The sequence below is a fragment of the Panthera leo genome, chromosome B3 (assembly GCF_018350215.1).
Source record: "Panthera leo isolate Ple1 chromosome B3, P.leo_Ple1_pat1.1, whole genome shotgun sequence".
NCBI lineage: Eukaryota > Metazoa > Chordata > Mammalia > Carnivora > Felidae > Panthera > Panthera leo.
In genome coordinates this window covers 115,139,876-115,428,233 of record NC_056684.1, presented here as the reverse complement: position 1 = coordinate 115,428,233, position 288,358 = coordinate 115,139,876, and the positions used below count along the sequence as shown (strand labels likewise).

Below are 288,358 nucleotides of genomic sequence, written 5' to 3'. Positions count from 1 at the left end.
TAATTATCTTAGGTCTTCTGGAAAACTTGCAACTTCTACAACAGAACTTGCTGCTTCACCTTGTGCTTTTATTATGGAGATGGCTTCTTTCCTTAAACCTCATGAACCCACTTCTGCTAGCTTCAAGCTTTTCTGAAACTTCTTCACCTCTCTCAGCCTTCATAGAATTGGAGAGTTAGGGCCTTGCTCTGGATTAGGCTTTGGCTTAAGATAATGTTGTGGCTGGTTTGATCTTCTATCCAGACCACTAACCTTTCTCCATATTAGCAATAAGGCTTTATCACTCTCTTACATTCACACCACTTTTTCATTTCCTTCAAGAACTTTTCCTTTGAATTCACAACTTGGATAATTGGCACAACAGATCTAGCTTTTGGCCTGTCTCAGCTTTCCACATACCTTCCTTGCTAAGCTTAATTTCCTAGCTTTTGATTTAAAGTGAGAGACACATGGGGTGCCTGGGTGGCTCAGTCAGTTAAGCATCCAACTCTTGGTCATGATCTCATGATTTCGTGGGTTCAAGCCCCTCCTCCGTCTCTGCACTGACAGTGCAGAACCTGCTTGGGATTCTTGCTCTCTCTCAAAATAAACTTTAAGAGAACTATACTTACATTAAGGTATAAAGGCAATTTACATGCCTAATCTGTCACTCCCACTTATTACCAGCATTTCGTAAATTTATTTGGTGACCTGTTTTCTTTTAGTGCCCTATGTGTTCCTTTTGAAGTTGTGTGCTCATGTGAGAAGGGCAATCTTCCAGGTACAGGGTAGTGATCTCCTCTTCCATAGTCTAGAAGAAGCTTTGAAGCTTTGTTTTTTTTCTTCCAAATTAACTAATTAGTTTTTAAGTAAAGCATGACTGACATACAATATCCTTTTAGTTTCAGGTGTACATCATAGTACATCTTTATTTATTTACATTATGAAATGATTCCCATGATAAATCTAGTTACCATCTGTCACTATACAAAGTTACTAGAATATTGGCTATCTTCCCTGTACTGTACATTATATCCCCAAGACTTATTTTATAACTGGAATTTTGTACCTCTTTATCCCCTTCACCTATTTTGCTCACCCTCCAATCCCTCCCCACTTGAGTAATCATAGTTTTTTTTTCCCCCTTTATCTACCAGTCTATTTCTCTTTTGTTTGTTCATTTGTTGCATATTTCTCCACTGGTGATTTTCTTTTCCCATTTCTATTTTCTCTCTTCTCTCTTGATATTTCAATCTCACTTATACTTTTTTCACTTATCATATTCTGCTTTTTATTATGATCATTTTATTCATTCAATCAGTCAACATGTTAAGGAGGCTTGGAAGTGAGGGTGGAATGAATCTGAGTTTGAAGGTGAGAAGTGATATTTAAAGTTTCATCTCATTTAATCCTTTCCACAACATTTTAAAGATCTATTACCATGCCTTTTTTTGGATGGAGAATCATAGTTAGGAAATGTTAGGTTACTTGCTTAAAGCCAGACAACTCTTAAGAAGATGGAACTGAAACTTGAGGCCAGGTCTTCCAACATCATCTCCTGTGTTCTTTCTACTATTCCATATTAACTTCTCAAAGGATTAGCAAATAAGAGGCTTGTCTGCTGAATCTGCTTCTTTCTTGTTTTGTTTCGTAAACACAGTAGGTTCCCGTGTGATTACTTAATGTGAACTCAAATGCCTTAATTGGAACTGTGCTTTTCAACCCTCCAAGGTCCCCACAAATCCTTGTGGTCTAATTCCAGGTTGTTTCCCACACTTAGGTCCTCTTCCTGCCCTTTAAGGCTTTTATGTTCTTGATCTGTGAAGGTTCCTTAGAGCCATGTTTTGGAAGTATACTTCAAAAGTCAGGAAGACTGGGCTGAAGTCACAGTAAGTCCATCCACTAGTCTTACTGTAAGAATTAAACAAACAAGCAAATAAAAACTTGAATTTTCCCTGTTACCAAAAAGAAGAAACCTTTACCGTCTCTCCCTTTTTTTAGATTTTTTTTTTAATTTTTAAAGTTTATTTATTTATTTTGGAGAGACAGAATGAGCGGGGGAGGGGCAGAGAGAAAGGGAGTGAGAGAATCCCAAGCAGGCTCTGCAGGGTCAGCATAGAGCCGGATGCGGGGCTCGAACTCACAAACCGAGAGATCATGACCTGAGCCAAAACCAAGAGTTGGATGCTTAAACGACTGAGCCACCCAGGTGCCTTTAGATTCTTTTTGAGCAAGCTTGTAATTATTAATCTTTCCTTCTCTCTTTTATATGTATATAAAATTTTGTAAAAGCCAAAAAGCCTCTTGTCAGGTACAACTCTCTTTGAAATGTAAATATCGAGGAACATTGTGCCCCCTCTCCCCCATAGCAGTTAGGCTAGGGGCCTTGCTCCAGGTTTAAGCACCTGCCTGTCAAGAGTTTTATTTTTCCTTTGAATGACAATTAACTATCACAGATGATCACTTACAGGGGTGACTTACCAAAGAATGTATACAGCAAACTGTGTTAAGTCCTCTTGCCAGAGACCATGTATGAAATGGATTGTATTTGCCTGGATATATAAAAGGCTGTGAGATTTCATTCGCTGAAATCATATTAGCGGATTGCCTGATACGCCCGTCCTAGTCTGGAATCCTGAATACTGAATAAGAGAACTCCCGCTCCCCCATTTGTCACGATTTTCTGAGGCGTGAGGATTTTACATTTAACTTCTTCACAAAATTGATGTATTCATGTCTCCTACCTCTACGGCCCCCACCCCCCACGGTAAAGTGGAATGGTAACCCGGTCGTCGATCACCGAGCGGTTCGCCGCGGGGACCGGGAGAAAGACCCGCGCGCCGGCCGCCGGAACCACGACTCCCAGCATCCCCTGCGCGCCCAGCGCTCCCGGCTTCCTCTTCCGGTCCGCGGGCCGCTGAAACCGAAAGTGTAGTGCTTGGGGCGCCGCGCTGAGATTGGCTCACCTTCACCTGCGCGAGCCCCAGCCGACTCAGTGGGGAACCCCGACGAGCAGTAAGACATGAACGGAAGAGTGGATTATTTGGTCACCGAGGAGGAAATCAATCTTACCAGAGGACCCTCGGGTATGTGCGGCACAGGTTGCCTCCGGGAGCAGGGTGCTTGAGGTTGTCATTGCAGAGTAGCCCCGTCTCCTGCTGAGCCGATTCCTTTGGCCTTGGAGCAGGCAGGCCCCAGCCTAGAGGTTTCCTGCACCTCTTTGAGCACGTAGAAGACTGTGTTGGCATCCACCGTTAGCCAGAGCGGGATCTGAGGAACCCACGTCATTTTTCAGTCGGATTATCCCATGTGTTTATAGTCAAGAAGGGTTTTTTTCGGGTGCTAATAGTACCAGAAAATCCTGTCCCAAAGCCTGCTTTTTAACACCCCCCCCCCCCCTTCCATTGCCTACTTTATTCCTGTGCCTGTGACAGACTGTTGAGTAAAAAGGGGAGCATCAGCGGCGTCGACTTTACGTAAAGGCACAGCCGTTTTCTTGGTGCTAGAATCCCTCTCTCCTTCCTTCCATTTTTGGGAAATTCATTTAGTGTGTCAACTGGAATGCTAAAGCGGAAAGAAACCTCAGAGATCTGCTACCACACTTCTCAAACCTGCTTGCGCCTCAAAATTACCCGACGTTTTTCGGTTTTGCTTTAAAAAAAAAAAGTTAACTCCTAGATCCCATCTCTAGGAATTTGGATTCAAAGCAGGGTTTTGCTTGCTGGCTTGGGTTTTTCTTTTCTTTTCTTTTTTTTCTTTCTTTCTTTTTTTTAAACAAGCAAGTTGGGTGATTCTGATACAGCTAAATCCTCCCTTGGCCCTCAGTGGTATTTCCCCCTCCAACGCCCTCTTTTACCCCACGCTCTTCCGTGGGCTCTTAACACTACTACATGCCTTGGGTTTTGTTGACTCCCCTTTACAGCTGTCTAGTGGATCGATTAAGAGCTTTAGCTTTAGGACTACGTAGATCCATCTGGTATCTAACCTCTTACTGGATCTTCGATATTGGTTGGCTGACTAACTTTACTGATGTAAGCTAAGCCTTAGTTTCTCATAAAACGTGCAGGATAATAGAATATACTTCATTTCATTTTTAAAAAAATATTTATTTAATTTTATTTATTTATTTATTTATTTATTTATTTATTTGAGAGACAGAGCATGAGCGGGGAAAGGGCAGAGAGAGAGAGGGAGTCACAGATCTGAAGCAGGCTCCAGGCTCTGAGCTGTCATCACAGAGCCCGGCGCAGGGCTTGAACTCACGAACTGCGAGATCGTGACCTGAGCCCAAGTCGACGCTTAACCAACTGAGCCACCCAGACGCCCCATAACAGAATATACTTCATAGGGTTATGAGAATGAAATGAGTTAATCTGTGTAAAACTTTCAGAACATTGCCTGACACCTCTTAAGCACTGTGTGTTTGCTAGTATTGTTGTTATTATTAACAAATGAGTAGCTAGACTAACACAGTAAAACCTGCTAAATATTGTTATTCCAGGAGCCTCCAATAAGTTATCAAGTACTGTGAGCTCTGTCTCTGAAATGTTGCTGTAAATCTGTCACTCCTTTCCATTCACCACTATCTAGAACAGTCCATCATCATTACTCATGTGGAATTTTGCGATATCTTGACCACCACTTATAGATTATTCTTCATAAAATGTGGTTTTTACAATCATCCATACTTTTTTTTTTTTTTTTTTTTTTTTTTGCTATAGAAGATTGGAAGTCAACTTATGGAAATGTAATTCATTCTAATCTGCATGTGTTAGTGTCATGCTTTACGTGAGCTCCTAAACTTTTGTTGAATGCACATTCTGTATGCCCAGTCCTTTTAGATTTACTTTTCCTACTTTATGTAAATTTCTCCTTCTCTCACTCTTAATATTTATTGACTCTTGAGGCTTACTATTTATTGACTTTTGAGGCTATGTGGGAAAGTGTTTTTAAGCCAAAATCTGCTTCCCTGTAACTTTTCATCCATTGGTACTTGTTCTTGGAGCCAGTTAAAATAATACTAGTTCTTTTCCTGATTGTCCTGCAAGTATTTAAAGATATCTAGTTGTTCTCCTGTTTTGTCTCTTTCCTCTATAGCCTAAATATCCCTAGTTCTTATATTAACTGTTTTGATGTGATTTTGGATTTAATTCTTGTCTCTTGCTTAAGAATTTAACGTACTTTGACATAGTCCTTTTGCTGTGGCATCCACCGTATTTCCAGGGTCTCCTGACTATAGCAGAGCAGAACTCACTAAATATTTTTAAAGTTCAGTGTAATATCACTTCAGCTTTTTTGGTGTTTGAATAGCAGGGTTGACTAATGCTCACCTCACCGTTTGCTACAATTTCTGATCCTGTTAATTTTGCAGACCTGTAGTTCCTAGTATTGCCTTTTTTCTCAATCACTGGAGTTAGGACAAACTTCAAAGGACTAATTTAGAAGAATAATTATATCTAGCTAATATATTTCCCTCAGAAGTGGTTTAATTACTATAGTATATGTGCCTTTATTCATAATGAATATTTGTTCACCAGGTGACTTCTTTAATTTTCCTAAACATTTTCGTGTCTTGCTCATGTAAGTTGATAAACGTATGCTTTTAGGAGAATAGAGCCACAAATTTAGGATGGAACTGGCCTAAAAACAGTCATTTGAAGTTTGGTTGCTTCGGTTATCAAGAGAATGTTTCAAGTTTCTGTTTATCACCTCTCAGAGCTAATTACCTGGTATGTTGTACAGCCTAATTCAGCTTTTCTTTATTGTGTGGTCATGAAGATACACGGGGACGTCCCTTATCACCGCTAGAAACTTCCAGTAACTTTGGCAGTCACATAGAGCTCTTCCCTTCTGTAGAAGAAATAGGAAAAGCCTCTAGTTCGAAATATGCATTTCTGTTTGTAGGCAACATTGTCACTCTTCATGTACAGCTTCCTATGCAGAGACCTGATAGTTTAATCAGGTAGCAACAAAAATGTGTATTCTGCATTTTTGTGCCAGTGTTCCGTCAAGGGTGAGAGTCTTGGATATTTTCAGTGTTTGGGCCCATTTTGGAAGGCAAATGAACCTATTCTGTTTGATCTTGTTTACTGCAAGGGAAAGAATGAAGTCTTGGGGAAATTATGACAAAGAAACTCAGTCTTTGGGAGTTCAGCTCAGTAACAGTCTCTAAGTCTCCTACATTTTCCTTTATCAAATTAAGAGTTCTTAATTTTGAAAAGCTGTGGTTACTCTAAGAAGTATCACAGGGATCGAATGTCGCTTTTCCCCCGCTACTGTAACAGGTAGAGATTGGCCATAAAGACAGCTCTGTTGCCCACCAAGTGTTAGGATTGGGATTCCTAGTTCAGGACTGAGGCCTCAATAGGTTTCAGCAGGTTGCTCTTGATATATTATCTTTAAAGAAGGAAGAGAATCTCTATGTGTCTACTTTTCTTTTTTTTTTTTTTTTGCAGAGGATGATGGGTTGGTATAATGTTTTAATAATGAATAGTTACAGAGGGATTATATTTCTGGCACTGTTAGTTACTTTATATATTAACTCATTTAATCTTCACAGCAACCCTGAGTGCTAAATGATTAATCCACATTATTAGATGAGGAAATTATCTCTCGGAGAGGTTAAAGATTTGCCCAAGTTCTAAAGCCAGTAAGTTTAACCTAGATCTTTTGATTCTGCTGTTCCATCAACTACCTTCCAATATAGTAGCCATGTCTAAGGAGTTGACTGCCAGTCTTTCTCCTGACCTTTATTTGGTTATATCATGCGTTAAGGATTTGAGGCATCTTAAATGACCAACACAATCCACAGTGGAAAGTTTTTATAGTTTGCTGTTGATAGAGCTGAGGGCATATCAAGGTAAGAACCTAAAAACAAGAAACCCTGTTAAATCCAGGCACGTGAGTCTCTACAGACTGGTCACGTGCTTTAGGTTTGACGCTGAGACTGTTGCTGATCTGTTGTTGATCTGTTCATTCATGTGCCAAGTAGATCTGAGACTAAAGTGCTATATCTCTGTCCTGTTTTCTCTTGCTTACGTGAAGTCTTACCCTCATGGAATATATGTCCCCATGGAGACATTACAGTCACAGGTGAAAAGTTAAATCTCAGTGTAAAGGATGGTTAAGGACTATGATGAACATGCATGTCATCAGAGGGCAAAGGAAGTGTGGTGGGGACCTTGTCCTGGAAAAGTTCAAAGAATGGAGCCATTGATAAGGTCCAGACTGATCAATTACAAGAAGATGGAACTTATGTTGGTCTTATAGACAGTCTATAGGCTAGTGCCAGGCATAGGGAAGGTGTGGCCTAAACAGTAAAAGAAAAAAGAAAATTAGTTAATAAGCATATTCTGAGGTCAGTGAGTTATACTGGCCTGGATAGAAAGAAAGGTTCATTTAGGAGAGTTAAGGAGATGAGGTTGCTGAGGTAGAGACTGGATTATGACAAGTTCTTAATGCTACTGTGGAAACTTAACCTTTCTCTAAGGTTCCATCTTGACTCCTTCCCCTTCCTGTTCATTGGTTAAGACTGAATTCAAGAATCACCTCCTCTAGGAAGCTTTATATAGGCTAGTTGCCCCCTTGTTATGAGTATCATATACCATTTATTGAGTGCTTGTCATGTATTGCCAAACTAAACACTTTGTCTCATGTACTCCCAACTAGGAATAGATGAAATGGTTATTATCCCATTTTATAAATGAGAAAACCTTGACTCTTATGTCACACAGTTCTTTAAGGGGTCGAGTTAAGAATTGGATTCAGGTCTGTGTGACTTAAAAATCCAGGCTCTGAGGTGGTGCCCTGGTAGCTCAGTCACTTGAGCATCCAACTCTTGATTTTGGTTTAGGTCACGATCCCAGGATTGTGGGATCAAGCCCCACGTCAGGCTTCATGCTGAGTGTGGAGCCTACTTAAGATTCTGTCTCTCCCTTTCCCTCCTCCCCCACATGCGTTCACTCCACTCCACTCTCCCTCCTCCACTCACATGTGTTCTCTCTCTCTTTGTCTAAAATAAAAATAATTTTTAAAAAAATCCAGGCTCTCAACCATCATACAAAGTTCTTTTTCTCTTTATGCTCCAACTGGATTCTGTGCATATCCCTATCTTAGTGTTTATTTCTGTATTTGCTTCCTTATTTGTGTCTCCTCCTCCCCCTACTTCACTCTGAGCTCTTCCGATTCAAAGGATATACACTTCTTTTGTTTTCCTGATGCCTTGCCAGGCATGACACAGGGTGGTCAGTAAGTGTCATGAAATGACTAGGAAAACTGATAAATCTCAGAAAAATATAATAGAATATTGTTAAGTAAAGAGAACCAGTAACATGGTCTATTTCAGATTTCAAAAAGTCAACCAGGGTTCTCCACTAACTCCAAGAAAGAAGGAAAGAATGTGGATGTAATGTGTTACAATGGATATGAAACTAAGATGTAAGAAACAAGGAGATACAAGAGCTAGAAAACCTTATAGCGTGAGAAGAGCATATTATACAAGTATCTAAGGTTGCTTCAAGGATCATTCTTATTAATATTTTTTCAAGACAATCCTTACGAATAATATAAAGGAAAACATGTAGTAATTACCTTGGAGAAGTAGAAAGGCAAGCTGTTAGAGGCCGAACCATAGAAACATTTTTTAGGGGCTCAGTTGGTTAAGCGTCCAGTTCTTGGTTTCATCTGAGGTCATGGTCTCACGGTTGGTGAGTTCAAGCCCCGTATTAGGCTCTATACTGACAGTGCAGAGCCTGCTTGGGATTCTTTCTCTCTCCCACTCTCTGCCCCTCCTGGGCATGCTTTCTCTCTCTCTCAAAATAAATAAGCTTAAAAAAAAAAAAAAAAAAAAAAGCATTTTTTAAATCCACATGACTAGGCAGAAAAGTAGCCACTGACTGTATTTGAATAAGTACAAAATTACTTACTGAGGAAAAAGATCCAAGATGATAGAATCAGAACAAACTGTTGGTTTCAGGAGACTCGGAAATAAAGGTAGCTGTTTTTAAAAGCATTCATTTAGTGTTTGCTATGTGCCTACACCGTGATTAAGAATTATAGATATTAGGGGGCGCCTGGGTGGCTCAGTCGGTTGAGCATCTGACTTCGGCTCAGGTCACGATCTCACGGTTTGTGGGTTCGAGCCCCGCGTTGGGTTCTGTGCTGACAGCTCAGAGCCTGAGCCTGCTTCAGATTCTGTGTCTCCCTTTCTCTCTCTCTGCCCCTCCCCTGCTTATGCTTTGTCTCTCTTCCTCAAAAATAAAAAAACATTTAAAAAACTTAAAAAAAACAATTATAGATACTAGAATAAAGAATAAAAGATCCCAATTTTTAAGAATTTTGCAGTTCAATAGGAGAATAATTAATTATGATAGGCATATACCAAGTTCCCTTGAGGTAGAATAACCAAAATAGCTATGGACCTTCATTAAGATATGTTCTGTTCCTTGTAGAGTCACAGAATAAGACTCAAGACCATACTAAATGTCTTAGGAAATGTTTTGGAAACAAAGTAGATAATATCATTCTCCCCCTTGTAGGAAACTGTGGTGTATTCATGCCTGCTACAGCATACAGATTACCATATTTTGGGCAAGAAGCAATAGAGTAGGAGCAAGTTGAAAAGAGGGTAGTGGGGGAGTGTACAGATTGTAGTATAAGGCAAAAAAATGACGAGATTGAAACATTTTGAAAGCAAGGAATCAAATGGAGACATGATCCAGTGGAGACCTGGCATATACATTTGTTCAGTGTTTGAGCAAAAGCTTATCCTGGAATGAGAGACTAAAGGTGCCTACATAGGTATTTCAGAGAGAAGTTAAGGAGCTGTCATTCAAGAAGAGGAGGCTATAAAGTAACCAAAATGTTGATTTGGGGTTTCCCTGGGAGACAGAGTCAGCTGAAATGGAAACTGTGCCCTGAATTGTGAGCCAGGAGTACAGGCTTTTAAAGGTAAAAACCACAAGGTGACATAACTTGTTTTGAGACCATCATAAGGGTGCTGGCAGAGTTTAAACTGGTTATCTAGTGCAGGATTGGCTATTTAACTAACAGGTGTTACAGTATCTCTGTTTCAGTCCTAAGTGGAAGAATGTGTCCATTTGGCAAAAGTCAGAAAAGTTCATTGTGTTCTGCAAATTGAAACAGGAGTGGTGCATGGGACCTCCTTGGAGCTCCAGGCTCCGAGCTGTCAGTGCAGAGCCTGACATGGGGCTCAGAATGACAGAATCATGACCTGAGCTGAAGTCAGACACTCAACCAGCTGAGCCACTCAGGTGCCCCATGTGTTGACTAGGACCTCCAGTACAATGCTAAATACTAGTGGAGAGAGTGGACATCCTTTCCTTGTACCTAGTTTTAGGGATGTTAGCTGTTTGTAGATGCTTTTAATCAGACTTGACATTTCCTTGTATTTTCAGTTTGCCAAGAATTTTTATCATGAAAAGGTGTTGAGTTTTGCCACCTGCTATTTCTGCATATGCTGAAATAATCATGATTTTTTTCTTTATTAACTGGTGGATTTATTCATTTGACTGACCAATGTAAAAACCACTTTACTTACATTCCTTAGGTGAACCCTACATTCGTCCTTTATATATTGCTGGATTCATTTTGCTAATATTTTCTTGAGGATTTTTGAGTCCATATACAGAATATTTTTCTGTAGTTATGTTATAACCTGTGTTTCATGTTTTGGTATCAAGATTACCTTGTTCTCATAAAGTGGATTGAGAAACATTTTGTGAAATTACTGAATGTATTGTGGAATTTTTTACATAAGGGAATTATTTCTTCCTTAAATGTTTGCTATAACATACTTATGTAACACTTGAGGCCTGAAGTTGTCTCTGTGGGAATACTTTTTTTATTATGAATTCAATATCTTTAATACACTTGAAGGTATTTTTTTTGAGAGAGAGAGGGTGCAAGTGAGCAATGGGCAGAGAGAGAGTCCCAGGAGGGATGGGGGTGGGGGAGGGAGAAGTGGGGCAAAAGTTCACCCAGTGTGGGACTCGAACTCACCAACTGTAAGATCATGACCTGAACCAAAGTCAGATGCTTAATGACTGAGCCACCCAGGTGCCCCTTGAAGATATTTCTAATAGATGGGATATTCAGATATTCTGTTTCTTCTTGAGTCAGTTTTGATAACTTGTGATTTTTTTGGAAAGAATTTTCCCATTTTATCTAATATACCATAATTATTCACAATATTCCCTTATCCCTTTAATATCTTTAGGATATATATAGTGATAATCCATTTTGTATTCTGGAAATTGGTAATTTGTGAAATTACATTTTCTGGATTAGTCTTGCTAGCAGTTCATCAACTTTATTAATCCTTTCAAAGAACTTTCTTTTGGCTCTGTTAAATAAAAAGAATGTTTTTAATGTTTTATTTATATTAGAGACAGAGCATGAGTGGGGGAGGGGCAGAGAGATGGAGACAGAATCCCAAGCAGGCTCCAGGCTCCCGGCTGCAAGCTGTCAGCACAGAGCCTGATGCAGGGCTTGAACCCACGAGCAGTGAGATCATGACCTGAGCCAAAGTCGGACTCTGATTGAGCTACCCAGGCTCCCCTCTATGTTATTGAGTCTGCTTTTATTTTATTATTTTCTTCTTTTCTTCCTTTAGGTTTAACTTACTGGGGTTTTTTTTTTTTAGCTTCTTAAGATAGAATTTAAGATCATTGATTTTATACCTTTTAATTATTTCTTTTCTATTGTGAGCATGTAAAGCTGTAAATTTCCCTCTAAATGTTGCTTTAGCTCCATCCCACAATTTTTAATATATGGTGATGTCATTGTCATTCAGCTAAAATGTTTTCTATTTTCCTTTATAGTTTCATCTTTAACTCATAGGTTGTTTTCCAAACATTGAGGGATTTTTTTCAATATCTTATTGTTATGGACTGAATGTTTGTCCCCATGTGCCCACCCCCCTGGGAAATTCAGATGTTGAAACCTTAACCCTCAATATGACTGTATTTGGAGATAAGGTCTTTACAGAAGTAATTAAAGTTAAATGAAGTTAAGGATGGAGCCTTGATCCTATAGAATCAGTGTCCTTATAGAGACCCAGAGAGTGCACGCTTGTGCATGTGCGCACAATCTCTCTCTCAGAACTCACAAAGAAGTCAGGTGAGCACACAATGAGATGGTGGCCACTTACACATCAAGAGAAGAGGCCTCAGCATGAAATTTGTCTTGCTGGTACTTTGACATTGGACTTCCCAAGCCTCCAGAACAGAATTTCAGCCATACGGTCTGTAGTATTTTGTTTTGGCAGTCCAAGAAAACTAATACAATTATTTTTGCTGATTTCTTTTTTTCTTTTTTTAATATTTTAATGTTTATTTTCGAGAGAGAGAGAGAGAAAGAGAGCAATCGGGGGAGGGGCAGAGAGAGAGAGGGAGACATAGAATCTGAAGCAGGCTCCAGGCTCTGAGCTGTCAGCACAGAACCTGATGTGGAGCTTGAACCCATGAAGGAGATCATGACCTGAGCTGAAGTTAGATGCTTAACCGACTGAGCCACCCAGGTGCCCCAATTTTTGCTGACTTCTGATTTAAGTCTGTCTTTTGAAATTTATTGAGATTTACTTATGGAGCAGCCTTTGGCCAATCTTTGTGAACATTACCTGTGCATTAGAAAGGAATGTTTATTCCATAATTGTTGTGTGTGCTGTTCTGTAAAGATAAATTACATGAAGTTGGTTCTTAGTTTTGCTCAAGTGTTCTGTATTTTTACTGATTTTTTTTTTTGTTCTATCAGTTGCTAAGTGTTGAAATCTGCACCTGTCGTTTTTTATTTGCCTTTTTCTCATTTCAGTTGTTGCTCCATTAATATTTAAGTTCTCTTATCTGGTGTGTTTATATTTAATGTTTTAACCTTTATTTTATTTTAGAGAGGGAGATAGAGCATGAGTGGGGGAGGAACAGAGGGAGAGAGAGAGAATCTTAAGGAGGCTCCATGCTCAGCACAGAGCCTGACACAGGGCTCTGTTCAATGACCCTGAGATCATGACCAGAACCAAAATCAAGAGTTGGATGCTCCGCTGACTGTGAGCCACCAAGGCACCCAGGTCATATTTTGTGTTTTAATGTCATCTTGGTGAATGGACTTTTTTCATTAGGAAGGGTCCTTTTTTATTCTCTGTAATATTCTTTATTCTGAAGTCTACTTTTTATAATATTCATAGGGCCAGTTCCCCTGCGTAGTGTGTGTCCATCCCTTTCCTTTTCACTAGTGTTTATCCATGTATTTATGATTTCTGGTGGTATTCATTCCTGCGTATAGATCCAGTTTCTGTTCAGTATTATTCCTCTTTTGTCTGAAGGATTTCCTTTAACATTTATCATAGTGCAGATCTGCTTGTGACAAATTCTCCCTGCTTTTGATTTTCTGAAAAAAAATATTTATTTTGCCTTTCTTTTGAAGGCTGTATTCACTGGACATGAAATTCTAAATTATATTTTTATTTTAGCATTTTATTTATTAAAAAATATTTTTAATGTTTATTTATTTTTGAGAGAGAGAGACAGAGCGTGAGCAGGGGAGGGGCAGAGAGGGAGACACAGAACCTGAAGCAGGCTCTAGGCTCCCGACTTGTCAGCACAGAGCCCGACACGGGGCTCAAACTCAGGAACCACAAGATCATGACCTGAGCCGAAGTTGGACACTTAACTGACTGGGCCACCCAGGCACCCACCGCTCTTTTAGCATTTTAAAGATGATGTTGCATTGACTTAAGGCTTGTATAGTTTCTGAGGAGAAGTCTGGTGTCATTCTCATCTTTGCTCCTTAGTATATACTTGTCCTTTTCCCCTGTGACTGCTTTCAAGATTCTCTTTATATCTGGTGTTGAGCAGTATGGTTATGATATACTTTGCTGTTTGTTTTTTTTCTTTTCTGTTTATTCTGATTGGAGTTTGTGGAGCTTCTTGGATCTGCTTGTGTATGTTTTTCACAAATTTGAGTCAGTAGATTCTTCAAACGTTTTTTGTTTCCCTTTTCCTCTCCTTCTGGAACTCCAGTTACATATTGCTTTTATCCTACATGTTACTGTGGGTCCCTTCTATGTCTTCAGGCTCATTGATCTTTTCTCTTGTGGTATCACATTGGCTATTAATCACATCTAGTGTATTTTTCCTTTCAGATATTGTAGTTTTCAAAATCTGTGAGTTTTCTTTTTTTTTTTTTTTCAACTTTCATTTTCATATATACATCAGTGGAACAAAATAGCCCAGAAATAAACCCATGTATGTATGGTCAATTAATTTGTAACAAAGAGGCTAAGAATATATAATAGGGAAAAGATAGTCTCTTCAAAAATGGTATTGGAAAAACTGGACAGAACGCAAAAAACATGCAAACGTGAACAAGGATGAAACTGAACCACTCCCTTATACCATATACAAAAATCAACTCGAAATGGATTAAAGACTTGAAAAAAAATCTTCCATTTTTTCATTATGTTTAACTTCCTTTAATTATTTCCACATAGTTATAATAACCTTTTAAACATCCTTGTCTGCCTGTTTCATTCTTTATTGTTTCTGGTTTTGTTTCTCATGATTGATTTTTCTCTTGATTATGGGTCGTGTTTTCTTCTTAGCATGTTAATTTTTAGATTCTGGATATTGTGACTATTACGTTGTTGCCTGTCTGCATTTTGTTTTATTACAGGAACATTGTTAATGTTACAGTGCTGAACTTTGTGTTAGCAGGCAGTTAAGTAACTTGTAGATCAGTTTGACCTCCTGAAGGCCTGTTTGTAACCTTTTCTAGGATGATTCTAAAGTCGTATTTACTTCAGGGATAGTTCAACTCTACAAATGAGTTATGTTCTAAGTGAGTATCCACAGAATTTTCAAGTGAATCACTGAGGATTTCCATTCTGGCTGGACAGAACTTGAAAATCTCCCTGCCCTTTTTGAACTCTGAGAATTATCCAGCATACAACTTCCTAGTTTTTGTTTTTCCAGTCTTCTGGAGTTTGACTCAGCATCTGCATGGGCTAGTACTTCGTAAAGACTCATGAAGATACCTGGATCTCTTTTTTTTTCTGCCTCCCTTCCTCCTTTCCAGAACTTTGCCCTGCAGCTTCCAGCGACCTCACCCTCTCCAGACTATAATCCCCATTTCATCAACTCAGTTGATTGATTTTGATAGAGAGTCCAGAAATAAACTTGGTTCTGCTTGGGTCCTGCTCCCTGTGGTTGTGATCAGAAATTGGGTTCACGTAGGTCGCTAGGGTGATCATAGAGCTACATTGTTTTAATTTAGGAACATATTAAGAGGAATATAGGCCATGACAAAATGGGGTTTATTCCATGAATGCAAAGATGATTCAATAAAAGAAAAATCCTTCAAAGTAATACAACATATTAATAGAATGAAGGAAAAAACCCACATGATCATCTCAGCAGATACAGAAAAAGCATTTAAAGATATTCAACACTTTTCCATGTTAAAAGCAAACTAGGAATTGAAGGAAACTTCCTCAGCATGATGATGGCAATGTATGAAGAATCCACAGCTGACAACATACTCACTTATGTAAGCTAAGATTAAGAACAAGACAAGGATGTGTGCTTTCACCACTTTTGTTCAATATGGTATTAAAAGTCCTAACCAGAATGGCTAGACAAGAAAAAGAAAGAAAAGGCATACAAATTGGAAAGAAAGAAGTAAAATTGTCTCTAGTCACAGATGAAATGATCTTACATGTAGTAAACTCTAAATGTTCTACAAACAATACCTGTTAGGGTTTATAACAAATTGAGTAAAGTTGCAGGATACACACTCAACACACAAAATCAGTTTAGTTTCTATACATTAACAGTGAACAACCTGAAAAGGAAATTAAGTAAATAATTCCATTTACAGTAGCATCAAAAAGAATAAAACACTTGTGAGTTTAACCAAGGGGGCAATAATTTGTACATTGAAAACTACAAATTTTGGCTGAAAAAAAAATGAAGACATGAATAAGTAGAAATACATTCCACATTCATGGACTGGAAGACTTAATATGGTTAAGATGACAGACAATACTATCAAAGCATTCTGTATAGTAATGCAATCTTTGTCAAAATCTAATCAGCCTTTTTGTAGAAATAGAAAACCACACTCTACAATTCGTATGAAATGTCAAAGGACCCCTAATAGCCAGAGCAATCTTGAAAAGAAAAAGCAAAGTTGGGGAACTCAAAACTTCCTGATTTCAAGCCTTACTACAAAGCTACAGTGTTCCAAATAGTGTGGCCCTGACATAAGGACAGATATATAGAGCAGTGGAATAAAACAGGGGGGGCCAGAAACAAACCCTCTCCTATACGGTTAAATGATTTTGGAAAGGGTGCCAAGACCATTTGTTGTGTGGAAGGACAGTTTCCAATAAATGGTGTTGGGAAAACTGGATCTGCAAATGCAAAGCACTGAAGTTGGATTCTTGCCTTACATCTCATACAAAAATTAAAAGTGCATCAGATACCGAAATGTAAGAGCTAACACTGTCCATTGATTGATGAGTGGATAAAGAAGATTTGGAATATATGTTACACAATAGAATATTATTCAGCCATAAAAAAAAAGAATGAAATCTTGCCATTTACAACGTGGATGGAGCTGGAGACTATTATGCTAAGTGAAATAAGTCAGAGAAAGACAAATACATGATTTCACTCGTATGTGAAATTTAAGAAACAGAACAAATGGGCAAAGGGAAAAGAGAGAGAGGCAAACCAAGAAACAGACTCTTAACTGTACAGAACAAACTGAGGGTTACCATAAAGGAGGTGGGCCGGGGGATGGGTTAAGTAGGTGATGGGGATTAAGAAGTACATTTGTTGTGATGAGCACTGGGTATTGTATGGAAGTGTTGAATATACTGCACACCTGAAACTAATATTACACTGTATGTTTACTAACAGGAATTTAAATAAAAACTTATAAATAAGTAAATAAGCAAGTGAGCAGACTATCTGTCCCCCTACACCCTCCCCCCCCCCCCCAAAGTGAATACTATAAAACTTTTAAAAGATAGGAAAAATATTTACATTTTTGAGTTTGGTGATTTTTTTTTTTTTTTTTTTTTTTTTTTTTTTTTTTTTTGGCTATGACACAAAATGTACAGGCAGCGAAAAAAATAAATTGGGTTTTGCCAAAATTAAAAATTTTGTGCATCAAAAGACACAGAGTTAGAGATAACACAGAATGAGAGAAGATATTTGCAAGTCATATATCTGATAATGGATTAATATCCAGTATATAAAGAACTCTTATAACTCAACAACAACAAAACCAATTCAGAATAAGCAAAGGACTTGAAAGATCTCCAGAGAAGATATGCATATGGGGCAATAAACTCATGAAAAGATATTCAAAATCACAGCCTTAGGAAAGTGCAAATCAAAATCACAATGATATACCACTTCACATCCACTAGAATGACTATTATCTAAAAGACAAGTAAAAATAAGTATTGGCAAGGATATGGAGAAATTTGAACCCTGCGCATTGCTTCTTGGAATCTTAAATGATGCAGCCACTGTGGGAAACATTTGAGCAGTTCCTCAGATTGTTAAAAAATTGCTATGTGATCCAGCAATTCAGTTCCTAGATAATTGCCCAAAGGAATTGAAAGCAGGGACTCAAATAGATACTTGTACACCAATGTTCATAGCATTATTCACAGTAGCCAAAATGTGGAAATAACCAAATGTCCCCTGAGAGATGAGTAGATACACAAAATATGGTATGTACATACAATGGAATATTATTCAGCCTTTAAAAAGAACGAAATTCTGATACATGTTACAACATGGATGAACCTGGAAGATACTATGCTAAATGAAAAAGAAGCAAGTCGCCAAAGAACAAATATTGTATGATTCCACTTACATGAGGTATACAGAATATGCAAACTCCTAGAGACCTAAAGTATAATAGAGGTTACCAAGGTGAAGGGGAGGAACTACTGTTTAATGGGTACAGAATTTTTGTTTAGTATGATGAGAAAGTTCTGGATATGGATAGTGGTGATGGTTGCACAACATTGTGCCTGTACTTAATGCCATTTAATTATACATTCAAAAATGGCTAGTGGTAGGTCGCGTGGGTGGCTCAGTTGGTTAAGTGTTGGACTTCGTCTCAGTTTATGATCTCATGGTTTGTGAGTTCAAGCCATGCATTGGGCTTTGTGCTGACAGCTTACAGCCTGGAGCCTGCTTCAGATTCTGTGTCTCCCTGTCTCTGCCCCTCCCCCAGTCGTGCTGTGTCTTTCTCTCAAAAATAAATAAACATTAAAAAAATTTTTTAGGGGTGCCTGGGTGGCTCAGCCAGTTAAGTGTCCGACTTTGGCTAAGGTCATGATCTTGCAGTTTGTGGGCTCGAGCCCCGCATCGGGCTCTGTGCTGACAGCTCAGAGCCTGGAGCCTGCTTCAGATTCTGTCTCCCTCTCTCTCTGCCCCTCCCCTGTTCACACTCTGTCTCTCTCAAATATAAATAAACATTAAAATATTATTTAAAAAAATTTTTTTAATGGCTAGAGGCACCGGGTGGCTCAGTTGGTTAAGCATCCATTCAGTTTCAGCTCAGGTCGTGATTTCATGGTTTGTGAGTTCGAACCCTGGGTCGGGCTCTGTGCTCACAGTGGGGAGCCTGCTTGGGATTCTGTCTCTCTGGTTCTTTCTCTCTCTCTCTCCCTCTCAAAAACAAATAAACATTTTAAAAAAGTGGCTAAAAAGTTAAATTTTATGTTACATATATTTTACCACTAAACAAACAGTGAGTTTGATTGACATCTAGGGAAAATTAGTGAGATTATCTTGGGATAAAAAAAAAAAACAAAAACAAAAACCTGCATGCTGATAGTGAGGGAAATAAGGGTGTTTGTTAATCTGGTATCCCTAATTCAAGAAGTGGCTACCATCATTGGTGTTAATGGACTCTTTTGTTTCATTTTCATTATGTCCAGAATTATTTCTAGAGCAATATGGTTAAACATTGTTTTTTACCTTATAACTTACAAATTTTAAAGACAAGAATCTAAAATAAATGAAGGGCTTTTCTTTCTTTGGCCTGAAAGTAAGCACTAGGGACCGAGATTAAAGTGACAGAACTCCAGAATGACCAGTTCTTCCTCTGGAATATATTACTGTTGGGAACTGTTCTACAAGCATTATTCCAACATTGCTTGTTCGGCCAGCCCAAAGACAAGTTGCCTCCCAAGATAGCCAGCCTTGCTTAGCAGATTTTTTTTCCTAAAGCAGTTGTTTCTATTTTCTACAACGATAGAGTATGGCAAAATGATTTAAAACTCACACTTTGGAATCAAACATCCGGATTAACCTTTTGCAAAATTACTTAATCTCTTAATGCCTCATCTTCAAATTCATCTGTAAAATGTAATAATCACTTCACCTGTTTGTTGAGAAGATTAAATGTGATAATGTATGCAAAGTGCATAGCATGGTAGCTGGTACATATTAAATGCTCCGTAAATATTAACTGTTGCTTCTACTATTACTGCTCTTATACATAAATGAGCCCAACGTCCAGACTTGGAGACAGGTTGGGGGGTGTCCACAAGAAGGCATTTCTTGTTTGACTTTGCAAAGCTTCTATACAAGATGTACTTTCTTTCTCTCCTAGTCCTACGGTGGTGTAATTCTTATGCCATCTTTACTTTCTTGCATTTAGACTTCTTTTCCAAATTAGAGACCAAGCAGTGCATTTTAATCTTATCACATTTAAAAAAAATGATTGGCACATTATAACCCGAGTTCACTATGTAATACTTCTTCATTCACTCACTTTTTAAAAAGCCATTGAGTCCTAGTCTTTTTCTTTTTTCCTCTCCCTCAGCACCTTTTGGATTATAGATGCTGAGAGCTGAATTAATTGTATCCTTTAGGTCCATAACACATTGTCATCATCAGTAAATGCAAGGTCCCTCTCTGGTTTTATTTTTGTCCTTTATCCCTAAACTTCATCTTGTACCCTTTCCCCCATAGGTACCCATTCTAACGTGTCTTTACATGTCTTTAACAATACATGTACTTTTGTCTTTTGTGTTTTTTAAAAAATATTTATTTATTTTGAGAGAGAGAGAGAAGGAAAGAGAGAATCCCAAGAAGGCTTTGCATTGTCAGGGCAGAGTCCGACTTGAGGCTCGATCTCATGAACCGTGAAATCATGACCTGAGCTGAAATCGAGAGTCAGATGCTTAACCAACTGAGCCACCCAGGTGCCCCTATATATACATGCATTTTTGTAAGTAGGTAATACTGTTTTGTGTGCATGGGTTTCTAATTTATAAGAAGATATTGGGCTATTAATAACCAACATTACATTTTAAAACCCTGTTACCTTAGATATGATTACTTAGTGCTTCTGACTTTTAACTATATTTTAGTTATCAGTTCCCTAAAGTATAGACATCTAAATTACCATCAGTTTTACCCTACCACAAAACATGCTGCAGTTAACATTTTTACATTATCCTTTATAGATAGGATGATCACAGTGGTCCAAAATGAGATGCTTTTTAAGTTGAAGGGGACTATTTTAATTATAACAGGTATTCATCAAGACTCCCAGACAAACTAGGATCGGTGGTCTACCCTATTTATGGAAGATTTTCCTGAGACACAGTTGGTAATCAGCAGATATATACTGGGAGAGCCCTTCTCCTTCTGGTTGTTTCTTTTTTTTTTTTTTTTTTTTTTTTAATTTTTTTTTTTTTCAACGTTTTTTATTTATTTTTGGGACAGAGAGAGACAGAGCATGAACGGGGGAGGGGCAGAGAGAGAGGGAGACACAGAATCGGAAACAGGCTCCAGGCTCCGAGCCATCAGCCCAGAGCCTGACGCGGGGCTCGAACTCACGGACTGCGAGATCGTGACCTGGCTGAAGTCGGACGCTTAACCGACTGCGCCACCCAGGCGCCCCTCCTTCTGGTTGTTTCTAGCTGACATCTGTTGCAATTGATTGGTACATGTGCTGGACTGACTGTTGTGTATTTTAAATGCCACCCTTGCTAGAAACTCTTCATGATGGGGATGTCTGGGTCACCATAGATATACTTAATTTCAATAAGTTTGGGTTCCAAACCAGTCTTGTTCTAATAGTTGGGTGGACTTTTTATCTGTCTTCTTATATTTTAGGACTTTCCACATTTGTACTGTGTCTTTTTTAATCTTTTTTCCATCAAACTGTCCAGTTTGGGCTGTAGCAGGCACCACTGTTTATTGACAACTGCTCTTACAGTAACTACTTTGTAGATTATGAAGGATTTTTTCAGATTTGATGTTATTAGACCCTAGCAATTACCTTTTGAGGTAGAGAGGGCAGAACTTGTAATCCTTATGTTACAAAAAAGGAAACTGAGGATTAGAGGTACACTGACTTAGTAAGTCCACACATGTGATAAGTTATGGAGTTGAATTTATGACCAGGTGTTCTGCCTCTAATTAGCCTCTGCACAATCTAAAAGGGACAGGCAAGAGGGTAAATTTCTGTTTGTGGTTAAAGCAGGGACTATCCAGTTTAGCTTTATGTCTTCCTCAGAACATAACACCGTGCCTGACGCATAGTAAATGATCGGGAATTTTTAATGAACAGATGACTTGGGGATTAATGTAGGGCCCAGGTTTGAATTGGTAGTACTGCTGCCCAGTGCTTTGGTGACTCCCATTTTATTTCAGCAATGCTTCGAATTATGGGTGAGTTCAGTTCTGTAAATGCTCTTAATGAAGAAAGAGACTTCCTGCCAGCCTCAGAGTTTTCATGTTAAATGGCGTAGTGCATTTACAACTGACCTAGCGATCGCTTAGAAACATGCCATTGAAGTGTGACTTCTGGGTGAGAGTAGACTGTACTTACGTGTTCATAGAAAATTTCGATTAGATTTCTCCCACTCTCCTTTTTTTAGGCACTCTTCTGTAGCTTTGAATAACAGTAGCAAATTCCTGCCTCTTTCTAACAATTATATTGCATTAGGCTGCTTAACACATGCTTCCTATTCCCCAAATCCCCAGTCATCTATAGTGTTTAGTAAAGATGTTAGATTTGAAAGATTTGCTCCAAATAGTTTGTGCTAGTATTGTGAGAGGCTGGTTGTCCTCAGCCACCTTGCTCAAACCAGTCACAGTTTTGAAGTGGTTTCAAAGCCTTCAACAATCAGGCTTCACCTACCTTTCTGTCTTCTCTCATAACTACCCACCGTCCCCTTTCTCATAGTTATAACTACCCACCATCCCCTTTCCAGTACTTCCCACCCACTATGAAACAAATTAAGAGTGTTCTAAGAAAAACCATTTAATAACTTCAGTTTTCATACCCTACCCTTCAAGGAAGTTGAAATGGTCATCTTCTAGAAGTAGCTTTCTATCATGTATCTTAAATCCTTTTCATTCTCTACCTGCAGAGACTCTGTGCACAAGGTATGCTATGTAAATGAGATGTTTCCTGCTGCTTCTCTCCTTTTGGCCATGTGTTTCTTTCACTCACAGATTGATTTGCTAGTACTTGTGTTAACACTGTGAGCTTTACATGGAAGCTTTCGTCCTATCAATGGCGAGAATTTTTAAGAAAGCCCACGTATGTCTCCTTAAGTATCTTTTCTGTTGAAACCAATAGTAAGCTAGTGATTACGGCCATTCCTTCTAATCGTGCCACCAGACTTTTGTTTTTTCATTGTTTCCAAACCCTTTTCTCTTTTCACTGTGGCTATGAATTCTACAGTATCTGACGTAAAGAAAACCCCAGGAGGTTCTTTCCTTTTCTTTTATATTCTTTCTTTTCCTTTTCTTTCCTTTATAAAAGTGGTTTTGTAAAGTGAAATTCTTCCAACAGCTGAGTGGAAATGATACTTTGGTGGTCAGATGAGACCTACTCTCTTAACTGATTTTTAAGAGTACGGTAACACTGTTATTATCTGTAGGCACCATGTTGTACCTCAGATCTCTAGAACTTACTCATCTTGCATAACTGAAATTTTATACCTATTTAAATGACTCACAGAAGCAAAGAATCGAAGGGTAGTTGCCAGGGGTGAGGGTGAGGGGCAAGATGGAAAGTTGCTAATCAGTGGGTAGTCCGTTCTCTACAGTGGATAAAACTTGGCAAACTACCTGAATATGTAGTTGTTTGCACTGAAAGTAGAAAAGGAAACAAGAGTGAATTTGGTGATTTGGTCCCATCATGAAGCTTCAGTTACCTCCCTAGTTCCCTTCATGCTAAGTAGAAGAAAAAATGAAACTCTTAAGACCATTTCCTCCAAAACACCTCCATACACAAATTGTCCTCAAGGTTGGGAGAAGAGAAGTATGAAGGGGAAGGTTTGGTTAGGAATCTCTCCTCCACTAAATTGAAAATAGTTCAGGGGCACCTGGCTGGCTCAGTCAGAACAACATGCACAATGCTTTATCTCTGGGTTGTGAGTTCAGGCCCCACTTTGTGTGTAGAGATTACTTAAATAAGTATTAAAAAAAAATAGCTCATTTGCTAATTAGTTAAATGCATGGCTTCTTCTCATGAACACTGCTTACCCTGTTACATTAATATCGAGAAAGTCGAGAATTGGGTCCTCTGAAAGCCACCAACAGAATCAAAATCAGATGTGAACAGAAGCACATCTTACAAGAATCACCATTATTCTTTCACTGAGTTTAGTATAGATTTTTCTTTTCATACTCAACAAACTATGTTGATTACCCTGTTTGTATTTTTAGTCTAGCCTGGTCTAAGTGGGCAACTCTGGGTACTGTTGACCTCTGTTGATGATACTTTTCATTGACCTTGCCTGGGTCTATTGACTAGTTACGTCACAGTTGACTCGCCAGCCTCCCCTCCCCACTAGGCCTTTCCTCTTTCTTTTTCCTCTTCTTCTCTATCCCTTTCTTCTTCGCCACTCTCTCCTTCACAACTCCTCCATGATTTTCTCAGGGCTGGGCTTCAACATCGTCGGTGGGACAGATCAGCAGTATGTCTCCAACGACAGTGGCATCTACGTCAGCCGCATCAAAGAGAATGGGGCTGCGGCCCTGGATGGGCGGCTCCAGGAGGGTGATAAGATCCTCTCGGTGAGAACTGGCTTCGGCCTCCTTCGCTGTTCCTTGCTCCCTAGACCCCAGTTCTTACCCTTGGCCCCTTCTTTGGGAAGATTTCTGCCTGCCTTTTTGGATCTGGAAATTTCTGGATTGTAGAATTCGGTGGGAGGGACCTTGATCAGTCACCTTTTCCAGCCCTGCCATGGAGCAAGGAGGATAATACCTCACTTGATAGCAAGGCCTGTAAGTCCAGAATATGAAGCTACTTACCCAAGTTTAAAAAACAGGGAATAGGGAGGGTGAGGGACCGATATGGGGGAAAAGGACTTAAAACCCACAATTGTTGTCTTTCTTCAGTTATACTTTATCACCTCCCTTTTGTTAATTGAAACACTAATGTGTGTCTTCCTTTACTCCAAAGAGACAAAAAAGGAAGGTAGGAATTAAAGTGTCCTTTTTAGACTCAGATCCTTTCTCACCTGTTATTAAGAATTGGAAATTGGAATGCATTCTCATTTGGATATGTGTCCACTGTGCTCCCATTTCACTCTGCTATATATTTTGTAATAAGACACTACATGGTAAGCATTAGTTTTTTGTTTTTGTTTTTTTAATGTTCTAGAAGTTCCTCAAGGGCAGGGACTGGATCTTTTTAAATTTTTTGTATCTTTGCACAATGCTCAATATATATTTAACAGATGAACAGGTTGAGAAATCCAGGCAAGCCCAGAAAGGTTGGCTGATCCAAAATATAAATACAGTGTCCTGGATGGTAACATCGTATTTTCGTCCTTCTCACCAACTGTTTTGCCTCTTTTCAGTCCATTGAGCTGCTAGATCCTGTTTATTAATTTGAGAGGTACAGTGATAAATACCTTTATCCCAAAACGATCCTGAGAAGCTTACAAGCAGATTATTTCCTATGGCTCCCTGGAGAAAGATATCCTAAAAACATGAAATCAGCTTGAATGGTACATTAAGGAAAATCTGAGAGTGAGTTGTTAAAGGTATAGCATATAGTTAGAAACTATGCATTTTAAAATGCCGTTTACCACATTGTCTCCAGGAAACTGGGGCCTGGGTTACATTTGAAAAGTATAGGGGTTAAGAGGACAACCATGTTATTCAAAAAAGTTTGGTAAAAGATAGATTATTGAAGAATGAGAATGGTTAGTTTTCAAGCACCATATGCTGAGCAATATGCTGAGAACTTTAAATTTGTTTAATATTGTGGTAATCCTACGAGGTGGGTACGTTTATTATGACTATTTTGCAGCTAAAGAAGCTGAGTTCTTAGTGAAGTCAAGCTGCTTGCCCAAGGTCACACAGCTGGTAGGTGGCAGAGGGCTAAAACTGGTCTGTCTGAATTTGGAGCCTTTACTTTTAATCAGTATACTGTACTGCTTCCTAAGAGGTAAATGAGGAGCTCAGACTAGTTCTCCTAAACAGAAAGTTGCATGTGAATTAATAGATTTTATGTATGGTTTCATATAAAAACTGAATATAAGGGATAGAATTAGGGGAAAAAAGGACATAAAGCTCACTATGAGAGAATTTATTAGACATAAGCTGAGATGAGGGGCCTTACTTATGTGGGTCATTGCCTCACGGAGAAAAGAAATTACGGGAAGGTCCGCTCAAATTTTTTAAAAGGGTATGGTAGGAGATAAATGTCCATGAAAAGAAAAAGTAGATGTTGAAAAAACTCAACTCGCTTCTTTTTAAAATTTATAGCAAGGAGGATTTTACTTTATCAAAGTAAAAGAAATATGAGAAATATTACAAAGATCTATAAAAGATATTAAGTATTAAACAAATATCTGTAAGACACATAACAAAGAATGATTCAAGTTTATGTTTTGGCCAGTTAAGACATGGCAAAGAAGAGAGGGAGGAAATGCCCAGCAAAGAAAAGGCAAAATTTTAAGACAGATATGGAGAGAAATAAAGGAAAGCTGAGAAAGAGAAAAAGCATGTACAGGAGGACACGGCCAGTATATTCTCTCCATTCTTTTTTCTTTTTTTAAATTTCTTTATGTTAATTTTTGAGAGAAAGAGAGACAGAACGTGAGCGGGAGAGGGGCAGAGAGAGGGAGACATAGACTACGAAGCAGGCTCCAGGCTCTGAGCTGTCAGCATAGAGCCTGACACAGGGCTTGATCTCACAAACTCATGACCTGAGCTGAAGTTGCACACTTAGCCGACTGAGCCACCCAGGCACCCTTCTCTGTTCTTTCTGGGGCTATCTTATTTGACTCCAGTTTCCCTTCCAGGAGTTTGCTCCAAAATTCTTCTTTCTAGACCCTGTTCCTTAAGAAATAAGCTTCTGTTGCCTCACCATCTTATCCCCTTTCTGTCCTTAGGTTAACTTGTTAGGCATTAACCACTAAGTGGTTATGCCTCCTCTGTAACTCACTTTATCCCTTTGATGTACTTAAGTACTCGATTACTGGCTTTGGAGTCACTTCCTTAGCACATTTATTTTGGATAACTAATAGAAGTATTATGAAGGGATCTAGGTTTCCTATGAATTATTATTGACAATTCAATCTTTCCATTTCTCCCCAGATTATGCCCATGTTTTTCAAGGAATATTAAATAATTGCATGACTTACCATGCAATTTAAGGCCCTATTGCATCTGACCACCATGAAACAAAAACATATTACCGATGGAATAGAGCTGAGGTTGACATGAGGGCTGGAGATGGAGATTCCTCACCAAAGTTTATTTTGTGCATGTGATAGTGAGGGTGATTTAATATTTGTATAGGTTACCAGGGAACCTGGGGAAATTTTATTTTTCTGAAAAAAATTAAACTGCCTAGGTTTATTTTCCTTGTGTGTCTGCCTCAGTGAAGGGAGGTGGATAGTCAAGAATAGTCAGTCCTTGGCCAACTCTACATTTTTATGAAGCTCAGGAGCTCAAGGTGATGTGGCTGAGTTTTGCATTGAATAAATGAATATTCCATTTTGACCAAACCCCTTGTATAACAAAATGGTACACACAGATTGGGCCACTAGTCAGCTCCATTTCTTGTTCTTGTCAAATATAATTCTTAATTTGGTGACTGAAAGAGTTCATTTCAGGATCTTGGCAAGAAATTAAAATATCCAGAGTATAATCAGAAGTCAATGCTTATTAAATTGAGTCCATTTCTTCTCTACATTTTATACATTTATATTGATATTATTCTATAGTTAGAGCTCTTGAGGCAATTCAAAAAAATTTTTTCAGGCTATTCAAAATTGTTAATCATCAAAGAAAACTAAATTTAACTCAGTTTATTAATTTCCTAAAACAGAAAATAGGAAACTCCATTTTGAAGACTGCTAACAACTATAGTTAAAGGGAAAAACATGTATGTTTCCCTATATGTTAACTAGAACACCACCATTACAGTTCTCCGAACATTCAGTCAGCAAAATTTTCTAGCATGTTGCAAATCTGCCATATCTCAAGTTCAATAAAACTATGCCATGAGTTAAGGAAGCTGAAGTAGCAAGTTTAGCAATGTTCTAGGTTTCTTGGTTGAGTAGCTTGGTACTAAAAGTGAGATCCACGGACCATCTGGCCATTACTTGCGATCTTATTAGAAATGCAGTCTCAGAAACCCTCCCAGACTTACTGGAATCAAAATCTTCATTATAACACGATCCCTGGGGTATGAATAAAAAATGTGAATAAATTTTGAGAGGCATTACTGTAGGCAAGTGTTATTGAAACGTTTCACGTTATGACCTATAGTAGGTAATACACACACATGCACATGCACACAGACATAATTGAAGCAAAGTTTAAGAAAATAATATCTCTTCTATATGTGATACATTCTGTTATGTTTTCTTCTAATTTCACTTTTTTAAAGTTAAATACTGCTCTTGACCCACTGGATTGACCTCACTATCTTCTGTGATGGGTCAATAGACTCATATTTGAAAATCACTACTTTGGTAAATGGAAAATCACTGATGAAATCTGTGTATGCACAGCATATGTATTAAATAGGGTAAGTAGGCTGGATGTAGAGACCACTAAAGTTTGTTTCAGTTAGTTTAGATTAGAATTAACTCAAACTCAGAATCACGTGGATGGCTTGTGAAAGCATGGATTGCTTTTAACTTTTAAGTTCCCAAGTGAATGCTAATGCTGCTGGTTCTGGGATCACATATCGAGAACCTCCATTTATTAGTATGGGTGGTGACAAAGAGTGAGCTCCACATACATTTAGGGGTAAAATCTACAGAACTTGGTGGTTAGTCAGTATGAGGTAGAATCTGAAAATGCTTAGAGGAGGCAAATTTTGGAAAGCCAGTTTGGCTTTGGATTAGAGGTGGCCTTGTCATGAGACAAAGAATCATAATTTGTTTTATGGGGCTGTTTTACCTGAGGATAAGAAATGGTTTAAAAAAGAAATTCCCTTGGAATGTCTAAAAGCCTCTTGTTTGGGTTTTTTTTTTTTTTAAGTTTATTTATTTATTTTGAGAGAGGCAGAGAGAGTACAAGCAGAGGAGGGGAGGAGAGAGGAGAATCCTAAGCAGGCTCCATATGCAGTCAGTGCACAGAGTGGGCCTCGAAACCACGAGACCATGACCTGAGCCAAAATCAAGAGTCAGACGCTTAACTAACTGAGCCACCCAGGGGCCCCCGTGGGTTTTGTTTTGGTTTTTTAAGTAATTAGAGTAAGTGTCCTTTTATATTAGAATACCTTTAGGCTTAACTAGGAGAGTTGAAAGGCATAATTGGTATAATTGGCCTGTGTCCTGTCTAGCACCTTCTTTTGCCTGATATTACCAATGTCTTTCTTCCCCATTGGCAGAAGGAGGCTCAGGTGAGGACCAAGGTTACACACTGAGTCACTGGCAGATAAAGCTGCTGTCAGAGTCCAGGCCTTTCAGCATTGTATAATACTGATAATAGGTCAGTCGGGCTCTTGCAGGGTGCAGTCTATGAGCAAACCTCAGGAGATCACGTAACATTTATTCTACTCAAGTGTTGTTCAAAGTACTCTTTAGATATAACAGGAGTTATAATGATGAGTTTTGCAACACAGCCTTTCCAAGTTATTTACAGTACAATGTAAAGTGATGTAATATAGGACAGAGTTCGCTTTGAGCTTTAAGATCACTAAATAGTATGGAGATACAGAAAAGTAAATCACTCACATCAACTAGAATTCTTTAGAAAGGTCTTGTCAATGAAGTGGCACTTGACTAAATTTTAGCTTCTTAAATTTTAATGCTGCTTCAATATATGCACATGAATAAAAATATATAAACAACTTGTATTTTATACAACTAAAATTTTTTAAATGTATAACATTTGAAACAAATGAAACTGTAAAACCAGTAAAAATTCAGTGAACAACATCAATATGATGGATAGTGATATTTCCGGAAATAAAATCCTTACTTACAATGTAAATTTCTATGGTTTTGTGTTGTTGTTTTTTTATTTTTGAGAGAGCAGGAGTGGGGGAGGGGCAGAGAAAGAGAGAGAGGGAGACACAGAATCCAAAGCAGGCTCCAAACTCTGAGCTGTCAGCACAGAGCCCAATGTGGGGCTTGAACCCACGAACCTGCGAGATCATGACCTGAGCCGAAGTGGGCTGCTTAACCAACTGAGCCATCCAGGCAACCGTATGGTTTTGCATTTTAAAGTGAAGGTTTTGCGGCCAGGCTATTTGAGTCCTGGCTTTGCTGCTTCCATTCTTTATGCCTGTGGACAAGCTGCATAGCCTTTCAAGTTTTTCGTCTATAACATGGGGGGTTCCTAACTCATGGGATCATCGCGAAGACTAAATAGGTTAGTACATGTAAAATGAAGAGACCTCTCCAGACATGATGATAAATATGCAGTGATTCCTAGCAATTAGTGTTGGCTGTGATTGCAAAGATGACTTTGACCTCAGTACTCCTGCCATCGCATGTCATGTAGTGACTCAGTTCTCCCACTTGCATTCATGTCACTATGAAACTTGGCTCTCATACTGAGCTCTGGTATCTTTGGCATTTGTTGACATGACTGCTTCATTATTTGTCTCTAAGAGAAAACACTTATTTCCTTACAATGAAAAATACAGTTATCACATGGGGTAGATTAGTTACAGGAGCCTTCTCAGTATAAGCAGCAGTCTCACACCTATTCTCTCCCCCAGGAATTAACTGGAAAGTTGAGTTGTTGAGAATTCATTGTGATGGTTCTAGGACTCCTGAAGTTCTTTCCCTGTGGCATGGCTACCAAAAAAAAAAAAACAAAAAAACAAAAACTAGTCAGAAGGTGGCTTTGTAGCATGAAATCAAAGTCCATCAACTAGAAAACTATATTCACTTCTACACTATAGATAGCTGGACTGATCTTGTTAGATACGTAGAATTTTTAAAAAGGGAAGTGTATTCAGATGGTGGAAATAGCTAGGGCACAGGTATGAAGGTAAGAATATATGTTTTATGTCCTAGGGACAGTGAGTTATGTGACTTAGAGCACAGTTATGAAAAGGAATAACATGAGATTAAACTGGGAATGTGGGTTGGAGCCATTTCCTGGAGGACTTTGCATACCAGAATGAAAAATCAGGCATTCTCCCTGCCTCCAGTTTTGTTTTTGTTTTTAAGCAGTAAAGTGGTATACATAGGATTGTACTTTAGGAGGATTGATCTGGAGACATAGTGTTTGAATAGGTTAGAGTGGGGGAGGGCCTAGAGGAAAGTGAATCAGAGAGAAGGTGATCATGATAGTTCATCTGAAAGCATCCACAGCCTAAAGAGAGAGGCAATTCAAAGAAAATCGTGTATGAGGAATTATACTATGTTAGGCTATAGGATTTGACAGTCTGTTGTATGTGAAGATTGACAAAGAATGGAGTTTAAAAATATTATCAGAGTTTTAGTCTGAAGGAATGGTAGTAGCAAAAAGAGGGAAGTTGGGATAGTCTGGTTTTGTGGGAAGTAAAAAAGGAGGCGTTGGATATATTGATGGGGATCTAACAGAATATTTGGGTTCAGGCACCCAACAAGAAACTGGCAAATCCAGAAGTAGAAATAAGGATAAACATTTGGGAGTTGTGTTGCAGATTACAGGTGAAATTGTGAAAGGTCATCATCGCAGAGAAGTTCAGAAGACAGAGGACTACCGACATGGAGGAATATTTACTTGCCTTAAAGAGGAAGGAAGGGAAGAGGCATCAGGAAAGGAATCATTCAAGAACTAGGAGAGCTACATATGCATAAGCTGAGATTGGAGAGAACTGCAAAAGGGAGGAGGTCTGAAGACAGGAAGGGCTGTAGGATTTGGTAATGGGAAGTCACTGCTGAGCTGCAGGACAGCATATGCTTTCCTCCCACCTTATATTACGAGAGTACCAGGGAATAAAGAGCGAATGGCTGCTGAAGAAGTGGAGGATAGTGCTTTCAAACAAAGTTTGCAATGAAAGGAAGAGGAGAAAAGATGGGAAGAGGGTGATAGTGAGTTCAAGAAATATTTATATTGTTTTCTGTGTAAATGAGGATAATTTTAGTTGAGAAGGAGCCAAGAGCAATAATAAAGGAATCAAGAGGAGCAAGGGACCACTTAAGTTCTATAAGAAGGCTAGAAGGGATATGACCAAGAGCACTAGGGAGTAGCTTAGCCTTGGTAAAGGAAACATCTAATTCAGAAAGAAGGGCAAAGCAGCAGTGGGAGGCTGTCATGAAACTTGGAACTAGGTGGAAAGAAAATGGAGAGAGTGTGGAAAGTTATCCATATTCTCAAGAAAGATAAGGCAAAGGAATCTGCAGAGAGAAGAGATGGGGTTGGAGTTGGGGTTTGATGGTAGGAATGGTCTGGAACAGCTGCCACTGGGAATTCATTAGGGATTTCACCAGGTTAGTAGAGAGGTCATAAGGATATAGCAAGTGTCAGCCAGCATGGATCTGTGCTGGAAAGTGTGTGTGTGTATTTTTCCCCAGGAACATTAAACTCAGGACAAGGAAAGTAAATGCAGTGTGTTGTACAGGTCTGAAAAGATGGCAGAAGATCATAGGGGCTAGGGATTCGAATAGTTTACCAAGTGCTTTGTTGAAATAACAGCAAGAACTCCTAGATGGGTAAGGATGCAAGTAAAGCCTAAAAAGGTTAAAAGATTTTGATGAGGATAATGAGCACATGGAGTAGAGGAATATGAAGTGTGAAAGGAGTATAAATTGTGGTCCGGGAGTTTGAGATATTGGAGCTGAAGCGTGCCCATTGCTGAAGTCAAAGGCATATGCCAGTTGGTGACTAAAGTGGAATAGAGCAGGAAACTGTTAATATGGAAAGGTAGACAGTCTGTAACACCAAAGTGTTGTTAGTTAGATTAATTCACCAAGGGCATTGGCAGGGGATTATATGGAGAACCTCTTGGAGAAGGAAGATAGTAACGAGATGAGAGGCTTGAATAAGTCAGTGGCTTGAGCTTCAGCTGACAATAGTTAGAGAATAGTTGGTTAAGTGTCCAACTCTTGATTTCAGCTCAGGTCATGATCTCATGGTTAATGAGATCAAGGCTCACATCAGGCTCCTTGCTGACAGCACGGAGCCTGCTTGGGATTCTCTCTCTCCCTGTCTCTCTCTCTGCCCCTCCCCTACTAGTGCTATCTCTCTGTCTCTCTCTCTCTCTCAAAATAAATGAACAAAAAAAGAATAGTCAAGGTGGAAGAATAATAGCACAGAAGGAACAGTAAATTGCAAGGGCACTTTAACCTTCCAGTACTTAAAAACACTAGCCCTAGCTCCTATACCTACTATGACTTAGGGTAGAGTTTCTTCATTGTGAAGACAAGATAAAAATGGTATCTACCTCATAGGATTATTGTGAAAAGTACATTACGTAGTATATGTGAAGCATACAGCACAGAACCTACCAAGTAAATACATTAAGTGTTCTTGGTGCTGTTGCTGTTGCGGACACCAACATGTACCAAAGATGTGTAAATCTTGCATAGAGTGGGCTATGCTGTGTCACTGAGTACAGCATAGGATAGATGTCACTTGTGGACACTGTCACTCCTGACGCTAAAAGGTATTACTACCACCGGTCACCTCTCACCTCTAAATGGTAGGACTGACCTACACTGAAACATTTTTTAGGACTTTATATCATCAAAGAAATAGTGTAAAATTATTAAATTGGAGAAGGATGGGAGTATTCATGGAATCAAGGGAAATTGTTCACAATTGAACAAGACCAATAAAATGGGCTAGTAGGTTTGTTTCGTAGAGTTACATTTGTAGAGTTTCATCAAGTTATATTTCTGGAGTTGATGCTGGCAATGCCAAGGATTAGGAATACAAAGGATAGAGGATAACTCGGAAGACCATGTCAGCTGTAGGGAAGCAGGCTGATGCTCATGGAAGACACACAAATACTGTAACAGAAACCCAGCTGTCAAAATGAGACAGGCAGTAAGAGCTAAGGTGAAGGAGAGACTTTTTTTTTTAACCTTGGTGCTCTTCAAATGGCCCATGGAACCTCAGTTCTAGGAAAACACAGCTTTAAAAATGACCAAAGTTACTCTGAGTTCTACGTAACATTCCCATTCTCCTAGCCCTTGGAATTCGCTCTGTAGTTTTTTAAATGTCCAGTCATATGAATGTAAATCTTTGACTTAAGAGAATTCACATTCTCCCTCTCTTACTACTTTTCTTGCTGTTTTTGACAGGTAAATGGCCAAGACCTAAAGAACTTGCTGCACCAGGATGCTGTAGACCTCTTTCGTAACGCAGGCTATGCCGTGTCCCTAAGAGTACAGCACAGGGTAGGTGTTATTTGCAGCCAGCAAGCTGGCACCAGGTTTTGTGGGAATAAAGCCTCTTCGGTGGTGCGTTTGGCTTTTTTTCCCCCTCCCATTCTCACTTTTTTAAAGAGCTTGTCTGGCACAGGCAGGGGTCTTCAGGGACTTCTGCTTATCATGAAAGGAAATTCAAACAGTACGCTTGCAGCCTAGGTCCTGGCTTCAGGGTGACGTGCCTTAAATATAAAGCGTGACAACAAAATTTAAATAAATGGGGAAAAATACAACCAGCATCAGTTTTATTTTTAGTAGGGAGGGAAGCCTGTGTCTGCCCTTGAACATACTTACTAAGGAAACTCAAAGTGTAAACGAAAGATGGTGGATTTTCTGATACCCACTATGTGCTTTTCCCTATCACCACCATGAACCCCATTTCTTACCATCTTGATGACACTGTTGACCAAAGCTATAATGCTCAAAGGGGAACTCCAGGAAAAAGGAAATGGATTTCAGAGTTTCATCAAAGCAGCACCTATCCCTGCATCCACTTCTTAGTTCCTAGTGTTTTATAATTTGGATGATGGGTGGAGAAGCCAGGTAGACCTAATTCTTTCCATAGCACCAAGGACTTCAGAGTGCGTTTACAGCATAGGTTCAGTGTGCCTTTAAAGTTGCTCCCTCTTAAATTAATGCTGTCCTGCCTCACTCAGCTCTTGAGTGAGGCTTCAGAGCCTGAAGAAGGGCCTAACAGGAGATAGTTCAAAATTGGAAGGGGCTAGGCATGAAAGACACTTGAGAAAACAGCCATGGTTGCAAGCAGAATCTGCATGTGATGGATTCGAAAACAGATCCGTAAGCGACAGTATTGGTAATCAGCTGTTTCTGCCTTGGCTCTTCTGTTTCTAAAGCATGGAAGGCTTTGCGCAATAGATAAAGGCAAGTAACGAACACGGGTATACACTTCAGGTATGATTAGTGCTTTTTGAAGGCATGTGGGAAATGATTTTCAAAGTTCACATTTTAGGAAACATCCATAAATAACTCCTGATAAAATTTCTGGTCAGAGAATTGGCCTAGTCCTAAAAACCATATCTTACTATTGGCATGCCTTCTCAGGAAATCTCAACAGGAAATGAGTGAAAGATGTAGAGGTAGGCGGGAGAGAGGATAGAAAAGGTAGTTTGTGTGGTGTTGCCTTTCAGATGGAATGGTCAGACTTTTCACTGGTTGCAATGAGGAGGTCGATACCATTGAACTGAAACAAGATGGTACTATGACTCATAATTGCAAGTTAGCTATTAAAAGTTAATATTAAGAAAGGCCACCAGCCTCAAAAGGGAATGCCTAGGCAGTGGAAGGTTATTACCACTTGGATATGATTTTTTCTTTTTCCTTATTTCCCTCCGAGTCTTTTACTTCTGTTTCATATAAATTTCATCTTTACTGTACCCAGTGCTAGAAAGTAGAGATGAAGGACATGACCCCGAATTAGGAGGGAGTGGGTGCCTTTTGGGAATTGCAAAGTATTTCCCAAAATGGCACCGTACCTGTGTTAACATTGCTCAGATCTGCTCTTACTGTTTCTGATGACTGGAAATCTTTCTAAGTAAACATTTCTAGGAAGGTCGACACTCCCTGCCCCCGCCCAATAATTTCTAGCTTCCCCACAGGATCAATAGGCTTCAGCTCATGTCTTCATTGTCCTAATATGGTAGACATAGAGCTTGGTGGAGGCAGTACAGAAACAGAAAGAGGTTACCTGCTTACCTTCGGATCCTTTTAGGTCAGTAGCACGGCAAGGTTAAACACCTCCCCATCAGACTTATTTCCAGAGAATTGATGACGCTGATGTATCAATCTGGAACAGAGAGGGCTCCCGCTGGATAGTTCTTGGAGGTTACAGCTTTGGGTGGTCTGGACCCGGGTCATGTGTCAGCCTGGACATTTCAGTTGGGGTAAACACACATTGGTCACTAGAGTAATGTTTTTCTTTTCCTTCCAGTTACAGGTGCAGAATGGGCCTATAGGACATCGAAGTGAAGGGGAGCCGAGTGGTATCCCCATAGCTCTGGTGCTGGTGCCGGTGTTTGCCCTCACCATGGTAGCAGCATGGGCCTTCATGAGATACCGGCAACGACTTTGAAAACCTTGCTGTCTTCCAGTGCTCCCAATAGAAGATACATTTCTCTCTCCCTCTCACCCTCCTCCCCTGCCATTCTCCCATATCCTTCCCTCTCTGCGTAGCCATCACATCATTTTAAGAGACTGCTACCTAGCCAGGACCTCGCCACCCAAATCTCCAAGTCCTTATATTCTAATGGGAGAGTGAAGGCATTGTTTGAAGACAAGACTTGGCTTGGAACAAATGGGGAGTTAATCTGTTTTGCTAGGACCACCAATAGAAGTTCAGCTACAACCCAAAGAGGGAAAGGTCCAGTCTTCCCATCAGCACGGGTGATACCTGTTCCTTAGCTGGCATGCCTCAAAGGCCAGCTGTGTGCTGCAAGAGAAGAGAGGATTTTTCTCCTTAATGATCTTCCTTGGGAAGTTTTTGTGGCCTTTATTTAATTTCTAACTACATACTTGGGTGCCTATATCAAACGCAGGATGGTGAGGAGAGCATTTTTGCTTTTTCAAAAAAGCAAATGCACACACACACACACACACACACACACATCCATATATGACAGTATAATAGTGATGCCTCGTGGAGAATTAAAGAAGTGGAAAGCGGCTCTGTGGTTTCAGGTTTCTGTTATAAGGGATGTTCTGAATGGAAGAATGCAATACGTAGCAGAAGTTGAGGGAGTGAGCCTTACAAAGATGCCCAAAAAGAAAAAGAGAAGACCAAACCAACTAATCAAAAATCTTAGAACAATATTTCTTCTTACAATAGCTGTGGTGGAGTGGAGGTAAAATGCCATAATCCAGCTTCACGTAAGTCAGTGTGTTCCCCAACCTTTGAAATGCAAAGATAAATCTGACTGGTCTCTGGGCTGCCCTAGGGACCTTTTTGGTACCTCACAGTCCTGTTAAAGGATCAGCTGGCATGATTGTGGTCAGGGCTATGGTCATGGGGCCAAACCAAACCAGTGAGAAAACTCTAAAAGGCAAAAGGACGGTGCCTCCAAGGTGGCACCTGAACCCTCTCAGGCCATCTAACAGACTTTCGGTCTCTAGAAATAGGCAAATTCTGAGTGATGGAGCCGCTCTCTGTCAGGACAGGCATGGAGCAGCTCTGCTTACAACTCAGTTGAGAGGGTTCGGATCACAGGTAGTTTTGAGAGGATCTAAACACCGGCTGTGGCTTTGAATGAACAAACCATTTTGCAGGGAAGGGGAAGAAAAGAGTTTTATCTTAGTGGATAGGGAAGTTTGGTGGATGTTTCATGGGGAGACCTTGAGGGAAGGAGATGGTTGAATGGATGCTCAGGAATACCAAAGACATTAATGAGATAGGAACCAGTCCATTCATGTGCTACTGAATGTTGGTTTTAAGGCCCTAAGGAGAGCTGAACCAAGACAGATTCTCTAGCTTAAAAAGAAATCATTTCCGCCCTCCAGATATACTGGCTATCAGCTACAGGCCTTACATGATCCCACAGCAATAGTGTGAACACCTGCCCTGAGGCAACCAGCCGTGTCCGACTTTTAGCGTGGATAATCTAGTCAATATTTTACACTTGTTGGTTGGACACCAGCTTTGTTTTTGTTTTTGTTTTGTTTTTTTAATTTTTTTTTTTAACGTTTATTTGTTTTTGAGACAGAGAGAGACAGCATGAACGGGGGAGGGTCAGAGAGAGAGGGAGACACAGAATCTGAAACAGGCTCCAGGCTCTGAGCAGTCAGCACAGAGCCCGACGCGGGGCTCGAACTCACATACCGCGAGATCATGACCTGAGCCGAAGTCGGCCGCTTAACCGACTGAGCCACCCAGGTGCCCCAACACCAGCTTTGTTAAGACACTTGTACAAAGAATGTCAAATTTATACTGCAGACAGCAGAAGGGAACAGTTCCTGAGACTCAAAACACTTGGGAAAGTTCCCTGGAGAAAGGGGACAAATTGAGGACCCTTGAGGAGCTCACAGTCTAATTAAGGCAATTCATAAATAGATGAGAAGTTAAAAGTATATCATCAGGTTAAGTAACAGTTGAAAACAATAAATGGAAAAAGAAACTCAGAACATGATGTAGCAACAGAGATGTGCAGGCAGCCATCACATTTTTTTTTTTTTCAGGAATTCCGAAAAAGAAAGCTGTCACATAATGACATGAGGCCAGAGTGTAAAGGGAAGTCTTTTAAAAATAAAAACCTTAGTAAGACCTTTCCTCTGGGCCAACCATTGCTCTAAGGAGAAACTTGCTTTAAACAATCGCAGTAGGACTTAGGCTCTTAGACCTGAACTGTTCAGTACCTTTGAGACTCACTTAGACGACTGTACCTGTAGGGCCCACAGAGAGCACGGACAGGATTCCAGTTCTCACCTCAACTAGTCCCGCTGTGGAGGCACCACGCTGGGTGCCCGCCCTGTGTTTGGAGGCTGGTGCAGAAGCTTCCGCAAAGGGCCTGCTTACCTCCCGGGACTCATCTCAGGGTTTGGACATCAACTCTTGAGAGGACCTGGAGACATTCAAAATAAATAGGACACTTATCCCCTTGTTGGTAGAAGTTTTGCTTTGTCTAATAATAGGGATTCTTATGCACTTTAATAATTTAGTTTTTTTCTGGAATTAAACAGCATTAAAAGATCCATGATTCAAGTTTTAGGCAAGTATGCCATTCAACTTTTCTGATTCTCTAGAAAACTATTATTCTGGATGAAGTATTGAAGTCCATTGTAGGTCATTTAAAAAATTCATGATCTATGTAGATCTTTCACTTTATAGATTGTGTCTAATATTCCTGCTACCTAAATTACTATGTACAAGTTTTAAAAATTGAATGAAAGTATTTTAAGACAATATACTTAAAACACTTCTGTATTTATCATCTTATATGAATAATTTTAATAAGACATCATTTGCTCCCATTGTCTCTGTTTTCTTTTCCTGCCAAGTTTTAATCTGTGCTATTGATTTAACTTCATTATTCACACCATCTAGCCATGTACAATAGAAAAGGAAATTAATACTTGTTACCATATTTTGTGCTAGATAGTGTACTAAATCCTGATTGGTACACTGTATGTTTATGACTCACAACTCTGAGATCTAAGTATTGTTTAAAAAGACACCAAAGGGAAGATAATAAATTACTTTTCTAAGATTACATAGGTGGTAGTGGTAGAATCAGGATTTAACTCAGGACATTGGATGCCACTGTCAGTGATATTTCTTATTCGCAGTGGTTATCAAAGTGTCAAAACATCAGCATCACTGGGGACCTTGTTAGAAAAGTAAATTCTTGGGCTTCATCCCAGACCTGCTGAATCAGAAACAGTACAGCCCTGAGTAATCTGTGTTGTAACAATCCCTCCAGGTGACTGGTTGACAGTGAACTTTGAGAATCGCTGCTCTATGCCAATAGTTGTCCTCTTTTTCTTAGGCTAGAATCATCTGGAGAGTTTTTAAAATTCTGGTTCCCGGATGCACCTAGACCAACTCAATAGAATCTCTGGGGGTGGGACTCAGGCAGCAGTAAAATAAAGTTCATCAGGTCATTCCAGTATGCAGCGTCAGTAAACAATGCTCGGTGGCATTTAAATTCTTAAATAACTTGAATAGTCAAATCACATGCAGGCATTGCTCCAGTCTAAAATGAGAATTTCACTTGGGCCTTTTTTTTTGTTTTAATGTTTTTATTTATTTTTGAGACAGAGACAGAGCATGAGCAGGTGAGGAGCAGAGAGAGAGGGAGACACAGAATCTGAAGCAGGCTCCAGGCCCCGAGCTGTCAGCACAGAGCCCGACGCGGGGCTCAAACTCACGGACTGTGAGATCATGACCTGAGCTGAAGTCGGACGTTTAACCGACTGAGCCACCCAGGCGCCCCTCACTTGGGCCTTTTAGGGCCGAACTGTGAGCTTCTGCCCAAGTATGGATGTGGAATGAGAAGTGGAGCATTCTGTGGCTTCTGATTTGCTAAGGATTGGCCAGCAAAATGTTATTAGTGATTCAGTGTGTGCAGCTAGTAAATAAATTAGAGCCCAATCATAGAACATTAGAGCTAAAAGGGAACCAGAAAGATTCTAGGATTAATCTATCTTAGAGATGAGAAAATCCAAGCTCAGAGAGAGAAACTGACTGAGATCTGAGATCTAAGTCAGATCAAAGACTTAGTCTATTGTAGAAGTGCCCTTTCCATCTCATATTTGTGACTTGAATGTATCCACTACATGAACATAGACAATGTCCTTTCTATCTCCGTCCACTTGTATCTTCTGTCTTTGGGCCTTGAACAGAGACGGGAAGAGCTGACAGCTGAAGGGTATTGCAGGCCATTGGGCAAAACTGGGAGATCCCACAGAATCATCTGTGAAAGCTCTAATATCAAATTCAATCACACAAGCTCTTCTGAAACAAATTCCAGTAGTTTTAAACTAGAGAAGTGTGTGTGTGTGTTTTGATGTTGGACATTGTTTTTATTGTGTAAATAGCAATTTAAACGGAATATGTAAAGAAACAGAACATAACCATTAGGCTGTCAAGTATGGAGGGGGAGTGGTATTCATGTAATCTCACGTGGAGCCAATAAAGATTTTACTCTAGTCAATTTTAGTCAGAATTTATCTTTGGACGGATGAGAGTTGTTTCTTTCAACAGGTGAGCGTCTAGTATGCACTAGGTGGTGGATACAAAGATAAATAAGATACAGTCACTCTAAGCTGAAATGGCTCATTATCTGATCGTGGGGGAGTATTTGTTGGGGATCTTGATAAAGTATTTTGCTAACATCATCTAGAAGTAGGTGATTAAGTTACGAAGCTCTCAACCTCTTACCTATAATGGGTTTAGACTTGGTTACTGTCCTGGAATAGGCCCCTTTTGCTGTTCCTCTTTTGTCTGCAGATCTTGAGACCAGCATTCACATCCAAAAGGACAACTGTGATCAGAAGGAGGACAGTATTTGAAGGAATTCTGTTCTGATCGGAACCAGGTTCTTAACTGCCATAGACTCTTGCCTGATGTTGACGTTTATATATACACACACATACTACAAAGCACTTGGTCTGCTTACCCGATGCACTTGGGACCATATCAGCCTATATTATAAAGAAAGTATTGCTGTGTCTAAAGAAGTTATACAAACATTAGGTCTTGTTCCTAAACGTTTTCCATACTGTTCATGTTCTTTTTTCAGGGGGAGGGGGCTGAAGTGTGTTTTCAAATGCAAGACAATCATTAACAGAGTCATTTACAAAAGAACTTTGTATTTACTGTAATCATTAAATTTATTAACCAATCACAGGCAAATGGGATGACCCTTCTTACTAGTTTATAGATTTCTGAATTGAATTCCAATTTAATTCTGTATTTGCAATGCTGATTTGAATACGAGTTTCTTATTCCTGAATGTATGTGCATTTTACCCACAGGCTAAAATGTTAGTTCCTATAAGATTATTTTCCTTATGAACCTTATTTTGCTTCCTTTCTACTTTGATCTTATGATGCCTGGATCTGAACAGCTGTCGGTTTCTCAGATCAAATAGATGCCCTGTTGCAACTTGGCATGGAAGACACATGGACATGAAACCCTAGTCCCTAGGGAATATCACCAGAGATTAAATGTGTCAAGGAAGCCATTAAAATAGCTGATAATCTCTCATAAGCTTTGCTACTGATACCAGGTATAGCAAATGAAGTAAAAGTAGATCTAACTGCCTAGCCCTATTGGCATTCAACAAAAACTTGTTGCATTTGTCAGTGAACCTTTACAATATTTTTTCCACATTATTCTGGAGGCTATTGAATAAATACGTCCTTATTTTTCTAACAGCATAGCATCTCTGACAGAACAATGGAAAGAGGAAAGGAAGAAATCTAAATGAACAGTTTGGGGCTTAGCTTTGATACAGGAGATAAGGATAAGGGCACATACAGTTACCAACATTTACTATCTTATTTGTACCCTCTCTACTCCCCCAAAGCCTGACAAGATACGTAGAAGGCAGAAATAGGTTTGTGCCACAGAATGAGAATGGACTTGTCAAAACTGAATATTGACCTTTGGTCCAAGTTACTTTGCATGTAGCTGACCTTGGTATAAAGAGAAAAGGCAGTTTATCTTGGTCATCATTGCTCTGTCACATGGCTTAAACAAAGTTCAGACCTGAAGTCCAAGGACTAGTCTATCGTTGTTGTGTGTACAGAATGGCTTTTCTCCCTTGAGGAGCTAAGAAGATATGTCAGTTGTCAATTACGTAATAAACCACTGCAAAACCTAGTGGGTTAACACAATAGTTTAGTAATATTCTGTGGGTTTCAGAGTGTTTTTTCTGCTAACACCTGGGTCACATGCAGCTTCATCCATCTGATGGTGGAACAGAAGTAGGTAGTCCAGAATGGCCTTGTTTTGGCGTTTAGTGCTGGCTATTGGCTAGGGTGCCTTGATTCTTCACATGGCCTCTCATCTTCCAATAGGCTAGATTGAGCTCTTCACAGTATGGGGGATAGGGGTCAAGATTTGAAGCCAGACCAGAACTTTTTCTGTGCTCCTTATACTCCATCACATTGCTCTTGCCTTGTGTGTTTAAGAGGAAAACTATATATAATAAGTAATATATAAGAATGAGTAATAATGAAGAATGTAGAAGAATGAATAATAACTTTTTCATGGAAAATTTGTTTGCTAGAAGCCTATTTGGGTGCAGATAGAAGATAGGGAATCAGAAAGGGTTGGTAGTTTTCCTGTTTTAGATATTGGGTATTAATAGAATAATTGAGGTATAGTAAGGCCAGAAGATCAGGAGACTGCTGACATTGAAAAGATAGTTCGTTACGCACAGTTCCCAAGAGAAGGGGACACACCATGCCATGGGGACCATACAGGGAAGTACTAGCATTGGGCATAGGGCAGAGGAAAAGGGAGGAAGTATGGACAAGAACCTTCACGATGGTTGCATGGGAAGGAACAGGCAAGACCAGATATATAGGGTTAGGATTGGCTAGTTTGAACAACTGCAGTGGCCTGTGTGGCAGAGGAGCTCTCCCTAGTTTTCTGGTACCTGGCCTTGGGGTGTTTAGGGCATGTGTATAAATGACCCTGAGTGTGAGAGCTCCACAAAGGAGCATAGGCTCCGGGTTGGTTGGTTTGTATTTGAAAAGTAGGCTCATGAGAGAGTCAGCTGTTTACTCTCTGTAAAAACCGGCTAACCCTGGGAGGAGCAGTCCCTTCTGGGTCAGCAAGGCCCCAGATGTCAAAACATCAAAATACAGAAAATAAAATACATAGTGAATACACTACCATTACTACTATAGTGGGCTCTCTGTCCCTCTAATTTCTACCTTTACTCCCAAACCTACAGACGTGACTGAGATATCCAAAGGTAATCTGAACTATCTAGAAAATAACCAAGAAGGACGGAAGCAGCAACAAGATTTTTTTTTAAACCCAAACAACTAAATATCACCAAATCCATGTGCAAAAAGTCTTCAGTTTTATTTTATATAATTTTCTAACAAGTTCGGTTAGCTGGTTTCCTAATCCATAATAAATTACTAGTTAAAATTATGGCTAGTTCCACTGCCTGCGGGGTCTGGCAATATATACCCTCCAGGGCCCCAAGTAGTTAATGGGGAGTGATTCTCTCATATCACAACTTTAATCCACCCTCAACCACAGTGCGATGGTGTTTCAAACTTTGTATCTGAGGTCAATGGTTAATTAGAAACCACTTTATGGAAAAGGAAGTTTTAAGTTCGCTTTTCTGGGCAACTATTATCTAAGGCAAAGGAAAATGGTCCATCTCCAGCCATGTCAAATGACCCTGGGTACCCTATAGTCCTTGTGCCCATTTATTTCAGTGGCACGTCGCTTTACACATTTTACTCCATCTCGTACTGACCATTCCCAGCCTGTCACACTGTTCCTTGAATTGTAGTCTAAACCACCATCCAATTTTGCTTGGACCACTGCATTAGCTTTCTAACTGCCCTCTTCGTTAGCCACTGTGTCTCCCTCCAATTTGCTTGTCTTAGACCAAAGATTCTGGTAAAAACAAATCTCAAACATGTCTCTCCTCTGCTTAAAAACCCCTAGAAGTTTCCCATTGCACTTAGGATTCCATCCAAAATACTCGAAGGCCACTGCACAATTTAGTTCCCACCTGCTTCTTGAGACCCTTTTCACCCCACACTCCACCCTTTCTCTCTGATCCCTCCCCTCCCCAACTTTTTGGTTACTCAGAAATGTCAGACTCTTCCCCTCAGGGTTTTCTTATAAACTTTAAAGTTTGTGTGTTTTCTCCTCCACTTCTTTTCTAGTGAGATTGTTAACTCTGTGTCATTTCCTCTGTGTCAATTCTCAGCCTCTGTTTTCAAGCTTGTCTGGTCCTGGGGGCACCAGCTACATCCTGCACAGCTCCTCTCCATCCGGCGCCTACTTACTCCCTGTAACCCAATCTGCCTGGCCACAGAAGCCTCCACAAATTAGCCCTTTAACATCAGCTTCTCCATCCCTCGGCCCACCCTAATGCCAACTTCTTCTGCATTTACGTTTTGTTTTCAAATTTGGTTCTTTTTCTCCTCAGTGCTCTAGTCTCCAATCCTTCCCCTTGTCCTTCTAATATTTTCTCTGGGTATCAATTCTGGGTTTGCACAGAAAATGGTATTTTTTGTTTGTTTGACGGACACCAATATATAGAGACAGTAAAAAAGCTTTCCTCCCATGGAGGACACAAAGGACCGGCCGTAAGAACTCAGATGCTTTCAGAAACTTTTAAACAACTGTCAGAGGAAGTTGATATAAGCCCTATGATCATACATTCAGAAGGAAAAGGCCCTTGAATTCATGAAATGGCAAATTCCTTTAAAGTACCAGTAAAACTACCTATACAACAGTCCCCAAGAAGAACTGACTAGAGGAGGAATACAATGTTTCAGGGCCCTGGGGATACAGGAAACAAGTGTATTTTAATCTGGCTCTGGCTGCAGGTGGGGGCGGGGGGGGGGGGGGTGGTGGAGTACAAGTATAGGGAAATTTAACAGCATTACTACAGGGCTCATTTAAAGCTGGTCTTGGCTAGAACAAAGTGAATGACAGACTGCTGACGTGGGGAAAGTATTAAAAGCTTTTCTCTATCTCAGTATTACTTTAGGGGGTCAGGAAATTTATTTCAGACTTTAAATAAATCTGGCTTTTCTGTGGATGTGCTAAGTAGAGGTTAATTCTTTTAGATAATGAGTATAAGACCATAAAGTATCTTTCAAGGGAGATGTTATCCTCTCTCCTAGTCTCCTATTTCCTACCTTGTCCTTTTTCCTACTATCCTTTTTTTAAAAAGAATTATTCCTTTTATTACAAAATTTAATAATTTAATGGTTTCTGTACTTTTCCTTATAAGAATAAAAATGACAGCTGATGTTCAAAATTGGAAACAAGATAATCAGACAAAAAAATCACATTTATTTCAATAGTTCAAAGTGCAAATACAGCAAGTCGGTTCACAATGTTTCAAGATATAGTTTTAGGTATAATGAAAACTTAACCTACAAAAATGAAAGGGTAAACAGCAGAAATAAAGCTCAATTTAAAAAAAAAAAATTCAAGTAACCCGAAAACCTTCAGACTAAACTATTCCACTTACAACAATTCAGAAAGGCCTTCGTTTATGGAAACCAGTAGTACTTTGCAATCCAAAAGGACTTCTCAAACAAAGAGAATTCCCTCAAACTGGTCAGCTGAGGACAAGAGTGGAGGTTCTTGGTGCTGGCTCTTCCTGGTTCAGCAGCCTCACTCACACTGTCATTTGATGTGATTCAACCCGTGATACTTTGATGTTTAGGCAAATTCTAAAAGATGCTTAAAGTTCAATATGAGACTAACACCCTGCTAAGAGTTTTTGAAATGACCACTATATATTTAAAAGATTTTAAAGACCAATTTCAACTTCAGAAATATGGTGTTATTGGGGGAAAGACATAGATGAATACTTCTTCCATTACTTCAAACCTTTCTGTAAGATTAGCAACGTGGCCTTTGAAACTTCCTCATGAAAATCGTACTTCGATATCTATTTACTTATTTCTACACACACAGAACTTTTATGTAGAGTAGAAAAAGTTCCCACTAGGAAGATAGTTCAAGGTTGTTAATGTCCTTTGTATCGTTGTTCATTTCTGCTTGTTCATTTCTGCTCCCCAGAAGCAATGTTAGCTACTCACTTCAATTCAGGAAAAGTACCTTCAGGAAGGTTTAGAAGAGATATTTACTCAGTCTTTTTTTGCAACCTTCTTCACCTTTTCATTGTAGGCAATAAACTGAGAGTCTCTTGCAAAAATTCTATCCCACCATGTAAATGCTGACGCGTAATTTCCAATGAAGGTCATGTGGTGGAAATCATGATGTTGAGAACCAGCAATGAAAGGGATCAGATTTAAAGGGTTGAGAGGAATGTCACCACTGCTATGGACATCAGTAGTGTCTATCGAACAAATGGTCACCCATGCCCAAAGAAGAATGACATGATCACCCAGAAGCATGATTCCAATGGAAAATCCAGTTCCGAAAATCAGAGTTTCCAACGGATATGCATAGTCAGCTTCCATCCCAAATGGCACCTGAAATTCATGATGAATTTTATGGATATATTTTATGTATTCTTTTGTGATGTAAGAGCCTATGCAGAAAATGGTGCCAGGCGTCCTCAATCACCGCACAGCCTACGCATCTTCCCAACAGCATATACCGTCTTGGCATTCTTTCCCAATCATAAGGAATATTAAAATACTCTGCAAAATAATAAGTTCCACAAATCAAAGGAAGCTGGATACAAAACTGATTAAAGAGAAGTACTTTAAAACATTTCTATTGGCTTTCTCATGTTTCTGATTTATTTTTCTGAATTTTGTACTTTTCCACGTAAGGTATAAATTGAAACAAAAATCCAGGTAAACAGAACAAGAAATAAAGGGCCTCATGAACTATCAAGGTTCCCATGTTGCAATCTGGAACTATGTGTAATTATTCACTATATAGTTCCAAGCATTTTTAAATGGTTCTTGTAGAGGGTTCTCAGGTAAAAGTGAATCTATCTACTCCACAGCCAAGGATGCTGAACTAAAGATGCTGATACTTCCATTTGTTGCCGTTTTTCAAATCTCTGCAGAAAGCCTGAGAATTCTGGATGACAGTAGGGGACCTGTAGGCCGCTGTCACCCAGACCCCAGCTATCCTTTTTAAAAAGAACTTGTGCTGTGATGGATGTTGAGAAGTAAGTAAAATATATTTTATTTCTACTGTTGTTAAACCCCGCCCAATCTACTCACACTGCTGTTTGCTAGAAAGACCAGTTTTTCACTGGACTTTTGAAAGATAGTTATGGCTGGACTCAATTAAGATGAATGTTTTTTCCTATATCACAGCCAAGGGTCTAGTCCTTCTTAATGGTAAATTTCCAATCTCCTCAGTAACTGGGATGTTTGACTTTTATGTTTTATCACAAAGCCATCAATTTCTCTTGCTGCTCAATGTATGGTAATAGAACTTGAAATTCTCATGCAATCTTTTTTACTTTCTTATAGATCTCTGTTTTTGTTTTCTGTCTCATTCCTAATAGATTTAAATATTTTTTCTTTAATCTTTGAATTGATTCTTTCTAATAACCAGCTTTTGGATTTATATTAATCCATTTTTCTGGTTTTGTTTGTTTTCCATTTCTTTTATTTTAGCTTTTATTTTCACTAATTTCTATACTTTTTTTTTTTTTTGGTTCTTCTTCATTACAAGTCAAAAGTTTATTTTCTGTCATCTGTCATATGATGTTTTTTCCTTTTTATTAATTGCCATGTGAATTATAATTGTTATTTTGATATCCTTCATGATTTAGGGATTATTCAAAATAGTGTTACTAATAGTCTCATTAATAGTGTTGTAGGAGATCTTAAAAATTCTTATTACAAGGAAAAAAATTTTGTAACTATGTGAGGTGATAGATCTTAACTAAATTTACTTTGGTGATCATTTCACAATATGTACCTTAATCAAATCATTATGGTATATGCATTAATCTTATACAATGTTCTATCTCCGTTCTATATCAGTAAAGCTGGGAAAATTTAAATTTGAAAAACAGTGTTACTTGACTGCAGTGGTTACTTTAGGAAGTAGGTTCACTTTTGAGTGTCAAGTTTTAGTTTTATTGGATGCACACTATGTTTTGATTTACAGGAAACTTTATATGTACAATGATTTTTAACTGTTGTGTTTTTTAAATTTTTTTTTAATTAAAAAAATTTTTTAAAAAATGTTTATTTATTTCTGAGGCAGAGAGAGATAGAGAGCATGAGTGGGGGAGGGTCAGAGAGGGAAGGAGACACAGAATCAGAAGCAGGCTCCAGGCTCTCAGCTGTCAGCACAGAGCCTGACACGGGGCTCGAACTCACAAACCATGAGATCATGACCCGACCCGAAGTGGGTTGCTCAACTGACTGAGCCACCCAGGCGCCCCTAAATTTTTTTTTTAATGTTTATTTATTTTTGAGATAGAGAGAGACAGAGCATGAAGGGGGGAGGGTCAGAGAGAGAGGGAGACACAGAATCTGAAGCAGGCTCCAGGCTCTGAGCTGTCAGCACAGAGCCTGATGCAGGGCTCGAACTACAGACCTGAGCTGAAGTCAGATGTTTAACCGACTGAGCCACCCAGGCGCCCCACGTTTTTTTTTAAACCAGTGGTGGACAAAGATGTTACTCAAACACTTAAAACACACAAATAGACAGGCCATTTTTAAATGGTCTCCTTTTCAAAAAATTTATCTTGAGATAAAAGTACACTTTACTTGCTCTTTATTCAAACATTTGTCTTTACAATTCTCAATAGACGTTTTTCTACAAAGCTTTTTTGAACATAAATTTCAATAGATAAAATCCCATTTCACCGTTGACTTATATCACAAAAGCACACAATCATCTACCCAGAAAGGAAGCCTTAGTTAGTTTAATAGACAATATTTAGAAAGCTTTCAGATAGGCTTTAGTCCCATGGCAATTGGAAGGTTAGAGTTTTCCTGATTTGCTCTCCATGATGAAATTTGCTGTAATCTAGCTAATACTGCACTTTGAGACAATGTAATTAACTTTGGATTTTGTTAATATTTTGGTTTCATTAATCTGTACAGAAGAGATTTCCAACACTTTTTTTTTTTTTTTTTTTTTTTTTTTTTGGTACAGGAGACTTACCTTGGATTTTCTCCAAAGTGTTGCAGAGCAGATTTGTGTTTGGTTTAGGAATCACTACTTGGGGAGTCTTCGCTATAAAGCATGGTACAGGAAGTTCTTGTCACCTTTGCTGCGGCTATTTTGTTTGTTTTCCCAAAAGTCATGGACTGTGGTTTAGGGCTACAAAGGAAGTCAGGGAAGACAGAAGTGTATTAGACATGGTCACATTCATCCCATAGTTCATATTCTGTAAAAAGTAATAAGACAAAAACAGGAATAATTCTAAAACTATAATCTTAATGATCACTATCACAAGAGAGATGTGCATTAAGGGAGAAACAATTTCTTTCCTAGCTGAATAATGTCAAAGGCTTCCTTTTAACTGATTTCACATTTGACTGGATTGGAAGCTGAGTAGCCAACTATTAGCCACTGTGGTTATAGCCAGAGAAATTAGATGGAATGGAGGGAAGGACAAAAAAAGAAAGAAAGAAACAAAGAAACAAAGAAAGAAAGAAAGAAAGAAAGAAAGAAAGAAAAAAGGAAAAGAAAGAAAAAAAAGGAAAAGAAATCTTTGTGACATGTTGACTTTGAAGTGTTAGAAAACCATTTATGCTGCTGGAAATGTGCCAGAAGTCATCCACAGTGTGATAAAATTTGAAGCCAATGTGATAATTGACTTTACCTAGGGAAAGAGGATAGAGCGTGGGAACAAGGACAGAGCAGTGTTTCTCACAGAGTAGTCCCCAGACCAGCAGAAGGATCACACGAATGAAAGCTTGTTAGAGAAGCCAGTTTTCAAGTCCCGTCCCAGACCCACTGAATCAGACATTTGGGATGTAGCCCAGCAATCTGTGTTTTGATCAGCTCTCGCAAGGATTCTGTGCACACTAGACTTGGAGAGTCACTGAGATACAGAAGAAAACTGGAATAGGCTGACAACTCCAGCTAAGATTTCTAAGGCTGAAGTTTTTATTTATAAGGCTCGAAGTTGGTGAGGATCCACGAGAGCCAAACATCCACAGAGGCCACAGGCGGAGGAAATTTCAAGAATCAGATGGTCAGTGTTGTCAAATGCTGTAGATGTTTAGTTCTAGTCGGGGCATTTGTGCTACTTCACCCAGTTTTGACCTTGTACAAGCCTCTTCACTTTTCTGAGCCTCAATGTGCTCATCTGTAAAATGGATCTGGAATCGTGCTCTTCCAGACTTTGTAAGGTTTTTGAGTGAATCAACTTAGATATTAGGTGTCAATTAGGAAAGCAAACAAAGATTCATGAAGTAACTAATCTTTTGGTACCCATAGCCATTAAGTTTGGCCACAGTTCTAAAACTTAACCTTAGTGCTAAAGCTCTCAAGATTGGTCATTTTGATACGAATGCTCCTATATACTGGCACGAGTTAAGTGATGGTAGAGCAAATACTGGAGGAAAACATAACTTGCCTACATATCAAAAACATATGAGTCCTAAAAGACTAGCATGGGTGGTGGAGATGCCTTGTTTCCTGGATGTGCATTTTCATATCCTCCCCCTTGGAAGTATGACAGTTGGGATGGCTGAATCAACACTGTGACTGCTGATGAACACTGAAAGCACAGATGGGATTTGAGTCGTGTTTCTGAGAAGGCAACAGAGCCCATACTGATGAAGAATTTTGTGGGTTTTGTAAGAAATATAAAAAGGGTGACAAATATCACTTATTTGGATTTAACAGAGAAACTGAGGTATACCGTAGTAATGTTTAAGGTGAGCACTAAACACAGACAATGGAGTTTACCACCTATTTAATATTATTTGTTAGGCATGTAAATTTCCCGTCGCTCCAAATTTTGCTCCCTGACAATCTTCCAGCATACTTGTAATTTTTACTATTTAGTTGCTCCTTCAGAGCCATCTCATAGATGCTTACTTAAATAACGGAACAAATGAGAGACTGAAGACCTATATTTACCTAAATTGAATATATGCTTTATCTAAAAAGGGTAGCAGATTATTAGCTACAGTATTACCTAGAATATATGTGTACGACTTAATCCATTATTAACTACTAGCTTAATGCAGTAAGCATTTACTGGTGTTTGATCCAGTAGGGAGAGGTTTTATATAGTGAGAAGGTAGGAAAAGGCCTGGACTTTAGAGGAGTGCCCTTCACATCTAGGATATGAGGGAAAGTGGGAGAAATAATACGGAACTAACCTGGATGCTCTATGAGTTCTGAAATATTGAAAGGAAGTGAATGAGGAAAGAAGGAAAGCTATATGCAAAATTTGCATCCTTCACAATACATCCTGTAAGAAATCTCATGACCCTATCTGGTTCCTTCTCTGCAGAGAGATGAATTAAATGAACAAATATACAACAAACAGCAAAAGTCAAACAATTCAAAATAAAGTACAACAAAATCACATTGAAGGAGACCCTATTCATAAAACATAGCAACATTGTTTATAAGGCCATTCCTTCAATCCTAAATTCTCCTGCACTCTATAACTGTTCCAGACTCTTTCCCATGAATCTACATAGTTTTTCCCCAGCACTCCCCACCTGGGAAGTTTGACTTAACCTCTCAGGCTAAATGCTCCCCAGTTTGCAAGAAGTTTCTTCCTTGGACAGATTGGGGTGATAGAAGATTGGAGAAACAGGGGTGAGGAATTTTCAGTCTCCCTTTAATAAAGCTTGTCCTGATCACTTCAAACTCTCCCTTGGATCAGTTCATGTGATGCTTCTTTAGGGAAAAGGGGGTGGAGAGGTTTGACTAATTTCCTCAGCCTCAGAACCAAAAAGTAAATCCCGAGGTTCAAATTCAAACTCTGAAGTATCCTTCCTTCTCTCCTGTTTTCATTTTGCTTTTATGCTATTCGGAGCAACAATGACTTCATACACTAAGACTGGTAATACAGTGTGATAGTGCTGTGTGATATGTATTAGTCAAAGGCTACTCCAGCTCTGAGGAGGGAAGAATTTATATCGCTTGTGGAGTAAGGGAGGCTTACTGGTGTCCCTGAAACTGCATTTTGAAGATGTGGAAGTTCATGCAATACTCATGGAATAATATCTCTTCCAAGATGGAGTATGGAGTGAGTGAAGAAGAGCGGTAGAAAATGCAGGCCAAAGTCATACTATATTACAAAGGGCCCGAAGTTCCTTGCTAAGAAAATTGGAGTCACTACTGTAGGCAAAGAACAAAGCCAACCAAGAGAATCTCATTGTTTATGCTTTTTGAATAACTTTTCAGCAGTGTGGAAGACAGACTTGAGAACCACCATTCCGGTTCTGTTTGTTTTATCATATTTGACCCCATGGGCCTATTATTAGAGCAGCTGAAAGGCAGAGCTGGTATTTCTCTTCTGAAGACCACTCAGGGGTGACTTCAGTATGTGGAAAGATAACAAAGGATTCAACTACGAACGTTTCGGTGGCACTAGAGGCAGGGGCAGATGGAAAGATTTCAGGGCTAGCCTGGGAAATATTACCCCGTGTCACCTGTATTTTATACTATTATGGCATCTCAAATAGTACTCGGTAGGTGAGGCTTTTTCTCTGACTCACCTGGCAAATGGCACGTGGGAGCTGTTTCCTGAGCAACCGTCGTACTTAAGGCACGTTCATTTGTTTGCCCATTAAACTGCCAGCTTCTTTCTTTAAGACAGGGATTGTTATTTTTTTCATCGCTGTTGTCTTCGAACCTTCGAATGACCTGCAAAAATGTGTGCCGGAGGGTTGCGGAGTGATTGGAAAATGGACATTCATAAACGGCTGAAGATTACAGGCTATCTGGCAGTAAAAGTACTAGCATTAAATGTCCAGTGATAGCAAGGTACTACACTGATTGCCACTCAACCCACCCTTTCGTGGCGGTTTATTTCTAAAAATCTCTATCAACCGGTAAACTCCCCATCCTACAAAGAGCCAGAGTACAAGAAACTGTAGTACTAGCTTCAATTTTTTTTTTTTTTTCTTTTTGGTTAGCTGACTTTATAGAGCGGCTATATGCTTGGGAAGGTAGGAAGACGTTGGCCAAGACCCCAAACGTGGGAGGTACGGGTTTCGACATCATTTGCTTATGACTACAGACAGGGTTACACGCCGCAGTCCCGATTGCAAACCAGAGTGCCGGAACCAAACCGCCGACACTCGAATTTCCGCCCGGACGCGCTAGCGTGTTACGACGCATCGACTGCTTTTGCCTGGAGGAGGCCTATCAAGGGAGGACCGAGTATCGGGAGACCAAGGAAAGGAGGCGAGTGAAGGACTTCCTCGTGGGGAGGGAGCTCGAGCTGCCGAGATTCGGGAGGCCGCGCTGGGCCTGTTGAGCTAGACGTCCAAGTGCGTCGGAGAGTTCAGTCATGTCTACACAAGCGGTGATGCGCGCCCTGCGCAAGAACAAGACCCTTCGCTACGGAGTCCCCATGCTGGTGAGCGCAGGGAGGAAAACGTGTGGGGCGGGATTCCGGAAGGGGTGGGTCCGGATTCCGAAAGGGGTGGAGCCTCGAGGTGGGCAGGATCCTGGCTGCTAGGGTCTGTGATGCGGCCGTCGGGGAGCAGCAACCTGGGCTAGGAAGAGGCTTCTAGGCAGTCTTAGACTTCTGCCCCCGCCGGTATTGGGATCTTTTACCCTCCCTAAGAGTTACCAGGATGTGCTTCAGAGAGCGAGGTCAGAACCAGCTTTTATTCCAGCACTGGGTGATTACTAAACTTGCCTTTTTAACCTGTTGCTACCCTTTGACGATGCTGTGGATCGTCGAAATAGATGTATTTACTTTAACTGTACAATTTCGGGCATCTCTATATTTCAGCTTCCTGGTTTGTGAACTGGTTTAATTCTTCCCGGGTTGTTGTTAGGAGTTCAGTAAAACCTTGTGAATTGAGTGGTTAGCACCGTACCTGCCACACTGTAACAGCTTTCAAAAGTCGCTAAATTATAATTGATAACTTTAAGGCACATTGAAAGTAGTTGTGGTGTTTATATGTTTGTCTACAGCCCTACACCGAGTTCCCTGAAGATCTCATTCATCTTTGAAGATACAGGTTGAGGTTGACATGACACCAACCAGAGTTGGAATCCAGCCCAACAACCCCTCTTACTTGCTGATCCACCTTGGCAAGTTATTTTGCTTCAGCAAGTCTTGATGTCATAGTAAATGAAACAATTTCAGTACAGCATGTGGACAAAAGCCACTTTGTTTTAAATACATAATAGTTTATTACTTTGGAATGAATAGGTGTTGGTGTAGGTGAAGACACCAGCTTTGTGCATTTTAGCAGAACAAAAGGAGAGAAGTGACCTTAAAAAAAGTTTAAAGAAAACTGCCTTAAAAGGTAGTGTAGTAATTATATTTGTGTAGATCACAGGGCATGTGTAAAAACCATCCTCTCTATAGATTCCTTTGCCCCAAAAAGGAGATCCATTCAGAAGCATTGTGATTGTGGCCACTAACCTGAGGTCACCTGCATGTGCCAGTGAATGCCAGTATGATTTTGTTTCTTATTTTTCAAAATCACCAAAGCCAGATCTTAAAACCACTAGTGTTGAAGTACCTTCTAGATACTTAGAGGTTTCCTGTTTTGTTTTATTTCTTGGAATGGAAAGTACCATAGTAGCCTTTCCCCCAAACATGTTACTCTATATTTGTCTCTATGTCTATACTGGACCTAGAGGACCATGTTTCAAAATATGAATCCTAAACATATAAATAATATTGAAGAGGAAGATGTTGAATTCAGTGCTGTGAAACCCAGCACTACTGGAAAGACCTCAAAAGATACATCCTTTTCATCGAGTATCAGTCAAATATGCCGTAATTTCTGTACTACATTTATCTTCAAGCTGAAATTATTTCCTTTCTTGGATAAGTATTAATGCTTCCTAGGATCTTTATTCAACAACATACAGAAGAGGACTTGGAATACCAGGTGTATGTTAATGCTACTTTCCTTCCCTTCTTGTCCAAACCAGGTCGAGTGAAGGTATGGGGTACTGATTCTGGTATTTGGTAACGGGCTAAAATGTTTTCTTGTAATGGTATATACTGCACTTACTCTGAACAGATGAATGGCAACTCACCGGGAAAAATAATCTATCGGATTTCATATAAGCGGTTGCTGTTGGCATTTAGATAAATAATCTATAGCTAGACTGAATTTTGCGCTTCTATTTTGTTTCATTGTTTCCTTTCTTTGTTTTAGGTGCTGATTGTTGGAGGTTCTTTTGGTCTTCGTGAGTTTTCACAAATCCGCTATGATGCTGTGAAAATTAAAGTAAGGACTGTAATTGGTGTTCAGCATGTGTCTGTGTATATGTATGTTCTGGTTTACATGTGTATATGCAGTGTTAAACAGTCTGAGTTTTGTCTTGCTTTTTAAGGTGACCATATAATCTTTGGACTTTTCCTTATTCTGTAAGACAACATGAGTGATGATCTGGAAATGAATCATGAAATGTAAAGAATTTAGTAATCTTCTTCATCATTGGAAAATTTACAATACTGTATTCTCCAATAAAATGGACTCTGGTGTAGTTGTTTTTAGGATTTAGGAGGGACTGAAGAATGTGGGACAGTTTCACTCCCATTTTATTTCTCCATTTCATATTAATACCAGTAATTTTATAAATTATATGGATATATAAACTGATATACTAACAGTAAAAGAAAATTATTTTCATTATAAATAATAAATTATATATGTGTGTGTGTATATATATATAATGCATATATATATGCATTATATATATGTGTGTGTGTATATATATATATATATATATATATATATATATATATATATATACATATGAAATTTACAGGTGAGGAAGCTGAGGTTCAGAGAACTTAAGTAACTTGCCTAAGGTTACATGACTATTTCGAGGTAGTGTTAGGATTCTCACCTTCTGTGATTACACGGTTACTTAAAAATTCAAGCCAAGTGTTACATAAGAACCCTGGTTAATTCTTTCAGAAATATGTAGTTTTTGTTTGTGGCCATTTGTGATATTTGAGTTTTTTCCAAGTTATTTATATATGATAAATATATATAAGATATTTAATATTCATATTATATATAAATATAAATATATATGTGTGATGAAATATATATATGATTTACTACCAATGTTACTGAGGTCTGCTAATGAAATATATATAATATATAATATTAATTAGTAATTATCGATAGGAAAATAAAGAGTAAAGGCCTATTTAGTTTTCTCAGTTAATTTTATGATTTAAGAGAAACGCCAATTCCAACTAGTCTTAAAGATATTAGATATTAGAGTAAATATTAAATTTAAAAAGAATGTGTGATTTCTGTGGGGTAATAGAGCAATTATCAACTGTATTAAAAAGTGTCTGTTAGCATTCTACTTATTTTATTAAGGAATTTTTTTCCCTTTCCCTTTAAGATGAAAGTTATAATAATCTGACTTTTGGAAGTGGGATGACTGTACATATTTGAAAAATTATTGAATATTTGTCATATGTATTTATCATGTGGCAGATCCTATAGATAAAGATTCAAGAAATTAGTTCTTACAAAGCTTGTAGCATAATTTAGGCTGGAAGACATCCAGTATAAAAATGTAGTCAAACAAATTACATCATTGCCCAGTAAAATGCTATATTAGAGTTTTGCATAAAACATTACTAGAGACATACAATTTAGACTTGGGAAAGGGGTATCACAGAAGGTTTGCTAGAGGCATTAACCTTTGAATTACGACCCTACGAATGAGTAAGTGTTGGGTCACCTGGGCGGCTCAGTCTGACTCTTGATTTCAGCCCAGGTCATGATCTCACAGTTTCTCACAGATCTCACAGATCTCACAGATCTCAGAGTTTGTGGGTTGGAGCCCCAGGTGGGGCTCCACATGCTAACAGAATAGAGCCTGTTTGGGATTCTCTCTTTTCCTCTTTCTTCCCCTCCCTTGAGCACGTGTGCGTGCTCTCTCTCTCTCTCTCTCTCTCTCTCAAAATAAACTTTAAAAAAAAATTGGATGAGTGTTAGCTAAATGTTGAAAATGATATTCTATAACACAGGAGGAGTATTGGGCATATCGTCAGATGTCCATTTTAGAAATCCCTCTGGCCATGGATGGGACAAGACAGATGGGGATTGAGCAAGGTGGAAGGGGAGAGTTGAGACCTGTTAGGGTGCTTTGGCAGTAGTACACATGGACAGTAATGAAACTTGAAATAAAATATTTGCAATGAAGTTAGAAATAAATGGGTTCCAGAAAAAAATTTTTTAGCAGCTAATTGATAGTATTTGATGACTAATGTGATGTATATAATATAAAAAAATGAATATGTCTTGCACAGCTTGAGGTTTTGGTTTTGTGGACTGGATAAATGGTGATGCCATTCACCGAGTTAAGGAGAGAGAATGAGGGAGATTGCATTAATAGGAGAAGTTTAGAAGATGGGCTTAAAGAGAAGAAAGGTGAAATAGAATGAGGTTCATTGCAATTGAGAGGACAAGGTTGGTTGACGAGAACAAGGTTGAGAGGATGCGGTTGGTCAAGTCTATGGGAGGAGGCTGAGTGGACAGAGTTCAAGTGAGAAGGATCAGAGGACAAGACCTGAGATTGAGAAGTCCAGGTTGGTTGATGTTCAGAAGTCAAACTCAGATGAAGTCAAGAGTCAGTGTTTGGGTGAGATTGAGTTCAGACAAGATAAAGAGGATAAGGTGGACTGAATGTGAGAGGGATTAACAGGATGATTCATTGAGGTTAACTGGGGTTATTAGGGTTGAGAGACCAAGAGCAAGGGGGAGTCAAAAGGACAGAATTGCTGAGATTAAGGGGGGGATCAAGTCTGAGGTTGAGAGTACAAATGTCGTTGAGAAAGACTAGGATAAGTTCGCTGAGAAGTGTTGAGAAGGGTGGAGAAAGACAGTATTGATTTGGAGTGACTGGCCATCTTAGTTTGCCTGGAAATGTCCTGATTTTAGTACTGAAAGTCTGGCATCCCAGAACACAGAAACTCCTGCTTTTCAGTCATTGGTAAGGAAAGTGGAAAGGAAAGTACAGAATCCAAGAGGTGGGCTAAAAAAATGAACTGAAAGCACTAGCTTTCAATTCTCGTGTGAAATACATAGGGCATAGTTTATGCCATTCTTTTGGTTTTTTTTAAGGTTACTTATTTATTTTGAGAGAGACCGAGTGCAAATGGGGGAGGGGCAGAGAGAAAGGGGAATAGAGGATCTGAAGTGGGATCTGAAATGGGCTCTGTGCTGACACCAGAGAGCTCAACGTAGAGAACTGGATGCAGAGAGCGGAACGCAGAGAGCCAGACGCAGAGAACCCAGACTCACGAACTGTGTGATTTTGACCTGAGCCACCCAGACACCCCTTATCTACCTTATCGCCATTCTTAGTGGTGGTGGTTCTTTTTTGTTCTCCTGACTCTTAATACTAACAACCATGGAACTACAATAATGGACCATCCATTGTTGCATCGCTCCAAGTAATATGACCTAAGTGTGCATATAAGTGCATTATAATCCTGAGTATTCTTTCTTTTTCCTTTGAAATAGAGCTAGTTTAATTCTTAACATTGTTAATGTTGTGATCATGTTTTCTAAGATTTAGATAATGAGAATGAGAACAATTACAATACCAATGCCAGCATGGTCCAAACATCACTGAAAGAGAAAGCCAAATGACTGTGTTATTTTTTTTAATGTTTATTTATTTTTGAGAGAGAGAGCACAAGTTGGGGAGGGGCAGAGAGAGAAGGAGACGCAGAATCCGAAGCAGGCTCCAGGCTCTGACCTGTCAGCACAAAGCCTGACATAGGGCTTGAACTCCACTGAACGCGAGATCATGACCTGAGCTGAAGTCAGACACTCAGTCAGACTGAGCCACCCAGGCGCCCCTATTCTTAATATTCTAACACTTTACTATTACTCAATTAAGAATAGGCTGTTTTTGTTTTGTTGTGGTTATTTTTTCTTGTGTTGTTTCAGGCTGAGGACTCATGCTTTTCTAAATATTACTCAGTTAATTACTGGTCAATTATTTAATTATATCCCTTCCTCCATTCTCTCTGTTCTCTAATTCTGAAATCCCCAACAGAACTATATTGGGGCTTTTAGATGTAGCTTTCATCATAGGCCTTCTCTTTCCTTCATCCCAATTCTTGTGCATTATTCTAATGGTATTTCTAGTGTATTAATGATCTTTTTTTTTTAATTAAGTTTATTTATTTTGAGAAAGAGAGAGCATGAGTGGGGAAAAGGCAGAGAGACAGAGAGGGAGACAGAGAATCCCAAGCAGGCTCCACCTTCAGTGTGGAGCCTGACACAGGGCTCGATCTCATGACCTTGGGATCATGACCTGAGCTGAAGTCGGACACTCAATCAACTGAGCCACCCAGGCACCCTAGTGTATTAATGGTCTTAAGCTGTGTTCAGTTACTATTCTGCTATTCCATTTGTTTTAATTTGGGTTCTGTTGTTTGTTTATCAGTTTCAGTGATCACATTCTTCTTTCCTCAACACTTTGCCACGCATAGGTAACATGGCATCAGCTCCTGTTTACTACTGTGGACTCCTGTTGAATTTTTTCTTCGATGCTTCTTTATTTCAGGTGTATCGAAGGTCTTATTTTTTGTTTTCAAGAGCAGCACTATACTTATTAGTATTTTTATGTTATTTTGTTTGTATTTTATGTTATTTATCATTTAGGGTGGTTGTTAACAGCATGGACTCTGGAGGCAGAGGGCCAAGTTTCAAAGCCAGTTTCTTCCTCTTCAACAAGCGATTCGAACTCCTTGTGTCCCATTATCTTCACTTGTGATCATCATCATAATAATTATCTCATAAGTTTCGGTGAGGATTACAAGAGATAATGTATGTCAGAATGCCTGGCATATGAAGAGTGCTGGTGAATACAGGCTGCTGATAATTACAGTAGCGGTGGTAGTACGTTAGCTGTCATTACGCTATCGGGTGGGAGAGATTTTGTCGCGTGTTTGTCACCTGCCACACCACCCCAGCCATCCCTTATATAACTTTTTACATTCACAGTTGAATGTAAGAGACTTGAACAACTTACGGCTCCTCTTTCTTTTCTACAGATTGATCCTGAATTAGAAAAAAAGCTGAAAATGAATAAAGTGTCATTGGAATCAGAGTATGAGGTACATACGTTAATATGTATTGTATGTTAATACAGCCTCTCTTTTGTAACCGTCTTCCCGGTCAGTGACTGATTCGCTCTCTCTTAAGGTTAACGGAAATGATTACCAGTGCAGAAGAAAATTATTTATCTTAAACAGTATGGTATCGGGGCAACTAACTATGTAGTCATTTGGAAAGAAAATAAGGATGGATCTATATTTCATATACTATAAATGGATGAATTCTAGATAGAACAAGAATTTAAAAATAAAAAAGCAATGCTAAAAATACTAGGAGAAAAAAAAAATGGAGATTCTTTTCTGTGGTCTTGAGTCAGAAAGCTGATTTAAATGTGATACAAAATTCCAAAGCTTTACAGGGAAAGATTGATGAGTTTATATATAAAAATTCAAAAGTTCAGCCTTAAAAAATGTATGTAAAGTCACTGGTTAAATGAGACATCCTAAAACTGTTGTTTATCTTATCATGATGAATTAATTTAAATATGAAGAGCGTCTGCAGATCAATACGGAAAAGTTTAACAATTTAGGTGGGCAGTAGGAACATGGGCAAAGCGTGTAAAGACTACAGAGAAAAGGAAATAAATATCATTCTTAGACATATAAAGAGGTACTAAACTTACAGGAATGTTAGTTAAAGTTATAATGAGGTGTCATTTTCCACCCATCTGATCAGAAACCAAAGTGTTTAATATAGGATGTGGTGAGGAGGGTGTGCTCCATTTCTTGGAGTCCGTTCGTTTTTTTGACTGTGGGTCATATTTTCCCATTTCTTTGTATGTTTGATCATTTTTGCTTGAAAGGTGAACATTATAAATAATACATTGAAGAACGTTGACTCTCATTTTAGCAGGCACTTCAATTATTGGCTGATCATTTTGAGCTCGGTTTTGTCTTTTTGAGGGAGGATCTGTGGAAAGACTTTGGCGTTCCCTAAACTGCTGTAACCCTATGAGACTCATTCTCCAAATTGCCTCCCCAGAGGATCTTGTCAGAGCTTGGCCTTAAGCTCTGTTGGACCGAGTCTAACGCGGGTCTTCCTCTTGGCATGATCCTTATTTCTAAAGACTAGCTTTTGGTGTCTAAGCTGTATGCCAAAGGAGCAACTCGGTGTTAAAGAGAGGTCCCACACCAGCAGGGCTGAAAATCAGTATTGACACTGCTTTCTTCTTGATTCCGTTCCGTACTCAGTTCTGTAGCAGTTGGTTAAGTGGTAAGCCATAAGTGGTCTTGCCCACCACGTGTACGGTGTAGTCTTCAGTGACCGTACATGTTTTGCAGAATTCCACAGAGACTCTTTCATTCACCAAAGATCTTTGAAGACTTGGAACCCACTCGCGTGAAGTTGTTTTACCAACTTGCATCCCATCGAAGAATTATTCTTCAGTTCTCTTGAGCATATATCTTACGTTACCTGGGTAGAGGCCATTATTCTTTCTTCAGACCTTTTTGTAACTGAATCATTTCATAATAATTTACTCTCCTGCACCTTAAATTAGTACAATCTTGTTCATCCACATATATTTAATACAGACATCCTATAAGTGAAATTTAGAGAGTGGTTCAGTTCTCTGCTTCCCCACTAGTTTTTCAAAACCTGTAACTTGCTCCTTCTCAGTCTATAAGCACTATGTCAGTAGTGATGGCTCTGGAGGGTTTGTCTGGGGATAAATTTTCCTTTACTTATTTTGGAAATCATAGAATCTGAGAACTGAAGAAACCATGTAGACCATTTGGTCAAGCCTTTTTATTATTACTTAGGAGGGAATAGCGCCCAGACAGCTTAAATACTTGTCCAAGGTTATACAGCTTCTTCTTTTTTTTTTTTTTAATGTTTATTTTTGACAGAGAGAGAGAGAGAGAGAGACAGTGTGAGTGGGGGGTGGGCAGAGAGAAGGAGGGAAATGCAGAATCCAAAGCAGACTCCAGGCTCTGAGCTGTCAGCACAGAGCCTGATGCGGGGCTCGAAATCGTGAACTGCAAGATCGTGACCTGAGCCAAAGTCGGATGCTTGACTGACTGAGCCACCCAGGTGCCCCAAGGTTATACAGCTTCTTAGTAAAAGAGAAATGCTCCTTTTTATTTTTGTTACCAGGGTCCATGTAAATTTATGTCATTTTCCTTATCTTTGGATATAAGCTATTCTGTGTTCTGTGAGTCTCTTTTTCTATATTATTTCAGTAGTAATTCGAGAACAGATAAAGCAGTTGTAGAAAACTTGTTGTCAGAGTGGTGTTGAAGGGTGAAGAAACCTTTATATTCTTCCCTTTATCCTACCTCTGTGCTGAGAGATACTTCACACTCACTGAAGGTACAGTGATCCAGACTGGTTGAAACTAGGTTTTACTGACTGAAAGGGATTGGCTCATGGCAGCTCTGGGGAATGTCTTTTCATTCTCTGGCTCAGGCTCATTTCTCATGTGCAGGACAAATCATCTTGGCCTCTTTTCTTCCTTCTAGCAGGCATTAGGGTCTCTACCTTTGTTTTTCCCCTCTTACTTACTACCTTTACCCATGCTAACCCATGCTAGTCATTATTATGTTCGTTTAACCTTCGGAGTTGGATTTTTGTTTTCCCAGCTTCTTCCCTTTCTTTGTATTCTCAGAAATAAAGCATGTAGACCCTCTATAATTTGATAATTTTATTCTGATGGGGGGGAAAGATAGTCTAATTAACATGACTAGCAAGCGAGAAAACTTCCAAACCCTAAGAGATATGCCATTTTTCAATTATTATGCATGATATGCAGTTGATTTATTTGCTAAAATTGGATTTTTTCCACTCATTTATTCATTGATGAATCAGTGATGTCCTAATCAAAGCTACATGCCTCCTACACTAATATATATGCTTTAATTTTTGTGGCTATATAGAAAATAAAGGATTCCACTTTTGATGACTGGAAGAATATTCGAGGACCCAGGCCTTGGGAAGATCCTGACCTCCTCCAAGGACGAAATCCAGAAATCCTTAAGACTAAGACTAAGACAACCTAAGTGGATTCTTTCCTTTCTTTCTTTTTTTCTTTTTGACAAAAATGCCATCCACTGGAATTCTTGCTACATATTCAGTGGGAAGAAAATCTCAGACCTGCAGAAGCCTGGATGCGAGCAATGTGATGACAGATACTTTGGATAAAAGTCAAAGTAACATTACACAGTGATTTTATGTCAAACCTATGTAGAAAAATAATACTGATCACAGGCTGATAAGAGTTTTGGTTTTGCTTATAATACTACTAATCAGTCTCCAAAGTCTTAACCTGATGATTGCATTGATACCATTAGAACATGTTAAGAAAATACCTCTCCAGACTGAAAATATTTGAGAAAATATTTGAGAAAATATCCAGAAAATATTTGTCGACCACATATCTGCTAAAAGACTCCTATCTAGAATATATAAAGAGCTCCAAAAACTCAATTGTAAAAAAGCAAACAATCCAATCAGAAAATGGTCAAAAGACATAAAGTGACATTTCACTGGAGAGGGTATATGAATGGCAAACAGGCACCTGAAAAGAATGATTGACATCTCTGGTCATTAGGGAAATACAAATTTAGACTACACTGAGAAATCACTACACATTTATTAGAACAGCTAAAATAAAAAAGGGACAATTCCAAATGCTGACAAAGATGTGGAGAAACTAGATCTCAAACACATTGCTGGTATAATGTAAAATGGTACAAGTGGTCTAGAAAATTCTTTGGCAGTTTCTTTAAAAACTGCATAGGGGACTTCAGTTTCCGGTCCAACAGATAGGAACCTTGGAAGTCACACGTCCCATCCTCACACAAAGGATAAGCTGAAAAAACTGAAAATCAACAACTATTCTTTGATCCATGAGAGAATTGAAGACAGAACAAAACCACCACTGGAAAATTTGAGACACGCAAATACAGAGGATCACAGGTTGCCTGGAGGAGAAACCACCTGGAAGCCACACCAGGTAGGAATGCTTAAAGGGTAATTGCCTAATTACTGGAGACTGAGCATGGACTAATTTGAGTTAAAAACTCCTAGAGACCAGGCCAGGGGCACACTATTATGAGGTTTACTTCCTGGGGCCCCACCAGGTTCTTGCAGTGAATATTAGAGGAAAATCTTGTGATTTCAGTAGGGGGAGGAAAAATTAACTATTCTGAAACATGTCCCCTAAATTTTGTTCTCTTTAACAAAAGCCTGGCCTCAAAGGAGACTTTTGCTAGAGACTAATCACACTGGATTTTACCAGAGTCTAACCAACTCTGTGGTAAGGGAAATACCCGACATCAGCCCCTCCTAGCCTTCCTGTTCACCTAAATGGGGTGAGGATGTGGGGAGGAAGACTGAAAAGTAGTCGTGAAGGTCATGTGGGACCACGATGACTAGAAGACTGAGACCTAATCATAAGATTATAGAATGTTCCCCTCCCCCTTCACATTACCACCACATCCCTAAAGGTTCTTCACTGGAGTTTCTTTTACCCAGGCCAACTGGATATCATGTCCAACTTTGAACAAAGAAACTACAAGGCATTCTAAAATACAAAAGGCACAGTTTGAAAAGGCCAAGCATTATAATCAGATTCGTATATGGTAGGAATATTGGATTTATCAGATCGATACTTTAAAATAACTATGATTAAGATGTTTAGAGTTCTGATGGAAAAAATACACAAAATGCAAGAACAGATGGGTAATGTAAGCAGTGAGATGGAAGTTTTAAGAAGTAAAGGGAAATTCTAGAAATCAAAAACCGTGTAACAGAAATGCCTTTGATAGGGTCATCCATAGAATAGACATGACTAAAGAAAAAAAAAAAGAATAGACATGACTGAGGAAAGAGAGAGGGAAATGATACCAGAAAGTAGTTAAATCCATAAGAAATGACAAAAGAGCACTGATAAAGGTAATTGGGTAATTATTTTTTTACGAAGTACAGCTACAGGGGCACGTGGGTGGCTCAGTTGCTTAAGTATCCGATTGTTGGTTTTGGCTCAGGTCATGATCTCACACTTTGTGAGTCCGAGCCCCACATCAGACTCTGCACTGACCGCATGGAGCCTGCTTGGGATTCTCTCTCTTCCTTTCTCTCTGCCCCTCCCACCTCTCAAAATAAATAAATAAACTTAAAAAAAAAGTACAATTACAATTTTTCCCCTTCTTAATTTGTTTAAGAACAAGTAGAACCCTTTCTATAAAATGTATTTTGAGATCTACATATAGAAATGTAATATATTAGACAATAATACAGTAAGAGAATGGAGTGGGAATGAAGCTTTATTGGGGCAAGGAAATGATACCAGATAACTGAATCCACAGGAAGCAAAGAAGAGAACCAAACATGATAAATAAGAAGGCTAGTATTTAAGTTTATAAATAATTTTTTAAAACTTGTTCCAAATACATAGAAGAGCATAAATCAATAATTATAACGTTTGTTGGGTTTGTGAAATGCATAGCTATAATATGTATAAAAATAATAGCACCAAGAAAGTAGGGAAAGATCAGGGTAAATAGGAAGAAAGTTTTTATATCTTACTGGAATTAAGTTAGTATAAATCTGAAGTAGATTCTGGTAAGTAATATGTATATTGTAAGCCCTTGAGTAAGCTTTAAGAAAATCACTCAAAAATGTAGTTAAAAATCATAAAAGGTATTAAATGTTACACTAGAAAATATCTTCCTAATACAAAAGAAAGCAAAAGAAACAAATACAAAGGACAGGTAGAAAATAGTAAAAATATACGAAAGGGTACTTATCAATTTACATTAATGAAATTTTTTTTAATGTTTATTTTTGAGAGAGAGAGAGCATGAGCGGGGGGTGGGGGAGGGAGGGGGAAGGGGGGCAGATAGAGAGGGAGACACAGAATCTGAAGCAGGTTCCAGGCTCTAAGTTGTCAGCACAGAGCCTGATGTGGGGCTCGAACCCACAAACCGTGAGATCATGACCTGAGCTGAAGTTGGATGCTTAACCAACTGAGCCATCCAGGTGCCCCTATCAATTTACATTAAGTAAATTGAATTACTTACATTAATTAAATTGAATAAAAGAATTATATTCACAAATTTAAAAGCAGAGATTGACAGAATGGATAAAAAAACATGATCCAGTTGTATGCTGTCTACAAGAGGCTCACTTTAGATTCAGAGACACTGTAAGTTCAGAGTATAAGGATGGAAAAATGTATACCATGCAAATAGTAACCAAAGAGAGCTGCTTTGGCTGTCTAATATCAGAAAAAGTATACTTTGAGGCAAAAATTATTCCAAGAGACAAAGAAGAACATTTTATAATGATAAATGATCAATAGTCAAGATACAACGATTATAAAACATATATACAACTAACAACACATTCCAATAATATAAGAAGCAAAAATGTAGAAAAAGGCAATTTTATAATTACAGTGGGAGACCTAAGTACTCCACCTTTAATAATGGATAGAACAACTAGGCAGAAGACCATCTATCTACGTTAATAGAAGACTTGAACAACACTGTAAACCAACTTGACCTGACATCTATGGATTACCCAACAAGAGAAGAAGACATTCTTTTCAGGTGCGCATGAAACATTCTCCAGGATAAACTTTTTGCCATAAAACAAGCCTCAATAAATTTAAAAGGATTTCAATCAAACTAATTTCAAACATGTTCTAGGACTGTAAGAAATCAACTATAGAGAAAATTTTGGAAATTTACATGTATATGAAAATGAAATGTAATTGAATGTCCCAACTGGTTGGAGAAAAAATCGAAACGGAAATAATAAATACTTTTAGGTGAATCCAAATGAAGATACAACATACCAAAACTACGGGATGTATCAAAACAGCACTTAGATTGAAATGTGTAGCTATAGACATCTATTTCAAGAAAAGATCTCAAATTAGTGACTTAGCCTTTCACCTTAACACACTTGAAAAAGAAGAGCAAACAAAACCTAAAGCAAACAGAAAGTAAATAAAGATTAGAAAGAAGTAAACGGAAGAGAACAGAAACACAATAGAGAAATCCATGAAACCAAAGGTTCTTTTTTTTTTTTTTTTAACATTTATTTATTTTTGAGACAGAGAGAGACAGAGCATGAACGGGGGAGGGGCAGAGAGAGAAGGAGACACAGAATCGGAAGCAGGCTCCGGGCTCTGAGCCATCAGCCCAGAGCCTGACGCGGGGCTCGAACTCAGGGACCGCGAGATCGTGACCTGAGCCGAAGTCGGACGCTCAACCGACTGAGCCACCCAGGCGCCCCCAAAGGTTCTTTTTTTTTAAGAGCAACAAAATCGACAAGCCTTTAGATTGATTAAAATAAAAAAAGAAACAAGACCCAAATTATTAAAGTCAGGAATGTAAGGGGGACATTACTAGCAACCTTACAGAAATTAAAAGTTAAAAAAACTTTAAGGGAATGCTATAAGCAATTCTATGCCAATGAGTTAGGTAATTTAGGTTAAATAAACAAATTCCTAGAAAGACACAAACTACCAAAACCGATTCAAGAAGGAATATAAATCTGAATAGACCTATAACAAGGTACTGAATTGGTTTAAAAAAAAAAATACCCACAAAGAACCCAGACCCAGATGGCTTTGTTGTGAATTCTACCAAATATTCAAAAGAAGAACAAATGCCAATTCTTTACAAACGTTTCCAAAAAAGTAGCAGAGAATGGAACATTTCCTAACTCATTTTATGAAACTAGTATCCTGATAAAAATACCAAAGACATAACAAGAAAGTTACTGACCAATACCTCCTGTGAATGTAGATGTAAAAACCCTCAACAAAATATGAGCACACGAATCCAGTAACAGAGTTATACATCATGATCAAGTGAGGTTTATCGCAGGAATGCAAGATTGACAACATTAAAAAATTAGTATGTAATACCACATCAATGGAATTAAGAGTAAAAACCACATAATCCTATCAAGATGCAGAAAACCACTTGACAGAAAATAAGCTCTTTTCTGCCACAGGGAACTAGTGAGGAACCATAGTGAGGAACGTTACATTCGATGATTTAAATATACATATATTACATATATAGTCTTGGGAAAAATATTTAACTACTTGGTGGCCCTGTTTCCTCATGTGGAAAATGGGAATAACAGTAGCAACATCATAGAGTTGATGTGAGTTAGTTATGTAAAGCTTAGAACAATGGCATAGAGAAAGTACTTGACAGATGTTAGCTATGAAATAGGTAACAATTATTAGTAATAACGAAGTTCTTAACAAAATGTCACATCTAAAACAGTATTTTAATAACATTGCACAGACATCTATCAGTAACAATCCTGTGTGGAAAGATCTGCATGATCTATGTCCCTTCTGCAAACAGCAAAGTTCAGTGGGAAAATACACAAACTGATAGACTTGAACTGGAATCTTGTCAGTTTGTCAGATTACGAACATGACAAACAGATTACAAATCTTACACAGATTACATAACCCACTTCAGTCTCCGTTAACTTGCCTGTGAATTGGGAGTTTTGTAGTTGTCTCAGCCAGTTAACCTAGTGAAGTATGCGAGGCACTCAGTAGAGAAACAGGCAGAGAAGATAGGTGATAAAGGAGTGGTTGGTACTATCATTGACCAGTAGATGAAAAATGGTTTGCTTACAGATGATAGACATTCTGTCTGAAGTCATGGCTTCAAATAATTCATTAAAAACTTTTTTTTTTTTTTTTTAAAGAGGTTAGAGTGGGAGAGAGCCAAAGCATAAGAGACTCTTAAAAACTGAGAACAAACTGAGGGTTGATGGGGGGTGGGAGGGAGGGGAGGGTGGGTGATGGGTATTGAGGAGGGCACCTTTTGGGATGAGCACTGGGTGTTGTATGGAAACCAATTTGACAATAAACTTCATATATTAAAAAAAAAAAAACTTTTTTTTTTAACTGATTTTCTGCCTTTTGACCCTTAAACAATGTTTAAACCTTCTAGCTGCCTCAGCAAATGATAGGGGGAAAGTGGACGACAGATTGCTGCAGTGGGATTTTTGAGACTGAGAGTGGAGACTAGATTCGAGGACGACAGGGTTGAGAGGCACGAGACGTCTGTGATGCTCCCATCCAGCATCCTGGTGTGAGAAAGCCTTAGAGTCACTGCTTATCGCCAGCAGAGGGCGTGCTAAGACCACACAAGACTGAATTTGGCGGCTCTGACTCCGTGAAGCCCAGCCCTGGCGTAGGGCTGCTCTCTCTATAGGGGTCCCATAATCCTGAATCCTGACTGTTCTCCCTCTGCATTCTCCCTTTAGATCCCGTGGGGCCAGGAGATTCCAGGCTGGGGGAATCGCCTCGGCCGCCTCAGCTACTTGTGTCCTCTGTGTGCAGAGTTGGCTCCCCAAGGACCTGCCGATGCCTTCAGCGCATCAGAACCACATGAACCCTGCACTGCACAACCAGGAGTCCTAACAAAGCACAGACGAGAAAATCTTCCACATCTGGTGTTCTGAGGAGCTGCCAACCAGCTGGGCTCTACTCCCTTTCTACAGCTATTCCCTCTGCCTTCGTGCTTTGTGCTCCGCTTTCTCCTATTTTTTTCTCACCTCCCTTCTCTTGCCAACATAAACCTTGACACCAGAAACCAGGGCTCCTGAGCATCAGATGCCTGCAGGCAGTAATAATCAAAGCTTCCCGGTGGGCCGTCGAACCCGCTGCTTCACAAACATCCTGCTCCCCACAGACACATGTACACATACCCAGATGCACATGGTGGGCACCTGAGTGGGGAGGGACCATCTGGGACAGTGGCCCTGGCAGGTAGCTCTGAGGTCTGCCCTCAGCAGCATGAGTCACCAGTCCATGTCATCGCCGGGGGGCATGTTTACTCCTGTGCCATAAAGGGATGATGTCCTTGCACATCGCCTTTTCCTTGATCTGGAGAATTTCTTCGGGGCAAATCAAGTTTTCTTCAGGCATTGGGGAACAAGAAAAGAAACTCCCAAATCCTACACTGGACACCGTGTGTGAGAAAACACCCCACTTTCGGAAATCCCAGCTCTTCACCAACAAAGGCCCAGCAGGGAGGTTCTTCAGGCTTGTTTGGTGATTTTTGTGGGAAGGGCCTGGGCGAGCAGACTAAGTATATTGGGAAGCACACAGGGAAAACATCTTGAAAAAGTGGTGTAAAGGTGTCCACTCCTAAGCAGTTCCTTGGACTTTACAATATTGTGAAGGCCCCACAGGCAGCCTTCCATCCCCTATCTGCTGCTTTCCTCTCCCATTAAGGAAATCAAGAAGCACCACAGTTGTCTTGTTCCCTCTTTCCCCTTTTCCTTTGCTAATTGCTTTTACCATGATCTTTCTCTTAAGATCTGGTATGTAAAGATCAGAGAAGCCCATAGATAGCCAAGTGCCAACCCATGCACTCAGGCCACAGTTGGCCCCAGAAAATAACATCTCCTACTCTTTGCTAGAAAAAAATCTAGACGCTTCATCAGTTTATGCCAGCTAAAAGCCTCCATTTCTCCTACAATTGATGTAGGGCCTGCATTTATTAAGGTGTCAGAATAAGAGAATGTGAAATTTTCTCAAAAGATCACCCATCTTTGAATAAGATCCTTATTTTACAGAAGAGGAATATGAAGCCAGAGGAAAAGAGACGAGTTGCCCAAGGTCACCCAGGTGATTAGTAGATGATTCTGGGCTGAACTTTAGTTATCCTGACTCCCAATTGAACAAACCCTCCTATTCACTCGCAGTTCAAAGGGTCGGGTAGGGACCATTATTTTTTTCTAAAGGTCATAAAGCCTGCATATCTCCATTTGTGACTGTGTGTGAGGATACAAGCTCCTGAGAGCAGGGACACTGTTTTTGACATTTGTAACAGTGCTAGATGAACACATGCTAAAAAATGTTTATTCAATGAAGAATGTTAAAACAGGCTCCACTTGGTATAGTTCAGGCTCCTCTAGTGGGCAGCACAGAGCCAGAAGCTTTAAAACAGCTCAGTTCTGGGGCCCCTGGGTGGCTCAGTCGGTTAAGTGTCTGACTTCAGCTCAGGTCATGATCTCACAGTCTGTGGGTTCAAGCCCCACATTGGGCTCTGTGCTGACAGCTCAGAGCCTGGAGCCTGCTTCCAATTCTGTGTCTCCCTCTCTCTCTGCCCCTCCCCTGCTCATGCTCTGTCTCTCTCTGTCGCAAAAATAAATAAAAACATTTAAAAAAAAATAAAAAAAAATTTTTTTAAACAGCTCAGTTCTTTGGCTCACTCCAGCTGCTTTTTCTATCAAACCAGGGGAGAAAGTGTTTTTGAACAAAATGTGCCACAGAACTCCTTCACAGCACCAACTGGATAAAGGGACCGGCAGAGAAGACTTTTATTAAAATCACTTACATGGGGCGCCTGGGTGGCGCAGTCGGTTAAGCGTCCGACTTCAGCCAGGTCACGATCTCGCGGTCCGTGAGTTCGAGCCCCGCGTCGGGCTCTGGGCTGATGGCTCGGAGCCTGGAGCCTGTTTCCGATTCTGTGTCTCCCTCGCTCTCTCTGCCCCTCCCCCGTTCATGCTCTGTCTCTCTCTGTCCCAAAAATAAATAAAAAACGTTGAAAAAAAAAAAAATTTTAAAATCACTTACATCATCATTCGTTCATTGAACACTTATTAAGCACTTGCCATACACTAGAGACTTGTATAGATGTTGGAGATTCAAACAGTAGTACTCTCCTCTTTTCATGTTCCTTATATCCTTACATGCGTTGATCCTTGAACAATATGGGTTTGAACTGTGTGGGTCCACTTCTATGCTGATTTCTTACAGTACAGTACTGTAAATATTTTCTCATGATTTTCTTAACATTTTCTTTATTGTAAGAATGCAGTATATAATACACATATAAAATATGCGTTAATTGACTTTATGTTATTGGTAAGGCTTCCAGTCAACAGTAGGCTATTGATAGTTCAGTTTTTTTGTGGGGGAGGAGTGGCAAAAGTTACATGCAGATTTTCAACTACATGGGGTCAGCACCCCTAGCCCCCGTGTTGTTCAAAGTTCAGCTGTATAGTGAAGGCACTCTTTATACATTAAAAATAATAGACTGTGATGAGTACTTTGTGATATATATGAGTCCCAGGTGCTGAGGAGGGATTAATTCAACACTGCCTGTGGCGTCTAGAGGCTTCCTGAACCTGGTTTCCCTGGAGGTGCACGTTGTAGTTGTGGAAGTTCGCAGAATACTCAGGGAATGCTGTCTCCTCTAGACGGAGTATGGAGTAAATAGGGGATACAGGCAGGAAGGCAGCCTTTGACCTCAAAGTTGTAGTACAAAAGGCTTGATTGATAATCCTTGCTAAGAAAATCAGAATGAACACTGCAGGCAAGGGCAGAAGAATCCCACCATCTTTTGTATCTTAAATAACTTTCAGCATTGTCAAAGATGGACTTGAAAGTCACAATGAAGTTTCTTTCCTCTCCCCCACCCCATATTTGACCCTGTAGTCCTGTGAACATGAGTGTTACTGGAGCAGCCCTAAAAGCAGGAGTTCAGGACTTTCTCCTCTGGTGACCACTCAAGGGCTACTTTAATAGGTGGGAAGATAAAGGGTTAAACCAGGGACATTTCAGTGGCAAAACAGAAGCAAGGACAGATGGGAAGATTTCAGGGATAGCGTGGGAAATGTTATTCCGTGCCACTTGCGCTCTATTATGTCATCTCAAATAGTACTTGATAGGTGAGGCTTTCTCTGACCCATCCTGGCAAATGGTACATGTGGGGGCTGCTTCCTAAGCTACCGAAAGCACACGTTCGTGTGCCTGTTGGACTGCCAGCCTTGGTACCTTCTCATCTCTGTTCCGTTAGCCTTCCGATGACCCACAGAAGGGTGTGCTGGAGGGTCACTGAAGGAGAAAACAGACACTCATAGGTGACTGGATTACAGGCCATCTGGCAGTAAAAGCACTACCACCGAAAGCTCAATGATAGCAAGATACTACACGGATTACCATTCGATCTAATCTTTCATAGCACTTAAAAATTTTTACTTTTTAAATGAAGCCGGCAAGCTCTCCATCCCACAAGTATCCACGGAGGCTATGTGCAAGGGAGTGTTCTAAGAATTAGTCTGGGGTATGTTAAGTATCCTTTCCAGATCAGTTTGAACGCGACAGCGAACCCAATTCCGGTCTCTAAATCCCAATTGCGGGCCAAGGCGGCGGAACCAAAGCGTTGCCGCTTCATTTCCGGGCGGAGGCGCCAGTTTGTGGCGAGGGATCGATTGCTTTTGACTAGCGGGGGTCGGGCCGGAGAGGACGGCGAGCTCGGCGGCTGCGGGCCAGCCTGGCGGTGTACGGCGTCCTCGTCGCGTGGGAGCCCGAGCTGCTGAGATCCGGGAGGCGCGCTGGGCCCGCGTCGGACGGCTCGGTGGTGTTTGCACACGCGCTGGTGCGAGGTGATGGAGGTGGCGAGGTGAGAGCAGAGAGACGTGAGGAAGAGGTGGGCGGGCGGGTGCAGGGAACGGGTGTCGCAGCGGGCTGAAGAGCCGGACCCTGGCGCTCGAGGGATGGTCCGGGGAGTGGGAGTTTTAAGGCAGCCCGCGTCGAGGGCGACCCTTGCCGGAGGTAACAAAATTAACGTACGTCAGAGCCAGATTTTAACCCCGGTGTGGGTACTTGCCAAGCCTGCGGACTGCGGTCACGGGGGACTCGATGCGGTCGCTTAATAATTGTGCGATTTTCGGCCTCTCCCTGCGTCAGTCTCCTGGTTTGTGAAATGGACTTGATTCGTATTTCACGTAGCTGACCAAAGGATGTATGAAGCGTTCAGCCCAACGTCTGCCAAATGGTAGGGATTCCCAAAGCGATGGCTGTGTTGTTCTTTGTGCCAGTACTGCTCACTTGATACTCTTTTGTGTTCTGGGTTCCCTTCTACACCGAGTGCCCTGAGAATGAGGACTTTGTTCCATTGCTCCAGGGAGTGCAAGTTGACGTTGGTATAACGATGGAACGATTAGGCCTTGGAACCAGTTAGACCTCAGTTGGAATCCACACCACTCCTTTGATTTGCGGCGTGACCTTGTGCAGGTTGTTTTCCGTGGCCGCCTTGTCCATAAACACAATAATTTGGATAAAGCTGTGGGCGGCGAGGTAGGCCTTCCAATCGGAGTTAAGTCCAATTATACTAATTAGGCCGTGGACAAAGGCCATTTAATTGTAAACCCAACATGGTGTGCGTTTGGGAAGGATTATAAAATTATAAAATCTTTGGTCGTGTGTCAAATATACTAATTAACCTGTTGGCATAGTTGGAGTCAGGCAGACAGAAAATATGTGCTCATAACATAGCAAAATTACTGGAATGAACTCAAGTCATGCATCCACTTTTCCTTGTAGTAATATTATATTAAAGAGCAGCATGTTATTACATAAAGCCCATAATTACTATAACATCTTCAAGGTAGATTATATCCTCTGATAAATGTTGCTAATCTTTATGGAACAACATTCAGAAGAGGGTTTTAAAGTACCAGGGACACACTAATAATTTTCTCCTTTCCTTCTCAGATAATGCTCTTGAAAACATATGGATTTTGGTGCTTCAGCTTCTTCTCTGTTCCTCAGTTTCCCTTGCTGAGATCATCAGTGACCTGCTGCTTTCTAAATCTAGTATTTTCTCATCTGTAGCCAACCTGTTAGCTGCATTAGTTCTATCCGCAACCTTAATTCCTTTTTGCTGTGTAGGAAAATATATGCACAATTTCCAATAATTAGAATGTGGATATCTTTGGGAGTGGTGGGGGATCATCCTTCTTACCACAAGAATATTTTTATTGTTTTGGGGAAGTCCTATCTAAGTGTGACAGGAAAAAAGGTAGAAATATCTCACAAATAAGGATCAACATTATCATCATAATCTTCCATTAAAAAAATAAGACATCTTAAATATGTTTGAAAAGCAAATGATAAGCTTTTACATATACATCATCATATACATCATCTCACTAAAATAGTTAAGGAGCACCTGGGTGGCTCAGTCGGTTGAGCGTCTGACTTCAGCTCAGGTCATGAACTAGCAGTTAATGGGTTTGAGTCCCATGTTGGGCTCTGTGCTGACAGCTCAGAGCCTGGAGCCTACTTCCGATTCTGTGTCTTCCCCCCTCTCTCTCTCTCTGCCCCTCCCTTGCTCGTGCTCTCTCTCTCTCAAAAATAAATAAACATTTAAAAAAACCTTTTTAAATTGTTAAATAATGAGATAAAACTTATCCACGAGGTACCACTGGACACTTAAATTCTTTTCAAACTTAATGAAATACGAGTCAGTGAGAATTTAAATAGTATTTTCTATGTGTTGGATTGTCAAAGATTAAAACATTTGATAATGTATAATTAGTGAAATGATTAGTGAAGATGTCTACAAATATGTGCAAATATGTGTCTACAAATATGTTGGTATTAATAAATTTGAGATGAATTTGATACATTTATCAAAATTTAAAATGGGTATGCCTTTTGACCTCACATTTCCGCCTCTGCAAAGTAAATATTTATCAGATGTTCTTTACAGTGTTATTTGTAATTTTGAAGAAACGAAAAAAGGAGGTAGTTTATTTATCTAAAAGAAAGCTTTGGCCTTTGTTTATTTATATCTATGTGTTAGGATGATATCACTTTAAAAATACATGGGGGACGGGGCACCTGAGTGGCTCAGCTGGTTGGGCGTCCGGCTTCGGCTCAGGTCACAATCTCACGGTCCGTGAGTTCGAGCCCCTCGTCGGGCTCTGGGCTGATGGCCCAGAGCCTGGAGCCTGCTTCCGATTCTGTGTCTCCCTCTCTCTCTGCCCCTCCCCCGTTCATGTTCTGTCTCAAAAATAAATAAACGTTAAAAAAAAAAAATTTAAAAATACATGGGGAGAGGACTTCTACTTCTGACCAAGACGGAGCGTGAGTGTCCCCTAGTACTCCCTCTGAACAACTAAAGTCCCCGGACATAATATAGCAGACAATTATAGAAGGACTTTAAACGGGAAAAGAAGATACCAGACTGCCTAGGAACCTCATAAAACTCAGTTAAGCAATGAGATGAAGTGGTCTCCTGGCTTTGGGATAACGGATATTTCCCTCATTTCTTATTGCTCACAGATCTTTTGGCAAATAGCGAAGTGTATTAAAAAAAAAAAAAAGTCCTTGGGGTGCCTGGGTGGTTCAGTTGGTTGAGTGTCTTACTCTTGATTTTGGCTCAGGCCATGATCTCAGGGTCAAGCCCCATGTCGGGCCTCCCTAAGCATGGAGCCTACGACTCCATGAGATTCATATTCTCTCTCTCTCTTTGTCTCTCAGCAACAACAACAAAAAGGAGTTCTTTATGGCGAATTCAGACCATCCTAGGCCTCTTGAGAGTTACTCCTTCCTTTTTGGAATGAATGCCCTGTGGGCAGGATGGCTGAAAACCAGAGGATAGTCCCTGCAGAGTCCTGTGCTTCTGAAGAAACACTCTTATTATGATAGCTGTATTGAAGCAGGTGAGAAATATAATAATTTTTATTAACAAGTCTAATCTACTTGAAAGGCACTGACATAGAGGTTGTTGGGACCCTTGGCTCACATAGCAGTTTCTGAAGAAATCCTTTTATTATTATTTATTTTTATTTTTATTTTTTGAAGAAATCCTTTTGAAAAGCAGTGGAATTTAAATTGCTCAGACCATGGTAAGGGGTATGGGGACTTTGGAAAAGAAGAATATGTGAAACAGATCATGGTCTTCTCAAGCAGGGCATTACAGGGCAAGGAAGAGGAGGGCTGGGGTGGTCACAGTGGAATCTATCTTTCTGGGTCCTTTTAGTCATTTGTATCATCTGCTCAGTCTTTGGAAATGGTATAATTCACTTTGGCATCAGTAAACCTCTACTTTCCAGTTCTACAGGATTTCTAGCTCAGTGTTTGAAAAGAGATCGAATTTCTTGTCAATTCCTTGACAAAGCCAGGTTTCTCCAAAACGTCATGCCCTTGTCTTGCCCTCCCTTCCTCAGCTTTCCCCACTCTCTATTTCCATCCATTTCCCTGCGGGTCTTCCTGTTTAGCAGCAGCAATACTGTAATACCGGTGCCCAGAATCCAGTGTTGGTGAGTGAGATCTGTGATACAGTCTGCAGTGCCTGGGCCTGTCAGCAGCAACGCCCATATCTGCCCTGGACCATCTGTGGAGCCAGGTTTGTTCTGGCCTCAGAGTGACTGTGGTTGGCTCTCTGACCTTCCCAGATTGTGCGAGCAGCTTAGATCACTAAGAATCTGTTTCACACTTGAAAGCAGTAACTAGACTGATATAAACGTTTATAAAGCATCTGCTAGCTGACAGGGTCTGGTGCTGCAGAAATGACCAAGGAATTTACAGTGGAGTGGGGGAAAACCGACAACTAAAGAAATAACTACAGGGCTTCCACAGTCAATAGTGATAGACCAGGTAATTCAGATCAAACTCTGAGAAAACCAGAAAATCTAGGTCGATTTTACAATAGAAAATCTACTTGAGGCATACAAGATATAATAAGATAAAGGATTATCAGGCTGTGAATGGAGAGAAGAAAGGAATCCAGAGAGCTGAGTATGGAATTTGGTGTTGTTTTTCCCGTGGGAGTATTTCTGCCATAGGCTGAATGTTCGTATCTCCCCCCCCAAATTCACGTTGAAACCTAATCCTCATGTGATCATGGTCTTTGGAGGTGGGGCCTTTGGGAGGTGGTTAGGTCATGAGGGTGGAGCCCTCATGAATGGGATCAGTGCCCTTATAAAAGCTCCACAGGGGTGCCTGGGTGGCTCAGTCGGTTAAGCATCCGACTTTGGCTCAGGTCATGATCTCGCAGTTGGTGGGTTCGAGCCCTGGGTTGGGTTCTGTATGGACAGTTCAGAGCCTGGAGCCTGCTTCAGATTCTGTGTGTGTGTCTCTCTCTTTCTGTCTCTCTCTGCCCCTCTCCCGCTCATACTCTGACTCTCTCTCTCTTATAAATTATAAATATACGTTAAAAAAATAAAAATAAATAAAAAATTTAAAAAACATTATCTCAGGGTGCCTGGGTGGCTCAGTCAGCTAAGCATCCGACTCTACGCTGACAGCACAGAGCCTGCTTGGAATTCTCTGTCTCCCTCTTTCTCTGCCCCTCGCTCACGCTTTCTCTTTCAAAAATAAATAAACTTAAACACACACACAGACACACACAGACACACACACACACACACACACACACACACACACACACACACACATTATCTCAGTCCCTGAATTTGGATCAAGGTATTTTGGATTACTGTTGCCTCTAGCCACTGGCGGGAAAAGAAAAAGTGAAATTCTTTCTGGAGAATTTTAACACTGTTAGGTCACAGATTAATTCTAATTTTGGAAATGTAATGTTAGATAAAATTTGAAAAGAAATAACTAGGCACACAAGAGACAAGGTAACATATAACATAAACAAGAACCAGCAGAAACAACAAATATTAGGTTCACGAGGACTCTAGCTGTTGGAGTTACCAGCCAGAGACTTAGAAAACTGTGTTAATAGATTTAAGATGATAAAAGTCAAGATTTTTAATTTTGGCAGAGAACTGGAACTATCAAAGACATAGTAGATTTGAAAAAGAGCCAAAAGATACTGTAATATGAAAAAATAATAACAAATACTTAAAACTTAGTGGGTAAAATAATGAGAAACAGAGCACAACTGAACAGAGAATTACCGAACTGAAAGAAAGTTCTGAAAAAAATATCCTGAATAAAACATGGAGACCCAAAATGATGAAAAATAGTGATGAGAAGGTAAAATACAAAGAAGATGCCACGAGAATGTCTAATCTACATATAACCGTTAAAGGCGAGTGGAAGGAGTGGAAGAATGAATCTCGCAGACAACAGAGAGTGAACAAAGCGATAAGAGTTTATCGAGGGAAAGTATAAAGCTCTCGAGAGTGAGAGAGGTCCTGACTGGGTAGCCGTCAAGGATTTTTGTCCCTGACCTTATCAGAGAGTTTGTGAGGCTCCACTCATGGCGCCTAGCCCAGGCAGGTCTGGAATATGCCGCTTCTTCAGCCTCCCACTTGCACCTGCAGTCTGCCTCCCTGAGGCTCCCTTATCTCTCCTCGCCTAATGTCAACCCTTTCCCTATTCATAACCGAAGTTCTGGAAAGCAAGTCCAAAATGAATGGGGCAGAAGCTACGTTTGAAAAAACTAATGGTTAAGAATTTGCCAAATCTCATGAAAGATATCAAGCTGCAAATTCAAGAATTGTTACAAACTACATCCAGAATAGTAATAGCAGTAATAGTCCTAAGTGCATATCACAAACAATTTGCTGAAAACCAATGATAAGGAAAATAACTATAAAAACAGTGAGGGAATATCTTTAGGTTGTCTAGCTACCAATAGTACTAAAAATGGAGGGGAAAATTTTTCTTCTGATGCCAGATTATAAGAAAACCTACAACAAATGTCAGGCTTAATGGCGAAATGTTGCAGTCATTCCCTTTGAGATTAGATCAGGGATTCCCACACTATCCCTACCACTTATATTCAACAATGTACTGGAAGTCCTAGCCAATCCAGTAAAGCAAGAAAATGAAAATAATTGTTAACAGATCGGAAAGAAAATTTTAAATGTCATTATTTGAATGTGATTGTGTGAAAAACCCAAAAAGCTCCACAAATGAGTTTTTAGAATTAATGAGTTTAACAAGTTTGCATTTCAAGATCAAAAGACAAAAATCAATCGTATTCTATATACCAGGGTAAAAAAATGAAAGTTAGTTTTAGAAAGAATACCATATATATTAGCATAAAAATAGCCAGTATTTTGCATCAAATAAAAGGCATTCAAGAACTAAAATAGAAAATATTATTGAGGCTAAAAAGTGACCTAAAATAAATGTATGATGTACCTACCATTTCATGGATTATAGGATTCGAAATCATACAGATATCTCAATCCAGCATGATCTATAAATTCAATGTACACTGGTGACATTCCCAGCAACTATTTTGTGAAATTTGAGAAGATGATTCTAAAGTTTATGATGGAAATTCACAGGGCTGAGATTTGCCCAAGACGGTAATTAAGGTATATGTGCAAGGATAGACAAATAGCCAAGGTCAAAAAATAATGCAGATTACAGGGAGAAGACCCATACATATCAATACCTGATTTATGAAAACAATTAAAAACACAAGGTAAAGGAAGAACTTCTAGGTATATAGTGCTAGGACAAAGAAATGTGCACGTGCCAAAAAAAAAAAAAAAAAAAGATTCCTATCCTATTACCACATAAAATCAGTATTTCATTAGCTATACATCTCCATGTAAGGGATTATTAAAATTTTAGGTAATATTAGATAATATATTAGTTAAGAGCAGAAAAATAATGTTTTAAGTGTATTTATTTTTGAGAGAGAGTCAGCGCATATGCGAGGTGGGGAGAGGCAGAGAGAGAGAGAATCCCAAGCAAGCTTTGCACTGTCAGCACAGAGCCCTACATGGGGCTTGAACCCACAAACTGTGAGATCGAGACCTGAGCTGAAATCAAGAGTCCGGTGCTTAACTGGCTGAAACACCTAGGTGCCCCCAGAAAAATAATTATTAAATAGGATATAAAACAATTTACTATAAAGGAAAATATTGATAAATTGGGTAATACCAAAATGAAGAACTTAGGTTCATCAAAAGATAATTTTAAGAAAGAGAAAAGACAAGCTTTAAACTGGGAGAAGATATTTGCTACACATAAAGTCAATAAAGGGCTTGTGTCCATAATATAAAATGGACTTATGAATTATGAATCAAAAGTAGAAGGACAAAGCTTTCACAAAGGAGGATATCCAAATTGCCAATACAAATGTGAAAAGGGCTCAGCCTCATTAATCAGAGAAAGAAATGCAAATTAAAACCACAATGAGATACCACTACACATGTAGCAGAATGGCTAAAATATTTTTTTAAAAGAGGAAAATGGTAGGAATTGGCAAGGATGTGGAATAACTAAAAATCTCACACACTGCTGATGGGGTATAAATTGGCACAGTCAATTTGGAAACAGAAACGTGTGCCTGTGCATCAAGATACGTGCATGAGATTGTTCATCGCCGCATACTTCATAGCAGTAAAAAACTAGCATCAGCCAAAAAATCTATTATCAGTAGAATGAAAAACACATGAGGAAGGGTGAGGATGCTAACTGAGGCATATAGAGCTGGAGCAGAACATGAAACTAACCAGATAGGATGACAGATTAGAAGTGGCATTGACAAAGAGCATGAAACTTCAGTGAGTGAGGTTCCAAGATTTCTGACTTGTGCTGGTCACCAGTATGGGGGAAATAGAAGACAGAACAGGTTGATCTCATTGTGTTGGTTTAACAAACGTTACTGAGCACCATTTATATCCTAGGCACTCTGTAGGATCTGGAAATAAACTGTGAGTAAGAGTGCACAGTCAGCTGAGTCTTCATTTGAGCTTTACAATGGCCTTTTGAAACCGGACAGTCATTTACATCTGACAGATGGGCTTTTGTGGCTCTGAAATGTCCTCCTAGTTGATGGTGAATCTGAGACTCAACTCAAGCCTTTTTGCCTCAGCGCTTTTTCTTCAGCCAAATGAGGAGAGGATGTGGATGGGAACAGTGTGTGAGGCCTCTGAGGAGCACATTTCCCCACCCCAGAGGTGCCTGTAACAGCCAGAGACTCAAAGCTCATGAACAAGCTTATGTTCACTGTAGGCAAGCCAGGGCAGGGTGACCAGCCAGCTCTCCTGTTTCGCAGGCTTCTGTAACAACCATCAACTTCTCTTATTGCTCCTCCTGGCCTAGTTCATTTCATCCAAGTGTTTTCCATCAATTATTTGGATGGCTGTTGAGTCGTGGGCACTGAGCAAATTATCAGAAATACACACACACACACACACACACACACAGAGACACATTGTATGCCTGCAAGGAACTCTCAAATTCTAATCTGTGGATAAAGGCAGATCTATAGGCCAGTGAGAGAAATGGAGGGTTTGGGGGCTTTGAGAGTCATAAGAGCATGACATAGGAAGCACAGAGGAGGAAGTGATCAGTTCTGGGAATTTAACCTTGAAAAGGGGTAGTGTTACTTTCAGGACAACTGAGCAGATACTCAGGAAAGATAACAGGTCTAACTAAGCCACAGAGCCACCACAGTCTGTTGTGTTAGAGGAAACTTTCTGAGGTCTTGGTATTTGCATGTTTGTATTAGTAAGCAGCAGCTGATTATGTTGAAATATAAGGCAAGATCAATATTCTTAAGAAGGTGGAAGTATGAAGAGGATAGAAGACAAATGAGTATATGCTTCAAAGGAGGCTTGGTAAAAAAAATCAGAGTAAAACCAAAACCCGTACAGGTTTTATCCTGAAATGGCATCATACATAGAACGCAAGGGAAGAAAATTTTTCAAGAAGACAGTATCCACCTGTGCCAGATGCTTGAGACTTTATGTGAGAAGAGAATAGAGAACTGATTATTGAGTTTGGCCATGTGAAGGTTGTCAGGGTTTACGAAAGTCATTTCCAAGGAGGAATAGAGATAAGGGTGACTTAGAGTGGATTGAAGAGAGAATGGGAAGTAAGGAAGTGAAAACAGCTAATGTGGAAAACTTCTGAGAAGTATTTTGCAGTTAAGGGAGGTAGAGAATGGAGTGGTAATTAGAGAGAGAAGACTAAGTTGGTTAAGGTCATAAACCTTTTTCACATTGGCAGTGGAAACCCTTGAAGATTTCAGAATCAGAAAATTCACTGAACGTGTAGGGCGAAAGGGGCAGTAATAATTTGGAGAAGGTGAAGTTGAGAGACTGGTGGCCACCAGGATAGAAATTAAACAGAAATGAAAGCTGTCTTAGAAAAATGGTTATCTTTGCTGAAAGATTTTCAGCAAAATACCCAAGTCACTTGCTTGGAGACAAAAGTGTGGACATGAAAGGAATCTAAAAGGAAACTAACACCCAAGAAAGGAGTTAAGGCATATGTCTTACGTGGAAAGAAATGATATTAAATGTACGCACATATATTTATACATTTATGCACCGGGAGCATACAATGTACTGGAGGACACCGTGGTTAAGGGCCCTGGGTAGAGATCGTCTGAGAAGTTTGTTCGGTTTGCTTCTTGGTCTTCAACAGCCCCATCTGGTAAATGGTAGGACCTTAGGCTTTCCTCAGTCATGCCCCTCAGGTGTTCCCAAAAGGACAGGGCCATGGTACACATTGTCAGAACTTGCCCTCTGTTCTGGGGGACATCAGTGTGGACTGCTGGGCTCATGGGGCCTTTGCTCTGCACTTCTGTCCAGTGGTCATCTTGAGTCTGTCTCCTCTCACCTTCTCCTCTGCACATCTGTGGTCCTCAGTCGGCCAGCTCTCCCAACATTCCTGTTGCGGGGGAGCTGGCTTGTTATGCTCCAACTCTGGTTAGGATTTGGATACCTGCTCTCCATGTTGCTGCCACCCAGAGCCAGTTTTGTCTCTTAGCTGCTGCTACGACCTCGGGCAAATTACTTAACTTCTCTGTGCTTTTGATGTCTCACTTAGGAAATGGTAAAAATATTATTGCTTACCTTATAGGTTTGCCTTGAGCATCATTAAATAAGTTACTATAGAACTCTTAAATATATTAGTGTATGTAGAGAGCTTAGGATACCACTTGGCCCATAAGTATTTTTACAATATTGTAATTGTGCTCACCTGATACTGTAGATGAAACCAGATGTTTGGCCCTTCTTTCTTTCTGCCCAACAGAGCCCTACTCAAAAGTTTTATGGGTGTGTGTGGGTGTGTAGAACGCTGTACCAAAGATGGGGAAATGGAGGGATTTGCATTTCATTTGTGCCCACAGCTTACAATTTCAGGGTATACAGTTTTGTTCCTGAAAGCTTCTCAAACATTTCCCGTTTAAATTTACTCTCCTCTTGTTCTCTGCCCATCCCACATTTTTCATCGTTACAAATGCAGAGAAATTTAGCTATCTGTTCCTTCACCTTTAGCTCCACTGACCTGTGTTCTCAGGGTCTTATCATTCACTCCCAACCTGTTTATTAAGAATTTTCTTAAGCATGTATATTTCCTTCTGCGAGCATTCATCATGCAGTAGGTACAATTTGTAATGGTTCTCGTGTATTCCTTAGTATTGAAGTACGTTGAAAGCAATCTGATGAATTATTTTATCATTTGAGCCATCAATCTGGCCGTAGGTTTTCTGTAAGTCTACATTTTCACACCTTAGGGCACAAAAGTAATACAAGAAACTGTGAGCCCCTAAAGAGCATAGATTACATCTTTTTCGTCTTTATGTCTGCAGCTGTACCCAGTAGGTGTCTCAAAAATTGATGTACTTATAATTCATTGTCTATATCTTTTCAGTAGGAAGGAAATACTTTACTTGGGGAGAAGGCTTCAAGCTTGGTACTCGTTTGCAATTAGTGGGTTAAGAGTTGCAGAATTTCTTCACTACCATGGTGGTGATTCCACTACCATGGCAAATGGTTCCTTTTGGGCTCAGCTCAGGTACCAGAGAGGCCCAGCTGATACTTATAATACTGCATAATCTCAAGAACTTTTAAACATCATGAGCAATTCTCATTCTTTTCACTCCACAAGACTTGATATCTAAGTTTATGTTACTATAATAATTCCTCTTGCTACTGAGTTTCTTCTGTGGAATAGTAAAGAATTTAAATTTTCTACAAAGTTTGTTTGACCATAGTTGTTTCCTCTAGTGGGATATTCCTGGGAGAAGAATGGGAGAAGTGGTATCTAGAAGGGAGAGGTAATATCCCTTCCAACACAGATCTGTTACTTCCAAAATGGCAAATATCCCTTTTGTTTCCTTTGTTAAAGTTGCAAATATCCCTTTTGTTTCCTTTGGTTACAGTTTTGTTTAAAATATTTTTTGTTATAAAGAGTGTAACTCCATTTTTTAATGTTTAACTGACATCTTTTAAACCTCCCCTCTCCTTCTTCACCACCTGTCCCACACATGGACAAACTGATAAGAAAGCCAAAGTGATCTTTCCTTTGTTCCTGTGGAACGTCACAGCAGGCATGGGAACCCTTTTTCTAGTCACCTTTCCTAGTCACCCTAAAAGGCTTACGCCGATCTTTTCCTGCTCTCTCAAGCCATTTTTGGGCCTGCTTGGGAACGACCCTGTTCTCCCCAGAAAGCCTTATTATATGATTAATAAATCTTTTCATACCTTCTTGGTGTCTGTGTCCACGTTTCAATCAGATTTGAATTGGGGTCCATCCTGACCCTACAATGTGTATGCAACAATTTTATTAAATATTGAATTTAATGCATGTGAAGGAATGTTAATATGTTTAAAGTATAGAAGCAACAATTTAAAAAAGTTCTAGACCTACCACCCAACCAAGAAACAGAATATCACCACTGTATTTGAAGTGCTTTACCTGATTTCATGACTTGCCCTGCATAAACCAGTCCCCTACCTCCACTCATCATGGCATTTGAGATATTTGATGATTTATCACTCCCCTTATTTTTATATTTTAAGCACAGATGTAAGTTTTCCTAAATTACATATTGTTTTATGTGTTTATTAACTCAATATAGATGAAATCATGTTGTATAAACTATTTGGATACTTTTTCCGGTTAATGTTTAGAAGTTTTGATTCATAGAGCTGCATGCATTAATTTTCTCTAGTGTATGTCTATAGTGTGAATATATTACAAGTGACTTGTGGATTCTCTTCTTAGTGGACATTTGGATTTTCCCCCTTATCTTTTCCTTATGTGTAAAATGCTGTGAACATTCTTCTACATAAACTCTGGTGAAAATGTGCAAATCTTTTCAGCAGGTGTACCTAGGAGTGGAATTTCTGCATCATACAATGTCCACAGTTTTAGGTGTGGCTGATGATGACACATTGATTTCCAATTTCATATCTATTTGGTTTTTTTAAAAATATATTTTATTTTTAAGTAATCTCTATACCCAATGTCGAGCTCGAACTCACAGCCTCAAGATTAAGAGTTGAATGCTATACAGGGGTGCCTGGGTGGCTCAGCCAGTTAAGCATCCGACTTCGGCTCAGGTCATGGTCTCACAGTTCGTGGGTTCAAGCCCCGCGTCAGGCTATGTGCTGATAGCTCAGAGCCTGGAGCCTGCTTTGGATTCTGTGTCTCCCTCTCTCTCTGCCCCTCCCCTGCTTGCTCTCTGTCTCTGTCTCTCTCTCAAAAATAAATAAACATTAAAAAAAATTGCATGCTATACAGACTGCGCCAGCCAGGCTCCATATCTAACTATTTGGATGAACAATTTTTTCAGCACCATTTATCAAAAGGCTCTTAACCCACTGATCCATTTTTATCACTTCTGACATAAATCAAGTTTGCATATATATGTGGTCTGTTTCTAAGTTCTCTGTTCCCATTTGTCAGTCTGTTTTTGTCTGTTTCTGTACAGGTACCATTTGGGCTCATGAATATAGCTTAGTTATAAGCCTTGATATTTAATACAAGATTCCTACTTTATTCTTTTTCTTCATGAATGTCCTAACTATTCTTGGCCCTTTGTTTTTTCATAGAAATTTTAGAAACAGTTTATTGAGCCACCAACCAAGAAAACAAAATAAACAAAAACCAAAACTAGATTGAATTGAATCTATAAGTCAATTTGAAAACTGACTTGTTTGCAATATTGGGTGTGTGTGTATATATATATATATATATATATATATACACACACACACACACACACATACACATAAACATAGCACATCTTCCTACCGGGTGAAGCCTTTTGCAATGTCCTTCAAGAAGGTAGTACAGTTTTCCTCAGGAAGGGCACACACCTTTTTGGTTAGATTTATTCCTAGCTACCTCATTTTTATATACTATTGTAGATGTAATCTTCTCTCTAAATTAGGCTTTATCTTTTAAAAGCTGGGTTTTGATGGCATATATAAAAGAACTTGAGTTGTATGTTTTGGTTTTGATTCCAAATACAGTCACCTCTCATTCCAGTTATTTATCTGTAAATTATTTTGATTTTTCCCCGCACCTCTGAATAACACTTCTGATTCTTCCTTTCCAGTTCTTGTAATTTTTAACTCGTTTTCTTGCCTTTAACTGGCTAGAACCTCCAGTGCAATGTTATATAGAAATGTCTTGTTCCTGATTGTAAAAAGGAAGGTGTCACCATTAAGGAAGTATGTAGGCTGTTTGTAGATGCCCTGCCCTGACTGATGATGGTGATCCTGGGAGTGCTCCTTAGTTGCCTAAAAATGAAACAGTTGGGACTTGGGGATACTGCCTCTTCAGCTCAGCAGCAGGGGACAAACCTAAGCCTAACTTCACATAGGACTGGAGGCTTTCCTTCTTCAAGGTGCCTGAATCCAGTTTCCTTAAGATCATCAGTAGAAATGAAAACATATAACCTTGATACAAAGACTTGAACATGAATATTCATAGCAGCATTTCTCACAGTAGCTGAAAAGTGGAAGGAATCTAAATATCCCTCAACTGGTAAATGGATAGACAAAATATGGTAGAGCCATACGATGGAATATAATTTGGCAATAAAAAGGAATGACGTACTGATGCATACTACAACGTGGATGAGCTACAAAATCATACTCAGTGAAAAAAGCCGGTCACAAAAGAACACATATTGTATGAATCCATTTATGTTAAATATCCAAAAAAGGCAAATCTAAAGAGAGAGAAAATAAATTGGTGGCTCTCTAGTGCTGGGAATGATAATGGAGAATGGGTATAAATGGACCATGAGGGTTTTTTTAGGGTAATGAAAATGTTCTAAAATGAGGTTGTGATGATGGTTTTGCAACTGGAAATATAATAAAATTAATTATACGTTGAAAACGAGTGACTTTTATGGCATGTGAATTACATCTCAGTGAGGCTGCTTAAAAAAACAAACAGTAAAGCAGCTGACAGTAATCTGACTGACTGGCACCTAAACCTAGACCACTTGGTGTCTAGGTCCTGACCGATTATTCCCTGCATACGAGGCTGCTCTGATGCTTGCCTGGAAAGAGGATAGTAAAGGGGCAGGAGATCATTGCAAACAGATCACTGAACAGCCATCTACCCAGATTGCAGTGCAGATATCAGTCTGCTCTGGTCTTGGGCCACCACAGTGCCGATGTGATGGATTCATGAATGGAGTAGCCATGGCGGACAGATGAAGGCTCCGCCTGGGCACAGAAGCATGGCGTCCCTCATCAAAGCTGACCTTGCTACTGCTCCCACCCTCCCTGTCAACCACGGAGACGGATGCCAGACCCTTTTAGTGTGCGAATCTTTGAGGAGCCACTTAGTGATTACCTGAGACCCTTTCCACCCTGGAGAGGGCAGCAATTCATTTTGACTAAGATTGACATGTTTTCTAAGTGTGCGTTTACCTTTCCTGCCTGTTACCAACTTGGTCAGCGCCTCTATTCAAGGACTCACAGAGTATCTGATTTACCAACATGGGATCTCCCACATACTGGCACTTCAGATCAAAGGGCTCGATTTATGAAAAAAATGCGGTTCTGCAGTGGGTACATGTCTCTGCGATTCACTGATCCCACTACAGCCCACATCATTGCTAAGCTGCTAGCCTGAAAGAGCAATGGAATGGCCTCAAAGAGACACAGCCGAAGCAACAGTTTGAAGGTGATGTCTTACAAAGGTATTCCTTCAGGATACAGTATATGTATATATTAAAGCAGAGGTTGGCGAACTGGTTCAGAGGCCAAATCGGGCTTGCTACTGTTTTACAAACATGATGTCACTGGAACACAACCACACTCATCATTTGTATATTGTCTGTGGCTTCTGTTAGGCTACGTCGGCAGAGTTAAGTAGTCGGGTCAGAGACTGTATGGTCCACAAAGTCTAAAATATGTACCGACTGGCACTTTAAAGAAAAGGTTTGCCATTTTCCCCTTAAATCAGTGATGGCTGTATGGTTCTGTGTTACTGCTGGGAACCAAGGACTGGGAAGGATCGCTCTGTTCCAGCAACCCACTTGGGAAACTTTTGCTTCCAGTTTCTGAAACTTTAGGGCTCTTCAATTGAAGAACTAGAGGTCCTGGTTTCTAGAAAGGGAACATTTCCAATAAGGGAAACATTAATAGTTCCACTAAACTTAAGGTGTTGGCTGCCACTGGTCATTTTATGCTCATTGTGCCAGTAGACCAGCAAGAGGAGAAAGGAGTTACCATACTTGAAAGGGTAATTGAATATGATATTCATGGGAAGGCAAGGTTACTGCTACATACTGGTAGCAGGGAAGATTTATATGTAGCACTCATGTGAGCCACTGGGGTATCTCTTGGTAATCCAGACCTTGTAAATTGGCAAGCAGAGCTTAACTGTGGCCAGACAACAGCATGGTAACCAAAGTCTCAGACCCCTCAGGTGACAGTACCACACAGGAAGCCACCTAGACCAGCAGAAATGCAAGCACAGGGTGAGGGGAATGTAGACTGGCTAGTAAAGAAAGGAAATCATCCTTGTCAGTTCTGACCTCAGGACTGACGGCAGCTGTGGAGGCTATAGTTTATCCCACTAACTTCTCTTTTAAGTTTTCATAGAAATTGTAATCAACCAGAATCCTGCAGAAGTTGCCAAAGAATGGAGTGAACCTAATGTGTAAAGCAAGTGGACCTGAGTGATTCAAGGGGTGGAGCACAGCAGACAATATTGGTGCTGCGTCCAGACGCCCTGAGTTTGCTTTCCTTGGCTTGGTGTACGCATTCTCCTCCAGCTGCTCCACGCGACGCTACTAATGCACTTGCAACATTTTCAAGAGGCTTGCCTTTGGTAGATTGGAGCAACATCACCAGGAGGTGTCTGGAAGTTATGCATTACTTATCCCTGTTACAGCCTGCAAACAGTGACTGCCTAATGCCTGTTACGGAGATACAGAAACCTCACTCCCCTGCTAAGGTGGGAAAGACTGTGGTGTGCTGTGTGCATCAGAGCTCCTGGAGATGTGGGGCTGAGGCTAGACCCAGCTGAAACCACAGTCTTGCTTTGCTTCTTCCGTTCGCTTCTGGCTGCTGCCCCTCCTTCCTTACAGGTTTTCCCTTTTTCTTCTCTTACACAGTTGTAAGTTTGCACCTTAAAAGATACTGTTGATATGCTGATTGGTCTAAAACAGGCATCCAGGGGCATGTGTTTGGCCCCAAATTTCTTATGTAATTGTGTAATTTCTCTCTTAATAAAAAACTTGATTATATCTTTTGTGCCTTGTAAAGTTTGTTCTATATTTTTCCCATAATGTCTAAGGTTGGAATGCTTATTAGTTTGTTACTTTTGAGCCTTTTGTGTTTACTTAGGAACATACAATTATCCATTTTTCCCAAACTAAGACTTTAGCAGCATCTTGCAAATACTGACTACTCGCAAATACTGAATATGACATTCTTCATTATTTGGTACTGAGAATTTTCTGATTTCTATTACCACATTTTTTGACCCACAAATGAATGTTAAAATTTCTAAACACGTGCGAATGGTTTTACTCATCTGTTATTGGTTTGTGACTTAATTTTATTGTTGTTAAGTAAGTGTTCTGTGTGATACTAATTTTTGAAAATTTACTGACATTTGTATGCATGATCATAAATATTTTGTGCTTGGAAAGAATATATTCTACAGCTGTTGAGTGCAGTATTCTCTCTCTCTCTCTCTCTCTCTCTCTCTCTCTCTCTCTCTCTCTGCTTTCCATTTAACTTGTTAATTGTGTTGCTCAGATTCTTTATATCCTTATTTTTTGCTCTATTTAATTTATTATAAGAAATTAGTTAAAATCCTCCTCTATGATAGTGAAATTGTCTATATATTTTGAGACTATGTTATTAAGCCATAAAGTTTAGAATTGTTATATTTTTCTGATGAGACCTTTATCATTATGTAGTGATCATCTTTATCTCTAGAAGTGCTTTTTGCTTTAAAGTCTATTTTGTATGGCATTAGTATAGCTACCCCAAGTTTCTTTAATATTTTCCTAGTCTCTTTTTCCCATGCTTTGACTTTCACACTTTTTCTGTCCTTGTGTTTTGTGAGGCACTTATAAAGAGCAGAGGGTTGGATTAGTTTTAATCCAGTGTGATAATCACTGACTTCAAATTGGATAGTCTAGACAATTTCCATTTATTGGGATCAGTTTTATATTTGGTATAGTAGATTATTATCAAAATTGTCCCTGGCCCTTCCTAACAGCCCCTCCTTACAATCCCTGTCTCTTCTAAGCCTGTCCCTACTAAAGTATTATAACCCCATTGACATCTAAGTCTATTAAGATGCGTGGCCTTAATGATTTCTTTTGTGTTTTTGTTTTGTTTTTGTTTTTTACTAATTAGAAGTGAGTAGAAATAAATGTACTACTTCTCAGTAGAAGCTTGTATATACAGAGTCACTGTTGTTCTAACGAGTTGTTTTCCGCCACCATACCTGTGGCAGACTGAAGCCATTCCTTCAGTCTAGGTTCCAGATTGAATAGCTAAGGCCAACCAAAGACTGGCATGCAATGTGTGTGAAAAACAAACAGATTCTGTAAGTCACTGAGATTTGGAGATTATTAATGCAGAAACCTTCCAAGATATGATTAATGCAGTTGACCCTTGAACAACACGGGTTGGGGGTGCTGACCCCCACGTGGTCAAAAATCCACATGTAACTTTGACTCCTCCAGAATTTAACTACTAATAGTCTACTGTTGATTGGAAGCCTTACCGATAACATCAACAGTCAATTAATACATATTTTGTGTGTTATATGTATTACATACTATAGTCTTACAATAAAGTAAGCTGAAGAAAGAAATGTTACTAAAATCATAAGGAAGGGAAAATAACATTTACAGTACTGTACTGTAAGAAATATAAGCGGACACATGCAGTTCAGGCCCATGTTGTTTAAAGTTCAACTGTACATCTAAATTGATTTCTACCATATTATTTGCTGCCCTCTGTTGCTCTCTCTCTGTTTTCCTTTTTTTATTCTAATGTACTTTCTTCTTGATTGATTGTTATTGACAGTTTCTAACGGTCTATTGCGAAGTAAGAGAAGGGCAATGTAGCAAGCTTTTCCTAAGATTTTATTTCTTCAGTGTAGAGGACTGTTCTTTATTATGAGTCTTCTTGATTGATTTTTAATTTTCCATTCCTGTTCTCCCCTAACAGTTTGGAATTATATTCTATATTCTTTTATTTCTCTTTATATTTTAACTTGTATACCAGTATCCACTAGGATAGACTGTATTATGCACTGGGAATAAACCGTCCCAAACTCTTAGTGGCTTATAACTGTAAAGATTTCCATGCCCCCTCTGCACCGTAGGCTGATGGAAGATTGACCATTTGGGAGCATCAGTTGTAGGAGGAAGATCAGAGAATGGACAGTTTGTAGCGGTGCTTAAATACGCCTCCTTGGATCACTTCTCATATTTCATTGGACACAAGTCACGGGACCACACCCAAATTAGTGGAGCAGGGAAATGCACTCCTCTCGTGTGAGTAGAAGGAAAGGAAAACTTGAAATACTGATGAAGAGATGTAATGTCTACCACAGTTTGCCCTTTTGCTCACCAAATGTAGGTTAACTTACTCCCATGTCAAAGGAGAGCCACCCCAAATTCCCATCTAGTGAGAAAGGTTAGCTCAGGATCAGGTTTCCTCTGTATTGTAGGGTAGGATGGATACATAGCAATCTCTACAACAGATCTTGATATACTTGCTCTTGATGCAAGGCCTTTGAGCCAAAAAGAAAAATTGGGGGCCCCTGGGTGGCTCAGTAGGTTAAGCGTCTGACTTTGGCTCAGGTCATGATCTCACAGCTCGTGAGTTCGAGCCCCACGTTGGGCCCGTTGCTGACAGCTCAGAGCCTGGAGCCTGCTTCGGATTCTGTGTCTCCCTCTCTCTCTACCCCTCCTCTGCTCATGCTCTGCCTCTCTCTGTCTCAAAAATAAATAAACTTTTTTTTTAAATTCGAAAAGAAAAATTCGGTTTGTTACACACTCCCAGTATACAATGATGAAATAAGCACAGCATAAAGTACCCCCATTTGGAAAAGAAAAATTCCGTGAAACATAGTAATCACTGGTCCGTAGCAGTTTTGAAATTCTGGTGGGCACATATGGTTAAGGCCCTCCCTCTTTGGGGTGGGAAATATCTCCTGATTAAGTCTACTCTAGAGAGTGAAAGGACTTCTTTTTCCATTGTTCGCTGTGGCCCTGACTCTACCTTCTGGAAAGTTCTTCCTTTTGTATTATTCTTCTTGGTCTCATCGGAAAACGAGGGCAATAGAACCTCCTTGTGGGCCATGCAGTTTTCTCCACCTTTTGTTGCCCTGCTTCCTCTGGCAGTAAGACTCCCCCAAACTTAATAGACTTGCTCTCTATTTGATTTCAATCAGCTGTATGTACCAGTATCCATATCTGCAGTTCTTTATAATAAATATGCTTTTTTAGAGTGTTTTATTTCTCTTCTCTAACACATATATCCCTACGTCCCTATTCCCTTTAATATCAGGTAACTTGAGTCTACTCGATGTCACTGGGAAGAACACATACTTTTAGCTATTTACTTTGAGTTATTTTATCTAAATGAACAATTTGCTGGATACGATACCCTTATTTGGCTTTTTCCCAATTTGAAGTTCTTCATCCATCCAGTAGTTTTCATAAAGTTACAATGAGCACTCCTTTATTTTGACTTTTGCCTCAAGGCTGAGTTATAATTAGCCTTTGTTGCTCAAATATTTTTTACATTTAGCTTTGACATTTGGGGTGGTGAGGAAGTTTTCTTTTCCATTTCTGAAAGTCCCTGAATTTCCATATTCTCTCTACTCCCTTTGATTCCTGTTTGTAAACATGCAAATTCTTTCCTGAACTAAGGAAATGGTCAAATGCAGACAGTTATCAACACTCACTAGTAAAGTTGTTTTCCAGCTTCTTCCCTTAGAGCCACACATGACTTTATTAGGTACATGATATGTCTCCCAACATAGGGCAGATGACTTTTTACTAAACATTTTGGCATTACATGTTCTCACCTCCGTATGCATTTCACCCACTGCTCTCAGTACCAATGCTTGTTTCTGTTGGGATAAAGTAATTTATATTGTTGTATGAACAATCTGAAAATTTCAGAAAGAACCAAGATTTCATCCTCACTGTGGGTTACAGGCTGTTGAGGAAGGTTCAACAGGAAGAGTACTAGTCACTGGTCACAGCAGCAAAGGGAAGAGAGAATGGATACTCAAACCAACTCTTAAATACTTCTTGGAAGTGACACTTCTGTTCATATTTCATTGATCAAAGCTAGTTTCATGGCCAATGCTAACTTCCAGTAGGCAAGGAGGTACAGGCCCCCAACGTTTCCCAAAGGAGAGTAGAATCATAAATACTGAAGAGTAGCATTACTGTCTGTAACAAAATACAAAGTTATTATCTTTAGCCTTTTCTAAAATAATATAAGGACAAGAAAACTTTAATTTCCCGAACTTATATATTTCCCAGGATATTATTTTTTTGAAAATGGTTCTCCCAAATTAGATACTATTTTAATACCATTTCTGCAGTCAGTATTTATTTTGATTCATTCATACATTTACCACTTTGTTTTCCTACATTGCATTTTCTTACTAAATTCAGTTTCTTTTTGTGTGTGACATAAAGACTTTAGAGTCCTTCAACTGAGTCTTTAATAGCAAATTATTTTTGTTTGAAAAGACTCACTTCATCCCTTTTCTCCTGAGTGAGAGTTTATTTTCTTGGGTATTCGATACTATGTTTTCTTCTCAGATTTTGAAGGTGTGATTCTGCTGTCTTATGGCCAGTACCATTGTTGTTGAGAATTCAGCTGTTTGTAAAAACTGCCATTACTTCGTATCTCATCTGCCTTTCTTTCTAGCTTCTTTTACAGTCTTCTTTTCTTTGCTCTTCTGTAAATGCACTGTGATGTGTCTGGGTGTGGAAGTCTAATTTATCCAGCTTGGGGTTTGGAAATCTTAATCTGAATGTTCTTATCTTTCATCAGTCTGGAAAACTTCCAGCCTCCATCTTTAGGAATATTGCCTTACCAAGTCCATCTTGAAACTCTGATTAGATAGAAGATAGGTCTTCTTACTCTAATGTCCAGGGATTTTTCACCTGTCTTACAGTATTTATCTTTTTGCCTTTTACTCCATTTTGGTCTTGGATAATTTCCCTTACTTTCTTGTTAGGATACCTATATGCATATAAAAAGTTGGGAGGATTAAAAAAAACTATCCAGATGTTTAAATTATTTTGCAGTGTGAGCTTGGAACTGGACATATAGTTTACCATACTGTCAGTTATGGAGTTGAATTTTCCAGTTTTTTTTTTGCTTGCTTATTCTGTTACATTTATTTATATTCTTTTTTTTTAATTCTGTTCCTTTTTTTTTTTTTTTTTTTGGTTTGTTTTATTTTTGAGACAGAGAGCAAGAGCCGGGGGGAGGGCAGAGACAGAGGAGGACAGAGAATCCCAAGCAGGCTCCACGCTGACAGCAGTGAGCCTGATGCAGGGCTCGAGCTCATGAACCATGAGATCATGACCTGACCAAAGCTGGACACTCAACCAGCTGAACCAACCAGGCACCCCATTCTGCTACTTTTAAACAGGTACACTAGAAAGACCATTAGAGAGCTGGTGTTTATTTATGATCCTTTAAACTACAATGACCTATCACTGACTTCCATCCTGTATGTGGAATCTCCAACATTTACTTTGTGGAATCTCCAATATTTTCTCTTCTTTCTTTTAAATTTTTAAATTTTTAAATTTTTTAAATGTTTATTTGTTTATTTTGAGAGAGAGAGAGAGAGAGAGAGCAAGCAGGGGAGGGTCAGAAAGAGGGAGACAGAGAATCCTAAGCAGGCTCCGCACTGTCAGCATGGAGCCCAGTATGGGGCTTGAACTCACAAACTATGAGATCATGACCCAAGCCGAAATCAAGAGTCAGACACTCAACAGACTGAGCCACCCAGATGCCCCTCCAGTATTTTCTATTCCAGGAAATTACCTTGACCCTTTGCTACTTTGTCCATTTCCTTGTTTTTACTTCTTCCTTGGAACCAGAGTATAGGCAGATTCTGACCTTTCTCTTTGTATCTCATTTCAAACCCAAAGTTGACCTCTTAGACTTGAACACTAATTAAGCCTTCTGAATTTTTGTATCTTGATACTCCCTAGAATTTTCCTCTGTTCACATCATTGCCCTTTCTGCATTTTTACTGTTGTAACTGAATTACTACATTTTACCAGATCCTACACTCTTGTTATTAGCCACTCAACTTGTGCCTTGGAAAAGTATGTCCCCACTCAACAAAACAAAACAAAACCCAAAAAATAGTCAAGAAGGAGAAGATAACCTCAGTTCATCTGTGACCACTCTTCTGACAGTGATCAAATTTTGGTATGTAAGCTAAATATACTCTTAAGATTTTGTGTTTTACTACTGGCTGTGTTGGTATTAATATTATGGCATATCTTATTATGTACCAGGTATTGATTTACTGACATCACATTTAGCAAATGGTCTCTCCTTCTCCTGGATGACTTCTTCACTTTTATTCACACAGATTTTCCAGGCTTTAGAGTTGCAGTTCATTTCAGTGCTCCAAACATGTCATCTAGTTCCAAGGAAACATCTTCCCTTTGTGTGCACTTATTCATCTCCAAATAAAATACCATGGACAGAGAAATCCATTGTTCTCAGCCAGGATAGTGCCATGGTAAAACTCCCAAAGCCAGGAAAGTGTTCAGCTTTGTGCAGGTTAAAAACCTTAGTGGAAGAAATCATGGTGCTCTTATCAGAATAAGAAAAACAGGACAAATAAAAACAGATGTTTGCTACCATTTCTTACTGTGATTTGGACAAAGTCTGGCTACAAAAGGATTTGGTAGAAGGGGCTTCTACCCCTTGAGCTTTCTTTTCCTATGCCTTTGAATAACTGATTGTGTCTTTTAATCCCCTCCCTTGCTTTGTGGTTTACACAGGCAGCCTGGACCTTGAGTACCCTGAAGGATAGCTGTAGCACCTATTCCCTATCAGCCTAGCAGAGTTTCCACTTCTTCCCAAGTCCAATTCCATTTCTTGCGATCTTCCATTCTCTAGATCACCACAAGGTACAGGAGGCTAAGCAATGATGAGTATAAAGAGACACTAGGTGAACTTGCAAGTTGGTTAGTCCAAGTGGATCTTCGTTCAGTTTACCAATCCTACCACATGGGGGCAGTAGGAAGCAAGAGAGAGGGAGCTACACATAGGACCTTTTAATACACAATGGCTCCCAGTCAGTAACTGGACCAAACAGAATCCCAGAATTTGCCCAAACGCTAGCAACTCCCTCTCAGGATTGGGATGAATTAGGGAAGAGCAAGTAGGGGGAGTGAAGTGAAAGAAGGGAATAAAGATTCTTTTTTCTACTTCAATATATATTTTCCAGTTACATTTCTAAGCATAGGGAATAATGTTTAGTAATTTGTTTTTTTACTTAAGAGTATATTTTGCATGTCCTTAGATATCTGATAGCACATAATTTTTAATCACTTGTAAATTTCTAGTCAAAAGATATAATCTAACCAACCACTATTTTTGGATAGTTGAGGTATTTCCAGATTTTCTATATTATAAATAATAATTGTGTAATTAATTTACATAGGGTTAAATCATTATCAGAATTTATAGTTATTTCCTCTGTACAAATTAAAGGGGTAGGTTACAATGAATATAGATTTTTGAGGATAAATATTGCTAAATTCTCCAGGATACCAATTTATACTCCACAAATAATGTATTAGCTTTCTATTTCTCTGTCTTACCATGCCAACACTTGGTGACTTTTTAAATCTTTGGCAAGTTGATTCTCTATTTATTCATATTTCTTAAATTGTAGTGAGGTGACTATTTCATTTTATTAGCATTATAACATTGTTTTATTTACATATTTATTACTTTTTAAATTTCTTTTTTGAATTTTCCATGAGTATTTTTGACCCAGACCTACTGACTTATTCTGTCATTTTGGTATTGTTTGGATATATGGCACCCCCACCAACTCTCAGGACAAGAAAGCATTGGCGGGAAAAAAAAGGAATTTTATCATTGTGGTTTTGAAAAAGCGTTTCTCTTTCTTGTAGTGCCTTTTGTTTAGGTTCTCTTTTCCGCCCCATATCATTGGCCTCCCCCACCACATCACTTTCCCCATCACAGGACTGCTCCTTTAAACAGTTTGTGGAGACATCTAGATGCTCCCCATTCAGAGTCCTCACAACAGGAAATTGAGCCCAGTACTCTGCTACCTAATAAAGCATCCTTTTCTGACCTTTCCTGGTCTTCTGGTTTGTGATACACGGGCTTTCATTCAGTTTCCTGTGCAGCCTGTTCTCTGATGAATTCACCGCAGAGCCAGTTCCACTATCACTGGGTCCATCATATTAAAACAGCACTTCAGAGCTGGGTGAGGCAATGAAGAGAAAGAGAAGAGAGAGAAGAATGAACAGAAAGGACACAGGAAGGTGAGGTGGGAACCCTGATGCTTGACAGGGAAAAATGTAACTGGACTGCTCTGGAAGTAGACTCCACTTATTTTTGGATTAAACCCAGTGTTCTATCTAGGGTATTTGACAGCTGGCGTAGATTAATTCTTTTTTTTTTAACATTTCTTCCTCTTGATGACAGAGTTATTTTTAGGAATAATCATGAGATGAAGTAAATAATAATAATGGCCAGAAAACATGTAAACAGTGAACGTTTCTTTTTTTGAACCTTACAGTATGTCATGTCAGTAAAAATAAATAAAAGTGAAAATTCCATTTCAAAAGCTTTGAAAAAAGTGGAAATTTTCTTTTATTGAACTTCCCTTTGTAATCATATAATTGAAAAAGTTTTAAAAAGTAAAATATATAGAGAGCAGAAAAAGGAGAGAAAGAATAGGTTAACACTTGTTACATATGTGTGTGTGTGTGTGTGTGTGTGTGTGTGTGTGTATGTAGTAAAACTTGTGCCTTCATATTAGTTTATCATAGTAAAGAATAACAACATTACAGTTTCTGTTTGGGCCTTGACTTCTGCAGATTTGTCAATGGCTTTATGAGAATTCATTTTCACATACTGTTGTTTAATGGACAGTATAGCAAGACTTGTTATTAATTTCTCATTAATTTTCACTTCAAAAGTTTTCACATGAAGCAAGATAAACTAGTAAGATAAGTTTTATTTATTTTTTTTTTTTTAAATTTTTTTTTTTTTTCAATGTTTTTTATTTATTTTTGGGACAGAGAGAGACAGAGCATGAACGGGGGAGGGGCAGAGAGAGAGGGAGACACAGAATCGGAAACAGGCTCCAGGCTCCGAGCCATCAGCCCAGAGCCCGACGCGGGGCTCGAACTCACGGACCGCGAGATCGTGACCTGGCTGAAGTCGGAGGCTTAACCGACTGCGCCACCCAGGCGCCCCAATAAGTTTTATTTTTTTAAAAAATTTTAATGTTTATTTTTGAGAGAGAGAGAGAGAGAGCATGCGAGAGCGTGAATGCAGGAGGGGCAGAGAGAGAGAGCGAGACACAGAATCCGAAGCAGGCTCCAGGCTCTGAGCTGTCAGCACAGAGCCTGGTGTGGGGCTCAAACCCACAAACCATGAGATCATGACCTGAGCCAGAGTCAGACGCTTAACTGACTGAGCCACTCAGGTGCCCCTAAGAGAAGTTTTAAATTGAAAAGGAGAGCCAGTGGGCGTGGGGGAGGGGGACAGAAGGAGAGAGGGAATCTTAAGCAGGCTCCAGGCCCAGCACAGAGCCTGACGTAGGGCTACATCCCACAACCCTGGGATCATGAACTGAGCTGAAATCAAGAGTTGGACGTTCAACCGCCAGAGCCATCCAGGCGTCCCAAGAGAAGTTTTAAACAAAAGGATAAGCAGAGATTCATGAAAATCCAATTTCACAACAAAATTCAAAAATTGGCAAACTGCCATGTCTTTATTTCTTCAGGATCAATTCTAGCAACTTTTAAATATCTCTATAATCTAAAATTTTAAGTACAAATACATTTTTATTTATTTTTGACAGAGAGAGAGAGAGAGAGCGCGCGCGCGTGCATGAGTGGGGGAGGGGCAGAGAGAGAGGGAGACAGAATCTGAAGCAGGCTCCAGGCTCTGAGCTGTCAGCACAGAGCCCGACGCAGGGCTCGAACTCACAGACCGCGAGATCATGACCTGAGCCGAAGTCCGACACTCAACTGACTGAGCCACCCAAGCACCCCTTAAGTACAAATAAAAACCTCACTATCACATACAGTGACAGAGTTGAAGTAATGTATCTTTGTCTTTACAATCACTGTGCTATCATTATTTGAATTTTTTGTTTGAACACCAGAATGTGTGGTATCATATGAATTGGAGAAACAAACTACACCCAAAGTTAGTTTGAATGATTATGAACCCTTACAAACTTACTCTCAAAATGAATGCATGGATGGCACAAAAACAGACCCTCAGATCAGTGGAACAGAATAGAGATCCCAGAAATAGACCCACAAACGTATGGCCAACTAATCTTTGACAAAGCAGGAAAGAATATCCAATGGAATACAGACAGTCTCTTCAGCAAATGGTGTTGGAAAAACTGGACAGTGACATGCAGAAAAATGAAATTTGACCACTTTCTTACACCATCCACAAAAAACTCAAAATAGATGAAAGACCTAAATGTAAGACAGGAAGCCATCAAAATCCTCGAGGAGAAAGCAGGCGAAAACCTCTTTGGCCTTGGCCGCAGCAGCTTCTTACTCAACACGTCTCCAGAGGCAAGGGAAACAAGTAAAAATGAGCTATTGGGACCTCATCAAAATAAAAAGCTTCTGCACAGCAAAGGAAACAATCAGCAAAACTAAAAGGCAACCAATGGAATGGGAAAAGATATTTGCAAATGACATATCAGATAAAGGGTTAGTATCCAAAATCTATAAAGAAGTTATCAAACTCAAAAACAAATAATCTTGTAAAGAAATGGGCAAAAGACATGAATAGACACTTCTCCAAAGAAGACATCCAGATGACCAGCCGACACATAAAAAAAAATGCTCAACATCACTCATCATCAGGGAAATACAAATCAAAACCACAATGAGATACCACCTCACACCTGTCAAAATGGCTAATATTAACAATTCAGGCAACAACAGATGTTGGTGAGAATGCGGAGGAAGAGGATCTCTTTTGCACTGCTGGTGGGAATGCAAACTGATGCAGCCACTCTGGAAAACAGTATGGAGGTTCCTCAAAAAATTAAAACTAGAACTACCCTACGACCCAGCAGTTGCACTGCTGGGTATTTATGCAAGGGATACAGGTGTGCTGTTTTGAAGGGACACATGCACCCCAATGTTTATAGCAGCACTACCAACAATAGCCAAAGTATGGAAAGAGCCCAAATGTCCATCAGTGGATGAATGGATAAAGAAGATGTGGTGTATGTATATGTGTGTGTATATATATATATATATATATATATACACACACACACACACACACACACACACACATACACAATGGAGTATTACTCAGCAATCAAAAAGAATGAAATCTTGCCATTTACAACTATGTGGATGGAACTAGAGGGCATTAGGCTAAGCAAAATTAGTCAGAGAAAGACAAATATCATATGACTTCACTCATATGAAGACTTTAAGATACAAAACAGATGAACATAAGGGAAGGGAAGCAAAAACAATATAAAAACAGGGAGGGGGACAAAACATAAAAGACTCAAATATAGAGAATAAACAGAGGGTTGCTGGAGGGGTTATGGGAGAGGGGATGTTTAAATGGGTAAGGGGCATTAAGGAATCTACTCCTGAAATCATTGTTGCACTATATGCTAACTAGGATGTAAATGAATGAATGAATGAATGAATGAATGAATGGAGCTAGTCTGAACGGCAAGGGCCAGAGCTCTCATCGTTAACCTCCATGTAGAATGCAATGTTTACTGAAGAATAAGCAACAAAAGTGCTACCTTGAAGGTCACGTATAATAAAAACTTAACAGTAGCCATGGCAATTATTTAGAACCTAGTCCAACAACAACAAAAAATATTCAGGGAATAGTACTTTGTTTAGAATTCCAGATTTATATAGTAACAATAAAAAGCTGGCAGACTTTGGGACGCCTGGGTGGCTCAGTCAGTTGACTGTCCAACTCTTGGACTCTTGGCACCTGCTTAAAATTCTCTCACTCCCCCTCTGCCCCTCTTCCCCGCTCGTGTGTTCTCTTTCTAAAATTAAAAAAAAAAAATGAAATAATTAATTTTTTTAAAAAGCAGGCAGACTTTTACTCAGTTGGTTTTTAATTCTTTCCAGATAATATATTTCTTTATTACCTGCATCTGAAGCAGAACTGTAGCCCTGACCTTGGTACAAAAATTAGAGCAAATTCTCATAAGCTCAGCAAAAAAATAGTAACACAGAAGTGCTACTATTTAGTGATCGGTCACTTACTACGCTTCGAAGCCTCTGCTTTTCAAATACTATTCCATTAATCGCTATTCTAACTGTGAGTTTAAGTGTCTTGATTATTTACATGTTACCAATGAGACAACTGAGGCATAAAGAGATTAACCTTATGTAATCATGGCTAAGATCACACAGCAGCTGAAAAATAATCCTGTGAGCCAGGACTTGAACCCAGATCTGTCTGGTGTTAAGGTCTGCAGTCTTTTTTTTTTTTATAATTTTTTTTTATGTTTATTCATTTTTGAGAGATAGAGAGAGACAAAACATGAGCGGGGAAGGGGCAGAGAGAGGGAGACACAGAATCTGAAGCAGGCTCCAGGCTCCGAGCTGTCAGCACAGAGCCTGATGTGGGGCTCGAACTCATGAACTGCGAGATCATGACCTGAGCCAAAGTCGGATGCTCAACCGACTGAGCCACCCAGGCGCCCCAAGGTCTGCAGTCTTAATGACTTCATGTCTACTAGAAAAGCAGCTTATACTTCTCTTATCTGCCACAGGATTTTCATGTTTGTAGTAATGGGTAGTGTCTTGTGAAAATTGGATGGAGAAAGAAGGAAGCAAGAACCAAAATGGGGTCAGAAAGGTGTAACTGGTATAGTGTGAAGACTAGCAGTCTTGGAGTCACAGTACCTTTTTTTTGATTTATCTAATGATCTATGAAACTAATAGTATCTATTAGTATTTTTGCAGGATGTGGTTCACAGTAACAGCTGAGTATTTCTTCTTTTTTTCAACTTTTTTTTTTTTTTTTTTTTTTGGGACAGAGAGAGACAGAGCATGAACGGGGGAGGGGCAGAGAGAGAGGGAGACACAGAATCGGAAACAGGCTCCAGGCTCCGAGCCATCAGCCCAGAGCCTGACGCGGGGCTCGAACTCACGGACCGCGAGATCGTGACCTGGCTGAAGTCGGATGCTTAACCGACTGCGCCACCCAGGCGCCCCGAGTATTTCTTTAAAATACATATTCTTAGAGCTTACTTCAAACCTGGTGAATTAGAATTTTTGAGTTGGAATTTAGGAATAGGAAATACGTCAAATTTAAGGTAAAAAAAAAAAACAACACAGGAAACTGAGTACCTGGGGAAAAGATACAATAGATAAGATATGGCAAACGAGGTTTATAATAATAAACTCTTACAAGTCAATAAAATGTTAGTAACGATAGGCATTTAGATAAAGATGAGATACAACGAAGTAGGTAATATAGGTAAAGATGTTCAGACTGTGTTCAAGGTATGCCTAGGTCAGCGTGAGGAGAAACTAGAACTCTCAAAGTGATAGTTGCAGTATAAATTGGATAGTTGCAATATAAATTGCCAAATTAGAAAGCGAACAATTCTGATTCAAAAGAAAATAATAAGGATTTCCATTTTGGATACTTTGGCCAACTAGATACCTGGAATAACCCTTTTAGACTGAAGTAATTAAAACTGTAAATAAGATATCTTTAAAAATTGTTGACCGTAGATGAGGGGAGACCACTGAGAAACCATAAAAAAGAAAAGTAAAACTCTGGTTTCTGGTCTCCCATGTGAGGAAGCCTGGAAGCTTGGAAGTTGCATTCTGTCTCAACAACAAGGGAAACGCTAAATAAACTGAAAAATTAACAACTTTAGTGAGATCCATCAGAGAAGTGAGAGGTTGTGGCACTGGAGGGAAGCAGAGGGTATGTGGGAACTCTCTGTACTGTATGCTCAATTTTGCCGTGAACCTAAAACTTAAAAAAAAAAAAAAAAAAGTCTGTTTTAAAAAATTTGTTTAAAGATTTTCTGAGTTGAGACAAATGAAAGGATTTACAGAGGCCAAAAGTAGTACTAGGAGAAACTCCCAAGAAGTAAGAGAGCACCCAGGTCTGCTTTTTCCCTAATGGGAAATTTCTCCTAATCCCTAATTTCTCCTAAAGGGATTTCTCCTAATCCCTGGAGATTTTGATCTTTGGGGGTTTCAGTGCCTGTGTTATGCCAGGGAACAGGAGTGAAGTCGGACCTCAGAAGTCTAACAGGAGATCTCTTCATAAAGCTAGAACCCAAAAGGAAAATGAGAAACAAACCTTCTACAAAAAAAGGAGGAGAGGGGTGAAAATTACTTGTCTCAAACTTGTAACAAAGGAGAGGTAGGTAATCTCCCATGAGAATTTATAATAACAGGCATGCCCAAAGTAGGTTTGAGGCCAAATGCATACAATCTATGTGACTCCTAGAAATCTCTAAAAACTTTCAATAGATAATTTAATGTATCCAGGTTGATATAGTGCCCTTAAGCAAAAGCAAATCTTCTTTGCAGGAATGCGACTTCAACGAAATCCCAAAGCATTCCCAAAGATTCCAAAATGAATGAATGAACGAATGAATGAATGAATGAACGAATGAACAAATAAACAGCTCTAGGAAAAACAGATAATAGGGCAGAAATAAGGCCCCATAAGTGACAGCCAAAGAAACAACAGTTGTATTAGGCCCCAAAAGACTTAACATATTCAAATTGTCATGCATAGATTATAAAATAAACATACTTAATATATTTAAAGAAAAATTTAAAAGCTCAAAATGTGCTCAAAGAATAAAAGAATTTGAAGGGAGACCACTAAGATTTGGAAAACAGCCAGCAAGAATTTCTAGAAATGAAAAATAAAATAATTAGACTGATAAAACTCAGTGGAGCAAGTTAGAACAGTTTAGAGAAAATTGGTGTACTGAAAGGTACATTGGAAGAAATTACCCCGAATTCAAATTATCCAGAAAATGGAAAAATGAAAGAAATATTAGATAAGGAGGCTAGAGCAACAAGTTCCAAGAAGTATCTATTCAAAGTCTAAAACAGAAATAACAGAAAAGGAGGAAGAGGCAATCTTCAAAGAGATAATGACAGAGAATTTTCCACATTTTATGAGAAACACACACGAAGCCTTCCTGTATCACAAATAGAATAAATAAAAGAAAATAAATAAAAGAAAACTTTGACAAGTCATGGTGAAATCGTAGACAACAAAGAAAAGGATAATTTTTAAAACAAGCGGAGAAAAGTAACTCAAACATTACATTCTAAATTTGAGAATTAAAATTCCTTTAAAATTCTTGTGAAACATACCAAAATTAACATACTACCACATTCCCTAATCACAATGTGGTTTAGTTAGAAATTTTTATTTTTATTTTTTAAAGTTTATTTATTTTGAGAGAGAGAGTGAGAGAGACAGCACAAGCCAGGGAGGGGCAGAGAGAGGGGAAGAGAGAGAATCCCAAGCAGGCTCCACACTGTCAGCGTGGTGCCTGATGTGGGGCTCAAAGCCACAAATGACTAGATTATGATCTGAGCCGAAGTCGGCCGCTTACCTGACTGAGCCACTCAGGCACCTCTAGTTAGAAGTTTTTAAATACAGCGAAAACACCGTGTAGTTAGATACTTTAGAATATACACACATACTTCTAAACAACTCTTAGTCAAAGAAGAAGTCATGATGGCACTAACAATATTTAGAAATAAATTATAGTGGTAATATTATGTGCCATAAAGAGTCTGACTCCATCGGTGATGTTTGCTGATGATTTTCAGGCTCCACCACTCCTTCGCCTTCGTCTCACTGCTGGGCAAGGAGATAAGAAAGTTTGGATGTTCTTTCCTTCCTCTGATACATTCAAGCCACACAAGCTCTAGTCAACCTGTGGGAACTCTCACCTCAAACCCACCCCTTAACCACCATAAAATCCCAAGCCAGTTGCCCCTTCCTGCTCTCTCAAGCCATCTTTGGAGCTGCTTTCAAGCTTACCTTACTCCCCAGAAAACCTTATTATGTCAGGAATAAACTTTTTCATACTCTCAGTATATGTGTGGTGTCATCAGTCTCCACATCAAAACTTTGGGTGAAGCTGGCATCCCTCCTCTATAGGAGACCACATGTTATATATCAAAACTTTCTGTGTAAGTACTGCTGGGTTTATAGGGATATTTATAGTCTTAAACGATACATATATTGGAAAAGAAGAAAGGCTGAAAATTAATAAGCTAAGTCTCCAATTTAAGAAATTTGGAAAAGGGGCGCCTGGGTGGCTCAGTCGGTTAAGTGTCCAACTTCAGCTCAGGTCACGATCTCGCGGTCCGCGAGTTCGAGCCCCGCGTCGGGCTCTGGGCTGATGGCTCAGAGCCTGGAGCCTGCTTCCGATTCTGTGCCTCCCTCTCTCTCTGCCCCTGCCCCGTTCATGCTCTGTCTCTCTCTGTCTCAAAAATAAATAAACGTTAAAAAAAAAATTTTTTTTTTTTAATTAAAAAAAAAGAAATTTGGAAAAGAATTGAGAACAAACCCAAAGAAAGGCAGAGTGGAGGAAATTAATAAATTAACGTAAAGTTGAAAGACTCATCAAAGGTATAAACTAGCAATTCAAAAAGACTTATGGGGCACCTGAGTGGCTCCATTGGTTAAGCTTCTGACTTCAACTCAGGTCATGACCTCATGGTTGGTAGATTCGAGCCCGGCATTGGGCTCTATGCTGACAGCTCAGAGCCTGGAGCCTGCTTCAGATTCTGTGTCTCCCTTTTTCTCTGCCCTTCCCCAATTTGCACTCTGTCTCTCTCTCTCATAAATAGGGGCACCTGGGTGACTCAGTCGGTTAAAGTACTGACTTGGGCTTGGGTCATGATCTCATGGTTTGTGAGTACGAGCCCCGCATCAGGCTCTGAGCCTGCTTCAAATTCTGTGTCTCTCTTTCTCTCTGCCCCTCCACTGCTCATGCCCTCTCTCTCAAAAATAAATTAACATTAAAAAATTAAGTAAGTAAACATTTAAAAAAAAGGGCTTATAAAATAGATAACTCTTGGGATGCCTAGCTGGCTCAGTTGATAGAGCATGTGACTCTTGATTTTAGGGCTGTGAGTTCAAGCCCCACGTTGGGTTTTGGAGATTATTTAAAAATAAAATCTTAAAAAAAATAGGTAATTCTTTAGCAAAGATTACCGGGGGAGGGGGGGGGGGACAAAAGAGAATAAACAAACACAATAAGAAATTAAAAAAAATAAAACTATAACTATAGAGATTTAAAGACAAAAAAGTGAAAGCTTTTTGACAGCACATTTGAAAACTTAGATGAAATTAATAAAGTCCTAGAAAACTTAACTTACCAAAGCTGATTTTAGAATGAATAGAAAACCTGAATAGTCTACAAATGGTAAGAGAACTGAATAAGTAAATAATTTCCAGTTCACATAAGATGGTGTAGATTTGTTTCTCCCTGCTCCTTCCCACTAAATACATCTATAGACCCTGGAAGTAACACAAAAGGTAGCCAAAGGAGAACTCTAATAAAAGGTTGTAAAAAGATGGCAAACTGGTTTGGAATCTCAATACCCAGCAGCAGTGTATTTTACAAACACCTCACCCAACGGCACCTCGGACCCAGTGTTTCCGAACACCCAACTTAGCAACAGCAAGTAGCCCAGGTTGGCTCATTCACCACTTCCCATTCCCCTTCCCCCTGCTGTCTCCCCACCAGTACCAAACAGGAAAACACCACCCAGCGAGCCTGGCATCACTGGCAAGGAGCCCTGCTAATGATTAGTGGTTAGGGATAGCACTTTTCTGGGCCTGAGATTCACTTCCCCCATCAAGAAATACTGGGACAGCTGAGAAGCACTGGACCGCTGGCCCCCATCACAATTTGCATCCCAAGCAGGAAAGTCGTCTTTGTCCTTGTGGGCCTGAGACTGCCCTCTCCTAGTCAGAGACACTAGAGAGGACACATAACATGAACAGGAGAGGCGCTATCACAACAGTAGCAAGGCATGGCACACCTTTTTGTCTTCATGGGCCTGAGATTTCCCTTCTCCATCCAGAGACACTGGGGTGGGAGGACAGGTGATCAGCAAGAGGGACCCCACCACAACAAGCTGCCCAGCCAGGAAGCTTCTTTGTCCCTGTAGAACTAAGGCTCCCTTCTCCTTGCTGGAGGACACTAGATGGCCCAGTCTGCACAAATCCTTCGGTTTTCTTAGGCAGCAACAGCAGGAACAAGTGGGAATCCCAGTGTCACCTGAAAAAAGCAAGTAAACCAAAATAATACCACAAAGGCTCTGAAAATTAAACTGTCACTGAAACTACAGCTCACAAAAGTTGGATAGAACTTGCATGCTAAACCTAAACAAGGTAAATGCCTGTTAAAATAAAGTGTTTAAATAGGGACCAGAGTTGTTTTCTTGTTGTTTTTTTTTTTAACATAATGGGCAAAATGTCCAAGGTATAATTGAAAATCATTCATCATACCAAGAACCAAGAAAATCACAACTTCAATGAGAAAAAACGATCATCTAATACCAATATGGAAATGAATCAGATGTTGGAATTATCTGACAATGATTTTTAAAGAGGCCATTGTAAAGTGCTTTAACAATCATTACAAATTCTTTTCAAACAAGAAAAAAACAGAAAATGTGAGCAAAGAAACAAGTTATATAAAAAGAAACATTAAAATTATAGAACTGAAAAATACAATTAAAAATTTCTTTTATATTGCTGGGTTAAATAGTAGAATGAAGATGACCAGGGATAGACGCAGTGAACTTTAGCACAAATCGATAGAACTTACCCAGTATGAACAAGAGGTAAGATAGGCTGAGGGAAAAAGAAGAATAGAGCTTCAGGGGATCAGGGACCTGTGAGACAATGCAAACATTCGTATCAGAGTCCCAGAAAAAGAGAGTGAGACTGAAAGAGTATTCAAAGAAATAATAGCTGAAAACGTCCCACATTTGGCAAAAGACACAAACCTATATATTCAAGATGAACAAATCCCAAACAGAACAAATCCGAAGAGGTCTACTCCAACACACAGCATAATTAAACTTATGGAAACTTCAGAAAAAGAAAAAAAATCTTGAAAATAGAAATTGTTACCAAAACCCAAGTTTGACTGCCCATTACTCAGAAAGCCAATACTCAAGAGTTTTGTTTGAAAAAGAGTTTGAGCTTTTTTCAGGCATCTGGCAATCTGGGGAAAAGGCAGAATCTTGTCCAAAGGCCAGCTTTAAGGTTTCTGCCTGGTGCAGGGGTTTTTAAAGGAGTTTAGGGCAGTTAATCAGTAAAGAGAGTGCATTGATCTGTAACATTACTCTATTTATTATTTATTTATTATTTGAGAGAGAGAGAGAGCGAGGGGGGTAGGCAGAGAGAGAGAGAGAGAGAGAGAGAGAATCTTAAGCAGGCTTACGACCATGAGATCATGACTTGAGCCAAAATCAAGAGTCGGATGCTTAACTGAATGAGCCACCCAGGTGCCCCAATCCATAGCATTTTTTGATTGCATGGAGACTTGATGGTGCCAGCTACAGATGTTATCTCAGCTTGGAGATTGTGCAAGGGGGTCTAGTTCCTTGGTGCCCAGAGGGGAGGGAGGTTTGTGCAAGAGAATTTGGTGATGTGTAGATGGGCTTTGTTTTCGAAAAGAATGCCTGATCTATAGATACACGAAGAAAGATTTAGTTAATCACCCAGGCTGCGGGTACTTGCTGAAGCTTGAGAACTACCAGGTTGGCCAGAAGGGCCAAGGCAGCTTCCAGATGATGCATTCCCTATAAAGAACACTAATTCCAATGACAGAAGATGTCTCATAAAAAATATGCAGGCCCAGAAGGAAGTGGTGCATTTTTCAAGTGGTGAAAGAACAGAACTGTCAACCGTGAATTCTATTTCCTGTGGAACTATCCTTCAGGAATGAAGAGGAAATAAAGACACTTTTGAAGGAAAGAAAATGCCAAGAATTGGTCTCTAGCAGACCTACCCTTATTAGCTAAAGGAACGTCTTCAAAGAGACAAGATATGATAAAAGAAGGAATCTTGGAGCATCAGGAAAGAAGAACAATGGGAAGATTAGAAATATGGGTACATACAGTAGACTGTCCTCCTCCTCCTGAGTTCTAGAAGTCATATTTGATGACTGAAACAAAAACTGTAACACCACCTGATACTCAAGACAATGATATTTGAAAGTGGAGAAGGCAAAGGGACCTAAATAGAAGTAAGGTTACTAAACTTCACTATAAATGCTCAAATGTTGATGCCAGCAGAACATAATAAGTCATATATTTATATTGTAATATTTAGAGCAACCACTATGAAAAGTATACAAAGAGATCCACTCAAACACACCACATTTATTTTTTAATTTTTTTTTAAACGTTTATTTATTTTTGAGACAGAGAGAGACAGAGCATGAACAGGGGAGGGTCAGAGAGAGGGAGACACAGAATATGAAGCAGGCTCCAGGCTCTGAGCTGTCAGCACAGAGCCCGACGCGGGGCTAGAACTCACGGACCGCAAGATCATGACCTGAGCCGAAGTCGGCCGCCTAACCAACTGAGCCACCCAGGCGCCCCATCAAACACACTACATTTAAAAAAAATGTTCAAATAACCCACAGAAAGGCAAGAAAAAGAAACAAAGGAATGAGAACTAGTGGAAACAAAAACAAATAATAAAATTGCAGACTTAAGCATTAACAACATCACCTTGAGTGTGGTCTAAATACACCAGTTAAAAGGCAAAGATAAGTGGGATGGATAAATAAACATCACTTAAAAATATGCTGTGTACAAGAAATTCACTTCAAATTCAATGAAATAGGTAGGTTGAAAAAAATGATTGAAAAAGATTTACGATGCAAACATTGATCTAAAAAACCAGGAGTGGCATATTAATATCTGATAAAGTAGATTTCAAAGCAAAGGATATTACTAGAGACAAAGAGGAATATTACACAATGATAAAGGATCAGTCCACTAGGAAGATACATTAGTTTCCTAAGTACCACAAACTGGGTGGCTTAAAACAATATATTATTATCTCACAGTTTTGGAGGGTAAAATCCTGAAATTAAGGTGTTGGCAAGGCCATGCTCCCTCTGAAACGTGTAGGGGAGAATCCTTCTTTTTGCCTTCTAGCTTCTCGTGTTTTCTGGCAACCTTTGGCATTCCTTGGCTTGTAGATGCATCACTTCAATTTCTGCCTCTTTCATCACATAGCTGCCTTCTCCCTGTGTCTGTGTCCAATTTTTTTTCTTCTTATAAACCCGACCCTAATCCAACGTGACCTCATTATAACCTGATTACATCTATTTCCAAGTGAGGTCAAATTTACAGATACCAGGAGTTATGACTTCAACATATCTTTTTGGATGACACAATTCAACTCTTAACAGAAGATATAATTATCCTAAATGTGTATGCACTCAACTTCAGAGCTTCAAATTACATGAAGCAAAAACTGATCTAGCTGAAAGGAGAAATAGACAAACCACAATTACAGCTGGGGACTTAAACAGCCCATCTCAGAAACTGATAGAACTACCAGCCAGAAAATCAACAAGATCCTATTGAATGATTGTGTTGAATTCTACCTGACAGTCAAGAAATAGATAATTCCAATCTTAAACCAGCTCTTCCAGAAACTTATAAAAGAGAGAATACTTTATAATTTATTTTAAGAGAATGGTATAATCATGATAATTAAAATCCAAGAAAGAGAAAATAAGAAAGAAAATTACAGGTAATGCTCAATAATGAACATGGATTTAAAATTTTTAAATAAAATATTAGCAAACTGAATTTAGCAACATATAAAAGACATACTACATTATGACTAAGTTTAATTTATTCTGGTAATGCAACATTGGTTCAACATTTGAAAATCAATTGATATAATTTCCAACATTAACAGATTAAAGAAGACCATATAACCAGTTCAAGTTATACAACTACTTAGTTAAATTTCAACACTCTTTCATGACTTTTAAAAAAATTGTTAGCAAATTAAAAATAAAAGGAAATTTCCTGCTGCAACAAAATTAACCCTACAACAAATATCATATTTACCTCTGAAAAAAATGAAGCATTCTCCTTAAGATTTATTAGAAGATACAGGTTATCTGTTACTACTTCCATTAATCATTGTTCTGGAGTCCCAGGCCAACACAGTAAGGCAAGGAAATAAATAAATTTATAAGTATTGTAAAGAAGTAAATAAAATGGTCATAATTCATAAATGACATGATTTTCTTTGTAGACAATCCAAAATAATCTAAAGACAAATTATTAAAGAGTATCTAGCAAGTCTGTTAGGTAAAATGTAATTACACAAATTATTACATTTTTATTTAGCAACAAGAAACAGTAAAAATAATATTTATGGAAACTTCAAAAATATAAATACCTAGGAAAAGCTAACAGAAGACACACAACACTTTCACTGAAAAAAAAATGATAAACCTTTAATGAATTAAAGTTGCCCAAATAAAACAAGAGATACACCATGTTCGTGGATTGGAAAACATTATCATAAAGCTGTCAGTTCTCTCTCAAATACTTGTATTTTTTCAATGCAATTGCAATCAAAATCCAATAAATGTTTTTCTGATCTTAAAAGTTAATTCTTTTTCGGGTATCCTGAGTGGCACAGTTGGTTAAGCATCCAACTCTTGATCTCAGCTCAAGTCATGATCTCACGGTTCATGAGTTCGAGCCCCACATTAGTCTGTGCACTCATGGTGTGGAGCCTGCTTGGGATTCTGTCTCTCCTTCTCTCTGCTCCTCCCCTGCTTGTGCTTACTCTCTCTCAAAGTAAATAAATAAACTTAAATAAGAAAAAAATTTTTTAAAGTTAATTCTATTTTTTAAAATTTATTTTTATTTTTATTTTTTTGAGAGAGAGTGAGTGCATGTGCAAGTGGGAGAGGGGCAGAAGGAGAGAATCCTAAGCAGGCTCCACATTGAGCGTGGAGTCCAACGCCAGCTCTATCTCACGACTGAGATTATGCCCTGAGCCGGAATCAAGAGTTGGACACTTCACTGACTGAGCCATCCAGGCACCCCTTAAAAGCTAATTCTAAAATGTTTAGGGTCGGGGAGAGGTAGTGATTGCAGATATTTGGATTAACCTTGGATAGAAGACTTTACATTTTCTAAGACTGTTTAATAAGTTACAAGTAAACTTCTGGGTTTGGTAGCTTATGCTATAGTCAGGCCTGGGGAAATAGAAGTGGAGAAGGCTGGTCCCAGAAGAAAGCACAGAGATATGTCTACCAGAGAATTATAAAGCACAGCCCTGTTGGGGAATAATGGATGAAGGGAAGAAAGCCAGTGTTGGTATGTGAAGGAACCTTGAGTCCACGCTGTTGAAGGTCCCTTTGTGCTTCCAGAAAATTACCATATTTAAAATCAGACTCTCAATCAATTCGTATTTTATTTTTGGAACCTGAATACTGTGCCCCAAGCAGAAATTCATTAGTTTGGAACTGGAGGATTCCTTTACATCACATACTAAGATAAAAGAGTCACCGATAGTTAGTGAATGTGACAAAGCAGTGGCACCACAACTGGGTCGGCTAGATGAAATGAAGACAGAAGCTGACAGTGCTCGGGAGTGTTGTGAAGCCCAGCAGCCCCAAACTTAGGAGAATGAACTGAAAATAAACACGACATTTTCAGACACTCTACAGTTGGGTACAGGCATTCATTCAGCCTTCTCTGACATCATCTGGTAGGAAGAAAATACTTCCTTCGGTTTCAACCACAGCTATTCAGGTTTCCTGTTCTGGTTGTAAAAAAAATCTTCAGAGGAGGGGGTCTACTCAGCTCTTCTGCTCCACATTGTGCATCACTGCATACATTTCATCTGCCAATTCACCAGCTCTTCCCAAGAGAACTTCTTCAAACTGCTCCAAGTATATAATTCTAAATTATGCCCCATTACTTCCCTGCATAGATCTTGATCAGAGTCTTGGCTGTAATTGTCTACATTTTCATTTTTTCTGAAGACGTGTCCCCTTGGTTGAGTGAAAAGAAGCTGCTTCTGCTTTTAGTTGGTCTGTTAGACTCTTCAGAAATAGTTTTTTTGTTGTTGAGAGATTTGCAGAAATTAAAATGTAAGGGGTTTTCTCTTCGGCTTTAAATAATATGGCTTCTGAAACTTTCCTCTTCATTTGAAATTCTCTGTAAGTGGAATTATCATATGCCCATTCTGTTTTAGCATTTAACTGTATAGTGTGCAAACCACTAACACATTAATCCTACCACAGTTAATTTAGATCTTCCAAGGTATAAAATTACCTAATGTTTCTCTTGTACTGGTAAATGAGGTTATTTGATTCTTTTGCAAAATTGAATAGCCATAGGTAAACGTGGATAGATGGCTGAAGTCTTCAAGATTTCTGTGAGCTACCGTTGGGGTCTGTATTGCCGTTTTTCTTTTTCTTTTTTTTTTCTTTTTTTCACATTTGTAGGGCAATTGAGATGCAGAGAAAGGAAGTAGTAGTAATTTCATAATGAACTAGTGAAAAACGTCCACAGCTTTAAACTATAACCTGAGATGTATAAAGGATCAACGTGCTTTGAGACTCCTATCACAGTATAATTCTGGTTTGTTATTACTCATTAAGTGCTGATGCCAAACTTTGAATATTTTTGTTTCAGAACAAAGAAAACATAGGCCACCAGTTTTGCTTGTAAATATAATAAATTTCCTTTCAAATGTCTTTAAAAATAAAACAAAGTAAAATAAAATAAAATGTTTATGGAAAGGCCAAGAATAACTAAGACACTCTTGTAGAAAAACTTAGAGATGAATAGACATACCTACAAGATATGAAGTCTTTATACAGCTATAGTAATTAAGGATGGTGTGACATTGGTGGAGATGTAAAGAGTCTAGTTGAATAAAATGAAAGCCTGGAAAGAGACACAAATACTGAAACGTGGTATATGATAGAGTTAGCATAGCAGATCAGTAGAAAAGGATTATTTGTTAACAAACAGGGCTGGCATAATTGGTTATCTATGTGATGGAAAATAAAATTATACCCATACCTCACATTATACGCAAAAATTAATATCAGATGGTTTAAGAATCTAAATGTCAAAGACAACTCTATAAAAGTTCTAAAAGACCATATAGATGAATGCCTCTACAAGACACTTTACAATACAGGGCCTTCATACATGCTGGCCCTTCTATCCAGAATGGTCTGCCTTGCCCTCTGCCTGTTTAACAGCATCTTGCACTTCAAATTCTAGCTCATATGTTACTTGCCCAGCAAAGCCTTCTTAATTATCCAGGCTTAATCAGATCCCCTGGTTATAAATGCTCAAAGGTCATTCTACTTTTTTCTTTTTAAAATATCTTTCTTTGAGGTATAATTTACCTAAAATAAACTTGACAAATCTTAAATGTACAGCCTGATGGATTTTTACATGGGTAAATACCTGCGTAACCACTACCCAGACAAAGACATTGAACATGCTTCACCCAAGTATAAACAGGTGGCTTCTTCCTATTGTTGAATAAAAGGGCAGTAAGGTCTGGATGGAGGTGTTGGCTAGCAGATAATGAAAAACATCAACAATTCATTGAGGCCAAAGTCAGTGCAAACCCCAGGTAGGACCCTTTAAAGGGAATGCATGTCATATATTGGCTTTGGAAGCAAAGCCCATTTATTCTACTCAAAGCAATTTCTTTTTTTTTTTAATTTTTTTTTTCAACGTTTTTTATTTATTTTTGGGACAGAGAGAGACAGAGCATGAACGCGGGAGGGGCAGAGAGAGAGGGAGACACAGAATCGGAAGCAGGCTCCAGGCTCCGAGCCATCAGCCCAGAGCCTGACGCGGGGCTCGAACTCACAGACCGCGAGATCGTGACCTGGCTGAAGTCAGACGCTTAACCGACTGCGCCACCCAGGCGCCCCATCAAAGCAATTTCTAATTCATACTTAAGTCACTTTCTGAACTCTATTCTGTGTGTGTGTGTTTCTATTTTTGATATGAGTTTCATTCTGATTTCAATATTGTAAACTTTTAATATTATATATGATACTGAAAATACCCCCTCCATGCACTTATTTGTCATCATTACTTTTGAAATTTTTAAACGTTTATTTATCTTTGAGAGAGAGAGAGACAGAGCATGAGCAGGGGAGGGGCAGAGAGAGAGGGAGACACAGAATCTGAAGCCGACTCCAGGCTCTGAGCTGTCAGCACAGAGCCCAATGCGGCGCTCGAACTCACGAGCCGAACCGTGAGATCATGACCTGAGCTGAGGTCGGACTCAGCTTAACCGACTGAGCCACCCAGGCGCCCCCATCATCATCATTTTTATTTTGAGAAGTTTTTGACTGTTTTCGCCCTTATTTTTCCTTCTAGATAACTTTCAGAATAATTTTATCAAGGGGCCATAAAAACATGAAACATTCTAGGAACATGTAACTCCTTCAGTTCAAGTTTTTCATTCATGTCTCTGGTGGCATCAACTACTAAATTCTGGTCGGTGGAATGTGGGTTAAATTGATGATGGAACTTCCAGCCTGGGCTCATAAAAATCTTCCCACTCAAAATTCTTTCACTTAAAATCCTTCATGCTCATTTTCCCATTTGATCTGGCAGGAATGGAGGTAGAAACAACCCCATGACAACTTTGGATTAAAGATGAAGGCCATACAATATGGAAGTAACCTGGGTCCCTGAATCCCATTTGGAAGAGAGTTGCCTGAACTGGAAGGTACTATGCTGAGTGAAGTCAGTCAGTCAGAGAAGGGCAGATATCTTATGTTTTCACTCATATGTGTATCTTGAGAAACTTAACAGAAGACCATGGGGGAAGGGGAGGGAAAAAAATAGTTACAAAAAGAGAGGGAGGGAGGCAAACCATAAGAGACTCTTAAATACAGAAAACAAATTGAGGGTGGATGAGGGGGCAGGAGAAGGGAAAATGGGTGATGGGCATTGAGGGTGAGGGGACTTGTTGGGTTGAGCACAGGGTGTTGTATGTAAGCGATAAACCATGGGAATCTACCCCAAAACCAAGAGCATACTTTACACACTGTATGTTAGCCAATTTGACAATTAATTATATTTAAAAATAAAAAATAATAAAAATAAACATTTAAGTTATAAAAAAATGTAAATTCACATTGATGGGTATGTCAAAGGGGCACCAGGAGTCAACGGAAAGAACTACCAATGGCCAAAGCTGAAATATTTGAGCAGCTTAGTAAATAATGTACTATAAGATTGTAGCTCAAAGTATAAAATTAATATCCATGAGTCCATTAAATAAATAAATAAATAAATAAATAAATAAATAAAACACCCATTTTGACTTTTATGTGAGGAAGGAGTTTTCATTGGGTTTCGCTACTGAAGTTGGGGATTGTGTATTACAACAGCTAGCTAGTTCTGAGTAATGTATCCTTTAGGTGCTTCTCTAGATCTCCCCAACACAAACACTATACTATTTGAATTATACATTAATATAACAATATTTAGAAAAAGTAGAATTTAGGAAAAGTACATTAAAATCACTATAATACTGCTATTCAATTATAACCATTTTTAACCTTTAGTTTCTAACTTTTCAGTTGTCTGTCAGTTGATCACTCTATCTCTGGGCTTTCCCATATTGTGATAAAAAAAATCAGTTACATTTCATAAGGTCCCACTTGCCCAATGCAATAGAGTTATCCGATTTAGCAAGTAAAGATACAATATCCCCAGTTAAATTTTAATTTCAAATAAAATGAATAATTGCTTAGTTTATTTCCCATATAATATTTGAGAAGTACTTATATTTAAAAAGTGCTGTTTGTCTGAAATTCATATTTCACAGGGTGTCCCGAATTTTTTTTTGGCAGTTCTACCATGCAAGGACTTAATACACTCATAGTGTACCCCAGGTTTTTCTAAGTTTCATTTGTTAAGGAACAGCTCCAGCGTGGTCTTTCTCTGGCGTCTAGCCGCCCCACTGCTGTCTCCCTTGCCGATGGACCTCATAAAAAAACCTAGCTAAAGCTTTATATGCAGCTTGATGGCGAATCATAAACAACAAATAAAATAAAGCTACCAACCTAGACCCATCTCAGAGTCCTTATTGGGCACCTCTCTCCCAGTCTCCTTCCTTGCCTCCATATAGCAGGACCAGTTCGTTCCCATCATTGGGAAACCTCAGAGCATCTCTGTGCCCTAACTCCAGATTCAACTTCCTTGAGGCCCTAATGAACACTTCTGTCCTTGGCATCGTGCTAAGTGCTCTATGTGTATTATCTTATTTAATTGGCTAGAGTGACCAACCCTCTCGGTTTGCTGTCAGGTGTTCAATTTTAGTATTGTAAGTCCTGGTCTCAGTAGACCCTCTCCCTGAGAAAAAAGGCCTGATTTTCAGTGATGAGTACAGAAGGTTGAAGGAAAAGTACAAACTTCATAGAGTGGCCCAAAGAATAGAGGCTGAAAGCAACATTGCTTTTTAGTGTCAAAGAGATACAGCATAGACTACCCATCTTTTGTAGCCACTGTTGATTTCCCGTTGTCCACCGATGTGGGCAACCATGATTTGCACTCCACAGTAATGGATCACCCATTTTGGTCACTCCCAGTGATGCAGCTGAAGTGTGAATCTCAAGTGCATTGTAACCATGACTGTTAGCGGTTTGCGCTCAATTGCCTCCGGACTGTTTTGCTTTTTATGAAGGTAGCACTAGTTTGTTGTTTCACATTGTGAATATTGTGACCATGTTTTCTAAGAGTTCAGATAATGAGTATGATTATAGTGCCAAAGCCAGCATGTCCCAAACTTCACTAAAAAATAAAGCAAAATGTGTTACTTAAATAATAAATGGAAAGACGTACATACAACTGGGTTAGGGAGGTACAAAACCAGAACAACATACTGCACAGTCTTTGGGATTGGGCATGGTGGAGATGGGAAGTGAAAGCACATAGAGAAATGATCTCACAAATCTGGGATGAGGTAGGCAAGTACTTCTAAATCAATAAAAACTTTATTGTCCCTCCCACAAAAGACACAAATGCTAACTTGAAAAGTATAGCTGCTGAATTGCCTTGGGTGCCCCATGGGAAAAAACAAATACATTATCATTATAGTTCCCTTGACTGCTCCAAGGAATTGAGCGAACGTTTCTTGATTCAAAAGTTGCAGCTAGAAAGTCCGATGGGCAAACAAAAGGGCAAAGTTTCACGACAGACGTGCTGACGCCTTACAGCGTGGAGTCAATTCTTCAGTTCTCATCAAGATCCTACTTCTAGGGAACAGTAGATGATGCTTTGAATCATTGAAATGTAAAAAAATGTCCCCTTCAGCTCTCGTGTACTTTGATTTCAAAACTGGAGTTTCAACTCATCTTGATTTCTACCAAGATTTTAATGGAAGCACACACACACAAAATAAGACAAAAGATTATTGGTATCTTATCCAAATACAAACTAGACTTGTTCGTCTAGCTACACATTCACCAGACAGCGCAAAGTTAAGTTTTGCCGAGTTCCATTGAGTCCATAAATATCTTACCAAAGAAAATGAATATATCATAGTTTCTTTTTTTTTTTTTTTTTTTTAATTTTTTTTTAACGTTTATTTATTTTTGAGACAGAGAGAGACAGAGCATGAACGGGGGAGGGGCAGAGAGAGAGGGAGACACAGTACTGGAAGCAGGCTCCAGGCTCTGAGCCATCAGCCCAGAGCCCGACGCGGGGCTCGAACTCACGGTCGGTGAGATCGTGACCTGAGCTGAAATCGGACGCTCAACCGACTGAGCCACCCAGGCGCCCCTATCATAGTTTCTAAGTAGCATGTACATTTGGTATCTAACACTGCTAACAAGAGGTGGCTTGTTTACCTGTGAAATTGAGGCTTTCATCATGAAAAATTTTAGTCTTTTTTCAGTTCTCAAAATGTACAAAGGCACTTAATGAGAGTTTTTATTTTACAGAACAGGAGATAGCCTCATTATGCATGTGCCTGTAAGACAGCTATCATTGTTGCCTTCCATATAAAAGATGTTAAAATGTTGGCCTACCATAAAATCAAATCTTCAAAGTGTGGGATGAGAAGAATATCCTTCTCTAATTTGGAAATACGTTGAAGAAAACAAGGATTCCGATAAAACAGAAATGTATATGCTGCTTTCTAACATTGTTTGATGATCTCTGAAGAGGCCCTACGAGGCCTAAAAGTGAATAAACTGATTGCCACCAGAGTTTTGATGTTTGTTAGTTGTGACAAAAACTAATACTGTGAAAAATGATTCATGTTTTGGAAATAAGACTGCTCCACAATTCAAAAGAAAAAAATGCTACCAGAAAAAGACACTGAGTTAAACAGGACTTCTGAATTTCTTTACTACGTGGTAACTTATGTGGACTCCAAATTCAGTTTCACAAGTTAAGTTACCTTAGTGCTTTAAAATGATTTTTCCTGAGGGGTGTCTGGGTGGCTCAGTTGGTTGAGTGTCCGACTTCGGCTCAGGTCATGATCTCACAGTGTGTGAGTTCAAGCCCCGCATCAGGCTCCGTGCTGACAGCTCAGAGCCTGGAGCCTGCTTCAAATTCTGTGTCTCTCTCTCTCTCTGCCCCTCCCATGCTCATGCTTTGTCTCTCTCTGTCTCAAAAATAAATAAAAACATTAAAGAAAACAGATTTTAAACTATTTTTCCTGAGAAAGAGAGGTTAAAATTACGATAGCATGTAATGTGTTTCAGAATATTATTTATTTATTTATTTATTTATTTATTTATTTATTTATTTATTTAATTTATTTTAGAGAGAAAGAATGCGAGTGGGGGAGAGGGGCAAAGGGAGAGAGAATCATAAGCAGGCTACATGCTCATTGCAGAATCCGATGCAGGGCTTGATCCCATGAGCCTGGGATCATGACCTGAGCTGAAATCAAGAGTTGGTTGCTCAACCAACTGAGCCACCTAGGCACCCCTTAGAATATTTTTAAGACCTGGATCGCCTATATGATGAATCCATAGATGCAAAGGACCTAATTAACTGACAAAGAACTAATCTGTCAAAACAGCCCTATGGAAACATGTGGATAGACATTTCTGGAGAACTGGAAACTAATTTCTACGAGTCTGAAAATCTGCTGGTTGGAAGTAAAATCCTCCATGTTCATATGCTTCTGTTACGATGACATTTAGCTTGATGTCATCACATTGGACCCATACCTAGATTCTGAGTCACGCAGGCCTGAGAAGAGCAAAACTGCAAGTCAAGGTGAATTTTATGTCTTACCGCTCAATTTTACCATTACGTTAAAAAAGAGAAGCAAGTTCTAAAGGTTGTAAGGAGTTCAGAGAAGTATTATTGGGAAAGGAAAACAGTAAAATATGGGACAGAAAGATAAAGTTCATTATTATTTTAATTAAATAATTAAATTAAAAAGTTAAATAGGTAATACCTGTCTAATTAGTCCAATTGATTTACATGCTTCTTTAAAAAAAAAGTCTTACGTGTCTTAACATACACAATAAACCGATGCGTCTATGGGCAACTGATTTCAACAAGGGTGCCAAGACCATTCAGTGGGGGAAAGAGAGTCTTCTGAACAAATGGTTCTGGGACAGCTTCTTATTGTCCTAATTAACATAATTATGTTGATAATAGTAGCACTATGTAATTGTTTATTTAAAAAAAATGTAATGTTTATTTTTCAGAGAGAGAGAGTATGAGTGGGAGAGGGGCAGAGAGAGAGGGAGACAGAATCTGAAGCAGGCTCCAGGCTCTGAGCTGTCAGCCCAGAGCCTGATGCAGGCCTCAAACTCACGAACAGTGAGATCATGACCTGAGCCAAAGTCAGATGCTCAACTGACTGAGCCACTCAGGTGCCCCAACATGCTATTGTTTAAAAGTATTTGAAACTATGGGGCACTGGGTGGCTCAGTCGGTTAAGCGTCTGATTTCAGCTCAGGTCATGATCTCATGGTTCGTGGGTTTGAGCCCCACATCGGGCTCTGTGCTGACAGCTCAGAGCCTGGAGCCTGCTTCCAATTTTGTGTCTCCCTCCCTCTCTACCCCTCCTCCACTCTCACTCTGTTTCTCAAAAATAAACATTTAAAAAAATTAAAAAAAAATAAAAAGTATTTAAAAGTAAATTTAAAAAAGTAAATAATACAGAATGATGTATAATTTCAAATAAACGCTTATCTTCTAAACTTTTTGTTAAACTAATAAAGTATATTTATGTAATCATAATTATATATTGTATGTAATACATTTACTCTATGCACTTATAATATATATTATATATTACATATATTTTAGTCTGGCCTGGCTGTGTCCCAGGTTGGTACTCTAAAAAGTTGGTTATCCCAGTTAACCCCCACCTACACCCTATGAGATAATACTGTTTCCCACACCAACTAATAGATGAGAAAACAGAGACATAAATTAACTTACTTAACATGACAACATAATAAATGGTGGAGTTCTTTTCCTCCCTCCCATCTAAGGTCTATCAACTCGGCTATCTTCTTTTTTGGGTATGATTGAACATGGAAATGTCCATCTTCTTTAATATAGGGTTCAGAAATTACTCATCCATGGTAGTATGAATGTGTGTTACATATGTGTGTGTTTTGGCCAGCAGTGTACTTTAAAATTAGGAATTTTACTTAGGGGCACCTGGGTGGCTCAGTTGGTTGAGCGTCTGACTTCGGCTCAGGTCACAATCTCGTGGTTTGTGAGTTTGAGCCCTGCATCGGGCTCTGCGCTGATAGCACGGAGCCTGGGGCCTGCTTTGGATCCTGTGTCTCCCTCTCTCTACTCCTCCCCTGCTCATGCTGTCTCTCTCTCTCTCAAAAATAAATAAAAACATTTAAAAAAAATAAAAATAGGGGCGCCTGGGTGGCTCAGTCGGTTAAGCATCCGACTTCAGCTCAGGTCACAATCTCGCGGTCCATGAGTTCGAGCCCCGCGTCGGGCTCTGAGCCGATGGCTCAGAGCCTGGAGCCTGCTTCCGATTCTGTCTCCCTCTCTCTCTGCCCCTCCCCCGTTCATGCTCTGTCCCTCTCTGTCTCAAAAATAAATAAACATTGAAAAAAAATAAAAAAAATAAAAATAAAATTAGGAATTTTACTTGGAGTGCCTGGGTGGCTCAGTCAGTTAAGCATCTGACTCTTGATTTTGGCCCAGGTCATGAACTCACGGTTTGTGAGATCCAGCTCCGCGTCAAACTCTGCTGACAGCACATAGGCTGCTTGGGATTTTCTCTCTTCCTCTCTCTCTGCCCCTCCCCACTCTCTTGCAAAAAAAATTAAACTTTAAAAAAATAGAAAAATTTGAAAACTTAAATTAGGAATTTTACTTAAAAATCCAGATTTCCGTTTTCTTTTGAAAGCTCACATCATCTGGAAACACTGAGCCCACATTCCTCTACAACAGCAGTTGCTGACTGGTAGCTGTCTCTTCAGGCAGGACATTTATCTCCAGTTTGCCCACTTCCCCCTTCTCCCATTTGCTTATGTCCTGCCAGCTTCACTCAAGGACATTACACACACTTCACAGAGGCAACAGATCATAATATCAGAACCCAGCTCTGCACACAAACTGAGGTTCCAATTCCATCTCTGTTACTTTCTGGCTCTTTAACTGTGGACAAGGTACTTAACCTCTCTATGTATGGGTTCCTTCCTTCTGTAAAATTACACTGATAATAGTATCTTCTCCAGAGGGTATTTTGAGGATTTAAAGGGGTGATTCAAGTAGAATCCTTAGAACACTTTTGGACATGTATGTTTCCTGTTAATATCATTACTACCTGTCACACTGTAACCACTTCAGTTCACTTCCCTTGCTGTAGAGGAAAGTTTATCCCTCCACCCTCAGAGGTATGGCTCCAGCCAGACAATGAAAACAGATCACAATAGTCCGGCAGCTGTACTTTTTGGGTTATTCTGTCCTAAGTAATTGCACACATGGACATCAGTCATCTGGCCCACGTGGAGCTAAACCATGGTCAGTCCAATGACTTTTCAGAGTCTCTTTTCTAAAGGGAAGATTGGTTTCCTAGCTCCAGATACCCTGCACGTAATTAACCAAAAAAAAAAAAAAAAAAGCAACACTTGGCAAGGGAGTGCTTTCTAAATCCACTAGGCAAACGACAGAATTTTTTCCATCTTGACCCTGAGCCCCACCACAAAGAAGTTACAGAGACTCAGAGACAGCTCTGGTTCAAACACACTTGAGAGGGCCTATTACCAAACACAATACTGACCAAGTATTGTGAATCAAGGATGACCCCCCCCCCCCCCCCCCAGTCCCCTAAAAAATGTGAAATCAACTCTCTACCACTTTCAGGACTGAAAAAAGGCTGGAAGTTTATAAAAGATCCCCAAAGAATCTTAAGGGTCTGGCTTTAAATAATTATGTCTAGATATAAATCTAGATTATAAATATAATAGAAATGTAATTTTCACAAAATAGATTCTATAATATCTTAAAAACTATTGTTTCACTTAGCACTATATTACTAATATATTTGGTGTCAATATGTTTACTTTTACAATGTTATTTTTAGTAGTTTTATGGTATTCAGCTGTACGATGTAATCAATTCGCCATACTCAGACATCTGGATTGTTTCCTGGTTTTCAATAAGACAACAATGAGGTGATAAACAGCTTTGTGAATTAAATTTGGACAGCAGCTCTGTTTGTTTAACCTGGAAATTTTTCCTAGATGTGGTTCCCCTCGGTACTTCCCTCCTTTGGAAATAACTCCATTTGTAAGGAAGAAAAAAAAATGTTAAAACATCCTAATTTGCATATTCCATCTATTTCCTGTTAGATCCTAATTGACAGAGAAGCTATTACTTATCATCTGCATGTTCTGTACTTTACATTCTTTTTTTTTTTTTTTTTTTTTTTTTTTTTTTTTTTAGTTTATTTATTTTCAGAGAGAGAGAATCCCAAGCAGGCTCCCTGGTGCCAGCACAGAGCCCCATGTGACACTCCCTCTCACCAACTGTGAGGTCGTGACCTGAACTGAAGTCAGTAGTCGGCTGCCTAACGGACTGAGCCACCCATGTGCCCATGTACTTTAAATTCTTTGCTTCAATCACCCAATAGACATTTGTGATGCATATTATTATCCTCATTTAAGAAATGAGGCTCAAGAAGTAAAGTAATATGTCCAAGGTCACAGCTAGTTAATAGCAGAAAATTTGAATTCTTGTTGGTCTGACTTCAAAGTTCAGGAACGTTCCTTAACCATATTCCTGAAGAGATTCCATAATTCAGTTTTTGTATAGATCCAACAGTATTTTAGATGCTCTGTGGAAGATGGCCATTTAAAACTGTCAGTGAACAAATTTGCATAATGAATAACCACTCACTAAAAATTGATAGAAACTAAAATGTATGGTTGTAAGAGAGCTGAAATTAAGAGGTATTTCTAATTTCCTTTGATCCTGAATACACATTATTTTGTGCCATCTGCTCTGGGATGAACGCATGTTCAAGTTAAACCCCATGTCATTCCTTAGCGCCTGTCCCAAGTTCTTTGAGAGGTCTCCATTTGTGAGTCTGACTCCCTGTTCTTAGACCATATAGGTTAACTTCCCTCTATTAAATGTTGTCAAAAACATATGTTTTTAGGCTTAACAGAAAACACAGCTAAAAAATATGCCACCTTAACTGTACTCAAGGATTGTGGAATATAGATTCTGGATGATTCCTTTTTGCCCACTCCTTCATCTTAATCTGTCCATCTTCTGGAAAGATCGGCTTCCACCAGTTGAAAGAAAAATGCATCCTATTCACCCACCCGGTCAGCTCCTGACATTGGATTTGTTAGTTTGTAGTTTTGCAGCTACTACAATATCAACACCGCCTTTCAGAAAAGTTGAGCCTCTCATGCATTGGCCACCACTGGCATGTATCAATTAGGATAGGTTCACCTGCAAGAAAGAGTGCCTTAAACTGGAAGGAATTTTCTTGTTTCTTGAGAAAGATTCCCCAAGTGGGCAATTCCAGAGTTGACTGCTAACTCAAAAATGTCATCAAGGATCCAGTTCCTTTGTGCCCTTCAGCATAGGCATCCTGAGCACGGTAGTTTTTCACCCTCCTGCTGTCACCTCACCGTCACCAGATGGCTAGGCTGCCTCCCTCAGCTCTAGGCATGAGGTCTTCCTACTACATTCAAAGATGAGAAAAGGGGGGCAAAGGATCCTATTCATCAGGAAGGAAATATTTTCCAGATTTTTTTCCTCTGCCCATCATGGGAGCTGGATCACACAGCCATGTCAAGCAGCAAGGCAGGCTGAAAAGTGATTATCTGGCAAAGAGGTTTAAGATTCCCATGATTGGCTTAGACCAGTCACAGTTTATATTTATTCAGCCTTTTTATTCCTACCTTTTCAGTGCTTTTTTAGCTCGCTCTTACCGTGGTCAAGGCTGCAAAAGGAGGAAATGACTATTGGACAGGCAGCCAACAGTGCCTGTTCCTCAAGTGACAATCGTTCATCACGTGACCCTCTGCACTCTGATAAGTAAGAAAGGACAATAAAGTTACATATATACTGTGACAGGGCCGGTCAAGAAGTGAGTTGGGTTTATGCTCGGCTCCTGCTTTAGCCTGGCCAACAGTAGCAATGAAAACTACAGCAAAGACACCAAAATTGTACGAATGCAAAAGCTGATTAAAATGTTCCATAGGCCGAACTCGTTACAAATACCATTAAGGAGCTCACGTGGGCCAAAAATGAGGAGGCAGTTGGAGTTGTGGTTCCGAGTGAGGCAGATAACAGTTCATCTCCGATAGTATCTTCACTGAAGACAGCTCTCCTTATGTCTTAAGACTAAAAATCAGCCAGCTTCCCTGGTTAGAAAGGCCCGCTTAGCAGGGCAAAAGTCAGGACGTGTGCCACAATACAGGTGGTCAAAATTTTGTTTACATGCCATTTGTGTGCGTGTGTCTGTGCATGGTCCTCAGCAATGCATCTACCAGGCATTGCAAGAAGTCTGACCACTATACGCCCAATAAAATCATCTGCTCTAAAAACCAGTCCCTGGGTCTCTGAGTCTCTCCTGTTCTCTTTGTATGACATCCTCTTACGAACTGGGGAGGAAAGCCAGGAAACTGCCAAGGCTTAACACCATGGTGTTACCTCAGAAAACAACCACATGGGACATATTTTTGGCTTTTGCCCACCCCAACCTCTCTCTCTCTCTCTCTCTCTCTCTCTCTCTCTCTCTGCCTTATTTCCCTTGGTATGGCTGGAGCCTGGAGCCCAGTTTGGGAAATTATAAAAGATACTGTCAGTGGGAAAGCGATGGCTAAGTAATGCCAAATTTAAAATTAGGATACAAAACTGTAGCTCCCAGATGATCTCAGGTATATCCAGATATATATTAACTGTACAGTTATATAAAATTAGAAACCTTAATAATAGTTCTCTCTAGGTGGTGATACTTGGGTGATTTTTCCTCATACTTTTCTGCATGTGTAATTCCCCAACCATAAATACTGCTCTCATAATTAGGTAAATAACCATTGTTTTTCTTCTCTCTCTCTTTTAATCAGCGTCACAGAGGAAGACGCTATTACGACAGCTGGTGCTGTTCGCCATCTTCAGAAGGAGCAAACCTTCCAAGAGCTGTTTTTCTTTACATCAAGAGGTGCATTTCTCACTGGTGAGCGAATAATCAATAGATCAGGACCAGAAGTTTTGTGATGATTTCTCCGGGAAGAGACTGCCCAGGGTGCTTGCGGCCTGTTCTGCCTGTCTCCCTGCCGCTCCTGGCTCCCTGCAGAATTTAGCAGATTAATCACCGTGCTCCAGTCCAGACTGTTATTTTTAGCTCTGTTGACTTCTCAGCTGGCTGCAAACAACCATGCACTAGACAAAGTACCTTGCAGGTGGGCAAGAGAGCCCTGCGAAGGGAAGAGGAGTACTCACCCCACCGTGAAGAATGGCAGGGTATCTCAGGTAGGAGGTCTTTGGAGAAGATGAGACCAGGCTGAAGGCCCCAGGGACTCCAGGCTGCCTGGCTTCCCGCGCCACCTCGTGCCCCTTTCCCCCATCACTGACTGGGCTCTGGCCTGGGTGGCTTCTCCTCATTCCTCCAACCCACACCAGCCTCTCTGGGTCACTGATTTGAAGTCCCTGCTCTTCCGAGAGCCCTGCCCTGAGGAGTCCACCTAAATTGCTACGGGCACGGCCCCGCCCTCCCGCCGCCACAGCCACCCTCCGGCCTTTCCCCGGGCTTGAGTTGTCTTCATACCGCCTGTCTTCCTCTGAAGTTTTATAAAAACGCGCCCTATTTCGCTTGTTGCTTATCTCCTCCGCTCTGGCAGGAGGGAAGCTCACGGAAAGAAGGAAACCCGTCCTGTTGACCGGTGGTTAGTCTTCACGTGGATCGCTGCCGGGTATAGTTGGCTTGCAGTAAACAGTTGAGCCATCAGTGGACGAACGGACAAGTCATCGCCCTCCCCCGCGCCATGAAGGTGATTTTGTGGCAGCTGGACTGCGCCTCACTCAGGTGCCGAAACTCCCGAGTCCAGTGTCACTGCCTTTCCCTTTGGTCGCCCTCGCCCGCCTCCATGATCACTGCCCAGCAGCACTGCCTCCCGCTCACGTCACTCGCTGTCGCTTTGTCTAGGTCATTCCCTTCAACCTTTCCTCTGGGGAGTCCCCTTAGAGCCTCAGCCTTTTTCTGGGCATCACCACTGTGCTCTTTTAATTAAAAAAAAAATGTTTTTGGCCAGCTTTATTGAGGTGGAAATGGCAAACGGAAGTTGTATAAGTTTAGGTTGTACAGTGTGATTTTTTTTGAAGGTGTACAATGTGATGACTTCATATATGTATACATTTTTCAGTGGCGAGAACACTTAAGATCTACTCTCGGCAGATTTCAAGCATACAATATAGTTTTATTTACTGTAGTCACCCTGCTGTACCTTAGGTCCCCCAATTTATTCTTCTTATAACTGAGTTTGTTCCCTTTAACCAACGTTTCCCCATACCTCCCAAGCCCGCGGCAACCGCTGTTCTACTGCCTGGTTCTGTGAGTCCAACTCTTTCAGATTCTACACGTAAGTGAGACCATACAGTATCTGCCTTTGTGTCTGGCTTATTTCACTTAGCATAATGCCCTCCAGGTTCCTCTATGTTGTGGCAAATGGCAGGATTTCCTTCCCTTTCACTCTTTATCGTAATAGAAACACCTTCTTTCCCATCTGGACCTAGCCTCTGAATGTCAGAGACTGTAACTAGTGTCCAAGGGCAGTGACCCAGAAAAGCCCACAATAGCATCCTTGTTACTGCAGAAGCTCCCGTGAGGCCTAGTTCATCCCCGACACTCAATGTGACAACTTCCTCGCCTCTAACAAAATGGAACAGGTAGCCCTGAATTAAACCCTCTTACCAACTGTGGACGTTTGCTACCATCGCATGCTCCTGAAGTTACAGACATGATGAGGAAAGTCAAACGTGTCACGGACAGTTGGACAGAAATGACAGAAAGGTCTTGCCTTCTTTTTTTATTTTTTTTTATTTTTTTTTAACGTTTATTTATTTTTGAGACAGAGAGAGACAGAGCATGAACGGGGGAGGGTCAGAGAGAGAGGGAGACACAGAATCTGAAACAGGCTCCAGGCTCTGAGCAGTCAGCACAGAGCCCGACACGGGGCTCGAACTCATGGACCGCGAGATCATGACCTGAGCTGAAGTCGGACGCTTAACCGACCGAGCCACTCAGGTGCCCCAAGGTCTTGCCTTCTTGATGACCTTGCTGAGCTGCTAAATTGCCCTGAGATCACTTTCTTTTGGACTTCTTGTAGTTTAAACTGCTGTGGGGTGGGCACTCTGTTACTTACAGAGGAAGAAGTCCTAACAGGGTGTGGGATTGAGCAAGAGTTTCTTTAAGGATGGGAGATATTTGTACATATAAAGCCCTTTATTTTTTTGTGCCATAATAATAATAATAATGTTATTACTATTATATCATTATTTGTAAATAGATAATTCTTTATCATATTTCTAGTGTACATTTGGGTTTACTTGTAATTTCTGTTTATATCAGTTCTATTAAAATCAGGAAGAAGAAAAAATGCCTATTATTTCTTCTTTTATTCAATATTGTTTTGTAAGTTTTAGCCAATACAATAAGGAAATAAAATGAAGCAATTAGTATAAATATTGGTAAATAGTAAAATTTTCATTTTCAGATTAGAAGATTGTTTTCCTAGAAAGACTAAGAAATTCTACCTTAGGTCTCAGTTTCCTCATCTGTAGAACTGATATGATAGTATCTAGCTTTTAGAAATATTGAGGATTAAATGAGCTAATATGCATAAAAAACTTAGACAAATGCCTAGCCCATTGGTAGTTCTTGTTATTGCTAGGCTATTGTTATTAAAATAATTGAATAAAGTAATTAGACTCAAAATTGAAATGCAAAGTTTAGTTTTACTTAAAAAAATTTTTTAATGTTTATTTACTTTTAAGAGAGGGAGAGAGAGACAGAGCATGAGCAGGGGAGGGGCAGAGAGAGAGAGAGACACAGAATCTGAAGCAGGCTCCAGGCTCTGAACTGTCAGCACAGAGCCCGACGAGGGGCTCGAACTCACGAACAGTGAGATCATGACCTGAGCTGAAGTCAGATGCTTAACCAACTGAGCCACCCTGGTGCTCCAGTAGTTTTACTTTTTTAATGTTTATTTATTTGGAGAGAGAGAGAGGGAAAGAGAGAGAATGATCACGAGAAGGGGAGAGGGGCAGATTCTGAGCTCTGCACGGAGCCCAACATGGACCTCGATCCCACGACCCTGGGATCATGACCTGAGCCAAAATCAAGAGTTGGAGACTTAACTGATTGAGCCACCCAGGCACCCCGGAAATCCCATTTTTTATTATTATTTATTATTTTTTTAATGTTTGTTTATTTTTGAGAGAGGGAGACAGAGCATGAGTGGGGAGGGGCAGAGAGAGAGGAAGACAGAGAGTCTGAAGCAGGCTCCAGGCTCTGAGCTGTCAGCACAGAGCCCAGTGCGGGTCTCGAACCTGAGAGCCGTGAGATCCTGACCTGAGCCGAAGTTGGATGCTTAACCAACTGAGCCACCCAGGTGCCCCCGGAAATCTCATTTTTAATAAAAAAATCAAATGACAATGCCTAGAAGTAAAATTCACAAGAAAGGCAAAAGGCCTAAATAACTACAACCATAAAACCTGATTAAAATGTGACAAAAAGGGGCCCCTGTGTGGGCTCAGTCGGTTGAGCAACCAACTCTTGATTTCAGCTCAGGTCATGATCTCATGATTCGTGAGATGAGCCTCATGTCGGGCTCCATGCTGAATGTTTCAAATTCTCTCTTTCTCTCTCTCAAAATAAATAAATAAAACAATGATGGACTTGGTACAATAATAGACAAAGAAAATAATGAAACAGAATCCAAAATTGGTTCAAGTAGATATGAGTCTTAATATTTGACCAAGTAGAAAAGGGTAGATTATTGAGAAAATTATGCTGATAGAATTGGCATCCGGAGGGAAAGCAGGTTAGACCCATGCATCATACCATGTACAAAAAAATTCTAGATAAATTAAAAATCTCAATGTAGAATATAAAATCTTAGGAAACCAACTTTAGGAAAACATTTGTGTAAACTTGAAGTGGGGAAGCCTTATAGAAAACAAGGGCCAGAATTCATAGCCCAAACATGGGCATGTTCTACATGTAAAAATTAAAACCTTCACATGAGAAAAGATACTGTAAGGAGCATTTTAAAAGGCAAATAGACTTTGGGAAGGTATTTGCAACATATGTGGCAAATAAGGGGTTTATATCATGAATTATATTGAGAGCTCTTACACATCTGATAACAGAAAAATGGACAAAGGATATACACAAGAGTTTTCAAAGGAGTCTATGCACAGGCCAATAAGCACTTTTTAAATACCTTAAATATCTTGGAGTAGAATTAAATACATATTTCACATGGTAGATTGGCAAAAATTGAGAAAGTAGTAATGTATTTGTGAGGTTGGAAAAAAATAGAAACAATATGAATGTCTCGTAACAAGACCGATTTAATAAATATGACACAAATATAGTATGAAATATTATGCAGTTAATTTTTTAAATGCATTTTTAATGCATTGATGTAGTTCTAAGTAAAAAGCAAATTGCAGAATCATGTGTACATGTGATACCATTTTTGTAAAACCAACCCAAACTAATTGTCTTCAGCAACCTCTATGTTGGTATACATGAGCATAAAAAAAAAAATGGAAGAAAACTCATCAGACCTTAACATTAGTTAATTCAATAAAGGAGACATATTGGGGAAGGGGATTTATTAAACTATTCCGTGTGTGTGTGTGTGTGTGTGTGTGTGTGTGTGTATTATTTAACTTGATAGAACAAGCATGTATTTCTTTTGTGTTTGAAAAAATAATCAAGTGATGTGCACTTCTGGCTATGGTTTGACGAAAACAGACCTACCAAGGCAGTAAGGACCTGAAGCATCAAAAAACTAAAGGAATGGAAAGTATTGAGAAGGAAGCTGAAATTCTCTAGTGCTTTACTCCTTGAAGCACCTGCAGACCCACCCATAAACTCTGGTCTACTGAAAAGCTAAGAAGAACATAGCAACTAAGAGATTGAGATACTAAGTAGAATTTTGAGCAGTCTGATGGGCATAGAGACAAAAAAGTTGGAGTTCTGGCTCACTACAGAAGTGAGCCTTGGGAAACAGGGGTGATGGGAAACGGACCGCTGCTCACAACTGCATGGAACAGTCTGGAATAAACTCATGTGCTGACAAGATTAAGATACGTCATCTCTATCCTAACCACCTACCCAAAAGAAAAGTAATTCCTCTCTAAACAAGCTAATAGGATCCAGAGACTCAAATTGTACACTCAAAATGTGTACAATTCTTCACACATAATGTTAGTATTCAGTAAAAACAAAAACAAAAAACAAACCCAGGCATTCCCAGGGACAAGAAAAACAGAAGGTAGGGAGAGAGAGGGAGAAAGAGGGGAATAGGAGGGAGAGGGGAGGAGAGGGGGAGAGAGGAAGGAGGAAGGGAGGAGAATAAATCTAGAAATAGACCCACAGGAGATCTAGATACTGGAGGTATCATATCCAGACTTTAAAATAGCCGTGATGAATAGATAACAAGATGGCAATTTTCAGCAAAAACCTAGAATCTATAAAAAAGAAAAAGAGCAGATGGAAATTAGTGAACTGAAAGATAGGGTAGCATAAAATACTAGACTAAAACATAGAGATAAAAAGGAATAGAAAATCCAGATGAGGACATACAAGAAATGTGGGGCATAGTAACACAGTTGAACAGTACTGTAACGAGTTCCAGAAGAAAAGGAGACAGACAACAGGAGAGAAATATTAAAAAAAAATTTTTTAATGTTTCTTTGTTATTGAGAGACAGAGACACAGCATGAGCATGGGAGGGGCAGAGAGAGAGGGAGACACAGGATCTGAAGCAGGCTCCAGGCTCTGAGCTGTCAGCACAGAGCCTGATGCGGGGCTGGGACTCACGAACGGCAAGATCATGACCTGAGCCGAAGTCAGACATTTAACCGACTACGTCACCCAGGCACCCCCAGAAATATTATTTAAAAGGATAATTACCACATTTCCAAAATCATTTAAGGGCATTAAGTGACACGTTTAAAAATTTCTATAAAATCCAAATAAGATAAACTCAGTGAAAGCCACACCTAGGCACATGATAGTAAAATGGATAAGAACCAAAGAGAAAATTTAAGAGCGACAGAGCAAGATTTATTAGCTGCAGTAAACTGACAACTGACTTCTCAACTTCCTAATTTACATTAAATTTAATAAAGCAAGGGTGCATGTTGTAACCTCTAGGCGAAGGATTAGCAAACGTTTTTGTAAAAGGCCAGATAGGAACTATTTCCCACTTTACAGGTCATACAGCGTCTGTTGCCACCTCTCTGCTGTCGTAGAGCAAAAGCAATTGTAGACAATACATAAATTGGCATGACTGTGTTCCAATTAACTTCTACTTGCAAAGCAGACCATAGGCCACAGACTGTGGCCCACAGGCCACAGATTGCTAAGCTCCGCTCTAGGATAATCATTTAAAAATGATTCAGAGGGGTGTCTGGGTGGCTCAGTTGGTTAAGTGTCCGACTTCGGCTCAGGTCATGATTTCGCAGTTCATGGGTTCGAGCCCCACGTCAGGCTCTGTGCTGACAGCTTGGAACCTGGAACCTGCTTCATATTCCGTGTCTCCCTCTCTCTCTGCCCCTCCCCCGCTCACACTCTGTCTCTCTCTCAAGAAATAAATAAACATTAAAAAAAAAAAAAAAAAAGGATTCGGAGAGTGTGTAAGAAGCTCCACACATCCTCCCTGGGTGTTCTCTGTTCCCATGGCCGTAGGTGACTACCTACGTGCTGATGGCTCCCAATCTGTGTCCAGCCAGACTTGTCTTCTAAGCTTCAGAGATGTCTCTGCAGCCGCCTCTGAGATTTCCTATTTGAACGTCACAACAGGTTCAGCAGGTGCAAAATGACACCTTCCTCCTTGCTCTCCAAATGTGTTTTCTCTTTTGTATTTCCTAAGCGGGTGCAGCCATCCATCTAGCTGCTCAAGCCAGACACCTGGAAGTCGTGCTAGACTCCCCTTCTCTGTCATCTGTTAGTCAATCCGCAAATGAGGCCTGCTTATTCCGCCATGGAAATATTTTCTCTCCAGCAACTCACAGTCTAGCAATAAAACCTTTATAAACAAATCTGGAAAATATGTAAGAGGTAAAAGGATGTGCCGCTGGATATTAGATGAGGGGCTTGATCACTAAATATCAAGCAAATTACTGTAACCTATGGCTAGAAAAGAAAGTGTAAGTGTCTAGGAGGAGAGGGCAAAGAGAATGCTTTATTTTTGAATGAAAAACCATTTTTTTTTTACATTTATTCATTTTTGAGAGACAGAGAGAGACAGAGTGTGAGCAGGGGAGGGGTAGAGAGAGAGGGAGACACAGAATCTGAATCAGGCTCCCGGCTCTGAGCTGTCAGCACGGAGGGCCCAACGCAGGGCTCGAACTCACGAACCGCGAGATCATGACCTCAGCCGAGGTCAGAGGCTTAACCAACTGAGCCACCCAGGTGCCCCGAAGAGAATGCTTTAATGCTGACATGCCATTCTCTTTATTCCACAACTGTCCTCTACCTGCTACTGGCAGGAAGTGCGTCCAAGAGCAGCCCTTTCTTTCCATCCGCCATAGACATTTAGGGAGGCCCATTTGGGTTAGAAGAACACAACAACTCCAAACTTCAAAGGCATGAAAATCAGGAGCTCCTCTTAAAGAGACCTGTTCTCTTGCACAGAAGATGAACCGTTCTTCTATCCCTTTGACCATTCTCAAGGTCATGGTGCAGTGGGAGGGAAGGGAGAAGCTGTGAGCTCTGAACTGAGACAAAGGAACCTGGATGAATGGGAATCCTAACGACCAAGAACACCCTACACGGTTTTGTGAAAAGACAAATTTGTGGAAAACATCCGACAGGGACATTACACGAACAGAAAATTACAGCCCAATCTCTACCGTGAATATAGATACAGAAATCCTTAACAAATTAGAAACAAACCAAATCCATTAATACACATAAAAGGATATTTCACATTAGCAAATGAGTCCATATAATTTACCACTTTAACAGATTAAGGAAAAACTTCATACAGTCATCTCAATAGATATAAAGAAAGCATTTGATAACATTCAATACAAGTTTATGATATTTCAGAAAACCTTAAGAAACTAGGAATTGAAGGGAACTTCCTTAATATAAAGATTTTCTAGAAAGAACATACAGCAAACATCATATTTAATGGGAAAATATTGAACTATGGGAAATATTCTCCACTATTATGGACATATATTATTATTGCAGAAATATATTAATAAAAACATCAAAACTATTATCCATTATTAATGGAACTACATTAAGATAAAGAAAAAAACAGAGAGATTCCCACTATGTCCACTTCTATTTACCATTGTATTTGATATCCTACCCAATGCAAAAATGAGATTTGAAAGGAAGAAATTCGTAAACATGATCATGTATGAGGAAAATGAACAAAGCAAAGTCTGCAACTATTAGAATTAAAAATTTTAGTGCTGTCACTGTATTCAAAGTAAGTGCACAAAAATCAGTTGTATTTTATTTACAATAAAAACAGTGCAACATAAAATTTTGTTTAACAACAAAAAGAAAACAATACCATTTGCCTGGTATAACAAAACCTAAATACCTAGGAATAAATCTAAAGAAATATGTGTGAGACCTATACATTTTAAAACTTTACCGGGAGGGCGCCTGGGTGGCTCAGTCATTAAGCATCTGACTTCTGTTCAGGTCATGATCTCATGGTTCATGGGTTCGAGCCCCACGTTGGGCTCTGTGCTGACAGCTTGGAGCCTGGAGCCTGCTTCAGATTCTGTGTCTCCCTCATTCTCTGTGCCTCCCCAGTTCGCACTCTGTGTCTCTCTCTCAGAAATGAATAGGGACACCTGGGTGGCTCAGTCAGTTAAGCTGCTGACTTTGGCTTGGGTCATGATCTCGCGATCCGTGAGCTGGAACCCTGCTCCAGGTGAGCTCAAGCTGCACTTGGGGTGAGCCCTGCTTCTCTCCTTCTCTTCTCCCCACTTCCCCGCTCTCTCCTTCTGTCCCTCCTGGCATTCTCTCTCTGCCTCTCACTTCTGCCCTCTTACTCTCAAACAAATAAAACAAAACATTGCTGGGAGAATGTAAAGACAATGTAAATAAATAGATAGCTAATCCTTGTTCATGAGTCAAAAGACTCAATATTATAAAGATGTAAATTATCTTCAAATTGATCTATAGATTCAGTGCCATCTTAATAAAAATCCGGCAGGCATTTTTGTGAAAATCAATGAACTGATTCTAAAATTTATATGCAATTGCAAATAAATACACATTTGTATGTATACAAGAATAACCGAGATACTCATGAAAAGAATGAAGCGAAAACACTCGCTCTACTAAATAGCAAGATTTCTTATAAGTTACAGAAATTAAGACATATGAGGTACAGAATAGAAAAATAAACCCATAAAACAGAGAGTCCACAAACAGACCCATACATACACCAATACTTGGTTTGTATCAGAAGGTGACATTGCGGGTGAAATGATCTCTTTTCAACAAATTGTCCCGGGTCATTTGTATGTCCACACGGGAAGAAAACGAAATTTCACCCCTTCTTTACGTTAAATCAAAAAAGATATCAAAATCAAAAGCCCTATAAATACAGAGAACCAGCTCGTGGTTGCCAGAGAGGAGGGCAGTGAGGGTAAGGGCAAAAATAGGTGAGGAAGAATGGGAGATCCAGGCTTCCAGTCATGGAATGAATAAGTCACGGGAATAAAAGACACACTGTAGGAAATATAGTCGATGATATTGTAATAGTGTTATACGGTGACAGATGGTAACTACACTTGTGGGGAGCACAGCATAATGTACACAGAAGTTGAATCATGACGTGGTACACCTGGAACTTATGTTTGTGTCAACTACACTCAAATGAAAACGTTTAAAAAATACAATTCTAGGGGCGCCTGGGTGGCTCAGTCGATTGGGCGGCCGACTTCGGCTCAGGTCATGATCTCGCGGTCCGTGAGTTTGAGCCCCGCGTCGAGCTCTGTGCTGACAGCTCAGAGCCTGGAGCCTGTTTCCGATTCTGTCTCCCTCTCTCTCTCTGACCCTCCCCCGTTCATGCTCTGTCTCTGTTAATAAACAAACGTTAAAAAAAAATTAAAAAAAAAACAATTCTAGAAGAATTATAGAGCCAAACTTTAAAGATAAAAATTAAGAATTCTAGAAGATAACATGGAAAAATATCCTGATGACCTTGGACAGACAAAGGATCAGAGAGCACTTAGGATAGAGAAAAAAAAAATGATAACTGTGCTACACGAAAACTAAAAACTTTTAGGGGTACCTGGTCGGCTCAGTCACTTGAGCCTCTGACTGTTGATTTTGGCTCAGGTCATGATCCCAGGGTTGTGGGATCAAGCCCCATGATGGGCTCCCCACTGAGCATGGAGCCTGCTTAAGATTCTCTCTGTCCTTCTGCCCCTCTCCCCTGCTCACACACACACACACACACACACACTCTCTCTCTCTCTCTCTCTCTTTCTCTAAAATTAAAACAACAAAACTAAAAATTAAAAACTTTTATTCATCAAAAGACACAATGAAGAACATGAAAAGGCAAGCCACAGACTGGGAGGAGATATTTGCAATGCTTGTAATGACAGAGGTCTCATATCCAGAATATATAAAGACCCCCCCTCCACAGGTCAGTAAGACAAAGGCAACCTTATAGAAAAATAAGCCACAGACTCAATCAGACACTTAACAAAAGAGGATATTCAAAAGCGAATGACTGTGTATGAAAAAGTTCCCACTTCAAGAGTCAGTAGGAAAATGTAAATGACAAGCACAATTAAAGGGAAATACACACCTGTTGGAATGGCTAAAATCAAATAGATTGATAATACTAAGCACTGCCAGCAACGTGATGCCGCAATGCTAGGGAGGGGCAGGTGTTAACGGCTACAAGCAGCTAAAACCCATCATTATCCATTATAGGTGCATGTTCACGAGCCGTCAAGTCCATTCCGAGGTAAACGCCCAGGAGAACCCAGTACACATGTGAACCAAAACACACGTATGAAAATGTGCATAGCAGCATTATTCAAAATAGCCCAAAGATACATATAACTGGAAACAACTTAGATGTCAATCATGACCAGAATAAAAAATTGCACTGTGGCGTATTCGTTCAGTGGAAACGCCACGCAAAGACCAGTCACAAACAGTTGCCACACACACTCTGGGTGACCCTTCCAGACATACTGTGAGCGGACACAATAGTACACATTATGCTTCCTTTTGCACAAAATCCCCAAATCACATTAAACTCAGGTAGCGTTTCAGAAGTTAGGAGAGTGGCTACCTTTGAAGACAAGGAAATGCCACTGGGTGGGACCTGAGGAGTACCTAGGACACATAATATTTATTGTTCTGGGTGATGATTCAATGAATTATAATCGCTTTGTGAAAATTCTTTGAGCTTATACTTACGACCTGTGCGCTTGTCTGTATGCGTGTTCTACTTCAGTAGACAATTTCATTAAAGGAAAACTGAAGAAAAATAATTCAGTGAAAGATTCTGGAAATATAAGTTATAAGAAGGTTACAAATTATATAACCCACAGGGAAGAATTAGATCTTACTAAACTACCCTATTGTCAAAAATTCCTTATGAAACTTTTCTCTCTCTGACAGAGCTGCTCCAGGACTTACCTTAAGCTTCAACTTGATTGTCTGCTTCTTCCTCTCCTCAGCTACTCTCAGATTTTCTAGTCCCAGGGCCGCGGAAGGCTGGCACCTGGATACAGCGGTGCCTGAAACTAGCAGAGGTAGAGGCAGCAAAGGCAGGCAGCGCTGTTCCTTGCGATGTGCCACCAACTTGTGGAGCCCTGGGGCGTCACGGTAAATAATGGGGCATAAGAGAGAATCCACATGGCAGGCTCTCAATATTCACCATCTGCCCCATTGGGCTGCCAGCCCCTGGAGAAAGAAGGGCATCACCGCCTCCTGCATCGACATGGCTCCCTTCCCCTCCCCTTTTGAGTTCTCACTCCACTGCCACTTTCTCAATGAAGCTTCCAGGACAAACTCCCCAAGCCGCTTCAGTTAAGAAGCCAAACAGTGTCCCTTCCTTCCCTCAGCAGTCCCTTACCCTTCTCCTCTGCTTTGTTTTTTTCTCCACTGCCCCGTGTATTGTGTTCATTCATTTTTATCATCTGTCTCTTCCTTGAGAATGTAGGTTCTATGAGGGCAGGGATTTTTACCTTCACTATCCGTAGCTGTGTCCCCAGCACTTAGAATAGTATCTGGCACATCGAAGGTGTTCCACAAATATTTATGGAGTGAAAAAACACACACAAAAGTGTATAGCACAGTGTCATAGCGTGCATTCAGTACAAGCTGGTCTCCTTCCCCCCAGCCTTTTTTTTAATTCTAAAAGTCAGGTTGTTTCAAGCTTCCAAATAACCTCAGGTAACTCCTTAAAGTTGGAATATAGCAAACACACATAGAATCAGCCAGAATACTTGGATTCTGAATTCGTCTGCTCTGGCTGCCATAACAAAATACCACAGGCTGGGTGGCTCAAACAACGGAAATATGTTTTCTCCCTCGCCGGAGGCTACAAGTCCAAGATCAAGGTGTCAGAAGGTTTTGATTTCTGCCGAAGCCTCTCTCTCGACTTGCAGATGGCTGCTTCCTGGCGTGTCTTCACGTGGTCTTCCCTCCCCCTGTCTGTGTCCTAATCTCCTTTTCTTATAAGAATGTCAGTCATTCCATCAGGACCCACCCTCATGACCTCATTTAACTAACTACCTCTTCACCTCACGTTCTGAAGCGCAGGAGGTTTACCAGTTCCACCTACACATTTGGGGGTGGGGGTGGGGGTGACCCTTCAGCCCGTAACAGTTTAGTCCTTGCTGAGCCACTGAATCCTCACATCAACCCCATGAGGTGGATGTTATTGTTATTATTACTTCTTCCATGGAACTGGTGAGGACACAGAGGCTCAGAAGGGAGGGCTGGGTTTTGTTCGCTTCGGTGTACCTAGAGGTCAGATAAACCCACACGCATCGCTCTGCCTACAGCAGTGGGTGAACGTGTGACGCTTCCCTCACCTCCTACCTTTCTACGCAGTCACACCCTGCCACAGGTGACAAGAAGAGGAGGCTCCTGGCAGTTTGTGGGTAGTTCTAAAAAAAGGACAAGACCCATTCTGTCTGTATTGTTGCCGTTGTTGTTTCAGTGAATGGGTCATGTTCCTCGAAGAAAGAGCAAGAGCTAGAAACACACAAAGAGAAGAAAACTCTAGAACAAGCAACACTAATCTCCAGGGACAGAAAGCAGATCAATGGTTGCTTGGGGGTGGGGGTGGGGGTGGGGAGGAGGGAGAACTGCAAAGGAGCTAGAAGCCTTCAGGGGGGAGATGTAAACATTCTGTATCTTGATTGCAGTTGTTGTCCTTGTATGTACTGTTGTCAAAATCCATCAAACGTGTATACTTAAAACAGGTGAATTTTTTTGTATGTAAATTATGCCTCAACACATTTGATTTCAATAGAAAAATAAACCAGTAGGCATCTCACCACTCAAAGACAACCACCATTACCATTTTGGTATGTTTATGCTGCTGGGGCATGCGTGTGCACACACACACACACACACACACACACACACACACACTCCATGTTCTGTTTTTTCTTCTCTCTCAATAACGTATCATGAAAACCTTTCCATGTCAGTACGTGGAATGCTGCACTGGCATTTTTATAATGATAGAATACATCATTCCATAACATGATCGACTTCAACCAATTCTGGGGGAAAAATTAAGATGTTTCCAATTTTTCACTATTCTAAACACTACCATGAATATCCTTGTAAGTATTTGAGCACACCCTTAACTATTGCCCTAGAATAAATTTCTCCCAGTAAAATTACTGAGTCAAAAGAAGTTCACATTTTTTAAGGAATTTGATATATCTTTCAAAAGTGCCCTCCCCTAAAAGCTACACCAATTTATGCGCCCGCTGGCCATCTCTTGGTCTTGACTGTGGACAGATCAACATTGTGGATCTCCATGGAAACAGACACAAAGAAAATCCCACCAGTGACATACCCTAAAATCCTCAAACTTTAGAAATTATTGAAACCCTACAGAGTCAGTGTCTCAGCCCTAACCACCGAACTCCCGGGCCATGAAGGTGCAGGGCTGAGATCACAAGGCTCAGTTAGGAGCACCTCCGGGACTCAACTCAGGGTGGAAGCCACCCATGATGTGCTGAAGGAGCACTGAGTCAAGGGCTCAGAAAAGAACTCAAGTCGTCCTAGGCTCAGACATTTTCTAACTCCTATGCTCACTTGTCTCTTTGGACCAATCTTGTTCTAGAACTCAGGGGAGCTGGGGATCCTGGGAGTTGCACATACTGCTGTGGTTATCATTGAAAACTCTAGTTGGTTCCACCTTATTCCAATCCTTGGCTCTGCTGTTCGTGGCCCGGGGATGGTTATTTGGCCTCTCCAAGGCTCAATTTCCTCAACAGAAACGTGGAGTTAATAATTCTACTTATCTCACAGAGTTTCACGAGGATGACATAAAATAATGCAATCAGATTCATTAGCAAGGCGCCAGGCCTTAAGGAGGTGCTGATACTTGCTAAGTATCATTCTTTTGGCCCCTCGTACTTGCTTCCGGCTGCAGAGGCCTGAGGTGAACAACTTCCCACCTTTCTGTTCCGCCCCAGCACCCCTACTGCTGTCTCTCCAAAGGCCCAGCCAGCCACCAAGCTCGTTTTAGATCTGCCTAATGGCCACCGATAAACTAGATGAAACCTCATTCTTAGGGGAGGCCTGGCCATCCCTCCTGCCTCCAGGACCACGCCTGACAAATATAGAAGAAATTACAGGCATCCGATTTCAGGCTGCGTGTGTACATTTTGTCTGAGCCAAGCCCCAAACCCTACTTCTGCTGCTGCATCAAAAGACCATGTCTCCTCCAGGCTCCAGGCCCAGGGTAGGCAGCAATTTGGGACGCAGCCCCCTCTTATTTTTAGCCTTAAAAACCCAAAAGCCAACATACCAGCGCTCACCCAAGCGTCTCGCACAAGCTGTTGTTTGATTTGGGTTGAGAAAATGACAGAGTTCTGCACCAAGAACAGAAGGGAAAAAAAAAAAAAAAAAAAAAAAAAAAAAGAGGGGAAAAAGGGAGTTTTCTTTTCCCTCCCCTGCCAACCTCCATCCCCCCCTCAACTCCTCCCTTAGGCCTGGGTGGACCCTGCCTGGGTAATCGTCCCCTGCTATATTTAAAAACCACAGATGTGTTGGTGGAGACTTCATTTCGGAATTGCAGGCGGCGTCTCCTGAGGACAAGGGGAAAGCCGGTGCCGCGCGCCCGCCTGGCCGCCCTCCCCGCCCGCCGCCCGGAGCACCGGACTCCGCGGAATCCAGGTCAGGACGCGCCGCCGTGTCGGGAGTGCCGCCGGCCGGGAGGCGCCCGGGCGCCGGGCTCCGGCGATTGGGTGGGTGGCCGCGGGCGAGGGCTTCCGCCCGCGTTCGGCCCCCCGGGGGCCCTCGGGCCGCGAGGCGCAGGTCCACTCGCCCGCGGCTGCTCGGGGCGCTATCTGAAAATCCCCCTCGGCGCGCGAGGATAAATATGCGCGGCTTGTCATTCGGTGCGGCTCCCTGGCTCCCAGCTGATAGGGTGACGTTCGGTTGGGAGGCTTGGAGATTGGCTTTTTGATTTGGCTTCTTGCTGCAGCTTAATGGGCAAAGCTCGCGGCTCGCCCAGAAACCAGCCCCTCCGCGCGAACCCTCCGCGCGGCGAGGCCGACACGTCCCCCGCGGTGACGGCGTGCCAGGCGGAGAGCCGGCGCGCGCCCAGCCCCGGGAAAGCCCCGGCGACGCGGCCGCGAGCCGGGGTCCCTCGGAGCCGCCAGGGCGCGCCGGGCCGCCCGCCTTCCCGCCCCTCCCGGCAGGGATCCCCCCGCTGCCGGCGGCCGGGACTCCGGGCCTCCCCGGCTCAGTTCCCGAGCCCGCGCCCCGGCCCGGGCTCCTCCGGGGGTCCTCGGCAGGGGGGGTCTCCCCGCTCCTCTCCAGGCCCCCTGCCCTGGCCGCAGCCCGCGCGCCCCGCCGAAGGCTGCGAGCCCACGAGCCCCGCGGGCGGCGGCGGCGGCCGCCGACTGACATGCCCCGGACGCGGCTGCGGCCGGCGGGCAGCCCGCGGGGGCGATGAGCCGCTGCGGCCGCTGAGCAGCCGGGCGGCGGGGCGTCGCGCACCTTCCTCTCCCCCTCGCTTGGCCACTCCGCTCCGGAGACCGAGAGGAAACGGTGAGTAATGGGGTGAGCCTCCTGCCCTTCCCCCTCGGCGGGCGGCCGAGGCTGGGGGGTTGGGGTGCCCCCCCCCCCCCCCGGAGGGCTCTCGCTTGGGAATGCTTGTGTTAATTAAGTTATTTCTCAAGATCATTCATACGGGCTGCCTTCCTGTGGGTTTTAGTGCCTGGAGAGGTGGGGGGAGGGTGCCCCGGAAAGTGAACGTTTTGTCTGCGGAGCCCGGGGTGGGGGTGGTATTGTGGCAGAGTGTCTGGTGGGGGGGGGGGGTCGGGGGTGGGGGGGCAGAACCAGACGCCGGGGCATGTGTGTGCACTCGGGCGGCGGGTGCACAGCGGGGGGACCGAATGCTGCGGCGCGGGCCGGCTGCGTGTGTGCCCGTGTGCCGGCCGTGCCGGGGCGTGCGGCGCTCCCGGGGCCGTGAGTGCCCGCCGGGGTCGGGGGCTAGGAGCCGAGAGCGGTCCCCCGCGGCGCGCGCCCGCGGCCCCACACGCACGCGCGCGCCCAACCCCGGGACTCCGCGGCCGCGGGTCGGGAACCGCAGCCCCGGCGCACCGGCCCGCCGCGGCCAAGGGGGCGGGGAGAGAGAGGGCTTCTCCGGTCCTGGGCCTTCCCGACCGCGGGGGTCTGGGCGGTCCGCGGCCAGGTGTAGAGAAGGGAGGTGTGTAACTATCCCCCCCCCCCCAACACACACACACACACACACACACACACACACACACACGCGCGCGCGCACACACCACACGCACGCACACAGGCCCTCTTTCGGAGGCTAGCGCTGCTCTGCAGACCCTGCCTGACCTGCTCCGAGGACCTGAGCCACTGGGGGAGATGTAGAAAGCGATTTGCTCCGGGGGGTGGGGGGTGGGAAGCAGTATTTCGTCTTTATTCAGTGTGTTTTATTTTTAACCGTGGAGGGAGTGGGGGGGGGGGTTTAAATAGAACAAAAGCCTTTAATGCAGTGCCGTAAATTTACCCGCTTGCTGCCCGCCTCTCTCTCTCTCTCACTCTCACTCACTCACTCGCTCGCTGGTCTTTTCTGGCGACTGTAAAACAAACCCTGAACGTTTGGTGGTTGGGGCTCCTGGGCAGAGGGTAGAAATTGGGGCAGTTCCTCAGAAGGGCAGGCAGCGAGGCTCCGAGCCCCATGATGGTCAAGAAACACCCCAGACTGGGGAGTTGTGGGTACGTGATGGGCGAGCAGCCGGCCTGCTGGTGGGGCACCGAAAGGGAACCCTCAGGGCCTCTGGCGACCTCGTGACTTGCGGCCGCGTGTGATTAATCTTCCACAGCTGTTGTGCCCCATCCACTTGAGCCGAGCGCTTGTTTACCTCGATTTTCAAATATAGCTGCTGCGCCATGCTCTTCCTGAAATAGGGGGACCCGTGCACTCTTGGGGCGCTGGCCTTCCGCCGGCCCTTCTTTGTGCCGGCCTCCCAAGTTGGAGAGGAACCTGCGTTCTTGTGCCTTGCACCTCCTCGCCCCAGGATGATTGATCCCAGAGCTGAGGGTGACTTGGTGGGGGCTGATCACCCCGGCTTACCATCTACAAGTCCTACCCGCAGCCCCCGCCCACAGGTCCACTTCCTAGCCTTTTCCTTTAAATAAAATACAGGTATTGGGCTGAGAAGAAGCAGATGGAGTGTAAAGAAATGAACTTGGCTGAAGTCCTTCTTGAGCTTGATGGAGATAGGAAGGCTGTTCATGCAGTTTTCTGTACCCAGAATGCTTTATTGTTCTTCCAGCACCCCTAAACTCCAACCCTATTCTTGTCTCATGTACTCCTCTTCCACCTCCAGCTCTTAGTTCATTGGTTACTTCTTCCAGGAAGCCTTCCAGACCTTCTCTGACTGGGCCAGCCTCTCTATACATTCATAACCTGAACCTATTATTTTGAAGTCTCTTAAAGATGCACACTAAATTTACTTACGTGATTGAGTAATGCTAGTCACACCTCTAGACAGGAAGCTGCATGAAGAGAGGGAACATGGCTCGTGTTTATTCACATCATAACCCCAAGACTTCGCACTGTGCCTGGCATGCTGTAGGCACTCAGTAAATGCTGGATGAACGAATGAACTTGAAGAGCCAAGTTATCCCTCCTCTCCGCTCCTGGTCCTCTGATCTCCACTTTGGTGTCTCTTGTACTTGCCTTCCGTGGTCTCCTGATCAGAGAAAAGAGAACAAGGATAACAAACTCACCCTGTAAAAAAAACATTTCCTTCCTTTAGGCTCCTTCCTGGGCTGGAACCCTGAAGCTGGGGGAGTGTGTTCTTGCCCCATCCCTGCCCTGTCCCTGAGCCAGTCTTTGGGCATAGTTGCTGGTATTGTCCATGGTAGTCACTGGGGCATTGTTCCCTGGTCCATCCCTGCTCCCAATCTGGATTTGGGAAAATGGGTCACACGTCTTGGCTTCCCTTTAAGCTACCAAGGTTAGGTGAGAAGAGAGGGCAACCCCCTTCTCACTCAAGCCTGGGGGTTTTGCCTAGAGGTTCAGATATTTGGTGAAGTTCCGAAATATATCAGTCTCCGAAAGGAAAAAGCACTCATTTATTCAATTAGTTATTTGTTCAGTAAGTATTCAACGACAGCCTACTCTGCCAGCCATTTGCCTGGTACAGAGGCAAATAAAATAGAATGGTCCTTTTCCTCATAAACACACATTCATTCCAGCAGGGATCATCAACTAGTTAGCTGCAGTTACCGTATAAAGTGATTGCTTTCAGTGGAAGGTAAATCCTGGGTCTAGTGGAAGCATGTAGGGAGATCAGCTCTTCTGGGGGCTTAAGGAGGACTTCTAGGGACAGCCATTCCACAAAGAAAGGATGGGTAGGGGTTGGCTTTGGTGAGAGCAGAGAAGGGAGTGGGGAGAAAGTGTTATGACCCAAGGGATCCATAGGATGGGTAGGGGTTGGCTTTGGTGAGAGCAGAGAAGGGAGTGGGGAGAAAGTGTTATGACCCAGGGGATCCATATGCAAAGGCCTAACACGGATAATGGCTCTTCCAAATGACTGAAGACAGAGGGTACAATTCTGGGAGAGGGGTTTGGAGGACCCTAGGGGCCAAACCTTGAAGGGCTTGTACTCTGTGCTAAGGAATTTCACTGTTTCCAGTGGGGGCTTTAGGAAGGTTGTTAGCACTGAAGTGCCTGCTCAGATTTGCATTTGGGAAGATATGTTGAGACTGGAATGTAGGGAGAGAGACCAAGGCAGGGAGTTGGGAGGCCTCAGTAGAAACTCAGTAGAAACTCTTGGGCATCTTCTGGGTGGCCTGTGAGGGAGGGGTATGGGTTCCTCATTCTGTTTTAGCCCACAAGCCGGAGCTGCTCTTCTAGGAAGACATTCCCCCATTTTCTTCAATGAGATTGGCTTGTGTTTGCTTGTCTGTGTTTTGTATGGGCACTCTAAACCCCACACTGACAAGGCGCCCTAGGGAGAAGAGAAGGAAAAGTGGCTCCAGCAGATGTAAAACACACTTCCTCGTCTACTGAGCTGCAAAGCCGGGTGATCTGCCAAAGACCTGAGATCTCTGAGGTCTGGAAGGGTAAGGAGGATTCAGATCCGTATTTGGATCCATAGAGACTATTGAGCAAGATGTTTAGATAGAGAGAATCACAAGTATATGCATATGTACGTGTGTATGTGTATGTGTATGTATATGTGTCGTTTTTGATAACATGGAGAGTGAATAAAGACTAATTCCAGAATCAAACATATTTGCGGATGGTATACAGAATCACGTCTACCAAAACAGCAGCTCTGTTTCATCCTGGATGAAATGTACTGCTTTGATACTTGCCATGACAAATCATGCCTCCCTGGTCGTATGCAGGGGCGCTGGTTCGTGGGGGGCCTGGATCCCGAAGTGGGACTGGAAACTGAAATCCTGCCCTGGCTTCCCTGTGGTCGTTTCTGAAACCATTTGAGAAGAGAGGCCCCTAGAGTCGGGCACTGCTACGCTCGTCCTACAGATTGAAGCCAGGCAGTGTGCACTTGGTCAGCATTCTTCCTTTGCACCCGGACCTGCCCACTTCGTTCCTCACCTGCCCTGCCACTAGTCTCGGAGTAGAAAAGGTCTCCCTTCCTCTCCTGCACGGGGCCTGGCAGCCGCCCCTGCGCTGCCTTCATCAGCTTGCCTTGTGCACTTTCTCCTCCATACTGGATCCCCTCCCTCCAACTCTTAGAATGCTCAGCAGGCGCCATCTGGAAAAGAATGTCCCTCATCCAATTCCTACCCCTTCCTGCTCCCTTTCCAGCCAGCTTTCACCAAACTCTTGAAATTTTAGAGTAAACATCTGTCTCCCGTCTCGTCACCTCACTCATTCACTTAGCCCCATGCTTTCCCACTTTTCGGTACCCTCTGCTCGACTGCCGTCCGCCGAGGACTTCTCACTTCCCCAGATATAGGAACTCGTTTCTGATCTCTTTTCCCGCCATCAGGTAAGATCGACAGTTCCTTCTAGACAACTCGCCCCTCTTGGCTTCCACCACACTGAGCTCTCCAGGACCCTCAGTTCTCTAGGCGGCCCCCTTGCTCTTCCTCTCCAGGGGTCTCTCCTCCCTCGCGTTCCCCTCCCCCACTGGCCCTCGGCAGTCTCCCTCAGTGGTTGGTGCCGTGATGGTGGCTCCCCATCACTGTAGCTCTCCACGCCCAGTGTCTTGTTTCCAGCCGCTTGCACGGTATCTCTGACAAGGTGCTACCTCAGCGTCTCAAACCGAGTTTCTGCTAAACTGAAATTGTCTTTGTCCTTAGAAGCTACTTCTCTTGACTTCCCACTTTCTGTTGATGGCACCATCCGACTTCCAGTCACCTTGGCTCAAAATCCCCAAGTTTATCTTTGAGTCCTCTGCCTTATTTGCCTGAATATTGCTAGTGTCCGAGAAGTCCCTCCCCATCTTCTCTATCCCTACCACCTGCACCTGAGTACATCTGATAAGCTCTTACGAAATAGTAACGGTATCGACGATAGTTACTGTTCTAGGAGTTTACCACCTGACAGATACTCGGTTGCCAAATGCTTGACTTTGATTTTCCCATTCAGTCCTTACCATACCCTGTGAAATAGTGGCTGTTATTGTTAAACTACATAAAATAGTTTCCTGACGCCTTCCCAGCTTCACCCTCCAATTCGTATTAAGACTGGTACAGGATGGGGGCGCCTGGGTGGCTCGGTAGGTTGAGTGGCCGACTTCGGCTCGGGTCGCGATCTCGCAGTGTGTGAGTTCGAGCCCTGCGTCGGGCTCTGTGCTGACGGCTCAGAGGCCTGGAGCCTGCTTCGGATTCTGTGTCTCCCGGTCTCTCTACCCCTCCCCTGCTCACGCTCTGTGTCTCTCTGTCTCTCAATAATAAGTAAACGTTAAAAAAAAAAAAAAAAAAAGACTGGTACAAGAACCCCCTCCTAAAACACCCTTCTGGGCCTGCCGTTTTTCTACACAGAAACCCTGAGGGGCCTCCTGTGTTTGGCCGCTGTCCACCTGCCTGTACTCAAGGCTCTCCACGGCCTGGTTCGCCACTGCACGTGAAGCTTCTCGCCCCACAGTTCCTATGTGGGCACCTCAGTAAACCTGTCCTTTCCTCTTCTGTGCCTTTTTTCATGGCTTCCTTCTCACCTGTTCCTCAGTGTTCCATTCCAGTGCCTCTTCCTGATGGGAAGGCTTCAGCGGAGAGCAGTCCCTTCCTCTGGATTTTAACACCGCATCTGCGGACATGCTGAAATGCAGGTGTTTTGTTTTGTTTTTCCAGGTGGCTTCCCACCCCTCTTGGACCACGTGCTTTTTCTCTCTGTCACATGCTGCGGTGGGCGTTTCAACGAATAAGGAAGGAGTGAATAAATGAATAACCTCCCTTACTTTTGAGGGGTCAGGAAAGGGGATCTGTCCCATTTATCATAAAAGAAGCCAGTGGTGAAGTCCCCGGTGTGTCTGTTATCTCACTGGGTTTCTAGAGATCAGCATGGCCAGCCAACTCAACTCTCTGGATGTGTGGCCTACACCGGGCCCCGAGCTGGTTGAGTGTCCTGATGGCCTTCGGCTGGCACTCCTGCGTGGAGTCCCCTCCCCCTACAACACTGCGGGGCATTCACAGAATGACCAGTAATGCTCTAGACCCCAAATGCTCCTGCACCGCACCCCGCTTCCTTTTCCGTCCAGGAAGGCTGTGTCTGGAGCCACGCAGACTCTGCTGAGGGTCTTTGTGGGACTGCTCTGCTCAGGAGCTTTCCAGAGGCTCTGGCCACCCCCTGCCACACCAGCGTCCTCTCTCCCCTATGACACTGGAAGAGCTGAGTTGAGCCTGTGCCTTCTGGCCCCTCAGGAGGAAGCAGTGGGGGAGTCGGCTTCGAGGGGAATCGTGACAGGAGTGGGGAGAGAGCACAGCTGACCCCCCTCCCATCCTCGGAGTCTGCCCCTGGCACCTTCTTGTTGAAGGAGGCCCAGAGTACCCTAGAGCTGATGGTACAAGAGAACCCCCAGCCGTGGCTCAGAGAGATGATTTTGACTGCTTGCCAGAGCCCCTTTGTTCTCCATTCAGGCAATGATATGATTTAATTCCATATTTCAACATTTGAAAATTAAGAGAAATTAAATGGCATTAAAATAAATCAGGCTCCTGGAGAACGAGCCGGGGAAAAGGTACATAAAGGCAGCTAATCACCAGCTTCCCCTTGGTGCGTAGGCAGCAGGGCAGAGGGGTGGCATTCCTCTCTCCGTGGGCAACCCCAAAAGACAGAGCACGGGTGGCTTTCTCTGGGGAACAGAGAGAGGGAGGAGCAATACCCCCTCCAGCCTCCCTGGGCTTCTCACTCCCTTGACCCAGCCCTGGCAGGAGAGGTTTTCTCTTGGTCCTTTCTGAAATGACTAAACTCCTGGAGGCTTCGTGGAAGGAGCCCTCTGGGAGCAGGAGGACCAAGGTTTGCTTCCGGCTCCCTTATTAATTGGCATAGAGATTCTTGGCAATTACCTGAGCCCACACGGTTTCCTCATCTGTATGAGCGATCTCACAAAAGGATTACGTGAGACCAGGTGAGCGTGGAGGCCTTTGTAAACCGTTGGCATGTAGTGTTGGCTTAAGATCTGTAGAGCGAATGATGCACCCCACGTGTTGCTTATTGTTATGCTACACACTGTGGGATAAGGTGCCAACGGGGGGGCCGTGGCGCAGAGAAGAAATCGTGTTTAGGGATAGCCCCAGAACTGCCGTCCAAACACTGTGTGCTCTTGTTCTTTTGAAGGAAGGAAACGGACTGCCCTGTGCGGCCAGTGGCTTTAACCGTTTACCTCTCTACCCTCCAGCTTCCCAGGAGGTTTGAAGCCCCCCTCGTTGGTGCCTCTTTCCCATATTTGCTCAGTTCTGCAGAGGCAGCATTGATCCTCTCAGCAAACACGACACTCACTCGGCCAGGCGCCGGCCGAGGCCCTGAAGATGCTGTCAGCAAGAAGGCGAACAAGAGGGACAGGTTTCCAGCTACCATGGGGTTTATAGTCTACGATAAACCAGTAGACAGACTAACAGAAACAATGATGATTTCAGCAGGTGATACGTGCTGTAAAGAAAACGAACCATGGTGTTCCAGAGAGTGCCGGCAGGGACGCTGGGACCCCCTTTGGATAAGGTGAGGAGGGGAAAAGCCTCTGAGAAGCTGGCATCTGAGACCTGAATGATATGAAACAGTGACCCATGGGGATCTTTAGGGTAAGGGTGTTCGAAGCAGGGAGAACAGTAAATGCAAAGGTCTTAGGGCAGGTGCGCGCCTGATGTGCTCTAGAAACCTCAGAGAACACCGCCTTCACTACAGGGGAGTACGCAGGCAGCAAAACAGAGTGGCAGGAGGGAAGGGCAGTAAGTTAGAAGGTGAAGGCAGAAAGGGGGTGAGGAGTTCTGCAGGGAGAGAAGGTTGCGAAGGATGGCGTGGTCTGATTGAGGTTTTAAAAAGACATTTTGGGCCGTTTTGTGGAAAGTAGACTACGAGAGAAGGGGCAAGATCGGCAGCTACAGCGGGAGTCCAGGCGAGAGGTCTAATAGCGAATCTCCAGTAGCTAGAACAGAGCGTGGCACGTTATGGGCAGTACGTTCGGGAACACAAACCCGGGCCGAACCAAAAACCTGCAGCTGTGATGGGCACACAGAGACTCTTCTCACGAACCACGAGCAGAGTCAGGCTTTTCTTGGAGTCACTCTAGGATTTGAGTTCCTCCCAATGTTTTGGATCTTTAAAAAATACTTCTAATTTTTCTAGCTGGCAGTATTTCACAGGGGCAATGTGCTCATGAGTTTGTTTTCTCGTCTGTGACACTGCACGCTCATTCGAGACAGACGTGAGAAATCCCACTCCGCCCGCTCTGTGATGTTCTCAGCCAGTGTACGCAAATCCTCAAATCCTTTCCTCGCATTTGGATCCTGATCTTGGGAGCTTTTCTCTGCTGTCCTCCATGGCAGGGACCAGACCTGCTTCATTGCTGCGTCTCCAGAGTTTATCACAGTCTGGATGATCGAATGAGCAAATGGTGATGACGGTGACCAGACTAGGGAGCACGCCCATGCTTTGGTTGAATTCCAGGGCCCTCCTGCTCCCTTCCTGGAGAGTCCAGGACCCTCGCTGGCCTCATTTGCTACAGGATGTCCCTAACACAAAACGTGTATCTCAGTTCAGTGGTTTTGTGTTGATTCCTTTGGCCTCTGTGCCTTTGGGCACTGTGGAGATCCCTGACGCGGGAGGAGCTCTGCAGGGCCCTGGGGAGGAAGAGGGTGTCTGATGTGGTTTGGTTTTTGCTGTGCCTCATTTATATTCTTTCACCAGCCTCCTCTTTTCAGTTGGTCTCCAGAACGCATTGATTCTACTTTTTTTTTTTTTTTAATGTTTGTTTATTTTTGAGAGACAGAGAGAGCACGAGCAGGGGAGGGACAGAGAGAGGGAGACACAGAATCCGAAGCAGGCTCCAGGCTCTGAGCTGTCAGCACGCAGCCCGATGCGGGGCTCGAACCCACGGTCATGAGATCATGACCTGAGCCGAAGTCGGACGCCTAGCGGACTGAGCCACCCAGGCGCCCCAGAACGTATTGATTCTACTTTAAAGAGCTCACAGGACCACACCTTCCACCACAGGCCCGCTCTCACTGCCTTGCTTCGGGTTCTGCCCCCCTCATACTCAGATGCCTTGGGAGACTCTGGACTCGTCTTCCTGCCTCCCGTCTTTCCTTGCTCCTGTTCATCTACCTGGGTTCCCCGCTGTCTTCGTGCTAGGCCTCCTATCCCGAGGAAAAACATCAGTCTTGTCCCTCCTGTGATTGAAACACTTTCAGCGGTTCCCCGTTGCCGCCGGGATAATGCTCTAATTCCTCGGCCGGGTGTACAAGGCCTTTTGCGAACGATTTCTTGCTTATCTCTGCAGCTTTGCCCCGGTGCCCGGTTCCTTCAGCCACACTGCTCACCCTCATTCAGGCTGCCGTGCTCGTTAGCACAGGCTTTCTATTTCTTTGAGAAACACTGGCTTCCACCCAGTTAACTCCTGTTCCTTCTTCAAATCCTACATCTCAAGTGGCCTGGTTCATGAATCTGGCCCTGATGATTCCGGGCACAGCATGAGGCCTCCCTTCCTCCGTGCTCTCTTGGCACATTGCACAGGCTTCCAAATCTAGTACTTGTTTTGTTGTAATTATTTGGTTTTCTGTCACTGGCCTCAAGTGAAGTGGGTGCTCTTCACAGGGGATTATTTTTTGTTCATACTACTCAGACTTGAAAAACCGTGCTCACAGCATCCCCGACAGATGGGATGCTTCATATGAACACTGCCAAGAGTGGGAGAAATCACTGGATCTTCTGCTTTCTATTTTCGCACAATTATTCAATGTATCTATTCATTCAGTAAATATATACTGAGTAACTACTATATGCCAGGCACTGATATAGGCACTGAGGATATAGAAATACCAAAGGGATAAAAATTCCCACCCTCTAGGAAATTTTATTCTAATTTTTCGGAGTGTGCAAAGACAAAAAAAAAAAAAAACAAAACAAAACGAGGTGGGCACAAATCAGAGTAATTTTCATAACTCTGTGAAAGTCAGCCCATGGCATGCCGACTGGGTTTCATAAAAAATGCATGCATGCGTGAATGAAAGAATAAATGAATGAGCAAGCTAAGAGACCATGAGGAAACAAGTGTGGACAAGCCAACTAAGCCATCGTCGCTGAAAGGGAAAATAACTAGAAATCTGTCCTGCTGGCAGTGGAAGAGCAGCGTCATTTTTTCCTATGAAAATGGGAGGGACCTCTGGATCTTTTCTGTTTCCTCAGTAAACGTGTAAACCAAGCAGACGGCAGGTTTCGGGAGACACAGAGGGAAAGTCTACTTGGATGGGTAGGCAATCCTTGGCAAGGTGTGAAGGCAAGAGTCCAGGAGTGTGGGGTATCTGTCCGGGACACAGAAAGACTTTGTGCTACCCATTGTATGTCACAGCTCACTATACACTAAGAGTTCTTCTCCTGGTCCAAAGAAAGTCTCTCATGGTCGGAATCCCTAAGACACAAATGTCATGGTCAGGCTACGTTCCTGTCTTCTCTTCCAGGATTTTCAGCCTTGGTTGTACCTCAAAATCAGGCAAGGAAATTTTAAGGCACTTCAATATCTAGGACTCCCAGAGAGTCCAGAACGTAGGTTTGGAGCTGGATCCAGGTGTCTGTACGTTTTTAGAGCTCCAGAGTTATTCTAATGCACATCCTTCTTCAGCATGTGGTCCTAGTTCCATCATTGCCTCCAGCTCGGTGGGGGCTGGGGGGTGACTTAAAGGCAGATGCAGATCCAGCAGGGGGAGAAACAGAATTTCGGAGGGCAAAGCCTTTCCTCTTCCCACGTCTCCGGCCCACTCTCATTGTTTATGACATCCTAGACCTGCCAGAGACTTGCAGAGGGCAAAAACCTCTGGCTTCTACAGAGTCCGGTAAACCTTAGAATCATAGAATCAATGAGCCCTTGAGTCGTAGAATTTTAGGCAGAGAGGCAGAGAGGATGTCAGAGGTCACGTCCAACCTCTTTGTCCTATCAGTAGAGTTTCACTGAGTGTGACCACTTGTCCTGAAACAGAAAAGTGAAAAAATAAGGCTTCCCAATATAGAGTTGAGGTCCCTCAGGGAGTTTCCATGAGGGTGTAGAAGGTGGAGGAAGAGGGTGTTGTCGGGGAAGGTTTTCCAAAGGAGGTCGAGGGTTCTGGGACCCGAGGTTCTTGACTTATGGGCTCCAGATTCCTACCCTACTTTTCCACCATCCCTCTCATCCCCTGGGGTTGGAAAGCAGATTTGGGCATTGGACATACCAAATTTCATAGCCTAGTAGTGCTCATCTAGTGGACTTTGGGTGGGTTATTAATCTTTGAGCCCAAATCCTCTCATTTCTAAATTTTTAAAAAATTATATATGTTATTTTTGAGAGAGTGAGCAGGGAAGGGGCAGAAAGGTGGGGAGAAGAGAGGATTTGAAGCGGGCTCTGTGCTGACAGCAGAGAGCCCGACATGGGGCTTGAACTCACAAACTGTGAGATCATTACCTGAGCCGAAGCTGGATGCTTACCCAGCTGAGCCACCTAGGCGCCCCTAAATCCCCCCATTTCTAACACAGATAATAATACGTGTCTTATCGTGGGGTGCTTGGGTATGAAATAGCAGCCATAAAAGCACTTAATGCAGTTCTGGCCATAGAGCTGGTCCTTGATGGATAGATACGATTATTGTTTTTGTTGTCATTTTTAAGATGGTGTGTGCAAAGCATGAGGTGCGTAGGGCCTGCTGGTGCTCTACTCCCCCCCGGGGAGGCTGCCACTTCTGGTGCGACGGCACCGAGGAGAACGTCAGCAGGGTCCCATGGGGTTTCCTGTGGTTTGGATGTTATTACGAATTTGACGGTCGTCAGGGAAGGCAAATACGACAAGCTCAGGAGATCGGAGAAGCAAGAACGGTGAGATGCCATACCACGTACTACTGCGAGGTTCTCTCTGTCATGAAGCCGTGCTGCATTGCAGCCACTGCCCTCGTGGTTTGAGACAGCTGGGAGTGACCAACCTGAGGGCTTAGAGCAGCACAAGTAAAAGATCTTCGTTCCCGTGGCATCATTGCAATCACTCGCTCTTGTAATTGCGTATTTGCTTCCCTCCCTCACCAGAAGATAAAAACGCTGTAAGGGTGGAGAGGTGGTGTAGCTCATTCGTGGCTGCACTCCCACTCACTAGCACAGAGCTTGGCCCCAAATGGGCATTCAAAGAGCAGTTGTTTAAAAAATGGATTTGATCCAATGTGCTTTTGGCAGATCCAGAAGGTAGGCTCTCCTTGACTCTTTCTTTGGGCCCCCCCCTTTCCTACTGTCCTCCCTCAACCTACCCTCTTATACTCTCAGGGCTCCATGGGAGTCTGAATCCTGTGCCTGGTTCTCACAGGGCTATGGGCCAACCTAACCTGAATGTGTCCCTTCGGTTCCCTGCCCGTGGAGAGACAGGCCTGCCTGCAGTCGGGGCACCTTTGTCAAAGAGGACCTATGGAGACCATCCAACCCGACGTGAGTTTTCTGGACGAGGAAGCTAACCCCCTGAGAGGTTCACTGACTCTTTGAATTCTTACAGCTTGTGGAAAAAGCTCTTGTCTCCTGCTTTCAAATCTGGGGCTCTGTCAGTGCTCCAGGCTGCCTTGGAGTATGGAGAACTGCCAAGCTCATGCACACCCAGAAAGGCCTACCCCATCCTTCCTGGGCCCTTGCTCAAAGGGGTCCCCAAATCCAGGGTCCGTCCCAAGCCAGTGGTGGACACCGTATGTCTCGGAGTCGGGCTGCCAGTACTCAGATGCTTAGTTTTCTACTTACTGTGATTTTTAGGCAAATTACTTAATCTTTGGGAGCTCAAATTAGCTTACCTGCAAAACGGAGCACGATGATGATAGCAGCTCCTTCACCGTGAAGATTCAAAGAGATAATAATGTACAAAATCCAGCACCATTATGTTTTCCTCCTTGGATCCAAGCTCCAGCGTGACAAACTACCTAAGCAGCCGAGGTCACATCTTTCCCACTCTTGCAGGTGCAAGGGATTTCGTTCCTGTGTTTCTGGGGAGCACTGCCAGAGAGGACTCTGTACCGACGGTCATCCCTGTAGGCAGAAGAGGTACAGAAGATGCAGTGCTCAGGGACTCCGGTGACACGTTGGATCCAGTGCAGCCCGGCTGCACTAAAACTTTAATGTAAATTGGCCGTGATGCCTGTGCAGGGGCCCAGATTTAGAAGCAGAGCAGGACGACTCTACCCAGGCTGGTGACAGGCCTGGAGCAGTGTTCCCATTGGAGAAAGTGGAGGGCGTAGCAGGAGGGAGAATTTGCTCAGTCTGGCCTGGTGGCACTGTTTTATTAATGATCTGGAAGAGCAGAGGAACAGTGACTTTAATTAAATTTGCCAGTGATATTAAAAGATGTCGGGAGCCACTGCTGAGGACACAGACACCTTGCAGATGGCCCTGGGGGTGTTCGGAAAATAATCCAGGAAAGGGATGAGAAGCCATGGGCTGAGTTGGGGCATTGGTTCAGCTGAGGAAGAAGAATGTGACATGGGGACAGAGGGTCATCATCTGCAGAAAATGTTCCAGGCCTACCCTCTTTTATCTGTATCTGCTGTGTTTCCAAGAGATCTCTCACTGATCATCCTGCTCCGGTCTGGTTCTTCTTAACAGCCATCTTAAACCCTTTAGCCAAATTGGTTTTTCTGAAATACAAATCAGACCATGTCGTTCTTCTGTTTAAAATCCTTTCATTGGCCTTTTACTGACCTTGGGTTGAAATCCCGTCATCTCAGCCTAGCATATAAGACTTGCCATGAACCGAGTCCTTCCTACGTGTCCAGTCTTCTGGCCATTCGTCTTCGCCCCTCCTGCCTCACACTGAATTCCTTGTTTGTTTTTTTTAAGTTTATTTATTTTTGAGAGAGAGACGGAGTGAGTGAGTGGGGGAGGGGCAGAGAGAGAGGGAGGGAGAGAATGTCAAGCAGGCTCTGCGCTGTCAGCACAGAGCCTGATGCAGGGCTCGAACTCACAAAGTGTGAGATCATGACCAGAGCCAAAACCAAGAGTTGGACGCTTAACCGACTGAGCCACCCAGGTGCCCCTCACACTGAATTCCTTGTAAATCCAAGCACACAGCAGGCTTTTCCATGTCTCCATGTCTTTTCTTGGTCTATCCGTTTGACTCAAATGTCCCTCTTTCTCCCTTCTTTCCTTCCTTCCACCCTTCCTTCCACCCTTCCTTCCTTCCTTCCTTCCTTCCTTCCTTCCTTCCTTCCTCACTTCTTTCCTTCTTTCTTTCTCTTTCTCTCTTCCTTCTTCTTTTTGACCACAGCTCACTCAGGCTTGAAGACTCATTTCAAGGATCACTTCCTTCAGAACGCCTCCCTGAATCCCCAAGCTGGCTCAGTGCCTTCCTCATGTTCCCACAGCATTCTGCCTGCACCTTCACTTATCACAGTAAAAATGCCTATTTGTGCAGCTGTCCGGGCCTGCTGGATTGTACCTTTGAGGGCAAAGCCTGTGTGTTACTTTTCATTTTGCCCACTGGCATCTGGTAGAGTCCTGACAGATCATAGGCGTTGGCTAATTTTGTCACACTGAACTGAAGGGGAAGAGAGTATTCAGGTGGGAGACTGCCTCAGCCAGTCAGGGCGCACCAGTAAGCCGCCTGGGGACTAGGTAGCTCTGCCACATGGTTGGTCTCCCCTGTCAGGGTCCATGGGTCAGTCATATTGCTTCTAAGTCCACAGAAAACTGGACGCTGAGAGGCACTTGGGTGGCTCAGTCGGTTAAGCGTCTGACTTCGGCTCAGGTCATGATCTCACCGTTTGTGAGTTCGAGCCCCGCGTCAGGCTCTGTGCTGACAGCTCAGAGGCCTGGAGCCTGCTTCGGATTCTGTGTCTCCCTCTCTCTTCCCCTCCCCCACTTTCACTCTGTCTCTCTCTCTCTCTCTCTCTCTGTCTCTCTCAAAAATAAATACAATATTAAAAAAATTAAAAAAAAAAAGAAAAGTGGAAGCTGATGGGGCCATGGACATTCTACGACAAAGTGGGACATCTTAGTAAAATGGAGTGGTTAAAAACATAAATTTTATGTCATCTGTGTGTGAGTTCTGGCTTTTCTATTTCCTTGCTTTATACTTTGAGTAAATGACTTAATTAAGGCTTAGTTTCCCAAAATATAAAGCAGGGATAAAAATAGTACTAATCTCATAGGATTGCTCTGAAGATCAAGTGAGGAAGTAAGTACTGGGCATTATGCACATGAGAAGCACTTAGATGTGTTAGTTACAGTTATTAACATCTTCACTATTTGGGGAGGTGTTGGGGCTCTCAAACGGAGTCAGATACCTGAGTATATGTATTTTAGGGCTGATTAAGAGCCTTCTGGAACCACAGGAGATATTTGGTTCTCTAAGGAGCTGGGGTGGGTCCCCAGTAGGTCAGGAGCTGCCTCAGTTGTGTCTGGGGCTGGGGTAACAGCACACACACAAAAATGACTATTGGCTGTGTCTGTCCACCGTGTCCACTGTCCCCCTGACATCTCGGGCAGAAACCATTTCCTGGCAGGGCCGGAAGGAACAACTGGGAATTCACAGATCATTTTCCACCGTCAATTCCAAGAACTTGGTGCAGGCATTTACTAGCTACCTTCCTGCCTTGTTTTCTTTCATCTTTGCCTTCAGTTTATTTGTTTCTCAGGGAACAGTCTTTCTTTCTTTCTTTCTTTCTTTCTTTCTTTCTTTCTTTCTTTCTTTTTATTATTTTTTTGGTAATGTTTATTTATTTTTGAGAGAGAGAGAGAGAGACAGAGAGACAGAGTATGAGCAGGGGAGGGGCAGAGAGAGAGGAAGACACAGAATCCGAAGCAGGCTCCAGGCTCCGAGCTGTCAGCACAGAGCCCGACACGGGGCTCGAACCCACAAACGGCGAGCTCATGACCCGAGACGAAGTCGGACCCTTAACCAACTGAGCCCCCCAGGGGCCCCCAGGGAACACTCTTTCTAGAGTGGCCCCTCATTCTGGCCGCATGACAGCGTATTCTCCAGAAAACCAGTGGTCGCAGGTGGTTTGCAAGACCTAGGATAGCAAAGACCACGATCCTTATCTCCCTGCCGGGTGGGAGAAGAGGAAGCCCTGTCCCTTGTTAATCAGGAAAACTCTACTACCTAAGTGTCCCATGTCCTTTGGCTTCAGAAAGCCAGCCCTCTTCCCTAACCTGTGGATAGCCCACCTCCTTCAGGTTGGCTGGCCCACGCAGCTGCCTCCTCCGGTCACCATGTTGGCTTCTGATCAAAGAGCTGCTCCAGCTGTGCCCACCTTCTGTCTCCTGCATGGCGCTTATCAGAATCCACAAAATGGAGGGTTTTCAGAGGTCAAGGCAAAGTGCCAAGATCCTTCTCTGTCCACGTTTCTCCAGGGTGGAGGGATCTGTGTTCATCGCAGATTTTGAGAGACTTTTCGACCTTTGAACACGGATACGGAACACCTTCAGCTGCCCCACTCTTCCATTGTCATCCTCATATCCTCTTTTCTGAGGGCGGTCAGAGCCCCAGGCACCTGCCGTGATGACCCCAAGTACCTGGGCCGTGGGGAATGTGGGCCTCAGCACTTGGCTGCCATTCTGGGGAATATGAAACCAAGTTAATCCATGGAGCTCTTTGGAAGGGAGGCCTTCATGATTACAGTATGCACCAAGCTGTACTGTGTCCTGAAGGGAATTTCTCTTTGAGTACAATTTAAAGAGGTCATACATAGCCTCTAAAATCTAGTCAGGATATGTCTATGAGATCTCTATATTGTTTTCTAAAGCAAATGGCTATAATCCAGGTCATAAAATGGCTTTAAAGAAGGCTGATGTCTGCGTGTGGTAGTCTGCTCAGGCAGCCATAACAAAATACCACAGATTGGGTGGCTTAAACAATAGAAATCCCATTTTCTCGCAGTTCTGGAGGCTAGAATGTCCAAGATCAAGGTGCTGGCCATTTCATTTTCTGGAGAGAGCTCTCTTCCTGGCTTGCCTGTGCCACTTTCTGGCTATGTGGTGGGGAGAGAGTGCTTTCTCTCTTCCTCTTCTTATAAAGCCATCAATCCTATCAGAGTAGGACCCACCCTTATAATCGCACTTAACTTTAATTACCTCCTAAAAGCTCTGCCTCCCAGTACAAGTCACACTGGGGCCTAGGGGCTCGTCATATGAATGGCGGGGGCTGGGGGACACAGTTCAGTCCATAGCACTGAGGACGCTTCCTTAGTGGCTATATTTGTTTATTCCAAAAACATACAGCTGCTGAGAATGCACTAATTGACTACTTAGGACACCACAGTAAACAGAATAGACGCAGTCTTTGCCTTGATTTTATTCACAGTTTAATGGATGAGTTAGACATTCATTATTATAACCCCACAAATAAACATGTAATTTCAAAGTTTCATAAGTGCCATGAAGGAAAAGGAGAGTGTGATGAGAAGACATAACAGGGAAAGTTGACCGTCTCTAGGAGTGAGAGTAATTTTTTCTGAGACAGTGATATTAAGCTAAGATCTAAAACCTTGTTAAGAGTAGGGGTACCAAGAAGAAGTAGTCATTTCAGGCGTGCATGGATGATGTCGTGTGTGCAAAGGTCCTGAGGTGGAAAATAACTTGGTGCCATCCAGGGCCAGACATGAAGTCCATTGCTGCTGAAATGCAGTAAGAGGGAGAGTGGCAGAAGATAAAGGGGGAGACTTTGTAGGTCATGGTAAAGAATCTTGAAACTGATGAGAACAGATAGTACACTTGATCTTAGCCAAAAGGCCGAGAAGTGGTGGTAAAGAACCTTTATATTAAGAATAAGCAGAAACTACGGAAGGGCTTCACGTAGGGATGTGACAGTGTAGGTTTGGAGTTTTTAGAAAAGGCGACTGTTGCTGTCTGAGGAAATGGAGTGGAGAGTTCGGTCAGGACGTCACTGCAGTAGATTCGTGAGGTGAGGAGTAATGGTGGCTGTGATGGTTTTGGTAGAGGTGGGGGGAGAGTCTAGGCTTCAGTGCTGGGTGCACAAGGGACAGGAGCAAGGGGGAAGGCCTGCAGACACATACCCATTGTCTGGCATGAGTAACAGGGTGGATGGAGGTGCCATATTCTGAGATGGGAAACAGTGGAGAAAGGGGGACAGATGTGGAGGACAGGACTTTGAATCCTTTAAGGTACTGTACAGATGCAAATTAGCATTCTTCTGTTACTAAAGGTACCCCGCACGGGCGCAGCAGAGGTGGAAAAATGGGCAAATAACTTTTTTCCTTTTTTTTTTTTTTTTTTTTTTTTTTTAGAGCTATCACATGGATATTTGCATTCTCCTTGCGTCTGAATGAGGCAATGAGTGGAAAGATGAATCCGTAGTTTCTGTTGAGTTTCTTTTCCTTCTCCTGAATTCGTGCTCCGCTCTTACTGGTCTGAGGCCGGCGGATGAGGCTGCATTTCACCCCCAAATCGTGTCTACGATTAAAAAAAAAAGTATTTGAGAGCCACTTGTACGTTTCAGTCATGGTGATCTCTATCACTCGGCCCTTCCAGGGTTTGGGGGTGGAGTTTGAGCGGCTGACTGATTTCATCTTCCTGTAACTGGATGCCTCAGCTGTTTCCTAAGCAAGTTTTCATAAGAGCTGCTGGGTATTGGGGCTTGAGCACAGCTTTCAGGGCCCCCGTTTAGCTATACTGCAGGTAGCATTCGCCACCCGATCAACCCTCTTGATTCCCCAAGCAATGTCAGAATTACGGTTTGCCTGTAGAAGTTTTGCATTTGGGGAAGGAAGTTTTCCCAGGTGGGCTCAATTGCACACAGGGCAATGTATTTTATTTTGGGGGAGTCATCCGTGAAAAAAGTTCGGTATATACCCTGGCGCACGTATGCCATGCAGAATTCTCGAGTGTGGAAATGGTAGGGGTGAAGAAGCCTGGAAACAGTATAAGTGGGGATGAAGATTCAGGTCATGCTTGGCCTATTTTTGGTTGATTCTTAACTCTCACAGATAACAGTGGGGCCTGAGACAGGACTAGAAGGGTATCACTTATGTTTCCATTACCAGTATTCCCAGCTATTTTAAGCCATTCTTCAACTGAGTCTCCACCAGATGGTCCTGTGGACAGAGCAGCTATTCGTGCTTCCCATTGACATCTTTTTTTCCGAGTGAGAGACTGCCCCATATGTTAGTGCAATATGTCGCTCAAGGTGAAACGTCGGTTTGTATTGGTGGGAACCCGCCATTTGCTGTCCCCCTTTTCCTCATGCCTTTTCCTGCCTCTCTGGTCTTTTCTAGGTCTCTGGCCCATCGGGAGGACCATTGGTGCTGCAGTGGAAGCCAGCGGCTAAGTCTTGTGTATGGCGTGGTTAAGGTTTCAGCCTCTCACCTCTGCCTTCCTCCATTTTGGGCTGATTACTTTTGTGCTCTTCCTGAATGGTCTCCGGGCGGAGGCTGGTGGCTCAGGGGATGTGCCCAGCACAGGACAGAACAATGAGTCCTGCTCAGAGTCCTCGGACTGCAAGGAGGGTGTCATCCTACCAATCTGGTACCCGGAGAACCCTTCCCTTGGGGACAAGATTGCCAGGGTCATTGTCTATTTTGTGGCCCTGATCTACATGTTCCTTGGGGTGTCCATCATTGCTGACCGCTTCATGGCATCTATTGAAGTCATCACTTCTCAAGAGAGAGAGGTGACCGTCAAAAAGCCCAACGGAGAGACCAGCACGACAACAATTCGGGTCTGGAATGAAACTGTCTCCAACCTGACCCTCATGGCCCTGGGTTCCTCTGCTCCGGAGATCCTTCTGTCTTTAATTGAGGTGTGTGGTCATGGCTTCATCGCTGGGGATCTGGGACCTTCTACCATCGTAGGTAGTGCAGCTTTTAACATGTTCATCATCATTGGAATCTGCGTCTCCGTGATCCCGGACGGAGAGACTCGTAAGATCAAGCACCTCCGGGTCTTCCTCATCACCGCTGCCTGGAGTATCTTTGCCTACATCTGGCTCTATATGATCCTGGCAGTCTTCTCTCCTGGTGTGGTTCAGGTTTGGGAAGGCCTTCTCACTCTCTTCTTCTTTCCAGTGTGTGTCCTTCTGGCCTGGGTGGCAGACAGGCGACTGCTCTTCTACAAATACATGCACAAAAAGTACCGCACCGATAAACACCGAGGGGTTATCATAGAGACAGAGGGTAACCACCCCAAGGGCATTGAGATGGATGGGAAAATGATGAATTCCCACTTCCTGGATGGGAACCTGGTGCCCCTGGAAGGGAAGGAAGTGGATGAGTCCCGCAGGGAGATGATCCGGATTCTAAAGGATCTGAAGCAAAAATACCCAGAGAAGGACTTAGATCAGCTGGTAGAGATGGCCAATTACTATGCTCTTTCCCATCAACAGAAGAGCCGTGCCTTCTACCGGATCCAAGCGACCCGTATGATGACCGGCGCAGGCAATATTCTGAAGAAGCATGCAGCAGAACAAGCCAAAAAGGCCTCCAGCATAAGCGAGGTGCACACCAATGAGCCCGAGGACTTCGTCTCAAAGGTCTTCTTCGACCCATGCTCTTACCAGTGCCTGGAGAACTGCGGGGCTGTACTCCTGACGGTGGTGAGGAAAGGGGGGGACATGTCCAAGACCGTGTATGTGGACTACAAAACAGAGGATGGCTCTGCCAATGCAGGGGCTGACTACGAGTTCACAGAGGGCACTGTGGTTCTGAAGCCAGGAGAGACCCAGAAGGAGTTCTCTGTGGGCATCATTGATGATGACATTTTTGAGGAGGATGAACACTTCTTCGTGAGGTTGAGCAACGTCCGGATGGAGGAGGAGCAACCAGAGGAAGGGATTCCTCCAATAGTACTCAATAGTCTGCCGTTGCCTCGGGCCATCCTGGCGTCCCCTTACGTGGCCACAGTCACCATCTTGGATGATGATCACGCAGGCATCTTCACTTTTGAGTGTGACACTATTCGTGTCAGTGAGAGTATTGGTGTCCTGGAAGTCAAGGTTCTGCGGACATCAGGTGCCCGGGGCACAGTAATCGTCCCCTTTAGGACAGTAGAGGGGACAGCCAAGGGTGGTGGTGAGGATTTTGAAGACGTGTACGGGGAGCTGGAGTTCAAGAATGACGAAACTGTGTAAGTAACCTTTCCATATTCTATCCGCCCCCCTCCATCCCTTGTCATCTCCTCTGTCGTTAAAACTCTTCCTCGCGGCGCGTTAATGTCAGACTTGGGTTCCAGCACAGGTGCGCAGGATCGGCAGGCACTCCTGGCTGGTTCCACTTCCAAACCTTCCTTCGGTTTTCTCACCTTACAGTGTTTCTGGGCAGGGAATCCTGTGGCAGGATCTAAGGACACAGAACATTCCTCAGGGGAACTCAGAATGATGGCTGGTGGAGGTGTGGGGTGACAGAAGTTTTGATGTCCGATTTTGGAGACTTCTCGTGACTAAGCAGGAGCTGGGAGACCCGTGGGGTCTCTCCTTCCTCCTCCTGTCCTCATGCCGAAGGCTCATAGGAACCTCGAGGCTGTTCCTTTCCATTCTGAGGTGGTGCCAGCTCAGTCGGGGGCATCCTCAGGGAAGCAAGTGCCGTTGGCTCCCCCCCTCCCCCCACCCGGGACCACACTGCAGTTGTCTTGTATAGCCAGATTCCAGGCGTCTCTCCTTCAATTTGGAAATTGCTGAGGTGGTTGAAATTTGGCAATCACCGTACATGCCCGTAGGCTATTTTATGGTGTGAGGCCGGCCCAGTCTAGGTGAGATGAGTCAATACAGCTTGGGTATTGGAGGTGTCTTGCAGAAGCAGAGTTCCCAGGGCAGTGGCTGCCTGCCTTTAGTCACAGGTGTGAGCTCCAAGATCTGACTGAGCAACATAGGGAAGCCCCTCTTAGGAACTATGGGAGAAAATACATCCTCAGTGTGGTCGTCTCCCTTCGTAGTTTAGAATGCTCCTGGAACGCTTCTCTGGTTAGTGAAGGTCCACTGAGTCCTTCAGACACCGTGGTTATTGCACTTCTGTTACCTCGATCACTATAAGGGCTCTCCCCATTGAACCTTCTTGTGCTGGGTATTCCGTTTTTGTTTCTGTTTTCTCAGATGGATAGCTCTGAAGAAGCAACAGAATGACTTTCCCCAGGATTTGCAGGGTGGCCGAAAAGGTGGGGGTGGTAAGGGGTAAACTTGTCTCTGAATTCTTGCTCAGGTCCACAAACAATAAGTAGAAACAGGAGGCGTGAAGGACAAAAGGGGCATTGAGGAAGGGGAGGGGGATGTCAGACTGCTCCGAGAACCTGCTAAAAACACCTTGAGTGGGAAATGAAAACACATAGTTTGTAAGAGGGTGAAGGAAGGAGGGCACAGAGAAGGGAGCCCATAGAACTGAAGGAGAGGTGTCATGGAAGTGCTTCCTCCCAGGTCCGGTCATGCGACAGGGCTCAAAAGGGGTTGGATCCTGCTGACAGCAGACCAGCCATCCGGGGACTCTGTTCTTGTCCTCCCTCAATTCCTTCCTACTAATGTGACTTTGGGCGAGACATTTAGTTTCGGCTCTAGAACCGCACTGTCTCATCTGCAAAGTGAGAACGATGGTCGTGTCCTTGCCTGGAGGCAGGGTCGGATCTTTTTGCAGTTCCTGCCAGCCCCAGGATTTTCGGAACCGTAGACACGGGCACTCAAATTAGGTCCTGTTTGCACTAGCCAAAGATGGAGCAGGGGATATCGTCTCCCACAATGAAATAGGCATTGACAAATTGATTTATTAGAGCTCTGTTTAGTCATTTTGCTGGGAGGGATAATCATTCGTTAGCCTAAGTAAAAACCTGTGCTTCTAGAGAATACTGTCCGTTTATATGTGCTCTGGAGAGAGTGTTTGTACATACAAATGAAGGACAGGCTCTCGCTGGGAAGACAGACTCCACGCAACTTCACGTGCTTACGGCAGTGTCAGTATATAAGAGGTTTTGGTCGGGCACTCGGTGAGCTCGAGACCACAGCATTGGCCATGATTTGACGGACTAGTGATTTCTCCAGTTCAGTGCCTATCTACCAAAGGCACTGAAGAGTAATTTTTGACAGATCAGAGGCTTGGCTCCCGGTTTCTTTGTCCCATTAAGAATCAGTTGTGCACTTTGGATCTCTGAGTATGACTAACCCTTCCTCAAATCTCTTTGTGTTTTCAGCTTGAATAATATCCTGGTGTAAATGGACCTCATGAGTGATCACTTCTGATATCGGTTCTACATGTATATCAGCCTCCACACATTTCCGATTCTGGTCCAGGTATCCCAGGATTTCGTGAACAAGCTTTGTCGCCGCCGTCTCTTCCTCCCCATTAGTTTTTAGACTTCGGTAGACTTTAGGCTACCCTTCTGGTTTTCTTCCTTGCGGAAGGATGAGTCCGTAACCTGCTAGTCTGTGTTCACACCGTAGCCCTACCCTTGATCCTGTAGATTGTAATTTTATAAATAGTGGCAGTATGATGTAGCAGAAAAACCATGGGCTCTATGTACTTTGGGTGAAGATTCTGGCTCTAGGTCTGATTGAACCAGGTATTTGGGGGACATTTTATTAATTTGTGAGATGATTTCCTCATCGGTAAAAAAGGGATAATAATGTTTCTCTTGGAGGTCTGTTACGATTCAAAATACCATATGCAGTGTTGTCTGTATATGCTAAGTGCTCAGTACATGAGGCCATTAATAACAGTCTCAGTGAATTAACAGTATTCTTCAGAAGAGGCTGTTGAGGTGATCGGGCTTCTTGAATCTCTGTGTAACCCTAGTTAATAAACATGTTAGTTTTTTGGTTATTGTGAAGATTCCTAATCTAAACTCCCAAAATATTAGAGCCAGAAAGGACCTTAGAATATCTTCTAGAGTAATGTTTCTCGGATTTTAACGTGCTTCTGAACCACCCAGGAACCTTGCAGATTACGATTCAAAAGGTCGAGAGTAGGGTTTGAGATCCCGTGTTTCTAAGAAGCTCCTGATGCTGTTGGTCCCAACTTAGAGTTGAAAGGCGTTAGAGCTCTGAGCCAAACCATGAGACCCAGGAAGCAAAGTGGCTTTTCAGCTGACCTGCTTAATTGAATCAAGAAGGCTTGCTTTCCAGTTCCAGCTTGCAACTCCAACTTAGCTAGAACCCAGCTCCTACCCTGAGACCTTGCTAATTGCAATGCCAATCTGGAAACTGAAATTGAAACCCTCAGGGTACCTAGACAGAAGCTGTGTGATGCCTGGAGCAGTTCCGCCTTCCAATCCTTCCCTCTCTGTGCAGCTTTCTTTGCCTACCCGGCTCCGGAGCACCGTCGATCTTGCCCTCATTACACTCTTCCAAAAACCTATTCAGGTTGAAGCCAGGCCTGTGCCCTATCAATGCTATTGGGCGATGAATTCACTCGTGTGGTTTTATTTTATGCTTTACTTCTTCACTGACGTCCTTAGCACCACGGTAGGATAGACAACCATGAACTTTGAAGTCTGACAAACAGATGTGAATCCGTCACCAGTTGTGTAGCTTTGAACAAGTCATTTCACCTGGCCAAGCCCCAGATATTTTGTTGGGATGACAGGAATTGTAGTATCTATCCTGCAGGGGAGTGATAAGTACGATATACAAATACGCAGAAGTTGTACCTGCAGCACGGTGCCTGCTCAAAAAAGGTGCTCGGTCATTCAACAAACATTTATTAAATGTCTGCCACGTGCTAGATACATTATGTGGACTGGAGATAAATAAGTGAGTAGGACAAGCTGGCATTTCAGCTCTCAAGAATCTTCTCCAGTGAAGAGGGTACTAGGCATATAGACAAATCAAAACACATGGGAGAAGTGCTGTGGTTGAGATAAGCTCAGTAAAAGAGAAATGAAAGCTCTTTGCCGTATGTGTGACACCACTCAAGTTTCGAAAGCAGCCTTCACCAAGGATGTAGTGGTGAAGCAGATGAAGCGGGGGGGTGGGTATGTGACGACCTTAAACCCACATCACAATAAACTCTCGACATTTGTGAGGGATCCGACTGACATCTTCATGATCTAGAAGAATCCCCACCTTTGTGGCTACCACTAAAGCACATCCTTAGAATTATGGCCTTTGAGCCTACTGCAGACAATAACAAAACCTCGTGGAGATATATATGCGTGCTGCTGGCACATTAATCTCACTCACTAAACAATGTGCCTGCACCTGTATCCCAGGCTCACAGCACGCTTCTGCAAAATAATAGAATATTGCAGCTCATAGACCTTTGGGGTCTCTGAGAATAGTCAGAGTCCCTGATGTCAGACAGGCAAATGTCAAGACCTCCTGTAATTAAATGGCATAGGCCTCCTTCAAAGAAGAATGGAGTATTAGCTGTGCCACGTAGTTTCCAACAAAATTAGAATGCAAAAGCCAGAAAGCACCTGACCTCCCACTTACAAATTATGAAGCTGAGATTCGGAGAGGGGAAGTGACTTGTCTAATATCACACAGCTAGATAGGATAGAAAGTTAAGAGTTGGCAAGGACGTTGTAGACGCTACTGATTTAATGTCTCTCCCTCCCAGTTTGGACTTTCTTGTTTTTATCCATCAGAACAATGTTAACTTTGGAAAGTGTATAGAAATTCTTGGGTGAAAAGTGCTCTGGGAAGTACAAATCCAACAGTATTATGTGACTAATATCTTAACTGGGAATAATAACGTATTATGGGCTATTTTTAATCTCTTGGTTCACCTTGAGACTGTTCAGGAAGAAAACTATTGGGCCCAAAGGTGGGGGAAAAACCATCTTAGTGATTTACTGAGAAAAGGTGACAAGCATAGCTGGGACATCTTTTGGGCAATGCTGGTAAATTGCAGACAAGACCTTGTTCCATGAAATAATGACTTTTTTTTTTTTTCTTTCAAAATGATGCAGGCCATTCCCTTCCAGAGGTGCTTTCTCTATAAAGTTTCAACCTCAGGGAATCTTTCCATCAAACTCCGGACTGCTCCAGGACACAATCTGCCCCTCCTACATTTTAACTAAAACATACTAGGCTTTTTCCTTATTCTTTGGTGTTAGAATAGACTCTTCCCGTGCCAGCAAGGGAGATTATTTGCCCGGAGAATGCCCTTCCTGTGCTTGAGAAAAGTCACAAGCTGCAAACTTTGTGAGGGTGGGATCAGGTGACATCCCTTCCCCTCTCTTTTCTTCTGCCTTCAGTGCCGGACTTCCAGTAAGGAGATCTCTCTCCAGCTTTAGGGAAACCGTCGGTCACCAGGACCCGTGGCTTTGTGGAACTCACAGCGGAGCTATGTACTTGGCTCCAAGTAGTCCTGGAGAAGGGAATCCGTACCTAAGCCAGTAGTTGAATGGGGTTCTTAACAGTACAATGGACATTTCAGATAGGGTTGTTCAACTACAGCTCTTTTCCTTCTGGGTCCAAAGGAACGATTATAGGTTATGTGGCTGTGTGGCTTTCTTCGCAGAAGCTTTGGATATTGTGCCCAGAAAGGCCCTGATATATATTGTTTTGTCTTAATTACTGAAACTGTCAAAGATTATGTCAAAGAAGGGCATATTCCGGTGTGCCTGGGTGGCTCAGTCATCGAGCGTCTGACTCTCAGTTTTGGCTCAGGTCATGATTTCACGGTGCATGGGTTCGCTCACAGCTTGGAGCCTGCTTGGGATTCTCTTCCTCCACGCCCCACCCCCCCCACCTCTCCCCCACTTATGCACTATCTCAAAATAAATTAATTAATTAAAAAAAAAAAAAGAAGGACATATCCCAACTCCAGGATCCACAAAGCACCCAAAGTCTACTTAAACTTTACATGTTTATAAAAATCTCTGGAAGTCCAGAGTCTTTCTGGTTAATTTGTTTTGGGGTCCAAGATGCAGGGTCTCCTGGCAACCTTGGATCGGTCAGCATTCCCTGTACCTCACTTGGTCAGAGACCCTATGTAGCAGAGCGTCCTGTGTGACCACCCCTGCTCTTCTCACATTGGATTGCCCTCTGGTATGAGACAGCTCAGTGCTGCGGGGTTGAGGATACATTAGGTTGGTTTGAGGGGAAAGGAATATTGTGATTTGAGAGGATCACATGACTGGCCAGTCAGGAAATGAAACAGACTTCTCCTCAAAGAAGGCTTCCTTTCTTAGAGAGGAGCTAGTTGGGCTTTGGGCAGTATTAATAAAGGAATACCAGTGAAGGTACTGCCATCAGCCTTGTTTATTTTGTTTTGACTTTTCTGGTTCTTAAGGTCAAAGTTTTCCTTGTTCATTCACAAGAAAGATAGAAAGGGACAAAGCAAGGTGGGTGAGTGGGCAGGACTTTCTAACTGTCCAGCCTTTCATCGCCTTCCCAGGTGTATTATTGTTTTCTTGTTTTTTAAAAGAGAAAGTAGGTACGCCTGTGTGGTTCAGTCTATTAAGCGTCTGACTTCAGCTTAGGTCACGGTCTCATGGTTCGTGAGTTCGAGCCCTGTGTTGGGCTCTGTGCTGACAGCTCAGAGCCTGCTTGGAATTCTCTCTCTCCCTCTCTCTGCCCCTCTTCCACTCGTGCTTTCTCCCTCCCCCTCTCTCTCTCTCTCTCAAGTAAACAAATAAACTTAATAAATAAATAAAATAAAAGAGAAACTAAGCTTCACTTCTAGAAGCAATAGGAAGCCCTGGCCTAGAGCCAGTCATATATAATTGACAGTTGGAAAGAGAGAACTCCTTGATCTGCAAATAGAGCAAAGTCCTCATATTTAAATTCTTCACAGTCCAGAAACATTTTGCAGGAATCAAATGCTTTGAGAGTTTTGCTAAATGACCACAAAGGAAAGCACTAGGTCAACATTCTCAGGGGGCATGGTAGTTATCATTCATAGGAATTATATTCCCATCCCTACCACCTACCAGGTACCCAAGTGGGAAATTACCTGTATGCACAGAGAAGAAGGTAAAGTGAAGGAGGAACTTACTCATTATAGAGAAATTTGTTTTTCTGAAAATGGAGTCACCATGAGGTACGTGTATACATTTGACTTCAGCTACGGATGTGCACCCTCCTGGGCCCCTCTAGCTAACAGTCAGCATGAATGGATGCAGCCTCCTTAACCTGAGCCTGAGCCCAAGCCGGTCACCACTTGGTGGGGAGGCTCATGAACCAGTTCTTTATGACACAGACCATGCCCTGTCTTGGGTCCTTTAGTTGGTGCTTTCAAAATGAGTGACATCTTTTTTTTTTTTTTTAATTTTTTTTTTTAATGTTTTTTATTTACTTTTGAGACAGGGAGAGACAGAGCATGACCAGGGGAGGATCAGAGAGAGGGAGACACAGAATCTGAAACAGGCTCCAGGCTCTGAGCTGTCAGCACAGAGCCCGATGCGGGGCTCTAACTCACGGACTGCGAGATCATGACCTGAGCCAAAGTCGGCCGCTTAAACCGACTGAGCCACCCAGGCGCCCCCAAAACGAGTGACATCTTGATAATAACTCAAACTCAGAATATGAGTGCAGAACGAATTATGGATTACGGATGACTAATACTGCTGCTTTTCCCTCGTCGTCCATCTCTCTCCAGAGCCATTGGCCTCGATCTGTCTACCTTTCGATGCTGTCCTTGTGAATCCCACACGGTTTCTCCTTGTGAACCCCACTGTCGCCGGACCCTCTCTGTCTGAGCTGTGGTCATCTAGGATGTGCTCCGACACCGTAGCTAGGGCTCACGGCCCTGGCTGCAAATCTTCACGTGTTTGCCTTATTCCCCTGCTCACACCTTACTTCCCGTTGGAATACTTTGTTGTTAATTCTCGCCGTCTCTTCTACACGCCCTGTGGTGCATCATCTCTCTCTCTCTTTCTATCATACATGCTCCAGGCACTGGCGCCACGAAAGCTGTGGTTCCTACCCCTGTCACACTCAGCGCCTTCCTCCTCGCTTCCTTTAAGTCTTCTTCTGTATTCTTATCCCTCACACTGCTGGCATCTGTACTTGGATTGCCTCGTGTCTGCCGTCTGATCTGCGATTTCTTCGAGTGATCGAGAATGAGCTGTAGGTATCCCTTACGAAAGCCTGTCATTTGGACAGAGAGAACGGGCTTCACGATAATACCCAGAAGACTGATATCCCCCAGCTAGCAAACCACTCACTGTGGTGCTCTTTTTCCCTTACCCACAAAGTCTTTGCCTTGACTGTATGTTGAGACAGTAGGGTTCAACTGTAAGGATCAGCCTAGACTAGAACTGGTAGCAGAAAGCTGTCAGGCAGGCAGGGGAGCCCTGGGGGGCTACCTTCTCTTTCTGATGCTCTCCCCTCTGGACCACGTGGTCTCTGTCTCCAGGCATCTCCGCTTCTCTCTGTGGCCTTCCCCCGTGCCGCTTCCTAGCTTGCAGTGATACCTCACAGACCAGCCGTCCTGCTTCATGGCTCCTCTCTCCGTGTGGCTCTCGGCTCCTATCTGGAAAGACCTTCTAGCTCAGGTTCTCAAGAGAGGGAATCGAACGGGTCCATACTTTGCCAGCTTGGCCATGTCAGAGGCCACTGGCCAGATCTGTCTTGGTTGCCCTGAGTCAAGCCAAGCTCTCCTCGCCCCAGCAGTTAATCTACCACAACCAGATGGCGGAGTGGAAAAACGAAGTTACCGTGCGGATTCCATGGTAAGCTACCCAAGCAGCTGTGTCTATAAGTGGGGGCAGTGTCACTTCGAAAAACGTCCCAGGTGTGACAATCATGTGTCACCTCAAAACTGGCACGTAACGAGGTTTGCCGTGCCTCAGAGAGAACACTGATTTTACCGTGGTCTGTGCTGGGGCGGTAGGCTGGAGAATGGGAGAAATAGCCGCCTCTGGAGGCCCCAGCCGGATCAAATTCACATTGACCGCAGCCTCAGTAGCCAAGAGTAAATTGGCCTCTGCTCGGATCAACACAAAGCATTTCTAGTGGGTGATGTTCAGTGGCACAAATCTCAAGGCTACCAGGGTCATCCCCCCCTCCCCCCCTCCCCCTTATCCTCTTCTGGTCTGTCCTCTCCAGGAGACTAGCGTCAGCAGATGAGCTGCTGTCATTTTCGAGTGTGTTATTTGGGTACTGAGTCACTTTCAAAGCCTCTTCCTGGGTGTGGGTTTCCAGACTGGCTTGTGTTCCAGACCAAGACAGAAAGCTTTCCTACCTCCCATGCCCGCCAGGGACAGAGTGACAGCCTTTCCTTTGCCACCCCTCCCCTGCCCGACAGCTGGTCAGCTGGACTTAGCCGGAGCCAGCAGGCACCCCCTCTTTGTGTCTGGAGCTGTAACTGGACGCGTTTCCAGGAACTCCCCGGAAGCCAGAGTATTCCCATCTCCAGGTGACACGGCGTGTGACTCTGTCAGCTGCCTGTGTTCCTGGGCACTGGGCTGGGGTGTAAGATAGGATTCCTTTTGTGGCAGCTGCAGTCAGTTCATAGTGACTGTCCAGGGGGCCATCTTGGAAAGGAGTTTTGAGGCTGTGGCCGGAGCCAACTGTGGCTATGAGAAGGGAAGGCCAAATATCTACCACTGCTAGTCCTGGGTGGAGAAATGGAAGGAACTTCACGGGATGAAGAAACTCAAGAGTCTCCGTTTCAGTGAGTTGCATTAGTGTGAAGTTGCCACTGTCTCTGATATGGGGCCAGTCCCAAGGAACCGCTCTCTTCTTCATCCTACACAAAGCAGAACTTTGTCCTGTTCCCTGGATAGATCCACAAATGCCCATTGGACACATGGAGCAGATAATTTACTTGTCAGACCATGATCTTTCAGAACCCCTGCTAAGCTGGTGGGTTTCATCAGCTAGACCAGTGGTTCCCTGCCAGCTCCCCATCACAGGCCATTTTAATTATCTGTCCTTCCTCATAGAACCCGTGTTTTAGAAGATTCACTGAAAATTAATTAGATTTTCATTTTTTTCCCCATAAAACATAGCAAAAGATAACTCACGTTACTATAATGAGTTAATTTGATTGTAGCTAAAGCAAAGACAAATGGCATTTTAATTAACCCATGTGGACTGCTGGTAGAAAATACACTTTCTAGTTTGGGGGTCAGGGAGTGAGTAGAATGAACATAGCCAAGGGCTGACTTTCAAAGTAAGTGTCTGATGTGAAATGCTCTAAAAATATTAGGCACTAATTGTTTAAAGTTATTTTGATGCAGGTGACCTCATGGGAAGATCAAGGTACTAGAAATATATCAGAATATATCAGACTATAAGGCATAGTATTGGTTACTTAGGCTTTACCGTTCAGACCTGCGGGGAAAAGACTACTATTATTATTTTTCTTACACAATAAAACTTGGAATATTTATTTGAAAATATAAAAAAAAAAATAAGGATTTTGTAATACTTTAGGGTTAACGTTATCACTTTCTTCAGATTAGGTAACAGAGTCCTAAGAAACATGAAGTAATTTGCCCTAGAACACAGGGATTTAAGGACGTATCAAAACCTACATCATCTTGGGGCACCGGGGTGGCTCAGTCGGTTAAGCGTCCAACTTCAGCTCGGGTCATGATCTCATGGTTCATGAGTTCAAGCCCTACGCTGGGCTCTGTGCTGACAGCTCAGAGCCTGGAGCCTGCTTCGGATCCTGTGTCTCCCCCTCTCTCTCTGCCCCTCCTCTGCTAGTGCTCTGTCTCAGTCTCTCTCTCTCTCTCTCTCAAAAATAAACATTAAAAAAAATTTTTTTTTAAAAACCTAGATCTTCTGTTTCTAAATCACATATTCTTTCTACTATGTCCCACATTTTAGCATCAGAATAAGGTGATGAAGCTGAAAGCGGGCTTTCTTCTCCTCCTATGGAAGAGTCTAAGGGCGCATCCCCCCATCTCTTCCTTAACAGCAAGAGTTGGCTGCTTTCCTTTTAATTCAGGGGCAGCTGGGCTCAGAGAAGTTGGCCAGGGCCAAATAAACTCCTTAACGCCCAACTCAGAAGTCTGGACTCGTCACCCTTGACTGCTGGCTCAGCCCCACCCGTGCCCAGGCCGGTGCACAGAAGATTCTTATTTGTGCCACTGCACCATCAGGAGCTACCAACAGATGATGGTCTGGCCTGCTGCCTGGGGAACAGGGCAAGGCTGGCACAGGACCACGTGTTCAGATCCGGGGGCGCCTCCTCTGAGGCTGTGCCTATCAGCCTCACGTGTCTGAGGGCGTTTAGGACCAAGAGTTAGAGGGAGGGATGATCAAAGAGAGCAGGAGGGGCTCCGCCGCAGCCCCCCAAGAGCCTATGAGAGGCTCAATCAGTGAGGCTGGAAGCAACAGGAGAGTGGAAGCAGGAGGCCGTTGTCCAGCACTCCGGGTACAGCCAGCAGACATTGGTGAGCTCACACTGTGAGTTGACACAGTGAGAAGAGACCCAATCCCTGTCCTCAGGGAGTTCCCAGTCTGGCAGGATTTGAAGCGTGTTGAAGGAGTTGCGTATGTGGAGCTTTAAGAGACAAAACAAACGAGCAAAGGGGAAAAAAAAGAGAAAGAGAGACACAAACCAAGAAACAGACTCCTAACTATAGAGCCCAAACTGATGGCCGCCAGAGGGGAGGTGGGCGGGGGGGGGGGGGGGGCGGGGGCGGGGAATAGGGGATAGAGATGAAGGAGTGCTCTTGTCATGAGCACTGGGTGATGTATGCAAGTGTCGGATCGCTCGATTGTACACCTGAAACTAATAGAACACTGGATGGTAACGAGCTAGAATTGAAATAAAAACTAATCAGTTCACATCCCGTTTAGAGTTTCTATAGAAGAGGGGTCCTCCTCAGGCTGTGGCCTCACAGAGGCATTGCCACCGGCCTTTGTTGGGATTCAGTTTGGAGGCGTTAGAGGTGACCTCCTCCTGCAGTCGCCCCAGGAAGACTGGTTAGGAAGAATGGCTGGAGCGCGGTTAATTATCCGACTCCTGATCTCAGCTCAGGTCATGATCTCAGCTCAGGTCATGATCTCACGGTTCGTGAGTTCAAGCCCCACGTCGGGCTCTGTGTTGACAGCACGGAGCCTGCTTGGGATTCCATCTCTCCCTCTCTCTCTGCCCCTCCCCCACTCATTCTCTCCCCCCCTCTCTCTTTCTCTCCCTCTCTCAAAATAAAAAATAAAATAAAATGAAGAAGATTGGCTAATTGGCTTGGCTTATGGGGCACACACAGATATAAGTACAGGTTGGCCTCAGGAGTAAATGGTATCCAGCCAGGCCATGTCCTCAGACCAGAACAGCAGCCAGTTCTTCCCCATGCCTGTCACATATCATAGAGACACCAAAAAATGTCCGTTGAATGAATGAATGAATGAATGAACGAACGAACAGAATGAATTCCTGGCGTCTCCTCTGGCTCTGTACCACTTCCAGTTTGCAGCAAGCCCAGGGGGACATGGGACTGGAACTCACTTCTAAGGCACGAAGACCAGGGGTCCCCTGCTCTCCACGCATACTTCCTCTCCTCTCCCAGTTTCAGCGAGATCCATGGAGCCCTCTGGGCCTGCGCGTGCCTGAACTTCTCCACGGCCCAACCCCTGCCTGGCACCAGCTCCTCGGAGGGTCTGTTCCTGGACTGCTCGGCCACCTCTGAGCACGGGCTGCCTTTCCTGCTCAGGAGACACCCTGTAATTCGATTAGGAGCTCCCTCCGGGGAGCATGTAATTATGTCCTATCTGGGCCTTGTAATGACAGCCCCCTGCCACTGTGCAGGGAGCTGCCCTGCTCAGCTGCCCAGAACTTTTCACTGGGAGGGAACTAATCTGCTTAGCCCAGATTGGATGCAGTTCTGCAGAGTCCGCACCAGCAGAAAGGAGGGAACCTGGGGGTCGATCCTGTTCTGCTCTGTGATTTGCCACGAACCCCCCTGCCCAGGATTGTTCTTAGCTGAGTGGGAGGCCGGGGGCCCCGTTCTCCTTTCATGGTCAGAGCCCCTTGGGGTCCTCCAGCCCTCCTGGGGGTTAGAAGGGAGAGGAAAGGAGACTGAAGGCATTTGCCTGTTTTCCATGGTAGCTTGTGGGGAGGGGAGGTTAGATGGGTTGAGTTACCTGGCATTTTACCTGGATGATTCAAATGTTGCCCGTTGTGGGGGAGGACGCCTGCTGTTTCGAGCTGTGGGGGGAATTGCCTTAGTTCTGTGCATGACTTTCTTTGCTCCTTTGGGCTCGATTTCTGTGAAATGTTTTAAATGGGGCGGTGCCTCAGTGTGGCGGGGACACTGACTGCTCAAGGTGGCCTCCTCCTTCTACCTCCCCACCTGCATCTTGAGCCCTCCTCTTGAGGAGCCCACATCCCTTCCTTGCTGTTATGTGGGATCTGCCAAAAACGTCATTGGCAACATGTACTGGGTTGAAGAGAGTCCCCCGCCGCCGACCCACTGAAATTCATGTCTACCCAGAACCTAGATCCTACAACTGGCATCCTTTTAAGGAGGCCATGTGAAGGTAGACGGGGAAGAAGTCCATGTGACAACCGAGGACAAAGATGCAGAGGGATGCAGGTACAAGCCAGGGGGTGCCAAGCGTTGTCAGCCAACACCAGAAGCTAGGAGAGAAGCATGGAATCGATTCTCCCTCGGAACCGCCGAGGAAGACATCAACCCTACCAACACCTTGATTTCAGACCTGTAGCTTTCAGACCCACGAGAGAAAATGTTTCTATTTGAGGCTGCCAGGTTTGTTATAGCAGCTGCAGGAAGCTGATACCCAAGCCCCGCATAATGCATACTCTACACTTCAGGGAGTGAGGGACCTTGCGCTCATGGCTGAAGGACAGGTGCAGGAGAGAGCAGTGCCGGTGGGGTGAACTGTCCTTACGCCGCTGACCCACAGCTCCCAGGGCAAAGGAGGCCAGACCTCATTTAGCAGCTTATATATGGACTATAATTGTCCATATAATTTGGATTCCTGCTTGTAAATTATATGAGGAACCAGGGGAATAAAGGCCACTTCCTTTAAGCCATTTACCCAAGTCAGGTTACTTTATTACAGCTATTATAATGGCCTCCTCTTTTGTCTTCTTGGTCCTGGTCCATTGGTAGTTCTTAAATAACTGCCCAGAGGCCCTAGGTGATGCTCTATGAACTGCATGCTCGTTTCTCCCTCCCCACCCTTCCAATGGCTAAACTCTGGGCCACTGACAACAATGCCCCCCCATGTGGTCAAGACTCTCGCATCTTGTGACTGGGAGGCAACAGAAGGGCCTATTCTCCCGATCCTCTCTCCCTTTGGTGTCCCCTGGTGCTTTGCGGCTGGTCCTGAGATGTAGGTGTGTCACCTGCTTGTCCTGAAATGCAGACATGTTACCTTGTTCCTTCTTCAAATGAGGCAGGCCTGGCTGGGGCAGGACAGCCTGACCTCAAGAGAGCCATGACTGTCATGTAAGGAGGGTGGCACTCAGGTGAGTAGGGGGCACAGGATGAGCATCAGGGAGTTGGAAGACAGGACTTTGCTTTATCACCAGTGAGATTGCCAATGACAGGTGTAAGAGCAACAGTGTGGGTAGAAGCCCGTATACACATAGGAGGGTAATAGGGCAGAGTGATTAAGTGCATAGACCAGGTGTCACACAGACCAAGTTGGAGTCCCAGCACGGCTACCTCCTGGTGATGGGAGCTGGGGCAGGTTACCTAACCTTTCACTTTTCTCATCTATGCAATGTGGATAATAATAGTACCTCCCTCGTAGGGTTGACATGAGGATTAGAAACGACTGTCAAACATTTAACACGGTGCCTAGTCTAAATCACTCATCAGGCATATTGTGCTAGTTATCAGTTAAGTAATTAATTAATAGAACCTTGGCCATATCACAGCCATTCTGACCTATGTGGACCAGCATTTTGCTCAGGTTCTCCTATTAGTAATTATATTCCCACTCTGAGCCCAAGGTGAGGTTTTAGGAAGAGACAGTTGATCTAAAGATAGAAAGTCAAAGAGTCTTGTCTGGAGGAAGGTGGAGGGAAATATCATCATCTGGGATTTCTTTGACGATGTCAGGGAACATGACAGGCTGCTCTCTCTTTGGAGAGCAGCCTCGGGCCGGGGTGAGAGGTGACCTTGGGGTTGATTCCTCTGCATCCTGAGATGGACTTTATGGGATTTGTTTGGGAGATGGAGGAACGTGGAGAGAGGCGGAACGTGGAGCAGGAACGTGGAGAGAGGCAGAGAATAAAAGGAGAGGAAGGGCCGAAAGCATAACTACGTGTGAAATTACTTGCCGGTGGGATTCTGGGGCTGGGACAACTACAATAATTATAGTGCAGGCTCCTGAGGGTCCTTGGCATGTAGGCAGTGGCGAGGCCTCTCTCACTTGACTTGCTCCCCCGGGCCTCATGCTACACTATCCACCCAGATCCTGTTGCTGATCAGGAGGCTTGAACAGAACAATTACTGTTCCAGAGTGGAGTCCCGTCTATGGGCTCCTGTGATGAAAACCACACGCCTGTGGGTCCTGGACTCCTTCAGATGGAGAACCCTGCTCTTGATGGACAGGTGATCTGGAGTAAGAGCGCCATGACTCCTGTAGTGCTGTCCAGGGTGCTGCCCTTCTCCCGTGCCACGCAAAAGAGGAAGTTCACTGACCAAAGAAATATTTTCCAGCCTGATTCTGGCTTTCTCTGTGAGGGCCTCATACGTCTCCTTTTTATCCTTATATTTGGAAATGACTCACCCTTGCTTTCGTCTTATGTGGCAAGGCAATTTTCTGTCGCCAAATAAGTGCCAGATAATAAGATTGCCATTTATTTAGTACTTACCACATGCCAACTATTACACTAGGTGTGTGGGATGTATTCTTTATGACCCTTGTGTTAATTCCATATTGGTATAACCCCATCCCAGCCATGAACACTCTGCCTGTGCTTCCTCATTCATGCACAGGATATTACTAAATTGAAGTCAGATATTGGAAGATTAAGCTTGGGTTTTATAAGGTGTTCATCCTTCCCACAGTTGTGCAGAGTCTTCAATTAAAATTCCCCATGGTTGGGGCATGAATGTGATCACTGACATTGCTCCTCTTGGCTCTGAACCCTTGCCCTGACATATCCTCGTTCATCTCTCTTCCCACTCAAGAAGACCTTCCCTGCGGAGCTCTTGGTTTCTTCCCAGCGTCTGGTCTCTGACCTGGCACTTCCTAACTGCTGGTTAAATCTTGTCCTTGCATGTACTTGTTGAAGCATATGTAATTGCATTTGTGTATGTCAAAAACAATCACGTTGGCAATTTCATGTGGCTCATCCAACACTAGGGATCAGCTTGTCTCTGTATGAACATTGCTGCCTCTAAATTCCCACAAGCTACTTCCTGGGCAAGAGGAGATAAAATGCTTGTCCATTCCCATCCTTCATCTCCCAACACTTGGAGGCTCCCCACTTTTTAAATGGTCACTGTTACTGCCATCATTCAAGTCCTTTGTGTTGGGGCTTAGACCTTAGCCGTGGTGTCTGAATGTCTTTCATATCTCCTTCTGCTAAGACCTTCCTCCATGCCAACCAAGCAAGGAAGCCAACAAACAAAAACCAAACCAGATGTGGCCTCACTAATATAAAGGACAAGCTTTGGAGACAAGTGGACCTGTGTTTGAACCCTGACTCTGCAGCTCCTTAGCTGTGTATATAAGGTTTCTGTTGCTGCATAAGTAATTACCACAAACAACACTGATGTATTATCTCTCAATTTCCGTGGATCAAAAATCTAGACACAGCTGAGTTGAAGTCAGGGTGTTGGCTGGGGCTTCTGTCTTACCTGAGGCTTGGATCCTTTTCCAATTCAAGTGGTTATTGGCGGAATTAATTTCCTTGCATGGCTTGCTTCTTCAAGGCCAGCTACAAAGAGACTCTCACCTCTTTTAAAGGGCTCTTCTGATCAGGCCAGGCCCACCCTGGATCATTTCCCTTAAAATCAAGGTTTAAAAGTTAACTGATTAGGGACCCTAATTATATCTGCAGAATGCCTTCACCTGTACCAAAACCTTTACCATGTTCACAGAACCCACTCACACTTGGGGGATTCTACAGGGCATGTGCGGAGGGAGCAGAAAGTATCTTAGGGCCACTTTAGGATTCTGCCTGCCATGCTACATGACCTTAGGTAAATTGCCTAACCTCTCTAAGATTCAGTTTCCTTACCTGGATAAAAAGGATGACAAAACCAGCCATATGGAGTTATTACAAGGACTAAGCGACGTATATTATGTTGTAAAAAGTGGCAGGCAGTAGACACAAGCACATGATTTCCTTCTTTTGTTGTTCATCTGTCCTGGTGTTCCTGTGATTTGAAATACTGTAGAAAACCATTTTGAGTAGTGAAAATTGTGCCAGAAAGTATAGCTGACTCTCGTTATTTGAGGTAGTTATATTCCATAAAGTCGTCGCACACACTGAATTAGCGAACACTAAAGCATCGCTCCAAATACAGTTCGTTCCTGTGAGCCTTTCTCTGATAACAACATTTTCATTAGCTGGTGGAACTTTATTTTAAGTGCGTTTCTGTTTACGGACACCTTCTTTAATGTGTAACAGGTGTGTGTGTTTTTTTTTCATGGCTAGATGGAGGCATGGGAGCCAAGGCCAGAAGCAAGCGCCCTTCCCCCTCTTGCCTTGCTGGGCCTCTTTGGAGAGCATTCATCCCCTTAATACATTTCACAGCTTTTCTCAGGTACCATTAAAAGAGGGAAACTGAGTCACTGCTGATTAAAAAAACCCCATTTGCCTGTCGCTCGGTAGTAAGAGGCGAAATGTGATTGGGTGGCCTTTTGAAGACAAGGACTAGCCCCTAGGCTTTGCTGCAGACCCAGATTCCTGCCAAAGGAGCTTTGGCTTGGATTTCCTGGACACGGCACTCTGGGTGCTACAGATCTTGCACTGCCCAGGGTGGGGCAGCACCCACAGTGGCTGTTACATTTCCAAGAAGGTCGAAGAGCCGAAGCCCAAGTGGCTAGGGCTGGGTGTGGGTTGGCCAAGCAAAATGCCTTTTCTCTCTTTCTTTTGCACGTGGTGAAGGATTGCGAGCATCCCCGACTGGTGGTGGCTTTGAGACACCTGCATAGCGTGCCAGTGGAAATCTTACACAGAGCCTGTAGTTTGGATCCTTGGGACATACTGTCTTTCGGTTCTGCCTTCCTTCCTTATGCTCATCAGCTTTGAAACCAGCTTTGCTGAGTGCCTGTCTCTGCACCTCTTCATTGGTGACATTGGAACCCTTCCCTTCTCGCTACCCTAACTGTGGCTTATTCGAAGCCAGTAGCCACAGCTGCATGAGCTGGGCAGCAACCGTTGTGGGGCCAAAAATGGGTCTGGGGATTCAGGGTGGTGCAGAGGTTTTCTGGGGCAGGTGAGCTCATTTGTTCCTTTTGTCCTTCTTCTGTTCTCCTTCCCCCACCCCTTTTACTAAACCTAAGGAAGACAGAAACCAATGATCTGTTTGGCAACGTGGCTATTTTTGGGTACCAGGCCTGCCATCTGCGGGGAACCCTTCTGTATCGTCAGTTGGCAGAACAGAGGAGAGCCCTGTGTTTTGCATCTGATGGAGGGGAGCACCATCTCTGCTGAGGGGACCAGGGTATCCATTTCCTTCATTAAGAAATGAAACAGCAGACCTGATTCTATATTTAGAAATCACACGTAGGTGCAACTGTGGGTGTGCAGACACCAAGCAACCCAGCTGGCACCGCAAGCTTTCCTCCGGAGCGACTTGCTGAATTTAATAATGGGGAGGTATGAAATCCAGAGGGAGTCGAATTGAAGCTTTAGAGGCTTGGTGTAGAATTGATCCACGAGGGCTTTGGAAGCAGATGAGGGATTCTTCCCTGATACTTCTCATTCAGTTTGGGAGCCAGGTAATCAAGCACTTACCGAAAGCAAACGAGAAGTTGAAACAGGATTTAATCGGAGAATTTCCAGGCCTCATACGAACCACGTCTTACAATAAGAATTATGCTTTTCCTCTTCATGCCCAGTCAGCGAATATGATTAGTGGGAACCTAGTGGGTTCAGGGCATCGGGCTAAAAGGGGTTACCAATTGTCTTCATTTAACAAAGTCCCGCTGAGCCCTTAACCTGTGCCAGCTCGTTGCCAGGGCCCGCCCCCACGAAGAGTAATGTCAGAGAGTGTCAGGCCTCAAAGAGCGGACCGTTTGTCAGGAGACATCAAACAAGTGAGCCAACAAAATGGCTTACCATTTTAAAGATAGTCCCTAAATTCGCGGAATTTACACTCTTTTTAGGAAGGTAAAATACAAACCTGTGAGCTTTAAAAAAACAAAACAAAACACAACCATTGAAGACAGTAACAGAGGAACGCAATTGACAACTGAATTATACAGACTCTAATGACTATCAAAATTCACTAAAAGAGATCATTATGAGCTGGGGACGATCCAAGAGACTTCCTTTTAGAAGTAGGTTTGGAGCCAAATCTTGAAGGGTGAGTTACTTTTGTTTTTTGCTTCCTCTAAAAAGTCTTAGTGTCAAATGGAGGTGAATGGAAGGAGAGGCTGTGGCACCAGAAAGAGACAGATTTCTCTACAGATTTTTCCGGTATCAGGTCTGAATGTATTCTTTCAACCAACCTCGTTCGAGTCCATCGTCCATGCTCCGTCACACGGCAGGGATAGAGGGAGAGTCCAGACCCAGCCTCAGTCCCCGTGTGGTTCCCAGTCTGGTGGAGGGTGGACTTACAGATATTGACAGAACAGTGAGATGAGTCCTGTACGGGGTGGGTGATCATGGTGTCGTGGGAACTTCCAAGAGGGAATGGCCAACCATGGGCGAGGGACAGGGAGAGGGGCACGGGTGGGGGGAAGAATTCACAGAGGATAAGTAAGCACCTGGGTGCCGTGAAATGTGTGTACAGCTAACAGCCATGTTACATTTCAGCACTCAGAAGGGCATAGGCTCTCTGGGGGTAGCGAGAGGTGTGGGATTCTAGAATAGCAGCAGCAAAACCACCAAGTTACTGCTGCTGTTAGAACTCAGATCAGCTCTGGGGTCTAGAATCAAAACACTTTCCTAGGCATGAACTCAGTCCTTTCCTGTGGGTGAGTGGATCTAAGCCTGGCTCCTCAGTAGGATTACCCAGGGAGCTTAAAAAAATACTGAGAGCTGGGTCCTACCTCCAGAAATTCTGATTTCATAGGGCTGAGGTGGCGTTTGGGCATCAGTATATTTTAAAAGCGTCCCAGAGGGTTCTGATATATAGCTGGGTTTGAGAACTGCTGCTCCAGATTACCTGTCCACACTCCAGAGGTGCTTTTAGACCCAACCCTTTGTGGGTGGACAGGTTTTTTGCAGTAGGGGATGGAGGGAGTTCTGTGCCAAGGCTCTGGAACCAAGCACACCTGGGCTTAAGACTCTATGCTACCACTGAATGGCTGCCACTCAGGCAAATTGCTAAACAGTCTTAAGTTTAAAACTCTTAATTTGTGAAACGAGGACGACGATAGCACCTCCTCGCGGGATTACTGTGAGCTTTACTGTGTTCATAAATAAGCACTCACACAGGTCCTAGGGGCTAAGGCCCAAAACACTTAATGTTTGAAACCAGAAGGAAGATCCAAGATGTAAGGAATTTTTGCCACCAAGTCAAAATTCCATGACCGCTATTGAGAAGTAAAAGCTTGTCCCCAGCAGCTCTTATCTAGGGGACATATGAGCTGCAGAAGGAAGGATGAGCCCTGTGGGGTTATGTGAAGGTACATGGGAAAGGAATGGAGTTCTTCAGGAAAACACTAGAGTGTCACACATGGCTGTGCTCAGTGGTGAATAATAAAATGAGTGCAGGCCCCAGACCAAAACTTTGTTGGTGAGGCAAAGGCAATGAGTTAATTTTGCATCCACTGAGGGATAATTCTAGAATTGTGACCTCTTTTTTTTTTAGCAGAAGAATCTAGGATACATTTAATCCAAATCAGTGCATCAGACAGAGTCTTACCCTCTAGACTAGACGGGGAAAAAAAGTCGAATTAGAGAAAGAAAAAAAGAATCCTCCACTGAAATGGTAACATTTAGCTAACTGCTTTTGAGTGGTGTTTTCTGGAGAGTAGGTTGCGCTCAGAAATGAGTAGATTTCTATCCATTCAATCATTGGAAGCCAATACTGGACTTAAGTGTGATTCCCAAGAGAAGATCATTCCTGTTTGTCTTTGAGAAAAATCAACCAGCCTATGCAAGATTAGTTGGGTCTAAGAACGTAGCTTTACACTAATTCTAGCAAAAAAAAAAAAAAAAATTACCCAAATGCCTTATTTTACACACATTTGTGAACAGCTGATGGAAGCTAAATCATATTTTGGGGAGCCCTGTACTCAAATGAAGACTCTTTCAGATAAACCGATGATCGTCTGCATTGCCACGCTTATCTATCCCACCTGACTTTTATGTGAATCTGGATGATTACAGTCAGCCAGAGTTTCTGAAGGTTTCTAGCTCTTTTTCCGGATTCTGCAAGAATAGGGTACAGCATCTCTCAAGAAAGCCCTGGCTGATTGTCCAGGAGAGATTGGGAGCCTGTCTGCTCATAGCAGTAAGGTCAGTCAGTTAAAAAGTCACCCTATACATCAGACCTGTTGTTTCTTGAGTAGGGTTTCTGACTCAGTCCAACTCGAGTGACTTCCAGTTTTTCGCTCTGGCTCACATGGGACTGCATCGGCCATTAGGTGCTGGGCTGGGCTCTGTGGAGCTGGGTTCTATGGCAGGACTCTTGTCATTATTGAGAGAGAGGCCACTGGGACCCTTGGGCTAGATCTGTAGATCCCAGGGGTGGCAGCTAGGTGAGCACCTTTTCAGAGAGAGTGGCTTACAAGATGAAAGAGGTCAGCCAGGGAGAAAGAGAGAGAACAGATCTCAGAAAGGGACTGAGTCTCTGGGAGTGTTAGCGGAGGATATCAGAGATAGCCCTCTGGGATGGTAATATTCCTGTATTATAGCACTTAGGTTTTGGTGGGGCATTAATTGATTTCTGATCAGTTGAAAGTTGGGACTATTTCCTTGGGTGTCACATCCAAAGCCTTACCATTCCTCCCACTAGAGCTGGGGAGAGCTTGTCCTGTTGACAATACAAGTGGTTAGAAGCGGGCCCCATGACATCTTGTCCTAGGGAAGGGCTCCACAGGTTGAAACAAACAAGTGCTGTGTTTATGAACTGCTGCTTGGAGTCCTGTTTCTGCTACCATGTATTGGAGCTGACTGAGCTCTAGAGCCGGAGGGATCCCATCTCCGTATTGTCAATCGTTAGCTACGTACTCTTTGGAAAGTCCCGTAACTTGTTAGCACTAAAGCACAAGGATTAAGACTGTGCTTTGGAGGCAAACTTCAAAGGTTTGAATCTTGGATCTTTCATTTTCTAGCTCTGTGACTTTAAACAATCTATGTAACCTATCTGTGTCTCTACCTACAGAATGGGTATGCTAGTATCTATCATATAGCCTTTCAGTGAGGTCTGAATGGGATAATACATGTTGAATACACTTTGAACAGTGTCCGTGCTTACTGTAAGCTCTTAATAACTCTTAATTAAGCCAACCAACTAACTGACCCAGCAACAAACAAAACCTTTTAGCCAGGGTTGATGGAAGGAGTCCCCAAGAGAATGCATTTGAAGCACCTAGTACCATGTCTGACATACAGTAAGTGCTCAATAAATTAATTGTTTTTCTTTTCAGTATCACTGTCGTCATCTTTCTCTTCCATAGGCCTCAGGTCTCCCCAGCTGTTTAACAGGTGACTATGTCAGGGGCACCTGGGTGGCTCAGTTGGTTGAGCGTCCGACTTCAGCTCAGGTCATGATCTCATGGTTTGTGAGTTCAAGCCCCCTGTCAGGCTCTGTGTTGGGCAGTTCAGGGCCTGGAGCCTGCTTCTGATTCTGTGTCTCCCTCTCTCTCTTCCCCTCCCCTGTTTGTGCTCCGTCTCTCTCAAAAATAAATAAACATTACAAAATTAAAAAAAAAACCCAGGTGATTATGTCAGCAGAGCATAGATTGAATTGCTTTAGGATTTAGCTCTTACAATGTGTGTGGCTAGATGCTTTAGAACACAGAGACGAGTGGATTTGGTTTCGCCCTTAAGTAGCTTAGAGTCTAATTAAGGAGAGATGTAATCCAATGGAAAGGGCACTAAACACATGCAGAGCAGGTCACGGGAAGTGCCAAGTGTTGCAGATAAAGGATTCCTTCGAGAAGGTCTTACTGGTGCCATGTGAGATCAAGGGAGAAGGGTGCACCTTGAGCTAGGCTTTCAAGGAAATGGCTGCAAGAATTAGTCAAGTATACCTACGTTACCTGCCAGCCGTATGCAAAAGTGTTCTTAAACCCTCATAGCACCTCAGCCCAGACTCATGAAGTCATGTGTCCTGAACCCCAAGGTGTGAGGCCGCGGTGCCATGACACAAATCCATTGCTGGCTTGCCCCGAATCCATGCTCTCAATCCCCCATGGCTTCTGCCTGCAAACACGTCCAGGGCTCAGTGCGCAGGGAGGAATGGGGGAGGCAGTGTTCTGCAAAAGTTAAGAGCACTGATTCCTACTCCTGTGTGACTTCTTCTGGCAAGTTATTTTACCTTCTTAACCCTCAGTTTCCTCATCTGTTCAGTGGGGGTTGTGTATCACACCTTACATGGCTGCCATAAGTATGCAGTGACATAACATCCGTGCAACTAGTTCATTAGGCAGTCTGGACTCAGTATGTGGGACAGTTTTATTGTTCTTGACTCACTGTCTCCAAAAGCCTTACACTGACTGCCCTCCCCTCTGGGGCATATGCCTTAAACTGATTGATGTCTTGAACAGAGTCCATGATTTCCTGGCAACCTCTATTGTTAAAGCTATTCTGTCCATCTAGTTGAAAGCACCAATCTCAAACTTCCACCGCGGTTCTTGGGGGTACCGCTGGAGACGCGGGGCCTGCCTCTGGGACACCTCCACCCTGACCCGCTTCTACATTTCAACTCCTCTGATGTTTTGGGTCAGGGAGGATGAAGAGGAGAAGTGTCTGGGGTTGTCACTCACTCTATTGACATAGCCTGTAGTCACTGTGGACCCTCTGAGAGAAGAGGCACTTATATTTCCCTTAGGCCAGGCCCATTTCTCCAGCCCCTCTCCCATCACCTTGCTTGATCCAGAAGCTGCCTGGGCACCTTACGGCTCATTCCTGCCCTCTACCTTTATATTCTCCTTTGTGTAGCCTTGGGAGCCTCTGGGTTCCTCTTTGATACCCTCGGAGGCCCAGAGGTACCTGGAGGAAGGAGTGGGACATTGGGACATTGCACTGCCATCCTTCTTCAACTAGCTGGCTCTAGCCATCCAGCAGCCTCCTGCCTGGCAAGAAGCAGCAGACTTGAAGCCCTGTGTTCTCATATGCTCCCGAAATGTTGGGGTTTCACCCTGGCTCCCTTAAAGACTCTCCCAGTACTCTGCTCTGCTCATTTTGATGGCGGCACCAGGGAGGGTGCAGACTGTCATCTGGGAGTGGAATGCCAGTGCCCCTTCTCGGAGGCAGCCCCATGTTTCTGAGCAGTTGTCTTGGCTCCCCCTTCGCTTGGCTTGGTGGGGGTGAGAGAAAGGTCTTCTTTCCTTTATTTCATGAAAGGAGCGGGAAAGGCCGAAAATCCCACTCTTCAACAACTCAGGCACCCCTCCCTCTCTTCTTCTCTGTGTTATGGACTGGGAAGGGGGGTTGCTGGAGCAAGGGGAGAGAGAAGGGGAAGGGGTGGGCAGAGCCAATTCAGTGGCCTTTTGCCAAGTCCTGAGGGAGGTGTCGGGTCAGCTGTGGGCTCTGTCTTTAAGTCTGGGGAAACTTAAGACCTCTCTGCCTCAGCTCTGCGCTCCAGCTGCCAGTGTTGGGATAGCAGAGAAAGTTCTGTCCAACATCCTGTTAAATACGTAATGCACATTAGCATAGTGCCTGGCACTGGGCGAGTGTTTTTTAAGTGGTAGCCAATGCAAGGTTTACTGTATTATTTTCCTCTTTGCTTCACCTCCGAGGTGGCTGTTTGCTTGTCCCTACATGGCAGACAAGCAGAGCACTGAGACTGTGGTGCTCTCTGCTCTGTGTCCTTATCCTACCCAGGAGTCTGGACACCCTCATTCTCAAGTGTTTACCGGAGCCTGCTCTATGCAAAGCACTGCACTGAGCTACAGAGCCCGCTTTTTCTGAACTCCAACTCAGGGCATGTGGTTGGGTCGCTTCAATTTGGGGGGTCAAGGAAAGAGATGGTTGTTGTAAGCGGAGCTCTAAGCCCCTACCTTCCGGCAGCTTCCAGTCAGTGAATGACAGGAGAGGTTTGAACCAAGATCCAACCTGCTTGATGTAGGTGGGTGATACGGCGGCCAGAGCTATGCTCTCAGAGCGGGAAGAAACCATTGGTTCAAGGAAGGGTTCGTCACGTCGAAGCTGCTTTTTATGGTTGGTGGGAAGCATGGTCATTCATTCATTCATTCTTTCCTTCAGTCAACAAAGATGCCTAAGCCCTACTATTCTAGGTACTGAAGATGCGACAGTGAACAAAGCGGGTAAAATCCCTGCTCCATGGAGTCTACAGCCCAGATATTGGAAGCCCCTTTCTCAGCAGCTGCTGTCTGTATTTGAGAAACCACAGGCTGTTCTCCTCTCAGCCTAGAGCCGATTATTCCACAGAGTCACACAGGCCATTGGAAGCCCTGCAGCCACAGGCTCCCTCAAGGGCAGGGACTGCAGCTATTGGCAGTGTGAGTAGGGCCATCCCCACCCTGCCGCCTCCCCTCGCCTGAAAGCCAGATCCCAGGAACATCTGCCACCCATTTCTCCTCCCCCACATCTGCACCGGGGAAGGCATATGAGGGGACTCAGAGGTGTGATGGATTGGGGCACCGTGGATGTGAATCATTGCCCAGCATGGAGAACGAGGACAGGCCATGCTAAGTCATCTGTCCTCTGGCCCTGTGGAGGTGAACTGAAGATCCCATTTTCCCCAGAGAATGAAATCGATGAGATGTGAGAGATTTCCAAATTGGCAAAAAAAAAAAAAAAAGAGAGAGAGAGAAGGGAGGGAGGAAGGGAAGGAGAGAGAGAGAGAGAGAGAGAGAGAGAGAGGAAAGAAGGAAGAAGAAAGAAAGAAAGAAAAAAGAGAAGGAAGACAAAAAAAGAGGAAGGAAGGAAGGAAGGAAGGAAGGAAGGAGATGCTGAGAGATTTCCAAATTGGCAAAAGAGGAGGGAAGGAGAGAGAGAGAGAAAGGAAAGGAAGGAAGGAAGGGAGAAAGAAAGAAAAGAGAAAGAAAGGAAAGAAAGAAGAGAAAGAAAGAAAAGAAAGAGAAAAAGAGAAAGAAAAAAAGAAGAGAAAGAAAAAGAAAGAAAAGAAAAGAAAAAAGAAAAGAAAAAAAAGAAAAGAAAAGAAAAGAAAAGAGAAAAGAAAAGAAAAGAAAAAAGAAAGCAAGGAAGCTTTCAAACCAGACAGACTGGTGCGTTTTTTTGTGGAACAGATCATTGTGTTTGGCATCCAACCCTGAAAGTGGACTGAAGGCAAGGAGTTTATATGAAAAATTCATCCACCTCTGAGCAGGTGGTACAGATAAGCACCATTGTGTCTCCAGAGGCAGGACCCATGGGTGTGCCCCAACGACACCAGCCACCTCTTAAGCACAAAGCTGAATTTTCACAACTTACAACTTCGGGAGTTGTTGCGCATTTTACGAATTAGTTTGCCTCAGGATTCCTTTTAAGTGGCCAGCCTGCTCGGTACTTGAAAAACGTGACTTGCTTGATAAAAACTTGACATATGAACAGATTTTCTTGCTAGTCTTAGCATGAGAGTAAAAAAAACAAGCATGAGTTTTAAGTCTTAGAGGCCTGGTTTCCGATTCTGTTCCTAATTCCAATGAAGGCCTGCGGTCACCTACGCTGAGTAGCCCTTCTGTGCTTCATAGTGGGTGCTCCTGCCTTCATTTAAGGGAGATGTGCCCTGAATGTAGCATTCACTGAAAACATATTTATTGAGTACCTCCCATGTGCCAAGCACTGTGAGAAGGATGTATTGGTGAACTAACTCTTTCAAGACAATGACTGCGAGCTCGGCTTAAAACAGCAATCCCATTTTAACGGTCCGTGCCCTGATGCAGCCAATAGTCTAGTGGAAGAGTAAAGTAGCTAACAATATTAAATAATCTTAGGTTGAGATGGATGCTGTGAAGGAAAGAAGCAGGGTGCTCTGAACTTACGTAGGTTGGATGGTCTGGAAAGGTCTCTCTGAAGTGCTGATATTTAAAGCAAAACCAAAAGGAACAATTACGTGAAGAGGTAAAAGCAATGTCCCTGGCAAAGGACTAGTGCACTCAAAGGCCCTAGAGGCAGTGTGCGCTTCCTGTGTTCTAGAACTTGAAGAAAAAGCCAATGTGGACAGCTCATCAAATGAGCTCGGTGGAGGGGGCAGAGTCCTCCTCACGCAGGTTCTTAGAAGCCACGTGTCTTGGCTTCCTTGGGCTGCTGAAGCAAGTGCCACAAACCAGGTGGCTTCGAACAACTGAAATTTGCTGTCTCCCAGCTGTGGAGGCCAGCCGTCTGAAATTAAGATGCCGGCCGAGCCAGGATCCCACTGTAGGGGATCCTTCTTTGCCTACTCCTAGCTTCTGGTGGGTTGCTGGCAATCTTTGGTGTCACTTGGCTTGTGGCTATGTCACTCCAACCTGCCTTCGTCATCACGTGGCATTTTCCCTGTCTTCCCATGGCCGTCTTCTTATAAGGACACCAGCCATGTTGGATTGGGGGCCTAGCCTATTCCACAATGACCTCGTTATAACCTAACGAATTACACCTGCAGCAACCCTATTACCAAATAAGGTCACATTCTGTGCCACCAGAGGCTAGGACTTCAACATCTAAATCTTAGCGGGGCACAGGTCAACCCATATCACCATAGTAAGAGGTTGGGATTTTATTCTGCATGCAAGGCCTGAGTGGTCTCACGCAAGTGGATGGGTGTTTGAAAGGCTGCTGTGTGAGGGTGAGCTGCTCGTGGAATAAGGGCTGGTGCAGGTAAGAGTTGGTGACTAGTCGGTGACTTGTAAGAGCTGTTCCAGGTGAGAAGTGATGATGGCATGGACCAAGGTGACAGCAGTTGATTGGAGCCTAGATATCAAAGAACAGGAAGAACGACAAGTTGGGCCTATGGCTTGGATGTGGGATGAGGAAAAAGAAGGTCATGGGAAGGGTGTTCAGGCTTCTTACTTCATTGTAAGGGGACGATGATGTTGTTCACTTTCTTCAGGCAAACGTGGGGAGGACCAGGTTTGGGGCCGGAAGTGGTTTGGATGGGGAATCACAGAATGGGAAAAAAAAAAATGCAGGGATGAAAATCAGAAAGCCTCGCCCACTCCCGGTCACCATCATCTTGCTTCTGTCTAAAATATCGTTAAGTAAGAAAGCTTTCTTTGTGAGAAGGCTCAATCCCTTGTTAAAATGCAAACATCCCTGGGAGAGGAAACACGGCCAGCCAGAGCACCTTTCCCAGAAGCACCTATTGATTGGGAGATGAGACAGGCAGCAAATAAGACAGCAGAGAGAACGTGTTCGGGAAAGAGAGTGATGGAGATCCAAGGCAAAGCGTCCCAGTGTCGCAGTTGCTCCTTAGACTGTAGGAGTGTGTGCTTAATTTAATTCCATCTCCGTGCTGGAGGAGAACCAAAAGGAGATAGCCAAAAATGCCAGCAAAATGGGGTTAGGGAGTGGGAGTTGCAAGTTCCCTTCATAGGCACCAGCTGGAAGAAAGTAAGACAGAGGGGAGTTCGGTGGGGGGGGGGGGTGCGGGGGGGACAATGGGGCAGTAAGAGAACTACATGAAACTGAGGACAGGATAGGGCTTGGAGTGAAACGTGGGCTAAATGCCAGCCTTTTAAAAGTGGACTGTTCCCTGAGCTTGACCCCCCCTTTCGATCTCCATGGCCTTCTCTCCCCCCGATCATTTTCCATACCTCAGCTGCCTCTGCCTTCCCAGCAATAGTGCTTCCAAGCTCCAGAAGCTTTGTGTGTACCAGAGCTGTTTTCATCACAGCATCCCTTTAAGCTTGTATTCTCTTATCCCTTTTTGTTTGAATTCTTGACAGATCAGTGAAATTTGGGCATTTGGGATGCTAACCATCAAGAGTGGCATGCTGGCTTTGGGACCTGGCATGGTGGGCCCAGTGGTTCCCAACATTTGATGTGCTGCGGCCCCATCCTGGGTTCTCCCACCCATGCCTGGACTTCGCCAAAAGACATGCTCAGTGTCCACTCCTCTCCAGCCTCCAGGCACTTTGCTCTGAATAGGCTATTACCACCCAAGGGCATATGAGGGCATTTGCCTTTGCCAAAAGGAGTCCCTAGCCCCTTTGTTGCTTTTTTCTGAGTGGTGGTGGAGGCAGGGTGGCTGCGGGTCTCCTATTTCAGAACCTGGCATCAGGACCACTTGTCCAGCCTGTTGAGTGGAGGTTACTCAGCCGGAGCTGGGAGCACAAAAGCATTTGAGGCATCACTTAACATCCTATTTCATTGTTTCTTTCCTCTCTTCCTTTAAGGTCTCATTGTTTTGAGCTTGAACAAATGGCAGAGGCAGCCATCAAAGGCACCAAGCCAACCTTGCCGCAGTTTTATCGCCATGCTGGTGGGGAAGGAAGCCCCCCTCCCCCTTGTATAACTTCAAAAGGCATCTATTTGGTTTGGGAGATTGGAGGAGGGGGCGGTGGCTAGAGGAAGGAAGGATTTCCTAGCTCGCGTTTTTGTGGCTTTTATTGAGCGGCAGATCCCGGCAATACATTAGAATCAGAAGACAGCAGCCGGTGGTAGGCAGGGCCAGAGATGTTGCCTGGGCCAGGTAGCAGAGAAAGGTGAGTTGCTGGCTGGCCCCACTAAAAGGATCTGAAGGTCTCATTGTGTCATGTGGTGAATCCCCGGATGCCCGAGGATGGGCCGTGGACTCCTGCAGCTCCTGTCTCCTCTCACCTCCCTGGGGAACTGACAAAGAGCACACACTTGCTCACAGAGGCCGGGTGTTCAGCAGCAAAGCAAAGAGCTGAATTTATCTGGTCAATCTAGATACCCCTCTCGGAACACCACACTGCCAGGACGGCCACCTCCAAAGGCTGCCCTGAGACGCAACTGGGGGATGGGACAAGGAGCTTCCTATCTCTTCCCCGTTTGCCTTCTGAGCTACTTAGAGCCACAAGTGAAAGCCGCCAGAGCCGCGCTTGCCCCCGCCGCTGGGAGTCCGAGCACTGCCGCTCTAGCCTCAGGTTGGCCATGGATTCCCTGTGTGCTTGGCAAACTGAGGTCTTCATCTGTAAGAGGAGTTGCTCTTCGGTAACTTTTTGTTTTTGGTTTTGTTTTTGGTGCTGAGACGCTAGGACTCTCGCTAATGAGCTCCAATAGTGTATAGTACAAAAGGGTGGTCCCCTAAATATAACGGTGAAGCCTGCAGCATTTCCCAAATTTGCTACTTTCTCTGACCGGAGGCGTTTTGTTTCTCAGTTTGGCTTCCTCTTTCCAATTCAAGTCCATCAAGAAGTGATCACCATAAGGGGAACTCACCCAAACAAGACAAGCGAATTCTTCCATTTTTAACTCATTTCAACCCAACAGATGCCGTAGAAAGAGCCAAGGGATCCAGGTTCTAGCTCTAGGTCTACCATTAACTATATGTAGATCAGCCATTCCGTCCTCCAGCTCTTTCTTTGCACGGCCAACGGGCAACCCGGTGACGGCAGATCATTCCCTCCCCTCCCGGGGTGAGAATCTGCTCCCTCGGGAACTTTCCCAGGAGGCTGTGTGGGTGTCTCACGGCCCCTCCTGCTGGTTAGAGTCAGCCCTCGGCCTCAGCCTCTCCTTCCTTCCCCAGGACCTTGTTTCATGGTTGATCCTCTTTCCGTTTTTTCCATTGTTCTCTCACTGTACTTATCACTTCCAAACTATCGCTGTGACCTTTCCTCTCCACTGTCCCTGAACTTCCGCCTGATTTTCACACAGACACAGTGCCTTCCTAAATAAACAATTAGGGACGCTGTCACATCCTGTAACCGACACATTTCCTGTCATCAAGTGCAAGGGCCTAGGAAACTCATGATTTCTCCCCGTGTCAGCAAGAGAAGTGAGCAGCCCTTGAATGGCACCATTTGATGATACTAGGGCTGGTGTCTGAATTTACCTATCCATCCCTGTCACTTCTGGTCTACCTATCTTTGAAAAAAACCTTTCCTATGACCCTGCGTCCTCCTTCGGCTCCATTTATTGAGCACCTACTGTATGCCCTATGGTCTAGCTTTTATTATGTTCCCCTTACTGATGAAGAAACAGGCTTAGAGGTGAGATGATCTACTCTGGGCCACACAAGTGAATGGAAGCTGAGCATCTAGTTAAGCCTTGTATGGCTCCAAAGCATGGAAGCCCCATCCTCTGCCTCCTCTCCTGTATCACTTCAGCTCCTTCCCTCTTCCACCTCCAATTCCTGGACTTCACATCCAGACTTCTCAGGCGTCTCACCATCCCTGTGTCCCCGTTGTACCTTCACGCCTCGGCCCTCCTCAGTATGACTTCTCTGAGATCATGTGAGGCTTCTCTGCTGTATTCGATGGTGCTGATCACTAGTCTTTTGGAAGTTCTGTACCCCCATGCACTCCAGAACAGAGCACTCTCCTGGTTCTTCTGTTATGTCTCCATCTGTCTCACTGGTAGCTTTTTCTCCACCATACCCCATAAATATGGCCCTCCTCAGTGTCCCACCTTTGCTTCCTTGCTGTATAGTCTTCTTGATCTATTTCATTCACTCAGGTTTTGTCCACAATTTCTGGATCGATGAGACCCAGATCTACACCTTTAGCCACGTATCCCATTGCCTGCTGGACATCTCTGCCCAAACGCCCTGCCCGTGTGCCTCACGGTTACGCCCCCCCAGGGAGCTGCCTCTTCCTCAGCTGCTAACACCACCGTTCACCTGAGTTTCTTTCAAGCCAAGCTTGCTCTGTTCTGCATTCCGTCCAACCCCACGCCCTTCTTCCTTCTGCCTGTCGCCGCGCCTACATCAGGCCTTCATCATCTTCGTTTTGTTGTACTGCCATCACTTCCTAAGTGGTCTGTGTCATTAGTCTTTCCCCCTCCAAGTCTATCCTCCACACGGTCACCAAAGTAAACCTTGCTCCTGAAGTTCTTTAGTCACTAACAGAACGAGACACAGGCTTCTCATCCGAAAGATGGTACTGTCTGTGACCTGGTCGTGTCTACCCCGCCCACCTCATCTCCCTTCACGCTGCTTCAGGCTTTATGTTTTAGCTGCACATGACAGCCTCTGGTCCCTGCCCATAACTGGCTGTTTCTCATCTCTGTGCCTTTGAGCTGGTCCATCTGCCTTAAATGCCCTCTCCCTTTTCTTGCCCAGGAAAATCCTACCTACCCTATAAAACTCAGCTGTAGGTCACCTCATCCGGGAAAACTTCATGTGTGTGCGCGCGCGCGCACACACACACACACACACACACACACACACACACACACACACACACACACACACACCAGGCTGCTTTGGGTATCCTTTCTCAGTCTTCTCGAAAATTCTTTGTCCAAAAAATAAAAATAAAAAAAATTTTTGTACAAATCTCCACCCTCCCACTCACAGTCCTGTACAACTCTCTGTTCATGTGTCTCTCATCCTGATCAGAGTGTGAAGACAATGACTCGTTCACCCCAGGTGCCTGACCCAATGCCTGGAACCCAGCAGGCACTGAATAAATGCTCGGAGGATAAATGAGTGGACGCACCAAGTGCAGAGCAGATCTTTAGCTCGGATATCTGGATAGGGTTTCCTTTTCCTCTCTCCTCTTTTAACCTTTGTCTCTCATTCCAATTAAACCAAAACGCTTGAGAAGACTAGACCAAACAATCTTGAGAGCCAGCCTAGAGACAGGTGAAGAGTACTTTGAAACACACTAGGGCCTGGTAAAATATGTCACCTGTTTTCTGTTAGTACGTGAGCAACATTTCTGGATCTTCGGCTTTCTCAAATTCATGTATACGCAGATGAGCCTCTCCTGAGAGATGGCTTTGGAAAAGTGAGTTTAGCCAAGGGGCAGAGTAATCATAATAATAGATAACCTTTAATAATGATAATAGAAAGCATTTAGATGTAGTGGTTACATGTGCCAGGCACTGTATCAAGCAAGTTACATAGTTAATATAATTTGCGTAATCTGCAGAATGACCTGGTGAGTGAGGTCCCTTTGCTCCCCCATTTTGCAGATGAGGAAACTGAGGTACAGAGAACTTGTGTAGCTTGTCTGAGGCAACATAACCAATAAGTGGCACATACAGATATTCGGATATTTAGATAGCGTTAATCACTGATGAAGCCAATTCTGCAGGTAGATTTTCGTGAGCCAATTAGCCTCGCTTTACTCAGAACCACGTTGCATCTTGAGAAGGAAGAAAGGAAAAGAAAAGGTAAGAATTGATACTTTTTGAGCACCTAGTATGTGTCAAGAAGTGCCTTAGGGGTTTTATACAGATTGTCTCACTTGTCACAATAGCCTGACAAAATAGGTGTTCTTATTTTACAGATGGAGAAACCAAGACTCGGCAAGGCTGGGCTCCTTGTCTGAGATTGCCTAGCAAGTGGCAGAGCCAGAGTGGGACACAGGCCTGTCTGATGGCATTGACGTTGCCCACAGTCAGGCCTCAAGGCAGACAGGGCTACTGCGTGGTTGTGCAATGGGGGGTAAGGGGGATGAGCTTCCCTGTACCAGGAAATGCGATTCTGAGTATGAGCCCTTGAGATGCTGGCTGCGCTGGGCAGGCTAGTCTCGAGTGCACCTGCGGTAACCAAAAACCCCTGCACTCTCACTAGCTTCATACCATACAGTTTATCTCTTGTTCACTAGACCACAACGCCCAAGGCGGGACATATTGCCCTCCCTCATCTGGCGGCTCCTCCACCTGGAAAGATGGGGAGCGAGGACGGAGGGGGAGAAGGAGGGAGGGGTCACACAGGCTTTGCACTGCTTTCACCTTGAATTGACACATTGCACTTTCAGTTAGAGTCCATTGGCCCAAACCGGTCACGTGGCCTGCTGCAACTGCACGGGAACCTGGAAAATGTAGCAGAGGGTGTGGCTGCTGAGCCAGCACTAGCTTTACCATAGTGCTTCAGGGGTACCTGCCTCTTATCCCCCGGGCTGTTAAACGGTGTTGCTTTGTGAACAGATGTTGGTGGTATGGATGTGGAGGTGTGGAATCTGTGCAGCACAGTTCTCAGACCTCTTTCCTCCTCTGTAAAAGCGAATCCTGTGTGGAAAGGAGACCAGGAAGTCCCAACCGGGCAAATTAGCAGATGCCCCTTGAACCCTGTGCCCTCTGGCTCCTGGTCTTGTGAAATTCAGCTTTATTCCTTTGCATGCCCAGGAGAGAGGGTGCATGCTATGAAACCCACTGTGAAACCCACTATGAAATGCACTGCCCTGAATGTCCAAAAGGCAGGAAGAAGTAGGCCTTCGGATGGAGCAGGGAAGCGCTGGAGGTGGGGGTGGGGACGTGAGGATGGGGGGGACTCCAGTCACCCTCACTCCACAGCAGAGAGCAATCCTCTTTTATGAAGACATCGTGCCTCTTTCGAAAATAATTTACAGCACAAAACCAAGCCTGCTGTGCGGCATTTCAATTTGTCATTAAAACTCCATTCCTCTTGCCAGAGTAAATGAGCCATTTACAGCCAGGGCGCCAAGATGGACTGTTGTTATGTTTTCTGCCTTTGTTATTATGAATGTTCATGGCTCTTCTCAGACAAGCCCCTGAGGATCCCCAGAGGACTTGCCTTGCCATTCGGGTCAATTAGCTAGGCTTGCCAGTGTTTTCCTGGATATAGGTTTCATTACCCTTGCAGAGGGCAGGGGGAAGCCAGACCTAGGTGCTCTCAGTGTGGAGGGTGATCCTGAGAAGTATCGCTTGCACCTACCTGCGCACTGTCGATCTCTCTGTCTCTCTCTCTCACACGCACACGCACACGCGTGCGTGCTCACACGTGCACACCCTCAGGACGTGCACACACAGCACAGAAGCAAACGCAGGAACCCAGCATCTCTGACTTCCTAGTCATCAGCATTGTCGCACGTCCATTAAGGGTGGGCACATGTGGGGCAGCAGATAAACCTCAGGTGAGTTGAGTATCATTAAGGAAGTTTATTACATTTCCTCTGAAATGTGTGTGTAGACAGGCTGGGTAAGTGACCTTCAGATACGTTAGGCTGTGAAGCTCTTTCCCAGGGTCTTTCTGGTCTCAGAATTCCATCCCCAGATGCTGTTCTGGGTTGTCTGATCCAGAGGAAGCAGAAGACCATCAAAGAAGTCAGTCAAGTATTCATTGAGGGAAAGAGGGTAAGGGGATCCCGGGGGTGTCTAGAGGAAGGCATACTACTAGTGACTAAGGGGAGGTTTGCCCAGAGGTCTGAGGGCAACAGCTCTGTGTTGTTTCTCTCTCTATCCCCCCCTTCCGTATGGCAGATACATTGTACCCTGGCAGGTACATTGAAGGTGCTTGATAAATATCTCTGGCATTGAATTATAAACAGAAGATTCGATTCTGCCCTCAAGTAGTTTACAGTTCAGTTCAGTTTGCAGAAAGCACTCGCCCTCCTACCTCTGCCTTTGAAGTCTGACCTGTCTTGCAACTCCACTGGCCCAAATTCTTTTCTCTAATTAAGACCACCGAGTCACTGCCAGCCTCACCATCTCCCTAACAAATCAGGCTTACTTGAATGCTTTAGTGTCTCTTCCACTGGCCTGTGAACTTCTTGGGTCAGGGAGGGTATTTGGTTTATCCCTGTATCTCCCACAGTGTCTAGCATAGTGGCTGGAGCACAGCGTTCAATAAATGCATTAAAACATTAATGAAGCTTACTTAATGCTTTTAAAGTTTTCTAAACTTTGCTTTTCTTCTCTGTAAAATAAGGATGAATAATAATAATTATAATATGCACATAGGATTCCTGGGAGGATTAAGGGAGATGATGTTTATAAAGCTCTTAGCATAGACACCTGACTTACAGTGACACAGTAGTTATTATGTAATGGTAGCCTTTGGGAGGAAGTTTTCTCAGTATTGTTTACCCCTCCTACAAAGGAGTCCAGAACAGAATGGTCAGATTCCAGAACACCATGTTTTCTATAGACACTTCCCTAGGAGTCTAGATAAGGTTATTCAGGTTCACCCCATCATCATCTGAACTCTCTTCCTCTCCTTACAGGCATTGAGTGTGGCCTGCCCAGTCTTGAGCAGGGTATCATCTGAGATGAGTTTGAGTGTAGGGGGATTCTATTCAGGTCTACCCTGTATAGGAAAATGTGCCTTCCTAAGGTCTGTTTGGCCTTCTGTGGAGGAGTCACGGATGGGCATTTAGGCCAAGAGCCCAAGCCAAAAAGGGGGCCCACTTCATGTAGGCCACCGCATCCTACTAGCACCATAATGAGGACTATGCCCATAACTACAACAGAGGCTAATTAACCTGGTGATAACATTGACAAATGCCAAGGCACCCTAAGTTCAGACCTCTTGGTGCTCTGTATGAGCTCTAAACTGGGAAGGAAAACTCTTTGGCCAACACCTGTCTTGAGAGATGGATAGTAAGAGCTAACATGGAGGTACGACGAGGTACAGTGACTGGAGGGAGAATGATTTTAACAGCCTGAGGCCTGGTCCTTGATTGGGAGAAATAAAACATGTTAAAAGGTGTCACCCCATAACTACTTCAGATTGTCCACGGTTTTGCTTTTGTACAGCTTCTTCTAATATCTTCATATCAAAGTCAATAGCCAGCATGTCGTCAATTTCACCTTAAACTCTTAACGGCGCCACTCTGTGAGAATGTGTGGGATGGGGGGTGGCTTTGTTAAAGAAGTGAGTCCTAAAGAAGAAGTAGCATTTTGTCAAGATAATATGGGAGGAAGAGCGTGTCTGTTCAAGAGAAGGAATCGCGGGGCCTGTGGAAGGAGGAGAAGGGTGGAGTGGAGTATGGCCACATTGTAGAGAGCCTTGATGATACGTAGAAGGGTTTGGACATTACTCGCTAGACAGTAAAGTGACCATAGGAGCTCATTTGAGTAAGAGAATGACAGGAAAGATCAGTGTTCTTAAAGAGTTAGTCTGGCAAGGATATGGAAGACCGCTAAGGGGCAGATGGGGAGAATCCAGAAAGAGGACCACCGATGAAATAGCTGTCGCAGTAATGCAGGTGGCGGATGATGGGGCCTGGGTTGTGTCCACTGAAATAGACAGGAGGAGACGGGTAAGAAGGCATTCTATGGTGAGAACCAATAGATCTGGAGACTGAATGGCACTACGGAGGGAAAATAAAGAGTTAGCCAAGGATGACTGTCCAGTTTCAATTCTGCATGGCAGAATGGTTAGGACTGCCCTTCAGATAGGTTGGAGAATCTGAAAATGGGGAATAAGCTTGTGGAGGCATTTGGGGGTGTCAGTGATGAATTCCACTTACAGCATGTTGTTTTGAGATGGTAATGGGACACCCATGTGAAAATGTTGTAGACAAATGGCGATATGGTCCTGGAATTCAGGATAGGTTCGGGGCGAGGGACACAGATTAGAGGGAGGTGAGAGTGGAGATGAGCCTGAAGACCTGGAGGTATACGAGATCACCAAACGGGAGAGTTTCGAATGAAGAAAACAAGTCCAAAGGCTAAGTGTGTAGTGTCTTTTCTCCTCATGGTACCCTTCAGACCTGAGTACCAACCATCAGAGTGTCATGATGCTTGACACCACCTAGTGGGTGGCCCTGGGCAAGTCCCTACTCTGGAAGGGCCTGGCTCCTCATCTGTAAAATCAGCGGTTGGACAGGATGGTCCATGTTCTGTGAAGCCATGTTTGGAGAGAACATAACAAACCAGCTGCTATCAGAGAAGGACATTCTGAGGCAGAACTAAGCCAAGAAAGCCCACCACAGGGGAAGACACTTTCTGGTGCTGGTCCCAGGGAGGCAGGACCCAGCATAATTCCTCACCATCACAATCAGCAGCCTTCGGCTACTACTGGTCACACTCACTGGAAGAGAAACAATTATAGTTGAGAGTTAACCCTTGGGAGATGGCCAAAGAACACTGGTCTGCAAGACCTGTCAATGAAATGCTACTGGGCAAGTTCAAAATATCTGCCTTGCGGTGCACTTACCACACATTGCTCAGATGTCTGACCTGTACCAGGTCCACGTTCACCACATCCTCCATGAACCTAGTCTCTGCACCACCCAGACTCACTTTTCAATGAATCAGACATTTGGTCCTTAATTGTAAGTGTCTGGGATACCATTTACTCCCCCACCCCAATCCTTTCTGTGACCCTGTAATCTAATTTGCATGTAAATTACTTGGAAATGAATTTGGGGGCCATTACTAGGGGAGTAGAAGGCAGAGACGATGGGAAGGGTAGTAGATGTTTCTTGCTACTTCCTGCTGTGCTCAGCAATTAGGAGGCATTCTGGGAACCCCCACCCATTGCCAGGAATTAGTCATGGCATGAATAAACTTGATAGTAGGTTTGGGATGATACCAGCACTCTAAGGTCAAAGAGGCCTTGCTGGAAATGGTGGGAAGAACATAGATCTTTCCCTCCCCTGGGTGCCATCTGAACACTGTTATTCTGGGGCCCTGTATTTAGTTCTAAATTGTGTGTGTATGTGTGTGCGTGCGTGGACGCACGTATGTGTTGATTTTCTTTCCTCAGTTATAGTCTAAGCTTCTCTGGACAAAGTTCTGTGCTGCTTTGTGTTTCTCCAGACAGCTCCTTGCATAGTTCTAAACAATAATAGGGATTCATTCAAGTCCTTAATTTCGGCAGCTCTAGGTTTTCTATATAGGAAGTCTTAGAGCCAACAACTTGGTTGCAAGAGAAGTTCAGGAATTTTTCTTAAAGCATTTTTCACAAATATGAGAAAATGTCAGTTGCACACATCTAAGGGTGGGTGAGGTTTCATGACCCCCAAGTTACTTATCATCATTAATAGAGTTGGTTGGTTGATTGACATAAGAAGCAATCTTTCCAATGTCTAGAGCAGGCTGGAAAAATGGGGAAAAAAAGAATACATCAGGCTTTCCATTTCTTCTGATCCTAGGAGCATCTGATGGAGGCTTTTAAATTTTTTTTTTTCAACGTTTTTTAATTTATTTTTGGGACAGAGAGAGACAGATCATGAACGGGGGAGGGGCAGAGAGAGAGGGAGACACAGAATCGGAAACAGGCTCCAGGCTCCGAGCCATCAGCCCAGAGCCTGACGCGGGGCTCGAACTCACGGACCGCGAGATCGTGACCTGGCTGAAGTCGGACGCTTAACCGACTGCGCCACCCAGGCGCCCCTGATGGAGGCTTTTAGATCCCTAGTATAAGAGCTGGACTCTACTGGTAGAGAAATTCTTTAGGAAGTGGAAGAGAAAACTGGGAGAACTTGAACACACCTTAGATATAACACAGTAGCACTACTTTATTTTCGAACAGATGAAATGGAGACCCAGTGATTAGTTCATGATCACATGCTATTCAGGAAAAGCAGGACTTCTGAGTGCTATTGCCCTTCCCTTCAACCAGTGGTTCCCAACCTTGGGGAGCTTTAAAAAACTACTAGTGCTGAATCCTTTCCAGACTAATTAAGTCAGAACCTATAGGGGTGAGGCCCAAACATCAGTTGTTTTTTTTGTTTTTGTTTTTTAATATATAGCTCCCCAGGGTTGAGAACCACTGCTCTATCCTATGGGGCTTCTGCTTTATTGTAGGTCAAAATGAGTTCAGAAAAATGTATGAGTCCATTTAAAAATATTTATTGAGTATCTACTGTGTGCAAGGTACTGTTAAGTGGCTGCAGGGAAAATTAGATTGGGGGAGAAAAGTAAAGTTATGGCCTAGATGAGCTTCATTCTAATAGAAAAGACCAGGGATACAAATGAAATGCCACCTTCTTCCACCTCTCCTCCTTTTAACGGTGGCAGATATTGCTAATTGATTTTGGCACCCTTTTTCTCTGACCCAAATATGTTTATAATAAGCCTCTTTAACCCAGGGCTCTAGGCAGACATCACCTTTTGATCTCTTGGCATCCGAGAAGAAACCCATTTATCATTTTGGGGCAACTCATACGTATATGGTTAGAGTTGAATGACTGATTTGGGGGAATCATAAGGATTAAACCAAGGATCCGTAGATTCAGGAGCTAGAGAAGGGTCTTGTCTGTCAGGCAGTGATTTTCAACTTCATTTTGTAGGCAATTCAGAGCTATTGAGGTTTTTGCACTAGAGACAGTAAATAAGATTTACTGGTTACCATGAAGGACCCAGAGATTGGAGTTAGTGAGACCAACTGGAAGGCTATTGCATAGCTGGGTCCTCAGTGCATATATGGCAGCATCCAGGGCCAGCACGTGAGGGGTCACAGTGGAAATGGAGGGATGGGGACAACTTGAGAGACACTGAAAGAGAAGAAGTGCGAGGGCTCCATGACTGACAGAGTGAGGTGGCAGAGAAGAGCACGAGAGAAGTCAGACGAGTACCAGGTGAGTGGGGACATGGTAAGGCCATCACTACAGAGAGGCTGGAGGAGCCACCGGATATGGGGGAGAGGTAGGTAATCAGCATGGCTGTCCAGGTGTTTTCCTCTGGGAGAAACTTGTCCTGAAGTGGAATCGGCACCCCTGGATTCACACTTCTAGTTCCCCCATTTATCTAGCGACTGAAATGGCAATGGAATATGTAAGCCTTCTAATTTGTCTTGGTTGTTTCTTCTGTAAAATGGGAGTGATGATATTCGTTTCCTTATCACAGGGTTATTTTGAGGATCAAGTGAGACCCGTGTGGTAGGGCTTTGTAAACAGTAATAGATCATGAGCAGTTGATTAATTATGGATTCTTCTGGCTCATCCACATGCATGTATGCTGGCCCAGGGGGCCCAAAGTCTGGGAGGGAAGCCAGGCCTGGAGGTGGAGACTTGAAAATAAATTTGCTGTGGGAAAGATGATTAAAGTTAGGCGATGTTTAAGACCTCTTAAGTAGATGGCGGAAAGAGAGGTGGAGTTTACATAGAATGTTGAATAACACCACTTTAAAAAATATTTTATCTTATCTCCATCACAAAAAAGTAAACCTCCATAGTCTCCTACCATCATATGCACTGTTCACATTTTGTTGTAGTTCCTTCTTCCATGGTTTTTTTTTTTTGTTTTCAACATAAATAAATATTAATAAAGGAGAATAAGAAAAGGAGAGGGGCACCTGGGTGGCTTAGTCAGTTGAGCGTCTGACTTCGGCTTAGGTAATGATCTCGTGGTTTGTGAGTTTGAGCCCCACGTCGTGGTCTGTGCTGACATTTTGGAGCCTGGAGCCTGCTTCAGATTCTGTGTCTCCTTCTCTCTCTGCTCTTCCCTTTCTCCCTCTCTCTCTCTCTCTCTCCAAAATAAACATTTTAAAAAATTTAAAAAAAAAGAAAAGGAGAGAATAAGACATTAAAAAAATAGTTGAAATAATCCTAACCATGAAGGGTAGTCATAATACTTTTTTTTTTTTTTTTTTTTAGAGAAGTGGGGAAAGAAATCACAGCTTCCTGCAATTGGGAAAACTATAAAATTTATTTAGCCTAAACTTATTTTTTTGGCTAGGTCTACATTTATTTTTTTTAATGTTTACTTATTTATTTTGAGAGACAGAGAGAGAGAGAGAGATAGACAGCAAGCAGGAGAGGGGCAGAGAGAGAGGGGGAGAGAGAGAGAATCCCAAGCAGGCATCCTACTGCCAGCAAGGAACCCGACATGGGGCTCAAACCTATGGACCGTGAGATAATGCCTTGGGCTGAAATCAAGAGTCAGACACTTAACCAACTGAGCCACCCAGCTGCTGCTAAATCTACATTAATTAAATATGGGTTATACTCCAGGTTCTTGGCTAAAGGCTATCCATGCAATAGATACTATTCCCAGTAATCCTATGGATAGGTAGTATTATCATGCAATTTACAAATGAGGAAACCGAGACTCTGAGGCTTACTATCCTGACTGAGGTCAAAGAGCCCCAGGCCCATCTGACATAATCAGAGCCCCTTTCCTGCCCTTGGCCGGGAAAGCCGGAGCTCTTCATGAGGGTTGGACAGGGGATGCGCTCCCCAGGGGTGTGTCTGAGTCATAAACAGCTGGCAGTAGGCTGAGAAATGAGTCTTCTGTGAAACAGAGCAAAAGGAAATATGGGTCAGGAGACAATAATCAGTGTCAACCTTTGTGTGAATGTGTGGTGTGGTGTGGGAGTCACGAAGGATTCTAAAGTCGCACGGGAGGCTCGAGGCTGCCCACTGTCTCCATATATGCCCTCCTCCCCCTGCTCCACCAAATCGTCTCTAACATGGTTCGCTTTCTGGTTATCTCTGGCTTCTTCAGATGAGAGGTGCTCAGTCACCCTGTGCTGGTGGGACAGGGATACAGCTGTACCAGTGGAGATGAGGAAACCTCTTCTCAGTGACTTTGAGTCTTTACACAGAGAACCCTACTCCATAGTCATTTGAAGTGAGCCTTGGGTCCTGGCCCCTTTTCTTGCCAGCTGGGTAATGCCATGTACGAAGATGCCCTAGGGCCAGAGGCTGGGGAACCACTCCCAGCACCCCCCACAAGATTAGGAGTGCTGACAGAATTGCTTTTTCACAAACAGCCTTCCTGGCTCTTTGGCAAGAAAGCCCTCTCCCCAGCTCTGCTCCATGGCGGCCTCCTGCAGAGCATCCATAACATTGCTGAACTGTTCCCATGGCAACAGAGGAAGGGGCTTTTTGTTTTCCTCAGAGGGTGGAATCTTTTCAACCAGAAGGTGACTGTTGGCTCTGGCTCACAATCTGCACTCCACCCCCTACCCTTGTTGGGCTGCAGGACGAGTTTTGCAGTTCTGGAGTTTTAAACATAATCAAAAGAGGTATAGTATGTGGAAACTGAGCCTGGGAGACTTAAGGAAGCAACTGGTCTCAAGTTTTCTCAGCGACCGAACATCAGAACTATGGGCGTCCATTAAAGAAATCCAGAGATTTTTCCAAGCAAGGGGTCTGGGTGGCATTGCAGCGGGAGACGCTCACCTGGACTCCCATGCGTGTAAAGCAGGGAAGCTTTTGCAAATTTCCCTTCTTTTCCAAGGCCATGATCAAGATGATGGGCAAAGAGAGCCTGGACCTGACCTCATTTTCAGGTAAATGGCCTCAGATGAGCTATTTAATCTCTCTAGGCCTTAGTTTTATTTGACGAGGGAGTATGAGATAAGGGGCTCCTTTGGGGGGGGGGGGTCTAAAATGCAGTGCTCCTGAGTTGCTAGGGAGGAAAAAAAGAGACTTTTCTGAATTGTTGCCATGTTGCAGATTCTGGGCTGCTCCAGAATGAAGACCTTTCTTAGGGTACTTGACTTGTAAATAGACCTTCTCCCCCTCTGCCTTTGTATTTTATATAAAGGTGGTAAACGAAGCTCGTAAGCAGCCACATGGGCAGAGAACACAGCATAAAGGCCACCTCCATCACGCCTGACCCCACGACAGGCACTGTGAACGGTGAACATTTTGTGAACATCTTCTGGACTGTGAACATTTTGAGGTCAGAGACCGTATCTTAAAGATCTTTGTACGTCCAGCACCCAGCTCAGAGCTCAATACATGTTTGTTGAATGGGTGAACTTGTAAAAGCCCCAGATCATTAGAGCCCAAAGGATCCTTGGGCCTTCAGTGCCTCGTTTTACAGATGAGGAAACCGAGGCTCAATTATGTCGCTGGTTATAAGCAAGCTCACGGTGAAGGGAGGACCGGGCTGTCTGAGTGCCTTCCTGCCGTTGCCCTTCCTGTGGTGTTTCTAATTCTTTCACCAGTCTTGCCAGGGGTTTACAGGAGCCTACCGCCAGGGCTGAGATCATTTAGAATCCTCTTATCACTCACCAGGAAGGCTGTCAGTCTCCGGGCAGGACGGAGCCAGACTGGACTCTGCCTCTTTGCCCTCTGCTGTTTAATAGCAGGAGGATGTAGGCCCTTGAGCATGAGGATTAGTGTCAGTAGGGGTGTTGCAAATGTACCCCTTTCCCACCCTTAGACTCAGAAGTTAAAGGCAAGAGTCACACTGGTTAAACCCTCCAGTTGCCCTCTCATTTTCCGAGCATTTGTCTACTTTAGTGATCATAGCAATAGCATATTGGTCAGGGTGCTTCATGCTAGCTGTGCTGACAACGCCCGATCTCATTGGCTTACACAGTAAAAGTGTATTTTTCACTCAAGCCACGTCTCACGTCCTGGACGGGTAGTGCTCCTCCAAGCCACTACTCAGGGATGTCGGCTGCTTCCATCTCACAGCTTCCACCCCACAGCCTCCATTTTGGGGCTGCACGGTTGTTCTGGCATAATCCAACCCGTAGAGGCGGGCAGCCTGTGCACCCGTTGCTTACCCAGCCGGCCCAGCAGCGGCGCACATCGCGTCTACCTGCACTCCTCTGGTGATCACGCAGTCCTGTGGCCCTCCCTAGAGGCAAGAGGGGCTGGGAAATGTAACCCCAGGCCGGTCAGCCGTGTTCCAGCAACAGCTCTACACTCCGGAAGGGGAGGCTGAGTCCTTACCGGTCTCTACCACATGTAGCTAGCCTTTATGCAACACTTACTATCTACCAGGCAGTGTGCTAAGTATTATTTCAGTTACTGTTCACAACAACCCATAAAGGGTGAAAAACCGATTGTGAGGCATAACATGGCTAGTGCAAGCTTAACACAGCGGTGGGCGGCAAATCCAAAATTCAAGCCGTAACTCAAGAGCCCTCCGTTCATGATGGTTACATGCCACCGTTGGGAGCGTCTGTGTGGTTTTTTTTTTTTTTCAGCAGTTTATGTTTCCCTTCTACACCTTGGTTTCATCCTTCATAAAGTCCAACTGGATGAGATCTGAGGTAGTCTGCCAGCTAAGACGTTGTATGATTCTTGGGGTGAACAGATCAGATGCGTGCATGTCTTAGCTTGGGCTGCTAGAGCCGAGTACCCTAGACTGGATGGTTTAAAACAATGGACATTTATTTCTCACATTTCTTCAGGCTGGGAAGCCGAGATGAAGGTGCTGACAGATTTGATGTCTGGAGGGAGCATGTTTCCAGAGGTGTAGACAGCCGCCTTCTCGCTGTTTCCTTGCATGGTGGAGAAAGAAAGCTGTGGTGTCTCTTCCCCTTCTTATATGGGCACTGGTCCCGTGACGGATGTTCCTCTCTCATCACCTCATCTAAACCCAGTTTACCACCCTCTCCCCCATCACACACTTCCTAGTATCACTTCGGGGAGTGTTAGACCTTCAACATACGAATTTTGAGGGGGAATACAATCTAGTCCATAACAATGGGATCCCCAGTGTTGCTTGACTATAACAAAGCCCTCACAAAGTTCCCTAATTCCCTATAGAAACATGAAGGCTTAGGGGATCCATATAGGGGACAGCAGGTCAAATTATTCCCATTTACCTAGTGAAGGAATCAATATTCAGAAAACCGAGAGTGCTTTTACCCCTAAGGCATGAGTGACTTAAGGGCATCCTTGGAAATCAAGCTTTTTATCCAGTGCTCTTGTCGCTGGAGTGGAGGGAAGAATACTGGTTTTGTGCCCAGATTGTTGATTTCCCAAAAGCAAAATGTGTCACATGGAAACGATTCCCAACAAAAACCTTTGCACTTCCATGAAAGAGTGGAGCTTCAGGACTTTACTGAGCAGTGTCCTGTAGGATCCCTGCATTGACAGCTCTTGAATGTTCGAGATAGCATGAACTGCTCAGCATTCCTTTCCCTTGGAGGTTTCATATGGTAGGAGAGTAAGTCTAAACTCATTCCAGGTTCAAATATTTAAGGGAAGGATAATATTTGAATGGCTATATCCAATAAAGCTATATTTTACTGTGTGCCGAGAAGACCAGTTGTGTGTGTGTGTGTGTGTGTGTGTGTGTGTGTGTATCTGTGTACGCGTGCATATGTTCTTTCTACTTGCATCGCCCTGTTGCTCCCACCCACATCATCTTTGCCCCAACCCAGGTTCCTCTTGAGAGCCCCAGACTTGAGGGTGGGAGAACCTTCAAAAAGGCCTCTTATGATGTCTTTTGGAGTCTTCTTTGGTGACATGTTGGAAAGGTTGTTAAGGAACAGGCATCCTTTCTTGAGAATGAATTGTGCCCCCAGAAGGATTATCCGCAAGAAGTTAGCGAGGAGAAAATAAAGACTTGAACGTAGAGCTTACCAGTGGCCAGAGTTGAGGGGACTGAGCTATAGGCAGGGAGGAGTCAAGAGCAACTTCGGAAGACCCCAGAACTTGTTTGGGTGGTTCCTCTGCAGTAAGCGGTTCTTGTCCATCCTTGTTCCAGAATAAGAGAAGAACATAAGAAGTCAAATGTCAGCGGAAGCAGGGTAGGAAGCATGGAGCACTTGTGATCTGCCTGTTGTAGGCTGGGCTACTGGGCAGCAGGCAGCTTGCTGGGGAATGACCAACCCTGATGTCTTCCCGAAGGCTCCTCCATCTGTAAGGGCAGGATGTACATAGGGACTGAGACATTTCGCTGGCTTGGAGAAGCTTCTCTTCAGTGCCTTGTTTTAAAATGTGATTTGTTTGAAGCCACACTTACTCTGCATCTGCAACCACCTGTCATTTTCATATTCTCTTGTAACGCCCTTCCCTCCTCCTGCTGGAGTTCCTGATTGTTGCTCTTCTAGTCTCCCTCCTTCTCATGTCTGGGCTTAGTAGCAGTAAGAGCAGCGCAGCTTGGTCAGTACCACCCGTGTGCCAGGGATTGTGCCAAGTGCCTCACATGAGTTAATCCACCTACTCCTCATGAGAACTTTGTGAAGGAAGAGCATTATTGACCCTGTTCTGCAGATGGGAAGACTGAGGCACTGGGATTCAAATCAAAAGAATCCTTTTTTTTTTTTAAATCTATTTATTTGAGAGAGAGAGGAGGAGGAGAGGGGCAGAGAGAGAGGGAGAGACAGAATCCCAAGCAGGCTGCACATTGTCAGTGCAGAACCCAACGCAGGACTCAGACTCATGAAACTGAGATCATGACCTCAGCTGAAATTAAGAGTTGGATGCTTAACCGACTGAGCCACCCAGGTGCCCCGAAAGAATCCCTTCTTTTAACCAGCTCACTACCCCAGACAAGTGGCTAGCAATGAAAATGCTGGTGTCTGGATTACTTTTTGCAAAAGTTTATTTTTTAGCACCTTATTGGAGGAAGGGGCTCCTTTCTCAAATTTTGGTGGGGGAGGAGTGGGGAAAAAGATTACACATCCTGAAGCTTGGTATAAGGAAAGCACATTGGGCACGGAGTGAAGTGCCATGGTGTCTAGGCCTAACTCTTGCCTCTCTCTTGCTGTTTCCTGGATGTCACTTTATCCCATGGGGTCACGGGTCTTTCATCTGAGAAGAAAAGGGCAGAGGCCTACAGATAAGATCTTTGAATGTTCTTAGAGCACAAGCATCTCCAGAATCTGTGACTCCATCTTTCAAGTCATCTCCGTGTAGAGAATTCCTGGTCATATCCTGCAGGGAACCAGACCCTCATTCATCAGCCCCCCCTGGAGCCTGCAAAGTCCACTTCATATCAGCCCTGCCTGGCCATGACACATAGAGAGAGGCTGAGATTAGGAAGCTCCACCTCTTGGACTTTGGAACATCTCCACACACACACACACACACACACACACACACACACACACACACACATGCATACACACACTCCTGCCTAGGTGAGGCGTCTGTAGGTCTGAGAAATCCTCATCGCATCTGCAGACCCAGCAGGGATTTGGCTTTGGGCTCAGACAGCACAGCCCCACCATAGTCATCTGGGGTTTGCTTGGTATGATAATACGTTCAGTTGAGGGCTTATATAATTGCAGAGTGATGATCTCCAGGCCAATTTCAAGTCAAAGCTATTTTTAATGGAATTGCCAAAGGATGGTAGGGATGGGAGCAGGGAGAAGAGATGTTTAGAGAATGCTTTTTCAAGCCAATAAGTCTCACAAAATCTTAGCCTTTTGCATTATTGGGCCTGATTTTTCGGGGTGGGGGACAGGGATTAGAGAATGCCAATTAAATCATAGCAGCTATATGTGAGAGTTGCGTTCACTTTTCTGCACCTACATTTTTCTTCTGGATGCTGTTGCACAGTGGGAAAGGTGACTGGTGACAAGGGACCTGAGTCCATTCCCTGCTCAGCTAAAAGCCCTAAATGTGTCCTTGAGTTTAGTTCCTTCCCCCATCAGTTTCCTCATCTGCAAAATGAGAAGGGTGAACTAAATGTCTCTTCCAGCTCTCAAATCCTAGATGATCCTCAGATATTAGCAGTGCTAACGCCCCACAAGTGCGAAATGTCATCTGGTCCACAAAGGGTTAAGTTCTTCCTGCTTAAACTCTTTTGCTGCCCCCAAGACTTATCTTTGTTCATACAGCCTAGCCTGTCCTACCAAGTATCCAAGAACCTAGGGCTCTGTTTACAAACTCTCTTGGAGAAAAAGGTATCAAAAGTTTAGGGGGGAGAAAAAAGCCGGAAGTAAAACCAGTGAATCACTGACGTAATAATTAGCATAAGTTTATTGCGCACAGGCTGAAAAGACAGGAACACTCCAACCAAAACATGGAATGAGGCTTAGAGATGTATTGTTCTAGGCAGCTTCTGTATTATGGAGGCACTGAGTGTTTATTCTCCATAGTAATTGATTTATATGAGAATTTTCTTAAACGGGAGGGAACTGGTTAGTGGTTACCTCATGTCAATTTGGGGGAACAATTTAAATTCCACTTGCAAGAAGCACCCAGGTCAAGTTAGCCTCACTTGTCTTGCAAAATAAGCTAAATTAAGCTTGGCTTGTATGACTAAACCGGTTTTGTCTGCTCAGAAAATTTTTGTCTGGCCTCCCGTTTGTGTTTGATTTCAACAAAATCAAGACTTCTCTGCGTTATGAGGACCATCTAGGAAGGGCATAGTTTGAGGTATTCTAGCGGTGGGAATTCATGAGTCTTCAGAGAGGAAAATGCCACCAACACCTAGGAACATCAGAAAAAGTTAAGTGTCCCCTGTGCCACCGTCAGGTTAGGCTGCCGTATTCTGGTTTGACCTTGAACTTGTTATAACTGAACAAGATGGACAAGTGACCTAATGGCACGCTTTAAAATGTGTTGCTTCCCTTAGCACAGAGGTGGATTTTTGAACCAATTTTAAGCGATCCTGGTTCTGTCTGTGCATGTTGATTTAGCCTGTGGTTATAGTGCTAACAATTTACTAATTCGCCTCATTTTTAATCTCCCTTTCCCTTTGGCAGGATCATTTTCTCTGTGTTGGGGGATTAACACTGAGGTAAGAATGGCTAAATAACAGTCCTTTCTGGAATACAAATGACTTTATAAATATGAGAGTATAAAAGGAAGAAGCAGGCAGGGTCTGCTCTCTGTTGCAGTGAGCCAGTGCCTTAGGCTGTCCCCACCTGCCACACTAGTCATCACGGCCCCAGGAGTTCAGTTCTAGACACTACATTCCAACACATCCCCATGCTTGAATCGCACTGAGCACAAAGACCAGCGTGCTCAGTTGAAGAGTGTTCCCCAAAAGTTTATGTCCCCTTCACAATGTAATCTTATTTAGAAATAGGGTCGTTGCAGATGCAGTAAGTTAGGATGAGGTTACACCAGAGTAGGGTGGGGCCTAAATCCAATCTGACTTACATCCTTACAAGAGGAAAAGAGACACGGACAGACGGGATGAGGTCATGTGATGACAGACACAGAGACTGGAGTGATACATTAGCAACGTGGGGGCCACAGCCCCCAGAAGGTGGGAAGAGTCAAGGAAGTATACCTTCCTAGAACCTCTGGAGGGATCCCAGCCCCGCCTCCCTTTGATCTCAAACTTTTGGTCTCCAGGACCACTGAGACAATAGATTTATGTTTGTTCAAGCCACGCAATGTGTGGAAATTTATGATGACAGCTTTAGGATACGAATACAACCAGGCTTGAGAGGCCACATGAGAACAAACTGACAGAACCAGAAACCCCCAGCCTTGGCTTGTCCCCCACCCACTTCCTTAAGAATCATCTGTCTGTCAGTCACTGTGCTGCGTGACGAGAGTGCTAGGTGATAAAAATAAAGTTCCTCCCCTTGAGGACCTTCCGGCCCACCGGAAAAGGCTGCTTTAGGTAATAAATAAATAGGTGTAAAAATTGCGATTTGTGAAAAGTGCTATGAGGAAAATGAAAGGGTACTAAGATGACAATTATGGCACTTTATATTGAGAAGACCCTTCGAAAGCAGCTTATAAAGAGCAGAAGTTACACAGGCAGCTATTGAGGAAACAGCAATCCAGGCAGAAGAAACATCAAATGCAAAGGCCCCGAGGCAGAGAAGAGCCTGGAGAAGAAATTAAAATGAGGGAGGGCCAGTGTGGCAGGACAAAGGTTTAGGTACAGACCTAGACAGAGCCTCTGAGATCACGGTGAGTAGTTCAGATTTTCTTCTCAATGCACTAGGAAACCAGGGAAAGTCATAAGGTAGTTACACATTCTAAAATAATATGATTGGGGGTGCCTGGGTGACTCAGTTAAGTATCTGACGGCTCAGGTCGTGATCTTGCCCCATGTCAGGCTCCGTGCTGACGGCTCAGAGCCTGGAGCCTGCTTCGGATCCTGTGTCTCCCTCTCTCTCTGCCCCTCCCCAGCTCACACTCTGTTTCTCTCTCAAAAATAAATAAACATTAAAAAAATTTTTAAATGATATGATTGCTGTTTACAGGGTAATTCATCTAAGGATGGCAGCTTCTTAAATAAACTCTTCGGGGGGCGCCTGGGTGGCTCAGTCGATTAAGCGTCCGACTTCGGCTCAGGTCATGGTCTCGCGGTCCGTGAGTTCGAGCCCCGCGTCGGGCTCTGTGCTGACAGCTCAGAGCCTGGAGCCTGTTTCAGATTCTGTGTCTCCCTCTCTCTCTGCCCCTCCCCCGTTCATGCTCTGTCTCTCTCTGTCTCAAAAATAAATAAAACATTAAAAAAAAAACCCAAAACTCTTCGGGGGCGTCTGGGTGGCTCAGTTGCGTGTCTGACTTCAGCTCAGGTCATGATCTCTTTGAGCCCTGCGTGGGCTCTCTGCTGTCAGTGCGGAGCCTGCTTCGAATCCCCTGCCCCCTCCCCCTCTGCCCCACCTCCACTCATGCTCTCTGTCTCTGAAATAAACTTTAAAAAGTAAATAAACTCCTGTATAATTTGTACTACGCCAACATAAGCAGTAGCTGTTCTAATTCAGAGCGGGTCCTCCTGGCAAACACTGTGTGGGACAGACCTCTGGTTCATAACGGGGGCATTTCTTCCCTGGGAGGAACCCAGCGATCTGCCTACAGAAGGAGACAAGGCAGCAAGGGAAGACAACCTGTTGGGATAGGGATTTGTAAGGGTGAAAACAGGAATGGGGTGCTGAGCCCTTTTCCCTAATCCGCAACGTTCAGTTGGGTCACACAGTGGAGCCTGTCTTCACTACGTCCATGTGATGGCTGGAGAGAACTGGAAAGGAATCTCAAAAACAACAGCCTGTTCATCCAGTTGTTCAGTGGATTTTTATTGAGTGTCTATTACATGCAAGGCTGTACCAGGCACTGAGGAGATGACAATGAACCTAACGGGCAAAGCTCTTGCCATCAGAAAGCCTCCGTAGCAGTGGACATGAGGGGGTGGAAAACAGACCTTTAGGAAGTCATTGTAAGCACAGCCAAGAAAAAAAAAGGCTAAGGACAAACACATCCATTGATGCCAAACATCTATCAGAGGAGAGAGAGAGAGAGAGAGAGAGAGAGAAAGAGAAGAATTTTAAGACCTGACCTGAATGAGGCAAAGGAGGTTTTTGGAAAGGAAAATAGAGAGGAAGGACAAGGGAAATTATCTGGGTGACAAAATTTGTCCACTATGGTCCCTCATCCTCTCTCTAATCCTTTTCCACTCCAGCCCCAAATCTGCAAGGATTGCCAGGTGGAGCTCTGCTGGACTCATTTCTGGAATAAACAAATGAGCAGAAATGATGACTTCTGCCCTGAGTTTGCAGACTTCCCCATCCTGCATCCCTGTTGTAGAAAGCAGCTTACATAAAAGGATGTGCTCTGGCTTTCTGAGCTGTTGTGAGAATGTTGGGACCCCACTGAACAGCATTGGCATGAAATTAATCTACTGCAGTATCTCTACAAATCAAAAGGCTGACTTCTACTGGAAATGTCCCAAGGCTTTATGCGCTGGGCCAGCCAAATATCTCCCCACGCTGAGACTGAAAATGCCTTGGGTGCCCTTGCTGATAAGATCTGATGTATAGATGCATGTCTACAAGCACTCAGTGGCTGCTGGCAACGTTTATTACAACCTGAGTGTGAGACATTCCATTCTATTCAAGGATTCTGATAAAATTTGTCAGCCACAGTAGTGGATGTATAAGGTAGCTGGCTCCACTGTGACTGATTGGTTATCTTCTTTCCTATTTATATACCGCTTTTAGATTGGGGCGGAAGCAAGAAGCTGCTCACCAAATTCCCTTTTCAGTCATCAGGGCGTGGTTATTTGGTTTTCTGTAGGAAGAGATACAAAACGATCAGATTGAATAGTGTTCTGCTGATGTCAGAACAGCTGGTCCCAACTTAAACTTTCCAGCCTCAGCTCCTACCTATTCTTTGTTATGCTTGCTCCTCCAAACCAAACTACTTGTGGCCTCTTGTCAACTTTGTCCTGTCTGGTCCTTTCACCAGGAAGGCTCTAGGCAATTTTCTCTTAACCTTTATGACCCAGCTGAAATCTGTGTTGCTGACATTCTTGCTGTCCTACTGGAAATCTTTCTCCTGGGTTCTCATAGGTCAAGTCCTGTGCTTGGCATTGAGGATTCAAAGTCCAGTAAATCCTGAGGCGCCTGGATGGCTCAGGCAGTTGGGCGTCCGACTTCGGCTCAGGTCATGATCTCACAGCTCGCGAGTTCGAGCCTCACGTCAGGCTCTGTGCTGACAGCTTGGAGCCTGGAGCCTGCTTCGGATTCTGTGCCTCCCTCTCTCTCTGCCCCTAACCCGCTCGCCTTCTGTCTCTGTCTTTCTCAAAAGTAAATAAACATTAAAAAAAAAAAAATTTCAAAGTCAAGTAAATCCTCACAGTCTGAGAGGGCTGCAGACACAAAGAGATATACAATGTGCAGCTTCCTATAACAGAGGTAGAAGAGGAGATATCGAATAAAGAACTGAATCGCATCAAACATAGGGATCGTCCATCATTATGAAATTCCCAGTTTGCTCCAGTGGTGCCATGATCTTACGCCGGCACACTCCAAGGCACATTGGCCACATTTGTACAAAGTAATCTCCATTCTCATTACGATCGCAGCAACCTGACCACCATCATGATCGTCAAATTACTAAAACAGGGTTAACGATACATGAATTTTCTTTTTTTTTTTTTTTAAATATTTATTTATTTTTGAGACAGGGAGAGACAGCAGAACGGGGGAGGGTCAGAGAGAGAGGGAGACACTGAATCCGAAGCAGGCTCCAGGCTCTGAGCTGTCAGCACAGAGCCCGATGCGGGGCTCAAACTCACAGACCGCGAGATCATGCCCTGAGCCGAAGTCGGATGCTTAACCGACTGAGCCACCCAGGCGCCCCAATACATGAATTTTCTAAATCAACAATGTATGGGATGATTATTTGTATTATAAAGATGATTATTTTCTAAAAGCATCTCTAAATACTCAAATTCCTTCTATGATAAAACTTGAGTTCAATTTACAGATACTGAAAACAGTCTGTTTTCCCATTATTTCATAAAAGAAAATTGAGGGGCGCCTGGGTGGCTCAGTCGGTTAAGCGTCCGACTTCAGCTCAGGTCACGATCTCACGGTCTGTGAGTTCGAGCCCCGCATCAGGCTCTGGGCTAATGGCTCAGAGCCTGGAGCCTGCTTCGGATTCAGTGTCTCCCTCTCTCTCTGCCCCTCCCCCATTCATGCTCTCTCTCTCTCTCTCTCTGTCTCAAAAATAAATAAATGTTTAAAAAAAAAAAAAGAAAATTGAAAATGCATGGGAGAGTATTAGCACAAAGGAGCTGCAAAATAAATTTGATTTAGTCAGATAGGAAATAAGATGCATATGTGTTAAGAGTAGAAAGAGTGATGGTCAATGTTATCCATACAATTGATAGTTCTCTCTCAGTGTTGCTGTTCTTTGTAGTATTAAGAGTTGCAATTAATTATTGCACAGAGTACAAACTGTTCACATGCATTTTCTTCTTGTATTCCAGGTAACCTAATTTTCTTAGAACAATTTTAGTTATGATCCCTTTTCTATCCATTTGTCCTCAGTGGAAATGAGAAACTCACAATTATGTTACATTGATCTGTCGTTTTGCCAGTATCACACTAGCTTAATTACCGTGGCCTTTTAGTAAGAAGTGTTAATCCCCCAATTTTATTCTTGTTCAAAGATTATTCTAGGTTCTTTGCATCTCCATGTACATGTTAGAATCAGCTTATCAGTTCTTTTAAAGTTTATTTATTTTGAGAGAGAGGCAGAGCACAAGCAAGGGAGGGGCAGAAAGAGGATGAGAGAGAGAATCCCAAGTAGATACCGCACTGTCAGTGAGGAGCCCCATGCAGGGCTTGAACCCATGAACTGTGAACTCGCAACCTGAGCCGAAATCAAGAGACGGACGCTTAACCAACTGAGCCACCTAGGTGCTTCTCAGCTCATCAATTTTTATTAAAAAGTGGTTATGATTATAATTGGAAATGTGATGTTGAATGTATAGGTCCCTTTCAGAATTAAAATCTTAAAAAGATTGAGGCTTCTAATCTAGGAACATGATGTGTGTCTACATTAGTTTAGATCTTTAATTTCCCTCAGGAATGTTTTATAGTTTTCACTGGAGATGTATTACGTATATTTTCTTAAATTTATTCCAAAGTATTTTTGCTTTTGATACTGTGTTACATAAAAATTTAAATTAAACAAATTTTCATTTTCCAATTTTTTGCTGCTAGTGTATAAAAATACAATTGAATTTTGTCTATTGACCTTTGTCCTATGACCTTTCTAAATTCTCTTATTAGCACCTGATAGTTGCTTTATATTTTTCCTAGGGTTTTTATATAAACAATTATGTTGTCTGCAAACAGTTTTACTTCTTTCCTATCTTCATGAATTTTATTTTTTTTCTTGTTTTATTGCACCAGTTAGAACTTTTAGTATAATGTTGAATAGGAGTGATAAGAATGAACATCCTAACTTTGTTCCCAGTCTCCTTCAATATGATGTCTTCTATAAGTTTTTCATAAATTCCTCTTATTAAATTGAAGAATTTTCCTTCTATTTCTGTTGACTGATAATTCATTTTAACCATTTGCATTTATAAAATTTTATCAAATTTTTTCCAGTATCTATTGAGATGATCATATGGTTTTGCTTTTTTTTTTTTTTTTTTTTTAAGAGAGCGAGAGTACATGAACAGGGGAGAGGGGCAGAGGGAGCGAGAGAGAGAGAGAGAGAGAGAAAGAGAGAGAATCTCAAGCAGGCTCTACACTCAGTGCAGAGCCCAATGCAGGGCTCAATCCCACAACCCTGGGGTCATGACCTGAGCCAAAATCAAGAGTTGAAGGCTCAACTGACTGAGCCACCCAGGCACCCTGGTTTTGCTTTTTAAAGCTGTTAATATGGTTTAATTACATTGATCGATTTTCACATGTACACCAACCTTATATTATGGGCATAAGTTGTACTTGGTCGTTGATATATTGTCCCTTTTAAATGCTGATGGATTCAGTCTAATACTGTTTTGTTAAGGATTTTCTTGTGTCTGTTTTCATGGTGGATATCAGCCTGCTGTTTTCTTGTAAAGTTTTTCAGGTGCTTAGAGTGTCAAGGTTATGCAGGCCTCACAAAAGAAGTCAAGAAGTACTCTTCCATTTTATTTTCTGAAAGAATTTTTTTTGTCTAAAATTTATTTATTTTGAGAGACAGAGTGTGTGTGTGTGTGAGTGGGGTAGGGGCAGAGAGAGAGGGAGAGAGGGCATCCCAAGCAGGCTCTTCACTGTCAGTGAAGCCCGAGGTGGGATTTGAACTCACAAACCATGAGATCATAACCTTAGCCAAAATCAGGAGTCAGATGTTTAACTGAGTAAGCCACCCAAGTGCCCCTTTCTGAAAGAATTTGTGTAGCATTTGAATTATTTTTTCCTTATATGGTTGCTAGAATATACCAGTGAAACCATTTGAACTTAGTTTCCTTATAGGAAGGCTTTTTATAAAGAATGCAATTTCTCTAATACATAGTACTTATGTTTTCTATATCATCTTGTAACAGTTTTTTTTAATTGTGTTTTTCAAAGATTTTGTCCATGTCATCTAAGTTGTTAAATTTATAATATTCCTACAGTATCCTTTGATTGTCTGTAGGATCTGTAGTGATATCCCCTCATTTAGTTTCAAGAATTCTTGCTAGATAGAGGCTTATCAATTTTATTAATCTTTTCAAAGAAGTACCATTGGCTTTGTTTATTTTCCCTCTTTGTCTATGTTATACTGATTTCTTATCTTTATTATTTTCTCCTTTCTACTTACTTTGGGTTTAATTTGTTCATCCTTTTCTAGCTTCTTGAGATGGAAGCTTACATCATTGGTTTTGAAACTTTATTTTCTAACAAGTACATTTGAAGCTTTTTTATAAGTATATTTAAACTGGTAAATTTCCCTCTCACAAATTTTGACACTGTGTTCTCATTATCATTAAATTCAACATATTCTAATTTTCTTTATGATCCTCTTTTACCCATAGCTTATTTAGATGTATGATATTAATTTCCAACTATTTGGGAGCTTTCACAGCTTATTATTATTGATACATAATTTATTTCTGCTATGATCAGTGTACATATTCTATAACGTTTCATTCTTTTGAGGGTGCCTGGGTGGCTCAGTCAGTTAAGCATCTGATTTCAGCTTAGGTCATGATTTGGTGAATTTGAGTCCCAATTCAGGTGAGTTCAAGCCCCACTTTGGATGAGCTTGAGTGCCACTTCAAGTGAGCTTGAGGCCCGCCTAGGGTGAACACAGCCCTGCTTCAGGTGAGCCCTGCTTCTTATGAGCCCCGCTTCTCTCTCTCTTTCCCTCTCCCTCTCTCTGCCCCTTGTGAGACTCTTTCCTTCTTTCGTGCCCCCTCTCTTCTCTCTCTCTCCCCCTTGATCACTTGAGCCCTCTCTCTCTATCTCAAAAAAAAAAGTTTCGGGGCGGCTGGGTGGCTCAGTGGTTAAACGTCCGACTTCGGCTCAGGTCACGATCTCGCAGTATGTGAGTTTGAGCCCCGCGTCGGGCTCTGTGCTGACTGCTCAGAGCCTGGAGCCTGTTTCAGATTCTGTGTCTCCCTCTCTCTCTGACCCTCCCCCGTTCATGCTCTGTCTCTGTCTCAAAAATAAATAAACGTTAAAAAAAAAAATTGAAAAAAAAAAGTTTCATTCTTTTGAAATTTATTGAGAATTGGTTTTTGGCCTAGCAGATAGATGGTTTATCTTGGTGAACATTTCATGTGCTCTTAAAAATAAAGTGTATTCCATAGTTATTGGGTATAGAATTCTATAAATGTCAATGAAATGATTGATAATCTATAGATCATCTATATCCTTATAGAATTTTGTTTGTTTCATGAATTACTAATATAAGTGTGTTAAAAATTACATCTATGATTATGGATTTGGCCATTCCTCTCCTTAGTGCTATCACTTTTATTTCATGTAATTTGAAATTCTGTTATTAGACACATATACATTTATGATTGCTGTATCTCCTGATGAATTTACTCTTTATTATTTCTGAAATGTCCTTCTTTATCTCTGGTAATACTCTTTGTCTTGAAATCTTTGCCTGATATTAATATTGTCACTTCATCTTTCCTGTGCTTATTATTTGCATAGTTTATATTTTCCATTATTTTACTTTCAAACTATTTCTGTCTTTGTATGTAAAGTGCTTGTCCTGTAAACGGTATATAGTTATTGCATCTTGATTATTTTTACTCCTGACAATTTCTGCTTTTTACTTAACATGCTTCTTAATATATTGGGTTTAAGTCTACCATTTTGTTATTTGTCCTTTCTCTCATCTTTTTCATTGCTGTTCTTCATTTATCGCCTTATTTTAACATTTTTAAGTATTCATTTTAGGTACTTTGTTGGCTTTAAAGCTATAATTCTTTTTTTTTTTTAATTTTTTTTAACGTTTATTTTTATTTTTGAGACAGAGAGAGACAGAGCATGAACGGGGGAGGGGAAGAGAGGGAGGGAGACACAGAATCGGAAGCAGGCTCCAGGCTCTGAGCCATCAGCCCAGAGCCTGACGCGGGGCTCGAACTCACGGACCGCGAGATCGTGACCTGAGCTGAAGTCGGACGCTTAACCGACTGAGCCACCCAGGCGCCCCTAAAGCTATAATTCTATGCATTATTTTTAATTGGTTTCTCTGGGATAACAATATGCATCTTTAACTTATTATAGTCAACTTAGAGTTTACTGTACATTACTTTACCTGAAATGTAAAAATTTGCAGAAGTCTATGCCCTTTTACATCCCTCCATCCTTTGCGCTATTGTTGTGATACATATTATAGCTACATACTTTATAAAACCCACAATATGGTGTTGTAACTTTTGCTTTAAGCCCTCATGTGAGTTGTAAAGATTTTATGAGTAGAAAAAATATATAGTATTTTGTTCTTACCTACATATTTGTCATGGTTTTCACTCTTACTTGTAGACCTATTTCCACTTGGTATTATTTCTTTCCGTCTGAAAAACTTCCATTAGCATTTCTAGAGCAGGATCATTGGCAACATTTTCTGTTTTCATTTATCTTAAAAAGCCTTTATTTTGCCTTCATTTCTGAAATATATATTTATTGGGCGTAGAAATCTAGGTTGTCAGTTTTGTTCCTTTCCTTTGAGTTCCATTGTTTTCTGAGTTCTGTTATTTATGAAAGAAGTTATCCATTATTTTCTGCTTCTCTGTGTATAACATGTTGCTTTTCTTTGGCTGCTATCAAGATTTTTCTCTTTTTCTATGGCTATCAGTGCATTGATATGTTTAAGTGTTGTTTTTTGCATTCATTTTACTTGGAGTCCACTGAACCGCTAGGCTCTGCAAGTTAATTTTTTTCAGTAGATTTGGGAAAGTTTAAACCATCATAAGCCATTATTTTATGCTTTTTTCTTCCCAATTCCTATCCTCTCTTCCTGGGACTCCAATTACACATTGATTATACCACTTAATGTTGTCCCACAAATCACTGAAAGTCTTACCTTCCTTCCCTCCCTCTCTTCTCCTTCCTTAAAGGAAGGAGAAGAGCGAGAGGGAGAGGGAAAGAGAACCTTCAGTAGGCTCCATGCCCAGTGTGGAGCCCGATGCAGGGCTCAATCTCACAACCATGAGATCATAACCTGAGCCAAAATCAAGAGTTGGACACTTAACTGACTGAGCCACCCAGGCACCCCAGTAGAACATTTTTAAGGTGGAAAGAACAACATGTGAGAAGTGCCTGGGGTAGAAGTTCACGGAAAGCAAGAAGACTAACAAGAGGGTAGTGTATATGGGGGTAGTGTATATATATCCATCCTTCCTTCCTTCCTTCCTTCCTTCCTTCCTTCCTTCCCTCCCTCCCTCCCTCCCTCCCTCCCTTCCTCCCTCCCTCTTATCTTACCTCCTTCAAGGTTTTCCTCTGTGTTCTTCAGACTGGGAAATTAACCTTGATCTGTCTCAAAGTTCACTTATCCTTTCTTACGCCATTTCCAATCTGATATCAAAGCTATCCAGATCTAGAATTTCTATGTTCTTTTTTATAGTTTCCATTTTTCTGCTAAGATCCTTCATCTGTTGATTCATTATAATACATTTTCATTTAAGCTCTTAAACATATTTGTAATTGCTGTTCTCAAGTTCTTGTCAGCTAATTTGAACATCTATGTTATCTTGAGGGATTTTTTCTTATTTATTGGTTTCTTTGCATGTCTAGTAATCATTTATTGTATGCTAGACATTGAAATGGGATATTGTAAACAGTTTGAATAATGCCATCTTTCTTTAAAGAGTATTGAATTTTGTTTGGAAAGTAGTTACATTGCTGTAACTTTTGTTCCTCTCAAGCTTAGTCTTATTTTTTTGTTAGGATGGGCCTCTTTTAGTTTTAAATTTAGCCCCAGGGTATGGCCCTTGATCTATGGTATGGTCCTTTCTTCTACCCCACTTATTCCTAACGCCTGAGATGCTCAGTAGGGTCTTACCACTCTGGCTGGGCTGGAGCTGCAGTGTTTCCCAGTGTGGCCTGATCTCAGTTTTTGTTACTCAGCTCTCAGGCCTGCAGGAGAAGATCCCTTCAGGCCTTGTGGAATCTTGCACATACTTGTGCAGCCCAATTCTCTGCGAGGGACCTGCACAAAACCTCCATGCAGACTTCTGGGCCCTCGGCCTTTGTATAACTCCCCCTTTTCAGGGACTTTGCCCTGAGGAGTTCAGCCACCTCAGCAACCCAGAATTCTAATCTCTGCCTCCTTAGTTGAGCTAAACTACCACAGTTTTTGGGCTCCATCTTCTTGCTCCACAACAGGAGAGTAGTCCCAGAAAGGAAGGCTGGACGACTGTGGTGCAGTTGTGGTGCTTGGTTCATGTATTTTCTTTCTTTCAAGGATCACAGTTCTGTACTGTTTGTCATTCAGTGTGTAAAGAGAGTTTCTTCAAATATTTTGTCCAGTTTTATGGTTGTTTTCAGTGGGAGTCAAGTCTGGTTTTTCCAGTTACTGTGTCATGGCCAGACACACAAATTTAACCTGAATCTTATTTTACATACAAATTGGGCCATATCACTTCCTGCCCCAAACCCACTGGTAGCTTTCTACTGCTCTTAGGATACATTTGTGATCCATAACATCATCTTCAAGGCCCTACATGACATGGACTCCGCCTGCTTCTTTAGTTTCTTATTGTACCACTCTTCCCCCCCATATACACTACCCTCTTGTTAGTCTTCTTGCTTTCCGTGAACTTCTACCCCAGGCACTTCTCACATGTTGTTCTTTCCACCTTAAAAATGTTCTACTGGGGTGCCTGGGTGGCTCAGTCAGTTAAGTGTCCAACTCTTGATTTTGGCTCAGGTTATGATCTCATGGTTGTGAGATTGAGCCCTGCATCGGGCTCCACACTGGGCATGGAGCCTACTGAAGGTTCTCTCTCCCTCTCCCTCTCTCTCTGTTCCTCCCCTAACTCATGCTTTCATGCAGGCACTCTCTCTAAAAAAAAAAATTAAAATTAAAAAAGAATGCTTTACCATCTTCTTGCCTTGGTCACTGCAACTCTTCCTCAGATTTCATCTGAGAGATGTCATTTCCTGAGGATGGCCATTTCTGACCCAGCCAGTCTAGGTTACATCCCTTGTTATATGCTCTTGTTTCACCCTGTATTTTTCCTTCAAAGCACTTATTAAAATTGTAATTATGTGGTTATTTGATGTCCGTCTTTGCCTCTAGAATGCACAATCCAGCAGCACAGAGATCCCATCTCCCTTATTTATTCCACATCCCCAGTATTTATTAGTGCCTGACACCCAGTAGGTACTTAATATACACTTGTTGAGTAAATGAATTTACCTCTGTCTTTGAAATCTTCTACTCGCTTCATCATTGATAATAAATATAACACCTTACATTCTTATAGTCTTTTTTTACTTTTCAAAGAAGGGGTTCCTGCATGACGCCTCTGGGCCTCACAAAACCCAATAAGGAAGGTTTGTGACCATTATCAGGTAAAGATTTTGAGACATGGAAAATCCATATAATATGCTAAGCTTATGCTGCCAGAGGCAGAAAGCTGACTAGAAGAGCCTCCTGGCATCTAATCAGGAATTCTTCATAAGACCCCTTAGTCTCCCATTCTCCTAGGGTTCTTTCTAACTTCATAGGGGAAAATGTGTATAAAGTATAATCTTCTTTTGGAAATTGGCTTTTTAAGCCCTTCAAAACCATCAGTGAGGACAGAGGATGCTCTATGTAGGTTTGCAGTCATTGTGTTCCTGTCCATTCCCACGCTGAGCAGTCTCTCTGTTCCCATTCTTGGCCTTATAGAGCTCTTTGCCATTCAGTTATGATTTAAAGTTGCTTGGGCCTTTTCATTGCAATTATGTATTTCAAAAATTCGAATGCCTCTTTTTAGAAAAGCGAACAAAGACTGTGCCAAAAGTCAACCATCCGTCTAGAGAAAGCCTGCAGTCATTTGTGTGTTGTCCTTGGGTAGAAGTGAACGTGTTGAGGTCTACATCCTCTAGCCACTTTCTCTTTCCAGCGCGGGGGTTCACAGGACAGCTGGCTGGGAACACCATCTGAATTTTTGACCACACAAAGCTGCGTGGCCGCTCTAGGTTTAACCTTGACCTTATCAGCTCTACTTTCTCAGCACCACTTTGACTCAGCACCTTCATTATTTCTTCCAAGGAATGACTGAATGCAGCGCTACTGTCTCTTCAAGGGTTTTGAACTCATTTACCTATTCAATCTCCTATAAAAGGCGAAGATGAGAAAAAGGTCGGCCCGAGAAGTTTCGCACTGTGAAAGATTGTCCGACTTCTCACTGCATGTTCTTTGCCACTCTTCTCCCATTTCACAATTCCAAAGACCATAGGTAGGTCAACACACAATTCTTAACATGACGACAGTGGCTTTAGTAGGTCTTGTGCATAATGGGACGGGACTTAGAGCACAGCCGGTAGGGTGGTGATTGGGTGAGCAGCAAGTTCTGGCTTTAAATGCGTATCATCAGAGCCTTTGTCAAACTCCTTGTAGCCCAGGATCCCTGCATACATGGAATACCCTAGAACTCTGGGAATTTGAATTCCTGAACCAATGATGAGGATGCATATCTGATACTTAGCGCAAACCAAGGGAGCATTATAAGCATTTATGCAACCAGCATTGTGCTAAGCTGGTACCTACATTCTCTGTAAGATAGGTACTTTTAGTCCATTTTACAACTGGGAAAACTGAGAGGCAAAGAGATAAAGTCCATAAATTCATTGAGCTAGTCCATAGGGGAGCTGGGATTTGAGCCTAAATCTGTTTGTCTGATTCCATAGTTTTTGCTCTTAACCAGGGATTGGCAAACTGCTTCTGTAAAGTATAGATAGTAAATATCTTAGTCTTTGCAGGGATTATATGGTGTCTGTCACATAGTCATCTCTCTTTCTTTTACAACCCTTAAAAACGTAAAAGTTATTTTGAAATCACAAGCCACACAAAAACAGGTCATGGGCCAAATTTGGCCCAGGTTTGGGCCACATCCATAGTTTGCTGATCCTTGCTTTTCATCAGTGCACGCACTGCTTCTCAGGATATGAAACTCAGTGTTTCCAGTGGAAAGTAGCGAGAAAATAGTAAGGGCCTAGGAGAGGTAGCAGGATTACAGTAGGTGCTATCCCTGCTCTGGAGAGATGAAGACAGGGGTCATTTAACCACCTGGCAGCTGTGCCCTGGATGGATTGAGCTTTCCCTTCTAGATTCTTCAGGAGCTTCATGCCTCCAGCAGCACAGAGACACGCAGGCTGGACGGCAATGCCTCCTCTTGGGAGAAGGAAATGTGCAAGGAAGAAACTGTCTTCACATCTGACCCTTCTCAACTTTTCTCCTTTGTATTTTCTTGGTTCTAATCAGAGCACTATCAGGAACCCTAGAGTCAGCAGCTTTTATTTTTATGTTTTAATTTATTTTTTTTTTCAGCTGCCAAGTGTTTGATTGCTTCAGGAACTCCCGTGATAAATATTTAACTCCTGCCCAGAAGAAGCTGAGGTTCCCTTTGCTGAGCTCACACAGTGTGGCTCTTCCCCTGCTGCTGATGGGGCAGCTGACCATCTCCAGTGGGTGCAGTCCCCGACTATGGGGCTGAACCCCTTCCAGAAAAGGCTTCCAGAAAAGGCTTCAGGGCCAAGAGGTTGTCTTTGACTCCCCACTGTCCCATCTAACCAACATCTCTGTCTCCTCACAACAAGCTTCCCTGCCCACCCCTTTTCCCTGGCTCAGACGCATTCTTCTGCCTGGCAAAAGGAACCTTGTTTCCATGGAAGCCTCATTAAATCTGCATCTTGCTCAGTTTGGGTTTGATCACGGCTGCCAGAAGTATTTTTAGTCCATGCAGTTGCGTAATGAGATAGGGATTGAGAGAGGGAGAGGGGACAGTATGGACAGAGAGAAGATTTAAAAAAAAAAGCAGGAAGGGAAAGAAAACCTCAAGGAGGAGAGGGTTTCACCAAGGGTGGGAAGGATGGAACACTCCTCTTGGATGGCTGGGGCTACTGCTCCTGGCGAGCTCCATCCCACTGGAAGCCTGTGGACACTTGCCATGACAGCTGTACTGGTCACATGTCAGGGGAACCTCTGATTTCCCTTTCCATGGGCTCAGTTGGCCCCAGCCAGGGTGTCACTTAAACCAGGGTGGGGGGGTGGGGGGGTAGTGATTGATTGAGATGCTGCTCATGGGATTCCCTACCAGGGAGGGGAGGGGGCAGGGAAGGAATAACAACAGAGGGGAGGGCTGGTGCCCTTGGGGTCTATAGTGTGGAATGGCCCCAGAGTGATAACAGGCAGAGGGGCATCTCAACTCATTGCAGGTTTCCACCCAAAGACAGGATTTGGGGGTGAGAGAGGGCATAGAGTGTGATGGGAACCTGAAACCAAGTCCATCCCTTGGCTGCTGAGGTTCTCAGAACTGTTGCTTCTGCTCTTTGGCCGTAATATGCCCTCAGCCTGCCCTTGCACTTGAGAGAGCTCTTAATAACTGTTTTGGTTGTTTGCGTTGGAGCTGTTGGTGTGTGTTGGTGTGTGTGTGTGTGTGTGTGTGTGTGTGTGTGTGTGTGTGAGAGAGAGAGAGAGAGAGAGAGAGAGAGAGAGAGATGTACAAGTGCATATCCATGTATAGCATAGAGAGATAAACACCCAGGGAGAGATGGCAGCTGATGTTTATTGAGCCCTTACTATGTGGCTACATGCTGTTTTAGGCATTGTATACACGTTAACTCATTTTTCCTTTTCCTAGGCATTTCTAATGCCTAGACACTTCCCATCTCCATTCTATAGACAGGGAAACTGTGGCACAGAGAAGTAGAGAAACTTACTCAAGTTCATCCAGCTAATGAGTGGCAGAGCCAGGTTTTGTACCCAAGGAGCCTGATTTGAGAGTCTGCAGTCCTAAATCAGTAACGTGTCATTGGCCTGTCATACATTTTCCACAACTCTCTGTGCACAGAACCATTTATAGCAACTTTGTATTGATGAGCTGGACGTAGTCTGTGGATGTGCTGCTGGGATTTCATTCATCCTCAAAGAGGTGTTGTTTTTTTTTTTTTCTCAAAGGTTTTCTGAGGGCGGTATCCAAATTCATAAAAATCTTTACAATCAAGATTTCCATGAGCTTCCTTCTGACTCTCCTGCATTGCCATTCTTCCTGAATTTCCAGCTGGTTTTATTGCATTGTCTCTCCTGAGCCCTCATGGCTCCCTAAAGTTGCTTGTGTTACTGAGCCCTGCCTTCCTACTCCAGAAGTGGGGGTTCCTCTCTTCGTCTGGCCCCATGGTCCTGCTTCTCCTGTCTCAGGACAGCATTTCATTTCCCTTTTCTCTCCTTGTACTCCTCTCCCAGGGGAGATCTCTGGGGTCCTGCCTTGAACTTGGCAAGCTGCTTCCCTTCTTAGCCAGCCAGTCTCTTTGAGTATCTCTTTTTCAACCTGCCCTCTTGGTCTTCTCTGCAGTTACCAGCTTCCCTCCTCAGCCCTCATAAAACCAAAGTGGAGAAGACGAAACCAAAACCCGTTCATGGGCCACCTGCCACAGCCTCTCCTCCAAGTGCTTTCTGTCTTCTGTGTAGGACTTGAAAACCATAGGGGACCTGTACTGACGATTTATTGTGCACCTCAGTCTTTACAATATCCTTATGAGCTAAGTACCACAAATATTCTCCATCTTACAGATGAGTAAGCTGAGGCACAGAGAGAGAGAGTAACTTGCTCAAGGTCACACAACCAGTAGGTGGTTGAAACCATGATGCAACACTGGGCAGTGTGGCTCCAGAACATACGCTTTTTTTTTTTTTTAAGTTTGTTTATTTATTTATTTTGGAGGGGGAGGGGCAGAGAGTCAGGGAGAGAATCTCAAGTGCAGAGCCCGACGTGGGGCTCAAACTCACGAACCATGAGATCATGACTTGAACCGAGATCAAGAGTCCGACACTTAATCGCCTGAGCCACCCAGGCACCCTGAGAACCTATGCTTTTAATCACCACTCTGTATTGCCTCCCACTTGGAAATGCCCAAGGAAATGTTTGAGAGAGCTTAGCTGCAGTCTTCTTGCCCAGTAAAGCAGAGGCCAACTGTCCAGGAGCTGCACTGGCCTCATTGTTCATTGTCAGTGGCTTGTGTTCAGCTGTAGCCCCTAAAGTCCAGGATTTTGCTCGGGTGCTGTGACAGCTGGGCACCGCCAAGAATAGCTGATGACTGTCATTTCATCAGCGATGTAGCCCATCAAGGGCAAGGTGGGAAGAGCACACACATACTATCCTTGTTTGGTTATAAGAAGCAGGAATCCACCAAAGCTAGTTTACATTAAAAACATAAGAAGCTGAGTGCCTAATAGATAAGGGAATCTTGCAGAACTCAAGTTAGGGCAAATGTGCCTCCTGAGGTACTGAAAATAGGAACTGGGATGTTGCCGGCACCTCCCTGTCTTTTCCTCTGGAACTCAATGGGTTCTCACCTGCTTCCCTACATCTCGCCTCCTTTCTCTCCATGTCTGCAGACTATCTTTCATTGCTTCATCTTGCACATGGAAAAACCTGCAGCAGCACTTCCAATTTGACATAGCCTCATTTCAGGCAGCCACAGTAGCCTTAAAACTCCACATTCGGTGGGTCGAGGGCCCAGCCGAAGGGCACGGAAACGGAAACAAAGACATGGTGGCCAGGCCTCTGGCAAACAGGGAGGCTGTCATGGAGTAAGTGATGGTTTAAAAGGTCCTTTTCACAGACGGAGAAACTGAGGTGCAGGACGCGCCTGGCTGGTGGGGGGTGGGGGGGGGAGGGGTAGATCTCTGGCCTTTCTCCCATGTGACAAACCCTCACGAACCTCGCAACAACCCTGTGAGACTGGTGCCTTCAGATCCATGTCACAGACGAGCAGTTGGGGTCAGCAGCGAGTCGAAGGTCGCACCAGAGCTGAGCCAGGATGTGAGCAGGGCTCTGATTCCCAACAGCCACTTGTGATACTCTGCTCTCTGCTTCATTTCCTCATCTGTCAGATGGGAACGATAATGCCCATCTCACATGGATATTGTAGGGGAAAAACAGATGAAAGAAGAGAAAGTGCTCTGGAAAGTGTAAGCAGCCTATGCAGATGGGAATTATTTTTGTTGTTGTCGCACACTGCCAGCCCCCAGGGCTTGGCTGAGCTGTACCTAGCTCAGATCTCCTCCCCACCAAAAGCAGCAGACTGTCTCCATCCCGAGCAATGCCGACAAAGTGAGCCTCACTACCCCTCCGGCCCCCTTCCCATGCCTGGAAGGAGCATAGCTCATACTATCTGTTCTCTTATTGCCACGGGAATGCAGAACATGGCTTTTGGGTCTCAGCAGGTTGAGGAAAATGGATTCCCACCCCCACCCTCCAAATTTATTTCGAAGTATTTTTATTTGTGGATTCAGGTTTGCATGCAAGTTTCTGCAAGAGATAGAAGGTCTCTCAATGATGGGGGCTCTTATAATTGAAGGATGGGAAAAGAAACATCAGTTACTGAGCACCTACTGTATACTGGGCAGCTATGTGATGGCTGGTCATTCTTGCAGTGTAATACAGGCCTTATTCTCCCCATTTTACAGACTGGGAATGTGACCCAGAAAGGTTGTGTTCCATGTGCTAGTTCTCACGGTCGTGGCAGGGCTAGGATTTAAACCCAAGTCTCCAGAGGCTCTGTCTTTCTACCACTGCGTCCTATTGGAGGGGAGGCCATGGAATAGGTGTTAGAGATGTCCCTTTCTAGCCAAGCAGACTAGGAAGCTGCTGGAAACTACTTTTGCAGAGGTCAGCAAGGAAGGAAGCAGAGTCAGAACTGGATGGGGCTCCCGGGCAGCTTGCCCATGTTGGCCCACACCGTCTGGCCAGCTGTCATTACCGGGTCTTAGACTGTGCTGGCTGTGTTCTGCAGAGGCATCCTGGACATTGTGTAGGCTGATGGGAGCCTGTGAAGAAACAGTCTGTCAGGTTTCACTGAGGTTCAGCCCAACTCAGATACCTACGAGTGTATTCCAAGGGACGGAACCTGGAGACAGGAGACTCAGCGTCCATTTTCATGGCCACAGGCTGAGCTGAGAGGCTTTCTGAGCAGTGGCAGAGTGGGAAGTGTGTAGAAGCTTTGTATGACCACTGAGCCAAGAGGAGAGGAAAGAAAGTGGATATGTTGGACATGGGATAGCTCACCTCAGCTCCTTGCTCTTGAAGCAGTGACCCTGCCTTAGGCCATATGTTTATCAAAGCGGACCTGTCAGCCCTGCAGTGGCCTCTGTGTTTAGAGAAGGGCCTGACATGATTCCCCTTGAAAGGATTTGACAACAACAACAAAATGCCGCCAGATGTGTGTTCTCGTTTCATCCTCTTAATAGTCCCACGAGGTATGTGAGGCAAGTCCCTCCACTTGGCAAATGGGGAAAGCAAGGCCCAGAGAATTAAAGTTGCTTTTCCAGAGCCCCACAGCTCGTAAACAGTGTCCATCTCAACTGTCTTCTCTCCCACCATGCAAATGGAAAGCCGACTGGGGAGCGCCTGGGTGACTCAGTCGATTGAGCGTCTGACTTGGGCTCAGGTCATGATCTCATAGCTCATGGGTTTGAGCCCCACATCGGGTTCCATGCTGATAGCTCAGAGCCTGGAGCCTGCTTCGGGTTCTGTGTCTTCCTCTGTCTCTGCCTCTCCCCCAGTCATGCTTTCTCTCTCTCTCTCTCTCTCTCTCTCTCTCTCTCTCTCTCAAAAATAAATAAATATTAAAAAAATTAAAAAAGAAAAGAAGGCCATTTGAGCAGTCACGTAGCCCATTATTGTAAATGTATGCACGCAGTCTTCCTCATTTTGTCTTTCAGGGCTGTATCCTAGAAAAGCTGACTATTCTTGGTTGGACAACAAATAATCAGTCAACATTTCTTCAGGCCAGTTGATCAGATACCAGTAGAACAAACTCAGACCCAAACAGATGCTCGGAATGTGTATGGAGTCATCACTATAGCTCTAAGGTGTGACCCCGATACACTATCATAATATGATGTGTGTTGACTCCTGCCTTAGTCTTTGATTTCACATGACAACGAACATGATTTCAGGCTTTAAGCTTAACAAGAGCTAAGTTTATGGAGTCCCTTTTGAATGCCAAATCCTGAGTCGGCAACTGGAGATAAAGAGATGAAAAAGGCAGGGAATGTTACTTGGTTGTGAATAACAGAAACACAACTTGCTGTTCTGTTGTTGAGGAAGGGAGATTCATTGGCTCGCATAAGCAAGGCATGAGAATGACAGTCCCAGGGATGACCGCCACCAGGCATTCAGATGCCTCTGGAATTCTTTCTTTCTTCTCCATTCATGCCAGCTTTCTTCTTTCAGACTGGCTCCCTTCACTGAGTTGGAGACAGTTGCAAGCAGCCAGCAGGCTCACATCTTTAGCTTAAATATTGGAGACAGGCTGTCCCTCTTGTGTCAGAAACGACTTAGACCATTCACTCTGCCAGGGATGTGGGATATGTAAGAAGATGGCAGCTTCCATTTCAACTATATGGTTAGAAGTAGAGGAATGAGCATACCCCAAAGCAGAGGGTTGGAAGAAGGAGGTTGATACTCTAGGTGATGAATAATACCCAGTCCTTGACCTTAAGGAGCTCTTGCTCTAGTGGGGAGTGTGGTTCTGGACAAGTAAGTCAATAGCTACGACACAGCACCCTAAGCCCTAGGACATAAGAGCCTTGAGAGCCAGAGGAGGGGTATCCATGTGGGTCTCTGTTGGAGTGAGGAAGGACATCAGGAAAGCTGAGGGACACTTGATGACTGGGAGTCACTCAGATGTACAAAGGAGGAAGAGAATTCCAGCCAGAAACAAACACATTGGCAAAAATCCACAGAGGGAGGGTGGTAAAGCCCTGATGTTAAGGATTGAAGAATAAACTTCTTCAAAAATATTTGTGGGATTAGGACCATAAGAACTCTGAAAAAATTTGCTTGGGAGTAGAATCAAAGACTAACCTGAACGAAGTATGAGGGCTGGGAGGTATTGGAAAGCAAGCAACGTGGTGAGAAACGTTGGCTTGAAAACAGTCTAACCTGATGCTGTTTTAGATGATTGTCCTTTGGGAAGAGAGAGAAAAATCTCAAGTCAACCCAGTAACGAATGAGTTTCCTTGTACATATAAAATCTTAGTAGATGCAGTTCTGAGGGTGATGGTGAGGTAGACAAACTAGATTATGGTGCAGTTTGCAACCGGTGGTTACTAAGTTGGTATGTCCTTCAGGTCACAGTTTTAAACATATTTTCAAAAATTAAAGGTCAGCTAAGATAAAAAAAAAATATTGAAGGAGGGAGATAATGTTGTCTCAAGTTGCGAAGGAACATCGGAGATGTTGACTCGAATGATCAAAAGCACCAAGCTGCCGCTTAGGTTTCAAGGGAATGGTGTGCGGCTCAGAGATCAGATATGTGCCGAGCAATATGGAGTGAGATAAATACCAGACGTTCAGAAGATGGGCACTGATCTAGGATTTTCAGACACCAGCCTCAAGAAAATGAAATGAGATCTAATAAAGGTGAGTAGAGGTCAAGGGAGTGTAAGATATTAGAGAAAGTGAGGAGCTAGAGGTTTGTGGGGAGCAAGAGGACGGAGTGGCAGAAAGCACAGATGTCCTAACACAGGAGCCTCCTTTTCCCCTCCCCTCCCTCTTGCTATAAAGTGCATTTGTTTTAGCTGAAGTGGCTGGGAGGCAAATTTTTGTTTGAAAAAAAGGAGCTGTTTTGTGCTGACTCCCATCATCAAATCAGAGCTCTGCTGCCATAAAATAAAACCTCATAATGGAATGAGTAGAGCGCTTGATGCCCTGAAGAAGGAAGGATGGCCATGCTGGGCATGACGGTACACAAGCCGTGCAGCTCCTGCTGGGACTTGTAGCTAACGCTCAGCCATTCACATGTTCATTGCAGCTGTTTTCTGCACGTTCAGAGGTTACTGAAATCCTCACCCATCAGCAACTGAACTTTAGCCCTTAGTCTAGGAGTTATTAACTTGGAGCCCAGGGACCTTTAGGGGATCAGTGGCTGGTTTTTCATAGGATCTCGTGAACCCCCCGAAATCGTATACGGGACATCGTGTGTAAGAGTGTACGTTTTTCTGGTAAAGGGCATCTGAATTATCAACACGGTTCGTGACCCCCCCATGGGGCAAAGACCCATTCCCTGGAACGAAGGAAGTTTTTGCTACATGTAGGGACTTTCAGAATTGACCAGGGCAACTCAAGCAACTGAGATCGGCTTCACACTTCAATGGCAAATCTACCTCCAACTGTACAAATTCATCAGGGATGTATTGTAGTCATTCTCTCTCTTTTTAAAATGTTTATTTATGTATTTTGAGAGACAGAGAGAGTGTGTGAGTGGGGGAAGGGCAGAGAGAGAAGCAGAGAGAGAATCCCAAGCAGGATCCGCACTGTCAACGCAGAACCCGATGCGGGGCTTGATCTCATTAACCACGAGATCATGACCTGATCTCGCTCAACCGACTGAGCCACCCAGGCGCCCCTGTGGTAATTCCATAAGGAGCAAAAATTTAGTACAGGGGATGTATTTAGAGTAAGGACCACTATATACAACACATTCTTTCCAAAGACCAAAGACTCTGTCCTGAATAGGAAAGTACATTCTGAGATTCACAAAGTACTCATGCATTTATATTTCAACCCTGAAAAACAATTGCGATTTCACTAAATAAACCTTTACATTCCAGTTAGGAAAATATTGGCTGATTTTAGGTTCGAGGGGTAAAATGTAGTCCTTGTGAAGGGCCAGTGCTTTTGGACTCGACAAGCAGGTGTAAGGATGTGTCCATATTATGTAATATGTTTGAGGACTCACAAAGAGTCACTGGAAATGGAGGAGAAGAAAATTCAGAACACAGACTTTATATGGAAAATCAACTTACAGGAGGCAGGAGTGAGAGTAAGCAAGAATGTATCTGGTAAAATGTGGATGGATCAATAGCCAGTCAATGTGTTGGTCAAAGAAATGATCTTTTGGGGGAAAACAGTAGAAGCCAATAGAAAAATAAGCATCTTGCTGCATAAAGCAGCCTGCAGAAGTCACAATGGTCTGATTGTGTGATGAGGTAATTAACAGCTGGAGTTAGGAAAATATGCTCAAAAAAAGGAGAAATAGTCATTAGGAGAAGAAAAAAAAAAAAAAACACAGCAGATCTTCAAAGTCAGAAGCAACGGAGACAATTATTCAGAAAATTAAGGGGGAAAAAAACCTCGCTTAGACCTGAATTCTCTGGATAATTGGGAAAACTTTCTACATGCAGAAGCCTCTGCCAGCTGCTCTTCTCTATCTAAATTCGATATTGAAGATGCCATCCATGCAGATGGCTTCAAAGATCTCTTCTTTGGGTGTAAATCCCAAATCTGTGACTCCTGGGCCCTGCTCCTTTATGGCTAACCATACAAGTCAGCAGGCCCACGTTGAGAGCCTCATGTTTATTCACCAAAGCCAAGTCCTTCTCCTTTTCTGGAAGTTCCCTCTTTCTGTCTAGTGCGCCATCATCCCCCACCTCCATCATCCAGTGTGAAACCTTAAATTGATCTCTTACTTTGCCTTACCTTCCATCTCTGTATTCAAAATGTTTTTCTTGGGGCGCCTGGGTGGCTCAGTCGGTTAAGCTTCTGACTTCGGCTCGGGTCATGATCTCACAGTTCATGAGTTTGAGCCCCATGTGGACTCTGTGCTGACAGCTCAGAGCCTGGAGCCTGCTTCAGATTCTGTGTCTCCCTCTCTGTCTGCCCCTCTCCCGCTTGCGCTCTCTCTCTCTCTCAAAAATAAACATTAAACATTTTTTAAAAATTTAGAGCAAAATGTTTTTCTTATGTATCTCTTCTTCCATCATTGATTTGTTTATTTCACGAACATTCATGAGCTTCTGCTGTGTTCTGGAAACTGCTTGGTGCTGGGGACCGTCTATCAACAAGAAATGTCAACTGAGCGTGATTAAGTGTCATCAGAGGCAAGCACAAGGTGCTGTGGGACAGCGACCTGAGAAACACCCCAAACCAGTCCAGGGAGGTTGGGAAAGCGTCTCAGAAAGCATGATGTCTGAGGCTGGGGGTGTGTGTAGGAATTGGGCGAGAAAGAAAGGAAGAATTGGGCATAGCAGCAGTGGAGAAGAGGGCCTTTGACAGCATGCTGAGAAGTTTGGAGGACAGTGAAGAACCATTCAATAAAGAAGGGGGGGTGGCCTAGTGAGATTTGCAGCTTGACAAGATGGCTGTAGCTCGGTTGTGAGAATGACACCGAGTGGGCACAAATCGGGTCCCGGGGATGGGTTTGGGAGGCTGTTACTGGAATCCAGGCCAGAGGTGGCCAGCGAATAAGAGTTTGAGAAGAGAATGGAAAGAAGACATTGTATTTGTGAGCTCGAAGAAGGCAGAAAGCACAGGATCTGGTGCCTGACCGGGAGTGAGGGTGGCCCGGAGAGGGAGCCAGGTGCAGGAATGGATGCACGGTGCTGTGACCTACTGGCGTGGGGATGAAAGGACGAGAAGCGGCTTTGGTAAAGAAGATGGTAAGTTCAGCTTTGGGGTGGGTGAACGCGTTCTTCCAGAGACGGAGCAATTCTAGAGGATGAGAAAAAGCTCAGGGCCTAGGCTTGAGAGTGGGTGGCTGAAGTAGTGGTGAAGGTCATTAAAGATGACAAGGTCCGTGGGTGGAGGGGCAAGGATTTTTGGATTAGTCATTTGGGGGGGCCACTACCATCGGCCAGGATGCCGGCGGGAAGATTGTGAGCCAGGTACCAAGGTCTTCAATGTTAAGGCAAGTGACCCACACATCAGCAAACAGGAGGGAGAAACAGCAGGAAAGGGGTTTGTGGCCCTGCTGGGGAAGGAACCACTACGTGAGGGCGGCAGGGAGGACGGAATTATCCCAGCTGATGCAGCTCTGAGTGTTTGCGCCTCTCAGGCAGCCCTTGGGAAAGAAAGGGCAGTAGCCATAGGAGGTGGTAGGCACTGGCTTCCCCAGAAAACAAGCCCACACGGATTCGATTCCGAAGGGACTGCTGAACATCACCAACCGGATGTATAAGCCATTACTTACTGGCTTCCACAACCTTTGTGCTCTGGCCACATGGCCTGCTGAATGCACTTTGCATTTTCCTCTTTGAATGCCACACTGTTTGTTTTTTCTTCACTTCATCTACCCGAATCATATGTATTTCTTTTCTTTTCTTTTTTTTTTAACGTTTATTTATTTTTGAGACAGAGAGAGACAGAGCATGAACGGGGGAGGGGCAGAGAGAGAGGGAGACACAGAATCAGAAACAGGCTCCAGGCTCCGAGCCATCAGCCCAGAGCCCGATGCGGGGCTCGAACCCACAGACCGCGAGATCGTGACCTGAGTTGAAGTCGGACGCTTAACCGACTGAGCCACCCAGGCGCCCCAGGAATCATATGTATTTCTAACGAGCAGCTCCATCCCAGCTCTTCCAAGGACATTAAAAAAATTTTTTTTTAATTTTATGCTTTAAATTTACATCCAAATTAGCATATAGTGCAAAAATGATTTCAGGAGTAGGTTCCCTATAGTGCCCTCTACCCGTTTAGCCCATCCCCCCTCCCACAACCCCTCCGGTAACCTTCAGTTTGTTCTCCATATTTATGAGTCTCTTCTGTTTTGTCCCCCTCCCTGATTTTATATTATTTTTGTTTCCCTTCCCTTATGTTCATCTGTTTTGTCTCTTAAAGTCCTCATATGAGTGAAGTCATATGATTTTTGTCTTCCTCTGACTAATTTCACTTAGCATGATACCCTCCAGTTCCATCCATGTAGTTGCAAATGGCAAGATTTCATTCTTTTTGATTGCCGAGTGATACTCCATTGTGCATATGTACCCCATCTTCTTTACCCATTCATCCGTGGATGGACATTTGGGCTCTTTCCATACTTTGGCTATTGTTGATAGTGCTGCTATAAACATGGGGGTGCATGTGTCCCTTCGAAACAGCACCCCTGTATCCCTTGGATAAATACCTAGTGGTGCAATTTCTGGGTCGTAGGGTAGTTCTCCAAGAACATTTTCATACCTACCAAGTGAGCCTTCTCCGCACTGCCTGCACATTTCCTGCAGTAGCTGTTCTATAACTATCAAGTACTATATATACTGTAATCTCTTGGTGAGCACAAAATCTGACTTATACTCTGTCAGCTTCCAGCACACTTCCTTGCAAATGTAGATGAACCATGAATATTTGGAAGACTGGTTAGTTAATTTCCCACTTGGAAATCGCACGGGTTGCAAAGTTCTGACCCTTGTGTTTCTTGTATAAAGTGGGGATGACGGATAGCACATGGAGCTCAAGTTCCATGAAGCCAAAGCGTGTAAAAGTTGGTGCTGAATTATTTTTGCCTTTTAGCTCTTGTAGCAATTGTTTTGAATTTGTTTGATTTGCCTTAAGAGCCAAAAGTGTGAATGGCAGCTCAAGTGATTTTTCTGTGCACCCAGAAAGTGGAATTGAGTATTTGATAAAGAGTAGCTGCTTAAGACGGGAAAGAGAGGAGATTGTAGCACTCAGGATATATATATATTTTTTAGAGCAAAGCAATAAAAAAAAAGTGAAGATAAATGAGATCAAGTGGCAAGTGCCTGAACCTGTTGGACACAAGCCCCTATGGCCATTGATGGACAGCATTTACGTGACTGCTGGGCCATCAGTAGATATCCTGCACCCGCAGCCAGTGGTCCAGGAAGTTTCAGGAGATGAACGGGAGTTGCACAGCAACCCAAGAGCCTTCTTAGGAAGGCAATACTCCTTCAGAGTACCATCTGCCTGTCTGCCGGCTCCTTATTCTTTATTAAACTATCTTCCTTTTCTCATTTTTATGATGGTTATCCTAATAATACTCTAGCTTGGACTTTGGCCAGGACATGTGGAGATACGAATGATCCTGAATCATTTTTCCCCTTGGGCAATTGTAATGGCTTTAAAAACTTGTTAGGTGGCTAGCGATCCTTGGAGAATTTTTGTTTTCTTAAATAATGATGAAAGATGGTCGGTGAGGCCTGTGCATTGGACGGTGGGCACCTGTGGAAGGTGACAGCAGCAGCAGCCCCAGGCTCCAGTCACTCAGGACCTTGGGGACCACAAGGGACTCCAGCTCTCCTAACTCAGCACTGGCTCTGTGGAGTAGGGGGCCTGGGTTTTGCATTCTGAGTCAGTCTCAGCAAGACGTGGATACAAACACATTCCCAGAGTGAAGAATGTGGTGTGGCTGGTCTTAAGCCAAGGAAACTGGAAGATCTTACCTTACTGTTCTTGAAACTCCAGAATTTTGCGGGGGTTGGGGGGAGACCTATAAACGTTCAGTCTGTGACAAGGCATAGTGTTAGCACCTGCCTCACTCGGTTGTAATGAGGGTTAAGTGAGATGTGTTGAAAGCACTTAGCATGGTGCTTGGCACATCAGGAATGTTCGATAAATGTTGGTTGAAAAGAAGCCAGAGAAACCCAAAGGTGATAGCGGATGACAGAGGCCACTGTCTCCTTCTGTCTCACTGGAGAGCAACTTTTATGATCTCATCAGTATGGTATGGTGGTTAAGGGACTGTGGAGCTAGGCTATCTCAGTCCAAATTCCGTCTCTGTCATTATTAGCTGTGCAACCTTAGGCAAGTGGCTTAACTGCCCTGTGCCTCCATTATTTCATCTCTGAAAGGATAGTGAATAAAATAATAGTTTCTACCTGGTTGGATTGTGGAGATTTGTTAAGTCAGCACATGTAAGGCATGTGAGACGATGCCTGGAAACTATTAAATGATATGTAAGTAATAGGTGTTACTCTGAAATGATGTGTGGCTTGAGACCTATAGGAACTTCAGAGTCCTTCCCAGTTTCGTAATCAGACTGAGTTTGCAGTGTAAGTATCTGCTTACATGTCTGCCTTCCCCATTCGACTGTGAATTCTCAAAGAACTCTTGTTATTTATCTCTACCATCGTATTATGATGCTTGACTGGGTGTCCAACACAGTACTGGCCTTGTTGTAGGGATTCGGTCAATGTGGGTCAACGCAGGTGAGGAGTTGGGCAGGTTAAAGTTAAGAGAAGGGCCTCAGGGACATCACACTAAATAGTCACCAACACAAACTACAAATACCGTTATGCAGGAGAAATCAGGTCCGTGTTTCCTCTTCAGTGTCGACACCAAAAAGAGCCTAGGAGAGTGGGTGGAAAGAAAGAGAAAATTATAATCTGCTTTTATGTGTTTTATTATTATTATTATTGTTGTTGTTGTTATTGTTACTATTACTACTACTCTATGGTTTTGTGTATGGGTTGTACGTTTCATTTCACGCATGGAAAATGGGGTGCCAATCCATTCTCTTTCCTAAGATTAGAGCCTGGGTGAAATGGCCACAGACAGGAATCCGTAACTCTGAATTTGGCCGGATCTTCTAGGCCAGTTTCTCTACATTTGTGATCTGCTTCATGCCAAGCTCCTTGAGCTAAAAAACAATGTCTTACTTAATGCTTGTAACTCCTTCAGCCCCTAACACCTATCACACTCTTTGCCCATAACACGCTCATAGCCATATGTAAATGACTAAGTTTCTGGAGCCCAGGAAAGCACTCACTTTCCCCCATTTCCTCCACCCCAAGTTTGTCTGGTCATGTCTTCCCTTCCATTGTCCACCTTATAAAGCCTCTTCTTCCTCCATCCTTGTACTAACATGTCCACTGTTCTTTGTCTTCCATTTCAAATGTTTCAAGTGTCATTTGGGAAACAGAATTCTAGAACTCTGGAGATCGAGGGCTCTTTACACCACGCAGTCCAGCTTCTGACCTGAGGCGGGTCCCTAATGTCTCTCCCCAACTCCATTTCTTGTCTTCCTCCGTGAATATTTGATGCATCCCAATGAGGCATTAGCAATTCCAGAAAATATTCCATGTTCCACTCTCTTAATGCCACACTCCCGGATACCATATTTCCTCTAGAGACTGAACCCAGGAGAGAGATGGAAAAATACTTTGAAAGTGTGTGCATGTGAGGAAAATGCTAAGTGCTCTGTCTGATGGCTTCAATGACAAATTTGCTTTTTTAGAAACTTGACTAGACAGAGTGTGTGTGTGTGTGGGGGTGGGGTGGGGAATGAAAAGGCAGAAATGTGTTAAGCTTGGCTGAATAATGACCAACAGGGTGAAAAGAAAACAACCCACCCACAGGATTTCTATCCTCCAGCCCAAGAAAGTTGTCAGCGAAAAGCATTGAAACTACTCTTAATGGAGGGTATGGTTAAAAAAAGGCAACTTTACAGCCACTTGTAGGAAGCAAGACAGGGAAGTTTGTGAAATAAAGAAGATGCCTAAGCATGTGGGATACCACCTCCATCTTGGAAAATAACCAAGATGAGATGATCTTGTTCAGAATCATTTAATTAAAACCGATTCAGCGACTAATTGTCAGTGCTGCTGTCACTGCTTCTGTTACCTTCAGAATCCCCAGGTATGGCTTGGGTAGAGCTCTTCGGAGGAAGGAAGAATAGAGTATTGAAAAGATCCTTGGCTTGTCATCTGAAGATGTGAGCCTAATCCGAGCAGTGCCATTTACCAGTTGTGTGACCTCAGGTAAATCCCTTCATTCTTCCTGGTCTCAATTGCCACACCCCTCAAAGGTGAGTGGTGGTAACTACACAGATGTCACTAGGTTGTTGTGAGGATAAAATGAAATAACTCTGTAAACAGAAGCACCCAGTGCAAATGCAAAGAATTAGTGGCATTCCTTCCTTACTCTTCCTGTGTTGGAAGTTGGTACTTAGGCAGCTAGGAATGCAAAACATGGTCAGTTGTCTGCTGTCTGGTATTATCACTAACTTTGGCTCATCTCTTTCTCTTCTTTCTCCCCAAATTAAGACATTCGCCAGCTGCCTTTCTAATAGGATTTTGTTTTCCTTTGGGAGAGAGGAAATAGACCCAAACTAACCCCACAATTCCATTTTCAGCAGTAAGCAGGGTGCGGTCCCTGATAACTGCCCTGCCTACCCCACAGGGTAGTTGGGAAACTCTTGAATGGTCATACATGAAAGAGCATTTCATAAACTGTGAAGGGCTATCCAGAGAGAAGAAATCTCAAGCAGAGGGCCACATGCCTGAGGGATGAATTCTTGAAAAAAAATGAATTACTGTACGTATGTGGCCAGAATCTGAGGGACACGCTGGGGTGAGGAACCAGGTCAGTTTCCAAAATGGCACAGTAGAAACCAGTCATGTTGCATCTGAATTTAGGAGTGCTTTATTTTATTTATTTTTTTAAATATAATGTATTGACAAAATGGTTTCCGTACAACACGGATGCTGGCGAGGATGTGGAGAAACGGGAACCCTCTTGCACTGTTGGTGGGAATGCAAACTCGTGCAGCCGCTCTGGAAAACAGTGTGGAGGTTCCTCGAGAAATTAAAAATAGAATTACCCTACGACCCAGCAATAACACTGCTAGGAATTTACCCAGGGATACAGGAGTGCTGATGCCTAGGGGCACATGTACCCCCAATGTTTATAGCAACACTTTCAACAATAGCCAAATTATGGAAAGAGCCTAAATGTCCATTAGCTGCCGAATGAATTTAGGAGTGCTTTAAAACTAGAATCAGCCAACTTCCTTTGGATCATAAGCTGGGATCACGATTTAAGTTTAGGTCACGTCTCCTTCAGTCCTTATCCTCCTTTCTCTCCTACTTATCCCTTCTTAACCCCAGGACAAGTGATAAGTAGAGGAGATTATGATCCCGGAGAATCATACAAATGGGAAAGGAAAGATGTATTCAAGAGTGTTTCCACCTATATTAAAATTGCGCAGGAAGCTGGTGAATTCAGGCTACCCATTCTCACCTCCCCTTGTACCCATAATTCCTTGGCCTCCTTCAATTTTGGTTTCCCTTCGTTCAACTTCCTGTTCCTTTATAAATGCTCAGTGGCTCAAGTTAACCTCACTGTAACCAAGCGCTAGAGAAACAGAGATGTACAACCTGGCCATGCCCTCATGGAGCTCACAGGACAGTAAGGATGGGAGAAGAGAGAGGTTGTCGGTGTTGGATGCCAAGTGGTTGCTACAGACTAGAAATGGGAGGCGGTGTGTGGGCCAAGTCACTGGGGAAAGTTTCTGGGGCAGATGGGACAGTGGCTCTGCCTTAGAGGCAGGACTTACATAATAAATGTATTGTAGTCCTTAGTTGTGGGGTTTTTTAAAACACATTTTTTAAAAGACAGCTTTAAAAGTGCAATCTGCTGGGCCACCTGGGTGGCTCAGTCGGTTGAGTGTCCGACTTCGGCTCAGGTCATGATCTCACGGTTTGTGAGTTCGAGCCCCACGTCAGGCTCTGTGCTGACAGCTCTGAGCCTTGAGCCCGCTTCGGATTCTGTGTCTCTGTCTCTCCCTGCCCCTCCCCCACTTGTGCTTTGTCTCTCTCTCTCAAAAGTAAGTAAACATTAAAAAATTTTTTTAAATGCAATCTACTGAAAGATCAGGAAGCCGAAAGGGGGGAAAATTGGGAAAATAACCTTCTTGGAGACATTCCTTCACTTACCCAGTACCGGATTCCTCAAAAATATCAGCTAAATAGGGATCATCCCCCCCGCCAAAAAATTGGGGAAAAATTGAAATAATTTGAGATTGAAAAAACCCTCATCATGATAACTTAATTGGACCTACACTTATTTTATGGGCTAGTTTTGGGTAAGAGTATTCACAGGCCTTGGCATCAGACCACTGGGATCAAATCCTGGTTCTGTCACTTATGGCTGAGTAACCTTGGGCAAAATTACTTAACTTCTAATAGTTTCAGTTTCCTCACTTGCAAACTAGAAACTCTAATAGTGCCTCATAGGACACTGGGAAGGATTAAATGACTTATTTGTGTAAAGCACAGTGTCTGGAGCAGAGGAAGCCATTACTTTTAGGGGAGGGGGGCATCATTAGGTCTTTAGAACATAGGGAAGCTAAAAACCTTAGCTTAATCTTGACTTCCTCCTTCAGCTGCATCATTAGAACTTCCTTCCTTTGTTGTACAGTTCTCTCAACCCTTCAGTGAGTGAAAAATCAACGAGTGAGCTTTCACATCCCTGTATATTTTTCCAGACTTTGCTCTTGGCCAATAAGTATATTTTAGTCCAAATCTCACATGCTCCTTTGGGACTTTTCACCTGATAAACGTTACTTGTGTGCTCTTGCGTGTGGTACCCATTCTTCCTACCCTGACCTAGAGCTTCTTTGGATGCATATCTGCTGTGTTAGGCACAATGATGACCCACCAAGGTCAGACAATGGCTATGATTTCATCTGGACCCTGATGACCAGCTTGTAGTCTAGAGCCCAGGGCTTAGCAACTGGCGGAGACCCAAAGGGCAGTTGGAAACCAAAAAACAGTCCAGCCTGATTGTTTTGAGATGCCTCAGGCTAGGCTGCTATAAATGCACTTGCGAAATCAGATAGGAAAAGAGAAAGAGGTCATACAGTTATGTCCCATCTCCCAATTTTTGGCTCAAGAGTTTGCTAGTCTACCTCCAGTTAAGTTAGTGTTTATAAGAATCTCCTGGGATGTTTGTCCAAATGTAGTCTCCTAGGCATCATCCCCAGATCTACTGAATCAGAATCTGGGATTGGGCTCTGGGAATTAGCACTTTAACAGTTACCCCAGATGTTTGTAATATGGGTGCTTCCATGACTACACTCTGAGAAACTTTCTCTCCCAGCATGTGAGGCTGGGAGGAGAGGTTGTCCAAGAGGAACCCCCCCACTTCAACAGCAGCACCTCTGATTTGACTGCTATGCTTGGTTATACTTCACTGTAGGCTTCCTTCTTGACACAAATTTCTTCAGCTTTAAGAAATTGTTTGTGATATTCATTGGTATGGAAAGAACACTGGATTTGGAGCATAGGTGGCCTGGATTCAAATCCCTGCTCTGCCATTTACCAGCTCAAAGGAAACCGAGGGGCTGCTTGGGAAGAAGCCAAATATTTTCCCTCTCCTCTCTGTTCCCAACACACTCAGACGAATCTCACCTGGCCTCAGCTTGGTTATATGACTTTCTCAAAAAGCCCACTGTCCCCAGCAAGCTCTCCCACCTGCACCTGTATATGTGGTGTGGTGGGAAAAACACATGACCTCTGGGGTCCCAGACACCGGAGTTAAAATCTTGTGTGATTAAAAGTGTGACTTGGGCAGGTTGCCAATCTCTCTGTGTCATTTCCTCATGTAAAGATAATTCTACTTCATCAGGCCATTTTTAGGATCCAGTGAAATGATGTGTGAGTAGTACCTTTATGAAAACTGGCTTATTCTACAGTGTAAGTTTTTATCATCAGCTTAGAGCCTGCCACGCTCACATTCAAATCCAATGAGCATGTAGAGTTTTGATTATGGATAAAGAATCATTCTCTGCCCTTGTGTGACTTTAGTTCCCCCTACGAACTGAATCCATGACAATCCTGTGCTGTGATGTGGCTCCACTGATCTCTTTGTTTCTTCCACCAGTTCTTCAGAGCTGAGCAGGACAAGAGTTTCCCCACATTCAGCAGCAAGAAAGGGGACTTTCTTCTTGGGAAGGAGTCTGGTCTGAGCATCTTCCAAACTATAACATCATGATGCCATTCTCCTGCCAAACCCATTTTCTGATTCTGGACTTGTTTGATAGAGAAACCATTTGAGGAAGGCTCCAGAAGCTAAGGCTGTGACGGGGCCAGCAGAGCGAGCAATTTTCAATAGTCATTCTTCTTTATCTCCCCTTTTCTTAAGAACCTTTACTAGGCAGGGCCTCCTCCTGTCTCCTTGTGCACTTCCTGATGATGGAATACACAGTAAGGGTCCTTGGAGAGCACCAGTTCACTGGGAGCAGTCCCCAGCCAGATCTACCCATCTTCATGGCTGAGCTCCATCTTCCCTTTCAGGCTGTCCTCCTCCTTCCCTCCCAGCCATCACCATAGCAACACAGTGGTGTAAAAGATAAAAGAGCTAAGACATCTAAATATAGTCTGAGTCTCAACACTTCCAGCATGGAGTCTAAAACCTTAGGGGTGACAGTTAGAAGCATCCAAGGGATGAGTGGCAGCCAGGAGGGAGGATGAGTCAAAGGAAGGGTCGAGGATAGAAGAGAAGGGCAGGGAATAGTGATTTACTGAGCCTGCTGCTGTGTCTTCTCATTTAGCCTGCACACCACCCGATGTGGATGCTATCATCTCCATGTTACTGCTGAAGACACAGAAACTCAAAGAGCTTAGGAACTTGGCCAAGGTCACACAGCTGTAAGCACTAGAGCTAAGATTTTAACTCCGGTGTCTGGGACCCCAGAGGTCATGTGTTTTCCCCACCACACCACATATACAGGCGCAGGTGGGAGAGCTTGCTGGGGACAGTGGGCTTTTCGAGAAAGTCATATAACCAAGCTGAGGCCAGGTGAGATTCGTCTGAGTGTGTTGGGAACAGAGAGGAGAGGGAAAATAATTTGGTTTCTTCCCAAGCAGCCCCTCTGTCTCCTTGAGGGCCGAGGGGATCAAGCGTTGGTGAGACTGCATTTCCCAGGTGCGTGATGACACAGAGAGGGAGCGGAGGCCTTTATGATGCCCTAAAATGGAACTGAAACCAGTACAACAAAGGGCATGATTAGAATGCTCGCTGGGATTCACACCGTCACTCATTCCCTCATTCAGTCATTCAACAAATAGTTCTATTACGCACCTGTACTTAAAACAAGTACGCCCTGCCCTCCTACTGCTTAGGACAGTGGGGAAGACAAATGAGGCAATAATTACACGCTTGATTGATTCTTCACGACGGTGATGTGGACAACGAGTACGTAAACGAAGAACCTCACGTCCCTGATGGTATCAGTGGAGGGGAAATATAGATGCTCTTACAACGGAAGAAAATCCTCTTGATCAGTTTTTTGTCTTTGTTTTTTTTTCCCTCTTGATCAGTGTTAAAGGTGATGTGCATTTTCAAGGTGAACAGGGGGACTATCCTCGTAGCTTAGCCTCGACCGGGGGCCTGTGTGGTCAGCGCCCCCTGTTCCCTGACTTGTATCTTCATAGTAATCACGAAGTCCGTACAAATGAGCCTTTCAAAACTCAACAAACTGGACCCGAATGAAAGCCCACAGGAAGAACACGTATCACGTCTTCTTCCTACGGCCCTTGGCATCACTGGCATAAGACCAAGCGTGTGGCACGTACACAGGGTGAGTCAAGCTATGGTACTGGCTCCTGAGCGTTAGCGGGAGCGGCGCTGGGAAGTGCCTGTGAATTAAGCAGGGGCGAGGGAGGAGGGAGAAGCGATCAAGGTGGTGAGTGTCTGTGGATCCAGAGCTTTTCCAGACTACCTGCAAGGCAGCCAGTGTGGGGGCTGCCGTATGAATGAGTTAGAATTAGATAATCTAATGTGTGTGGAGCCCTTTAGCTCTTCAGAGAAATGCTGTCTAAATACATAGTATTCGCATCAAAGATAATGATACGGTACTCTATTTATAGTGTGTGCTCCTACCTACCTGCCAGCTCTTTCCCAGGGATGCCGTACAGATGAATGGGCAAGATCTGGAGAATGTGCTTTGGAATCCTTGATGAAAGGCCCTCCAGGCAGACGCAGAATCTTAAATGTATTATATTACTGTCACTGTTGATATGTTTTCTTTGATCACCCCGGAGTGTCACCGCCTTCTGTTTCAGGTGAACGACTCTGCCTGACTGTTTCATGCCCCGAATGTCGTCAGAAAGGCGGCTGCCCACAGATGTGCGGTATAAACAAACGTGTCTTTAACTGAGGGTTCCAGAGGTGTTCTGGGCTGGCTCCTGTCAGCTGGTCCTTATGCCTCTGTGAGGCCAGGCTTTCCCAAGCCCATTTTATTTCCACCACTGGGACAGAAGGGTGCACGTGTTGTGCTCGAAATGCGTATTGACGGCAAACCTTCCAGCCCTGAACAGGGTTGAGAGGCGGCATTTGGAGGCAAAACAGATGTGCGGTGAAAGGGAAGCAGACTCTCTCCCACTGCCAAGCTGGGCTGGGCCAGCCAGCCAGGCCAACAGAGTGAGGGAGGGCAATCAGGGGAAGTCATTGGAGTGGGGGCTTCAGAAATTGGCACTGATTGGGACTACAAGGTCAAATTCTTGCATCTCTGGGAAAAGAAAAGGTGTGGATGCGGGGCTTAGCCGTCAAGAGGAACAGCCAGGATCAGGCTAGGTGGAAGTGAATTGAAACGCTTCCTCCACTTACCTGACCTCTTGTGGAGAACTTCTCCAAGGTTGAGGAGCCTTCAGTAGGACAGATTGGCACCATTGTTTCCTCCACACAAACCCCCGTGGGGACTCGAACAAGACCCTCTCTCTTCATGAAATATGGGGTGGGATAAAAATATGTAAATGAACAGCCTCAGCCCCAGGAGAGAACAAAAAGAAGTGTTGGATAGTAGGCAAGGCTGCCCTCTGAAAGGCATTCAGTAACACTGGGGAGGGCAGGTGCTGGGGCGAGATGATCCCCGTTTGTGAACAGCCTTCCTAAAACAGGCTAAGATCAATACGCAGTGATGTGAAGTGACGAATGGTATTGAGGGGATGCTGAGTCCTCTCCAGTCCTCTCCTTTGTCTATAATTGTTCCTCAGGCCAACCATGGAGTTTGAAAATGCCCTGCCCTTGTCAAACTTCCAACCATCGCACCCTCTTCTGACCTTATCCTGGAGACTAGAGAAGGAATAATCCTTTTTAAAAATATTTTTTAAAATGTTCATTTATTTATTTTGAGAGAGAGCGTGTGAGCAGGAGAGGGGAAGAGAGAGAGAGAGAGGGAGAGAGAGAATACCAAGCAGGCTCCATGCTGGCAGCGTAGAGCCTGATGCGGGGCTTGAACCCACGAACTGTGAGATCATGACCTAAGCTGAGATCAAGAGTCAGACTCTTAACCAACTAAGCCACCAGGTGCCCCAGGAAAGAGTAATCCTTTTACTGGTCGCTCCAGTTATTACTTAAACAACAGACCATCACCAAACTAAGCGACATTTCTGACTGCTTATTATGTGTCAGTTTCCATGCTACAAACTTTACTTCATTGTCTCAATCCTCTCAAAACCCTTATGAGGTGGGTTTTATTATCATATCCACTTCAGACAAGGAAACCGAGACTCACAGAGACTAAGTAATTTGCCAGGTCCTAAAACTCTTGCATCCTGAATCCAGATACAGTAAAACCTTGGTTTGTGAGCATAATTCATTCTGGAAACATGCTTATAATCCATAGCACTTGTATATCAAAGTGAATTTCCCCATAAGAAATAATGGAAACTCAGATGATTCATTCTACAACTCAAACATATCCATGTAAAAATGATGACAATACTGTAATATAATACAAAATATAAAGAAAAATAAATTAGCCTGTACTTACCTTTGAAAACCTTCGTGGCTGGTGTGAGAGAGACAAGAGACAGGAGGGATTGTGGGTAGGACAGCTTTCACTGTCACGGAATCACTGCTATCTATTGGCTCAAAGGGATCTTTCTTTTCATGCAACTTTAACAAGGAACTTATCCAATGACACTTGGTCTTGCCTTCTTTTGAGGATTTTGTGGAAATGTGACATTGCATTGATGATCACCCACAATCCTGCAGCAAGAGAGAGAGAACCATTGGTTCATTTATGATCTTGTGACATTCGGCGTCATGTACTACTTCTGTTGCAGGACATGGCTCGTTTATCAAGTTTAAGTTTATTAGAAATGTTTGCTGGTCTTGCGGAACACTCACAGAACAAGTTACTTGCCATCTAAGATTTTACTGTATCTCTGACCATAGGGCCCACGCTCTGAACCCCTGAATGACAGAATGAATGATTATTTTCATGGCATCAGTCACCGGAAGGAACAATGGAAAATATACTCAAATGAAGTCACGACTGAGTAATTGAAGTGACAGCAGAGCCAGGTTCTAGCCAAGGTGACTCCTTTCATGCATGTGTTGAAGGCCAGGAAGGGAGTTTAGACTTGCTTGGGAAGGGAAAGGAGAGTGATTAAAGTGACCTTTTCATAAGAATATCCCAGTGTCTGTGCTCTGAAGGGAACTGAGTTGTATGGGCAAGAATGGAGTCAGGGAGACCAGCCTTAGCTCTGCCACAGCACTTGGACGAGTGTCATCACATGGGAAGTGTTAAGGGTATAGGCTCTGCAGTCAGTCCTTGGCTCAAATTCTGGCTCCCCCACTTGGTAGTATCCATTATTCATTCATTCATTCATTCATTCATTCATCCATTCATTCACTGAACAAACAAACATATAGTGGGTACCATCTATGTGCCAAAGATAGTTTAGGTGCTGGTAAATCAGATGGTCACAGTTTCTGCCCTCATGGAACTTGCATTAGGTTGAGGGAAACAGGCCATATACAGATAAACAAATAACTAAACAAGATAGAAACAAAACAGGGTGATTTGATGGGTAGTAGCTGGAGAGCCAGTCACACTGGGTGGACAAGGAAGTAACATTAAGCTGAATATCTGGAGGAGGAAAGCTCCAGGCAGAGGAAACGGCTATTGCAAAGGCCCTGGAGCAGGAATGAGGTTGACGGGTTTGAGAAAGCAGAAGGCAAACACAGCTAGGATAGAGTATCAACTGTCTTGGAGGAAGAACGGTAGAAGGTGAGCTGTGGGGAAGCAAGGTTGAGTTTTGCAGGCTTGATTAGGTTCTCAGTGTGGTTTTGGAGAAGGAAGCCCAGCGGTTAGCATTGCCTGGGAACCTGTTTGAAATGCAAATTCTTGGACCCTGACCCAGACCTCCTGAATCCAAAACACTGGGGATGGAACCCAGCATTTTGTGTTTTATCTAGCCCTCTAGATGATATTGAGTATGCTGGTGTCTCAGAACTCATGGGCTACATTATGCAATTTTAATTTTATGCTGAGTGCAAGGGGAACTTACTGAAGGTTTAAGGAGGGAATGTTATGATTTTCTGTAATAAATTTGTAACAGTTTATTCTGGCTGTAGAGGGGAGAATGGACTGCAACAGGGCAAGAGGAATGGAAACAGAGAGTTGGGTTGGATGGCTATTGCAAAGGTCCCAGCCAGATGTGACGGTGGTTTGCGTTGGGCGGAATGGCAGAGAGGAAAAGTGGACCAGGACCGACAAGGTCAGGGAGGCAGAAGCGGGGGCCACAGACAGCTGGCCGCCATCTGTCCAGAGCCCAGTGCAAAGGCAATGTTCTCAGAGAAGACATTCCACCCTCCCCCCGCCCCCAGTCCTTCCCTATTGTCTAAAAATAGGGAGCGCTGTGGAGATCCGGCCTGTCCCACAGGGCAGGTGCTTCCTCAGCTAAGGAAGGACAGGTGAGGGGGAGCTGTGATGAAGTGATGGACTCTGAAAGGTTGAGGAAGTTGGCTGGCTTCCCGGAAGCCTAAAGCTGTTAGCTCCGGAGAGTGAAGTAGGAGCCCTACTTGACATCACACGCACATACATACACACTGAGTTGAGTGGGACCCGCAGTTTCCAAAAGCAAGGGTTGTGTTTTTCCGCTCGTATCATGACCCACAAAAAAATCCCAGGAGAGAAATGAGGCCTCTTGCCCTCGGATACGCGCAGAGAGCGTGGATGGCTAGGGAAAAAGCAGTAAAGATAGGGCAGTAAGTTAAGCCATTGAACTCAGACTCCAGTCTTTTGCTTCTCAATCTGACATTCTCTCCGTCACACCAGAAGGCACCCAATGACCACTAGGGTAGATCAGGGTCAAGGTGAGGTGGGTCCTGCAAGTGGATTGCGATATTTTGTTCGTCGTGGACTTTTGGATTAATTCTGACTTTGAAAAATGGTGCATTAAATCACTCCTCAGGGAAATACAAATCAAAACCACACTCAGGTATCACCTCACGCCAGTCAGAGTGGCCAAAATGAACAAATCAGGAGACTGTAGATGCTGGAGAGGATGTGGAGAAACGGGAACCCTCTTGCACTGTTGGTGGGAGTGCAAATTGGTGCAGCCGCTCTGGAAAACAGTGTGGAGGTTCCTCAGAAAATTAAAAATAGACCTACTCTCTGACCCAGCAGTAGCACTGCTAGGAATTTACCCAAGGGATACAGGAGTACTGATGCATAGGGGCACTTGTACCCCAATGTTTATAGCAGCACTCTCAACAATGGCCAAATTGTGGAAAAAGCCTAAATGTCCATCAACTGATGAATGGATAAAGAAATCGTGGTTTATATACACAATGGAGTACTACATGGCAATGAGAAAGAATGAAATATGGCCCTTTGTAGCAACATGGATGGAACTGGAGAGTGTGATGCTAAGTGAAATAAGCCATACAGAGAAAGAAAGATACCATATGTTTTCACTCTTATGTAGATCCTGAGAAAGTTGACAGAAGACCATGGGGGAGGGGAAGGAAAAAAAAAAGTTAGAGAGGGAGGGAGCCAAACCATAAGAGACTCTTAAGAACTGAGAACAAACTGAGGGTTGATGGGGGGGCAGGGGAGAGGGGAAAGTGGGTGATGGGCATGGAGGAGGGCACCTGTTGGGATGAGCACTGGGTGTTTGTATGGAAACCAATTTGACAATAAATTTCATATTAAAAAAATAAAAAACAAACAAATAAATAAATAAATTAAAACGGTGCATTAAAATATCACTTATCCAGGGGCACCTGGGTGGCTCAGTCGGTTGAGCGTCCGACCCCGGCTCAGGTCGTGATCTTGCAGTCTGTGAGTTCGAACCCCGCATCGGACTCTGTGCTGACAGCTCAGAGCCTGGAACCTGTTTCCGATTCTGTGTCTCCCTCTCTCTCTGACCCTCCCCCGTTCATGCTCTGTCTCTCTCTGTCTCTCAATAATAAATAAAGTTTAAAAAAAACTACCACTTATCTGATTGCTGATCAAGGGTTTGGCGTACCCTTAAATTCTGCACCATGCCTCACTTGCCCTCCGCACCCCCCCTGCCCCGGTCCTGGTCCTGGATCTGTTACTCTCTATTCTGTATCAGCCTCTTCTGTTGACCATCAGCAGAATGTCAGAGCTTTAAACACAAAGCAAATAGGATTTTTATTCCCCTTACCCTTGTGAAAATCTTAGCTTCTGCCTTTAGACTCTGTCCTCCAAGAAGTTTGCCTACTACGTTCCTGACAAGATCGCCAGGTTCTGTGAAATTAGCAGCAGGCTAGGTTGTCACATCAGAGCAGGGGACACAGTGCTCAGCACTCCTGCAGCTGAGATGGAGCTGGGACTCAGGCCCTCTGGCTCCCAACCTTGACGGCCTGGGCCCCGTTTTGCCTCTGTGTGGTACAAAACAAGAATTTGCCATTTGGCTGGCAGAAGAAGGGAAGAGCCCTTTCCAGTGAACTGGAAAACAGTTCATTCAGAAGTCTTACAGGCAGAAATTTCTAACAACTCCTTTGGGACCCACAACACAATACACTCACACGGTGACAATGGCTGACATGTCACCGGTGTGCTGTTTCCTCACCCAGAGCCGCTGCTACACTGCACAACCCCAGGGGGCGGCATTCCCGCTGCCTTGTGTGTGAACAGAGCCACCGCCGTTGTTCAAGGCTGCGGCTTCGCCTTAGTTTAGTCCCTGATTGATTCAGTCAAGAAAATGTCTGTAGAATAAGCTGATCTTCCATGTAGTTAAGTCTCTAATTGAAGGATTTTCTCCCCCCAGCCCGGGGACAGTAATCTTCCCAGAACTTGTTATTCACTGGGATCTCTAGAAATTATCCACCAACAGTATGGACTTTATATGTGCTCTAGTGGACAGGGAATTAAGGAGGACGTAAGGAGCTTTGACAATGTTTGACTCAGGTCCTTAGAAACCAGCCCTTCTCTCTTCCTAATTACTAGAAGGTTTTTCTTGGATCTGAAGTTTCATGTCCATACAATATAGTCTTCTCTCTTTTCTGCTTGGATCAGAATCATTTTTTTTTTAAGCTTTATTTATTTTTGAGAGAAAGAGAGAGAGAGCATGAGTGGGGGAGGAGCAGAGAGAGGGAGACACAGAATCCGAAGCAGGCTCCAGGCTCCAAGCTGTCAGCACAGAGCCTGACGCGGGGCTCGAACTCACAAACCGTGAGATCATGGCCTGAGCCGAAGTCAGACGCCCAACCGACTGAGCCACCCAGGCACCCCGGATCAGAATCATTCTTAAAAAATGAGATCCCTGGGGCGCCTGGGTGGCTCAGTCATTAAGCATCCGACTGTGGCTCAGGTCATGATCTCACAGTTCGTGAGAGTAACTGGGCAAGGCCCTTACAGAGACTACTTTCAAGAAGGCCAAATTCTCCCCCTTACAGTGGAACTTCCTAACCCTCACTCCACCCCATCATGCTCCCACTCACCTGCACACACGCACAATCAGGAACATGAAGCACTCCCCGCCACAGCGCAGCGAAGAGGGAGAGAAATCTGTCTCACGACTTCAAGAGATGAGAGCACTCTTGTAATTGGACAATGCACGAGCACATTAATTTTCCCAGTATGCGAGCATGCGCGCACACACACCCACACGCTGTCATCTTTGCCTGGTGGCCGTGAGAAGTAGTCAAGCTTAGGAGCCTCCTTGAGGTCTGTGATATGGTCAAAGCAAGATTGACCCGAGGCTGCCTGAGGCACGTGAGTAAGCTGATTTCCTCTATCGAGATAGTACATTTCCTAGAGCTGAATAGCACCCCCTACCTTGTGGAGATTCCACACAAGCAAAGGGAAGCAGCAAAAGGGATGTTTTCTGTGCACATTCACATCACAAGAATGTAAGATTCATGACAGCAGGAACATGCTTGTGATAAATAATGAGTGGCTGTGTTCCCGGGGGTGGTGGGTGGTAGGATTCCTTAGTCCTGGTCTTCTCCAAGGAAAGAATTCAGTCAAGAGACTCAACAGAGAATTAAAGTAGCAAAGGGTTTTTATTTGTTTGTTTGACAGTTTATTTATTTTGGGGCACCTGGGTGGCTCAGTCGGTTAAGCGTCCGACTTCAGCTCAGGTCATGATCTCACAGTTCGTGGGTGCAAGCCCCACGTCGGGCTCCGTGCTGACAGCTCAGAGCCTGGGGCCTGCTTCGGATTCTGTGTCTCCCTGTCTCTCTGCCCCTCCCCCACTCACGCTCTGTCTCTCAAAAATAAATAAATGTCGAAGAAAAATTTTAAAAATAAAAAAAATACATAAAGTTTATTTATTTTGAGAGAGAGATAAAGAGCATGTGTGCAAGCTGGGGAGGGGCAGAGAGAGGGGAAGACACACAATCTCAAGCAGGCTCCTTGCTGTCCCCTGAGCCGAAATCAAGAGTTGATGCTTAACCAACTGAGCCAGCCAGGTGCCCTGCAAATGATTTTTTATTTAGCAGAAAGCGATAGTACACTCCAGAAGCAGAGAAGCTTGCTGACCTTAGGGCGGGTGGCAGCTTGCAGAGTTTCTCATTGTGTTCTTTTATGGGTTGTTTTTTTTGGGGGGGGTCTCCTCTCCTCCATTTTGTTATCATTGCTCCACCATTGAATCTGCCTTGGTTTCTTCCCTTCCAACCTTTTGTGTCATCTTCCCATGAGCCTCCTAAGCACAACCCGCTGGGTGGGGGTGGGAGGCCAAACCACAATGCAAATGGTATTGTAATGATATAATAGCCTCAGGGTTACTAGTGGATACGTGTGCATAACTTTCTTAAGTGTGCATGATCCAAAGTTGGGCAGGTCTCTTTAGCCTGTATCTTCTGCCTATCAATCTGTGCTACACTGCAAAAGGGGTTGGTATAAGGGAGATGGGGCTGTGTCTGGGCAGAGACCAGGTGGTGCCTGGAAGTTGTCTGTGTGTTATGCTCCTTTCTCTCCTCCTCCTCATGTCTATTTAATTGCCTACTCTAACAGGAGCCATCTATCCAGCAAGCATTTTGGAACTCTGTACCCAGACCTGAGCTAAGCCCTGAAGAAGAACCAAAGAAGGAGGTGGGAGCAGGACATATTCCGAGCCCTGGAAATCCAGCCTAGCTCGGGAGGCAAGATAATTACTTGTGAGGCTGCCAGGAAATGCATCAGGCAATACATGATTAGTCTAGTGCAATAGTCAGAACATTAGAACCCAGCATGGGCTGGATATTCAAGAGCCTCCTCCAGATCTAGGCGGTACCTAGGTAATATTTAATGGAATAAGAGGAACCTAGATAGGTAGAGAGGAGGGCAGGCTATCCCAGACTCCCTAATGTGGCTCATAGGGCCCTCTATGTCCTTGACCTTGCCTTCTCTCCTGACTCATCAATTCCCACTTCCTCCCTCTCACTCTTGGTGCTTTAGCCAAACTGAATTCATTTCATCACCTTGAAGCCACCATGAATATTTTCATCACCAAGCCTTTGCACATGGCATCTCCTCTCTCTGGAAGACTCTTTCTCCTCCTCTTGGCCAAACCAACTTGAATCTTCATTCAGGACTCTGCTGAAATACCCCTTCCTCTGGTGAGGCCATTCTAGACCATGTGCTTCCTCAGCTCTATTTTTCCCCTATCGTCACACTGATCACATTTTACTGTAATCATTTGGTTAATTCCCATTACACAGAACTCTTAAGGCAGAAATTCTTGCTTGAGAATCATGTCTGACATGCATTAGGTGCTTAATAAATACTTGCTGAGTGAAGTATTTTATTATACAGTTTAATGCAGCTTCATTAAGTGGTTTCATTATTCAGTGTTATCGTTATGAAGGAATAGATGGATGGATGGATGAATAGATGGGTCCATAGAGCGATGGATGGAGGAAGGAAGGGAGAAAGGGAGAGAAGAAGGAATATCTCCAGGGTGAGGAGAAGCATGGCATGTTTTGAGCATAATGAGGAGAATTGAAGTGTAGAATTTGTGTGGGGAAGTGTGAGAAGATAAAGGGATGGATGGATGGATGGATGGATGGACGGACACTACAGAGAGCTTTCAATTCCTGGGATGAAGGGTTCAGTCTTTATCCTCTATGAAAGAATGGAGAGAATAAAAATTTATTATGTAAAATATTTTCTACCGTAGAGCTGCCCTACAAGGCATGACAGCTTTCAGAAGAAAGGATGCCTATTTTAGAAGACTGCTTTTCTGGGGTGCCTGGGTGACTCAGTCAGTTAAGCATCCCACTTCAGCTCAGGTCGTGATCTCACAGCTCGTGGGTTCGAGCCGTGCGCCAGGCTCTATGCTGATAGCTCAGAGCCTGGAGCCTGCTTCAGATTCTGTCTCTCTCTCTCTCAAAAATAAATAAACATTAAAAAAATGTTTTTTCTAAGAAATAAAAGTTCCATCACTTTGCCCTGACCTTTGGGAAACAGAGTGAGTGGGCCCTTTGGGGATTTTTGGTACCACTTTGCCTCTGACCATATCCTAAAGCCTAGATCTGTAATCATACAGTCATCTCAGATGTGCTTTTCCCTTTAGCCACAGGTAAGAAGCTCTTCAGGCATTGGGGAAGTGGATATTTGGGAGAGCAAGTGAATCAGTCATGAGCTACAGTTCTCAGTTATGAGCCCAGACATTCCAGAATGGACAGAATGACCACCAAATCATCAGACTTGTGGTTCTGTGCCCATGGACATGCCCAGCAGTCACGAGTTAACTAAAAGTGGAGACAAAATGTTCCTGCAGTTTTGCCCAGGGGAAGCTGTATCTTTGTGGGTTTTCTCTGATCAGCTCAGGTAGTCATAGCTATAAAGAAGCTACAAGCAGCTTGGAAGGGTCCAGAATAGATGCCAAAGAACAGAGATCATGTGCATGCTCCTCCGTGCACACCCAAACCCCCTCCCTCCCAATTTGTACCTCCCTGCCTGCCCACCCTCCCACCCACTTGACCACCCGCCCCACAAGTTGTAGTAAGTTCTTCAGCGAAATCCATCTTTGTGCCTCAGCCTGTCCTATGTGGCTGTTGGTTCCGGCATGTGTGTGGAGTAGTGAGTGAATCACACAAGAGTCTGCCAAGCAGGGCTGCTGCTTACAGTTGTGCAGGCTGTGCATTGCATAAAGACCCTTGAATGGAGGCTAAAAATCCAACCAGTTCTCTCCATGCCAAGCCCAGCATCACGTGTGGCTATGCAAGCCAGAGGAAAGCGCCCTGCCCTTGCCAGGCTGTGTATCTCCAGGGCTGTATCTTTTCTCCATTTTGTACAAAGGTGCGTAGAGCCTAGCAGTGGCCCTGCCATCAGGACAAAGTATTCTGATTACAAAATAGATACAGTAAGACCGTTTCAAGAGATCATTTGGCTCAGTTCCTGACTTTGTAAAATAAGCAAGCCTCCCATATTCCTTGTCTATTGCTGTGTAACACGTTGTCCGTAAACTGAGAGGCTTAACACAATATCCATTTAGTATCTCACAGTTCTGTAGTTCAGAAGTTCTGGTACTGTGTGGCTAAGTTCTCTGCTCAGGGTCTCACAAGGCTGAAATCAAGATGTTGGCTGAATTGGGCTCCTGTCTAGAAGCTCTGAGGAAATGCCTGCCTCCAAGTTCACTCAGGTTGTTGACAGAATCCTATTTCTTGGGGCTTTGAGCCTGAAGGTCTCATTCCTTGCTGTCATTCAGGGACGACTCTGCTGCCGAAGGCTACCTGCATTCCCGCTCATGTGACACCCTTCATCTTTAAACTGGAAACAATGTGTTGAGTCCTTCTCATGGTTCAAATCTCTGGCTTCCCCTTCTTCTTGGGCCAGAGAAAGCTCCCTGCTTTTAAGGGCCCATGTGATGGAACCAGGCCCACCTGGATAATCTCCTTATTTTAAGGTCAACAATATACCATATCATATAACATTATGGGAGTGATATTTCAACTGTGCTATATAATATACTATATCATATAACATTATGGAAGTTTGCCAGAGTTTATTCATGGGTTCCAGGGATTAGGACAGAACATCTTCAATGGAACTTTTAGAAATTTGACCTACCACAGCTTCCTCACCCACCCACATTCCTTTTAAAAGCCAAATCTCTGTTCTCAAATTTTTGAATTCTAGTTAGTTAACATACAGTGCAATATTGGTTTCAGGAGTAGAATTCAGTGATTCATCACTTACATACAACACCCAGTGCTCATCGTAACAAGTGCCCTCCCTAGTACCCATCACCCAGCTAGCCCATCCCTCCACCCATCTCCCTCCATCTACCCTTTGTTCTCTCTCATTAAGAGTTTCCTATGATTTGTTTCCCTCTCTTTTTCCCCCTCCTATAGTTCATCTGTCTTGTTTCTTAAATTCCACGTATGAATGAAACCATATGGTATTTGTTTTTCTCTGACTTGTTTCGCTTAGCATAATACACTCTAGCTCCATCCACGTCAGTGTAAATGGCAAGATTTCGTTTAAAAGCCAAATCTTCGAGTCTTTTTTCCAAAGGCTTGTTTGAATAAACCCACTCATACCTTACTTTATCAGATAGTTACCCGTTTTGAGGAGCCACTAGCATGGGTAAAATCTTTTGTAAATCAATCAGAACCACCTTTTGTCATCCTAACATCTCTTAAACATTTTAGTAGACTCTGACACTGTCAGTCGTGTGCTGGAACGAAATCCTACTAGTTCATAAGAGCTTATCGTTAAATGTTTGGGAATTTTGCAAGTTGCTTATTAAAACTTAGTAGCTTGAAATTGACTACAGTGGGAGTATTTACACTATGGAAGGCGTATGCCACAAATCAGAGTTCCTATTTTTTTTTTTTTCTCCCCCAGACAGCTGGTTTACCAGTATACCACTGGGTATGGACCTTTACAGGTCATCTACTTGACTTTCTATAGCATGCAGGAGTCCTTTCCATGACCATTTTCATGCATGGTCACCAACCTACTTTTTAATACCACCAGGAATGGGGCAGCCACTCCCTTATAAGCCAGTTCATCATATTGATGTGATGATGCTTGGTAGAGTCGAAGCCTGCCTCCCTGCCAACGGCCTCGGTGCTTTGGAAACAGTATTTGTGACAGCCCCAGAATCATTTGGAGTGGTGTCATCTTCTGAAACAGACCTCTCTCCTATGGGTCCACACATCAGACCTCATTTAGAAGCACAGTCTTGAGACCCACACTGAGTTCAAATCCCAAGTCTGCCCCTTATTTAGCTATGGCCTTGGGCAAGTCTCTTAACTTTTCTGAGCGTCCAGGTCTTCAGCTATAAAATAGAGATAAAAATAGTATCTAATTCATTGGTTATGGTCAACATTCAATGAGATAGTACACGCAGAGAGAAGAGCACCTTACCTGGCACGTTCCTATCTTACGGGTTTGTCGTGAGGATTAATTTACTAATATAAGTAAAGTGTCTGAATAGGACAGTGCCTGGCATGAGGCGAGCACCATATAAATATTAGTAAATTAATTTGAAACTTGGTTTCTAGACCCTTCACCATACTAGTCACCCTACTCTGGGTGCACTCCAGTTTCCCCTTCAAAATGTGGTCTCAAAATGGACCTGATAACTCCAGCCTTTGGCTGAAACGCTAGCCTTTGATTCCAGCCTCGTTCTCCCTGACTGGCACTAACATTTGAGAAGCTCTCTTATTTTCCCAAAGTTTTTAATAGAATCAGAGAGACTTCTCCAAGGAGTCTTGGGCCCTAGACCGACACTAGCATGGTGGTGTACTGGTTGCTTGTTAGAAATGCAGGATCTCAGGCACACCCTGGACCTACTGAATCCGAATCTGCATTTTAACAAGATCCCAGATGATGCATAGGCACATCAAAATTTGAGAAGCACTGTTTTGGGGACCCTATGGACACCTGTTTTCAAGAGGAAATCAATCAGGGCACCCTAAACCTTTTCATGTGACGAGGAATCTTCCCCCAGACCTTGGTAAGGGTGAGGGGAATGTCAGTGTTGGGCTGTCAGGGTATGATTGGAAATGGGAGGGGCTTTTCTGCCCCAAATCAGGGCCAGGAACCTGCCAGGGGAAGAGGAGGGGTCTGCTCTGGTGCCCAACTAGAGAGAGAAAGAAGACTTAAAATATCTCAACACAGAGATGTGAGGCTTCTGAACGCTGCCCCAGAAAAGCTGAAAGGTCCACGGTCAGCTCTGTCCCACAGCCCCGGCTCAAGGAAGCTTTCTGAGCATTAGCTGGCCTGGAGCAGCCAGGATACATTTAGAAACGATGAAAAAGGACCCTTCTCGATGCGGTGAAGAGTCATTTAGTAGAAATCAGAAGGGAAGAAGTCACCAAGTCAGAGACTATTTAGAGACTACTTCTAGCAAGGGAGGCCAAAGGGTTAGGAAGCCACCTACTCAACAACACAATGCAGATCCGCGTGTTAACCTTAATTCTCACCTGCCGCCTGAATTTAAATGGGAGACCTCTGTGGTTCCTCACTGTGGCCACAGCTCAGGGCTGGCATCCAGAGTTGATCCACCTGCTTGTAGGAAACAAACTGTTGGAGTAATAAGGTACATGTGCTAAAATCCCAGTTCTGCTGGGTACGAGCTCTGTGACTCTGGGAAAGTTACTTAACCTCTCTGAGAATTTGTTTTCTCCTCTTTAGAGCGGAAGCAATGATACCTATGTTGTTCGGCTGACGTGGGAATGAAATAAGAAAGTTCCCATGGTGTTGAGATTGTAAATGTATATATTATCTTAGATTCCTTCCTTGTATAAAGCCAAATCCACAGGGCCCTTCTCCAATACAGTATTCACCATTCAACAAAGAAATGCTACTTCCTCTCCCTTTCACCCTAAAGGAACTCAGTGGCTAAAGAGCGCCTTTCCCTCTGCAGTACCCTGAGGACCAGAGGCCTGATTTGGAATTGGGTGTCCTCAAGGCAAAGGAATGTTCTGAGAGGCCAGCCAGGCAGCCCAGAAATGGGTTTCCTAATCCCTCTGTTGTTGGTGGGAGAGTCCCCCGGGGACATCTTTTCCGAGCAGTGTAGCCCGGTCTTAGCTGGAAGTGCTACGTGCTTTGGCTCCTCCCTCAGCAGAAAGTTGGAAGGAGAAGCAGGGCGGGCAGGTCAGAGCCCTGCCCAGCCTCACCCCATGCATTCAGTCCTGGCTTGTTGTTGTAGAGCTTCTCCCATAGACAGACAAATGGAGCGGGCTAGTCAGCTGAGGGTTTAGATGGATGACATTGGGCTTCTGGTCTCTTTGTCCCTCTGGAAATCCTTAGGCGTTCTATCAGAATAGGCTTTTGTTGTTGATCCTAATGAGTTTTTGCTGCAAAGAGGCAGATGTGTTCTCAGGCGTGTTCGAAATCCACCTTTAGTCCCTCAGCAAGTCATGAGCGAGGGCCTCCTCCGTGCCGGGTGCTAGGACGGGGGCAGCAAGTGAGACAGGCTCCCTGTCACCATGGCCCTTACCTTCCAGTATGGACAGACTGTGGGCAAGTAAGTTAACAAACTAACCAGCTAACTTCAGGCTGTGATTAGTGCACTGGAGGAAACAAGCAGGTGGGACACGAGGGAAAGTGACCTGTGGCGGGGAGGTAGAGACGATGGGGAGGAAAGATACTGAAGAAGGTCACATGGCCGTGGAAGGCCTCTCCTAGGCCTTCCATGCTTACGTGGAGACCCAAAGGTTGAGGGTAAGGACAGACCCAGGCACAGAGAACAAGCAAGGACGATGCCCAAAGTGGGAAGGGGCTTGATTTAAGGAACAGAAGCAGGGGCACCTGGGTGGCTCAGTTGGTTAAGCATCCGACTTCAGGTCAGGTCATGATCTCATGGCTTGTGAGTTTGAGCTCTGCATCGGACTCTGTGCTGACAGCTCAGAGCCCACAGCCTGCTTTGGATTCTGTCGCTGTCTTTTTCTGCCCCTCGTCCCCCCTCAAATATAAATACACGTAGAAAATTTTTTTTAAAAAATTGAAGGAACAGGAAGAAAGACCAGTGTATCTGGGTCTCACAAGCAAGGGGAGAACGTTATGAATGGAATCATTGAGGTCACCAGCAGCTGATGATCTAAGATACTATAGACCATGATAAGGACTTTGTATTTATTCCAATTACAGGGGTGTGATGGGACTCAGATTGCATTTTTTTTTTTTAGTTTTTTTTTTTAACGTTTTTATTTATTTTTGAGACAGGGAGAGACAGAGCATGAACAGGAGAGGGTCAGAGAGAGGGAGACACAGAATCTGAAACAGGCTCCAGGCTCTGAGCTGTCAGCACAGAGCCTGACGTGGGGCTCGAACTCACGGACCGTGAGATCATGACCTGAGCCGAAGTCGGCCGCTTAACTGACTGAGCCACCCAGGCGCCCCCAGATTGCATTTTTAATGGACAATCCTGGGTTGTTACGGGGTTAGGAATTGAGGGAAGCGGCAAAGGCAGGGATCTCTCTTAGGAGGCTATTACCAAGTTCAAGGGAGAGGCAATGTTGTTTTGCTCTAGGTCTTGGTAGCAGAGGGAAAGATGGTGGCAGATGTATTAGGGTTGAGGTGGGGTCGAGAGGGAAGGGTGAGGAAAAGGAAGGGATCAGGGGTGATCCCAGGTTTGGATAGACGATGTTGCTGTTGACTGAAATGAGGAAGAACATGCCTGAAAGAGAACTCAAGACCTGGCTGGTGATTCTCACTCAGTTTAAATGTTCTTGTGGCTTCATTTGGGTTGGGCAGAACCGAGAGCTTACTTGGTTTTCTAGAGCTGGAAGGGATTTCTCATGCTTCCAGGCAAGGTAACGCCTTAACTCCAAACAGATGTGATGCCTTCCCCGTGACTGATCTCAGTGAGGGCGTCTCACACCCCGTCTCCTCCCCTCACTACACCCTCCAGCCAGTGGCCCCAGCCAGCTACCCTCACTTCCTTATGCCACCACTAATGTCTGTCCTCATTGCCCTGTCTTCCACTGAGTTGTCGATGGCATCTCTTATTCTATTTTATCTGTTCACTAAAAATCACAAGCGCAGTGTCTTATGACGTGTGGTCTGTCCAGCCCAGAGCTTGTTGCTGACAAGGCCACAATTTGAAAAATGTGAGTCAGTATCTGTGCTCTCACCCTTGACATTACAAGCCCCTCTAAGAGCTCATTTGGGGTCGATCATCCTGTATTAGCCAGTCCTTTCTTGACCTGACTTCTCTTTGCAACCTGTTCCATGTCTTGGGTCACCAGTTCTATGTATTGATTTCCCCTTATTTTCTGCCTTAATGATTGGAGATATAATACTTTCAGACATCAAATTGGGGTCATATTACTTTTAAGGAATAATAGTTGCTATTTAGTAAACACTTACTAAGGATCATGCACCCCACCAAGCACTTCACATGCGTTATCGGGGTGGGAGGGAGGGGAAAGTGGGTGATGGGCATGGAGGAGGCCACCTGTTGGGATGAGCACTGGGTGCTGTATGGAAACCAGTTTGACAATAAATTTCATATTAAAAAAAAAAGAACGCTCTGAAGTAGATACTCGTACTCTGCTTTACGTATGAGACTTGAAGAGCCTTAGCAAGTTGTCCAAGGTCACCCGGCTAGTGAGAATTGGAGGCTGGATTTGATCTCAGGTCCTCGTCTCTAATACCAGTGCCGCTGCTCTCAAGGAAGAAAGGCCAAAGAGGCCTCTCAGAGCTTGAACGTTCATGCTTTCTGTGGTGGCTAGCCAGGATTGTATGGGATAGGGATGGGTGTGGGTTTGGAGTCTTTGATTTTGAAACAGTGGGCTGGCGGGGGCCAGGATGTATTAGTAACTGCTATTAATTCACTTCAGGAACGACAGACCTACATTTGTTTCTGTAGGATCCACAATGTGGACAGAGGAAGCTCTGTAGACATCCAGCACTCTTAACAGTGACTCAGGAAAGCTTGGGAGAGCAGAGAGGTTGTCCCAAGTCAGAGTATAAAGATATTCCTACTTTATATGAAAATAAAGGCAGGTGCTGAAGGCCTCAGCCTCCTCAACAAAGGGCAGGCCTCGGGCCCCCCAAGTCTGAGAGAGCGCATGCCAGGGGCTCCTGTGTGCATCCCTTCATCCCGCTGCTGAGGGGAGACTCAGCTGCATGCGCGCCCCTCCACCAGTGTCCCATACCCTCTGCGAAAGGCCTCAAGTGGAGTCTGGTCCTGAAATGTCCCCATTATTAAGCAAAGGTTGGGAGAGGCCCAGGTCCATCTTTGTTTTTAAAGCTTTTAGTAATAGAAAAAGAAAGAGAAAGAAAGAAAGAAAGAAAGAAAGAAAGAAAGAAAGAAAGAAGAAAAAGAAAGAAAGAAAGAAAAGAAAAAGAAAGAAAGAGAAAGAGAGAAACAGGGAAGGAAGGAAGGAAGGAAGGAAGGAAGGGGGAGGGAGAGAAAAGAAAAGAGAAAAATGCAAATCAGGACTACTAAAATTGCTTTATATTTTTCAATGTTTAAATTAATGAAACATCTTTTAACATAAAAACAATATAATTGTGTTAGTCACAAAATCACTGTAGGATTTATAAGGCAGCCGTGATTCGGATCGTCCTAGAGTTAATGTGATCCAGTCAGCGCACCCCTGGGGCTGCAGCGTTCATTTGCAGGTAGCCTTGTAGTTTCTGCACCCAGTTATGAATTACCAGAATGCGTGACTTGAGCCACATGGCCCTCCTGGCTTCCCCGTGGTAGTCACTGCCACAGAGAAAGGGAAAAGTCCTTCTATTTCCAGGCAAGACTCCCACAGGCCAACGTGCCCCCCCATCCGTGTCCTTTCTATAACATGACGCTTTCAGAGCAACACCTGCTCATTTCAAAAGTCAAAAACTTAAAAAAAAAATTCTCTCTTGTCCTCAAAGCAAGAGGGCTAAGGAAACAAACACTACAGAGGACCTAAATGCTTGAGCTGTGATATATCTTTAATTCAGTCCTCTGACGACTGCCCTGGGATGCTGTAAGCATTATTTAGCCTGTTTGTGTATCAGTTACGTTATTTGTCCAGGGTTACGTGGCGTATCTCAGATTAGAACCCCAAACTTTTGACTTTCCAGTCTTCGAGTCTGACCATGCCACGAAGCCACACAAAGCCTAAGAGGAGCCCAGTGAGCCTGGAAGGGGGTCTGGGGCAGCCCCTCTCCTCTGTGCCCTCGTGGTGTTGGGGACACACTTTGACCTTTCTGGATCTTTTCACTGTTTTCATTCTCTTCCTGTTCCTTCTCCCAGCTGGCTGGCCCCCCACTGTGCTCCTTGCTTATGATACTTATTTTTCCATCCACAGCAAGACAATTCACATCAAGGTAATTGATGATGAGGCGTATGAGAAAAACAAGAATTACTTCATTGAGATGATGGGCCCCCGCATGGTGGATATGAGTTTTCAGAAAGGTGTAGTACCCTGTCCTCCACACTAACGTTAACATTCTTCTCTTCCCTCCTCTTCTGGTTCTTCCTGTCTCCAATCCGTTTGTCTTCTCTTCCCCTTTCTTCTACCTCTCTGGTTCACGTTCCTTTGTTTTCTTTCTTGTTCTCTCTTTTCCTTTCTTTCCACCTCTCCCTCTCCTCTCTCTGATCCTAGCTCTGTCCTAACACCTGCCAGCCTGTCACATGGTATCCATAAGAAGGATGTTCAAGAGTTGGTGGTAGTTTTTGTGGGACGGGGAAATGGATATGGGGGAAAACAGAGAGTGGGGAGAGAGAGAGAGAAAGTCAGCCAGAGCCCAGAGTATTATATGTGCGGCTCTCTGCTTCTCCCGGATGGCTTTATATATGGGAAAGAAAAAGACCATATAGCACAGCACCAGCAGGAGGGCAGCACTTGAGAAACTGGCCCAGATGCTCAGCACAGATGTCCATGGGCAGACATTGAGAATCAATGTATTTGGACTTGGGTTCTATTTGTGGTTCATCCCATTCCCCAAAGCAGCCTTTAGGAGCCATCCTTTTCACCATAGTCCTGTTGTCGAGGTGTGTTTCTCTCTCTGACCTTGATTAAGCTGAAAGTACAGGTTTGAGCTCCAGGTCTAGGTCGCAGGCCTACCTGTTGGACTCTGTTTTCCCTGCAAAGAGCATCCAGGTAGACAGGTGGCAGACGAGCTAGAATAGTGGGAGAGGGGATTCTGACTTGAGTGGAAGCTTTCCCAAAAGATCACAGGATTTCTCAGAGTAGATGGAGCCTTTGACTTCAATGTAAATGACCACACACATATCCCGGACTTCCAATGGGCAGGTCAGAACATCCTCTTCTGGACAGACCATCTATGTAGAGGGGAGCGGCCAGTATTTGGGGAAGCATTCCTTCCCTGGCAGGGCCATCAATCATGTCCCTCCAGGCCATGCCCTTGGTCATAGAGCACCCCATTTCCAACCCATGGCAGAGTCCCTGCAGGGGAAAAACTGCCAGGCTCCTATTTCGTAGACAGCCCGAGGTTCCCATATCTAGGGCCTAGAGAGAGGTTCCTAGAAAATTCTTTTTTTTTTTTTTAATTTTTTTTAACGTTTATTTATTTTTGAGACAGAGAGAGACAGAGCATGAACGGGGGAGGGTCAGAGAGAGAGAGAGGGAGACATAGAATCTGAAACAGGCTCCAGGCTCTGAGCTGTCAGCACAGAGCCCGACGCGGGGCTCGAACTCACGGACCGCGAGATCATGACCTGAGCTGAAGTCGGCCGCTCAACCGACTGAGCCACCCAGGCGCCCCTAGAAAATTCTTCTTGTTAGTCATTTAGCTTTGTCTTTTGTCTACTCAGCAAGGTATGTAAAGGTGTCCCAAAATAGTACCAAAAAGGGTGACTGAAAATGTACTTGTGAAACACGCACACACAAAACACAAACACACACCAAATCTTGTGTTCAACAAACCATCTCAGGTCAGTCTACCACTTTATAGATGGCAAAGCTGAGCACGTCTTCAGAATGGAAGGGGAACATCAGAGGCTCTGATTAGACATCTTAGGTTATTGTTTGTTAGCACCTCTTTGCCCTTTAGAGAGCATTTAGGTCCCAGGCCAAAAACAAAGCAAGCAGAAGAGAAAAATCATGGCTCACTACTGAGGCCTGCCAACCCCACTGTGGTTCCATGAAGGACCAACATGGGAAAGAAAAATCATGGCTCACTACTGAGACCCGCCAACCCCACTGTGGTTCCATGAAGGACCAAGATGGGGATGATCCAGGCCCCATAGCAACTTCTCCCACGACAGCAGGGCTGAACCAGCGTCATGCCAGTCTTCGGAGGGGAGTGATTTTCCAGGAAACTTTGCTTCCCTGAATGATTTGTTTTTAAAAGACAACATGCTTTGTTGAGATAACCCAGAAATGAATCGGAACCTCCATCACCTTTTCCCCCAGAGCCCAGATAATCAGCATTTAAGGAAGCCAGCCTTGGGACATATCACCCTATGTGATAGAAGTATAAAGGTGATTTAGAATTTGATGACTTCTATCATTTTCTTTACATTTTCCCAGGAGTGCATCAGCCATAAATATTAAAGCAGTCCTATATCATATTGTAGTTAATACATACTTATTTTAGTTCCCACCACTGAAGCCCTGAGGTAAAGAATGACAAAGATAATAGAATCCTGCCTTCCTTTCTCTCTCTCGCTGTCTCTCTCTCTCGTTTCCCTTCCTCATAAATACTTTAAAATTTTCTTTATGAGGCTCACATAAGAAGTGAGTATAGACACAAGGAAGGAAAACGAGACCCCAGCTAGGCACTGTTGACACATTTCCTGTTGTAGAAGAATCATTTCCAATGGGCTGGTAATTTACCTGCTTCCCAAAGAAATGCCAGTTACCATGTGACACCCAATGGAATGCGCTGCCTGACTCACCTCCTACTAACTATTAGCAGGATCTAAACTGACTCCTTCCCACCATCACCCCCTTTGTCCTTCCCCTTTCCCTCCTGTCCCCCCGGGACCCTTCCTTTGCCCACTTTTCCTTGTCCCCTGGCTCCCTTTCCTTCACACCCAGAAGGACAACTACGACCAAGGAGACAAGAAAAGCTGAGACCATTTTTTTTATATGAGAAATATACAATCCACCATAGTCCCGTCAAATGCCACCATGGCGGGACTGGGCTGCATGTACCAGGAGTGATGGGGAATGATTTTAAAGGCTGTGCTCCAAATGACAAACCAACCTACCGACCCAGTCGACACACTCTCTCTCTTGTTGTCCCTACAGGAAAACCATAAGGGTTAAAATAGTAGATGAGGAGGAATACGAAAGGCAAGAGAATTTCTTCATTGTCCTTGGTGAACCGAAATGGATGGAACGTGGAATATCAGGTGTGAGATTCTTTAAAAAACAAAACAAAATAAAACGACAACAAAAAGAAAGATAAAAAAAATTTAACTGAAAAGCAACAGCAGCAAAAAGCAACTCTATTTTTCACCCCCCATTTTCTTCCCTTTTCCTTTTTCCTCTTTTTGACCAATGGACTTTTTTATTCTTTTCCCTCCTGTATTCTCGCTCTCACCCTGTTTCGGTGTCATCTCTGCCTTCTTAGCCTTAGCTGATTACCAAGTCCTCCTTTCCCACCTTCTGGACAGCGCTGCAGCCTGAACTCCTCATTACCCTACTGAGTTACTTCCTTCCGCCTTGTGCTCCAATGATCTGATCACCACTGTCCCCTGCACTCTCCCCCACAGCCCCCACACATACATGTAACCTGTAAATGTGGAAACTCCTTGGGGGGTGGGGAGGAGAAGAAAAAGAAAGGAATGTGATGCCATGCATGTCTGTGCCCCTTCCCTGCCTTCTTCCCCTCCCACCCCTTACCCTCGAGCCTGGATTGAATGGGGAAGGGTCTGGGCTGGGGGCCGGGGCCCATGTTGCAATGATGCTTTGACAGTTTTCTGCTGCATTCCCCAACCTTCCTTGAGTGCTTGGCAGGTTATTCACTTGCAGAGGGGTTCATAGGCCCCTCTGCCCTTCATGGAGGTAAGTGTTTTATCTGACTATTTCACAGTTGGGGAGACCATGGTATGAAAGGGTATACCAATTGTCAGAGCCCACAGCTTCTGAGACCTCTCTGAGAGACAGCTGGCTTCTGAGGTGGTCATACAATCTGGAGTCCTGAACTATTCTTCCTCCACTTGATATCCATCCCGTCTCATTCCACCTCTATTCCTAGCCCAAGGTAGAGAACTTTATTTAGACTACTTGAGGACAGTGCAATCCCTAAAGCAGAAAATTGAGAGTCTGCAAAAAGAAGGAAGTAATTCCAGGTATGGGAATCTCCCCAGCCAGAGGGCCTCAGAAAAGGAATGACATTGAGCAGGCCCAGAGTGTTGACTCAATGGGTTTTCTAATAGAAGGGCCTCTAAATGGTGTAGTTGGTATTGATCCCCGAGAAGCAAGACGGCCCACAGGAGTCTGCCTTTGCTTGGCACCTGCAAATAGGCATGTCACCCAGATCCCAAGATAACCCTCATCCCACACCAGAGAAGTGGCCTCATCTCCTCTCTTCCTGAAGACATGCATCTTGGAATACCTGCTAGGGCTCCGTTACTCAGGGACTGATTATGTTGCAACCAAGGAAGATGTAAGGAAAGATTTCCTCCCTTGAAGAAAATGATTGGAAACCACTACTTCAGAAGTGTTGGAGGAATCTATGTGGGAATGGAAAAGGATGCTCTTGGGAAATACCAAGAGAAGGACTTTCACACTCCCCTTCAGAAGAGGTATGCTTCTGGGACCCTCATGGAAGATGGAACAGTGAGACCCACTTGTTTTTCAAAAAAGGATGATTATTCTTCAGTTATTTCATATTCACATGACAGAGAGCAGCATAAAGCCTTTCATTCAAGGACAGCTGCTAAGAAATCCAGCAACTGTACTCCTGAAGGCTATCGACAGGTATGATTGATCAGTTCTCACTGTCTTCTGGGGACTCTCTCTGCAAATCTGACCAGTTCTATGTCCACCCAGGTCTGGATATGCCTAGTGTTCTAGAGACAAAAGCCATCTCCATCTTCCATTACTCATCTTTCCCTTGCCACCTGATAAGATGTCGCCATGAACCTGACTTCCAGAGTGCAGGAAAAAAAAAATCTCTAGTTCCATTGCTTAGATTATGTTCCTGCCGATCCTCCAGTTACTACCGCTGAGAATATTCCCAGAAATCGTCTCAACACCTGCCCCACCTCATTCCCACCTCCCTTGTATCCATTGTAAGCTAGTTTACAATGGCCTTAGATGTCTGCTGCATCTTCATGATTGGTTAGATGCAGCAGACATCTAAGGCCATTGTAAACTAGCTTAATCAATTTCCACAGTCTCTGCTACTTAGGTGCAAATGAAAGCAGCACAAATGATCAGGGTAGCTGGAAAGAAGGCAGTGGCTCCAGACAAGAAGAATGGGTTACAAGTCCACCCATGACTTTATTCCACCATTAAAGAGGCTTTTCTTTTCTGCCTCCCCAATAAACCCTGATCAACAGCAGGACAGAGAGTGACACAAGATACACCTTGTGCTCTTCAAGAGACTCAGCCAAATGCAAAAATGCCTTTGTCTACTCTCCATTTGAGACTCTCCCACCACCCCCACCCCCTTTTCTGAACTGGGCTCTTTGTCCAACGAGATGTCAGCAAAGGCTTAGTGGAGCTTAGTCCTGGAGAGGGAGTAGGTGAGCAGACAGGTATCCTCCAGATCTTCCCGGTGACCAAGATGCCAAAATGGAAGATGCCAATAGGAAATATGTGCATTTCCAGACGTGGTCTCTTGTCTAATTTCAGTTTCTTCAGATTTTCCCATATTTTGGCATTAGACCATAAGGTAAAAGATCATACAACTTGATTGTCTAGACTCAGAATCAAATGAAAACCCGTCCTGATTTTCAGAATTCCCTGGTGTTCTCAGGGTGAGAAGCTGTACAGTAGAAATTGCTTTTCATTATCATTGCTGCATGGGAGAGTCTCAGGCACTCAGAACAGCATAGACTTTGCATGGTCAAAATGACAATTGCATTACAAAAAAAAAAAAAAAAGCCTGTATTTGAAATAGCAGATTCTATTCTTGGCAAACAAAACAGACTTGAGAGGTGAAATTAAATGCTCTAGACGAGCTAGAGGAGGGGAAAAGGGAGGATGAATAGGAAATACGGTTGCCCTGGCATAGAGTAAACACCCGAGTCCAGAAGTAGGCATCTGAGATCAATACTGAGCAGCATGGTCAAGGCTGTTGGGCCTGGACACTGAAAGCCTCATGTGGAAAGGATAGCATTCTCCCCCAGTCATAGGGCCTGTTCGTGCCCCGTCTTACCACATCAATGGGCTCACCCTGACAAGCTGCCCAGATGCTTCCAATTACTCACAGAACTACGCTAGTTCCTGTATGTCCCTGGGGTATGTGAGCAGGGATAAATGATGCTCACCTGACCCTGGGGATCAATACAGGGGAAAGTTCAGCTGCAGATTCTCTCATCAGCAGCAGCAGGAAAAACACCCTGGAGGTATTATGTCACTCAGAATTGGCCTATCTGGATCTTGCTGACCCATCTATAACTGCTAAATGGAAAGTCTCAAATCATGTAGACAATGACCAGAGAGTAGTACAACTCTAGCTGACTGCAAGCCCTCTCACTGTGTTAGAGATGAGCCTGGTGTTGGGAGGGACATCTGAGTGAAAATCAGGGCAGCAGGGACCTTTTTGGAAGAGCTACCCCTTGTCTTGCCAACATGGGTACACTAATGTGTTCAGGTTTCTGGTTTCCACTGGAACTTGGGGGCCAGGAGAGGCTCTTCCATGCAGATCCATAGAAGGAGCAGAATGAACAAGCTTTCTTGCTATCTATCTATCTATCTATCTGTCATCCTTCTATCTATCTCAATATAGCAAGGAGATTCACTCATCAATTACTCCCTTGGACTTCCATATGGGAGAAAGCAGAACGTCAACCTGTTTGCCCTGTTTATGTACTGTAGAGATTCTTGATCCACATGTGTCTTCAGTGGTTGCAACTGTGCGATGATGGATCATAGACCTGAGTTGCCTTCCTAGAGATTTCTAGAGGAAACAATTCACAGACACCACCCCCACTCCTTCCGCAGCACCATCAGTCACCAGCTGTACCAAGACTATGTGGTAGGATGTGCCCAAACTTTTATTTGATAAGAGCTAGGGAGTGTGGGGCTGTGCTAAGACACCAATGAGATGAAAATGTGGTATGTCACAAGAATTTTTTAACATAAGTACAGTCCAGGGGCTAGGGATGCCCTGTGTTAGGTACGTCTAACCCAGCTTCCCAGTCCATGTAGGGGCCTTGCTATTTGTCATCTTTCATCTACAAATAGCTTTCAGTATGACTCTGGTTTAGCCTGTCCTTTCTGGAACAAAAAGACCAGCATCCAGAGATGCAGCACCACTGGATCTATTACAATTGCCAAAATATGTGGCAAAAAACAAAGCTTTATTGAACACCTCCTAGTTGCAGTGACTTTGCTGGGCACAGGTGATACAAATGGTAGGAGTCCCTGGCCCTAACCTCCAGGCTGTATCTATAAAAAGATAAACCATTCAAAAAAATACTCTGCAGAACTTAGCTTTTCACTAGGTCATTCTTTGAGGGGAACTCAAAAGTTCTGGCCAGTGTGGTAGCTAGGAAGCTATTTGTGGCCATGGAAATGTTACAGTCCCTGAGAAGCTAAGCATGATCTGATTATAAGGTTAGGGATAGAAGCCGCGGGACTGAGCACTGTTCACTATTTTATGCCACTGCCCACGCTGAACTCCTGTTCAAGCCCCAGCGTCATATTCTCCACTGACAAGCCAGCTACGCTGGCAAGGTTGCGACCTCTACAGTTTTCCTGGTAACTGGATTCTCATTCCTTCACAGATATGATATGATATGGTATATGATATGATATGATATGATATGATATGATATGATAGCCTGATAACCTGATATGATAACCTGATTCCTTAGAAGATCATGAATGACCAACTCTGTCCCTGCTCCACTCAAATGGTCCTCCCATCCTCATTGCTTTTTCCCTAGTCCCCAAGAGTTACAGGGAAGGTCCGGGGGGAAAGTCAGGCTGCAGGGCTCTGGTGCTCAGCAGTCCCTCCAGTGGCTCATACCTCTTGCTGCTGCTGCTGTTGCGCATGCTCCAAATGCTGCCTTTTGCATGTGGCTGCAGAGCTCTCACCCACTAAGCTCACTGCTTTCCTTATACTGCTGCAACCACAAAGCCTGGGGACACTTTCAAGATGGGACCTTAATGCTCTTTCCTTTTCTTTCTTCCCCTTGTCTGGTATCCATTTGCAAACAGCGCTCCTGTTGTCTCCAGGTAAGAGGTGTCTTGCCCCATCTTTTCTACTTCTTGCCAGTGCCATTATTTAGTTTAAGACCAATGTCCTTTGATTTATTTAATAGGAACTGCGGGCTCGAGCTAACCTGACAAGTTCTCCTAAGGACTGAGAGGTTTATTTCCCTACTTGAAGTAATTGTGAGGAAGTTGACAATTCACTGAGCACCACTTTTGTCAGCGGATGTGGGTGAAGGCATAGCTGGTCTTCTCTAGGACCAGGAAGAGAGTTGAAACTTACCAAAGAGATAGTGGGTCAAGACTTCTGAGTCTTAATCATCTGTCATCTCATGTTGTGGGGCAGGAGCGGATAGGGTCATGATGGGATTCGAAAGAAAATACTTTGATCTTGAGGGAACCGGGGAAAAACAACCAGGAGCTGCTGTGAGAACATGAAACACACTTTTTAAAGAATCTGGAATTTTACTGATCCTGGAGATGTTGCATCTCATTACAGCTGAGACCTAAATTGCTAGAACTTTGGTTCATTTGTCATTTACCCTTGAAGTCACAGGTGCCGTGAACAAGAAGAAGAATTAGGATATGATGGGTGGTGGGGACAATTATCTGGCTGAAAATAGAAATCTTGGAGAATTTACTGTGGACATATTCGCATGCAGAATCTAGGTTCTGTTGTAGGACATACACCTTCTTTGAGAGCATGCTTGCATCAGTGGAATCAGATCATAAACAACATCCAACTTCGCGAGCAGATAGACAAGCATTTCCAGCATATCAGTAATACTCTAACTCTCAGTATAGACAGCGTGAGCTATACCAGATGTCTCAATGTAAGTTAAGATAACATTTTAAATTTCATCAGGTCTTTGAGCATGCAAAAAATTTTTAAGAGCATTTGAGAAGCAAAACAACTTACAGAATTCGCTAGTATTCAAAATTACATACAGGCTGCAGCCTCGTTTTGAGAAGGGGCAGTGTATATAGTAAGGACATTTGCCTTCTTGGCAGCCTTATACAAGAATAACAATATAAATAGGGAAACCCCTACATTTTTACTTTCTGGAAAACAAAATGACTCTAGCTTCCTTGGCCACTTGCTTCCTCTCTAGACCAACAGGATAAGAACTACCTCTGACTCCATATTTTCCACTCTTCCCCCAGGGTATTAATGCCATGGCATTGGGAGTTACTTCTCCACTTACCTTCTTGCCTGAGAAGGTGTTTGAGCTTCTTTGTTACAACTCTTGCTTCTATGCACCCCCACCGCCAACCACACACATATGCACACAACAAAGTTTGTGATTTAATTTAGGCTTTCTTGTACTTTTAACATATTTGTTAAAATACCAGTAGAAACCGAAATAGGAAAAGAAGGTGTCATTTTTTATATCTTTCAGTCTGTAAACTTTTCATTTAGGAGCCCATGGTTAGACTTAAAATTCATGGTAAATCTCCAATTCTTGTTTCAATTTTCCTGGGTGGACAGGCAAACATGGTTAACAATGCCTGGTGGTGAAAGATGGAGAGTAGATACGCTTCGTTCTGAGCTACCCCGCCAAGCTCAGGAACCTGGGAGTGAGGGCGTTAGTTAAATCGCCCCATTTCTTCCTGAGGATGCCTGTAGAGCATTCACAACATCTATTCTTGTCTGGCCTGGCAAGCTCTTTGTTCCTCCAATATTTGTTCAATCTTTCATCCTATTCATATTCTCTCTCTATCACTCTCTCTCTCTTCCCCCTCCCCCTTTTTCTGAGATCTGAGAGTTTGTTCAGTCAGCCCAAATGTCAAAATCACCTATCATTTATTCTCTTCACTTGAAATTCTCAGTAATTACATAAACAAATTATCAGAATCATTATGGTCTTTTAGATTTGAGACTTATCACTCTCTCAAGAAATTAATTTAAATGTAAAGGAATGATAATTATAAAAATAGGAAAAGGCAGGAATTACTACCAAACCAAGACACTAAATCAGAGTTGATTTAAAGGCATGTGAATCAATCACTTAACCGATCTATATGGAGTACCTCTGTGGAGCTATGGGAGAGCCAAAGATAAAGGATTGGTATTTGTCAAAGAGATTTTTGCAAAAAGCTAGATGGAAAAACTGACTATCACCACAGGGGTGGACAGGTCAGTAGGTAGATCAATATCTTGCCAGATGGATGTAGTGCCAGATTGATAGCTAGACACGGGGTTAGACAGGTACATTTATATGTCACTGGAGAGCTCATTATATTGGTATAATAAAGTTCTTGTGGCACATGTAAAGTATGACATGGGGGAATTGGGGAGGGAGGAATAGAATAATACGGTCACTGCTAGGATAGCCATTGTGATATGGTGCCAAAATGTAAAGTCGAGGGAAGAAAAAAGTACCCATGGTTTTAAAGAATCTGTGAGTCTTTTCCTAAAGGCTTTTTCTCAGAGTGGCTTGCAGTCTGGCTTCTAGGATCACTGACTTCATAGCCAGAAACCTGGATGCACCCAGATTTACCTTCATAATTAACTCATTAAAAACTCAGAATCAATGAATTCAATAAAATCAGGCTGCTAGAGGGTGTCTGTTTACTTAGAAATAGACAGGACATTGATCCTTGAGAAATAATTGCTTCCGAAAGCCGTCACCAACACTACCGGGAGGACAGCACCACGGACAGCTCCCAAACATTTTGGGATTGCCTTCTGTGTTTGTTGCCAGAAGCACTGAGTAAAACAGCCAGCTCAGGAATCGTCCACATACTTTCTTACCATCTTCATTCACGACAACTAAGAAAATCCTTATGTAAAACAGCCTCTCTAGTAACTTATACTCTTGGCTTATCGTCTTTCCAGTGAATTCCTTTCCTTGCAACTTCAAGAGCTCGAGTCTCACCTGTCCCTATGTTTCAGCGATTCCCAAGTTAGAGAGAAAAGAAGACCTCCCTGGCCTCTGACCCACTTTGTCCTTGAGATTATCCAAGGACCAAAGGATTTCCGTAGGAGATTCACTGTGTGGAATGAAAGCAATTAAGGAACTCAATAAAAGAATTAATTGCATGTAAGAATGTGGACTTGGAAGGAAAGATGTTTAAATGATCTCTGAAAGAAACAGTCTGCCAAGAGCAATTTCCTAATCAAAGGGGAATAAAAAGATTCAATCTCTATTTCACTCTAATCCAGAAAACATGTCTTCATGGTGAAGTGGTCTCAAAATGGACTCACCAGCTGAAGTGGAAAATTTTTCCCACCATTCAACATGAGAAGGGACCACTGGTAAATGAGTCAAGATGCTGAGGGATACAGGGAATGCCTCAAAAGAAAGTAAAGGAAGAGCTTCCTCTGGATTTTGATTGAACAAGTATTTCTGTTCCAGAAGAAATGGGCCTGGTTCCTACAGAAATCCTGGGGATCTTTCATTGGAAAATCATGAAATCTTTCAGGAAATCTTCCAAGTTCTCATTATGAGGATGACATTCACTTGTATGGAGTGTAGATATTCCTCCTTTCTCCTTTATAGAGGGCACAACCCCAGTGGTGTTGGAAACAGATGTTAATGGGAACCAGTAGACATACCCTTTGGATTAACGTGTGGTTCTGACCCCCAAGAATTTTTACATTAAGTAGTTGAACGGTCAGGCCCAGTAATTCAAAATTGTTAAAGCCTTTTGTTCCCAACTCTCCAATATCTCACCAGATGACATGGTGACTTTACTAGGTGCTGTTTCTCCAAAGGTCTTTGGATCAGGTTGCTCACCCCGGTATAAAATGGAAATAGGAATGTTTATCCCAGGCCTGAAAGGGACCCTCTCATGGTCTGATGGTTATAAAATGTTCAGCATGGTGTAGAAAGAGTCGCTAAAAAGTACACAAAGGACCCATTCTCAAGAGCAGTTTGCTTTGTGCCCACTACCCATGCCTCACACTCTGACCTTTAGCCTCCTAGGGAGTGGCGAATGTGCTAAAGCTAGTCTGATTTTGTTTTGTTGCAGAGGTGACAGACAGGAAGCTGACTGTGGAGGAAGAGGAGGCCAAGAGGATAGCAGAAATGGGAAAGCCAGTACTGGGCGAACACCCCAAACTAGAGGTCATCATTGAAGAGTCCTTTGAGTTCAAGGTCAGGCTATAAGTGAGCTCAAATTGAAGAATAGGGTAATGTGGTGGGAGATAGAAGTTCTGTTCCAGTTTCACCACTGAATGTGTGAAGTTGAAACTGAACAAATCATTTAACCACCCAGGGCCAGTCTCCCCATTTGTAACATGGAATGAATAGGGCCGGCCATTTAGATCCTAGGAACATTGGGAGGAAACAACATATAGAATAAATGGGCTATAAAGCCCCTGGATGTATTATCACTATTGTTAACTGCATTTTAAAAACAGAAATTCTAAAATTTTCTGCTCCGGGGCAAAGTTTATTGATCTCATTACCGTTACGCTCTACTGTATTGCTCTAAGTATCCACTATCCGTCATCACAACCAAAGAAAAGGGAAGTGGAAAGACTGACCCAGCAGATATCATCCAAGGCCATTACTTTGAGAATCCATGTGGACATGCCTGGAATGCAACAGTTCTGAGCGTTCTAACCTCATGATTCCAAGTTTTTCTCTCCCTGACAGAATACGGTGGACAAACTGATCAAGAAGACAAACCTGGCCATGGTTGTGGGGACCCATTCCTGGAGGGACCAGTTCATGGAGGCCATCACTGTCAGCGCAGGTAAGAGGGTCTCAAGACGGGTACTAGCCTCACTGGGAGAAGCAGGCAACACCAGAGAAGGGAGAACACAGCCCCATCAGCAGCTACCAATTTCTGGGAAGGCTTCTGTGCCCCAGCTCTAGTCCTTGATGTTCGCCTGTTTCACTGGGTCACTTTGGAAAAGAATCATGGGGTAGCTAAAAAAGCATGGCTATTTCTGGTTTCAAATCCTGGCTCCACTGTGTGACCTGGAACAAGTTATCCTCCCTGAACCACAATTCCCTCATTCGAAAAAGGAACCGTTTCGACCTTTCTCAGCAAAGTAAATAGAATGATAGCATCTGGTACCAACACAAACTGATTAAAATCCTGTTTCCATTATTACTTCCTCTCATTACTTTGGTCCTCCTTTTCTGTAAAATAGGGGACTCTTCTGATTAGACATGTGGGGGTCCGGAGTTTGTAAAATCTATGCCTTGATTTCTGACAGACCTCCACCCTGGATGATTCCAGACCTCTCCTTTGGCATGTACTGACAGATTCCCTCAGTGGTGGCCCACAGCACAGCCAGGGTCCCAGGCAAGGTCTCACCGCCACCGCCAATAGCGCCTCCTGGCATCACCAAGGCCCCCTTGTACTGCCCAGCTCCACCAGCCTTGTCTGCTTTCGTGAGGCTTTGTCGTCATAGCAACAACCCACAGGGTCATATCCCTAAGGCCCCAGAGCCAGAGCAAAAGTACGGCCAGGAAGACAGGGTGGCTGTGGCTGCCGCGGCTGCCCCACTTTTCATGTCGCCTGCTTCAGATACTCCCAGTTTCCCCTCTGGTGACCTTGCTTTGACCCTACAGAGACAATAAACAGAATATAGGCCACGTCATGTAATCCCCTCCTTTCTCAGAGGGGGGAACTGAGGTTCAGAAACAAGAGGTGATTTATCCCCAGCTTATGGATGCTCTTCCTGGCAAAGCTGTGACTGGAACTCAAGCGTCCTAACTCCTCCTCTTTCACAACCCAGCTTCCTCCGATGGTGTCAAAACCTTACAGAGGTTGCCCTGGACAAGGTGCCAGCGTGCCTCAGCGCATCCTCTTCTCCCAGACTGCTGAATGGGCAACTCTGCCCACATTTCCTGGCAAGGACCATGGGGCCCATGCCTGCTCTGTCCCATGGGATATTTGGAGGATGGCGCGGGCTCTCTGGTATGCCTGCATGATCTGGAATGACAGCCGCCCCTCTGGGGACGGATAACAACCAGAACCACGAGGTTATTGCAGCAGGCATATCAGGAAAATTAGGCACTCCACCGGTGTCCAGCGAAGAGGGGACACACAGCTGATTTCGCTGTTCTTCACACAGGCAACCTGACGCAGCCGGCTCCACCCTCCTCTGCTTCATTGCCTTGGCCCTCCTGTGTTCTTCCCCCAGTCTCTTTCTCTCTCTCTCCCTTTTCTCCCTATTCCCCTGTCCTCTGTTTCCCAGTCTCCCGCGGTGCCCTGCATTCACATCGACCAGTGGGGCACCCCAACTCAGGTCCCGTTTCCCAGCTGTTTTCTGGTGCCCGTGCCCTGGCCCACACCACTCCTCAGGAGAGAGCTGAGGTCTCCTGCCAGCCAGTAATGCTTGTCATGTGGGTTGACTCGACTTCCTCCTGAGTGGGGATCTGACCTTGCTGCCCTCTCCTGGGCCTGTTTTCTCTTGTCTCCAGCAGGGGACGAGGATGAGGACGAGTCAGGAGAGGAGCGGCTGCCATCCTGCTTTGACTACGTCATGCACTTTCTGACGGTCTTCTGGAAGGTGCTGTTTGCCTGCGTGCCCCCCACAGAGTACTGCCATGGCTGGGCCTGCTTCGTTGTGTCCATTCTCATCATTGGCATGCTCACAGCCATAATCGGGGACCTGGCCTCCCACTTCGGCTGCACCATTGGGCTCAAGGACTCAGTCACGGCTGTTGTGTTTGTGGCATTCGGCACCTCTGTGCCAGGTAAGAGTGAGGGGTGCTCGGGTTTGCAAAGAGGATATTCCCGGGGTCAGGTGACCCCTACACTTTGCCTCATTATCTTCCTTGCTGTCTCAGATCTGAGCTTAACAGAGCCTCTGCCCCCTAAGGTGCACAAAAGTCAAAGGGATTCCTGATGATATTGCCAACGAGGGCTAACATTTCTTGAGTACTTCTGATGTGTCACCCACTGTGTATGCTAAGCAGTTGACACGTTTTATCCCTGTGATGCTCACCAAAACCCTATTTACTAGACATAGTTGTCATCCCCACGTGACAGATGAGAAAACTGCGGCGCACAGAGTTAAGTCAACTGCCCGTGTAAGTGGTCCACTCTCTTAACCTCCACGTTGTATGAGCGCCACAAACAACGTAATTCAAAGAACATAGATTCTGCTCTTCTTCCATTTCCCTCTGGCAGTCTCTGAGATAGAAGTTTGGCCCAGTTGAAGATGCCACGTCCGAAATGTTTCCAAGCATTCTTGGCCTCCTCCCTTCGAGGGACACCTGTGGGGTACAAAGCGTCTCCTGGCAGCACAGGAGAGGCAGCTTTAGTGAGCTGTTGTCGTTGCATGTGATGAATTACACCTTTTTTTTTCTTATAAACACCCAAAGGCGAACAGGAACAGGCATGAATTTATTCGTTCATTAGACAAATATTTACTGAGCCCGATGCAGTTTTGTGCTAGTTGTTAAGGCAATCGTGGGAGGCAGGGCAGACGTGCTCCCCTCTCTGAGTGGAGTCCGTCAGCTAGTGACAGAAACCATACTCAACTACTGCGGTTGAAACCATCTCGATAAGTTCAATGAAGGGCAAGTAGAGATGCTGTGCAAGCATAAAACAGGGGGCCTGGGCTGGATCAGGGATGGCTTCCAAGAGAGGCTTATGGAAGCTGGGCTGGAATGACAAGGAGCAGTTAGTAGGCAGAGGGCTGTGTTAGCTTCGGCTTCTTACTTGGTTCAGTTGGGTGTCCAAGGCATCTGAACCTGAACTCCTGCCAGGGTGCCTCCCCACTGCCACAGCAAGGAAGAGAGAGCATCCTCTGACAAGCGGGTTCGGCTGAGTCCCATCAGACAGGACCCTGCTGGCTGGACCTAGGGAACCCCTTCCCGGACTGAGAGAACACATCCTTTTGGAGGGTAGCTAAATTGACATCACCCTCCAGGAAAACCTCTTCCCCAAGCCCCAGCACAGAGCAGTGGGATTATGTCTACATTAGTGATGCAAGAGAGTTGGCTCTCCTGGAAATGTGTTGGGTGGTGGGAAATTAGACAGATGATCCATGGAAGGCTTTGTGGAGGAGATGCCCTGTGATCCCTGTTCTCCGGGCCTCTGGGGACTGGAACTATCAGAGGGGAAGGAGAAGAACTGTCACAGGGGAAAAGGAACACATGTGGGTAGAAAGTGCAGAGGATCAGAGGTGAAAAATCAAGGTCATAGGCAAGAAAAGGCAAGAGGTTTTCTCTAGGAGATCTGAGAAAATTGGCAACAAGGAGGCAAGCCGGGACAAGCGGGCAAGGAGGGAGCTTGGGGCACTTCCAAGTCCTTGCAGTTGGTCCAGGGAGCAGCTGGCAGCATTAGGGGCTTGAAAAAGGTTATGTGATGGTCCGCTTCGCTGATTTCGTGGCTTGGCCTGAAACTCTCTGGATGAAGGATGACAATAGACAGAGGACCCTTCCATGAGGTTTTTAGGGCCAAATGTCTTGTTAATTTCCCCTGTGACCTTGGGTAGATTCCTTGACCCTTATTTTCCTTACCTGTGAAGTAAAAGGGTGGCTAGATGTCCCTGACAGTCCTTCCAATGCCTACAATCCATGCCAGCATCTGAAGTCAAACAGCTTGAGGGGCTCTGTGCCCCACATACTAACTACAAAGGCAGAGCCCTGTCTTCTTTGAACCCATACCTCACGGTTCCCTGGCGTGTCCTCTGTCCCCGTAAATCCAGCACCTAACACACTGCTGAGTCTGGGGGCATCGGGTCACGACTGTGTTCCGTGAGAATGCCCCACGTGATGGTTATAATCAGGCATCTACACAAAGCAGCTTCCCAGGAGGCCAAGGTTCCCTGGGGGAGATGGTGGGATAGCAAACTCCCCTTACTAAAAAAATAACCTCAAAGGAACAGCAAGCCCACTCAGTAAATATCAGCACCAGCAGGCCCTTAGGGACCTTTCACACTCCAGCAGATGAGGAACCTGAAGTCCAGAGAAGTGAGGTAACTTGTCCAAGGCCACACAGCCTGTTCATGACAGAGCTCTTGCCTCTCCTTCCTGAGCTCAGCCTTCTGGACACACAGGTGGGCCCTCCGCGTCTCAGGCTCCTTCCAGCTCCTGCTGTCTCTGCCCTTTTCCAGATATGTTTGCCAGCAAAGCCGCTGCCATCCAGGATATGTACTCAGATGCCTCCATCGGCAACGTCACGGGCAGCAACGCCATCAACGTCTTCCTGGGCATCGGCCTGGCCTGGTCCGTGGCCGCCATCTACTGGGCCCTGCAGGGACAGGAGTTCTACGTGTCCGCCGGCACGCTGGCCTTCTCCGTCACCCTCTTCACCATCTTCGCGTTCGTGTGCGTCAGTGTGCTCCTGTACCGTCGGCGGCCCCACCTGGGCGGGGAGCTGGGCGGCCCTCGTGGCTGCAAGCTGGCCACAACGTGGCTCTTTGTGAGCCTGTGGCTCCTCTACATACTCTTTGCCACGCTGGAGGCCTACTGCTACATCAGGGGGTTCTGAGCCACAGCGCGGGGCCTCCGCAGCGCAGGCCCCGGACTCCTCCTGAGAGAAGGGCGCTTCGCCCCCCTCTCCGGGTGAGCAGCCCCCGCAGAGGCAGGGGCCCAGCCCCAGGAACCTCACCCGACCCAGGCCCCGGCCGCGGACTGAAAGGGCAGTGTTTTGACCAACCGAACAGAGTGGAGGAGACACCCACTTTACAAAGTATTTAATTCAGTACAAACCAACAACAGCAACAAATCCACCTCCTCTCCATCTTCCCACCCATGTCCCCGACCCACCGCAAAGGTCAGAGCCTCTCACCGCCTTTGGATTATTCCTTTGCTTCTCCTTCCCCGGGGACAGGGCGTCCCCTGTCTGTCCGGTCCCGCTCATCCCTGCTCTCTGACTCGGCTGGCCAGGATGGAAATGAGGCCTATCCGTGTGGCTGCTTTGGGGCTCCCTTTTCGTTTCGTGGTAGTCATTGTTGCGGTTGCTTTCGTTTTCATTTTCCCGTCAGGTGTTGCTCACTGTTTGTTCGTTGTGTCTTTTCTTTCCGAAGTCAGTAACAGGTGCTGTGAAGGAGCTCGCGGTCTGAGCCAACAGGTAGATGCAAGGATTCTCAGCCGCACTCTGTCCCTCTTGCTGGGTCTCTCGGCTTCATCAGGGTCCTGCCCCCCAGGCTCCTTTTCTTCTGAGCGGGAGAGTGAGGGTGTTTGGGTGGAAGTATGTTTGCACACCTACGCAGGGCGCGGAAGAACGGGCTCGGCCTGAGATGGGGGCAGGAGGAGCCTTATGTGCTTATGTCCAGATCCAGTTTAAAACACAAGGTCATGGTTCCCTTCCCTGCCTTTCCAGTTGATTCTGTCCGCCTCGCTGTGTCTGCTGTGTCCGTGTCTTTATGTTTATCCTTCTGCAGGAAGACCCGCCAAGCAGGAGATGCGGGACAAAAATAGGAATGGTATGTGATGACAGAGGAGGGCAGCTGGGGAAACAAAAGGAGTAGATGGCTTCTCGAGTATCTTTGGCTTCGCATCGGAGGCAGAGAAGAGCTGTCCACCTAGCGAGATCTTTAAGAGGAAAGATTGTATTTAAAATGTCAGTGCTTCGGAGAAATGTCAGTTTCACCACCCCCTTGCTCTCTAACATGCCACACCAAGAGGTCTGACTGTATTTCTCGAGGTAATGCAAAAACTTAGAGGTTGGTAAGAAAACAAGGGGCTCCTTCCACCTCTCCTGGACCCTCCGGTCACGTCTGAGAGTATTTTCTCAAGAGAAGAACTGGAATTTCTCATCTCTCCCACATTCCTGCTTGTTTTTAAACCTCATGAAGCTCTTTTTCCAGCCTGTGGGCCGTTTCTTGCCCCAGTAAAGAGGAATCTTAGTTGTTGTCATCCCATGGAGACTGGGTTTATAGAAAAAGAGATTGCCGTGGCCTACAGACCTTTTCCCAACAAATTTGAAAAGGACCTGGCTTTAAAACACACACACGCGTGCACACACACACACACACACGAACACACATATGAAATCATCACAAAACTGCCCACAGATCTTTAGGCTTTCTGCATTGACATAAATACATTTTTTAAGGGGAAAAAAAAAAAGAAATTAAAAAACACCTGTTTAATTTTAAACACATTTTTTTAAGAAAAAAATAACTAAAAAAGAAACAGTGCTCATGTCATAAGCTATGTTGACAGTTGCCAGTGGAAATGTTGGGTTGGTTTAAAAAAAAAAAATAAAAGCTATACTTATATCTCTCTAAATACAGCTTGCTTCTCCCATGTTTCTTCAGGAAAAGGTCCAGGGGGCCACGTGGGGTTTCTTCTGGAGCAGATGTGGTTGAGGTGAAAGTGTCTTCTCCTATTTGTATCTCCTGTTGGCATCTGTTGTCCCCTCAGATGCTGGTGTGCCAGACCCAGTATTTTTAAAGCAAAAAAATCCTTCAGGGAAATGCCACCTGTCAGAAGCTAGACGTTTGGACACTGGGGTACAGAGGTAGCAGAACTGTGGTGATTACAGGAAAGAGCCTTTTGAATCAGAGAGGCATGGTGGGGCAGGAGTCCAGCCGGGCAAACGGCGCCCTGCATTGATCACCAAGAGGCGCATTCGTTCATGCGT

The 288,358-nt window shown here is 43.5% G+C and overlaps 3 protein-coding genes, 3 long non-coding RNA genes and 2 pseudogenes across 14 annotated transcripts in view; 5 read left to right on the top strand and 3 right to left on the bottom strand.

Annotated features, from left to right (window-relative positions):
• The window catches only part of LOC122222890, a 10,413-nt gene extending 7,556 nt beyond the window's left edge, over positions 1-2,857 (bottom strand). The window contains exons 1-2 of one of the 3 annotated variants that reach the window (XR_006203934.1): positions 2,780-2,857; positions 2,461-2,531 (exon numbers count right to left, since the gene is read on the bottom strand). This is a non-coding gene — a long non-coding RNA (uncharacterized LOC122222890). The other 2 variants (XR_006203933.1, XR_006203932.1) reach the window with 2 other exon arrangements.
• A 45-nt stretch (positions 2,858-2,902) lies between these two features.
• On the top strand, positions 2,903-36,519 carry LOC122222888 (synaptojanin 2 binding protein). The gene is made up of 4 exons (XM_042943654.1): positions 2,903-3,065; positions 23,932-24,068; positions 33,713-33,808; positions 35,787-36,519. The coding sequence occupies exons 1-4, from the start codon at positions 3,002-3,004 to the stop codon at positions 35,925-35,927; spliced, it is 438 nt and encodes a 145-aa protein (XP_042799588.1). The 5' UTR covers positions 2,903-3,001; the 3' UTR covers positions 35,928-36,519.
• An 8,872-nt stretch (positions 36,520-45,391) lies between these two features.
• LOC122222887 lies at positions 45,392-53,021 on the bottom strand (annotated as a pseudogene).
• Positions 53,022-53,068: 47 nt separating this feature from the next.
• On the top strand, positions 53,069-71,208 carry LOC122222889 (cytochrome c oxidase assembly protein COX16 homolog, mitochondrial). 2 transcript variants are annotated; one of them, XM_042943656.1, is made up of 5 exons: positions 53,144-53,517; positions 55,289-55,360; positions 60,175-60,237; positions 63,112-64,190; positions 69,491-71,208. In XM_042943656.1, exons 1-4 carry the CDS (start codon positions 53,449-53,451, stop codon positions 63,232-63,234), a joined length of 327 nt encoding a protein of 108 aa, XP_042799590.1. In that variant the 5' UTR covers positions 53,144-53,448; the 3' UTR covers positions 63,235-64,190; positions 69,491-71,208. The 2 variants fall into 2 exon arrangements, with proteins under 2 accessions (XP_042799589.1, XP_042799590.1); XM_042943655.1 differs by lacking the exon at positions 63,112-64,190 and having other exon boundaries at positions 53,069-53,517.
• Positions 71,209-73,068: 1,860 nt separating this feature from the next.
• LOC122222884 lies at positions 73,069-90,481 on the top strand. 2 transcript variants are annotated; one of them, XR_006203930.1, is made up of 3 exons: positions 73,069-73,641; positions 76,509-76,690; positions 89,771-90,481. It is a non-coding gene; the product is annotated as an uncharacterized LOC122222884 (long non-coding RNA). The 2 variants fall into 2 exon arrangements; XR_006203931.1 differs by lacking the exon at positions 73,069-73,641 and adding an exon at positions 73,821-74,016.
• A 53,088-nt stretch (positions 90,482-143,569) lies between these two features.
• Positions 143,570-287,951, top strand: SLC8A3 (solute carrier family 8 member A3). 5 transcript variants are annotated; one of them, XM_042943644.1, is made up of 7 exons: positions 143,570-143,617; positions 163,817-165,662; positions 271,766-271,869; positions 280,826-280,950; positions 281,455-281,554; positions 283,237-283,512; positions 285,882-287,951. In XM_042943644.1, exons 2-7 carry the CDS (start codon positions 163,879-163,881, stop codon positions 286,256-286,258), a joined length of 2,766 nt encoding a protein of 921 aa, XP_042799578.1. In that variant the 5' UTR covers positions 143,570-143,617; positions 163,817-163,878; the 3' UTR covers positions 286,259-287,951. The 5 variants fall into 5 exon arrangements, with proteins under 5 accessions (XP_042799578.1, XP_042799579.1, XP_042799577.1 ...); XM_042943645.1 differs by lacking the exon at positions 143,570-143,617 and adding an exon at positions 144,413-144,496 and having other exon boundaries at positions 283,240-283,512; XM_042943643.1 differs by lacking the exon at positions 143,570-143,617 and adding an exon at positions 144,413-144,496.
• On the bottom strand, positions 162,248-162,326 carry LOC122223496 (annotated as a pseudogene).
• On the top strand, positions 208,255-211,347 carry LOC122222883. The gene is made up of 3 exons (XR_006203929.1): positions 208,255-208,634; positions 208,892-209,029; positions 210,498-211,347. It is a non-coding gene; the product is annotated as an uncharacterized LOC122222883 (long non-coding RNA).
• Positions 287,952-288,358: the final 407 nt, after the last annotated feature.

Bases quoted from the DNA above. Each gene is read 5' to 3' on its own strand.
- SLC8A3 (XM_042943644.1), top strand. From the start codon at position 163,879: ATGGCGTGGTTAAGGTTTCAGCCTCTCACCTCTGCCTTCCTCCATTTT. The intron at 165,663-271,765 runs GTAAGTAACCTT...TTGTCCCTACAG, and splicing joins TTCAAGAATGACGAAACTGT to GAAAACCATAAGGGTTAAAA. The intron at 283,513-285,881 runs GTAAGAGTGAGG...GCCCTTTTCCAG, and splicing joins ATTCGGCACCTCTGTGCCAG to ATATGTTTGCCAGCAAAGCC.
- LOC122222888 (XM_042943654.1), top strand. From the start codon at position 3,002: ATGAACGGAAGAGTGGATTATTTGGTCACCGAGGAGGAAATCAATCTT. The intron at 3,066-23,931 runs GTATGTGCGGCA...TGATTTTCTCAG, and splicing joins TCTTACCAGAGGACCCTCGG to GGCTGGGCTTCAACATCGTC. The intron at 24,069-33,712 runs GTGAGAACTGGC...TGTTTTTGACAG, and splicing joins AGGGTGATAAGATCCTCTCG to GTAAATGGCCAAGACCTAAA.
- LOC122222889 (XM_042943655.1), top strand. From the start codon at position 53,449: ATGTCTACACAAGCGGTGATGCGCGCCCTGCGCAAGAACAAGACCCTT. The intron at 55,361-60,174 runs GTAAGGACTGTA...TCTTTTCTACAG, and splicing joins ATGATGCTGTGAAAATTAAA to ATTGATCCTGAATTAGAAAA. The intron at 60,238-69,490 runs GTACATACGTTA...TTCTCCCTTTAG, and splicing joins CATTGGAATCAGAGTATGAG to ATCCCGTGGGGCCAGGAGAT.